Below are 288358 nucleotides of genomic sequence, written 5' to 3'. Positions count from 1 at the left end.
CAGACACAAAGGGATACAAACTACATATGATTTCATTTATATGACAGTATAGCTAGCAAACTATAGAGACAGAAATCAGAACAGTGATTTCCAGGGGCTGGGGGTAGGGGTGGGGGATTGACTGCAAAGGAGCAAATGGATCTTTTGGGGGGTGAAGGAAATGCTCTATATCATAATGGTGGTGTGGTGTTTGAGATTTTTTGAATCTCAGATCTGAGAAAAATATGTTTAAAAAAAGAATTTATTGCATATTTGCCATAAGTCATGCACTTTGCTGGGATCTAGGAATACAGAGATGAAAGACCTGGTCCATGACTTTAAGGAATTTATAATCTAATGGAGAAAAGAGGGGAGTGAACCATGACATTGAGTAACAAGTGCATTGGTGGAGACATGCAGAGCATGTCAGTGAGACATACTAAAATGTGACCTGTTCTTTCCAAGGAAGTGGTAGATGATCTTGAGAACCCAGAAAACGAAGTTCATAAATAAACAGGACTGTTACATAGTAAGAACAAGAATCCTTGGCTTTAGCATCATGATCTGTCAATTCCTCAGTGACTCAAGGATCAACACAGGCTTTACTGATCGTTCCATTTCTAATATCTACTATTTTACTACTTCGTGTCCTGTTTACTTCAATTCGTTGATTTAATAGCTTGACTTCAACTTTCTTCTTCCTATTGTTTTCACCTTTAAAAAAAAGTTAAGCGCACAGAAAATCTGGTTGACTGTCATACTGCATCACTGTGGGACATCCAGGAATCATTTAGCATGGTGTGTTACTTCATGGTACGAAAGTCCCTTCCCAAAGAGGCAACAAAAACAGTACAATCTGATGATCTAAGTAAAGCATATACATAGTCTCATAAAGCAGGTTACTGCATGTTACCCCACAATACTTCCATATCTATTCCATTGGCCAGAACTTAGTCACATGGCCATGCCTAGCGGGAAGGGATGATGGGAAATGTAGTCTTTATTCCAAGAAGTCGTAAGCCAGCTGCTAGTAATGGAAAGGATGGGTAGTGTAGGATAACCAGTAGTCCCTGAATCAAAGATGAGATTCCCTTTATCCCTCAGAATACTGGGGTCTTCAAGATGATGCATTTTCTAGTTAAAACATGAACTCTACAATTTAATTGTCAAAATTTTCTTCTGATTGGGAGCTATTTGTTTTTTCACCTAGTATTACCCTGAAGCTTCACAGATTACTTTATGAAGCTCTAAGGACAGTGCCTGGCACAGAGTAGGTGCTAGACAAATATTAGCTGTTACAGCCATGGTCTCTCGGTCAGGAGGTCATAGAATCTTATAGCCGCAAAAGAGAGAATTTAGTCTAATCCTCTCCCCTCCCTCACCCCTCACGCAGATGTTCGCATACAGTCCTGGTAACCTAGTTTTAAAAAAAGAGGCGGATTTGGTAGAACAGTGCTCCACGAAAGCAAACAGCACTTAATAATGTATTTATAAAATGAGAAAAATGTCTTTTGCAGAGTTGTGTTTTCCTTTAAAAATATTTTATTTTCCATTAAATTCCACCTCATAGGCCTTCCTTAAAGCTTCCATGGCAAGTTGGTTGTCAGATACACCTGGTTAGTTCTGCCTCTTTCAACTGCAACTTTGTGTGTGAATTCTTACTGCACTGGCAAAGGTTAAAATTTGTATTCCTGTACAAGATAGTGCCAAAACTCTCCAAATAAAAAGTTCTTCTTGGGACTTCCCTGGTGGTCCGGTGGGTAAGACTCTGTGCTCCCAATGCAGGGGGCCCGGCTTCGATCCCTGGTCGGGGAACTAGATGCTGTAGATTCTGCATGCTGCAACTAAGACCTGCGCGGCCTAAATAAATAAATAATAAATAAATACATATTTTTTAAAAAACAGTTTGTTCCCTTTTTTAAAAAAAAAGTTCTTCTTATATATATTTTCTAATTATTAATTTATTATAATCAGGCACATTTGCTAATTAATTGGCTACATTCTTGGTAACAAAACAAAACTGAGGGACTTCCCTGTTGGTCCAGTGATTGAGACTCTGCACTCCCAACACAGCAAGGGGGCCACAAAAAAAAAAAAAAAAATTACAGTTGCCTTTTCCAGTTATCTGGTAGCCATTGAAGGCCTTTCCCAAATTTGCATGTCAATATATCAAAGAGAATTGGTTTTCTTTTTATAAATTCAGGCTTTCATTTCCAAGAATGTCACTGAAAACTGGGCAAGAAAATGCAAAATATTTTCAGCTTTCTGTATATCTTTTCCTGGGAACCAAGCTCAAAAATGACATTTTGTTGTATACACTCATGTTCTATTTTGGCAGATATTTCCTGATGGCTAATTTTACAAGGTAGACCTGAGAAAACCCAGATAAGATTGTTGATCTATTATTTTTATTTTATTAGAAAGCATCCTGGGTAATTTCCATAGCATCAGAATGACCTGGCAGAGGGGGAGAGAGGAATAACTACATATTTCCATTAATTGCAATGTAATAACAAAAACTAGCAAGGACATTTCCATTACTTTTCTTTTTTTAGGAAATTAAATAGAAAACAGCATTGCAATTTACTTATGGACTGTTTTGAGAACTGAATGTATAATTAGGCCAAAGACTAATCAAATGAATTATTATACGAAGGAAACAAATTTGCCTCCAAACAACCTTAAAAAGGAGTCAATCCAACAGATCTTGGATCATATTCTTTAGGAAACTAATTTATCTTCTGGGAACACAGAGCAAAAATAAAATCTTTCGAGTGTTTCCTTATTCACTAGTAAATGTAAAGCGTTAGCAATATTTCTAACATCTTTGTCTCACAGCTATGCACAGTCTACAATCAGTGATTCAGGGACTTCCCTGGTGGCGCAGTGGTTAAGAATCCGCCTGCCAATGCAGGCGACACGTGTTCGAGCCCTGGTCCAGGAAAATCCCACATGCCACAGAGCAACTAACCCCGTGCACCACAACTACTGAGCCCACGTGCCTAGAGCCCCAGGGGCACAACTACTGAAGTCCACGTGTCTAGAGCCCGTGCTCCTCAACAAAGAGAAGCCACTGCAATGAGAAGCCTGCGCACTGCAACGAAGAGTAGCCCCTGCTCGCCGCAACTAGAGAAAGCCCGCGTGCAGCAACAAAGACCAAACGCAGCCAAAAAAAAAAAAAATCAGTGACTCAGACTTTATTCTGTCTCTTCTCCTTCACAAAGACCTCATTATCCAAGAAGTGGCTCCAAAATCTTCCATGAAAAATCCCTCTCTCAGCACACTCTCCGCTTTTCCAAGTCTCTTATTCTTTCCCAAGTTAGACTGAGACCTGTGGGCAAACCTGGCAGCCTAATAATGCAATGCCACCTTCAAACCATACTCTATAAACATCTATTTGACATAGAGTGCAGGTGGGACGAAACTGATTACCTATTGATAAAGTATGCCCTTCAAAACAAGTGGCACTGGATATACTATGATATATATGGTATATGGTGTTTTAACTCATTTGGAAATGTCTCAAGTTGCAATGTTTTCACCCCTCCTTTTATAAGCGATGAAAAGAAGGGATAAAGAAACTATAACCCAATTACCATATGTCAAATGTCATGTATCAGTCGTATTAGTTTGCTGGGGCTTTCATAACAAAATACCACAGCCTAGGCGAATGAAATAACAGAAATTTATTTCCTCACAGTTCTAGAGGCTGGAAGCCCGAGATCAAAGCGTAGACAAGTCTGATTTCTCCTGAGGCCTCTCTCCCTGGCTTGCACACAGCTGCCTCCTCACTGTGTGTCCACATGGTCATTCTCTGTGTGTGTCTGTGTCCCGATCTCTTCTTATAAGGACACCGGTCATATTGGATTAGGGCTCACCCTAACTACCCCACTTTAACTTAATAAGCTCTTGAAGGCTCTATTCCCAAAATACAGTCACATTCTGAGGAGCCAGGGGTTAGGGCTTCAACATATGAATTGAGGGCGACACAATTCAGCATGCAACAGCTGGCTATCCTCAAATGCTAAAATCAGACAGGGAAGGACTTAATTTCAACCCCTGACAGCTTTTGACTACAAAATCCTAAAAGTAACAATCTGACATAGCATTTCATACTTCACTTTTGGATTTCAAATTATTTTCCGCACAAGAAAATTTGCAGAAACTGAAGGAACAAAAATAGATTTATTACTAATTTGCCTCAACTTGCTAAAACAGAGTCAGTATCCTAAGACGGAAAAAACAGCAAAATAGGCCCTGCTTTTATTAAGTGCTAGTTCTCCCTTCAGCTTTCTTTTGTGACTTTTGGAACAAGGCGACCTCTTGGGAGATACACTAAAGGATTTTAAATTTAGAAAGCAATTTTTAAATCACTCATTCCTTAGAAGCCACAAATGTCAACTGCATCAATTATGGTTTTGGCTACAAATAATAGGAAACCTTGCTAAAAGAGGTTTAAGCATTTAAGGACACTGATTATCTAACAAGAAGCCCAGCAGCCCGCAGTTCCAGGTTGGTGAATTCAGCAGCCAAGTGAAGAAGGAACCAGTGGTTTCTTTCCTGTCCCCTCCGCCAGGGCAGGAGTTGGTTCCTGTCACCTCGGGGTTGCCAGGTGGGCGCCAGGCATCATCTCGTCACACCGGGAGGCTGGAGGGAAGCCCTTATCCTCCTGCACCTTTGTATCAAGGAGCAAAGATCTGCCCAGAAGTCAGCCTCTTCCACCTCATGGTGCTGAAGGGAGCAGAATCTGCCACCCCAAAGCATGACAGTAGGAGTTGAGGACATGCACCCCAACATATGCTGCTCTGATATATTGATTGTTTTGAACTGTAGGCACTTGAAAAACCGCAAATGCAGGAAGAGGCTTTCTCTGAACTCCCCTCGTGTGTCTAAAGATAGATTCTCCAGAAGGAACTCAAATGCCATAAATCCCCTCACGGGAGTTTCCTCAACCTGGGAAGACTGACGCTTATCACAGGAAAGGGGACTGAAAGTCATACCACATCCAGACAAACTCTTGTCGCCAACTATCACACCACTACCTGTTCTTCTAAGGGCCCACTCATCTCCCCTAAGAATCATTTGCCCTCTTCTAAGAGGCCTGCATCCCTCCCCTTTCCCTAGTAAGATGGTGTTTAGTCCTCATCTCTAAACCACCACAAGGAGTCACTCATTTTCCCCCAGGGGTCTCCCACGCACACATGAGGTCTACACGCTAATAAACTTCTGCTTGGTTTTCTCTGTTAACCTGTCTTTTCTTGCAGCGGTCTCAGCCAAGACCTCAGAAGGGTGGAGGGAAAGTTATTTCCCCCTCCTTCCGTCCCAGCCTCCCCAGGCCGGCCCTGGTAAAAGGAGATGGAATTTATTCCATTGCTTTTCACACAGATACACAGCAGAGATGGACACGTGCTGAACTGAAGTGCTTTTAAACGAATCACCGTTCACTTCAGTGGAGGCAAATCAATGCACATTTCATCGGAATTGTCATGAGGGAACTTAAGTGTATCAGCATCATTCTTTCAATGTGTTCGGCAGTGTTTTAGTACCCTGTTCCAATTGTCTATTGATGCGTAAAAAGTTACCCCAAATCATGGCTCAGAACAATAATATTCACTTCCTTTGCTCCGTGACTGCAGTCCCTATGCGGCTGCAGTCGGGCAGTGGCTGGGCTGAGGTCATCCTGAAGCTTCTCCGCTCGCCTCTGCACCTGGGCTGGAGCAGCCCAACAGCGGGGGCTCCCTGGACACTTCTCTCTCTTCCTCTCTGAGAGGGCCCCCCACGGGCTGACCTCCGGTGAACCGTTTACAGGGCAGCTGAGGCTCCATGAGCGAGTGTCCCAAGGGGAAGTGTCTGATGCCGTGTGACTTCCCACCCCAGCCTGGGAAGTCACCGAGCATCACTTCAGCTGTATGTATTCCTCAAGGCAGCCACAGGACCGCTCCGGGTCAAGGAGAGGGAACAGAGATTCCGCCTCTTGACAGGAGGAGTGTCACAGGACTGGTGGGCATAATTAAGTACCACCACACACCCCTTAAAGACTGGCCCTCCTGTCACCTACTCGATTGAACCACCTTAACTGACCTGAGTCCACAGAGCCTGCTTTCCATGGTCACCTCCAGACCCTCAGCCCTCGTTACTCTCCCTGTGAGTAATTCCCACTTGAGCGTCACGTACCTCCTCCCCCAGGATGGACTATTTCAAGGGAGAAGTCATGGTCTTTGTGAAAAGGCACCAGGACTTCTGGTCAACCCCAGGTTATTTTTGACAAGGCCAAAATCAACTCCACTAAGACAAAGACACTCATAACCAGAATTTCAAACTAGTAAACTTGGAGGCTTATTTTCTCTCACACTTCGTGGTCTCCAAAGGAAAAGAAAATGCAAAGACAGCCAACTAGCAGTGGGAGAGGTTCTCCTACACCTAAACCCACGAATACCTGGCTGTCAGGTTTGTCCATCCCTCCAACAGACATGAGCAGAGAAAAAAAGGCAAGCAGCCCAGTGTGAAAGGAACGCCCACTTGGTGGACCATTCTGGGCCTGCCTGTCCTCCCCTCTGAAGGTGGGGGGCTGGTTTCATATTGCTTTGCGCACCTAACAAAGCGGACGAGCATCTGGAATCTCTTCCCTTTCTCCTCTGAACACCTCTCGCTCAGTATTGATCAAGCTGACCAACTTTTTCTTAAATAAGAGATTCAAGTGAGAGCCTGGAGTAATGAGTATTCCTCAGAACAATGTCACAAGAAAAATCAAATAGGGACTTCCCTGATGGTGCAGTGGTTAAGAATCCGCCTGCCAATGCAGGGGACACGGGTTCGAGCCCTGGTCAGGGAAGATCCCACATGCTGCAGAGCAACTAAGCCCACGCACCACAACTACCGAGCCTGCGCTCTGGAGCCCGTGAGCCACAACTACTGAGCCCGTGTACTGCAACTACTGAAGCCTGCGCGCCTAGAGCCTGTGCTCCGCAACAAGAGAAGCCACCACAATGAGAAGCCCACGCACAGCAACAAAGAGTAGCCCCCGCTCGCCACAACTAGAGAAATCCCACGCGCAGCAAGGAAGACCCAACGCAGCCAAAAATAAATTAATTAATTAATTAAATAAATTTATTTTAAAAAAAAGAAAACTCAGATAAAATCCCTAGGGACAGCTCAACCATTCGGAAAGAAAGAGAACCTGATATATTTTGCACATACTGGTAGGAGGAAAGGGAAGGAATTCAACGATGTTCCAACTAAGACAGAGTCCACTATGTGGAAATAAATTATTCAATACCCAAATATTGTCAACTCAGTCTTAATTTATATTAAATTATATTATTTATATTACTCTGTTCATTTGTTTGTTTTTCTTTGTTTTAAGCAGGAAACGTTGGAGGAAATTTTAGGAAGTTATTTTTAAGAGTACATTTGAGAATGCAAAGCACAAGACTTACAAATAGCTTTGTTTGGATAACATAGAATTGAGCATATATACACACCAGTTACCATCAACTATATAAAATCTATACTTCTGTACTTTGTGATATATAAAATGATATAAAAGACATTTGGGGGTTGAGACAAACGAACACAGCCAGTATAATAGGAAATAATATTTCATTCATTAGGAGTGAATTTGCTACTGTGTTATGTAGGATAATATTGTGAAGCATTTTGGTGTGAAATTTCATATACTCTACAATTTTAAATGATTTAGTAAAAAAATACATACATGAAGTATATGCAGCAAGATAACAATTGTCAGATATAGATGGCAAGTATACAAGTATTGATTGTACTTTTTTCTGTTTTTCTTTGTGTCTGAAAATTTTCAAAATAGAAGTTTTTTAAATACATGGATATTATTCCTGTCCCCCAGTTTTTTAAATTCTTAAAATAAGAAGAAAGGCATGTTGAAGTTGGCCTAAGAAGATGGGACCTGTCACTTCCAAAAAGAGCTGGCGAATACAGTAAAGGGCTCTCCCTCAGATGTTAAGGGCTCGTCCTCAGAACAAAACAAGACAAGAAATCTGGGCTCACCCTTAGCTTTCGGGGCTCGACAGTGCTCCGCCAACAGTGCTCCCCTCATGCGTGGCAGCCTGGAAGGGCCTAGGAGCTGCCAGGTCACCAGTGGTGAAAAGTGTTGGGCTCTCTGTTGGTTTCAGTGTTTCTGTCTCCCAAACTCAGTAAGACATGGTCAGAATCAGCCTCCGTGGCATGATATGACAACAGTGACAATAAGAACGCTATGAGCAGATAATAATGCCTAACATTTATCAGGCACTCAGTAAAAGGCCTTGATAAAGGCACAGTCAAGATGACATGTGGGGGGCTTCCCTGGTGGCGCAGTGGTTGAGAATCTGCCTGCCAATGCAGGGGACACGGGTTCGAGCCCTGGTCCGGGAAGATCCCACATGCTGCGGGGCAACTAAGCCTGTGCTGAACCTGCGCTCTACAGCCTGCGAGCCACAACTACTGAAGCCCGCACGCCTAGAGCCCGTGCTCCACAAGAGAAGCCACCGCAATGAGAAGCCCCCGCACCGCAACGAAGAGTAGCCCCCTCTCGCCGCAACTAGAGAAAAGCCAGTGCATGGCAACGAAGACCCAACGCAGCCAAAAATAAACAAATAAAATAAATAAATTCAAAAAAAAAAAAGATGACACGTGGATATTAATGACAGATAAGGCGTGTGGTCATGGTGTAGAGTCTTCCCTTCAGCCGGGTGTCCAGCAGAAAGTTATGAAGTCTTTCCTAGTGGATGGACTCTCACAGTCAAGCACTGGGGCAGCAGTAGAGGGGCTGCGTGGGCTGGGACACCCCTCTGTCCATGTGCCCCCCTCTCCCCTGATCCGGCCTGACCTGTGTCCAACCGACTGCGTCCAGGAGAACCTCCTCCACCGCAGCTGGCCCCGGCGGCCTGCACGCGCTCGCGCGCCAGTCCTCACCCTCAGCGCCGCCTGTAAGCTGTCCACCTGTCCCACGCGGCTCGGGACCAACATCGTCTCGTTTCTATTCATTGTTTTTTCATATCTCTACCAATTTTTCAACTTGTGCCTCCTGCCCCCGCCTGCCTGAGTAGCCAGAGACACTGTGTCTTCCCTCTGGGAACTTCCGCTGTGCCAGAGTGCTCAGGAAAAGAAGGAATGAACACGGACTGAAGAACGAGGGTGCCATCAGCCTGGCCTCCCCATCCAAGAACAAGCTCAGTCTCTGGGGGCTGTGGTTCCTCCGGGCCACCTGGACTCAGTATTCAACTCACTCCACAGGGTTATTAAGAGGATCAAACGACCTAACAGAGGTGGCAACACTTAACAAAGAAAGAACTGTATGTTCGTTGTTATATAAACCAATGTCGGGTTAGTTTTGTCTCCCTTATTTAATACTTTCTACTCCACATTAAACTTCCAAATTGTATTTTTATAAAAATGTCCTCAACCATTAAAAAGTTAGCATATATTCAGAGAGTACTCATAAAATATTCACTTATTCAGCAAATATTATGTCATAGGCTAAAGAAGCATCAGTCGACTTCAAGGAACGTTACAATTGAATGGAGGAAATAACAAATGCGAAGCAGGCTTGCTGTCAGGGGTTCGTGTAAGCAGTGCTGCAGGAGTTCAGAGGAGATAACTTCTGTCGGGCAAAAGCCTGATATTTTAAATTCAGGTTTACTGAAATATTATTTAATTCTACGGTAATTGGATGGAGGCGAAGTTTTTCTCTGTCTCTATACAACACTGCCCCCTAGTGGTGCCGTGGCCCCCTTGCAGCGCCTCCCAACGCCCCGACGGGGTACAGAACAGGCAATGGAAACGCTGTGCCAAATCACTACCGAATCTGGATGGATGTGTGAGTATTCGTTTCCAGTTGAGCCGTTTTAAGTGAAGCCGTTATTTCCCTTGTTTTCCCCTTCCAGGAAAACCGTGTCCTACCGTAAAAGTACCCTGTCCTTTGGGTCCTAGCCTTTTATCACAGGGTGCGCTGGGAGAAGGCAATGACGCCCAAAAAACGATATAAAAGGGAAACGCTGACCTTCCGCGGCCTTCAGGGAAGAGCCCATTCCTGCTCCCAGGCCGCTGTTGAGAGTGGCGCCCGCGGAGCCGGCGAAGGGGCGGGCAGCGCACCGTTCCTTCCCCGGGTCTGCGTCTCACGGAAACGTGCTCCTGGGAACACGGACATCTTGAGGCCTGTACCAAAAGCCAAAGCTCCTGTCGTGTCAAAAGTGGGGCTGTTTTGCTCTGGAAGAGGTGACGATTTCGGCGCTCCTTCGGGGCAGGCTCTTACCTTCTTCTGGGAAGAGCCCGGGATGGGCCACGTGACTCTTCAAGAGTCGTGGGAAAGGCTGTCAGTGCCGCAGGCGGAGTTGCAGCCTTGAATGCTTTTGTTCCATCAACAGAAAGAAATGATCGCTCTCTAAATATGGGTGGGGTGGGGTGTGCCTAAAAACAGTCGCTTCTTTTTGTGGCACGTGAGGGTTTTGTTGGAGAGGTGCTAAAAGGAGGAGCCCAAAGCCAGGACGGTCATCGTCCCCAGAAATTTTGCCAGACTCAAGGCCTCGCTGGGCAAGCGGCTCGGGGTATAACTCACTGAGGGCAGGGATTTTGTCTCTCTCGTTCATGGAGGTATAACCCAGGGCCTAGAAGCCTGCCAGGTGCATAGAAGGCATTTCAATGTTTGTTGAATGAATACATGATGGGAAAAGTGCTCCCCGTTTGTCCATACAACACAGGGCTGCCCCGGGCAGAGCAGTGCCTGGCCGTGGAGTTGGCGCAGCAGCTGGACAAGGAGAAAAGGGAAGAACCCGGAGAATCATGTTCCTGGCCACACGTGATGTGCTGATGACTCACAAAAATGAACTAGGGCACCTTGAAGGGTGGCAGAGCCCCCAGGTGGGCACGTGGAGCTCAGAAACGTGGTTATTTGGACACGAGTGTAAATGTGACCCCCGACTGGCTCCCAAGCTGGTGTGACCTTCAGCATAAGTAACACAGCATCACCCCTCCTGTCTGCGAGCACCTGCTCTCTGATCTACCCTCCCCGTATTCTTACATTCAAGGACCTTGGAGGGTGGGTCCCCTTCCTGAAGGAAAACGCTGCAACTGTTAAATTATAACTTCCAGTCCTAGACCACCTCCTCTGGCAACTTCTTTTTCCCCTCTGAGTACTGAAGGTGGAAATCTAAGAATGATGTAGCTGACCCTCTTTACACATTTACCTGTACTTCTCTTAATTCTGCTCTCTTCAGGGCAGTTATTCTGCTTCTCACACAACACATAAGATGTTAGGTTACTGTTAACATCTTTCCTGACACCTCCTGCCACCCTTACCTTCTTCTCACCCAAGATGACAATTCACTTCCCTCAGTATTTTAAATCTTGCTTAGTCTATTATAATATCCTCCTCACTAGCCATTCTGTCTCCACACTGCTCCATCTTAAATACCTATTGCCTAAATCTTCTGAATTTCTCCAATCATACCTCCTCCTGCCCTTGGTAGAGCCCCATCAAAAAGTCAAGAAATGCTTTAATGGATCTTTGGATGCCAAAATATGACAAATTTCAGATCCCATACATTTCAGAATTTCTCTTTCTCCTGCACTAAAATCTTGAGCAGAAGATTTATTCCGCATTTCTAGAATTAACTAGTTTTTCTCTTCTACCAAGATATTTTCCATCATTTGTTACTCTTGAAAGAAAGAACCATATCTTTAATATGTTTACCTTCTTGATTAAAGTGCATACCTGCACTTGATTGAACACACCAAGTGCATATATTATTAAATCTACAATCCAATGTTTATCATGGGTTTAATCTGTGAGAAATTCTTCAGAGCATTAGCTCCTTAAATAGAAGAAGCTATTGGTTGGCAAGGAGTGGGCCCCAAAACAAAGGGGACCAGTTATGGTACCTTTCCATTGATGGATCCTGGGCCAGAGCCCTTGCTTGAAATTTATGAACAAAAGACCAGAAATAACCCTTATTTTCTTTCAGGTATGTCCCCTCAAAATTCATATTTGAAGTCACCTCAAGGTGACTGTATTTGGAGATGGGGTCTTTATGGCAGTAATTAAGGTTAAATGAGATCATAAGAGTTGGGCTTTAATCCAATAAGATCGGTGCCACTTATAAGAAGAAGAGACACCAGAGCACTCTCTCCCCACACCACAGTGGAAGGATCACGTGAGGACGCAGTGAGGTGACCACCTGCAAGCCAGGAAGAAAGCTCTCACAAGGAAGCAAATAGGCCATCACCTTGATCTTGGACTTCCCAGAAAGAAAGAAGTTGAAAATGTCTCAAAGAAATGGATTATAATAATTAATATTGTTATAATGTCCATACTACCCAAAGCAATCTACAGATATAATGCAATCATTATCAAAATACCAATGGCATTATTCATAGAACCAGAACAAATAATTTTAAAATGTGTATAGAAATACATGAGACCCTGAATAGTCAAAATATTCTTAAGAAAAAAGAACAAAGCTGGAGATATCATGCTCCCTAATTTCAGACTCTACTACAAAGCTATACTAATCCAAACTGTATGGAACTGGCAGAAAAACAGACACACAGACCAGTGGAACAGAATAGAGAGCCTAGAAATAAACCCATGCTTATATGGTCAATTAATTTATGATAAAGGAGGCAAGAATATACAATGGGGAAAAGACAGTCTCTTCAATAAAGTGTTGGGAAAACCAGACAACTACATGCAAAAGAATTAAACTGGACCACTTTCTTACACCATATACGCAAATAAACGCAACATTGATTAAAGACTTAAATGTAAGTTCTGCTAGTAGAAAACTCCTAGAAGAAAACATTAACCGTACACTCTTTGACATCAGTCTCAGCAATATTTTTTTTGCATCTGTCTCCTCAGGCAAGGGAATCAAAAGCAAAAATAAACAAAGGGGATCTAATCAAACTTAAAAGCTTTTGAACAACAAAGGAAACCATGAACAAAATGAAAAGGCAACCTACTAAATGGGAGAAGATATCTGCAAACATTATGTCTGATAAGGGGTTAATATTCAAAATATATTTTTAAAAACTCATACAACTCAATATCAAAAAAAGCAATCCAATTAAAAAAAATAAGCAGAGGACCTAAATAGGCATTTTTCCAAAGAAGACACACAGGCAGCCAACAGGCACATGAAAAGAGGCTCAACATCGCTAATCATCAGGGAAATGCAAATCAAAACCACAATATCACCCACACCTGTCAGAATGGCTATCATCAAAAAGGCAAGAAACAGCAAGTGTTGGCGAGGTTGTGTCTGGAAATGTAAATTGGTACAGTCAGTATGGAAAACAAAAATTAAAAATAAAACTGTCATACAATCTAGCAATTCCACACCTGGGTATTTATCCAAAGAAAATGAAAACATTAATTGGAAAAGATACATGAACGTATGTGTTCATAGCAGTATTATTTACAATAGCCAAGATATGGAAAACAACTAAGTGCCCACCATTGGACGAATGGATAAAGATGTGCCATATATACACAGTGGAATATTCCTCAGTCATAAAAAAGAATAAAGTTTTGCCATTGCAACAATATGGGTGGATCTGGGGGGTATTATGCTTAGTGCAATAAATCAGACAGAGAAGGACAAATACTGTATGTTTTCACGTACATGTGGAATCTAAAAAATAAAACAAACAAACAAATAGAACAGAAACAGACTCAAAGATACAGAGAACAAAATAGTGTTTACCAGGGCAGAGTGGGGTTGGGGGAGGGGAAAAATAGGTGAAGGGGATTAAAAGGTACAAGCAACTAGGTATAAAATAAATAACTTACAAGGATATAATGTACAGCACATGGAATATAGTCAATGTTTTATAGTAACTTTGTATGAAGTGAAATCTAAAAATATCAAATTACTATACTGTACACCTGAAACTGATACAATGTTGTAAGTCAACTATACTTCAATTAAAAATTAAAATAAATACAAATAAATAAATAATCATTACAATGATCATTAGGATAGAATCAAGGTGGGAAATGACCAGATTCTAAAGATGAATTTTTGTGACCAAAACAGTCACAACGATTCATCACATTCTGACTTCCCAAAGAAGATACTGTTTTAAGAAAAAGCACCATGGGAAAAGTATCCAATAGTAATGGCCATGAATAAAACATTTAGCACATTAATTGGGGTAAAATGGCCTGGAAAGAGATTAACAAGGCCAAACAAAGACATTCGCCTTTAATCATCAGAATAACACCAGAGAATACTTTTAGCAACTCCCCAGAGGGAAGATGACAGCCTCCTACAAGAGGTCAATGAAGATCTGACCTAGTCTCAGAATTAAGGGAAACAGCCCATCTTTCATTATACTAATGGAACATTTATAATTGGAAACCAGTGATCACATAATTAGAAATCAAAAATGAAAGCCATACAAGTATATACATACACACACATTTATTATATTCTAGCACTAAGGCTGCAGAATCTAATACTGTGATCTCCTCTTCCTCTGGCAAACTTCATGTGTGCTTTGAAATACCCATTTCGGTAGACAGCTCTCTAGTTTCCAAGCAATTTATTTGTAAACATTTAATCATGACCTCCCTCTGGTGTATTATACTAGGATAAACATTTAGAAAACGTCTTATGTTTTGATTGGTTTTCCTCACTAATGAGTTCTTCAAAATATCCCTGACTTGGAGTTGCTTTAAAATGTATATATATATATATATATATATTAGAAGCAACTGTAAAACTATAATTTCAATAGAGACAGGCAGTCAGAGCAGATACATGGTCAGCTTCACGGGAATCACAGAGGAGAGAGAGAGAATAAAAAATTGCCAGTCATTAAGATGCAGACTTACCAAACATAACCAGTGAATCAGCAGTGTTCACGCAGAATGAAGTCTATGAGGGAACCAACTAGTACAGTTGTCCTAAGTATTTTTTTCTTCTTTCCCCATCTAAGAAGTAACATGGTACATAGTGGATTTTAAAAATGGGATTCGGAATAAGATAGATTTTGATTTGGGATCAGGTTCAAACATAACTGCTGTGTGTTTGATCTCCCCTTAACTGTATTTCCTCAGCTTCTAGTTCTTGCTAATAACAGTGACAACAGCTGTCTGGAACAGAATATTCACCTACTAGTTTCTGTTTAGACTTTTGGATAAATCAATGCTATGGTTATCAGACTGTGCTGTGTAACATGAAACCAGAAAAAAAGCCATCTGGACCCTGAGTGTAGGAAGAGGGCCAGGTGTTGTGTTGGTCACGGGGGAAGAGATAACCACTGCTGCCGTCTTTCTCCAGCTCCCTGTGTTCCAACAGCACTGGTCTTCTATCTGCAATTCAAAGAGGCAAAGCAAGTTCCCTTTCCCCTCAATGCTTTTCTCCTGACTTTTAGCACAGTAGACTCCTTCTTTTCTGGTCTTGTTTCAAATGTCACTTCATCTGAGGCCTTTTCTAGCTTCCACTCCGGCACTTTTCCTGAGATCACACTGTTGATTCCTTTACAGCCGTTCCCATTGTAGACCATTACCATGCTTATGAATTTATTTACTGTCTATGCCCACTGACTAGAATGTAAGTTCCATAGAAGAGCTTGCTGGTCTAGTTCACAGTTGTATTCTCAGAGCTGAGAACAGTGCCTTACACAAAGTAGGCTTTCAGTAAGTAATTGTTGGATGGATGGATGGATGGATGGATGGATGGATGGATGGATGGATGGATGGAGAAGGGCAAGGTCTAAGTGGCTGATGAGTAAAACTCCTCCTCTGTTCATAATCCGACCGCCTTCCATTGCCTCCATCACTCCTTTCCTGAAGAGCTGCACGAGGCTTCCTGGTGGGTCTGCCTGCTTCTACCTTGGGTCCCCTATGGTCTATTTCAACATGACACCCAAGCCAGTCCTCTTTAGAACATATAAGTCTCTCTTCTGTGAGAAACTCTGCAATGGCTCCCCATACCACTCAGAGTAAAAGCCCAAGTCCTGACAATAGCCTGCAAGGCCCTCCTTGGTTCGATCTCTTCTTACCTCTCTCACTCAGTCAGCCATAACTGCTCCTGCCTTCTTGTTCTTGAACATGCTGGGCACATTAGGGCACCCGCTCTAAGCTGCTCCCTCTTCCTTTAATGCCCTTTCCCTATATATCTGCTTGACCGGCTCCCTCACCTCTACAGCTTTTATTTGAATCTAACCACCCCATTGAAACCCATCTTCATACCCCATTTACTGCTACACCCAGTCAGCCCACGCCCACGCCAGCTGTCCCCTTTGGTCTTTCTTCCCCATAGAATTGATTACCTACTAACATACTGTACAATTTATTTGTACGTTTTATCGTCTTCCCTGCTACCCCTCACTAAAATGTAAACTCTATGAGGGCAGGAATGTGCATATTTTGCTCACCAATGATCCCCAGGCACCCACAACAGTGTCTGGCACCCAGTAGGTACTCAATATCTGTTAACTTGCATTACTGATCTTGAAATATATGTAGAAGCAAAGTCCTGGGTAGTGGATCATGACATGTTGCTTACAGGACCCAGGCAGTGGGAGTCCCAAGCTGGAAGCCTGTGAAACTGGCAGCTTTGGGGAACTTGTGCATAACTATCTCAAACGGCAGGAAGGGTTCTGCAAACCCTGAACCAAATTGGCTATACCAGCACTGTAATTCTTAATCATTCTTGTATTCTCTGTATCTATTTGCATTTACAGTGCATTGAACCATTCCTGTCTGCTATGAGAAACCAGTAACGGCTGCCTTTATTAAGCACCTAACTATGGTTTAGTGTAAATGGTAGAAGTGTGCTCCTATTAGATGGTATGATATAGACGGGAAACTCAGGAAATCCTGCTTTGGTTGGTTCCTGGTTGAGAAACCTACCTGAACTAACTTAAGCACAAAAAGAAAGTTATTGGACGAGGAAATGCAACCAAGCCTACCAGCAGGCATGGCTGTGGGCATCAGAAACAACTAGAAGTAGGAACCAAAATGCTCCTAGGTCCTGTCCTGTCTCCTCCAGTGTGGACTTCATTCTTCGAAAAAACAAACTGGCTGGGGGAGAGACTATTAGTTGTCAGCTCAATACCCAGTCTCACCTTCTTATTAAACAGAACTCCAATTCTGCTTGGCAATATGCCCATTTGAGACATTTCTTGGCCTCCTTGAATGCAGGCATGGTCATGTGGCAGAACATCTGGCCAAAGGGATATAAGTTTAAGTCTCTGTGTGGGGCTTCGGAGGCTCTTTAAAGAGAGCTCGCTTGTTTAGCACGTGCTCTTTTCACCAATGCTTCTTCCTGCAGGGAAACAAACACGATAGCAGGAACTGCAGCAACCATCTTACAAGGAGAACGAAAGCCATACACTAAGGATAGCAGAGCCAAAAGAAGGCACCCAGGACATGCATCAAAGTGTGAACCTCTCCTACCAGCCCTGACCAGCCCATGGTCCCTGCTCTGTGCCAAGTTGATAGGGATATGAGTTGAAAAGGTACAGTTGCTTCTCTCAGAGAGCTAACAATAGAAGTACCTAGCATTTATTGCACGCTCGGTATGTGTCAGAAACCATTTTTCGTGCTTTACTTGCATTAGAATGACCACGTGCACTAGGCATTATTCCATTTATGCAGATGAGGATACAAGTTTAGCAAGGTTGGTCGGCCACCCAAGGTCATCTAATCCAAGGGTTGAAGCTGGGTCTTCTGACTCCATGATCTGTAATTAACTACAATGCTACACTGGTTCCCAGTCTTATCAACAATTATAACTCAAATTTGAGTTCAGATTCAGAGGCATGAAACTCTTGATAAAGATTGAGTACAGGGAACGTTGGGAGCAAAGGGAAGAATGTCAAAGTTTCCAGCAGAATCGGGGGTGCTTTCCCAGATTCTCAGTCAAGAACGAGTATGCACGCACCAAGAAGGGCACCGTGGCTGGTGATGAGTGCCAACTTTAGATCTCATTTATAAAATGGAAGAGACAGATGTTAAGTAGGTAGGTAGGTTGCAAGTTATACAGAGGGATCAATGTGAAACTGAATAAAGGAACTGGAGACTGTACAGATCACTCTTCTCAGAAGCCTGACAGGGCAGGGGATGGAAGTCTGTAGGGCATTCGTATTTGCATACGATGCTACCAGCAGTGCACTGAAGCTATCCCAGCCAATATAATTAAACACCTGGTAAGATGAAGCATACTAGAAAGACCATGAACTTTAAGAATCAGATAAAAACGGACTTGGAAATCGTGCTGCCATTTATTTGTAGCTTTGGGTAAACTGCATGCCCCGAGTTTTCATTTTTTCGATGTAACTTCATCTAGAACAGCTAGACTACAAACCGGATTCTGAGCACGGTACTAATTGTAACAAAGTTTCACTTAAATATATTTCCCATGGCGTTTATATTAGTGGGATAATATCATCAGAGAATTTCTTCCATTTAGTAGCAGATACTATTCTCAAAAGGATAATAACGTGGTCAAGATACAAAGGAGATTGGAACGATAGTTGTTGTTTCCTGAAGGCCACATTTGCAATACTTCTTATGGACTCTATTCTATGGACATTTGGTTATTCTTTGAATCAGTCATAGTTATCTCTTACTAAACGCTAAGAGCAGCAGATAATTTCATGGGCTCCTATCCAGCAACCCCTCTTCTGAGACCTCACCCCGTGTCCCCTCCCCACCTCCACCCCTGCTGACAATGTAGAATTTTTGGATGAAGGGCAAAAACTTAATCACAGCATTTAAAAATATTTTAAAGTCTCTTAAGCATTTAACCTACTCCTACTTTATCCAATCTTGTCATGTTAATTGAACATTTTGGCATTAAAAAAAAGTTTTAATTGTCTGACTAGGTTACACCAGAAATAGAAAAGCACCTCTCACAGCATCAAGAGCTGAAGGTTGTAGAAGATACCAAGATGTTCTTCCTTTTTATTGCACAAAAGTATCTTTCACATCATGTTATAAAAGCATTTCAAATCACATTGATGAAATTCTCCTTTGTACGATGCTGATAAATATAGCTTGTTTCAAAATATTATCACTGGTTGCTTTTTAGCTCTGAATCATAGAATTGGACCAGATTCCAGGCCTGCTTAAGATATTTCTCAGCATTTAGAAATGTCTAACAATATTCATTCCACTCCCTTCAAAAGCAGTGTTCTCTGCTGATGTTAGTAATGAGATTCTGTAAGAGGCTGGGCGGATTCCTGTATTCAGTGGCAGGTTAGATATATGGCTAGCCAAGATCTTTCTAATTTTCAAGACTCAAGGCTGAAACACCTTTCATTAGGTACCTCTTGAGATGGATTTGTACCATAAGCCTCAAAGGAAAAGACTTAGTTTGGTATTTCAGACTTGACTCCATTTTTCTAACTATATTAGTTTTCTCAATTTTATCCAGAAATTGAAGCTTTTATAAAACCCTTACTCATAGATTTCCCCTAGATCTGACGCATCTAGACTCTTAATCTTCATACCGTTACAAATGCACACCTTGCAGAGGAGATGACAAAGTCTGACTCCTTCCGTTCCCCCAGAAGATAACTTTTACAAATGAACTAAGTATTTTAAGGAAAGGTACACTGTTATGTTATGGATTAAACTAACATAACAGAAGCCCATTCTGAGTGTGAAAAGAACAAATACTGGATTATTTTACAGCTATTCTACTAAAGCCTACTCTAAACTGTGGAATACATCCAATATTCTTAAACATAAACACACACAGCTAAGAGAGAAAAAAAGAAACTTGAACCCCATGAGCCAAAAATAACCTGCTTCCACTAACCCTAGGTGCTAGCATATCCCAGGATACAGCACAGCAGGGAAGAGAGGGGAGGGGAAGACTCAAAGAAACATGCACTCCGAGTGTCAAGCTTAATTAAAAGCTGAAGACCATCCCCTGTTGTAATTCTAAGCTGCTAAAAGTAAAATTTCACTAAAATAATACCAGAAGGGTACCATATATAACCTAATGACAAAAGAATCGCTTTTTCCTCCTTACCTAAGGTTTATAAGGCTGCTATTACTGGTATAATGTATCCTAAAGTGATAACATAAAACAAAGCATGGTAAAGACTGCTTTATTGGTGGCAGGCAGTACAAGTCAATAAATATTGATCCCCAAAGAACTCAAGTTAGTTATCAGATACTGGTCCACAGAGAGCTGAATGGAGTTGAAGCAACTGACTGCTGGGAGGATAAACTGAGGTCAACCCTGCTTCTTGGGGAATGAAGCCACAGCCAGCTGGTAGATGGCATATGCTGTTCCTGAAATATAAAAAGAAGGAAGTAAGAACGTAACAGGAAATCCTCAGGCTTAAATGTATAAACCCAATATCCCAGCTAAAAAGTTGTAAGATCAAGAGGCAAGGCTGGTATTAAGACTACTTTTACGGGAACATACAGAAGTATTTTGATAGGTGCTGGCAAAATTTAAAATAAATACATACCAAACACGTTTAATCTGGTTTTAATAGTACTTAACTTGTATACAAAGTGTTCGATGCAGCACAGTAATGTTATTTGTTAACGTAATGACATGTAAAAATTTTAGAATAAGATTAAGAACATATAACCTAAGATTGCCTGAGAAATGCTAAGAATGATTCAAAAGCCAAAAGAGGTCAAACAGACAAAGCCTTCCCTGAAGTGCATTATCAATATAAAACCAAGCAAGAGTGACATACAATTTTTAATCAAATTTGAAGTACGAATTTCTAATAACTGGAAATTTATTTTTAAAACTAATTACCAAAACGTCTACGCAATAGTCACACCGGCCAACAGGAATTTAGGACTTTACCTTAAGAAAGCCCAAACGTCACTATCCGCTTGCTGTCCATAAAATGTCCCTTCACTGCATTCAATTCAAGCCAAAGAAGGCACCTTGGCATACACAAGGGGACTTTGTGATTAGGGTCCAAATACCAGCTCTTCCAGAGAAGCAATATTAGCTGGGTAATTAACAGAATTTCTCCATCTTTGAAACGAGGATACATTACAGACTTGACACAAGGGTTACAGAAACCCACGTATGTGGCACTCCTACCAATAGGATGAGCACACAGTAATCACTCTAATACCGTTTCCCTTTCTCCCCCCAGGGAGCAAGCACTCCGATTCCTAACTCTGCCCCTAGCACGCTGATTTGTGATATTCCACTGCTAACATTGAATAACGGACCTGCCCAATCCACAGAAAAAAATATCAAAGCACTTTACACGCAGTAAAAGTATTGTGCTGTACAAGGTTTTATTTGTCATAAATATGTATGTACAGGGATTAGATGTAAAGTGTATTATACATCATAGTCAAGATATTTAAGAACCCCTGTTATAGGAGATGGGACAGAGCAGCTATCTTTGGCTCTTCCGAAGGCCTGCAGGGCCACCAGTGGCACATTCCAAAAGCCACCTCTATCACAAGACAGTTATCAAACTTTATTGGTTTATTTTTTTAAAAAGACATTAAAACGTTCTTATACAGTATGTGTCAAGCACCTTCGTGAGTCATTATACGTAAAGCAGTGGGACCTCAGGTTCTGGGGACAGACTGCCTGTGTTAACATGCTGGCACAGCGAGCGCGACGGTGCTGTTAGTTACCGCTACTATGACTTTGCTGTAGAGCAAGCATTCCAAATGTCTTACCAGCAACCGTGAGGATCATGGTGGTTCTGTACAGGAGGGCATCAGCTACCCCGCCCTTTAGATGCACTGGGATTCCATTATCCTCCTAGGTTAAAACAAATAATAATGAACGTGTGCCATCTGTTTCCAGCTAAATGAAAAAGACTAATCCATTCGTATAAAATTAAGTGGCTTCTTAAACCCCTGGAATTGAAATATTTTAAATATCGAAATTAAAAAGGACTACCCTTTTCCTGAATCTTTCTCTACTGCAACTACTTTTAAAATAAAAACTCCTAAAAATCAACATTCTTTCTTTCAAAGTTAATCTGAGATCTAATAAAATGTCCTTTCCAAAGAACATATAAACAGTAAAGCTGTGAAAATATATTCATTGAGTTCATCAATTTAATTATTAAAAAAGCAATAATCATCACGCTTTGGTCATAGGTAAGATCTTTTTTTCCCTTAAAAAAAAAGGAGAGAGAGTTTTGGTTTCTAACCCTAAATTATATCCTTAGTCTCCCGGTCCAGCACCTGGCATAGAGTAGGATACTTAACACATCTGTTAAATATAAGTATTTTATTTTTATGCAGCATACATAATACTTGTTTTTTAACCACTTAAAATTTTCTTTATGAAAAATCAGAGATCACAATTAAACAAAAAAATCACTGATAACCTAACTACTTATAAAGGTAAGTGCTCTGTCCCACTAAGTCTTTCCTCATGAGAAAACCACTGTTAACACATATTAATACATATCCTTAATTTTTTAAAACTTGTATTGTCATAGCTTCTAATTTATGCACATACTTGTTTAATACACAAAATGAGATTATGCTATATAATGGCCTATCACAGATTTTTCACTCAACATTATCTTAAAAACCATCTAGCCCATTTAAACCTACTTTGTTCCTTTTAATGGCTACACAGCATTCCACTGTGCAAAAAATAAAATTACATTAGCCAATCCTTTATTAATGGGTATTTAGGTTGTTGGGTTTTTTTGAGATTAAACTCCCATAATGAATAATAGCCTATTTCCTATTTTTATATATTTATGCTACTATTCTGTAGGAAAGATTCTTAAAATGGGAGTCCTGGATGATAGGATATGTACAATAATTTGCTTCTAATACTTTCAAATACTCTAAAATTTCTGTACCAATACTACTTCCTAGCATGTATCAACGTACTGTATAGGAACGCACTTATCTCCCACACCTGGCTAACATAACCTATTTTAAATCTTCTAAAATTTTGACAATCGAACAGGGAAAAAAAGTAGCAACTTGTCATTTTAATTTGCATTTCTTACTGATTTGTAGGAGCTCTCTGTATGCTAAGGATATTAACTTTTTGTTAATATTAAAAATTTTGTTAATTTAAAAATTTTTCCCTCAATTTGTCACTTACCTCAATTTGTACCATAAGTACATTTAAAATTTTCATGTCACCAAACCTTGCAATTTTTCTCCTTTACAGCTTCTAGGCTTTGTAAAGACTTTCTTAAGATGACCCCTAAGATTAAACCTGATTGTGGTAATCATTCATAGATACATTAAATATCACATTGTTTGTACACCTTAAAAAAAAAATCAGGTACAACCTAAATACAAACTATTTATTTATATTTTCTTTCTTTCTTTCTTTCTTTCTTTGTGTCAGGTCTTAGTTGCGGCACGCGGGATCTTCGTTGTGGCATGCGGGATCTTCGTTGTGGTGCGTGGGCCTCTCTCTAGTTGTGGCGCGTGGGCTCAGTAGTTGCGGTGCATGGTCTTAGTTCCCCCAGGGCAGGAAGGATCTTAGTTCCCCCATCCCCAGGGATCAAACCCGCGTCCCTTGCATAGGACAGCAGATTCTCAACCACTGGACCACCAGGGAATTCCCAATACTTACGATTTTTACTTGTTAATCATACCTCAATAAGCTGGGGAAAAATTCTCCTATATTTTCTTTTAATATTTTTTGAGGGAGAAGTATTTACATCTGCAATTAATCTTTTAACACACAATACAGAACGGATATAACTTTACTTTCTTCAAAACAGCCACCCAATTTTTCCATTCCCCACTGACATGAAATAGCACCTTTAACATATATCAAGTTTCTACATATATTAATGTATTTGTTCTGTTTCTGGGCTCTTTCTATGGTCTATTTGTCTATTACTGTGCAGCTACCCCGAAGAGTGCCAACGCAATGTGACTCCTCCAAAAGAAAGTGTCTTTGATCTTTACCCCCTCATTTCTTCTGCTTTCCTAAGGGCCTCTTGGTTATAGCAAATGCCCAGTTAGCTATCGACAGACAGTTTCTTATTACTCTTCTGCTAATACAACAGGACTGCTAACAATCAGACGTCTCCAGATTTACCTCCTATCTCCAACTTTTGGTAATCTAATCATAACAAGTAACAATCGCCTATAAAATACTTCAGTACCTGAAACAGCTTTTGTTTCTCTGGAACTTTATTTTCAAACTGCCTGCGTGAAGCAGTACTTATGGTCCTCTGGGCAATCTGACGAAGAGCCTGAAATAAAAAAAAAATCCCTATATATTAAACAGACTTAGGGCTTAAAGAAACCTCCAAAACCAACCATTTCCAATCTTCAGTATTACAGAAAAGTGAAACTGAGAGTTAAAACATATCCGATTTGTCAATAACAAAGTCACAGACAAGCACTGAGGTTTTCCTATTTGTTGCCCGGCCACTGCTCTTTATATTATATTCTGAAGTCTCCAACCACCACATTTAAGAAGCAATTCATGTAGATTTTGAGGGGAAAAAAAATCATGATCTTAACCTGAATTGAACCAGTAGCATTATATGAGGAAAACATACTGATATACAGATATTACAGAAATAAAGAATGGTTACAAAATACACGAGGTTCGAACTTTTTTATTTAAATACTCTACCATATTATTAAAAATCTATTACTTGATATCAAAATAAACTGGCATGATTCCTACTTAATTAAAATGCTTCCCTCATTACACTTTTCCCAAAGAATTAACAGGGCATAAATCTTTTACAAGAGACTTGCATTACATATCCAGTTGAATTAAATTACAAATATGCACTCCACTTTCTAAAATAAATAATATATTGAGAAGATAAGTAAAGCTTTATTGGATAACTACCGAAGAAAACGATCACCGTTACATTTTCCTTCTCTTTTTCAAAATTTGGGGAAAATATTTCACATGCTCAAAGTCGGTGGAGGGGTGAAGGACACTGCAGAACCGCCTGATGGAAGCAACACGACCCTTCGGCCATGAATGCTCCTAAAGTGCCAGCCAAAACGGAATGGCTTGCTTTTTAAACTGCCTTCTGATGCTCACAAAGCCCAGAGTCACTGAAACTCAAACCTCTCGGTATCAGAGGAACATCCTCTGCTGACGCTTCCGGGTATCAGAAACTTCCCACCCGCACCCACAAGATTAGGGGTGGCGACTAGGAACCCAAGGCTTGTCTAACGCACAATCCTCTGGTCACCTCCCCAGCTTCTCCACTCCTTACAACTACCCAGCACAGCTTGCGGGCAAGTGGGATCCATGGAAGGGAAGGAAGGTCAAGCGAAAAGGACACGGACCAAGGTGACCTGCGAAGCCGCCCTCTCCCTCTCTCCTTCCCTCCCAGGAGAGGCTTTCCTGTCGCGACCCTCTAGCCTCCGCTCCCAACCCTCCCGCCCCACATCCCGAATGCCAGCCGAGAAGCTCCTCACCAGCACACTCCGCAGCATCTTGGCTCCGTTACTGCCCACCAACTGCGAGAACTGAACACCAGGAACGAAGATCCACACGCCGGAACCGGAACTACCTTCTGGCTTTGCGCAAGCGCCTGGAATCTAAATAGTTCCGGGCGGAGGCGGGACTTGCTCCTAATCATAGAGAGCGGAAGAAAAGAGAGAGCGGCCGGGCGGCTGTGGCCGCTCTAGCCGGCGGGCTGTCTCTGCGCCTCGACCTTGCTCTTGAGCCGCAGGTTACCCCGGGGGCGGAGGCTGGGTAGAAACGAACGACTTTTGAGACCTGAGAGGCAGGGAGCGAGGCATTACGTACTCGTTTAACTAGCTTAGACAAAACTAATGTGAGACCAGGCTATCGAAGAAAATTAGTGTGTGTATTTTGAACGAGAAGACGTAAAACTCTGAGCAACCTTTGAGCCACTGTTTAGAACGCTGGTTTGGCCGGACTCTATAAACTGTGAAGCTGGATGAAATACAAAACAAAAAGTATAACTTGTCTTACACGGATACAATCAGCTTTTTCCACTGTTGTGAGGACGTACTGTTCCGTGTGCTGAGAGCGTGCGGTGTAGAGCTGCGTCGGGATACTAGTTTTTATCTTGCTGCACCTTTGGCTGCTGCAGAACTCCCCGTGCAGGAAGCTCTCCCACAGTGTCGCCAAAGTGTGGAAGCTGTTCACTCGTTTCTCGGAGTCTGGGAGAACGCGGAAAAGAGGGGGGAATTTTAATTGGGGGACCAGAAATGGGAGGGCAAATCTGGACTCCTGAGTCTTGCTGTCTCAGGCTAGCAGGGCACTTTCCGTGGCTGGAGTTGCCAGGCACAGCAATTATTGTACAGATACCAATTGTGCTTAAATAATGCCACGTTACAAGTGTCTGTTACAAGTGCCCACCCTCAAGCGGGTGTAAATACAAAAGTATCCACCCTATACTACAGTAAATATCTGTCCACCTTTTTACAAACTCATAATTATTCCATTGTCATTTCAAATAGACAGCTCATGGGTTCAGCATAGGTGAAATATGTAGATAAAATTAGTAACATTGAAATTATTATTCCTTCTAATCTTTAGGCTTAGACCCACCAAGTTACTTGTTCCCAGTTCAAGTTTTTTTCCTCACCGATTTTAGTACCCAATTATTTATAAATTTATATATTTACAACTTACAAATACCCAATTCATCTCTTCCCTAGATTAGGACTGAAAGGACCCGGTTTATTCTCCACTCTGTATTATGCACTGTAATCAAATGCTTGAGGATAATTACCAGGTGCCAACAGCTGGGGCATGGCTATTTTTTAATAGTGAATTGTCTATAATTTGAAATTGTATGGTTCAAATTATATGGTTGTATATGCTCTTATCTTTTCTCCATTTAGCCAACTGGACTGTAAACTTCTCAAGAACAAAGATTATGTGAATTTCTTACCATTCCCCCAGGACTGCTTAAAGGGGGTAATGTGCTAACCAGCAGATGAATTAATGATATATAGTGGGTGAAAGCTCTAGGACACTTATGGCTCTGTCCAAAAAGAACCAAAGAGGCACATAAAATAGATTCTAAAGTAGATGCAGATCCTTATATTCATGTCATTACAATTATCCCCTCTTTACTGGATCATTCCATGGGCATATAAACACATACCCAAATTAAACAAACCTCTTTTGAGTTCAGTTACCATACCATTTCTCTTCTCCAACGTAAAACACAGATTTCTTTATATTTGTCTTCCCTTCCACTCCTCCTTTAAACTGTCAATATCGATTCTCCTCTTTTCCGTCTATCAGCAACATTTAACACAGTTGATCATCCCCTCACAATATCTTTTCAATTTTTAATTTGGAAACAAACCACATATGCAATACAATATAACGTGTAGAGTTTGAAACGTGGTCTTAATGAGGGTTCCACACACTACTCTTTCCGTGGTTCTATTTCAGAAGCTGCTACTATTAGTTTCCTTTCTTGGATCCTCATCCTCTCAGTTTCTAAATTTCAGAGTCCCACTTCTTTTCTACATTCATCCCTTTTGAGACTTCATCCAATGCCATGAAACACCATTTGTGTGCGGACAACTCTCCAGTCTGACTTTGCCCTTTCACTCCAAACATCCCCACTTAGTTGTCTATTGGGCATCTCAAACTTCACGACCAAAACTGAATTCTACTTTCCACTCCTTATTTCCAAGCTTTCTCTGTGCTTTTCTTTATTTCAAGCCCCAAACTTTGGCTGTTTTCTATCATACCCTGTAACTAATCCATAAGAGAATCCTGTTGGCTGCACCTTCAAAATATAATCTGAAACTGACCACTTCTCATGTCTCCACGGCTAATCCAGGCCAAGCCATCATCTCTTGCTTGCATTACTGCAAAAGCCTTTTAAGCTGGTTTCCCTGCTTCTACTCTTCCATTCAGTCTAACTTCAATGATAGATCATCACAGCAATGATCTTTTTAAGGACTTAAGTTAGATAATGACTCTGCTTAAAACTTTTTGTTCAATGCTGTATCCGCAGCGCCTAGAGTAGTAACTGGCACAAAGAAAATGCTCAGTAAATATCGGTTAAGTGAATAGTATGCTGCAAAAAAGAGTGAACTCATTTTACTGAGTCTAAAAATTCACAAAGTCTTTCTTAATACTTGTACTCCTTTCAAACATTTTTCAGTCCCAGGGTTCCTCACTCATCATGCCCTTGCTCTGTCAATTGTGACTTTCATGACAGAAAAATATGGCTGAAATTTGCTTGGTGCCTATCAAGCCTTATTTAATCTTCCCAGGCACACTTTAAATTTGTTACCTGATTTGTAAGTTCATCCTCTGAAGCAGAATACTTATTTTCAAAATAGGTTCCTTTCCAAAACATCAGTTTGAGGTTCTTTTGTAATATTAGAAAATTCTTAGAAATGACTCTTTCGTTGAAAACTATTCCCTTCAGAGGCCTCTGGAACATCATAAGAGAACTGGCAGTATGCTATTTAGATATGTGGAAATTCTGAGGTCGGTAAGGGTTTACTTGACTCTTGCTGTAAGATAGCTTTATGGACATCAGATGTGAAAGTACTAAGGGAAAAAATTTCACAATTAATGATGCAAAGTTACCAAATCACACAGTTAACTCAATCTTTTGTTTCCTTTAAAAAACAAACAGGATGATAAACCCTTACTTTGATCCTGCCTATAGCATCTCTAAATAAAAAGCAGAGGAAAGCCAGAATAGAGTTTTGTGTGACTGAGATGTGTATATTTTAATTCTGGAACCATACTTAATCCACTCACAGTTTTAACAAAAATAATGTAGTAGAACAGCTTCATGTGAAATGTAATGTATAAAAATTACTAGTTAGACAAAAGATAGCATTTCAATATAATTTCATATTTTCTTTGATTATTACATAGTTAGGAATCAGGAGAACTTTGGTTGTCTCAACTGCTGCATTATTTTATTATTAATTGATTTATCTAATTGCAAGCCTCAGTCTTTTCGTTATTAAAGTTGGGGACTGGGCTAATGATCTTTATCCCTGGATCTAAAATCCTTATGTATGAAAAATACTTTCATAAAACAGCAATATGAGTTCACTACTCGTTGAGCAATAATTTATTGGCTACCCTGCTATGACGGCAACACTTTGTGATATGCTCAGGGGATAACTTTAAATCCCTGACCTTTAATTTAGTAATTTAATTACAACGATAATACACACATCATAGTAGATTATGATACAGACAAAAATGACTGGTAACTGGTATAGCAAAGGTTGCTATGAGAAACTCAAGGAAAGTTTTGAAAAGACTGGATTTTAGCAAGGTCCAGTAGAATTAAAATAAATGGGGTAAAGATTCAAAGGCATTCCAGACTTAGGGCAAGAACATGATTAATACCTTAGGTTTGGAATCAAGCATCATCTACTGCAGGAACTGTAAAACAGAGGCCTAGATGGGAGTGAAAAGGGGAAAAAATATTATTATAGTTAAGAACCTGGAAGTCAGACAGATCCTGGATCTGTCATTTAATAGTAATATGAATGAAGGCAGATTTCATTATTTACATCTATTTACCTGTAAAATGGAGATACCAGTATCCATCGTCAAGTGGCTGTGAAGATGAAATGATACAATTCGGTAAATGTTAGCTATTATCATGGGAGGAAATGTTGGAAAGGAGAAACGGGTCAACAGAGGAAGTGTCCAGGCAGAAGATACAGCATATGCAGCGGCAAAGAAGAGATGGTGAACAGATCTCTTGGGGAAGTGCATGCAAATAGTTTGGTTTGGCAGCAGGACAAATGGGAGATGTGGGGCAACAGGGGAAGACAGATTTTTTTTTTTTTTTTTTAGAAATTCACGTTCTTTTATTTATTTATTTATTTATTTATGACTGTGTTGAGTCTTCGTTTCTGTGCGAGGGCTTTCTCTAGTTGCGGCAAGTGGGGACCACTCTTCATCGCAGTGCGCGGGCCTCTCACCATTGCAGCCTCTCTTGTTGCGGAGCACAGGCTCCAGACGCACAGGCTCAGTAATTGTGGCTCACGGGCCCAGTTGCTCCGTGCCATGTGGGATCTTCCCAGACCAGGGCTCGAACCCGTGTCCCCTGCATTGGCAGGCAGATTCTCAACCACTGCGCCACCAGGGAAGCCCAGAAGACAGATTTTTAATGATGAATTTAAATTTTATCCTGAAGGTGTTTTAGGGCCATTTAAAGGTTTAAATGGCAAACGGTCAAGGATCAGAACTTTATTTCAATATCATTGTAGTAGTGAAACGCTGGATTGGATATGAGTTACCAGGACACAGAGTCCATTAGAAGGTACTTATAGTAATCCAAGGCAAAAAGAAAACCTGAAGTAAGTCAACAGCAAAAGAGATGTAGCTAAAGGGATGTAGATAAGGGGATGGGTTAGAGAGCCAACAATGAGGAAGTGCCTTCAAAAATCAACAGAATGTAGTGATTTATTGGATTGGGAAGTTGGGGAGGAGAGCAGATTTCTGGCTTAACTCGTAAGACGGTTGGTCATACCTACCATTCACTACATCAAGGAATATAAGAGAAACACCAGGCTAGGATGGGATGAGTTCAGTTGATTTGACAGAAAGGAGTGGTAGTCGTTCACTGAGTGCCATTTTTCTATACTTTGTGCTAAATGCGTTTCATCTATCACTTCCCTTATTCCTCAAAATCTGTCAAGTGGGTATTAAAATGCCCATTTTACAGACAAGGAAATGGTAAAGTAAATGATTTAGGAGATTAAATAATCTGAAGATACAGTTTATGTATTTAAGAGCCAGGTCAGCCTGATTCTAAAAACCGTATTCTGAATCTTTCAGACGCAGATTGATAGTGAAGAGACTACAGTGCAATAGTGGGATGAAAGCCTGGCTGAAGCTGAAGATAGTAATAAAATATAAACTGCTCTTTTACAAGCTTTGTCGTGAAAAAGGAATGACAACATACCCCAGGGATTATTTTAGACCACTGATTCAATTGCAATTTGATGTATAATTGTACATCTATTTTTTTCTGCATTTCTTGTCCTTGAAACAAAGTGGCATATAAGTCTTGACAGTGAAAGTGATGTAGGGTGAGTTCAATCTTATTCCAGATCACCCTGCATAGAAAAGCTTGTGACATACAGACAAGCTCCCATTAATGTCACTTAAAGTACATAGTTTTTAAAAATGTACTAAGATCACCAAAAGGTACTTCAAGGTGGTTCCGGTTTAAGATAGCGGATTGGCCCCAAGAGTTTGTCTGTCCTCCCTATCACTCTGGTAAAATGAAAGAAAAGGAATTGAAAGGGTATGAGGTTTTTTCATTTTCTTTTATTTTTTTTTATACAGCAGTTTCTTATTAGTTATCTATTTTATACGTATTAGTGTATATATGTCAATCCCAATCTCCCAATTCATCCCACCACCCCCACCCTGCCACTTTCCCCCCTTGGTGTCCATATGTTTGTTCGTATGAGGTATTTTTAGATACATCACCTTAAATGAATCTCAAAGGCATTATGCTGAGTAAAAGGAGCCAGTTTCAAAAGGTCACATATGACATGATTCCATTTATGACATTCCAGAAGACAAAACTATGGGGATGGAAAAGAGATCAGTGGTTGCCTGGGCTTATGGGTGGAGGGAAGGGTGACTATAAAGGTGTACAGTAAAAGGGAGGTTGGGAGGTTTTGGTACTGCTCTGTATTCTAAAATGGTTACACAAACCTATGCGTGTGTTAAAATTCGCAGAGCTGTACACTACAAGTACAAAAAGTAAAGTTTACTGTATGACAGTCTAAAAAACATTTTTTAAAAGACAGCCCAAAAGGATGGCGACCAAAGAGGAGACAGAAACAGAAAATCAATTTCAACAGATTTCTGGAAAACAGAAAGCAGATGGGATGTAGCTGAGCAGGACCAAGGAAGCCACAATCTAAAGGGACTGCAAGGGGGATGGATACCAGTGAGAAGCATGTTGATCGGTTCTAAAACCCCTGAGAAGCTCAGACTTGAAAGTAGAATTTATAGCAAAGAGTGGCCTGAAAATGAGTAGTTGAAAATTATATACAACAGAATGGTCAGCTCCCTACAATCTCTGCCCTACCCCTCTCGGCCAAATACAATCTCTCACCTTGGTCACTGTCTCCCACAGGTAGAAGACAAGAACATTTTTATCTGGAAAAAGTAATGGGAGACAACTAGGTGGAAGGCATATGCGAAGGGACAGGTATAGCGGAAATATGTGAAGTGGAAAACAGAAGCTGAGGTGGAAGACAAGGCAGAAGCAGAGAGTTCAAAGCAGTAAGAGACAGAGCCTCTTTCAACCCCTTCCTTTTGCAGAAGACTAGAGAATTCTTCCCTAGAGAAACTGAACAGTCCCACAGAAAAGGCCTCCAGCCAAATGACTGGCTCCCTGACAGTCATTCCCTAATGCAGTGCTTCTCAAAACTCAGTCTACCTACAGTTGCTGACCTGCCAACTATTTATTACTTGTCTAAGCATTTTATCATGAACAGGAACAAATAACGCACTCGGTGGCATTTTTGAGTAGCACTGTGCTACTGAGGCCATCACTTGTCAAGCACTGCCCACGAACAAAGAGCTTTCAATGAGTTTTGGGGGTCCATTTATACATGATAGATTGCTGAGACTAGCCAGAAATACAAGGAAAGTCACCTACGCGAAAAACTGAAAATAGCTCCAGTAAACAAGACAGTGAACTAGGAAACAGCAGATCCAACACAGGAGGGTGACAAAAAGAGGGAATGTGATAATGGCTGAGCAGCTGTCTGAAAAAACCACCAGTACAGATGGGCAGAGAAGGACAAATGCAGAATAGACCTTTCTAGCAAAAACAGGGACTCAGGTTATCAGGTATCTGGGGACAAAAAACCTTCAAAAGACTAGCGATAAGAACATGGTGGACCTGATAGAAAAGTTGGGAAAACTTTAAGATAGGCTTCCAGAAAGTTACGTTGATGTTAAAAGTGGGGTGATTATTAATTCCAGGAAAAATAAAGTGTACAAAGTATAATCTTGGTGCTCTGCTTTGCTCTAAAGTATACAGTATTTTTAAAGTCATAATTAAACAATTGCTAATGTGTTTATTAAATATTATAACTATATAATGGGAGAAGGGGAGGTATGTGTGTTAGCTACATCATCAGGTAGTATTATCAAGAAGACAATAATGTCTAAAACTGTTAAATCAAGCAATAGTAGAACAGGCATATAATTTAGATACACTAAGATAAATACCAAAAGTAACAACTTTTGAAGTCAAAGTAATTGTCTCTAGAAGTTAGAAAGTTGGGACAGGTACTGCTGTTTTTCATCATAAGGCCTTTAGATTTTTAACTGTGTACACATGTTACTTTGACAAATTTTACATATGTAAAAGAAAATAAGGTCACCATGGTCTGATTTGATTTTAGACATGATATTTATTTATTTTTAAATGATATTTATTTTGAAATTTCAAATGACATTAGGGGAAATGTGATTTTTATGTTTATTGAATGGGGCGTGGGCTAAAAAGGGGCTCTAAAACATTTTACTAGATTATCCAAATACTACAACAAACATTTATGCACCAAATTCTTCTTGAAGCAGCACTTCCTTACTCCCTCCACCCTCCCCTCAAACTAACCATGTTCACAAAGAACAGAACTTTGCAGCTTAACCAACAAAGGATCGTACAATAATTCTAAGGCAGTGTCTCCATAAAGACAGCAGGCGATGGGCTTCCCTGGTGGCGCAGTGGTTGAGAATCTGCCTGCCAATGCAGGGGACACGGGTTCGATCCCTGGTCTGGGAAGATCCCACATGCCGCGGAGCGACTGGGCCCGTGAGCCACAACTACTGAGCCTGCGCGCCTGGAGCCTGTGCTCCGCAACAGGAGAGGCCGCGATAGTGAGAGGCCTGCGCACCGCGATGAAGAGTGGCCCCCGCTCGCCGCAACTAGAGAAAGCCCTCGCACAGAAACGAAGACCCAACACAGCCATAAATAAATAAATAAATAAGTTAAAAAAAAAAAGAGAGAGACAGGAGGCGAGCAGGCTGAATGAACAGCAATCATTAAGCCTACCACTCAGTGCTCCTCTTTCCTAGTCCGGCTTTTCATTTCCTATGTCCCTGCCCACTTCATTATTTTCATCATCATTGTCTCTCTACCAGTTACTCATTTCCTATTTACCAGAAATTTCCCTTGATCTAATACCAAATTTAGCCTGTCTGCTTATAACAGGTTATAATCTGACCATTTCTTGGTAAGAACAGATGTTTCTCAGTAACATGTATAAATCCTGCAGTTAATGCTATCAGAGTGATTAACATATCCACATATGGCAATCAAATCTAGGCATGGAAATGTTAAAATTTGGACTCATTGACCCTGGGCTACAATTTAGTGCTAAACATTAGCAACAACACTGGGGCACTGTTATTTTAGCAAGACACCTGAACATAGCAAAATTAATTTTGTTCATTTTTATTAATACAGAACATACTAACAGAAAGTTATCTTTCAATATAATCAAGGTTACAAATACTGTTACTAACCAAGAAACAAATAATATTCGCTTGACTCTCCTCTTCGTTGAATAATTTTCTATTAGGTAGTACAGTTATTTTTACCAATTTACTTTTAAACTGCTTTCTGATTTCAAAGAAATTTCTTAGCTTTTACTTATTAAATACTTCCTTCAGTTGGGAACTTCATATATCAAAATATTTCCTGCAAGTTAGTGCATTCTTCAACGCCTTCTACTTAACCTAGTTGTCTTAAAATGCAATATGATTCTTTGAAAGTTGAGTATGACATCAGTGTTTCCAAAAGATCAGCATAAAGCCCATAAGAAAGAAATGTTTTCCTTCTGCCAGTCACAGAGGCCATATGAATGTTCCACATTCTTCATATTCAGCAACAGGAGTCGCTTACAGCTCAAATGGCAGGAGACAAGGGAGAACTTAGGCCATCAATGTACTTGTAAAATAGATAAAACTCCAAATATATTTTAAGATTCCGTCTTCACCACAGATGAGAAAGTGTTGGAAGAGCTCTTCAACTTTTCTGTAGCAGCACCTCTGGTCCCCCAGTTAGAAAAAGAGACGCAGGATGGCAGTCCTTCTTAACCAGCAAAAATTCAATCTGCAAAGACTGGGAGAAGCCCTCTCCCCCAGTGATATACCCCAGAAACTAAACTGCCATGTGCAAGAGGGTCAATTATCAGAATAAATAACCATATTCTGAAGGACTGATAAAACAAAGAATAGTTTTACACAAAGAATACCCTATGCACTCAGAAATTTCAGGACAATTATACATTAAGTACTTCATGCAAGTAATATTCTATGTGTTGAAAGTCATTATGAACTACAAGTTCTTTTAACTGAATTTCATATTATACAAAACTTAAGAAGTGTGGCACATTTCTACTATTAACCATTACATTATTTTTTGTTTTTTAAAAAAAAAACATATATTAATCAAAATCGATACATTACCCAGACCTTTTGATTTAAAATATAAACAAAGGAAACCATTACAAACTCTGAATTCAAACAGGCATTCTTCTATACAAACATATGAGTTATTTTAGTTAAAAAAAAAAAATAGCCATTTCAATGCAATTAAGCCACCTCTGATTAAGACATACATTTCATGCATGTGAAAAAATAAGTTTACATTCAAGAATAAGTTCCATAGCAAACAAATTACAGCATTTATTCAATAAGGAATATTAAAAATAATTCCAGTTAACAGAAAATAAAATAACTTCAAGCACATATATTATCATTTATCATGTACATACTCCAAAATCTCCAGAATTTAATAAGGAAATTTAAAGAACTTCTTTTTAAAGTACATCTTAGAAAAACCAACCAAAACAATCGGTGGCTTAACTAAAGAGAAGGTGCATACATAGTCATCCTTGACCTATATGTAAAAATTGAATGAAATAGAGAGGAAATGAAGGTTACTGTTTTCCAAATTTTCTGCAAGATAATATTAGTACTTAAGTCAAAACACTTACCTGCAAAATAAAAACAGCTTGAGGTATTTCCAATGCTGAAGCAAATTTCTTAATGTTAAATACCACAAGAATGAAAACAGTCTCCTTTGAACATCTACATCTGGTTGACAGTTGAGGCAGAAGATAAAGGTCGGCCAAGAAGCTTTCCCATCTCACCTATATTCTTTCATCCCTTATGAAGTGTGAGCTTCAAGGGAAATGGTCACATGTAAAAACATCAAGTGAGATGGGTTTCCTGACTGCAATCTTAACCAAATGGAAAGAGGAATTTTAAACTTTCCTACCTGAGACCTACCATGAGCATTAATTCCTATTCTAGACAGGTAAATATGTCCTTTGAAATCAAATCTAAGCTTGACAAAGAACTGTACTGGATAAACTGAATGCATGAACCACCTCAACAAAGATGGTACTTTAAGCCTTTACACACGACCTGTGAAAAGGATGAAGTGTTTTATTTAGATTTGGTCTTTCTTCATCTTTTTGTAACTATGAATCCTGAAGGGTTAGCAAGTCATTGTACTCACACATCTTGTAATCCCTTTCTTCACACAATAGGCACACATATACAGTATCATATGTCAATATAATATTATCAACACAGCATAAACATTTAAGCAGCAGACGCATTTCACATGAAGGAGGCTCCACGCATCGTACAGCCTGTCCCAACGAAAAGGAAACATCAGAATGCCATTTCAGCAGTTACAGTGTTGATATGATCAATATAGCTAATTTGTTTTATACCCGTCATATATTTTCATAAGTCATCCATAAGGAAGAAGCAAAGGACAAAGACAGCTTTAAAAAAAAAAGTTATGTGCCAACTTCAAAAATGACATACTAACCAGACATCAGCATTTGAAAGCTAGGTTGAATAGGACTGGCCTTGATGCACATGCAGTAAATTTGTTTTCAAAATATAAAATTAAATGGTAATGTCAGCAGTATTACTACTGTTTCTATATTTATGATTAATTACTAGCAGTACAACTCCCAGAAGGAAGGAGATGGATCCAATAGCGATGTAAGCAATCCCCAAAAATGGATTTTTTCCTCCCATCCATGAAATAGTGCTCAAGATCATCCGTTTTCGTCCATCAAATGAATGTACAGGGTAATCTGAAGAGTGTATAGGAAGACTTTTCCATGTCTAGTTACTTGATTTTTAAAATACAACTTAAAAAGTTGGCATTTAATTGCTTGTAATTCATTGGTATAATTCTACAACACACAGGCACCTTACTCATATGTTCTGAATCACAAAATAATTATATAATTATTATCCGAAAGGAATGATTTCACAAATTAAATGTTAGTAGTAAAAGCCAATATAGAGACAAGATGAAAAGGCAGAGGGCTATGTACCAGATGAAGGAACAAGATAAAACCCCAGAAAAACAACTAAATGAAATGGAGATAGGCAATCTTCCAAAAAAAGAATTCAGAATAATGATAGTGAAGTTGATCTAGGACGTTGGAAAAAGAATGGAGGCAAAGATTGAGAAGATGCAAGAAATGTTTAACAAAGATCTAGAAGAATTAAAGAACAAATAGAGATGAACAAAACAATAACTGAAATGAAAAATACACTAGAAGGAATCAATAGCAGAATAACTGAGGCAGAAGAACGGATAAGTGACCTGGAAGACAGAATGGTGGAATTCACTGCGGCGGAACACAATAAAGAAAAAAGAATTAAAAGAAATGAAGACAGCCTAAGAGACCTCTGGGACAACATTAAATGCAACAACATTCGCATTACAGGGGTCCCAGAAGGAGAAGAGAGAGAGAAAGGACCTGAAAAAAATATGTGAAGGATTATAGTCGAAAACTTCCCTAACATGGGAAAGGAAATGGCCACCCAAGTCCAGGAAGCGCAGAGAGTCCCATACAGGATAAACCCAAGGCGAAACACGCCGAGACACATAATAATCAAATTGGCAAAAATTAAAGACAAAGAAAAATTATTGAAAGCAGCAAGGGAAAAACAACAAATAACATACAAGGGAACTCCCATAAGGTTAACAGCTGATTTCTCAGCAGAAACTCTACAAGCCAGAAGGGAGTGGCATGATATACTTAAAGTGATGAAAGGGAAGAACCTACAACCAACATTACTCTACCCGGCAAGGATCTCATTCAGATTCGATGGACAAATCAAAAGCTTTACAGACAAGCAAAAGCTAAGAGAATTCAGCAGCACCAAACTAGCTCTACAACAAATGCTAAAGGAACTTCTCTAAGTGGGAAACACAAGAGAAGAAAAGGACCTACAGAAACAAACCCAAAACAATTAAGAAAATGGTAATAGGAACATACATATCAATAATTACCTTAAACGTAAATGGAGTAAATGCTCCAACCAAAAAACACAGGCTCGCTGAATGGATACAAAAAGAAGACCCATATATATGCTGTCTACAAGAGACCCAATTCAGACCTAGGGACACATACAGACTGAAGGTGAGGGGATGGAAAAAGATATTCCATGCAAATGGAAATCAAAGGAAAGCTGGAGTAGCAATACTCATATCAGATAAAATAGACTTTAAAATAAAGGATGTTACAAGAGGCAAGGAAGGACACTATGTAATGATCAAGGGTTCAATCCAAGTAGAAGATATAACAATTATAAATATATATGCACCCAACATAGGAGCACCTCAATACATAAGGCAACTGCTAACAGCTCTAAAAGAGGAAATCGACAGTAACACAATAATAGTGGGGGACTTTAACACCTCACTTACACCAATGGACAGATCATCCAAAATGAAAATTAATAAGGAAACACAAGCTTTAAATGACACAATACACCAGATAGATTTAATTGATATTTATAGGACATTCCATCCAAAAACAGCAGATTACACGTTCTTCTCAAGTGTACACGGAACATTCTCCAGGGTATATCACATCTTGGGTCACAAATCAAGCCTCAGTAAATTTAAGAAAATTGAAATCATATCAAGCATCTTTTCTGACCACAATGCTATGAGATTAGAAATCAATTACAGGGAAAAAAACGTAAAATACACAAACACATGGAGGCTATAAACAATACGTTACTAAATAACCAAGAGATCACTGAAGAAATCAAAGAGGAAATCAAAAAATACCTAGAGACAAATGACAATGAAAACACGACTATCCAAAACCCCTGGGATGCAGCGAAAGCAGTTCTAAGAGGGAAGTTTATTGCTATACAAGCCTACCTCAAGAAACAAGAAAAATCTCAAATAAACAATCTAACCTTACACCTAAAGGAACTAGAGAAAGAGGAACAAACAAAACCCAAAGTTAGCAGAAGGAAAGAAATCATAAAGATCAGAGCAGAAATAAATGAAATAGAAACAAAGAAAACAATAGCAAAGATCAATAAAACTAAAAGCTGCTTCTTTGAGAAGATAAACAAAATTGATAAGCCATTAGCCAGACTCGTCAAGAAAAAGAGGGAGAGGACTCAAATGAATAAAATTAGAAACGAAAAAGGAGAAGTTACAACAGACACTGCAGAAATACAAAGCATCCTAAGAGACTACTGTAAGCAACTCTATGCCAATAAAATGGACAACCTGGAAGAAATGGACAAATTCTTAGAAAGGTATAACCTTCCAAGACTGAACCAGGAAGAAACAGAAAATATGAACAGACCAATCACAAGTAATGAAATTGAAACTGTGATTAAAAATCTTCCAACAAACAAAAGTCCAGGACCAGATGGCTTCACAGGTGAATTCTATTAAACATTTAGAGAAGAGCTAATACTCATCCTTCTCAAACTCTTCCAAAAAATTGCAGAGGAAGGAAAACTCCCAAACTCATTCTATAAGGCCACCAGCACCCTGATACCAAAACCAGACAAAAATACTACAAAAAAAGAAAATTACAGACCAATATAACTGATGAATATAGATGCAAAAATCCTCAACAAAATACTAGCAAACAGAATCCAACAACACGTTAAAAGGATCATACCCCTTGATCAAGTGGGATTTATCACAGGGATGCAAGGATTCTGCAATATACGCAAATCAATCAATGTGATACACCATATTAACAAACTGAAGAATAAAAACCATATGATCATCTCAATAGATGCAGGAAAAGCTTTTGACAAAATTCAACACCCATTTATGATAAAAACTCTCCAGAAAGTGGGCATAGAGGGAACCTACCTCAACATAATAAGGGCCATATATGACAAACCCACAGCAAACATCATTCTCAATGATGAAAAACTGAAAGCATTTCCTCTAAGATCAGGAAGAAGACAAAGATGTCCCCTCTCACCACTGTCATTTAACGTAGTTTTGGAAGTCCTAGCCACGGCATTAGGGAAGAAAAAGAAATAAAAGGAATACAAATTGGAAAAGAAGAAGTAAAACTGTCACTGTTTGCAGATGATATGATACTATACATAGAGAATCCTAAAGATGCCACCAGAAAACTACTAGAGCTAATCAATGAATTTGGTAAAGTAGCAGGATACAAAATTAATGCACAGAAATCTCTTGCATCCCTTTACACTAATGATGAAAAATCTGAAAGAGAAATTAAGGAAACACTCCCATTTACCATTGCAACAAAAGGAATAAAATACCTAGGAATAAACCTACCTAGGGAGACAAAAGACCTGTATGCAGAAAACTGTAAGACACTGATGAAAGAAATTAAAGATGATACCAACAGATGGAGAGATATATCATGTTCTTGGATTGGAAGAATCAATACTGTGAAAATGACTATACTACCCAAAGCAATCTACAGATTCAATGCAATCCCTATCAAATTACCAATGGCATTTTTTACAGAATTAGAAGAAAAAATCTTAAAATTTGTAATGGAGACACAAAAGACCCCGAATAGCCAAAGCAGTCTTGAGGGAAAAAAACAGAGCTGGAGGAATCAGACTCCCTGACTTCAGACTATACTACAAAGGTACAGTCATCAAGACAATATGTACTGGCACAAAAACAGAAATATAGATCAATGGAACACGACAGAAAGCCCAGAGATAAACCCACACACCTATGGTCAACTAATCTATGACAAAGGAGGCAAGGATATACAATGGAGAAAGGAAAGTCTCTTCAATAAGTGGTGCTGGGAAAACTGGACAGCTACATGTAAAAGAATGAAATTAGAACACTCCCTAACACCATACACAAAAATAAACTCAAAATGGATTAGAGACCTAAATGTAAGACCGGGCACTATAAAACTCTTAGAGGAAAACACAGGAAGAACACTCTTTGACATAAATCACAGCAAGATCTTTTTTGACCCACCTCCTAGAGTAATGGAAATAAAAACAAAAATAAACAAATGGGACCTAATGAAACTTAAAAGCTTTTGCACAGCGAAGGAAACCATAAACAAGACAAAAAGACAACCCTCAGAATGGGAGAAAATATTTGCAAATGAATCATCGGACAAAGGATTAATCTCCAAAATATATAAACAGCTCATGCAGCTCAATATTAAAAAAACAAACAACCCAATCCAAAAATGGGCAGAAGACCTAAATAGACATTTCTCCAAAGAAGACATACAGATGGCCAAGAAGCACATGAAAAGCTGCTCAACATCATTAATTATTAGAGAAATGCAAATCAAAACTACAATGAGGTATCACCTCACACCAGTTAGAATGGGCATCATCAGAAAATCTACAAAGAACAAATGCTGGAGAGGATGTGGAGAAAAGGGAACCCTCTTGCACTGTTGGTGGGAATACAAATTGATATAGCCACTATGGAGAACAGTATGGAGGTTCCTTAAAGAACAAAAAATAGAATTACCATATGACCCAGCAATCCCAGTACTGGGCATATACCCTGAGAAAACCAGAATTCAAAAAGACACATGCACCCCAATGTTCACGGCAGCACTATTTACAATAGCCAGGTCATGGAAGCAACCTAAATGCCCATCAACAGATGAATGGATAAAGAAGATGTGGTACATATATATAATGGAATATTACTCAGCCATGAAAAGGAATGAAATTGGGTCATTTGTAGTGACGTGGATGGATCCAGAGACTATCATACAGAGTGAAGTAAGTCAGAAAGAGAAAAACAAATATCATATATTAACGCATATATGTGGAACCTAGAAAATGGTACAGATGAACCAGTTTGCAGAGCAGAAATAGAGACACAGATGCAGAGAACAAATGTATGGACACCAAGGGGGGAAAGTGGGGCGGGGGGGTTGGGGGTGGTGTGATGTATTGGGAGACTGGGATTGACATGTATACACTGATGTGTATAAAATGGATGACTAATAAGAAAATAAATAGGAAAAATAAAAAAATAAAAGCCAATACAGTTTACAAGCAAAAACAACTAAAGTTAAGGGTTATATAATTTCTCATTTCTTAGATATTTCTGTTCTCATTACACAGGAGGGGTAAAAGGTCTGTAATGTGAAAATATATTTCAGATAAATAGCAATGAAACCCATAGAGGAAAAAGAGCTTGACAGAGCAGGAGAAACAGGAAGAAGGAAGAGATGAGGGGTCTCTATGAGCTCAAAGAGTGTAGCTATGAGAGTACGGGAGGACGCAGCACAAGGTCGAAAAGCATGACAATGAAGTTTTACATTGCTGATTTGGAGCAGTGGTGAAACTCACGGTGTGACACAGGATTGATGACTAAAACAGAGTGGAATTGAAGGGTGGATCCTTAAACAAATTTGAGAAATGGGACACCAACATGTTGGATGAGCTGCCTACATGGACCAGTTCTAGGATTTTGGCAAGAGTTAGGGAAGAGAAGAAGACAGAACCAAGTCCCTATGCAAAAGGTTTACAATCTTTTCAAAAGCATCTTTTGAATCAAGTGTTAGTTCCCATCTGTTTCTCCAGCTTCCGTAGCTCCCCGGCCCAGCAGATGACTCCCCAGCCCAGTTGTGACTCCCAGCCCGGCTGTGACTCCAATGGCAGGCTTGGTTCTACGAGTTCTTAAATCAATCCCAACCTGAGCCAGGAATGATTGTAAGAGCTCTAACTAACCCAACACTCTATGGGATGTGGTATCAAATCACCCATGCTGGTCTCTCTATATCGCAACCCTAAAAAGTGGGCTTCTGCCTTGATTCTAATACCTAGTTCCCACCTTATACCCGATTTTGATAATTAACCCTTAATGTTCTGCAGGTCAAATTCCTGTCTTATCGATTTTCAAAATAGTCTGCATTCCTCCTAAAAGTTCTCTTGGTGCAAATTATCTATCAACTAAGAATTCCTAAGTGCTCCAAAGACTTCCCTTTATTGTGCTGTAGGCTACAGGTTGCCCTCTACTTTGGCCATAGCCTCAAGATAATGTTCTTTCTACCAGCACCTAAACTGGGTCTGTCTGTCTAAAATTTCTGCTATGTAGGTCTAGTTTCAAACACTTGGTCACTTTCAGTCTGTCACTATCAGGTCATGTTCAGTTGTCTACTGAGGTGCAAAATCAAAAGACTAAGGCTACAAATAGATCTTTATTTTGAAATTAGGTCTATTAACCGTTTATTAATCCATTATAAAGCTAAAACTATATACTTATAGCTAATTTGGGTTATGAAAAATCAAAAATGTAAGATCATCAGCACACATGCTAATATTTGAAAATTTTTCATTCATGATATATACAAGCAATGGGCTAGAAATTAAAAGATGTAAGGACTTTGTTGAGAATAAACGTTAGTGCCCAATATTTCTGGCTTAGGAAAGACTTTGCATCCAGGCCAATACAAACTGGTCTGACTACCTGAATGAACCAGCTAGGGATGCAGCCTACAGTGATGGTTGATGGTAAAGTCAACAGCTTGATTATGAACCCTGATTCTTCTATCACCTGTGTAATCTCAGTTAAGTTACTTAAATGCTCTATGTTCCTATATTCTTGTCTATAACATGGAGATGATACCTGCCTCACAATGCTTGAAATAAATAAAATAATACATGGAAAGTACTTAGTATAACGTTGACATATAGTCAGGATGAAATTAATGATATTTATCAGCACTGAAAAGTATGCCTAAATTATTAAGGTGGAATACAGCTAATGATAAAAATGTTTTGATACTGTAAACAGAGCAATAATTATAAATAATTATGTTGATATGAACTAACAAATTTGCTGATTTTTATTATCTAAAAAAATATAGATTAAAACAGCCCAGTACCACCAACACTTAGATTTACCAAGTGAGTACTAGCCTTTGCATTAAGCTGAATTACAATCTCTCTTGTAAAAATATCTAACTTACTAATAAATCTAGCACCTACATTTTAAATAATTTTACCAAATAAGATGCTTGAACTCTAGTACAAAGTATTTAAAAATTAAAGGCATTTCTGGGAGAAACAAGAGACTTTCTCATACATACACACATACTCAAAAATGCAGAGAGCAAAACTAAAACACAAAGTAGCATGCCACATAACTGAGACAAGGTTGGATTACACTCCTTTCAAATTATTTGAATCTGTGCACATGGCCAAAAAAGGATACTGTATGTGATATTCAAATAGTATCGTCCAGCTGGTAATGTTGGATGTAAATCATTTTTCCTCTCTATAAGACGATACAACTTACGAAAAGTAGGTAATGCTGCAGTACGCATCCAAACAATAAAATCCTCATTTATGAACCCACTATTATCTTCGTCAGGATCCAGCATGTATACTGGTTTAACCCAGTTTACTGGCTTTGTTGTGCCTTAAAAAGGAGAGATCGGTGTGGGGTGGGGAGACAAGACATTCAATTCTATTGAGAGTTTCACTGAAAATTCACACTCTAATAAAACAAAGATACACAATATGAATAGTTTCCTTATGTTCAAAAGTAGAATTATATTCAATTCTAAGGAAGTCTTAAAGTCAAAAAAGAAACCAATTCCTCACATAAAAACTTAACAAATAATTACAAAGATTTGACTGATACCTCAATTAAGAGAATACTAAAAGTAGGCTATTGAGTATATTCCAAAAAGCAAATGACTTAATACAAAGATATAATGGTGAGAAACATTACATTGTGAAATCAAGGAGGCATAGAAACAAAAAGAAATTTGGACTTATAATTATTAATAATTTAAATAAATAAATAAATAAATAAATACTTGTTTAAAATAAACTTTGTCACAATTTTAAAAGATTATGGCTGAGCTGAAACACTTACAAGGAAATACCAGAGAAATTCAAGATTAAAAGTATACTACGTTTCTTTTAGAATTTCAATACATTAGAAGATACTACATATTTTACCTAACTTGACATCAAGTTAAGAAAAGTTGTCTTTTAAAAAGCATAAAATAAAATAAAATAAAATAATAAAAAGCATACTTTTTTAAGATTCTAAAGACAGAAAATTTTAGGTACTTCATTAAAACGCCTAGCTTATGTTTTAAGGGATATTAGTAATATTTTACCTTTGAATCGTTCTTCTAGGGGAATGTCTGCTCCAGGGGGGTTTCTGAATTTCACATTTTTATCTGTCCACCAAGCAATACCTTTCTTTTTCAAAGGAATAGGCGTAGGATCAGATTCATTGCCAACCAGAAACAAATCTAGTGTATCTAAACACAAGAAAAGGAAGATACTGCTAAACATCTACTGAAAATCCACAGTACTGGCTTTATTCCATGAGAAATGAGGATCTGGTACTTGCTCCCAAAGTGGTTGTAACAAAGTAGGCACATGATGAGCATTTGCTCTTGATTATTTACATGTGAATTAACTACGGTAACTTTATAATCCTAGATGAACTTGCCTTCCCTGCATAGTTCCAGGTCATTTTCCTACATGGCTAGCTGATATGTGATATGGTCAAATGTTTTAATATTAACCCAAATAAAACAATTTGCAAGGTAAATCTGCCTCTCTTTCCATTCTTTAAAAAAAAAAAAAAAAAAAGCATTGCTAAATAGCTCCTGGCTTATCAATTTCTCTCTCTGCACTGTCCAAACTGGTAATCACTAGCTATATGGCTACAGAGCCCCTGAAATTACGGCTGGTCCAAATGACTATGTTTTGTAAGGATATAATATACATCAGACATCAAAGATTTAGTATAAAAATTAGTATATAAAATATCTCACTAATAACTTTTATATACTGAATATCACTTACATGCTGAAATGATAATATGTGGGGCATACTGAGTTTATAAAATATAATTAAAATTAATTTCACTTGTTCCTTTTTTATTGTTTTTAACGTGACTACCAGAAAGCTTAAAATTATACACGTCTCACATTTATGGTTCACATTACATTCATATCAGACAGTGCTGTTCTAAATGATCAACTGTAGCCCCTTTTTAATGGTATAAATATTCAAAGTTGTTGGTAAAGGTAGCCTGGCATTTATTTTGTCATGTATGAAATAGTAAGTTAGCAGAATGTCCCTGCTTCTTTCTTCCCAGAGACAGAAATTCATTCTTAAAATATAAGAATTCATAAAAGAAAGTCATAAAGCATTATAATACCCCACTAAATAACTAATCCACATATTTATCTTAAAGCTGTTGAATTTCTCAATTTCATTCATGTTTCTGAAAGATTATACAAATATTCCTAATTACAGTATAATATATATGTATATAATCTTTGTTTATCTCTGTCTCATACCATTAAACATGCTGTTGGCAATAGCTCCACAAGGAGCAATTGGTTTGTCTTCATTTCTTCGATAAGGCTCACATTCCTTACTGGGATTCTGATATTTAGAAGGAAAGAAGAGAGAAGTTATTACCCAGGCCTCTGGGAGAACTATGAGTTAGTCCTAATTACTGATTAAAAATTCAATCCCTACATATTTCTCACTTGCAATGCATATAAAGTGTCTATAGTATAAACAGGCTGTAAATAATACCACATTTAATTACTCAAAATATATTCCTTAACATTACTGCATTATAGCCTTTCTTTGCATATACTGTCATATAGGTATATGTCAAATTGACTTTTTTTTCTTTTTATAAATTTATTTATTTTATTTATTTTATTTTTGGCTGCGTTGGGTCTTTGTTGCTGTGCACGGGCTTTCTCTAGTTGCAGCGAGCAGGGGCTACTCTTTGTTGCGGTGTACGGGCTTCTTATTGCGGTGGCTTCTCTTGTTGCAGAACACGGGCTCTAGGCGCACGGGCTCAGTAGTTGTGGCTCACGGGCTCTAGAGTGCAGGCTCAGTAGTTGTGGCGCACAGGCTTAGTTGCTCCACGGCATGTGGGATCTTCCCAGACTAGGGTGTGAACCCGTGACCCCTGCATTGGCAGGCTGATTCTTAACCACTGCGCCACCAGGGAAGCCCCCAAACTGATATTTTAAAAAATTTTCATATCAACACAGAAATCATAGTTACAAACTGTTTTCTGCCCAAGAAAAACTAAGACGCTGTCTATTGTCAATCCAGCTGTAACAGAATGAAAGGAATCTTAAACTGGAAGTAAGAAGACTGGAGCTTCGGGACTTCCCTGGTGGTCCAGTGGTTAAGACTCTGGGCTCCCAATGCAGGGGGTCTGGGTTTGATCCCTGGTCAGGGAACTAGATCCCTCATGCATGCCGCAACTAAGAGCCCGCATGCCGCAACTAAAGATCCCGCATGCTGCAACTAAAAAAGATCCCGCATGTCGCAACTAAAAAAAACAAAGATCCCGCATGCTGCAACAAAGATCCCACACGCGGCTCCCACATGCTGCAACTAAGACCCAGCGCAGCCAAATAAATAAATATTAAAAAAAAAAAAAAAGACCTGAGCTTCTAGTTCCAGCTATGTACTATGAGACTTCACGCAAGTCCCTTTATTTATCTGCACTTCACTTATAAAATGAACATGTTCAAGTAGATAATTTCAAATTTTGTAATTTGGGGTTAAATCCCACGTGGAAAGAAGGGAGGGAGGGAGGAAGAAAAGTCTAATGCAGATTCCTAGAATATACCAATCTTCTCTAAACTGTGCACCCAGGTATAAAGAAAACAAAAATGTTGGCAAGGCAAACAGCACTTCACCTGTCCTCCAGATTTGGTTTTGACTTAGTCCCTATTGAAGATCTCAAGCAAACGTGGAAGCTGTAGGATTAATCCAGAGATTCTACCAAGTCTGATATTAGGTGTACATCTGAGTTGTTCTGCGACTCCAAGGCCACATTAAGCCATGTCTCACAACACATAAACAAACCAAGATAGTCTCAATTTGAAATTAACTAGAACCTAGTTAGGCCTCTTAGGGCTATTCCATTATAACCAACCTTGACTCGTATCTACATTCTCTGTGTCTACACTGGAAAAAGAACTACAGGAGTGAAAAAGACAGGAGAAGGTTAAGAAAATGTGGCAGGGAATCTCGTAAAGTCTCTTTAATATTTGACTTCTCAGCTTTTTGGTCCCTAAGACATCTACATTCATAAAGTTAGTATTCTAAGACCATGAAGATAGACAATGTATAACTGGCTTATTACTATTTGAATGTTTTGATGAAAACTGATTTCAAAAAAATAAGGTAAATAAACTCTCAATGGGGCAAATATATGCTAACCACTAAACCATTTTGGAGGGGAGGGGGGCAAGGAACGGCAACTTTATTTGGAAAACCAGCAGACAGAAAAGATGGTGGACTAGTGTCCCAAAGAACCATCTTCTAACTACTAAATTATTGAAGAAGTTTTTTAAAAAAAGGAAAATATTTACTACCTATGCATCAGGTACTGAACTAAGCAATGCTAGGTACTTTGCAGTAACTGGCTTAGGAAAGCCATTTAATAAAGAGTACCTAACATGTACCACATACCATGTAAGGCGCGAGAAATGGAAAAATGAAAAAAAAGTCCCTGCTTTTCAGCAGCTCACAATGTAATATAGGAAACAGACTCAAATACAACCAACTATAATATGAAATAAGAGCCATGATAAAGGTGTCTATATTCATTCCATATATATTTATTAAATGCCTTTCATGTGCTAGGTACTGGAGAGGCACTTGGTATACGGTGATTAAAGAAAGTCATGCTCCCTGCTCTCATGAGCTTGCAGTGTAGTTGGGAGGACAGAAGATAAGGGGAGACTGTCTCTGGAGGTAGTATCATGAAAGTTAAGACCTAGAGAAAGTAGGAGACAGCCACACGAAGAGCAGGCAGAAGACGGCTTTAAGCAGAGCGAACAGTACACACCATTTAGAAAGAACTTGATACTTCTGAGAAGGTAAACAGGGAATGTAGTTAGAGTATGGCAATAAAGAAAATGACATATGATGAGAGTGGAGAGTCATGCATAGCTCAGATCATCCTGAGTAAGCAAACCACTGAAAGATTTTAAGCAGGGAAGTGGTATTTCCTTTTTTTAAAAGATCACTCTAGCAGCTATGTAGAAAATGGCCTGGAAAGGAAGAGCAAGAGTGGATGATATGGGGAGACAGTCTGTTAAGTAAAGCGAGAAGTGACTTGGAACAGGGTATGGATGAAGTAAATATGTAAAGAAGTTATTTTGCATCCAAAGACACTCAAGTAAACAGCAGGCCTGAGGTGAGAGGACCTCCAGGGAAAGAGTAAAAACCACACTCTAGACAAATGAAATGGAAATGCCCAAATGGGCAGATTACCTGCATCACCAGGCATGGTCAGGGAACAGCATATATGGCCCAGGGCAGCCAGGCCAAAGGTACATTAAGGATAGAATATAAAATCAAAGGCTGAAGTGGTAGGTTGACACCAGACTGTGAAGGGCCTTCCATACAATGTTAAGTTACTTGAACTTCAATCTGTCTGTTCTTAACATCTCTACAATTTTTGAAAGCCACCTGGTCTTAAAGTCATATATTTTGGTCTAGTCCAGGGATCGATAAATGACAGCCTGCAGGCCAAATCCAGCCCAGCACCTGTTTTTGTAAATAAAGTTTTATTGGAACACAGCTACCCATTCACTTAAGTATTCTCCATGGCTGCATTCATTCTACAATGGCAGAGGTGAGTAGCTGCAATAGACTATATAACCTGCAAAGCTGAAAATGTTTACTATTGGCCCTTTACAGAAAAAATTCATCAATCCTTAGGTTTAGTCTAAAAGCTCTGCTTGAGGTTTGGAAGAAAAGAATCTCAGCTTCTTTTGCCCTCAGTGAAGAGAGTGTGTATCTATATAAAAGAACTGTAAATCAACCACCACTTCTAGGTCTTTCAACACACCCAATCTATGATCCCAATCAACAAATTCTTGGTGTGTCTCATCAACTTGGTGTGTCTCACAGAACTTCACCTTCTCTGGACTTGAGTCCTTAAAGTTGGATCCCACAACATAAATCCCACATGGACTAAAAGATATTGCAGACCTAACCAGAATCTGTAAATAGACTTATTATTTCTTAAGATCCCAAACATCAGGAAATAGCAATAAAACCAGGAAGGATAACCTAGAGTAACTTTACATTTACCAGGACCATTCTGGTCCCAGTATGGTCCTAAATTGCATTCTAAGAGTGTCACTGTTTCTAAGAGATACTTGAATTGCTGAAGGTTTGCCGCATTGGCAGCAATAATATAAAATACTTGGGCACCAACCACTACTCTGAGAAGCTGAACAACAGTCAGGGAACTAAGATCCTCCAGTCCACAGATTCACACACCAGGCTGAGCATCAGAAGGGGAGCTTGTTAAGAATAGATATTTTAGGGCTTCCCTGGTGGCGCAGTGGTTGAGAATCTGCCTGCCAATGCAGGGGACACGGGTTCGAGCCCTGGTCTGGGAAGATCCCACATGCTGCGGAGCAACTAGGCCCGTGAGCCACAATTACCGAGCCTGCGCGTCTGGAGCCTGTGCTCCGCGACGGGAGAGGCCGCGATAGTGAGAGGCCCACGCACCGCGATGAAGAGTGGCCCCCGCTTGCCACAACTAGAGAAAGCCCTCGCACAGAAACGAAGACCCAACAAAGCCAAAAATAAACAAATTAATAAAAAAAAAAAAAAAAAAGATATTTTAGAGCTCCACCCCTGTAGACACAGACATATGAGACTTCGGAGAATCCTGGAATCTGTATTTTCAAAAAGCTCCTCAAGGGCTTCCCTGGTGGCGCAGTGGTTGAGGGTCTGCCTGCCAATGCAGGGGACATGGGTTCGAGCCCTGGTCTGGGAAGATCCCACATGCCGCAGAGCAACTGGGCCCGTGAGCCACAATTACTGAGCCTGCGCGTCTGGAGCCTGTGCTCCGCAACAAGAGAAGCCGCGATAGTGAGAGGCCCGCGCACCGCGATGAAGAGTGGCCCTCGCTTGCCACAACTAGAGAAAGCCCTCACACAGAAACGAGGACCCAACACAGCCATAAATAAATAAATAAATAAATAAATAAAATAAATAAATAAAAATAATTAAAAAAAAAAAAAAAAAAAAAAAAAGCTCCTCAGACGGTTTTTCAGTAACCCACACCCTTTGGACTTTACGACTCGGGCTTCCCACAAGGTAAAAAGCAAAGAACATGCATGTTCAATTCTAAAACACAATCTCAGAAATTAAAAGTAGCTTATTTACATATTCCTACCCAGTGTAATAATAATGAGTAAACTCAAACAGAACAAATTATATTCCCAGAATGCTAGACTCATCAAAATTCTATTACAAACAGATTAACATAGCAAAAATCCCAATGATACTACCGGAAACAAGCAGGTTGTAATGTGTCCTCTAGCTGCAAGAAATCATTAATCTGTGCAAATTCCAGGGGAAAAAATTTTAACTAAAAACCTTCACTAAACAAACTAAAAATGTCAAACAACACTTTAATTTCATCTAACGTTATTAAATTTAACATTTCTAATTGAACAATTACCACATGTTCTTAGTTCTTAGACACCGTAGTTTCACGTTCCATCATTTTACTTACAAGTAAAGCACTAGGATCTCCATTTAGTTGACTATCATCTCGAGATTTCACATAACGACGATGGTTTTGATAGAAATTAGACAGTCCATAATACATAAACACATTGCCCTAGAGAAACAGAAAGGGAAAAAATGTTCATATAAAATTATTAAGTATGAAGTTGTTTCATGCATACATAAAAGCTATGTAATTTGCACTAGTTTAGAATTTGTGATAACTTAAAACAGTTACTGGGGTGAATTCTACCAGTACTTAGCAATCTAAAATGGTACAAATTGTAAATAAGGTTTAACAGTCAAACCAAATCAAATAATGTTAAAGAATCAAATCAAATAAGGTCAAAAATCCAAGAGTCAACTTTGAAAATACTCTGAAAGACCTCAAAGATGTCTATTTACATTAAAACAAACAAACAAACAAAAAAGCTCTCAAGGAATCTATTAAGCCTAGTCTGATCTACGTTCAGTTGTATTTATTTATTTTTTAAAAGATTTTTTTTTTGATGTGGACCATTTTTAAAGTCTTTACTGAATTTGTTACAATATTGCTTCTGTTTTATGTTTTGGTTTTTTGGCCATGAGGCATGTGGGATCTTAGTTTCCCAACCAGGGATCGAACCTGCACCCCCTGCATTGAAAGGCAAAGCCTTAACCACTGGACCGCCAGGGAAGTCCCTACTTTCAATTTTAAATCTTCTCTAATTCAGATTGGTCTTCATCCAATTAGCATCAACTTTTCAAAGGAATAATGCTTTCAAGCTTTCATTTACTGCCCAAAATAAATTCTGAACTTGAATTGGGACATAGTAAATTTCTCAGTAGGATACTATATAATATTAGTAATGAACAAATTAATAATTAGTAAAGTATCTAAGATAATGAGTCATTTTATAATAATCAAGAAAAGTACTTTAGTGTATTCAGTGGAGTCAACTTGGAAATAACCTGGGAAATAAGGGTAACCTACATACACTGTAACTATTTAGAAGATGTTATGAAGTCATCTTGAATGACTAAGATTTTTAGAGGTGGCAAAAACATCAGCTATTTTCTCCTTTCTGGTTGCTACCTCCATTGTCTATAACTTTATACTCAATTAAAAGGAATTCAGAAAAAAAAAAAAAAGGAATTCAATAACATTTTGCTTTATTTGATTTGCTGTTTTCATATGCACAATCATTTATTTAAAGCTTGATTTTCAAACGTCAAAGTATGCAAACTTTCCCATTCCATATAAAGAAAACACTTACATAGAAATCTTTCATTTATTTATTTGGTTGGTTGGATTTTTGTTCTCTAAAAAGGCTTTTAGTCTAATTCAGTTTGGGCTTGTAAAGGAACACAGAGCCCACAAAAGAATGAATCTGAGGATGATCACCTTTGCAGAAGAAAAGTTCTGAAATGCTAAGTGTTTTTGTATGGGGGAAGAAACTAGTGGAGCTTCTAAATCATTGCAAGTCTCTTCCATGTCTTTAATTCTGCCTGTCTGACAAAAGCAGAACTTAATGCTTCTTTATAGTTTGTCCATCACATAAAAAAATCAAATTTTTATGATGTTTTAAAGTTATATGTTATTTCTGCCAAAACAAAATAAAATAATTAAATTCCTGTCTTCTCCCTCATTTATTTTCATACTTTTTAAAAAGGGAGCGTTACAGTCCCCTATCTCAGGGCAACAGCACCCACAACCACTAGATGGCAACCATCTACTAGGGACCTCAGAAGTCATCGCGACCTTTACGAAAATCTAAAGCATAGCTACAAAAATCTAAAAAGTTGGCATGTATTAAAGCAGTTTTGCTCCCTGAAGAATAAAACAATAATTTTTTAAAGCTCAATTTTCAGGTAAAGGAGAACACAAACAGGTCTTGTCATGCCTATTTCTGAATCTTTGTGTCCTTTAGCATCTGCTCAGTTTCCAAGAAGAATGACAGATAAGTGTGAATGCAAAAGACACACAGACCACACACACACACACACACACACACACACACACGGATGGTATTCTAACTGCTTGTCAATAAGGTTTTACTAAGTGTTTGCATTTATGTTAAAGTATCATATCTGATGAAAAAATAATGCAATTAAATAATGGGTGAATTTGTATTTATTTTCCAAAGTAAAACTTATAGTATTAAAAGTAGGCAAAACAGTTTGAGCAATAATTTTTTACATACAAGTAGATGTAGATAGAAACTTGATATAAAAAAAATGTTTATACAGTTATAAAATTTTCCAGAAAAAGAATAGGTTTTAAATTTAATCTAAACTACTAACTACAATAAACTATTAAATTAATGTATTTAATTATCAGACAGCATAATCCAATAGCAAAGCAAAACAATCTTCCTCAAAAGTGTATAGATTCCCAATAAATTAAAGCAACATCTCAACAAGAAGAAAATAACTAGTAAAAAAAAAAAAAATTTAATATAATATCAATATTTTTTAAAGCATGGGTTTTCTAAAACATTACTTGGGAATACAGACCTCAAATGACTGTTCCAGTGTGAAGTTAATGGTACAAATACAAGGCGTCACGTTCGGAGACAAACATTTATTGCAGGGACTGGCAGGGTCCGTGCCGGTATAATCAATCTGCAAGAGAAAAATATAACTGAGCACACTTCCTTGGAGAACGTGGACACACTCTGAAATAATTTGCTATCAGAGGGAAAAATGAGTCTGACGGAGCAATAATAGCCCAGAAGAAAACTTTTTATAGGATCATCTGTTTATTTTGACAGTGTGAGGTGTAAAAACTGGAAAGGGTCCTATGTCATCCTACTGGCTCATCTCTCCTTTTTACCAAAAGAAATACATTTATGCATAAAATCATAAGTACAAAATTCAAACTGCATGATGTATAAAGATTTAAATAACTATAAAGTCTAAACAACTTTTCCATCATCTCAGCTTTCCATGGCACATTTTCAAATTAAAAAAACAAACACACAGACAAAAAACTACCAGGTTTCTCAAGGGCTACCATTTTTTTAAAACCTGGTGTTGGATAATTAAGAATCTGTCTTATCTTTCTCCTGGGTTCCTGGCAGGGAGCCTCTAAATCCCTTAAAATTCCCCTGGTGATAAGAGTGTATTTGTATTTGATAAGCCCCTTGATTCACACCAGAGTTTATGCTAAGGAGATGGCTCAGGTGAGGGCTGGTCACCAGAAAGACTAGATGTGATTAGGGACTCTGGACAAGCCCAAACTCTGGAAGGAGGGAGAAGGCTGGAAATTTAGTTCAATCATGTGGCCAATGTTTAATCAATCATGCCTTCATCATGGAATTCCAATAAAAACTCTGGCCACCAAAGCACAGGTGAGCTCCCAGGTTGGTTAACCCATCAATGTGCCCTGATTCTACAGGGAGAGGGCACGAAGCTCTATATTCAAGACTCTCCCAGACCTTGCCAAATGTGTCTCTTCATTTAGCTGGTCCTAGTTTATATGATTTACGATAAAACTATAATTGTAAGGCTAGCACTTCCCTGAGTTCTGAGTCATTCCAGCAAATGATGGAACCTGAGAGAAGTTACAGTAACCTCCCATATTTTTAGGCAGTTGGTCAGAAATGCAAGTGGCCTGGAGACCTCTGAACTTGCAACTGGCATCTGAAGTGAGGGCAGTCTGGGGGAGGGGGGCTTGGGAACTCCCGGGTTTGTAGCCAGTTGGCCAGAAGTATGGGTAGCCTGGGGCCCTGACTCGCAGCTGGTGTCTGAGTGGTCCTGAAGCACAGTGTTGGGGACCGTGCCCTTACACCTGCGGAGTCCGACACTAACTCAGGTGGTCAGTGTCAGAACTGAATTGCAGTACACCAGCTGCTGTCAGAAGACCTGACCAGAGAGCTAAAATGAGAAAACTTTTTCCATTATACAAATTTTTTAAAATAGATTTTATTTTTTAGAGTGGTTTGAGGTTCACAGCAAAATTGAGTGCAAACTACAGAGTTCCCATATACTCCCTGGACCTACACATACACAATCTCCTTGATTGTCAATATCCCTCACCAGAGTAAGGCATTTGTCACCAATGATGACCCTACGATGACACATCATTATCATCCAAAGGCAGTGGTTTACCTTAAGATTCACTCTTGGTGTTGTACATTCCATGGGTTTTGACAAGGGTATAATGACATACATACACCATCACAGTATCATACAGAATAGTTTCACTGCCTAAAAAATGCTCTGTACTCTGTCTATTCATTCCTCTCTTATCCCTAACCCCTGACAACCATGGATCTTTTTACTGTCTCCATAGTTCTGCCTTTTCCAGAATGTCACATAATTGGAATCATAAAGTACGTAGCCTTTTCGGATTTACCTCTTTCACTTAGGAATATGCATTTAAGGTTCCTCACTGTCTTTTCATGGCTTGACAGCACATTTCTTTTTAGCATTAAAGATTATTCCATTTTCTTGGTCCACCATAGATTATTTATCCATTCACCTGCTGAAGGATATCTTGGTTGTTTCCAAGTTTTGGCAAGTACAAGTAAAACTGTTATAAACATCCATGTGCAGGTTTTTGTGTGGACCTAAGTTTTCAGCCCATTTACGTAAATAACAAGGAGTAGAAATGCTGGATTACATGGTAAGAGTATGTTTAGCGATTTTTTTTAATTGCTTTCTTTCTTTCTTTCTTTCTTTCTTTATTTATTTATGGCTGTGTTGGGTCTTCGTTTCTGTGCGAGGGCTTTCTCTAGTTGTTGTTTTAATTTGCAATTCCCTAATGATAATGTCAAGCATCTTTCACTTGTTTACTTGTCATCTGTGTACTATATGGACTAAAGGTTTATGTCCCCCCAAAATTCATATGTTGAAGCCCTAATTCCCAATGTGATTAATTTGGAGGTGGGGACATTGGATTAGGGTTATTTATTTATCTTTTAAATTTTATTTATATTTTTGGCTGCGTTAGGTCTTTGTTGCGGCGCACGGGCTTTCTCTAGTTGTGGCAAGCAGGGGCTACTCTTCGTTGAGGTGTGCGGGCTTCTCAATGCAGTGGCTTCTCTTGTTGCGGAGCACAGGCTCTAGGCATGCAGGCTTCAGTAGTTGCAGCATGTGGGCTCTAGAGCACACGGGCTTCAGTAGTTGTAGCATGCGGGCTCAGTAGTTGTGGCTCGAGGGCTCCAGAGCACAGGCTCAGTAGTTGTGGCGTGCAGGCTCAGTAGTTGTGGCGCACAGGCTCAGTTGCTTCACAGCATGTGGGATCTTCCTGGACCAGGGATTGAACCTGTGTCCCCTGCATTGGCAGCTGGATTCTTAACCACTGCGCAACCAGGGAAGTCCCTGGATTAGGTTTAGATGAGGTCATGAAGGTAGGGCCTCCGTGATAGGACCAGTATCCTCCTAAGATGAAGAAGAAAGACCAGAGCGTGCTCACGCTCACACTCTCTCTCTCTCTCTCAGCTACGTGAGGACAAAGTGAGAAGGCAGGCATCTATCAATACAAGTCAGGAAAAGGGTCTTCACCCTTTTCAGGGTGAAGAATCTGAAGGAACTGAATCTGCCAGCACCCTGATCTGGACTTCCCAGCCTCTAAGACTGTGAGAAATAAATGTCTGTTGTTTAAGCCATCTAGTTTATATTATTTTTTTTTTATAGCAGCCCAAATTGACAGATTTTGGTACTGAAAAGTGGGGTGCTGCTTTAACAAATACTCAAAAAGACAGAAGTGGCTTTGGAACTGGGAAACGGTTAGAGGCTGGAGATTTGAGATGCATGCTAGAAATATAAACATTAAAGGTGATTCTGGTGACATCTCAGACAGAAATGAGGAGAGTTAGAAAGAAAGCTTCCATCTCCTTAGAGAATTAATAAATAAATGTGATCAGAATATTGGTAGAAATATAGATGGTAAAAGGCCATCCTGGTGGCGTCTTACTCAGAAATGAGGAACATTATTGGACAATGGAAAAAAAGGTGATCCTTGTCATAAAGTGGCAGAGAATTTGGCTAAAGTGTGCTCTAGTGTTTTGTGGAATGTAGAACTTGTGAGGGATGAAACTGGATATTTAGGTAGATTTCCAAGCAAAGTGTTCAAAGAGTGTCTTGGTTCCACCTGACTGCTTATAGTAAAATGGAAGAAGAGAGAAACAAATGGAATAAGGAATAATGTTAAGCAAAAAGGGACCAAAACTTATGATTTGGAAAATTCTCAAGCCTATCCATACTACAAAAAATGAGAAAGCTTGTTCTGAAGAGAATACTACGGTGTAGCTGAACAATCATTCAATAAAGAGATTAGTGTGGGTTTGAACCATGGACCTAATCAGCCATTCCAGCAGAAACACTGCCAGTGTGAATGGAAGGGGAAAGAGAAGGGACAAAATGAAGGAAAGCTGAGGGACTTGCTTAGATCCTACAGGACTGGCCCATACAGCCATTCGGCTACAGAATGTGCTATTGATTCTCCAAGATGAGAAGAATGATCCCAAAGATGATTTCGACACCATCAGGGCTACATCCTTGGTTCATACTGGGGGAGGAGTTCAACAGACCAGATAGCAGCAATCCGGAGCCTTGGGGCAGGACTTCTACCCCAGTGGATCCTGAAGGCAGAGTGTTAGACCAAAGAGTATTATTCTCAAGCCTTAAGATCTGATGATATTTGTCTTGCTAGGTTTTGGAGACTTGCTTGGAACTCATCACCCCTTTCTTTTCATTTTTTCCCCTTTCAAATTTGAGTGTCTATACTTTGTCTGTCCCTCTATGGAATTTTGGAAGCACATCTGGTTCCACAGGTTCACAGCTGGAGAGAAATTTTGCCTCAGGATGAATCATACCTTGAGTCTCACCCATATCTGATTAAAATGATATTGAGAAGACAGTTTAGACTTTAGAGTCGATACTGGAACCAGTTGAGACTTTTGGGGCTGATGATGGAATGAAAGTATTTTGCACGTGAGAAGGACATGAATTTGAGGAGCACAGGGGCAGAATGTATGAACTGAATGTTTGTGTCTCCTCTCCCTCCAAATTCTATGCTGAAGCCCTAATCCCCAATATGATAGCATTTGGTGGTAGGCCTTTGGAAGGTAATTAGGTTTAGATGAGGTCAGGAGGGTGGGGCCCCCATGATGGGATTAGTATCCTTAATAAGAAGAGGAAAAGAAATCAGAGCTCCTTCTCTCCATGTCATGGTAAGGACACAGCAAGAAGGTGGCCATCTGCAAGCCAGAAAGAGGGTCCTCACCAAGAAGTGAACCTATCAGCACCATGATCTTGGACATCCCTGCCTCAAGGACTGTGAGAAACGAGTACCCGTTGTTTAAGCCACCTAGCCTACATTTTGTTATAGCAACCTAAGCTGACTAAGATATTGTCAGGTGAGGTATCTGTTCAGGTCTTTTGCCCATTTTTAATAGGGTTTTCCATTTTCTTTTATTGACTATTAAGAGTTCTTTGTACATTTTGGTAACAGTCCTTTATCAGATATGCCTTTTAACAATTTTTTCTCCCAGACTATGACTTGTCTTATCACTCTCTTGATAAGTAATAATTTTATCATAAGCAACCCTAATAAACTGTCCTTAATAAAGTAAAAAAAAAAAAAAAGCCAACTAATTTTTATTTCTGAAACTGAACATTTAAACTTTATATATGGATATTCAATTTCTTTCCATAATTGAAAAAAAAGGTTAAAATATGTATATAGAAAATAGAGCATCAAATTACAACATCTACCGAACCCTCCTACATTGTTGGTGGAAATGTAAATTGGTACAATTTACAATTGTACCTATTCTTGCTATGGAGAACAGTATGGAGGTTCCTTAAAAAACTAAAAATAGAACTACCACGTTATCCAGCAATCCCACTCCTGGGCATATATCCAGAGAAAACCATAATTCGAAAAAATACATGCACCCCCCAATGTTCACTGCAGCACTATTTACAACAGCCAAGACATGGAAGCAACCTAAATGGCCATCAACAGAGGAATGGATAAAGAAGATGTGGTACATAGGGACTTCCCTGGTGGTCCAGTGGTAAAGAATCCACCTTACAATGCAGGGGACGCGGGTTTGATCCCTAGTCAGGGAACTAAGATCCCACATGCAGTGGGGCAACTAAGCCTGCGTGCCACAACTACTGGGCTCACGTGCCTCAACTAGAGCCCACGTGCCGCAAAACTACAGAACCCACGCACTCTGGAACCCACACACCACTACAGAGCCCACACACCCTGGAGACTGCACACCACAACTAGAGAGGAGAAAACCCACATGCCACAACTAGAGAGAAGGCCACGCACCTCAACGAAAGATCCTGCATGCCTCAGCGAAGATCCCACATGCCGCAACTAAGACCCAACACAGCCAAAAATAAATAAATAATAAATAAATAAATCTTTAAAAAAAAAGATGTGGTACATATATATACAGTGGAACATTACTCAGCCATATAAAAGGAACAAAAGAATGCCATTTGCAGCAACATGGATGGACCTAGAGATTATCAAACTAAGTAAGTCAGACAGAGAAAGACAAATATCATATGATATCACTCATATGTGGAATCTAATTTAAAAAATAATAAAAAATGAACTTATTTATGAAACAGAAACAGACTCACAGATTTCAAAAACAAACTTATGGTTACCAAAGGGGAAACGGGGTGGCGGGGATAAATTAGGAGCTTGGGATTAACATACACATACTACCATATATAAAATAGATAACCAACAAGGAGCTACTGGGTAGCACAGGGAACTCTGCTCAATAGTCTATAATAACCTATATGGGTAAAGAGTCTGAAAAAGAATGAATATATGTATATGCATAACTGAATCACTTTGCTGTACACCTGAAACTAACAAAACATTGTTAATCAACCATACTCCAATAAAATTTTTTTAAAATAAAAAAATTTACATCTAATTGCTTTTCAAAAACCACAAAACTGCTTAATAAAACTTGGTTTTGTCAAATTCCAATATAACCTACTGAAATGTCCTCCATCAAAGCTTACTTACTAATGAAACTTTGTTTACAGAAAATTTTCATTCACTGCAAATATCTAAGAGAAGCTAGGCACGTAATTAAAACAAGCTAAAAAAACAGGTCTCCTAAATGAAGAGAGGCAAAGCATATATAATTTTTCACTAAACCTGCGAGGCCACAGCTTTCCACCCAGGGCTTATTCATGCACAATATCGCACTTAAAAGCCAAGTTTTATGATTTTGACAAGATGAAAGAAAAGATGAGACCATTTAGAAAAATGAACTATATTCAAAATTCTATATTAAAGTATATTAAATTTTTTTTCGATTTTTTTAATTTAATAATCTCTGCACATCTTCTCTCTCTTCTAAGTCAAATTTAAGGATCAAAAAGAAAAAGTTGTCAGCTGGGCCTATTACCATATTGTTTGCCTTTGAACAGAAAGCTCGTTTTTTCTTTTTGAGAAATGTCTATTTAGGTCTTCTGCCCATTTGTTTTTAATAAATTAATTAATTTAATTTATTTATTTATGGCTGCACTGGGTCTTCGTTGTGGTGCGTGGGCTTTGTGCATGGGCTTCTCTTGTTGCGGAGCACGGGCTCTAGGCACATGGGCTCAGTAGTTGTGGCGCACGGGCTTAGTTGCTCTGTGGCATGTGGGATCTTCCCGGACCAGGGCTCGAACCCATGTCCCCTACATTGGCAGGTGGATTCTTAACCACTGCGCCACCAGGGAAGCCCCTGAACAGAAACCTCTTAAACCACTCTCTTTCAAATTATTTTCTAGGGCAAAGGAGGAAAGACAGATCATCAGCTGTGATTAAGCAAAGATATATATTCTTTATTTAACTGAACAACAATAATACAATGGAATGTGAAATCTAATAAATTATACTACAGTATATTAAAACTGAACATTTTTTGAAACCAAGAATTATTGCTGAATGTTAAATTATACTTCAAAGAATAGCTATAACATTTTCATCACAATCTTTTAATTATACTTTTTTAAATGTACAAAAAAATTGCATGTCTTTTGATTCCAGGAAATTCTGAAAGTAAAAAAATTGTCATTAACATTTTAAGCCTTACTATGTGCAAGGCATGACATGAAGATACAAAAGTAATCATATCTTATACTTAGTCGATACAGTTTACACAGTCCTTTCTATTCCACACATATTTCATCTGATCCTCACCAAAATCCTATAGTATTATCCTCATTTTACATAAAGAGAACATTCAGAAACTTGCCCAAGGATACACAAACAGCAGTAGCTGGTGCTACGCTAGAAGCAAGGATTTTTTACTCCAAGTCCAATGTTCCTTCTGCTAAACTGCTTCTTCACCACCACAGTCAGTCCCCTTGGCCCTCCAGAAGACTATCAAAGATAGTACATAAACACAAAGAAAATGACTATCAACATTAAGTGCTAAACTGAACGGCAAAGAGGGCAGTAAGTACTAGATGGACGAGCACTTTCTCACTGAGAAGAAAAGAGGATTTGAACTGAGCCATTAAAAGGAAAAAAAGGATGGAAAAAGGCGACATATGGAGAAGCGCGAAGGTAGAGAGCACAGGTACATTTAAGGACGACGAGCATAAACACTTTGGATTTGTAGACAGAGTTTTCATGTTGGAAGGAAACGAGACAACGCTAAAAGGTAAACTGGATCCGTAACCACATGCTTTGTTTTACTGGCCACTGTTGATTGAATGTGCATACTAAGTGTCAGACATTATAAGCACTTAGCACACACCATCTCATTAAAACGTAGTCCTGAAAAGTTAATTTTTATTTTCCTTATTTTAACCTAGGAAACTGACATTTAGAGAGGTTTAGTAATTTTCCCAAGGTCACCCAGCAAGAATTTGAACGCAGCTCTGCCTTTCTCCAAAATCTCTGTTCTCTCCACCATCCTATGTCCTCTTGCACAATGAACATACCATCCTTTCTGATATACAAACTCAGAGCCTGCAGATTATAAGAACGAAGAAAAATCTGGGGGATAACTGTGACTTATTGTTGTTGTTAATTTGGGTGCCCAGCACCCAAGCACACTTCCAAGCCCTGGGGAATTCTCCTGGTGGAGAGTTTCGGAGGCAGGCAGGGCTCCAACTTCCACTTCAGAAGCCAAGGGAATAAATGAGTCCTTCCTCTCCCTAACCCCAGGAGCCAGGACAAAAGCACACATAGGATCAATCCTGACTGAGACTAGAGAACTGAATCTCCGTATAAATCGGAGAGGAGTGGGTGTGATGAGATCAGCAGCCCGGCAGAAGTCTAACAGGGAACTCAACAGCAGCTGTGGCATCTGAGCCACTGTTTCTGCTTCCAAACTTCCCTTCCTTCCCTCCTGTCTCCAAACCCGATCCTCTAGACCTCCTATCTACTTTGTGTGAGAGCTACCCAATCTCCTCCAATAAATCCCTTTCCCCTGTCAGCTACCCAGAGTTGGTTAATATTGCTGACAACAAAGCCTCTGAGAGCTAAATAATCCTGAGTGTTAAAAATGTCCTCAGGAAATAAGGAAATGGGACTACCCTGGTGGCGCAGTGGTTAAAATCCACCTGCCAATGCAGGGGACACGGGTTCGATCCCTGATCCGGGAAGATCCCACATGCCGTGGAGCAACTGAACCCACGAGCCACAACTACTGAAGCCCGCGGGCGCCTAGAGCCCGTGCTCCGCAACAAGAGAAGCCACCGCAATGAGAAGCCTGCGCACCGCAACGGAGAGCAAGCAGCCCCTGCTCGCCGCAACTAGAGAAAGCTCGCGTGCAGCAACGAAGACCCAACACAGCCAAAAAAATTAAAATTAAAATTAAAAAAAGGAAATAAGGAAACGGAGACAGAGGAGGCTAACATAATCAAACACTTGTATTGATATAACAACAGATTTTTTAAAAAGTCTAAGATAACGAGACTTTCATTTCTTCCTGAACACCCTGTCAGGAAAGAATCACTTATTAACTTAATATTTACTTGAGTGCCTGTGTGTTCCAGGCAAGAGGGACTCAACCCAATAGCTAACCGCATGGAGCTCACTGTCTAATACAGAACACGGTCACTAAGATGGAATGGGTGTTTTGGTAAAAGAAGTACAGGTACTATGGAAACACTTACCTAATCCAGTATCTAGCAAATTTCCCCATGAGGGCTGACAAGTGGATGTTATCTACAGGGAGACAGTACCAAGAGGGACAATCTCTAACGGAGGGCTTAGCACAGGAACAAACCCAAGATACATGAATTTAGGACAAAGTTCTGAGTTAAAGATCTGATAATCAATAAGGGGTTCTCCAGTTAAAGTATCTAATTTTTCTACAGTGTCCATTTATAAAACAGTTGGCAACCAGTAACAAGGAAAATCTAGGAAAGTGGAATTGGACTGCAGAGTCGAAGCTAACGGGGTAGCTTTTGTGACGAGCCACTATAAGCTAGAAAAGTGTGGCTTTGCAGTCCAGGTGACAAAATGGGGATAGAGCCGTGGAAAAGGCCATCCCAGTACTGTTCTAGAACTCTTAGAAATGACGGTATCAGAAGCTTCAGGAGATGGCACCCTCCACCAGCACTGCTGCACACACGAGGCGCAGTAACCTCAGCAGCAACAAGGAAGCTCGTTTAGTACCATCAGGCAAGGCAGAGGAGCTAGGGGATAGGACTGTCAAGACCGTAACCTTGCCCTAGGTGCCTAGAGCAGATTCTTTAGTTTTATAAATCACACTGATGCCACTGGTGTGGCACAACAGCAGCCAACTTCCCTGCTTTGTTACTCAGAGATCTTAGGCAAAAAGAAAAGGCTGTAAAGGCTGAGCCATGGTCCACGTTCTTGCCTCAGAGGAAGTAATGCAAGTTACACTGCTTCCTACTCAAAGCTCAAACATGAGGGACAGCACTGAATTTTCCAGAGATTACTATGACTGTAGACAAGGTAATTTGCATAAGCCAGGCCTGAGTAGGAAAGAAGGTGGGCATTGATGGAGAGAGTGAGAGGAAAAGTAAAAGAGGCACAAAAAGACAGCAGGATGTTGTGGCGTAGGGAACATTTTAAAAAGTATTTAAAATGTTTCTTTTTTATTAAATTGGTAATACATCAATAAGAAAACTTCCCTTCAAAAATGCTCATCAGGGCTTCCCTGGTGGCGCAGTGGTTGAGAATCTGCCTGCCAATGCAGGGGACACGGGTTCGAGCCCTGGTCTGGGAAGATCCCACATGCCGCGGAGCAACTAGGCCCGTGAGCCACAACTACTGAGCCTGCACCTCTGGAGCCTGGGCTCCGCAACAAGAGAGGCCGCGACAGTGAGAGGCCCGCGCACCACGATGAAGAGTGGCCCCCGCTCACCGCAACTAGAGGAAGCCCTCGCACAGAAACGAAGGCCCAACACAGCCAAAACTAAATTAATTAATTAATTTAAAAAAAAAAAAAAGCTCATCAGATAAAGGGGGTGGAGGAAAGAAATAAACATGCACATGTGGACAGGGAATGTGGCCCCCATCCCAGCTCTACAAGGGTCAAGCCATGAGCCACCGCAGCTGCCCACCAACGGTGCACCCTGAGGGAAGATTCAGGATGGAAAAAAAACAGGAAGCATTCTGTGTTTTAGATACTGGCCCGAGATAGTTAAGATGCACGTGTAAGGTATAATTTCAGTGAGCCCAGACTCTTGCATCTTCCCATACACAGAAAAGCACTAAAATCGTGAACTTTGGCTGCCTGTTCTTTGTGGTTAGTCCAGCAGAGACTCCTGCACATCCTGACTCTTCCCGTACCTCCTCGGAGCCGTTTCTCAGAGCCGAGAGGCTGTGTCCTGGACTGCAGTCCTCAGTAAGATCTCCAAACAAAACTTAACTCCCAGCTTTTAGGTTATGGGTTTTTCTTCAGTCGACACATAACTTAAATGATTTAGAGCCTGTTAAAAGTTAAGAGTGGAATTTTTTTTAATTCAGTCACTCTTTTATTTTTGAAGATTAGTTTTTAAAAAATCAAAAGCTTAGTTCTAAACTGATAGCGATAGAACATGCTCAATCCTTTATATCCTAATGAAATTCTATGGGTCACATGAAATCTGCTGCATGTTTCTGCAGGTTAAAGAATCTGAGTGGGAGCCACAGAAAAGATGTTTACTTCTAATTCAATCAGTAAGTCTCATGCTCACAGGTGGTAATGATAAATGAATGAATTAGGTGATATACAAATGTAAACTATCTTTGAAGAAAGAATAGCAATAGAAAAACTAGCTATTATTTCCCAAATGTCTATTCCATACCAGAACTATTTTAATCTTTTACAGAGAGATTGAGATTCAGAGGTTAAATGACTGCCCAAAGCCAATCAGCTAGTATGTGACAATTATTAGTTTCCTAGGGCTGGTGAAACAAAATACCACAAACTGGGTGTCTTAGAACAAGAGAAATTTCTTCTCTCACAGTTCTGGAGGCTAGAAGTCTGAATTCAAGGTGTCAGCAGGGCTCTTCTCCCTCTGAGACTGCAAACCAAGAAAACCGTCCTTGCTTCCTGCTAGCTTCTGGCAGCAGCCGGCATTCCTTGGTTTGCAGCTGCATCACACCACCTCTGTCTCTGCTGTTACACAATTCTCCCTATGTCTCTGTCTTCACATCTTCTTCCCTCTGTGCCTGTCTCTTCTTATAGGGACACCAGTCATACTGGATAGGAGCCCACCCGAATAACCTCATCTTGATTACATTTGCAATGACTCTATTTCCAAATAAAGTCACATTCACAGGTACTAGGAGTTAAGATTTCAGCACATCTTTCACTGGGACACAATTCAATCCATGACAGTGACAAAATCATATCTGTCTAGCTCCAAAGTTGCTGTTCTTTCCATTAGACTGCACTGCTGCCTCCCATTAATCCTGAATAACATGCACCATACAGTAATTTAGAAATATGGAAGTCAATTTAAAAGACGTTATATTTTAAAAATAAAATTGGCACTGTTCATGAATATGCTGATGTTTTAAAGAGTACTACCAAATCTTCAGAGTTTTCACCTAAAATACAGATCAAAAACAACAACTTTGTTATGATAGGTAGATGTCATTCTAGCACCATCTTAACTTTTAGAATCTGAAATAGAATTTTATAATATAAATTTTCATACACAAAGTTTTTATATCTGGCATTTAATGCACTTCTACAAACGAAAAAGTAAATTCCAACCCGAAGTTTTAGTTTACCCCTTAAAACTCTTACAAAAGTATCAAGTTATAAAAACTGCCTAGGACAGAACCTATGAAAAGGGCTTTGCTAATTATGCTGCAATCTATGTAACAGGGTAGATCAAAGGAACAGATAAGCAGTTAATATGAGTAAAGCAGGGCTTTTATTTTAAGGAAATACATGGTCTTTTCTATATAAAACATTGTTTTTGTATAGTCATGTAACTGATGTTCAAACATTAGTGGCTTTTATCTTTGTCTCCAGTGCTACTTTCTGACAATAACCTCATGCTACCTCATATCATATTTCATACATTATACTCTCCTCTCTAAATCATCACTGGTCTTATTTTCACCCCCCAGTCCCATTTTTATATCCCTAGATGTGTTCATTTGGTTGAATTTCTTCCTTCCCACTTGAAACTCTTACCATCTCTCTCTATTTCAAATCTACGGTGATCTTTCCAAAACTAAGTCAGACATATGTGATTTATTAATTTGGGGCAGGGGGCGGGGGGGGGGCGTTACACTTCACTGAAAACTTTACTTAAAAAAAAGAAACCAACGGTGATGATTCACTGAACCCCATCATCTCACACCCAACTGTGGTCTTTTGATGCCTATAAATGGTACCACCATTGTCCCAAGCATCCAAGCTCAAAATCTTGGCATCATCTTGGGAATTAGCACCCAAGTTCTGTCAATTCTTCCTTAGCAATATGCTTAGTATCCTTGAATTTGACTCTCACTTCTTCCAGTACAAATCAAGCTTTGAGACTTCATGCCAGTTTTTTAAAAGGGAGAAGAAAAAGTACATTCTATCGTTTTCTAAAAACTTTTTCAAGTTAAATATAATGGTATATAATGTGAGACCTGAGAGCTTAGAACAATAGCCAACTTACTCAGCATAGTGATGCACAATGTTATTAAATGTCACATAATCGTTTTTACATTTTAATTAATTTAGAAATTAAACTACAAATCCATGTAACTGGAGGTTGGTCTATGGTTTCCAGCTTTTCAGAACTAATAGGTACACAACAGAACCTCCTTCTAAAATAAGCACCAAAAAAATCTGCCAGTTTTAAAATCATCATCAGTCCTCTTCTGCTTGCAGCATTTGCCAAAAAACTTGTTTGCTGAATTTTTACTGCTCAATATGCAAATTTGTTTGCCTTCAGATATGGATGGATACCATAGTTATACATGTTTGATCTTGTAGTATTATATATATCATTTTCCTTGAAAATGGAAAGGGGAGAAATCAGGGAAGACTTTCCATAGTGTTGACAGGAACGTAATTTGAAAACCGTGGTAGAACAAGAAAAGGAAGGACATTTCAGGTAGATCTAGCAGCATGCCACATTCCATAAACTACAGCAGTTTGCTATGGTTAGAGCAAAGGGCAGGGGAGTGGTAGGAGATGAGGCCGGAGAAACAGAAAGTAGCCTATCATGAAGAAAGTTACATTCCACATTAAGGGTTTTGAACATTATCCTGAATGCTACAGGGAGACACACAAGAAATTTTAAGCAAGAGAATGAGATATTCAGATCAGGCTGCTTAAAAGATCACTCTGGCAGCAACATGCAGAAAGACTAAAGAAAATGCCAGACTAGAACGCAAAAAGAAAAAAGAAAAAAAAAAGAATGCTACTGCAATAATCCAGATGAGAAATGTTAAGAATATAAACTGAGAAAAAGGCAGTGGTAATGGGAAAAAAGATTTTGAAAATATAGAGAAAGTAAAACCCATAGAACTTAACGCCTAGAGATGGGATGGTAAGTTTAGGTAGCCTCCCAGAGTTGCCGGCTTGAAGACCCGTGTGGACGGTGGCGTCATGCACTGCGAGGCCGCTCCTGTCATGGTGTGAACCCCAAAGCCAGCTCTCAGCCCTCCACTTACGGCAGCTATCAGCGCTGGGCATGCTTACTCACACACTCTACTTGAAACTGCTTTCCAGAATATCACACTTCCCTTGTTTTTCACCTACCTCACTGACTGCTCCTTTTCAGTCTCCTTTGCTAGTTCCTCCTCATCTCCCCAACTTCTATGAACACTGGAGTGACTCCAGGCTTTCTTTGGATGTTCTCACTTTTTTTGACCTATAATCACTCTTTTGACTTCATTCCATCTTATGTCTTTGTATATCATCTACGCTGATGAGTCCTCAGTGCTTAAACCCAGTCTCAACCTTCCCCCTAAACTCTAGCCTCATATATTCAATTGTCTACTCATTATTTCCAACTTGGATGTTTAAAAGGCATCTCATCGTAACAAGTTAAAAACAGAACTCTTTACTCAGCTTCTCACACCCCAACCCCCTACTATCACACTAAAACTTTTTCTACAGTCTTCCCCATCTTGATAAATTGAAGCCGAGTTTCCCTAAAACCGTGTTCCTTACTGAGTTTATGATTAATCTGTCTCTCCAAAGCTTTATTCCCTTTTTTGTCCCCCCGGACCTCAATTCTGTGCTAAGTGAACACGAATCATCCAGAGTCAGATGACTAAGATTGCTGTTGTGATAACATCCTTAATGTACTAAAATTTTTGTTGTAGATATCATCATTAACGCACAAACTCAGGCTGTTTCTCCAGGGCAAGATGAGCCTACAGACCCCCGAGCCATGGACCACCTGGCCGGAGAACTGTAAACCAAAGATATCCTGATTCCCAAAACCATTCTGCCCCTTTAAAACATCCCTAACCCAAAGACCGAGTTGGAGTGGATCTGAGGCTTGTCTCCCATGCCCTTGCATGGCACCCTGCAAATAAACCCCTACACTTTGCTGCAAATGCTTGCTGTCAGAGTTTGTCTTTCTGCAACCAGGCACACAAGCCCTTGCTTGGTTTCAAAATTACAATTCCATCCTTCCAATGCAGGCCAAAATATCTTAGAGTTATCTTTGATTCTACAATTTCTCTCACACCCGACACATCCACTACATGAGAAAATTCTATTAGCTCTACTTCCATAATACATCCTAAATCTAACTGCGCTTCACTGCAACCGTTCTACAGTGGACACCACCATCTCATTGAAACAGGAGGGAAGGAGGCAGGGCACAACCTTTAAAAGAATGACATAGCCCAAGGACGCGACATAAACTTACTTAAAACCAAATAGATCCAAGACGGCGGACAAGTCGACTTCCACTAGACCTTGAGCCTCAGTATACACTCACTGTTACACATCAGCAAGCTAAATGACACACCCACAGGCGCCAGGACAGTTCCAAGGCCGACCATAAAGGTCAAAAAGTGGGCAGTGGCCCCATTCCTAGAAATTCCCACTCCCTCCCCAAAATAGCTGGAATATTCCTCCGACTCATTAGCCTATGAAATTACCCACCCCTATAAAAACTGACAACCCCACATCCTTGGTGCCTCTCTCGCCTTACGAGATGGCCCATGCTCTGTCTGTGGAGTGTGTTTCTCCCCAGCCCGCTCCCAAGTCCTAAGACCAGGTGTGTGATCTCAGTTAAAAGACCGTGGGTTCAAGTCTCAGTCTGGGTTTTGGCTGGGTCCGCGTTCCGGCGCGTGGGTTCAAGTCCCAATCTAAGTTAGACGGTTTCATCATTATCAAATACCCGGTCTATCCACAACCTGGCACCAGCTTATTTACCCTTACTCCTACTTTCTCTAGACACCTTTTGATTTCCTGCCACTACAATTTTGTTCATATAAATCTCCTTTCTTGGAATGCATCCAACCTCCTCTTTAGAAGTGCTATTTATCCTTCAAGTTCCAGCTCAAAGCCCACTTCCACCAGAAGGTCTTCCATGGTTATTAGAGACAGATGTAATCTTGTCTTCTTTTGGACTAGTAAGGCATATTCTTTCTGCCTGTGCCACTCATCTAGCAATGCTTGGTTTTTCCTTTAATATGTATGTTTCATCTCCCTCCCAGTAGATTCCAGGTTCAGGTACCTTCAGAAGGGTTCTCTGTTTGAGGGAGGAGGAAAAAAAAAAAAGAGGCCCTGTCCACAAACTTTCTTCTGTCGCCCACTATGCCCAGAGCAGCACTTTACATACAGAAAATGCTCAATGTTGATTAAAACTCTTGATAAATTTAACTCAGTCTGTGAATTTTTACCATCAAAAGACCGCTATATCCTTCATGAGCTAAAATTCAAGGGCAGCCTGGCGTAACGTCCAGATTGTAATAAAATCCATTTGGGTATAAAAACAAAGTTTGTGCACGTGGGAGTGCAGATAGCTCCTCGAGATACTGATGTGATTTCCTTTAAATGCATACCTAGTGGAAGTGCTAGATCTTATGGGAGTTCTATATTTTAACTTTTTGAGCAACCTCCATACTCTTGTCCATAATGGCTGCACGAATTTACATCGCACAAGAGCTCCCTGTTCTCTACACCCTCACCAACACTTGTTATCGCTTGTCTTTTTAATAAGAGAGTAACCATGGGAAGTGATGGACATGTTAATTAGCTTTATTATGGCGATTGTTTCACAGTATATACATATATCAAGCCATCACAATGAACACTGTAAATATATACAATTTTTGTCAATTGTAACCCTAATAAAGGTAGGGAAAAAAAGCTTATACTAAAGATAATAGTTCATAACTTATCCTAGAAAGAAAGAGGCTACCAGGTGGTAGAGGAACTACAGTTCCCTTATTTTTAAAAATTAATGCCTGTTAAATGTCAAAAGCATACAAGGCACAGTGCAGAATATAATGATAAACTGGAGACCTGCCAATAGCTTAAATTCAAAACACAAAGAGCCAGAGACAAAGCAGAACAACAGATGGAGATGAATGGATTAGTTTAAGAGTTATCATATTTCTCAACTTTGTTCTGCTACCATTGTAATTGCTCTCCTAAATCAAACTGGCAATTCTTCTTAGTAATTCTAAAAATGCATCCCATTCTTAAGAAACTGACTGAATTTAATGTGGTGGGAAAGGAGGAATTTGAAGGACATGCCATTTTTACCCTGCATAAGAACTGGAGAACTTGCATTTTTGAATGTACATCTGTCTTAAAGGAAATCAATATAATACCTAAACAGGTCACTCAACAAAATGCTGAGTAATAAGGTAAGTCATTTTAAGTATTAAGTAGATTAAATTAAAAACGGCATTTTTAAGTACCCCTTTGAACTGATTCCACACTAAAGAATTTATCTTTAATGTGGCACATATATACAATGGAATATTACTCAGCCATAAAAAGAAATGAAATGGAGGTATTTGTAATGAGGTGGATGGAGTTAGAGTCTGTCATACAGAGTGAAGTAAGTCAGAAAGAGAAAAACAAATACAGTATGCTAACACATATATACGGAATCTAAGGAAAAAAAAAAAAAAAAAGGCCATGAAGAACCTAGTGGCAAGACGGGAATAAAGACACAGACCTACTAGAGAATGGACTTGAGGATATGGGGAGGGGGTGGGGTGAGATGTGACAGGGTAAGAGAGTGTCATGGACATATATACACTACCAAATGTAAAATAGATAGCTAGTGGGAAGCAGCCGCATAGCACAGGGAGATCAGCTCGGTGCTTTGTGACCACCTAGAGGGGTGGGATGGGGAGGGTGGGAGGGAGGGAGATGCAAGAGGGAAGAGAAATGGGAACATATTGTATATGTATAACTGATTCACTTTGTTATAAAGCAGAAGCTAACACACTATTGTAAGGCAATTATACTTCAATAAAGATGTTTAAAAAAAAAAAAAAGAATTTATCTTTAAAAGAAAAAAATTAAAAAATAAAAGATCAAAATAAAAAAGAATTATTTGTCCTTTCTACAGGCTGTAATGAAGACAAAAGGTAATTAAAGTAAAAATTTCAAAAACAATTTTCTTTAGTTGCTTCAACTTTATCTGACTGTGACAAAGAAATGAAGAATGATATTACCTGTGCCAAGGTTAATGGTAAATTCAGCTAAGGTATTCTACATCTATTTGTACAAAGAAGGTAGAACACAAGCAATTATCAGTGATCACTACACTTACCTTGAAAAGATTATTGAGGATTAGAATGTATAAGTTAAACACTGCTATTTTTGTAACAACTGCTAAATTTGCCAGTATGTCTCTTTAAAACTCTAAGTCAAGGGTAGGAAATTCTTTTCTGTAAGGAGCCAGAAAGTAAATATTTTAGGCTTTGCAAACCTAGAGGATATTTGTAGGTTCTTATATAACAGAGAGAAAACAAATTTGCACAAACTTTTATTGACGAAGTTCAACATATAATAACAATTGTGTACAATTTTCTGGTAACACAGGTCTACTAGTAAGAATAAAATTCTTTTGCGGGGGGTAACATTTCTCATTATTGGAGTTCAAAGTCAGTGTTCCCTATCATCAAACTGAGTTGCAAATGTTCATCTGTAAAACCATTCTCAGTTCCTGGGCTTCACAAAAATGGTCTGGCTAGCCATATTTACTTTGTCGTGCCTTGCCCTAAGTACTAAAGTTACATGAGGAACAAATAATAACACTACCACCACAAACCTCTTAATTTCCAAGAGTCAACTTCTAAGTCAACTTCTAAGCAACTGCAATTCATTTGACTATTAAAATCTTTACACTTGCCTAATTTTTAGTGCCTAATCCACTAAAATTTGACGAAAATGTATGTTGAACACTTGGGCAATATTAATTTGAAGTAAATGTTTAGTTTTAAGTTTATACTGAATATCACTCAGAATAACGTCCTCATCTGATGCTAACCATTAATTTACAGCTATATAAGACTTCCTATATAGGTGGCGCAGTGGTTAAGAATCCACCTGCCAATGCGGGGGACACGGGTTCGAGGCCTGGTCCGGGAAGATCCCACATGCCGCGGAGCAACTAAGCCCATGCGCCACAACTACTGAGCCTGCGCTCTAGAGCCCGCGAGCCACAACTACTGAGCCCACGTGCCACAACTACTGAGCCCGCGTGCCTAGAGCCCATGCTCCGCAACAAGAGAAGCCCCCGCGCCGCAACAGAGAGTAGCCCCCGCTCACTGCAACTAGAGAAAGCCCACACGCAGCAACGAAGACCCAACGCAGCCAAAAATAAGTTAATTAATTAAAAAAAAAATTTACAACTATATAACTTCACACTGATAAATGTGTGAAATTGCAAAAATTAAGAATACCTCCTACCTGTTTCAAGTTAGCCCCATTCAATTAATATCTCTGCCTCACCAACAAGGGCCCTCAACTAGAAAAACACTACCTTTAGAAAGACGTGCCTGACTCCTACAATTGCCAAATTACAGAAAATATTCAGTCCTTGCTGCTAATAATAAATGAAGATATTAAGTCTTAGTCTTAACGAGATATTAAATATTTAAAATATTTTCTTATGAATGATAAAATTAACAACTTTAGTTTTCTAATAACTTTATTAGATTATGGAAAATCTACAAACCAACTAAACAAGATATATACACCTAATGGGGGGGAGGAGATATCCTTCCAAATATAAGCATTAAAATTTTTAAATACCTTTTTTACTCCCTTTTTAGGAGAGTCCAACATGCTTTACAAGAGTAGTAATTTTTTGTATAAAATTTCTGGTTAAAGGATGAAGACCCTCTGATTTTTATACCTAAAAAGTCTGGATTTCTGATCTTAGCACTTTAAGCTATATTACAAAAGCATTCTGATTGGACAAGTCTCCTTTGGCCTAGTAATTTGATGTATTGATAACACAGCAATACAAGTTCTTAAAATTTTCAATAATGAGGCAGTAGGCTAAAGAGCTGTGTGCAACTTATAGTATGGAAGTGAATGTTGCCAAGAACTTCTCGTTACACATTTACTTTTTTTTTTTTTTTTATAAATTTATTTATTTCTTTCTTTTTGGCTGTGTTGGGTCTTCGTTTCTGTGCGAGGGCTTTCTCCAGTTGTGGCGAGCGGGGGCCACTCTTCATCGCGGTGCGCGGGCCTCTCACTGTCGCCACCTCTCTTGTTGCGGAGCACAGGCTCCAGACGCGCAGGCTCAGTAGTTGTGGCTCACGGGCCCAGTTGCTCCGCGGCATGTGGGATCTTCCCAGACCAGGGCTCGAATCCGTGTCCCCTGCAATGGCAGGCGGATTCTTAACCACTGCGCCACCAGGGAAGCCCCCTACACATTTACTTTTAATCACCCTCAACATATTTGATTACTGAACTAGTGGCTGACAAAGGGTGGACAGCAGTCGGAAACAAGCATGTGTGTCTTGGGAAAGCTCCCTAGGTTTTCCTAATAACTCCAGACCCAATTCTGAACGAATTCTCCACATAATCAACAAATTTTTTAAAATTTATTCTACTTGCATAACTGTATGAGAGCATTGGTACAAAATTCCTAATCATTCCTAATTTTCATTTCCTCTGGTTCCAAAGGTGAAAGAATTTGAATATGCAGCGTTTTTCTTTAAATCGCATTAAAGTCGGAAGTCATAGAATATTAGAGTTGAACAGCCTCCTAGAGACCACCTAGTCTGAATTTTTTGGCTCTTCAAGTAAAATGAAAATTGAGACTCAAAAATATGCCTAAGATCACAAACTAGGGAGTAAAAGTTGGGATTTCAACTCTCATGCCTTGACTCTTAACTTTAGTGCCCTTCTAACTAGATCAAGCTGCAGAAGACTCTTCAGGCAACTTGAAATCAGAACTATGTACATGAGAACTATTTAAGAAATTTCCTACTCAGTGCTCTGTGGTGACCTAAATGGGAAGGAAATCCAAAAAAGAGGGGATATATGTATACGTATAGCTGATTCACTTTGCTGTACAGCAGAAACTAATACAACATTGTAAAGCAACTATACTCCAATAAAAATTAATTTAAAAAAAAAAATTTTTTAAAGAAATTTCCATTTCACCAACTACTTGGTGTGAAGAACTTTATTTCAGAATCCGAAAGTGTTAAAGAAAGTAAACATTTATCTTCATAGTATAGTAAATATCTATAGAAGGTGAGTTCTGATAATTTAGTAAATACTCATCATATAAAATTCCAAACTATTGCTACTTTCATCTTAATATCCTAAGAAGTTTCAAGGACTTCCCTGGCAGTCCAGTGGTTAAGACTTCACCTTCTTATGCAGGGGGTGCGGGTTCAATACCTGGTGGGGGAGTTAAGATCCCACATGCCTCATGGCCAAAAAATCAAAACAGAAAACAGAAGCAATATAGTAACAAACTCAATGGAGACTTTAAAAATGGTCCACATCAAAAAAATCTTAAAAAAAAAAAAAAATCCTAAGAAGTTTAAATAAGATGACGAAATTTCTAACGTTAAATTTTCTTCTACTTAATTACTAACATTGCAGTAAGGGTCCTAGTGTAGTGTGGAAGCTTAAGACTGAAAATCAAGACATCTGGGTTTGGTTTCTGTCTCAACTTTACAATACTCTTCTCGCTTACTAGCAAATACCAACCCCTCTGACTCCATTTCTCATCTCCTGATTTGGGGTCATCACAATAATAGTAACTATTGTACAAACTTAGTGCCAGGAATATTACCTATATTGTTTCTAATTCTCACGTTTCACAAGATGGGCATTATTTACCGATTTTACAGGTGAGGAAACTGAGGCTCAGAGAGATTCTGTTTTCCAATAAACTGAGCTAGTTAGTGGCTGAGCTGGAATTTACTAGAGGGCCTAGAGCCCACGGTCCTTGTATTACACCACTTTGCTCACATCCTGATACGCGTGGTCCTTGTACAGCTGGGAGAACAAGAAGTACTACATTTGAAGGACTACTAGGAGATAAAAATGATAAAACAAAACTTTATGCTGAAGAAACATACTGTGTTACTTTCTTTAGTTATTAAACTGAAAATGCGTTTTTAGTAAAAGATTTTAAAACTAGGCTATAGATATTGTACAATTCTTATTACTATTATTAACACAGAAATGAGCACTGTACAATTAAAAAATATAACGATTTTGCTTTTACAGGTAACATTGTGAATTAAACTGGAAAGTATGCCTATTCCTGTAGTTGAAATAAAATTGCTTTGAAAGCCCTATTAAAAAGCATGCATAATTTTTAAGTATTTAATAAAATTAGAGGGGAAAAAAATGACACAATCTGATAGAACAGAAGAAATCAAGAGAACTCTGTACCAGCTCCCCGCCTTTCGAACAGATAAAAATATTTCTCAGATATTCAAGAAAAGTAGACGAGCAGATGTTTAATATTGGACATCTACACAAAGTATTTACATTCTGTATCAACCTATGTTCACCACTGCAGATGGATGAAGATACTATGATTGTTTCGCTGACAAAAGTCAAGATGCTTCCCCAAGTTTCTCTAACACGTCTTATAAAAGTAAGATGTTCAGTAGACAATTCACAAATTAGTCTCTGTGTTATGGTCATTGACTCTTTTTTCTTTTTTTTTTTTTTAGTTTGGGGGAAAAAAAAACTAGGGCGAATGTACGGCATGGTTATTAATCAATGTAGCCTAAAGGCAAAACCGGAATTGAAGTTTCAGGTTACCTTTTACCTCATGCCCTATAACTAAAAGCATCTATTAACTCAAAAGGTACTGTACACACCTCGGTCACACGTCCTAATATGTGATCTGGTAACATGACACCTTCTTGACATAAAAATCATCAATGCCTCTATGACTCTGGGTCCTTTTCCCCAACAATGGCCAAGGTGTTAATCTCCGTGTCCCGGGATAATCCCCACACAGGTAATGACACTCTCTCTGGCCGTGTCAACTCTCCTGGCGTTTTATCTCCACAGAACTTCCTTCCACTTCTCTTTTTCTTTGTTTCTTTTTTCCACCGCCGTCGGAGGTTAAAACCACACACACCGCCCAGGAAAGGGGCGCTCTTCCCCCGACCCACACTCTGCATTAAACATTCATTCCCTCTCTAACCCGGTAAACAGCGAGAGGAAGCGCGGGCAAAACTGCAAATTCAGAAAACCCGTAGGAAGAGAAAGAGGAAACTGAGGAAGAGAGAAGGTAGGGGAGGGCGGGGCCCGCCTGTCAAGCCCCGGGACCCGAGGAAGGAGTCGGGCCGGCGGGGGGACCCCGCTCCCCGGCGGCGCCAACTCCCACCGCCGCTGCCTCCCGTCCGCTCACCTCGATCTCGCGGATGTTGTTGGAGGTGACGAAGATGCCGATGCCAATGGGGATGAAGATGAGGCCGATGATGAAGAAGGTGGGGAGCACCGTGCCGGCGGTAAGGATGGGCTGCCAAGCCGGCAGCCGTTGCTGTTTGAAGGCCGTGTTATCCGGCCTCCGGTTCTTAGCGGTGCCCCCAGGAGCACACGGGGGCCCACCATCCACTTCATCCTTCGCGTTATAGTTCATCGCCATCGACCCCCAGGGCGCGGCTCCGCGACGCGCAGGTGGACCGCCCAGGTGACCCGCCTGCTGACCCTGACAGAAGACGCGCAGGCGCCGCCACCGCCGCCGCCGCCTCCGCCTCCGCCTCCGCCTCCGCCGCCACCTCGGCTGTAAAGGCGGAAGAGGCGGGACTGCCGCCGACCGGAAGCGGGACTCGGCTGGGGACGCCAGAGGGAGGGAGAGAGGAAAGAGGGAGAAGAAGCCTGAGGGGCGAGGGGAGGGGAAGAGGGAGGAGGGTAGAAGGGGGAGGGAGAAGGCGGACGCCCCCTGATCATCGGCCCTGTGACGACAAAGTGAGGGCCTCTGTCCCCAGAGCGTGAAGCTGCGTTGTCGCCTGCGAGGCCCCGGGTGGGTGGGGCGAAGAGGCCTCGGCCATTGCGCCACAGGCGCGTCTCCGCTCCGCTCGCAGAAGCTTCGGTTCGCACGCACCTGCCCGCTTCTTCGGGATCGTGGCGACGGCCGTTCCGGGTGGCGGGTCAGACCCGGCCGACCCGGGCCACACCCGTTAGCCCAGGAGCGGGTGGCTCCGGTGCCAGACAGGTTTTTGTTTCACCTCGAAGCCCTCTCGGAAGGGGATCGGAGCACTGAAAAGGCCACAGCGAGAGAGCCTGCGGCTCGTGGGATCGGCAGTATTTGCTTGAGTTGTAAAACCACGACTTTCTCTAATTCAAAACATAAACCTCCACACAAGGTGCAAGTGTAAATATTAAGTGAGATGCATGATGGGTGCCCCTTTTGTCCTCAAGAATAAATCATCTGACTTGGTTAAGCCTGTTATCTTGGCCGAGATTGAGCTGTTCTCGCTTGTTTTTCCGCCATTGATAGTCTCCAAGTTACTTTGTACCGTCTTTTCTCACGTTTATCTTTTGCACATTGATTTAAGAAGTCTTTTTTTCTTTATTTGCGATATAGTTGATGTACAGTATTATATAAGTTTCGGGTGTACAACATAGTGAATCACAATTTTTAAAGGTTATGCTCCATTTATAGTTATTATGAAATATTGGCTGTATGCCCTGTGATGTACAGTGTATCCTTGTAGCTTATTTATACATAGTAGTTTGTACCTTTTAATCCCATATCCCTACCTTGCCCCTCCCCCTTTCCCTCTCCCCACTGGTAACAAACTAGTTTGTTTTCTATGCTATCTGTGAGTCTGTTTCTTTTTGTTATATTCACTAGTTTGTTTTATCGTTTAAGTTCCACATATAAGCAATATTATGCAGTATTGTCTTTCTCTGTCTGACTTATTTTAATTAGCAACATACCCTCCAAGTCCATGCATGTTGTTGTAAATAGTAAAATTCCATTCTTTTCTATGGCTGAGTAGTATTCCATTTTATATATACCATCTCTATCCATTCATGTGTTGACGGATACTTAGGTTGTCTATAGCTTGGTACATAATTGTAAATAACGCTGCTGTGCACATCAGGGGTGCATGTATCTTTTCAAATTAGTGTTTTCATTTTGGGGAGATACATACCCAGGAGTGGAATTGCTGGGTCATATCGTATTTCTATTTTTAATTTTTTGAGAAACCTCCATGCTGTTTTCTACAGTGGATGCACCAGTTTACATTTCCACTAACAGTGCAGGAAGCTTCCCTTTTCGCCACATCCTTGCCAACATTTGTTATTTGTGGTCTTTTTGATGATAGCCATTCTGACAGGTGTGAGGTGATAGCTCATTGTGGTTTTGATTTGCATTTCTCTGATGATTCACGATGTTGAACATCTTTTCATGTGCCAGTTGGCCATCTGTATGTCTTCTTTGGAAAAATGTCTATTCAGGTCGTTAAGAAGTCTTTTGTAATAAGCTGTAGCTCTTTATTTTACTTTTTTTTTTTTTTAAGCTAACACCAGGAAAACATTTTAATTAAACTACAGAAACAATGGTTATAGTACAGAATATTCATGAGCAAGAAGATACACCATAAGTACTTACAAAGTTACGAGCCATCTGTTTGCTTCCTTAACATTTTCCATATTTTAAGTTCATATGTGAAGATGATCAGATTTACCATTTTTGGGGGGGAGAGGAAGAAAAATAAAAGGTGTATTTGTCATCGCTAGATGTGCTCGCTGTATGCTCCTTGAATTTATATTCAAGGCCCAGGTGACTGGAAGTGCAGGTGTTAGGCATTTTAATAAACTGGACAGCCATTTGTTTCTGCACGACAGGCATCTTTACGCACGAGCAATCAGGAGAAAACAGGAAACAGCCAAAAGCACTCTGCGCTGCAACACGCCACCTTAACGGCTAACCAGCATTATTCAACTGCTACACAACTGCCAGTTTTCAATAGCCAGTTCTTTATTTTACTTTGGATAATTCAAAAAACCTCAACAAAGTATGGCATTATTATAAAATAAGATTCTGTGCAGACACTTTAAAACTACCAAGTATTTAATGACCCAAGGAAATACTCATGATACAAAAAGTGACTAAATCATAATACCAAAGTAGCATAGGTATGTAGTATGAAGCCCAACTAAAAAGGAAATAGTGGTAACCTCCAGTGACCAGATGGAGAATGTTCATTCTCTACTTTGCAATCTTGTATTTTCCAAAATTTCTGCAATAAGTATATATTTGTAAAAAAAAATTTTTTTAATTATATATAACCCACATTAAATTGGCATCTTTGAAATCCAGAGCAGAGAGTAAGTCACATCATTTGAAAAAAATACCCAACATTTATTTTCTTTAAGGCTTTGTCTACAGTTACTCCTTTTGGAAGGTGAGCTAAGGGAAGGGGAACTAAAGGAGTGTTTGCGCCTCATAATTTATAATTGAATGTATTTTCAAAATGACTGCAAGTCTCAGGAGGTGAGCCGATCTAATATTTATCTGGCAGATAACTCACTTGCTTACGTGATGTCATTATCTCTCAGATTCTTAGCACAGCACTGGTAACATAAGTAGGTCTATATGTTGTTTTGATCTATGTAAATTTCCTTTCAGCCTCAGGCACAAGTGGAAAACGTTCACCTATCAAAGTTAATGGAGAAGCGTTTTGCTAAGTTCCGTTGACTGGTAAATGTATGCAAACAACATCAGGCATAATGCAAAAATATAAAGCATAAGGCAAGTTTTCTCTCCCCATTTCTGCCTACATCATTATACCCACTAAATGTGATAGTTCCTTAAGTGGTTTGCTGTTCCAGCATTCTGTGAGGATGGTCAATTATTTTGCTTTCAGGTTTTTATTGTTGTTCTAGTGATCTGAGTGATCATGATACACTTTTTCTGATACACTGTTTCCTTTTTCTTCAGTATTGTTTGTTCATAGGAAAGATTATTTAACACCTTGTCTCTTTTTTTCTTATAAAAAGTCCATTTTGACTGAAATATAGACCTGTGTGTCCGGGCCCCTTGTGATTTTAGTACCCTCTAACATTTTAGCAACTGGAATCAAACAATTTAAATTCTGATTAAGCCTTGTTTGCTCACACATGTTGACCGCCTGCTGCCTGCCCAGCACCACTTGTTCTCACGATATAACTTTTAGATGCAGAAGTACTATTTCTTGGTCAGGCAGGAGGAGGTAACTCCAGGGTCACAAGGAGAATTTATGAGTTTGTGTTGCAGAAGAAATGGATGACCTTAAGGAAGATATCACCAGCTGCTGCCACCCAGAAGTCTTGCTGCACCAGGTGTTTTCTGAGACTGAAGAAACAGATTTCCCCCTCAGTTCCCTGAAGCCTCCTCTCTCTTGCCCCCTAACTGCATAAAACTCCCCACTTTAGCTTCTTTGTTAAGGTGGAGCCGAGAGGTCTTGCTCTCTAGTCTTCTCACTTCGGCTAAATGAAATAAACCTTCCTCTACCTACACAGACCAACGTCTCAGTGGTTGGTTTTGGCTGCACATCGGACGCCCAAACCTGAATTTGGGAGGTTTGGCAACCCTTGTAGAACTGAAAACTTCCTTAGATTTTTAATCTAAAACGTACCTTTTCAGATGAGGTCCAAATAGATGAAATGACTTTTCTAGATGCCTTGATATCCTTCAAGTTCCTTTCCATCTCCTGTGCTCTGCCATCATAGTAGCTGCTTTACCCACCTAACTTTTTTTCACCTCCACATCATTATCTGTATATGTGTGTTGTAGATGTGTAGTATTGCCAGAATTAATTTGTAAAAGAGCTCTATTTAATTGGCTTAAAGAAAATTAAGTGCTTATATACTCAGAAATATTTTTTTTAAAAAAAACTAACCCAAATGAACTTCAAGATCACAATATCTAAGATTAATGATTAATGCATGAAAACAAGTTTAAGTTGTCAGTTTAATTAATGCAGACATGTCTTTAGAGTCATCAGCATTAAGTATAATACTTTTATTGTACCTAGCTAGGTTTACCAGAAGTCAAATAAGATCTTATTATTCCTGTTACAATATTTGTCAACAAGAAAAATAACTTGAATGATGAACCTTTTAAGTAAATCGAATGTAAATGAGATGACAGATTGATAGCAGATTGTAAAGTTTCTTTACCTTTTAAGTTATGTGTTATAACTTTATTAGCTTTTGAAATCTTTTATTGTTACTTTGGTTAAGCGAATAAGTATTGATCCACAATGACCTATGATCTTATTTGACTAAGTGTTTTGAAACCTTTTTGATATGTTTGAAAGTTCCCAAAGATCAAATTCTAATTGAAATTTGTTTGACCTCTAGCTACCTTTGCCGCTTTCTAAAGGGCCCCTGGAACATCTCAAGAGAATTGTTTTCTCTCCTTACCAAGGAAAGATATTAAACTAATTGGACTTATTTGGTATGTTAAATTACATGACAAACATTGTCCAATGAGTGCTAATAAACCTTCTTAGGTTATATTGTATGGGTAAATGTCATTATTATGAATGTCCTAGAGATTATATGAAATTTCTAAAAGTTGACTACGTCCTAGTAAAATGTTATCAGTAATAATTCTAGTTATTATCTAAATGTTGTTTGCCTCAACAATAACCAGCTTTCTTTGTCAACTGCATTGTAATCAGATCTTTAACCTTGTCTTTTTAAGTCTTTTGTCATTTATAGATAGTTATTGTTGTACTCTAATGCTTTTGCAAAAGAAATGCTTTGTCTTCAAGAAGATTCATAGAAAGGACTTTTTGACAAATACAGGCTTCTGATAACTTTTAGATCATACTGCTGAACTGGGTAAGAAATTAAACAATTCTAATGGAAAAGCTGATGGCTTCATAGAACTCTTAACAGAATATTAAGATCAGAGATTAGTTACATAGGACTGAGGGAGCTGATGCATAGGGTTATAATTTTTTTTGTTCTTTTATCTGAAATATTACTGGTGTTTAATCTGTGTTTTCCAGATATAAGGAAACCCTTCCCCTCAAGCTATAATTATAACTTATAGCAATTTGGTAAATTATACCTTTATAAGTGGAATTGTAACATTTATCTTTTCTCTCTACCTGTTCTCTCCAGAAATTGGAGACTCTTAGGTTCCCAGCAGCCTTATCAGGTGGATAAGAAAGGCCACCTCCTGGCAGGTGCAGGAATCTCGAGATATTTTGGGGACCTTGAGAAGAGAGGAATACACTGGAGTCTGTAGATGTTGCAGGCCGAATCCAATGGCAAGCCCTTGACATGGCTTTCCCGGCCTTGATGACTTTTAAAAGTTTAATCTTTCTATCAAACATTTAGAGAAGAGCTAACACCTATCCTTCTCAAACTCTTCCAAAATATTGCAGAGGGAGGAACACTCCCAAACTCATTCTACGAGGCCACCATCACCCTGATACCAAAACCAGACAAAGATGTCACAAAGAAAGAAAACTACAGGCCAATATCACTGATGAACATAGATGCAAAAATCCTCAACAAAATACTTGCAAACAGAATCCAACAGCACATTAAAAGGATCATACACCATGACCAAGTGGGGTTTATCCCAGGAATGCAAGGATTCTTCAATATACGCAAATCAATCAATGTGATACACCATATTAACAAATTGAAGGAGAAAAACCATATGATCATCTCAATAGATGCAGAGAAAGCTTTCGACAAAATTCAACACCCATTTATGATAAAAGCCCTGCAGAAAGTAGGCATAGAGGGAACTTTCCTCAACATAATAAAGGCCATATATGACAAACCCACAGCTAACATTGTCCTCAATGGTGAAAAACTGAAACCATTTCCACTAAGATCAGGAACAAGACAAGGTTGCCCACTCTCACCACTATTATTCAACATAGTTTTGGAAGTGTTAGCCACAGCAATCAGAGAAGACAAAGAAATAAAAGGAATCCAAATCGGAAAAGAAGAAGTAAAGCTGTCACTATTTGCAGATGACATGATACTATACATAGAGAATCCTAAAGATGCTACCAGAAAACTCCTAGAGCTAATCAATGAATTTGGTAAAGTAGCAGGATACAAAATTAATGCACAGAAATCGCTTGCATTTCTATACACTAATGACGAAAAATCTGAAAGTGAAATTAAGAAAACACTCCCGTTTACCATTGCAACAAAAAGAATAAGATATCTAGGAATAAACCTACCTAAGGAGACAAAAGACCTGTATGCAGAAAATTATAAGACACTGATGAAAGAAATTAAAGACGATACAAATAGATGGAGAGATATACCATGTTCCTGGATTGGAAGAATCAACATTGTGAAAATGACTCTACTACCCAAAGCAATCTACAGATTCAATGCAATCCCTATCAAACTACCACTGGCATTTTTCACAGAACTAGAACAAAAAATTTCACAATTTGTATGGAAACACAAAAGACCCCGAATAGCCAAAGCAATCTTGAGAACGAAAAATGGAGCTGGGGGAATCAGGCTCCCTGACTTCAGACTATACTACAAAGCTTCAGTAATCAAGACAGTTTGGTACTGGCACAAAAACAGAAATATAGATCAATGGAACAGGATAGAAAGCCCAGAGATAAACACACACACATATGGTCACCTTATCTTTGATAAAGGAGGCAAGCATATACAGTGGAGAAAAGACAGCCTCTTCAATAAGTGGTGCTGGGAAAATTGGACAGCTACATGTAAAAGTATGAAATTAGAACACTCCCTGACACCATGCACAAAAATAAACTCCAAATGGATTAAAGACCTAAGTGTAAGGCCAGACACTATCAAACTCTTAGAGGAAAACATAGGCAGAACACTCTATGACATACATCACAGCAAGATTCTTTTTGACCCAGCTCCCAGAGAAATGGAAATAAGAACACAAATAAACAAATGGGACCTAATGAAACTTAAAAGCTTTTGCACAGCAAAGGAAACCATAAACAAGACCAGAGGACGGCCATCAGAATGGGAGAAAATATTTGCAGATGAAGCAACTGACAAAGGATTGATCTCCAAGATTTACAAGCAGCTCATGCAGCTCAATAACAAAAAAACGAACAACCCAATCCAAAAATGGGCAGAAGACCTAAATAGACATTTCTCCAAAGAAGATATACAGATGGCCTACAGACACATGAAAGAATGCTGAACATCATTAATCATTAGAGAAATGCAAATCAAAACTACAATGAGATATCATCTCACACCGGTCAGAATGGCCATCATCAAAAAATCTAGAAACAATAAATGCTGGAGAGGGTGTGGAGGAAAGGGAACACTCTTGCACTGTTGGTGGGAATGTAAATTGATACAGCCACTATGGAGAACAGTATGGAGGTTCCTTAAAAAACTACAAATAGAACTACCATACGACCCAGCAATCCCACTACTGGGTATATACCCTGAGAAAACCATAGGTCAAAAAGTGTCATGTACCACAATGTTCATTGCAGCTCTATTTACAATAGCCAGGACCTGGAAGCAACCTAAATGTCCATCGACAGATGAATGGATAAAGAAGATGTGGCACATATATACAATGGAATATTACTCAGCCATAAAAAGAAATGAAATGGAGGTATTTGTAATGAGGTGGATGGAGTTAGAGTCTGTCATACAGAGTGAAGTAAGTCAGAAAGAGAAAAACAAATACAGTATGCTAACACATATATACGGAATCTAAGGAAAAAAAAAAAAAAAAAAAAGGCCATGAAGAACCTAGTGGCAAGACGGGAATAAAGACACAGACCTACTAGAGAATGGACTTGAGGATATGGGGAGGGGGTGGGGTGAGATGGGACAGGGTAAGAGAGTGTCATGGAAATATATACACTACCAAATGTAAAATAGATAGCTAGTGGGAAGCAGCCGCATAGCACAGGGAGATCAGCTCGGTGCTTTGTGACCACCTAGAGGGGTGGGATGGGGAGGGTGGGAGGGAGGGAGATGCAAGAGGGAAGAGTAATGGGAACCTATTGTATATGTATAACTGATTCACTTTGTTATAAAGCAGAAGCTAACACACTATTGTAAGGCAATTATACTTCAATAAAGATGTTTAAAGAAAAAAAAAAAAAAAAAAAAAAAGACTGCATAGCTCACAGACCATTGGTCAGCTGACAGCAGATGCATGGGTGAGCCTGGCGAAAATCAGAACAATTGTGCAGATGATCTACAGATTCATAATTATTAATAAATGCTTATTATTTTATGATAAAAAAAAAAAAGTTTAATCTGAGATTCCTTATAATAATTTCCAACACAGCCAACTTAAAAGAGCCTATATGATCAATTACACTTGTGTAAATAATTAGGCCAAATTTATTGAAACCAGACTTATTTTGCAAATAAGTTAGTCTTAATTTGGCTACATTTGATAGAAATAACGATAATTTTAGAGAGAAAAACATTATGTTTCAGTGGACATTAAATTCTAGGTCTTTGAGGGTTTTTTATATTTACTACCAATGACGCGCTTTCCCAGATGGCTCCTTGTTTCTATGTTGCATTACTGTGAAGTTTGTTTCTGAAGCTTATCACAGTAATCTATCTTTGGATGAAGATCAGATGCCCCATGACCTGCAACCAGAAGATTATGCATACCGGAAAAGACATCAGATAAAGGACTCCACAGCCAAGTTGGAGGGGGCCATATTAGGCCTTGTTTCCTGAATAAACTGCAATCCTGTTTCCGACACCCAACTTTGACTAACTTAGACCAGCACTACCAGATCAGGACGAGATGAATGAAGATGACATCTGAAGTAGACACCTGACCCAAGATACTGGACCAGGACTGTATTTTGCTTATGAAGCAAATGTATTTATTCCTTGGGCTCACTCATTTGCAAGTTTCAAAAAAAAAATTAATCTAGTTGCTTTTTTTAATTTGTGGCCAATTACCTACTTCCTGTACTCCTAGATTACCTTGGTAGTTTTCTCCTCTCCAAAGCTCTAATTGGATGGTCCTTAGAAATTTTAGTTTAAAAGAAAGAAACCATGCAAGCTGCCATTACTGCCAATATTACCAAGTGGGATCTTCTTACCTGGCCAATTTAATGACACCTCCTCTGAACCTGGCCATGAATACTCCTCTTCATTAGATGTTAAATATTGGGTTGCTCCTAATGGGACCAATGGATTTGTGGAACAAGTTTATGGCCTTGGCTCTCCCCAGGTTGGTTGGGAAGATGCACAGTTGGTTTCTTTTGGGCTCAAGATCACCTGTGTGTAGCCTTGGAAACAGCCCCCGTCAGTCTGCTTTTAATGTGAGCATGCTGGGTTTCAATCAGTTTTCCAATGGTATGACCATTGGCCAGTGTATTCATTTCTTTACTTGGAATAGAAGATATCATTAATCACATAGTAGCTTTAACAAAATTTGCTGAGCAAACTTTAAATGATAGTCATCAAACCAATAGCTTGCTCAGTTCTGAAGTCTCCATAAGGAGGAAAGTGGTCTTACAAAATCACATAGTCCTTGATATTCTAACTGCTTCCCAAGGGGGAACTTGTGATATAATGCATACTGAATGTTGGGTTTTTATACCTGATGTGTCTTCTGGTGTAACTCATCTTATGACACATATGAAGAATCAAATTTCTGCTCTGAATGATCCTCTTCCCATTTTAGGAGAATATTAGGAAAATGGTTTGATTTAGAAGGATCTTGGCTGAAACATTTATGTAATGACATTGTTACTTCTATTGGCAATTTTGATTACAGTTTGTGTAACTTATAAATTGGCAGCTTCTTGCCCCTTTTGTGCTGTATATTACCTACTTCTACTAAGATAATGATATCTAGACAACTTGAAACTACTGATCACATCCACAGTTCTCAATAAATTAATGAACGTGCAAAATGCACATATGAGGTAAAATTGGCATAAGTCCTACTGGACAACTTGGAATTTATTATTAGTTCTTGCCAGACATCTTACTAGTACAACCCCCTAAAAGGAAAGAAAGAACCAGGCTATTAAGACCCAACATCAAGGGACATGATAGACCCAGGGCGTGTAAGCAACCATCCTGGCATCAAGGGACCAAATGTTTGATCACCTAATGCTTTTCATCCAAAGATTAATGATCAAAAAGGGGAAATTGATGAAATAAAATTCATATTTTATGGCAAGACAAGAAAAATTTGAACATAAAATTTTTCTCTGCCTGTTTGGGCCTCCTCCCTCCCCTTCAGTGTGTGTTGTGCATCTGCATTAATCAGACTTCCTTAGAAAACAAGCTTCCCTCTTAATCTTGTAAAGGGTCAGGATGATCCACTACTCCCTTTGTACGAGCAGATCTGGATTGTATAAACTGGCAATACTGTACATCATTTGACATATAACCCTTTGTCTCAAAAACTTATGTGACTGTACTTTGACCTCTAACAGATGGAACAGTCCTCAGAGTTTTCTAAAAGATTGTCTCCCAGGTTATAATCCTCAGATTGCCTCAAATAAAATTTACCATTTTTTTCTTAGATTGACTATTGATTAATTTTTCATCTACTGTATAATAAATTTGATTTCTTGTATTTATTGCATCAGAGATTGATCCAAATTGATTTTAAAGTTGACCTTTTCCTGATTTTTATGTAGTGTATTTATTAAACTTTTTCAGTTAGGCATTTAAGAAAATCCTTTTGTTCTCACACTGAGAGACTGTCTGATTAGCCTGAGGTCATTGGTGTTGTGATGAAGATTTTGCAAGTTCACAAATAACCACAGTCAGTAATCAGAAATACAAGTCAAGCAAGATATTTTAATGGTTAATCTCATTAGAGGAAAGACAATGACACCAAAATTCCTTAGTAGACAGTCTAAGAACTTTGTTTTGGGAAGGAAATAAGGTTTCATTTCTCATAATTCCACACTTTCTTTAAATGAAAGAATATAACTCCAATGAGACCTCAGACTTCATAACTTCCACTGTATAGAACCTCAGTCAATTACATACCATGGCATATAGTTTTCCATCGTTTATCTATTACAGGTGCCATCAATTATAGACAAGGTCTTCCTTTCAAATACGATGTTGCAATTTCTTGTTTGACAGCCAACCGACACATGTGTAACAGTGAAATTATTTTTAAAAAGGGAGGGGCCATGGAGGAAAGAAACTTTCCTTACTCCATGAGAAAGACAATTTGCCAACAAACAATTGAAATATAATGAGGTCAGTGCCATATAAAATGTGTGCACAGGGACTTATAGAGGGTCTGGGGAGGTACCACACCTTATCCTCTTTATGATGTCAAAAACTAAATTGTGAGGAAATTGGTCCTCAGGTCTAAGTGATATTGTGGTTCTCTACCCAGGAGAGAAGAGATTCAAAAATAAAGGGACGTGGGCTTCCCTGGTGGCGCAGTGGTTGAGAATCCGCCTGCCAATGCAGGGGACACGGGTTCGAGCCCTGGTCTGGGAAGATCCCACGTGCCGCAGAGCGACTAGGCCCATGCGCCACAACTACTGAGCCTGCGCGTCTGGAGCCTGTGCTCCGCAACAAGAGAGGCCGCGATAGTGAGAGGCCCGCGCACCGCGATGAAGAGTGGCCCCCGCTTGCCGCAACTAGAGAAAGCCCTCGCACAGAAACGAAGACCCAACACAGCCATAAATAAATAAACAAACAAACAAACAAAAATAAAGGGACGTAGAGAAAGTTGAACCTTATACTACACTTATTATTAATAATTTGCAAAACCGTATACCCTGGCTGATCATGTCCTTTTTCTCAAGCAAGATCTTAGCAGATTGCCATTGCCCTAGAAACAGAGATCTCCGGTTCCTTCCACTTCGGGGAGATGCTCAGTTTGTTAGTTTATGTACTCCATTTGTCCCACTGCCTACTTGCACCAGTGCTCTATGTGGGAACCGGTGCTTAGCCTCTTTGTGAATCAAAAATGACTGACCACAACTCTCTTGTTAGGATAGCACAGACCATCTGGTGATCTGATAAGATAAGGGCCCTTTGTCCTTGCGGAGAGCATATCTTCCCTTAGAATCAGTGATTATTGAGAGTTTTCTCTTGTTAAATCCAGATACTCTGCATCTGAAACCTTCAATGGGTACAGAGGCTTCTGCAAGGGTAGAATCACCAGGCAGGGCAATTTGGTGAGGAAGATCTGGCACAGAACACCCTGCTGAAGGAGCAACCCTTTGGGATTAGGAGTCAATAATTAAGTGCCTATAAAACACCCTGCCATTTTGACTATGCATATACCTTGTTCTCAAGGAGGAGAAAGAAATGGGAGTAAGAGTCAGAAAGACCAAAACTGAGTATATGTTTATGGTCATGGAAAACTTCTGTGAAGATTAGGAGACAGAGCAGTTGGAAGAAGGAATTATATTGCCTTTTGCAAACATTTATCCAGTATATTCTATTCACTGTGAGGAATATGCAAGTCCTGCCTCTGAGAAGCTTACAGTCAAACTAGGGAGGCAGCATTTTACACCAATGCCGGTCAATATAAGGCAGAATGGGACAAATGGACTCCTGAAGAGAAAGAAGAAAATTATTTTATCCTTAGAGATACTTATCTCTGAAAGAGATGCTGGAAATAATGCCAGGGAAAACTAAAGGAGGACTGATTATCTTTTTAAAAAAAATGATCTGGGAACTGCAGGGAACTGGGTTCCTACCATCATCTGTGGACCAGGTTGCTGTGCCTGGAACCACGCAGTCACTAGTGTTGCCCCAGCTGAAGACAGACCTCAGTGTTTGACATTGTTCATACGTTCCTTGGGATTCACTGAATACAAATTACAAAAGCAGACTTTAATGACATTCAGAAAAAGAAAAAGAAAAGCGTTCGGTGCAGTGTGCCCTATTGCCAACAAACATGGGGCCCAGAGAAGTTGCTCCGGTTTCTCTACCTGGGGGAAAAGCCTGTCCTCATTAAAAGTGACTCTAGCCCAGGACTCAAAGGCTAGACTCAAATCCATTTGAGCGTATTTGATGGAAAGCCTGAGACCCCTTCTCCCAGGAAGTCATGAAATAACAGTCTTTTGGCCAGGGCTCTTAAACCATGTGCCCCAAAGGGCTCCACTCCTCCAAGAAGAGAAGCCAAAGAGCTGCAATTATGGGCAAGACCCCTAACATCTGCACCTTTCCTGTGGAAGGCATCTTTGGGTAGACATCAGCCTTGCCTGCTTTTTGGATATGTGTATCTTTAAATAATAGGAGAAACCCATTCCTTTGTCCCCAGTAAGGCAAAGATACATTCGGATTGGCTATGGCAATGGACCACCATTTCCGGCACAAGGCTGACAAATAAAAGAGATCAGAGCACAACCCCACAGTCACTCCCAGTACACTCTACTGAAACCATTACCCAACTGCCCATGTAGAGGCTGGCTGAGGACTGCTGGAAAACCTCAGGAGCGTTCACTCTACTGAGTAATCTCCCTTTAGACTGACAGCGGAACGCAGTGGGAAATATCTGAATGTTGATGGACAAAGCATTTGGGGAGGCTAAAGGGACAAGGGAAACCCTGCAACCAGCTGCGTCTCTTGGTGTCCTACAGTGTTCATCTCACTAAGGAATCAAACTATGATGTAACTCCAAGGAAAAGCGTCTCTCATTTTGGCAGATCTGCTGTACCGCTTCTGCATATTCACAGTGATAAACACCATATTTTAAAGAAGATACAAAATGCAGAAGGGAAAACTATTTTAAAGCAAACAATTTTAAGTAAAAAAGAAGGTTGAATACTCATTTTAAATGATTTTAATTTGATGAATATTATGTTCCAACTCAAAAAAGAATATTGCACAATGCTTTCATATCACAATTGTTATTTTTCTCACTCTGGTGAGATTTTGATAAACATAGTTGGCTTTGGAAATAACACAGAGAATGTCTTAATTGGTTAAGTAATTTCAATAGCCTGTGAAGAACTGAAAGTAGGATATTACATTCATAGAAAAAACAAGTACATATCCATAAATTCACTCGGCTGTAGTGAAAAATAATAAACTTCTCATGGATTTAATAAAACTTAAAGGAAACAAAATTGAGAATGCTGTGAAAATAGAATGTAGCTCCAAAATTTTTCAATGCAATCTTTTGCTTTTGAAAATCCATTAAACCTTGCAAGACTTCTAAGAATACCTGATCACATTGTAAGTCTCTTTATATATTGGAAGAGCTAACATCTGATATTTTTAAAGCAAAATCTAAATAAATACAGATCTGAATTGTTAAAATAACAAAATCTGTGAATGGTGAGGTAAAATTACCCAAATAACATAAACAAACAAAAAGAAAACAACACCAGAAAATAAATGAGTCATGTCATGGCACCTATAAACATTTCTGTGTAAATTTATGAATCTACAGCATTTTCTGTAAGTAACAAACACAATTTTCATCATTTAGTTATGGAGTAAATGCTGAAAATTTAAGAAAATAAAATTTTAGTGGTCACTAAGCAAAATTAATTCCATGAAACTCTCCCAATTTTTATGAACTTGGTACAACAATTTTTGTCATTTTTCCTTTTTGCCTTCTAATTAGTATTTTTAGCAGAGGCGTAAACACCGGAGTCCGGAGGGGGGTATAGGCCTCAGATGCCAGATATGTTTTTTTTTAAACTTCCATCTTGCATTTTTGTTGTTTTTAGAATTGTTGCTCATCAAATTCATGAACACACCCTACTTTTGCTATGTTTTTTATTTATTTCCAGGAAAATTCAACCACAGTATAAGTAGAAAAGGCACAGACATATTAAATGCATTGTCTGATACACCATTTACTCCTCGCACTGGTTTTTAGAAGCTGTGAATTATTTCAATAGTGTTGGTGTCTCTGTTAATGTTTAAGCTAGATATTCCACACCATGATTTTTTTTCAAATGGTGGTCCTAAGATGCAGTTCATTCTGCACATTTTGTGACCATTCCAGGCATCTAATATCTGGAATATTTCCTCTACCACTAACTTCATCAAACACTAATATTTTATGACATACTTGAAAAAAAATCTTTGTAGAAGATACCCTCAAAAAACATTCTCCTATCAAAAAGAAAAGGGCAACATAATGGATTAGTTCAATTATATGCCTTAACCTGGAAACACTGATTATGACTATATTTCAGAAAACCTAATTATTCCATTCAAAACTGATTCTCATTCATACTGATGATTGGAGATTTGCTTATGATAAAAAATATAGAAATTATGTGAGTCTGGGATGGTGCCAGGATTGCACATGGGGGGCAATTTTTTCAATTGGATGTTGATATTGGAATATGACTATTTATGACCTTGTTTGTTTATTCATTAGATAAGGATATGACTATTTGGTGTTTTCTATTTTCTGTTAATTTTTAATATTCTATTATTTTATTTCAAGACTTTTTTTTATTAATTTAGGTTAATTTTACTCATCTGTCACTCAGATTCCATTAGAGTTTAAAGAAAGGATTTAACCATAGCAGAGGAAGAAAAGAGCTCTGTATCCATCTGAATGACTTGGATCACACCATCACCCTCACTCTGCTTTGCAAGTACCAAATTTCATTATAAATGCAGGAGGAATAAAAACTTTCGGTCCAAATATATATAAATTTTTTGTAATATTTTAAATTAAAGTCAAGAAGTATTTAAAGCTTTATCCTCTAGCCTGTTCACTCTTAGTGTAATAAAATTCCCACATGTTCAGAAAGTTACTTGTTTCAGATGCTAGTTTGTGATAGATCAGAATATTTTTGCCATAAGAAGTATAAGCATTGGCAAATAGGGAACTTAACTATGAATCAAAAAATACAACAATACTAAATAAAACCCTTTTCTCATTGAAATTGTCTTTACAATTCAGAAACATTTTCAGAAATCAAAAGCCATAACAATTTTTAAAATCTTCACACATACACACTCTAGTTTTCTTAATCAGTAATGAAAGCCTTGCAGGTCTGTGATGCATTCACAATCATTCATGCTAGGACAAACCTACTGTAGCATTTCTTTTACTTACAAAAATCAAAACTAATTTTACATAAAATATAGTTATTTAATTTATAATAGCTACTGAATATGATTTGCTAATTCCACAAGGTATACCTTAAAACCTAATATTTCTGTTCCAGAGATTCAGTGTGGATTTCCCTCTGTGGCCTTAGGAGCCTGGATAAAGCCGTGGACTGGAGAAATGGGCCAATAGTATTACTTGTGTGCTTTCTAGTTATCCTTGTGACACTCAGAAGCATTCTTCCTTTAATCTCAGTAAAGTGACGTGAGACATGATTTCTGCACCTAGAAAATGTGTCAACTCTTCAGTTATCTTTCAGTTATCTTTTTAAAGACCTTATTGAAAACATGTCCATATTAACAAAGTCTTTTTTTAAAAAAACCTATACTATTAGGGTTTCAAGTAGATTTCTGATGCATATTTTCACATAAACCTAAATTCAACAGCAGGTCTGACACTGAGATTTGAGTAATGTATGTTTGCTTTGAACCTTTAAAGAATATATTCTCTAACCTATATGTGGTTATGAAAACCTGTCCAAATCCTAGCTATCAAGAAAAAAAAAGTTATCTATCTTGGGATTTCTCCTACCATATTTTAAAAAGATGCTGATAGCATCTAGGTCAGTTTTTATTTTCAGGCTTTCATTTGGGTAGATTGTGAGAAATATCCTGATATCACAGTCCTTATTATAAGTCCTGTACATATAAGTAAACAACGCAAACAAATATAATTGAACTGTCAGTAGAGGATGTTCCTGTAAGTCTTACCGGTTAAACGCATACAGCTCCTTCTATTAATTTGTTCCATACGAAACCCAATTCATCCAGGGTTTTGGGCACAGAACACTAGAAAGAGAAACTTTAAAAACTGACTTAAGTATTTAAAATTAAGCTCTTAAGTCAGTGTTATTTGTTAGTGTTGAACCATGATCAGAACCACAGCACTGTACAAACAATAATAACACCTCTTCCAGAATCTCCTGCTTTGCATTTACCTCTTGAATTTACCCCAGGAAATATGTAGAGTGTTGTACTTTCTTTTTTTTTTTTTCAGAAATAACAAATTGATGAAAGAAAATAAGTATAGGTTACCATTTTGAATGCACCAATACCAATGCTTTGAAGAACTGACAGTGTATTCTACAGATACATGTGCCATAGACTATGAAAAAGGAAACACTTTAGTAAAAAATCACATTACAAAGTGTATTATAAAAATAAATTACACAGCATGTGCCCATGGACCTGAAAGCTTTGCCAAAGGAAGAGAAATTTATTTTGACATAAAGATTGAATTGCTCTCATGCTACGTATTTTTATATTGTCAGCAACACCACGTTCAGTTTTTACATTTGTATCCTCAAAAAAATTCACTGGAAGTAGAAAATTATTTCCAGTCATGATCAGTAGCATAGAGGACCTTAAGTGACGGTGGAGAGCTGGAGAAATACTATCCATTCAACAGGGATTCAGAAGACGTACACACACCCAGTGTGTGCTCGGTTTACCATTTCATCTGGAGTTCATACGTAACTGGTGTATGATGATGCTTTCTACAAAGAGAAGAAAGATACAGCATTTTCAATTAAACTGAGACTCAAATCAGTAGTTTATGTGAGGGTCAATACCATATCATTTCACTAAAAGACCATAGGTGTTAAACAAGAAAACAAACAAAAATAGGTGCATGAGCCCAATAGCTTCTCCCGCAGATCTTTCCTATTCTTGGGTAAGTTCTTTATATTGACATAGGAGCTTTACCCCTAAATTCTTGAAGCTTTTTAGAAACCATGTCTAATATTCTAACCATATTCGATTGATTTTCCCCAAGAAAAGCACTGAACACAAAGACAGTCTTTACTATATACAAGGCCCATAGTGGAAACCAGACTATTGCCTAGAATTTCTGTTCTGAACGATAGTCACATACTTCTATTTGTTTATGGGTGTAGATTTGAGTTTTAATAAGGAAATATTCATTATTCCCAAGAAGTCACTAAATACAGATGACTCATTTTTGTCTCTGACTGCTGCTTTTTGCATAATTCTGCATATGCTCTTAAATCTGAATTCCTTTTTATGAAAGTAAATAAAAATAGATTCAGAAATAGCAATTAGAACAGTACCAGCCACAATGAGTAATATTTATATTTATTTGATTGATTTCACTTTTAAACTTTATGCCTTTGTGAACATTTATCATCTTTTTTTTCATTATGCCATGGAGGCCCTACTACATGCCCATCACTGTGCTGGGCATGGAACTACATTGGTGAGCAAAATGAAGCAGGGCCCTGCCTTTGCTGAGATAAAGAGCAGAGGAAAGAAATAACTAAGCCTCAAATGGTTTCTCTGTCTGAAAAATGTATTACCTCCCGGTCAACTAATGTCAAGGTTTATGAATAGCGTGAGGAAATTTCTACCTATTATTTTCATGTTAGTCTCAAATTCTTACTATTCACATTTTTTTAACATGGATAATTAATATCTAAGTAAACATTAATTAAAGCTCATTATGTCATAGACCTAGAGGTTTACTTCACACTGACCACTAGGTGGAGATATTTCCATTCCTTCCCTTGACCTTTCCGAATTGAATTTGGAATAAAACAGATAAAGTAAATACATAAATGTTTTATGTACTTAATAATAACTAGCTATGAAGGTTTTGAAAAGCTTTCAAGACATAGGTATGATTTTTTTACTGTACCAGAAACCCATAAAAATCATTATCTCGTTTTATCTTTGGAAAATTGTTATAGCCTCAAATTTTTTCAGGGCCTAAAATTGTATCAAAACCTTCAGGTAAAAACTAAAAACACTAAATAAAATATTATGCAGGTAAAAATCAGGGTCTCACATTAAAATGTTATTTCCCACTCAACACTTTTTCTTTTTAAAAATTTCTATAGTAGGTTTCAAAGAGGGAAAAGACGTAGGTCTCAAACCTCCTTTATAGAATTATCTTCCCCATTTTCCTCCCTTAAGAGATCATAGGAAACATACATTTAAAAGAGTGAAATCTAGAATTGTTCTTATTGTAGATGTAATTCAGAATGCATGTGCCTTTGTTTCCTCATTACAAAATGAGGGTATCAGAAATCATCTCTCAAATCCCTGGCAGGGCTAATATTTTTTTACTACAGTACCTTCTTCTCTCCCCTTGAGTGTGCAAACCTCTAAATTCCTAGGGTTGCCTTCTCCTAATCCTAGCATTTTATAGTCTCCGTAATAATAATGGCTTTTCAAGATACATGCACCCCAATGTTCATTGCAGCACTATTTACAATAGCCAGGACATGGAAGCAACCTAAGTGTCCATTGACAGATGAATGGATAAAGAAGATGTGGTACATATATACAATGGAATATTACTCAGCCATAAAAAGGAAAACAAAGTTGTGCCATTTGCAGCAACATGCATGGACCTAGAGACTGTCATACTGAGTGAAGTAAGTCAGACAGAGAAAGACAAATATCCTATGATATCACTTATATGTGGAATCTAAAAAACTGGTACAAACAAATTTATTTACGAAACAGAAATAGAGTCACAGATGTAGAAAACAATTTTATGGTTACCAGGGGTGAAGGGGGGGAGGGAGGGATAAACTGGGAGAATGGGATTGACATATACACACAACTATATATAAAATAGATAACTAATAAGAACCTACTGTATAGCACAGGGAACTCTACTCAATACTCTGTAATGACCTATATGGGAAAAGAATATAAAAAAGAGTGGATATACATATATGTATAACTGATTCTCTTTGCTGTACAGTAGAAAGTAACACAACATTGTAAGTCACCTATACTCCAATTTAGAAAAATAATAATAATAGCTTTTCAGAATTAGTATTTGGTGAAAATATATATGGCAAGAGTACATACATAGAAACAATGTCTTGGTTGGACCATTACATTTATTATTATTTTTAAGGTAGCAAACTGGTAATCCATGCATGATATATATATTAATGCTATTAATCAGATTATGTTACTAAAAAGACTATCTCAAAAATACTTGACAATGCCAAATAAGAGAGTTTATTTTATTTTATTCAACTTCAATAATAAAAGATGGGGTTTAATATTTATGTACATAAAATTTACTTTAAGTAAAACAAGCCCAAGTTATTTTATTTTATAACATAGAGTCATATTTCATCTTGTTTCTAAAGACAGTGAGATAAGATCTATATGACAGTGGCTCTATCATTTGAAACTTACTAAGCATATTTGTTAAATCTATGTTTGCTTATTATCTATGTTTTCCCCAAATCTGTAAACTGACTCAGATAAGAATCACCCAGCCAATACACAAACTTATGAGAAATAAAAAAGGTTGTTTTAAGGTATTAAATTTTGAGGTGACTTATTACACAGCAAAACTATCTGATGCATAGGGAGTTCATGGTTGCCAGCAAAAGTAATAATAAAATAAAAATGCTTCGGGGATTAATGCCATTATTTGTGCGTTTTTTTTTTAAAGACAGAATTCCCGTCTCTTTTTTTCTTTTTTATGATTTAGTACAATAAAATAATGTTATAGATTTCACTGAAGTTACAAAGTCAGTGAGCAAATCTTTTTCTATCTACTACTCTGTCTTCATTTCATCTCAGAATAAGACCCAAATAAGTCATTTGGGACCTCCAAGGTGACCTAAGTACAATCAGATGTAATTCTGTAATCTAAATTTTACTCTTTTTACAGATACCACTTTTCTGACATTAGTAATCTATAGACTATATGAGGAAGATTGAGACCAAAGCCACAGTTAATTACCACCTCTATCAGCAAACTCAAAATAGCGAAGCATTTAAATTTGGGGCCCTCTGTTGTGTAGATGTTTAATAACAATTTCCATTTTTCTAACTGTAAGAAGAAAAAAACCCTCTAAATCTTAATCAGCATATGTACATGGGATACTGGATTTTTACATATATTTTTATATTAACAGTTGACCAAAGCACTTTTTCCTCTATATGTTTCTCTCAAGTGTTATCTTGAAGTTTTTTTTCTTGAGAAGCTTCAGGTAACACATTAAATACATTGTTTTCATAATATTATTGTGAAATGAATTCATTCTTTTATTACACTAGCTATTAGATAACTTCCCTGGAAAGGAAGTTTAACATATTATCAATTCCTAATTACACTTGATTTCTGACCTTACAAAGATGACTCATTTATCCTACTTGGGTGGTATCCCCAAAACTACTGGCCAGCCAGATGACTTGAGATCCAAAGTTGTATACATAAGACAGGATTTGGGGAGAAATCTGGGGGAGAATGTCTCTTGAGTGCTACAGTGGGGCAACCTGGTAACAAACTGGAATTCTGATTCCTCCCAGGAGAACCCCTTGGCTGTGGAGTAAGAAAGATGTATTCCCTGCAAAGTCAGTGCCTTCCTCCCGAGCAGTGCCTATGTTTATGCCCTGCCAAGCCTCAAGGGGACTCTTGAGCTCTGAATTTTAAAAATCAACTCTAGTAAATGAGATCACATCACTTTGATAGCCTCCAAATTCATATACCAAAGACAAAGCAGAGCAAAAGTTCAATTTATAGCAGGACTTTGCATCAGCAAAGGAGGGCTGCTTTATTCACAGGAAACTGCACACCAATGTTACAGAAAACATTTCCTGTTGGATTCTGCATCAATTTGGCTGGCATATGGCCTGTTCCCCTGTTCCATGGCTCCTACTCCCAGGAGCTCTGCCTGGAGAGCAAGGCACTTGCTTAGGGCTATGCCTTTCTTCTCCACCAGCTACCAAACCCCAGCTTTGACCTTGCTGCCTGCAGGGGCATTTATCCTCCTGCAAAAATATCCGCATTCTCTACACCTTTTAGAAGTAGGAGTGCCTAGATATTGTTTACTTTTAAGGTTCATTTTAAGAAACTGCTTCAGTATTCAGTCTTGTTACTATCACATGAATTCAGACGTTATTCAGAGTTCTGATAAAACATCTGTTTTAAATAGGAAATCCAATAAACTTCCTCTGTTGATTTGGACTTTTATTCTTCTTTTGGATTCAGCTCGGCTAATTAAAAATACTTCCGCTAATCAGTTGTGTCATTTGCTTCAGGAAACTTTGGAATCAGATGATACAAACTCTCTTGAGGTTTCTCAACCACCTAAGAGTTTATTTGCTTCCTTACAAAACATTTTCCACTCCATCATCAGGCCAAATCTTCCCCTCGCCCGCCCCCCAGGTTGCAGGAGTTACCAATCATCGCAGTTATGATTGGTAGCTTTTTTTTCAGGCAAACTAATTGTTACCTCTCACACAGATTACTGTTCCCCCAGATACAAGCAAATTGGAACTAGTTATCCCATAGATAACATTAATTATAAATAAAAACTGAATGGTGGAAAAATAGCTAAGTACCTGAGCCAAGCATGCTCAGGTTCTACTTTTTAGAGACAGGTGTTAGATGCTAGATCCTGAGATCAGCTTAGGTTGATCTAAGTCTACGGTTGGTCACAGGATAGCATGGAATATAACATTATGTGTGAAACTTGAGAAGGGCATTGTGTTTTTTTAGATAAGGATAATGTTCATCAAATTGCTGTTATGAGAACTTTGACACACAGGGTTTCTATGTAGATAGCTCAATATCTCAAATCCTTTGGCAATATTATTTTGGCCCATTGAGCAGGTATTTTTAGTCTATGTATGAATATACACTTTGCTCACTTGAAGTAGTTTACTTGTATGAAATCCTGAATAAGGTACTGGGAGAAACTGAAGCTCTGGCTTCATCATTAATAAGATAATGAGACACTAACCGTTGGGGGTTTTCTTGTTTTGTTTTTGTTTTTATCTTTAATAATAGGGATAATTATCTTCTTGGCCTCTAAAGTCTAGTTCATTTCTAAACAGCCCTTGGCTTTGCAATTCTGTCCATCACACATACATAATATTAGCACAAGTAGAGAGGCCAAAACTACTTTTACCAGATAAGCAATTAATGATTAGTTCTTAGGAAAAGCATTATGGCAGACTCTTTTAAGTGGCTCACTGAACAAGAGTGAAGCGTCTCATATTATCCCTCTAAGGAGGAATGCCAGAATCATAAAAGATCATAGCTGAATGCTAAGCCATAAGCCAAGGTAAGGTGGTTTGCCAAAGGTTACAGAGCCTTCCTCTGATCTCCTGGTCAGTCCTATGTCAGGAATCTAGTCCGTTGTTCAGCAATCCACCTTCTCTCCATGTTCGCCTTAATATCTATCCTCAATCTAAAACCTGCTTATGGGTGGTGGTGTTTGATCCCTTAAAACAGAAGCCTCTCTGATCTCTTTCAGAGGGTCCTTCGTGAAACTGAAGAGCATGACAGATCACCTGGAACTTGTTCTTTCCTGAAGTGCTTTCATGCTCCTCTGGGGGAGTAAGAGAGGATGAGCCATTCGTAAATAACTCAAGTATGTTTGTGCTTCGCAGGAAGCTCCCAGGCCCCCCTTAGCTCTCCACACGTGTGATAGCGTCAGAGGCGAGAACTCCCCAGTCCAGGACTGCTGGCCGTTTTGCATCCATCACCTGCCACGGTGCCTTTGGAGGGAAACAGCAGTGACTTACACCGTCCAGAACGGCAGCACCCGGATTTCCCCTAATTCTGCTCCCTCTCTCCCTCTGTGTTCTCACGCATGATGTGCCAGCGCCCTCCATATCATTCTCGCAGGTTTCTATTGCAGACTAAGGAGGAAGCAAGAACACCTCTTTCTTCTCCAACTCCCAGCCATCCTTTGACTGTTGGTTTTCTTTCTCTACAGTAAGTACCAACTTTTTTTTACAGCATTTGCTGTAAAAATGTTTAAAATGACAGGCTTTAAACCCCGGCTTAGATTCTGAAATAATGGCTTGTCTTGTTCATGGAGGCAAAGTTTTTAAAAGAGATTTTGAACAGAGGACAGAACCACCAGAAGGAAAGGTTGGAGGAAGGGCAACCCAGGGAGAAGAAACAAGTTGAGCAAGTCAAGGGAAGGTGATCTGGCCACTGTGCAAGGCGTTCTGTGGGCCTGGGGGTGGGGGTCCAGGCGAGGGAAAGGGAGGGTGGGGAGGTAGGGCGCCAGATCCCAGAGCCTTGAGTGCCACATCAGGGAGCTGGCCGTGCATGCTGTGGGTAACAAGGAAGCTTGGGAGGGCTTCACATAGAGGAGTGAGATGATCAACTTGCACGTTGAAAAACAAAATGAAAAATGAATCAGGAAGTGTTGAGGCTGGAGATTATGGGATCGGTTGGGAGAGTATTAGAGTCATCCAGAGGAGAAGTAGTTAGAACCTCCACTCAGGCAGTGACGGGGAAAATGGGGATGTGGCTGCAGCTGCCTCAGGTGTCAGGGGTTTGACAGGGGTATGAGAGACTTGCTGAATGAGTCTCCTTGATGGGCGAGGGGGAAGGAGGGGCCTGAAGTGGCTTCTGGCTTTCTTGAGGGACTGGGTAGCTCAGGACGTTCCTGCTGAGGTGGAGAATTATAGGAGAAGGAAAAAACTTGGAAGAGGGATGGAAGGGTTGTTGAGAATGGCTTTGAGACGAACTGAGTTGGAGATGTACAGTGCCACGTTGAGTGCGTGGTTGGAGATAGAGGTTTGGTCGTCATCAGCATATGGGAGATAACTGAAGCCATGGGAGTGAATAAAGTAACCAGAATGAGCATGTAGTGCAGGCAAATGGCTTTTGAAAAGATGAGGAGAAAACCAACCCTTAAGATGCATGCACAAGCAACATGGATGGACCTAGAGATGCTCATACTAAGGGAAGTAAGTCAGACAGAGAAAGACAAATACCATATGATATCACTTATGTGTGGAATCTAAAATATGATACAAATGAACCTATCTATGAAACAAAACCAGAATCAGAGACATAGAGAACAGACTGGTGGTTGCCAAGGGGGAGGGGGTTGGGGGAGGGATGGATTGGGAGGCTGGGATTAGCAGATGTAAACTTTTATATATAGAATGGATAAACAACAAGGTCCTACTGTAGAGCGCAGGGAACTATATTCAATATGCTGTGATAAACCATAATGGAAAAGAATATTAAAAAAAAGAATGTATATATATGTGTAACTGAATCACTTTGCCGTACAGCAGAAATCAACACAACATTGTAAATCAACTATACTTCCATAAAAAAAAAAAAATGCATGCATACAATAAGGAGCCAGCAAGGGATACTGAGGCAGGGCAGTCAGAGAAGTTCAAGGAATCAGAAGGAGATTAGATGTCTCAGGCACAGAGGGAGAGGAGCATAGCCTCACCCTACTTTCACCCTTACAGAGATCCGGGGTTTATTCCCTGAAAACACTGACCTAACAAGCTCTGGACCTACATACAAAATGGGCTGAATGCAAGGGAGTGCCTAAGCTGTGAGATTCTCCACTTCATCTCCCTGATCTGTTCCCAGAATGCAGGTAGCCTGCCTCAGGAAGGTTACTGGAGGATTTTTCTCCGTAGAAACTACCGGAAGATGAGCTTCGATAGATAGATAGATAGATAGGTGATAGATAGATAGATAGGTAGATAGATAGATAGGCAGACAGACAAACAGGTAAGCAAAAGAAGTAGAAGATAAGAACTCCAGGAAACAGAGGATTCAATGTAGGCAATAGGACAACAGCTGAACAGCAGGTGTAAAGGACCACCATTCCAGACTAAGTAGGGAAGCAGAGGGTTGAACTAGTAAGGCTTCCAGGGAAAAGTATGAAACTGATGTGCTTAAGTGTTTGGAAAAATTACTCATATGTGTTTGGTAGATCTATTGGAGCATTTGGAAAAAATACAGATACATAGAAAAGCAAGCAGATGAAAAATTAAAGCAATTATTCTTTTGAAGGGGGAACACGGTAAGAGGAAGGAAACATAATCATAGTAGACTACTTGGCTCAGCAGGGAACAATATTTAAACTTACATTGTAAACAGATGAACATGAAACATGCTGGCTGCTGGTGTATCAAAAAATGTGTGATGCAATCATATTGTGAAGATGGGGAAAAGGGAAGGGAAGAGACATGTAAGAGGACTAAATTCTCAAACCTCAAAACAATAATGGGAAGAAAAAGACATCCAAAATGTATCAATTTAGAGTGAGAAATAATTTTCTCTAGGGAATAGAGCTGAGTTTGGAAAGGGGGGGAGGTGAGGTGAGGAACAGCTGTTTTCATTGTCTTTTAGCACTGGCTTGTATTTTAACTGTGTATGAGTTACTTTCACAAAAGTAAAGAATAATTAAAGAATCAACGGGAACAGTGGAAGTGGAGGCAGAAAAGGCCGAGCGTTGTGTCAGTGGCTCCACCGGGCAGGCAGGGAAGGGGGTCAGGGCAGTAGCTATAGAGGACTGCATGGCTGAAGGAAAAACTGTGCTGAAACGGAAGAGGCCAGAGCATATTTACATCCTATGTGGAGGTAACAGGTGAAAAGGAGAAGTTGAAAGAGCAGAGGGTGAGGAGATAACCAAGGATGAGACTGGAGGAGGAAGTAGGGGGGAAGCACTGACCATCGGCTGGGTTGGGGAGGTTTGGGAATAATGCATTCCTGTTTACTGGGAAGCCCCCTCCGTGCTCATCCTGTTACCTCTTGCTCTCTCTCTCTCTCTGCCCTCCTGCCGCCCACATAAACGTGCCCTTCTCATCTAATATCCCTGGGGTTTTCCCAACCAGGAAAGTCTTGCTCTCTCCCCAGTATTCCAAATCTATGAAAGGAATGAGAAATTCAAATCTTTGTGCATCTCACGTTCTCGGACAGGTTTTTGTTTCCCTGAAATTATACTCTTCCCACACTGCACATCAAAGCTATGTCTTCACTTCTTTCTTAAAGACATTCAACTAAGAGATCTGGTAACACCCTACCCTTAATGAATACCCTAAAATCTCCAGACAGCCCAAATGCTCCCCGTTCACCTGTCCTCAATGAAAATATAATAAAGATGCCAGTAGAAACTGAATGACTCTGTTTAAGCTGGTGACCTAGACAGGATAGTCATTTTCAAGAAATGATAAATACCTTTTGGGCCGTGTCCCATCTTGGAATGTTTCTGGTACCATGCATAGAATATGGCCACCATCGTAGTATGTGGAAACAGCCAACCCACAAAAATTATTCTCAGGAGGGTAAGACCAGGGCTGCCTCTGTAGCTGTGTGGATGGGGCCCTGCATGTCCCCCGAGGGAGCCGTCACACTGAAATCTGTGGAAACGGCACCCCTCCCTCCCCAGGACGGGACCTGACAGCAGCTGTTCCTAGCTGCCCTAGTGACACCCCTGCTATTTCACTACACAGTACTATGTTTCAGGACAGGGAAAAGACTCTTAACTTTTTCATCCCATTCACTCTTACAAAAGCACATGAAACTGCATCCTAGAAGCATTATACTCACACATAGAAGCCGGAGACGGAGTGCATGGAATCCTCCATCTCCAATCCCCGGTGGATTTCATTTCTAACATGCAGTTGAAAGCAAAGCTAGCCAATAAATGTGGAGTTGGTTCTAAAATTACAAAGGAAAACTGCCACGGCAGTTGCACTCTATCATTTCTGAAAAGCGAATATGTGTCGCGCCGCCAAGTTTTCTTAGCGGTTGTCCTTTGCAGGTGGCTGTATTCCAAGATCCAGATTATGTATAAACATCCTGTCCGCTCACGGTTAAGCCCTTACAGCCTCTCCCTGCAGATGGAATGAGCTTCCGGGCAGAACCGACCTAAGCATGGTATGAGCAGGTAAAAAAGCAAAACAGCAGCAGTGACACTTGATTAACATAAGGGTCACTGAAGAATGGCAGGTAGTATAAAACAGAACACAGTGTTTCTTTCTCCTGACACCTCCGTTTGCTCAAATACAGCATGTACAGTAACACTAAATAGCCTAAGTGCCAGGGAGGCATTTGAAAAACAGTGGAGCGTCCTTGTTTCTGAAAGGGATCATGTCCACTTTACAAAAGGGGGGAAATTCCCTTTCAAAAAAACACGAGTCAGTATTCGAAATGGCAAGATCTCTTGTTTAAACTTGTTCAAAATCGTATTTCATAAAGTCTTTTTTTCTCAGTCTCCCTCTCCTTCTGCCTTGAAATTCCATTATTAGGGCATGTCTCCCATAGTTGCTCAATATTTTAAAATACATTTGCTGAGAACTGAGCTGTAGGCAACAGTGATCTGATTAAGTAAATGTGAATATTGTGAGGGGTCTATCTCCTTCATCCACAATTTGAGCCCCAGTTCTACAAGGGGCCGGAAGAACAGTGTGGAAAGAACTCAGAGGACAGTCTCTATACCATGAAGCACGATGACTCCTGGGCTAAAAAGCAATCATATATCTTTAAAAAAAAAAAATCTACCTTTTACCAAATATCAGGAGCAGGGACTATTCAAATGATTCTGGAACCCTCACAATTTAGAAGTAGAAAATAGCAACCTGTAACTTAATACTCACTGTGTTATTTGTAAAGTTCACCCACTTGCCTCAAAGATTTCGACAAAGGTGCTGCCTACCTGAGACCTCAGATGCTAAGCTGGGGGTTATCAGCCTTGAGCTCATTTGTGGTTATTTGACTACCAAGCACCAAGTCCACGTCAACACGTTTAATCTTCTCACGGACACTGGCATTTTGCATTCACACACTCTTCATGCTTATGAAAACATGCTTAAAATTAACAATGATACAAACACAGGTAATAATAATGCACTTCACCACACCACACACACACACACACACACACACACACAATCATGAACTGGTTCTATACTTGCAAAGTAAAGTCCACACTTGACTGTGAAAATGTTTCAATTCAATTAAGCTATGCATGATGTCATTTTATTTCTTGGCAACAATGTATCAAAATTTACTGTCCGCTATTTTCTATCCATTACAACCTCTCTTGAGCTATAAAGGGCCATTTGGCAGCTCTATTCAAACTGCTCCACAATTTAAATCCGTTGCACACTTGAATAGAGCATGAGGCTGACATTAACGGTTCTAAAATTCCAAAATCTTTACAATACACACTCACACAAATAAGTAAAACTCTGTTTTTAGTATTCCATATTTCGTTTCCATTTTATTTCACATTCAAATTGTTTCCTGAAATCGTCTCAGAGGCTTTTGTTTTTGCAAAACCTTAGAGGTCCAGGCCCTGTGATAACTAGGAGATGGGTTTTGTTTTGGGGGTTTTGTTTGTTTGTTTGTTTCCAGCACATGAAGCAAATTTGGAATCTGACAGAGGCCAATGACCATTGTTAACCTATTTCCTATTTCATAAAAGAGTTTTTGAAAAATCAATGATGGTGGAACAAAGCCTATTATATTTGATTTACAATTAGGAGCCGGCTTTGGAGATGCTGTGATCCAGCCCCCCATATCTTACTGATTTAACTAATGGGTCCACTTTCTAGAAGCAAAACTGGGTCTAGAAGTCAGGCCCTGCCTCGGACCCAGCATCCTCCGCAAGGCACACAGCACACGGTAGTTTTGCTAGTTAGTTCTGTTCCCCAGGATCAAAACAAATCCACAAAATAGGAAAGACACATGGCTATTAGTTGATTATTTTATGAACAGGATATCGAAAACTTAAGTTAGTACATGTAGAGAGTTGGCACGAACAGACGGCAGCAGTAGCATCTGCGCGACATACCCCCTCCGCCACTGCCCTCAGCCCTTCCCCCCTCCAGGAGAGGTAGCACTGCCGGCTGCAGATTTCTTCAGCTCTATTTTCATAGACTGAGTCTCAGCTCGAGGCTCGAATTTGGTCAGATTTCCTGCTCCTGGGGCTGCCACTACTGGCTTTCCTGCTTTCATACCTTTTGACATAGGAATGCGGGTGGGTGTAGGCCGCTGGGATGACCCGTCTTGTCCCGACTGTAAGAGAGAAAACACAGAAACGCAAGGGCGATGTTGGTGAGTGTCCCCCGGAAGTGCCATCACTCTGAGCATACGCAGGGCTCTTGCCACAGACGACCCCTCTCCAGATCAGATTAGCGTCAGCAACTTGGAGTTGGTATCGAGTCCATTCCAGTCGCCCCCGACCCCTTCCCCTCTCCCGGAACATCTGTGCCACTCTTCCTTCTCTTCTCAAGCCCCTCACCTACCTCGTCTACCCTGACTGAAGACGACCTTCACTCCTACTTCACAGAGAGGCTGCAGGACACCCTGCGTATACTCAGGCATCTTTACTCCTACTGTCCCCCAAATCACCTCACTTTCTTTACATGAAGCAGCTCTCCTTTCCCCTCCTAAGGCGGCCAGATCTTCTCTTTTTTGTATTGTCACTGCTGACCACACCCTCTTTTTTTTTTTGCCATGCCGCATGGCATGCAGGATCTTAGTTCCTCGGCCAGGGATGAACCCGTGCCCCCTGCAGTGACAGCTCGGAGTCCTAACCACTGGACTGCCAGGGAAGTCCCCCACACCCCCCTTCTTGAAGTGCTCCTGAAACTCTCCTGCTGTGATTTCTTACTTGGGTCTCACCCATCCCCCTCCTCTCTCTGACGACTCCTTTTCACTCTGCCGCTGGCTCCTGGTTCCAGCTTGCCTGCCTTCTAAACGTGGGTGTCACCATGCTCCATCCTCGGCCCTCTTTTCATTTTTCACATTCACCCTGAGAATAGCCTCAGTTGTCACCTACATGTTGCTGAGTCCCAGGACCTCGAGCCTTCCGTGCTCTCCTTAAATGCAGATCCAGATTTCCAACCACGCGCTAGACATTTTCAGTGTCCCTCAGGCATCTCAATTATAACAGGCCCCAAACATTACTAAACTTCTCCCCCAAACAGTAGTCCCCCCTGGGTTTCTCGTTTTATCCACCTCTACAGCCAAGCCAGAAACCTCAGAGCTGCCCTCTGTACTCAGTTTGTCATGAAATCTTCAATTCCGTCTTCAATCTATTTCTGTCCTCATTTTCGCTACCGCAGTTCAAGCCTACACCATCTCCAGCCTACAGAACTGCAACAGTATCCCTGACCTCGGCCTCTATTTCCTCCAATTTATCCTTTCAATTGTTTTACAGACATACCTAAAACATAAAGAATGTAGTTTTAAAAATCATGACCCTGTTTCTGGGTCCCTTTGTCTACTCTCTGAGATTAAATGTCAATTTCATAAAAAGACCCACGCATCTTCAGTATCTGACCCCAGTGAGCCTCTCCTTTTCTGCTCCTGCGTTTTGTCTCCAGCCCCGGCTGCTGCAGCGCAAAGGGACTGCTCACCATTCCCAGCAAGCCAGTTCCTCACATTGCCATCGCCGCGCCTGTGCACACGCTGCCCTCTCTCTGCATCTGTGAAGACCTCTTCCCCCGGTGAAGCCTTCTCTGCTTGTTCCTTTGTACATACCCCTCTCATAGAACCACTAAGGAGGTTTCAATCCTGCCTCTCCCACTAAGCCAAGAACTTCGACAGGTCCTCTTTACAGTCAGCATCTAATCCCATGCCTAAAGTGTTGCTAATGGTCAATAAATGTTGACTAAATGCGCAAATGAACTAGCCACACTATTCGATTTCTGAGAGGGGTATTCCCAAACTTTCTGTTGCCCTTGGTCTTATGGGATCTGATATACCTGAAGTATGTGAATCATCATTTAGGCCTTAGAAATCTCAGACAGTTGTTTTGAAATCCTATTTGTGTATGGGCTTTAGTCAGTAATCCAAAATGTTGCTACAGAAGGGAAGCCTATCTTGACCTGACCCTTAAAATGGGAATAAGATGTTCCAGCAGAAAATCTGCTCTAAATTACAACAATTACACCTCCACTAGCTTTTATAAAAATCCAAGCTACGCTGTGTTGCTTAAATTAAAGCAGCACTGAACCATTTGAGAAGGGTGAGCAGTTCTGAATGCTATTCAGCTCCCATCGAGCCAATAACAAAAAGCTTTACTGGCAAAGCACTTAGTAAGTAATTCACACTTTGAAGCCTGTCTTGGGTCTATGCTTGTGCACAGAGAATTAAAGTAAATTATAGTGAAGATATGGGAAAATGAGCCACAGTTTCTATACTTAAATAATAAGCTTCCTCTCCTTCTTAAGAGTTTCTAATATATGCTGCAGAATTTATTCAGAGATTAGGAATCATAATTTCTAGTCTATTAGTTTAAACTAACATCTAAGTAGTGCATACTCTTCTATAATTTCATCTACCAATTGTCCTCAATAAATGAAGAAAATCACTGGAGGTATTTTGAAAAATAGAATTCATTTTTAAGTTCTGGCTTTTATACTTTGGACATGCTTTTTTAATAATCCTTCATTTAGCCTCCCAGCTGGTATTACCTAAATATTTATCGAGCACCTGCTCTCTGCACGATACTATTAATAAAATATAGTGTTTAGACATATAAACTCACTTCTTTTTTACTTTAAAAAAAGTTTTGGATATAATAATCTTTTAATCTTACTTTTCGAATAAAGTACGACTACGACCATACGTAAATGTATTTTAAATATTTTAGGTTCTAGAACTATAACCCAGGAATAGTTTATTTATTTATTTATTTTTATTTTTATTTTTTGGCTGCATTGGGTCTTAGTTGTTGCGGGCAGGCTTTCTCTAGTTGCAGGGAGCGGGGGCTACTCTTCCTTGCAGTGCGAGAGCTTCTCATTGTGGTGGCTTCTCTTGTTGCAGAGCATGGGCTCTAGGCGCACGGGCTTCAGTAGCTGTAGCGCTCGGGCTCAGTAGTTGTGGCTCACGGGCTCTAGAGCGCAGGCTCAGTAGCTGCGGCGCACAGGCTTAGTTGCTCCACGGCACGTGGGATCTTCCTAGACCAGGGCTCAAACCCGTGTCCCCTGCATTGGCAGGCGGATTCTTAACCACTGTGCCACCAGGGAAGCCCAACGCAGGAACGGTTTTAATAATTTTCTGCATATTGACCATTTCTCTCCAGTCTCCATTTTTCAAAATAGTTTAAACATAAAAATCAAATTTTAAACCTTATTATTCCCATATGCTGACACTGCAAGAGGCCATCTTTGCAAGGATTTTTGGAGTCTCCATAATTGATGTGAAAAATAAGTTATCCCTCATAATTAGCTCAAATTCATAAAGTATTAGGCCACATTTTACTCCTGTTTCTTGATGTAGATAGTCCCCTAGGAGACACCTGGTAGTGGGTTCGGGTGGAGGAGGGGCACGTGCTTTTGCTGTATTCTGGGCACTGCGTTATTCTCACTCCCCCCGCGCCCCCCCCCATTGGCGTGAACTTTGGAGCCCCCTGTACTCACCACTGACTGGGTTCCTCTGGCCGATGAGGTCGTGACCGGTGTAATGGTGATGGTGCTGGTCACCTTGCTCGCGCCAGGGCGAGACGAGAGGTGGTTCCTGGGCGAGCGAAGGACTGTGCCGGTGGACACCTCCTTCTCCGCGGTCACGCTGACGGGTCGGACAGTAATCACCGGGCTTGCTCCTTCAGCTGAAGTCCCAGGGGCTCGCTTAAACTGCGAACCTAAGTGAATGTGAATTTTATTGTCTTCCGTGGTTATGATATTGGCATTGGAGTTGTACTTCCGGACTGGGGCTGGCACAGTCTGCTTCTCTGGGGTGACCTTGAGGACAGTCCTTCCCACGGGCATTTCCTGGGATTCGGGAGGGACAGCGATGTCCGCCGGGGCCGCCGATGTGGACACGGTCATGATCTGAATGGGGGACGTGGGCCTGTCCGCAAACGGCCCTCTTCCGCTTTCTGGCGTCTTCTCCCTGGAGAAGGTAGTAATTGTGACCGGGGACATGGCTCGCTCCGCGCTGAGAGTAGCGTCTCCGCTCTTCTGTTTCTGAGACATGACGTTTGGTGATGGGATAATGGTTATCCTCGGTTTCTGATTCCCTAGGGTGGGAATGACGGTGGTACTGGAAAAAAATTCTTCCGCCGTGGGGCTCGTAATCTCCAAAGTGGCAGTGCTGTTCTCGTGGTCTGGCGTCACGCGAATGTGCAGGGGCTGGCCCTGCTTGGGCGAAAGAACCAGCTCTCCTGGGTGCCCCGGGCTGGAACCGGCTCGAGGCCCCTTCTCGTGAGTCACCGGGGGCCCATTCTCCCTTTTCCTCATCCATGGAATCCAAGACTTCCTCATGGTGAGCTCGTTGGCCGCAGGCGGATACCTGTCTAGGACAGAGGAACGTTCCATAGGTTTCTTCAGTCCCACCTGTCGAAGGTTACTCATGATATGGTTTTCTTCTTGAAAGGATTTGCGTATAAACACCGCTGGCGTGTCCTCCTCCGCCGCCTCGCTGCCGACAGCATCCGTCTGGACGCCAGTGGACGTCACGGGGACATCCACCATCCTCCTGCCGTTCACACTGGGCCGGAGAGCGCGACTGTACCGCTTGGACAGCTCCAACTCTTTGGTCAGATGGAGGACCTCCTGCCCCATGTTCTTGTTCTTATTTTCTTCTTCCATAAATCTTTGTTGAAGGACAGAATAATCCACTTGGAGCTGAGAAAGCTGATCTTCTTTGTTCATCAGTTCATGAATCTTCTCTTTCAGGGCTTGGACTTCTGCTTTTAAGTCTCGACTTTTAGCTTCTTCCAACCGAAATCTGTGTCTCAGCTCGGCTTCCTGGCTCACCGCCTCACCTTTCTCTATTGCTTTATTCTTGGCGATTTGGTGTTTTATCTCCTCCAGTTGTTGAGAGAGGAAGTTGGCCTTATCCTGCTCGCTTCTAAATTTCTGCTCTAGCTGGTCGTACTCATCTTCCGTCTTCATCAAATCCCCTTCCACCACCTCCAGTTGTTGGAGACGTTTCTTCAGTCTCTCAATTTCAAGTGTTAGCTCCTTAATTTTGTTATCTTCTGGGCAGGTGAGCTCAGGTCCTTTTCGACACCTTCCTCTTGTTATTTCTCTCTCCACTTCCTCTATCCCATCAAGTCTCTTCTTTAATAAGTCAACACTGCAGCTTAATTCAGAGGATTTTTCTTCTTCACTTTTCAGTTTGCCTATTAACTCATCTCTCTCTTTGGTCAAACTGTATACCTTTTCCTCCATTTCAGATTTCAGTTTTAAAAGCTTCTTACTTTCTTCGATGAGTTTTTCCGTTACATCCATAACCTTGCCTTGTTCCACCTTAAAATTTTTATTGAGTCCATCCACTTTTCTCTCTTCTTGCTTTATTTTTTCCATCATATTTTTCCTTTCATCAACCAGCATCACGGTAAAGGACTTCAACTTTGTGAGATCGTCTTTTAGGCTTAATTCAGCCTTTTCCAATCGACTTTCAGAACATTCCAGTTCTTTAACCCGACCCTTGACTACCTCCAATTCATTGAGCAGGTCCTTGGTTAAGTTCTTTTCTTTCTCCAGATTGAAATGCAGCTGGGTGCACTCCGACTTACTCTTGCTAAATGCTTCCTCCAATTTCTCCAGTTCAGACATTCTCATCTGTAACTTCTCAACTTCAAGTTTGAGCTCCCGGCTATGGTGTTCTTCCTCCTGCAGCTTCTTCCTCAGTTCCCTGCACTGGGATTCGGTTTTCGTGATCTCCTCATCTTTACCCTCCATCTCAAGTACGCGCTTCCGAAGCTTTTCCACTTCTGCCATGAGGCTGGAGTTGCCACATTCCCCTTTGGCAATTTTATCTCTGAGTTCCTGAAGTTCTACTTCTGCCTTTTGAAGATTTTTGTTGGTCTCTTCCAGCTCCTCAATTCTCTGAGTCAAGCCAACCAGCTTGAGTCTGAGCTGCCTGTTGTGAGACTCTTGATTGGCCAACTTAGCGTTCATCTCTTCATGCTCCTGGGAAAACCTCGAAGCCTTGTGTTCAAAGTCCACTTCCAACTTGAGCAATTTCTGCCTGTCTTCTTTGGATTTAGAAGTGATGGCTTTGAGCTTTTCTTCCTCTTCCCTCAGTTTCTGAGTCAGGTCCTGTACTTTCTGGCTCTGCAGGCCAAGTTGCTCGATATGCATCTGCCTTTCATCCACCAGCATGAGTGCGAAGGACTTGAGTTTCACAAGCTCATCTCTCAGTTTGTTGAGCCGCTTAGCATTTTCCTTTTCTTTGCGGGCTTGGTAAGCCTTTTCTTGTTCAAGGAGTTTTTTCAACCTAGAAAACAAAATATATTAAAATATTCTATTTTATTACATTAAACTTTGTATATTATATCATACATAAATATTTCATATACATATTAAAAGATTAGTCTGCAAAGAAGTTTCTCTTAGATATTAAATAAAAATAAAATAAAATGCTGTTACAATAAATCCCTTATCAATTACTGCAGTATGAAGGTTTAACGAATAGCCATTAAGGAAGCTAATCAGAAGTCGGGATGCTGGTTACCGGTACTGAAGGGTAACGACTAGAAGGGAGCATGAGGAGGGCTTTTCAGGTACTAGTTTCTGTTTCATAATTTGTGCGTGCAGGGCGTTAGCGATGGGAAGAATAGGATGAATTGTGACAACTTTGCAAAAGATAACATGGACTTTGTGACTGCTTATTAACTGGTAGGAAGGGAGAGAGAGAGAGAGAAAAAAAATTACTTCAGTGCTTTGGGTCCGAATAATCGCAAACAATAATACTTTTAACAGAAATAGGAAAAACAGGTGAGAAAGGGTATGGGCAGAAATTGAGAACTGAAGCAACAGCAAGTTGAAAAGTATACCAGACAATAGTTAACAATAGTTAGTGTATTGTATACTTAAAATTTTTTAAAGAGGGTAGATCTCATGTTAAGTGTTCTTACCATGATTGAAACAAACAAATAAATAAACGTGCCAACAATTAGAAATGTAGTGCTTTGAAAATAAGTCCTATAAATTTTACAGCTCATATACACCTTAACCCATAGCCTTAATGCCTCCCCACTGTCTCTACTCCCGTCCAAGTCCTAGCATCTGCTGATAATTCTGCAACAGCCTCCAAACTGGTCCCCTCACAACCTCAGCTGTGCCACTTCCTAGCTGTATGATCTTGGACAAGTTATATAACCTCTGTGTATCTCACTTTTCTCACTTATAAATTGAGCATTAAAATAGTAGCTAATTCATAAGGTTTGTCTGAGGTGCATATCAGTTAATATATGGAAAGCACATATAACAGTGCCTGGCCCATAGTAAGTGTAGCTAAAACTACACTTTATATTATAAATTTATAATTATATTATTATAATTATGTTTATGTTATCATTATTATTATTACTACTTACTCTCACCCAAATTCTAATGTAATCATGTCACTCCTGGTAAATGGAATATTTATAAATGGCATATTTCCTGCCACAGCAATAAACAAAGGGTGTCACAGTCATCAACAACTGCAGCCCTCCAACGTGAGCCAGTGAACCCTGGGGAAACTCAGGGCTGAAAAGAATACCTGCCATCTAGCCGCCATCAGACTGCAGCCACTCCCTGCGGTGAGCCCTGAGGAAACTCAGGATGTGAAAATACAGGATACTGGCCCCAGGTAGCTGAGGTGCATATCAAAGGAATGATTTCAGTGAGCCCAGACTCTTGCATATTCCCATACACAGAAAAGCGCTAAATTCCTTAACTTGAGATACCTGGTTTTCTTTAATTAACAATAATCTTTTGACGTTCCGACTACCTGCCCTTTTGTTGCAGAACTCCTGTATATCCTGGCTCCTCCCCTCACCTCCTTGGAGCAGTTTCTCAGTTATCTGAAACGCTGTCTCGGGGCTGTAGTCCTCATTTTGCCCCCAGTAAAGCTTAACTTGCAACTCTCACGTTGTGCATTTTTTTAAGTCAACACTCCCATGGCTTTCTATTGCTTTAAGAATAGAGGCATGAAATCCATAACAAGGCCCAGACTGATGTGATTCCTGACCACCTGGGCAGGTTCATCTCAAGCTGATCTCTCACCTGTTATCTAAGCTCCTAACATTCCTCAAATACGCTGGACCCTCTGCTTAGAAGTACCTCCCCACTCTTCCTTTCTCCCTGACGCATACACACACACACATGAACATATCTGGTTGACTTTTTGTCCTTTGAGTCTCACTCAAATGTCACTCCCTTCAGGAAGCCTTCCCTGACCAAACTAAGTCAGATCCTCTTAGAAACTCTCATAATAACCTGCAGTCTTCTTTTATAACACTTATCAACTTATAATTTTTTAATGTCTGCCTACCTCTGTTCATGAAAGTTCTGTGAGAGTGGGTGCCAGGTCCTTGTTCACCCCCTAGCACAATGCCTGACACATAGGAGGTGCTCAAGAAATATTGACTGAATGGATAAATGGAAGAAAGAACAAATAAATCAGCTTGAGCTAGAAATAAAGCTCAAGCCACCTACATAGGGCTGTGTGAACTAAAGTCCTTACTATGCTGAGCTGAGTATAAATTTTTGTCGAATGTATGTTATGGTTGTTACTAGGCCAGTAATTGGATATTACTAGTGGCTATTAGACAATGAATGTCTCTGATCTCATTAGCAATGGCCTCTCTTAAAGAATATGGTCATTCTAGTCATCAGCTCTGGGAGAAGAGGAGTTTCTCTTAAGTGGGAAACCTCACATGAGAGAGGGAGCCTTCTCTGTGTAGACTGGAAAGATAGCCCTAATGGTCTGTCTATCCTTAGTCCTGGTGGACGAACAACCTTCAGATAACCTATAACATGCTTATGGGAATATTAGAACCCTAAATGATGTTTTGTAGACCAGGCTAAACTAAATTAAGGCTTTTTGTGTCTCTCCCACAGGTCTTAGTGTTCTTTTTGTTTGTTTGCTTGTTTGTTTTAGTTTTTTTTTTAAGTTCTAACCTCTATTAGAGAGAAAAAAGAGAAATGATTTTATCCACAGTTGGACCAGAAGTTTAATGTTGGAGCAGCACACATCTGGGATCTAGTGGGAGGAACAGTGGTAATAAAGTAAGAGAAGCCCAGGAGGAAGGAAATCATAGGCGATCTTGGGACTCTTTTGTCAGACATCCCTCCCTACATAGAAACTTACAGTGCTAAAAGCTTGGTAATTCTTGGGTTTTTATTTCAATAAGGGAGGTGATAGTCCCTTAGACATGGAAATAAATGTGATCTCCAAAGGAGAAATATGCAGAGAGAGAAAAAGGAAAGGATAGAGAAAAAAGTTTGGGAAATGCTCAGAAAGAAGGGGTGAAAAGAATGAGGAGGAGCTATGGAACACCTGTTGGGAGAGAGAGAGAGAGAGAGAGAGAGAGAGAGAGAGAGAGAGAGAGAGAGAGAGAGAGGTACAAGGCGAGACCCATGGAAAAACATAGGAGTGCCTAAGAAAGAGGCTGCTTGTCTCTTTTTATCCACCTTTCCAGTCAATTTGGCATTCCACTTTCAGGTGTTTTTTTTCTTCTTCCCCCATATCTAGAAATCCTCTTTTTTTACATTAAACAAGCATTCAGAAGCATTATCACATCATTGTGCAACTATTCACAAAGCATAATGACTATTGCACAAACAATTTTCTAATAGTTACAATTTCACTTTGTGCTTTAAACACTTAATTTGCTGTACATTATGCGGGCATTTCCATGTAATTATGCTATTGAAGGAGCAAAATAAGAGGATTTCGGTGTTCTGACTGTTATGGTGTACACATTTATCAAAACTCATCAAAATGTATAATTAAAATTGGTGAATTTTGTAATATGTAAATTATATCTCAATTTTAAAATATATTAAGAAAAATAATATTAAAAGCCCTGCAAAGTGTTCTAAAATGTCAGATAAAGGGAGAAAAGTTGTAAAGAAATATAAAAGAGTGACTTAAAATATGATTGAAAACATAAAATAGGTTATTAATCTCAAGGCAGAAAGAGGTGAAAGCAGAAGTTGTAAAAATAAAGAGAAGACAGCGAACATTTCCAGGTGGAATTCCGGCTGACAAGAAAACTTGTTCCAGGAAAATAATGTTTCAGGTATGAGAAAACCTTGAGTCCTAATATTATTTCAAGAGGCTCGTAAAAGCCCACTCCAAACTCAAATATTTACTAATACTTAATTTTTTAAAAAATAAAGGATAGGAAGAAAGGTCTTTTGATAATAGAACATTTACCAACTATCTGTTACAACCTAGGCTGTGTGTTAAGTGTTTTATTATTTCATTTCATTTTCATAACAACACTTTGAGCAAGGCATTACTATGTCATTTTATAAATAGGGAAGTCGTTTGACTTATCATGGGAACAGGACTAAGAAGGGGCAGGTTGGGATTTTAGACCAGATCTGTTTGACCACGGTGTGCTTTTAACAATGCTATTCCTCAAACGGGTATTGCTTGAACAGCTGAAATTCGCAAGACTTTGTGTTTGTTTAGGTTAACTTCATCTTACTTGATTCACCTATCCTTCTGGAATTGTCAAGATCCTCCTCGGACTGTTTTGTCACCCAATATATCAGTTTACATCTAGCACTGTGTCAATGGCAACACAACCCCAGTGATTAATAGAAAGACAGGTCAATGCACAGAGCCCTTCAGACACAGTCAAGCTCTCCCTGCTGCTAACTTCAACCCATTCAGCAGCAGGGACATTGTTCATCAGTCACCCATGAGCCCGTGGGGCTGTTAGTCATTATCTCTCTGAGCTCCCAGCCCTCCCTTGCACCTGTTCCAACCAGAGCTTCCTCACGTCAGTCAACTACAACCAAATTCTTCCAGATGCTTGGGCCCCAGATCTAGAGTCATCCTTGAGTTCTGTCCTTCTCTCACAAGCCCACATTCAGTTCTTCAATAAACCTTGTCAACTCTACCTTCAAAATACATCTCGAATCCAATCACTTCTCATCCCACTATTGCTCTTACCCTGGCCCACGCCACCGTCATCCCTTATGTGTATTATTGCAATAGTAACCTAACCTGACTCTCAACTTCCACTCTGGCTCACCCTCATCTGTTCTCTGCCCAGGAGCCAGCGTGATTTACAAAGGGTAAATCAGATCCTGTCGCTCCTCAGCTCCAAGCACAAATCATCACAATGGCCTAAACGGCCCCACGTCATCACTCTTTTCCTCCTACTTCTGTGACTTCATCTCTCAAAACTCTTTCTTTTATCCTTGAGATATTCTAATAGATCACTCCTTCATTTCCTTCAAGTCTTTGTACAATTATCCCCTCTCAGGGAGGCCTGCTTTGCCAACCTTATTTGTCTTGTGCATTTCATGGTAGAACTTCCTATTTTCTTCTTCTGCTTTCTTTTTCTCCAGAGCACTTATTACCATCTAATACACTATACATTTTACTTATTCTTTTTTTTTTTAATTGACTGTCGCTCTTCTCTAAACTGTAAACACCTTGAAAGGAGGGTTTTTGTGTATTTTATTCACTGCTGCAGCCCCAGCACCTAGAATGTGGCCGATGGTGAGCTCTTTACACGTTTGTTGAAGATGATCTCAAAAGGCCTTCTCAAAAGTCTTCTTGAAATTCAAATGTGCTCCGCCAAATCCTTAACTTCTCTGTGCCTCTGTTGTGAAGACTAAAGGGAACGGCCTCTGTAAAGTGCTTAGACAGTGGCCAGCCCACAGAATGTTCTCAGTAAATGCCATCAGCCAGTGCTATTGGTCACACCTCTTCTTGTTTACTCATTTGACAATCATTTACTGAACATTTACTTTGTGCCAGGCACTCTGCTAGGCATATAAAGTAAAAAAAAGACACAGTTCTTGCCCCTAAGGCATTTACTCTCTAAAGACGAGAACAATTAAACCAACAATTACAGAGACAAAGACATGCAGAGGAAGCATTTACCTCTGTGGGAAACCAGAGGAAGGGCAGCTAAGTCATATCAGGGGAGTGGAGTCAGGGAGGTTTCTAGGAGGAGGTGACTCTTAACCTGCGTCTTAAAAGCTAAGTAGGAGCTAAGTAAGTAGAGAAGGCATGGAAAGGGCCCTCTAGACCAGGGGTTAGCAGTATTGTCTGTGGGCCAAATCTAGATCAAGGCCAGTATCTGGACAGTCCTGGAGCTAAAAATTGTTCTTACACTTTTAAAGGCTTGTAAAACATAATGAAGAAGAGGCAGACACTGCATGTGGCCTGCAAAGCCTGAAATAGGAGTCTAGTGGAAACAGCACGTAAAAGCACAGAATTGGGAAATAGACCCCACAGGTAACTCAACTAAAATGAAGGGTACCTGTGGGAACAGTGGAAGGAAATGAGGTTGGAAAGGAAGGCCAAGCAAACAAAGCCCCCAGCGGGCTAAGAGGATGACTCTGAACTTGGAATTCAGAATATGAGGAAGTTCGACAGGTGTGGAGAAGCTGGAGATCAGTTAGGAGCTCCTGAGAAAGCAGGAGCTGAGAAAGGAGTCTGAACTAAGGTCATGTCATTGAATAAAAAGAGAAGGGGGTTCACGTGGTGATTTTCAGGAGACAGAAGTCATAGGGTTTGGTAACAGACTGAGTGAGGATGGAGAGGGAGAAATTTGGACAGACTCTGCTGCTTCTGGACAGTGTTATTTGTTTGCTGTCAGTGCTTATCACATATAGGCTAATAGAAGAGAAACAGCCTTGGAGGGGATGATCATCATGCTCCAAAAAAGGCACATCGGGGCTTCCCTGCTGGTGCCAACTGTTAAGAATCCGCCTGCCAATGCAGGGGACACAGGTTCAAGCCCTGGTCCGGGAAGATCCCACATGCCGCGGAGCAACTAAGCCTGTGCGCCGCAACTACTGAGCCTGCGCTCTAGAGCCCGCGTGCCACAACTACTGAGCCTGCGTACCACAACTACTGAAGCCCACGCACCTAGAGCCCGTGCTCCGCATCAAGAGAAGCCACCGCAATGAGAAGCCCACGCACCGCAGGGAAGAGTAGCCCTCGCTCGCTGAAACTAGAGAAAGCCCGCGCAAAGCAACGAAGACCCAACACAGCCAAAAATAAAATAAAATTTTAAAAAGGCACATCGACTTTGAGGTTGTTGGAACCTACAAGTGAAATGCTTATTGGTACCCTGGAGATCAGGAGATGAATCTGGGCCAAAGTTACAGACTGGGAGTGTCCAGCGACAGGTGCAATCTAAAGCCATGAGAGAGGATGAGATGAGTAAGACGTGTGAGACATCAGAGAGAAAGAGGAGCAAGGACAGAAAAAAGACACTGAGATGAGGAAACATCAAGGAACTTAATGAGAGCCAGAGAGTCAGGAGGGAATCCAGGCAATAGTGGATTTGCAGCCGCCAAGAGGGCAGGAGTGGGGCATGTCCATACTGCAATACTCTGGAGGGACCAAGTGAGAGACAGGAAAATGTTCCTCGTTTTCATTTAAATTCAGATTTAAAGAAAACTTCTTCCATTGGATATGTCAACATGGATATCGACAGTACTTCACTCGAGCGGTTTTAGTGGGGTTAGGGAACAAAATACAAAATAAAGCTTAGCTGAAGAAAAACCAAAGCGAAAAAAAAAAAAAAAATAGAGACAAGTACCTGAGACTAATTATTTGAGATCTTGATTGTGAAAGGAAGGAGAAACAGGGATGTGGACACAGGACACAGGTAGGGCAGGGTCAACATTTTTAACCTCATATGTATATGAGAGATACTAGCATGTTCCCACTTAACTTTAAAGCTCTTTGTTTTTCTTTATAGAAATAGTCCAGTTAATAAATAATGATAGAATAATAAATAAAGAAGTAATTATACAATACTGCCATTTTGCAATCCCCAATAAAATAATGGGTGTGGGCAATGCTCATTAATGTCTCCCAAAAGAGAGACAGCCAGATACTGTATACATATATATAGACCTCCACCCAAGAAATCTTCTTACCAAAAAAATTGAACCTGAATCAGATCGAGCTTCTATAACCATTAGTTTACAGAAAAGACAGGGGCAAGAAACATACTAAATGACACTGTGATGATGCAATCAGAAAAGTCCAAAATGTAGGGTACTATACAGGTTAAAAAACCTAGTTTCTTCAATAAATAAATTCTAAGAAAAAAGAATGGGGGAGGGGAAACTATAGATTAAAAGAAATTTAGAAGACATACCAACCAATTATAATCTGTTTGGAGTCTCATTCAAATTATTAAAAATAAGACAATTGGAAAAAATACATTAAGGAATTATTAAATTTTAGGTGTGATAAAGGATTTTGACAATATTTTTAAAAGAATCCTTACATTTTAGAAATACATATTGAAATATTTATGAATGAAATGATATGTCTGGAATTTACATTACAGTAATCCAGGGGAGTTAGGATAGATGAAACCAGATTGGTCATGAGTTGATTAATTGTTGAAGTTAAGTGCTGGGTACATAAAAGATCATTACACTATTCTTTTTATTTTTGTAGATGTTTGAAATTTTCCATAATAAGATTTAACCCTCTTTTGTAATGTTTAGCTTTTCTCCACCTAAGTCTCAGCTAGTTTGGAGTCTGGTCATATTTTCGTCTTCCTTACTCTATGATGTGACTCTCATATTTCTATGATTCTGGGTGATTCTTTCATTCCTTTCCATGTTTATAATTAAGCTTGTTAGAGACTTCTACTTTTTCTTCCTCACTGTGATCTGTTTATGCTTACTCAAACTTATGCTAGAAAAAGCAGCTCATTCTTATCTGTTCCACGGATATTTGTTAATTTAGCTTTCCTTTTAGAGTCTAAAGATAAATTGTTTTGGAGGGGAAAGGGGAAGTGAAAGATTTTTTTAAAACCCTCTTCTGGATATCCGTCTCTGAGATAAACACCTTCCCTGGAACAGTGGTCAATCCGTGCTCCTGAAGACTCAGGGCCTCACTGGACTATATTCATTCTCACTTTTCTTCCTTGAACCATTTCTCCAAATTTCTCAGCATTAGCCCCAGAGCAGCAATTCTCTCTTTGCTTCCTTTGTCACTTGTCACCATTTTAATCCATCAGACCCCATTTGAAACCCTGATGTCATCCTAGGTTTGTTTCTCAGCCAGATCACGCTAATTTCCCTTCTCACTGTTTCCTTCCCCTCCACTGTTTTTGTTCTTCTCCAACTCTCCCTGTGTGTATGCCTCTCTGTCAAGAGAAAAGGCAGGTTAAAACCAGCAAGGGCATGATAGTGATTAGAGATGAATGAACCTCAAAAGAGTTAAGTTTTCCTGCAGTTTGAAACCTTGAATCACAGTGCATTTTTTCCCAACTAGAGCATATAGTACAGAACTAAGCAGCTTGGTAACATGATAGGACATGGTTTAACCAGATGACCCAGGAAGAAGTGTTACTCTTTCATAAATCACCTCAGTTCCTCAAGATGGTGACTATTATAATAATTATGCAGAATTAATCTAATGTCCCCAATATACTGTGCAGGGTGGGGATTAGGGTGAAGTGGAGGAGACTGGGTTGTGCAGCTGCAGAGTCAGGTCCTGTTCTCATTTGAAATTTTGATATTTTTGTTCATCATGGATTTTTTTGCATTGATTTTAATTTTTAAAAATAGTGCATTAAAATATTACGTATGTTGATTACTGAGTTTTTTTGGCATCCCCTTAAATTTTGCGCCCAAAGGTGAGAGTCTCATTTGCCTCACCCTAGTCCCAGCCCTGGGCGCTGAGTGCTAGATAATTTTTTACATATACAGAAATGGTGGGTCCTTTATCATAGGGCACAGACTTTTTTGAGCTTTGTTTCTGTTTTGTGTTTCTTAGTAGTGGGGATGAGTTTACAAAGCCCTTGTGCACTTTTTCCTTTTCCCCTATTGTGAAGACCAGCAGTATTGTAGGGTACCTATCTGATGTCAAACTTTTATCACTATCCCATTGTGGTGGGATGGGGCCTAGCTCACCTATTCTCATGAAAAAGAACTTGGTGATAAAAATTAAAAGAAAAGAAAAGAAGTAAACTTTTTGCTAGCGCCTTTTATGAACTGCTTTTATGTTGCAAGAGAAGACCCTGAACTTATACACATGATTTCATGTTATAACACTATATCCTATAAATTTATAATCCAGTAATCTCACTACTTTCAGTTCAAGAGTATAATCCAAATAATTCAAATAGCATTCACACACACCCTCAAGCAGATTATTACAAATGAAGGTTTACTCTCCAGATTTTGAGGGGACTATGTATAATTCTGCTCTAGAATAGGTACCTTGAGGTCTAGTTGTGAAAAATTATAAAACAAGGATATGCATTATGGCTCCTCTCTGGGTTAGCCCAACAACCGATAATAAACTAAACTGATTATGAAATTTAATTGATAGTAATCTATCTTTAAAAGGCACAGCTGGCAGCAACTGAAAGCCATGAAAATCTCGTGGCTGATAACAAATTATTCTTGGAGATTGTGAGATTTCCTACTACCAGGTGAGCACACGCTCAGTGCTTGCCATCATTTGGTAACAACCGGACTCCACGGTAAAATACAAATTTAGTCTTCATGAAAATCTAGTAACATGCTAATTTAAATTTACAAATGCTAAATTCAGAAATAAATCACTTACTCTACTACTAGTAAATTGCTCTCAGTTATCGGAGAAATTAAAGTCTAGGGAATTGTTTGTTTTTTGACTAAAACCACTGAAACAACTATTTTTTCCCTGATAGTTTGCTGCCCAACAGGAGACCCATATCTGAGAATCACTATTTGAGAACAAGCTCTCTAATCAAACACTCTAGTATGAAGCTTCCCGACTCATACAGAATATAGCCATGATTCATTAATTCACTCACTAATTCAACAAAGATGGGTTGAATACTCTACCATTGTCAAATAATGTATCAGGTGCTTGGAATTTTTTAAAAAATTGCAATCCTATGTAAAAAGTGCCATTTATGCTTTAAATATAGGCTACTCCATCCAAGGGTGGAGATGTGATTGGAGGAAGTAATTGCTCAAAGCTTTTGTAACTGTTTTTCCCAATAGTGCTCCCCCGCTGTCAGGGGGTAGCCCATATGGCCCCTCTGGGAAACCTAGATAAGGGCTGCCCTCCTCCTTAGGGAACGAGCCCTGTGCTGGGGTGCCTGGCTTGATACACTGAAGGAAGACTGGATTTCAGCCCCAGTCCTTCCCGGTCAGGGGCTACTACCTGCACAACCACACCCCATGGTCCCAGGGGCTCTTTTTTCTCATCCTTTGGGTTTCAGTTCATATGTCTCCTCCCCAGAGAGGCATTCTCTGATTAGCCTATTGAAAACAGCTTCCCCAGCCACACGCCATCATGGTACCATATTTATTTCTCTTACTGCACTTTCACTGTCTGAAATGATCTGGTTCATTCATTCGTGTACTTAGGTATTATCTGTCTTTCCACCTCTGCACAGAAGAAAAGCACCATAAGAACAGAGTCCAGCCCTGAACACCAGCCCCCCTAGCACAGTGCCTAACACACAGTAGGTGCTCAATCAGTATTTGTTTGATGAATGAATAAGCAGAGTTATCCAGATGAAGAATGGGGAAAATGCGGTGCCACGTAAAGGGAAAAGGGTGTGCAGACGCAAGAACCCAGGACGTCACTCAGAGCAACAGTCAACCTCAGGGCACACGGTACGAGGTGGGACAACGTCAAGAGGTAAGGCTCCAGTGGAAGGTGGAGGTCAGATCGTCAAGCAGTTTGGATGTCATCCCAAGGAGTCAGGCACCTCCTGAGGATTATACCGAGTTCTCGAAGGACTTTAAGAACGGCGATAATATACAATTTCAATATTAGGACAGTCTGATGACAACATGGTATATGAACTACAGAAAGGGGAGACTGGAGGCAGGGAGACCGGTTATGTAAGTGTTGACATTTCCCAAGCCAAAAAAAAAAAAAAAAAGACAAAACTAAGATCACATTGCAACATGAGAAAAGGAGATCATAGGAATAGTTAGGGTGTAGAATTGTCTGGTTTGGGCGAAGGTTAAGGCAGAAAGAATTAGATGGGATTATTCCTGCATTTTGATATGGGTGAGTGTGTGAATGATAATCTCTCCTTGACCACAGTGGCTTCAGTAGCACCACAGTCTAGCCAGCTGATCTAACTGGTACCACGGGGAATCTTAGTATGTTATGTTGGACCCAGTGCCCTGTTTTTTCTCAAGGCTCTACTGACTCGAGCTGAGGGCAAAACTATCTTTTTGAAAAACTCAACTGAATCAGCATGGGCAAGATGAGTTTTTTATGACTTTTTGAAGTGTTCTCTTTTAGATCTCACTTTTCTTCAGCTTTGAAAAAAAATATATAGTTTTCTCTTATTAACTTGTGAGGGATGCAAATTAGGGCTCCAAACCTCTTTCTTGGTTAGAGAGTGTTTTTGAATAGGGACCTTGATTCACTCTATGAGATCAATGTTATATACAGCTGTAGAAAAAAAAAAATTGTTATTGAAGTTACTAAATTACCAAGCCATTAATGTGTATATTGTATTACTTAATAACATAAAATTCTATACTTCTCATTATTATCCTTTGTACTAGGCATTGTATTAACAAACTCCTTCTAGCCTCAGGTTTGCTTTAGTCAATAGGAGGCACTGACAGGAGATCGGAGAATGTGGTATTAATTCCCTCTTGAGACTTGGATAGTTGGCTTCATTCTTCTACTAAGGGCCACAGTCCCTGTTCGAGGCCCTCTCCTATAGATACAGTTACGCCTGAGGGTTCTGGTAACTACTCCCTCCGTCCAAATTAATGGGTAGTAAGAGGTACACACTCTCACATTCCAACCCACCTCCCGCCCACCCAGGGAACTGCAGGGTCCCTTATTAACTAGCTTCTCTCTACTCTACCTGCACATTTATAAAGCTATCAAATTACCCTGTTTGAACCCTCTGGGTTTTGTTTTGTTTCGTTTTTTTCCTGTGACCTTGAATGATATACTGTATCTTGACCAGATCTTACAATATGTAAATTGCAGGGCTAGGTGTCACTTCCCTTCTCTACACCCAACGCAAAACTGTATGAGTCATGATTTCTCCCAAGACAGACTTAGAACTTGGGATAATAGGACAAATCCTCAGCAACATGGACGGACCTAGACATTTTCATACTGAGTGAAAGACAAATATATCACTTATATGTGGAATCTAAAAAAAAGGGGGTACAGATGAACTTATTTACAAAACAGGAGTGGAGTCACGGATGTAGAAAACAATCTTATGGTTACCAGGGGATAAGGGGGGGGGGGGGGAAAAATTGGGACATTGGGACTGACATATACACACTACTATATATAAAATAGATAACTAATAATAACCTGCTGTATAGCACAGGGAACTCCACTCAGTACTCTGTAATGGCCTATATGGGGAAAGAATTTTCAAAAACAAAGAGTGAATATATGTTTATGTATAACCGATTCACTTTGCTGTACACCTGAAACTAACACAACACTGTAAATCAACTTCACTCCAATAAAAATTTAAAAATAAAAAAATACAAAGTAAATAGGACAAATCCAAGAAGAGAGGAGTCACAGAGAGCAGTGGTCAAGGGTGGGTCAATGAAGAGTTGAGGAAAAAGAAGAATGACCGGTGATAGCACGTGTACACATTGCTAAGGATGGAGAACAGGAACAAGAATGAAAAGGAAGCTGAAGCAAGAAGCGGGAGGGAGGGTGGTACTCCTCCCCCCTGGGACCGGATACGGACCAGACCCCAAGGGGTCTCATCTGTTCCTGCCCTAAGGCTGGGCAGCAGGGAAGGGCCTTGCCTTGGATCCCAGCACAACAATCTTGAAGCCTAGGTCTTTACCCTTTACATTTTGCACAGCAGATTCTTTAGAGCTGGAAAATTTCTGCTTGATAAAGGAGAAGGACCACAGATACTGAAAACTGAATGGGAACATTCAGGAAAATAAAAAAGGATAACTCCTGATAGAGGACCAGATATGAAATCATAGGTAGTAATTTGTATATGTAATCAATGTAACTCTATGTAACTCTGTGTAACTCAATCATGCCAATAATTTTCATTGACAGAAAATAAATGTATTTTGGGGGGGCACTTGTCATTTCAAAGCTAACCCTCTGTTCAGTGTAGTAGTTCTGAGCACGTGCTCTAGAGCCAGAATATCTGGTTTGAGTCTAGTTCTGCCCCGTCCTAACTTGAGTAAGTTTCTTAATTTATATTTCTTCCTCAGTTTCCTTCTCCATCAAAGTGGGATAATAGTATCTGTGCACAGGGTTATTGTCAGAATCACAGAATTATTATATGTAAAAGGATAAGTGCTCAATAAATGTTAGATACTATTAGCAAGAACGCTAAATTGAAATTTACTGCCAATCTGTATCTTTCCCCTCCAACGGAAGGGATTCTTCAAACACAGTGGCGGGGGGAAGGTGCTGGTGCATCTACTGGTGCAGTGGGAAAGATCACTTCATTCTTGAAACCTGAAACTGTTGCTGTTTGCAGGCATGGATGAGTATTTTCTACCCACAATAACATACCATTTATTGTGTTTTCATATTTCCTGAGTTGTTCAAAATACTATTCAAACACCCTCAGATTGATCAGATGAATATTTGTAAAACAGTAGAAAGAAGATATCATTCTTTCCCTTTGATGTTGTTTACAAAGAATCAGCCAGGTGCATAAATTTACTGAATGATTTTCAGGAGGAACAGAAAAAGCCATGAAGCAGAGAAGTTTGTCACCTAACTGTGTGGCCTTGGGCTCTTTCTTCCAGCTGGCCCCCTCACCTTCCCTCACTCAATCCCAAAGACCTCTCCCATCCCCAAAGAAGGTGTCACCAAGCTGTATCACACCTAATGATGGGATGTTCCATCTAGGTGACACTGTGCCTTATCACAGGAAAGGCTCGCCCTCAGACAATAAGCTAAACGAAGTGGTTTCCCAGGGAAGCCAGAGAGTAGGGTGGGTCTTCAGAGGCAGGTGGGTTTTGAGGGTCCCTGCAACCACAGTGTGACGGGTCCTCCCACAGGCCTGCGTAGAGGCCTCTCCTGTGTTCACTCAGAACACAGGAACGAGGAATGGGAGCATGAATCAGATTTCCTGAGACTATTCAAACAAGCTGAAGAGAATCCATAAAGGTACAAATATACCCCATTTTACTCTGTACATGTATTTATAGAGTGCTGGGCAAAAGTCACATTCTAAGCTTATAAATTATGGGAACTCATCATATAAAAACATATCCTGTTGTAAAGCCTTTTATTAAGATACTATTAATCTGTCTCTTGGGCACATCTATTTTCATAAATAAGATTTGTTTAAAATAATACAGACGTGAAATAAGTAGTGAATTAATTTAAGTACATAAATCACTGATAGCAGTGCATTCGCATGCATTTATTTACTCAGAAAAACAACACTCTCCCTTTTAAAAATGGCAGTAGAATTTATTGCCATTGTATCTAAAGGTTTTCTTAAAAAGCTTTTAAATATAAGCATATGTGAAATTTCACTAAATACTTTAAAAATTATGTTGATGTTTATCTAATAATTACTTTATCCAGTTTTTAAATAACTTTAAAGCTAATTTTAAAAATAAAAAGTCAAAACAATAAGTAAAACTCCAAAACCCCAGACTTAATTTTGTATTGATCCTGACTATTGTTGACCAAGAGAAAAAAGAAATGTGCACGCGCCCTTCTGTTGTGGAAAGGATATTTGGTTTTAGAAGCAAACAGAAGTTCATCCAGTCACATGGAATTAAGAATACAGGCAGATCAATGTAGTGAACCCAAGATTTTCATCACAGTTGAACTCAAGATTTTTGTCACTTTAAACACAGAGACAAAATATTTACAATCAATGTTACACAAAATTAAATCTACACAAATGAAAACCATACCATCTGCCCTTATGTTCAAATTTCTGTACAACAGGTCGTATGAATCTGAAATCACGCTATAAAAATTAGATTTTGGCCAAGTGAAGTTCTTTTGTGAAAGACTTACACTACCCTCCAGCCCTACTGAGCGCTAAATACAAGTTATTTATTTTATATACTCTGCTAAATTCAGACAATGTTTTTGGCAGTTTGAAAAACTACTAAAGTTGAACTTTTTACACAATTGTTTAACACAGTCCAAATTTTAATGCCATTTACACTTTAAAATAAAACCTCCTGTCCGCTTTGTTATTCTTGTTATCACTGCCACACTGACTGTTTCAGAACAAAAACGGCTCTCTTTAGATCACTGTACAATCTAATTCATTGCCAACTTTTACAAGCCTTCTCTGCATATGCAAAGAGAGATCTGCAGAAAATCCAGATAACAATAACAAAAACTTCGAAAATAATATTTTCACCTCGAATTAGTTTTTTGCTCACCAAGAAATCATAAGTTAGAAGAGACATTTACAGCACATGGAGAGGTTGTTAAAAGCCTTCAGAACATATTAGTAGGACTGATGGCAGCAAGATAAGAGATTTTTCCGTTCTTATACAAACTCCCCAAGTTTCTGTAGGATGAGGTTACTGTTCCCCTCCATAGAAAAACAGGAGCACGCTTCATACCGCAAGTCGCATGTTGGCCAGTTCCAATCAAGGAGTCTGAGGTATTAAGGAAAGTCTCAGTACGCTGGTCATTTTCAAGGGCTGTCACCGTCCACACTCAGTAAAACCTGTAGCCGAAAGTTGAAAGGTTGTCGAGTTCTTACAGCCCTGGTCAGATTAGTCAAGTCTCTACAAATGTCCAAACTCAGCTTCCAAGATGCTCTTCGCAACCACACTGAGAAATGAGTTTACTGCCAAGTAAGCCTATGACCAAATGAAGTGCGCATGGACCAAAGCAACTAGCTTTGCTTAAATCAAAACAGATCTTGACTTCCTTACCTTAATACTAGGAAGCATGGTAGCTTTTGTTTTTGTTTTTGTTTTTTATAAGGGGGTACTGAAGTTTGTTCAACAGCAGCAGGCCCTGCTCAGCTCCCTACTCCACAGGGATTTAACCGTCACATTCCAGCCCTGTCATCAGAACAAAGAAAGGTGAATGTTGTGCAAAACAGCTCGGGACCACTAACTGGTGATGTCATGCCTCCCTTCCACGGTTCATTATTGTGCAGATTTACTTTGGTCCGTGAAAAGGGGTGGAGCTGCCCAGGACGGGAAGGGAAGGCAGCTCTTAAGAAGCAAAGCCAGTGAATGGGAATTACGCCCTACACTGAGGAAAATGCGTTTGGGGAGGGGGTTGAAGTTGGGGAGGAGGAAAAAGTTAAAGAAAAGATATGCATAAAATGTCAAATGGGCCTCACTCCTGATTTTTCAAACTACTTAAACTCCATACAGCTCTATTCAACACGTGCTGGAATTTAACTAAATAGGGATCCCACTAGAGCCTTATCTACGATTCAGCCAACGGGAGGAGATTCACGTTTCAAGCAAAGTGCCAGTTAATTTACATGTTATCTAAATGAAAACACTGCAGCGTGGGCCAAAGAATGCCAGGTACCCATTAGTTTCAGGATCATTGTGTCTTAGAAAAAAAAGTTTTTTACCTGAATTTGTTTCTTTCCTAAAAGTGTTTTGAAATGGCAAAAAACTATGGCTATCCACGCAAACAAAGCTGAGTATATTCAGCCAGATTTCAAGGAGTGTCTGTAACATCATTCATGCAAATGGTCTCAAAATCTTCTAACACCTTCAGACTAGTTTTTCTCTCTTCTCTTTCTTTTATTCCCTCTTCTTTCTTTCTTTCTTTTTTCCTTGTTTCCTTTCTTTTCTTTCCTGAGTCTGTGAGTGAGTGATAATTCAGCCAAAAAACCATTGGGTAACTTAAAAGTTCCAGTATAAGTTTTTCTAACCCATATGTATAGAATATGTATATCATCTGTGTTAAATTACGTTTTAATTATAGAATAAAAGCATATTACCAGATAAATTAGTCAAATTAACTTTGAAGTTAACAGAATGAAATGTTTGCAGAGCGTTTTTTTAAAAAAGAATTTTATTTATTTTTGGCTGTGTTGGGTCTTCGTTGCTGCGCGCGGGCTTTCTCTAGTTGCAGCGAGCGGGGGCTACTCTTCGTTGCAGGCTTCTCATTGTGGTGGCTTCTCTTGTTGCAGAGCACGGGCTCTAGGCACGCGGGCTTCAGTAGTTGTGGCACGCGGTCTCAGCAGTTGTGGCTTGCGGGCTCTAGAGCACAGGCTCAGTAGTTGTGGCTCACGGGCTCAGTTGCTCCACGGCATGTGGGATCTTCCCGGACCAGGGCTCGAACCCGTGTCCCCTGCATTGGCAGGCAGATTCTTAACCACTGTGCCATCAGGGAAGTCCCTGCAGAGCATTTTTAAGTCCTCAGATAACTTTTATATTATATTTAAGCTATTATGTTATGGCATAGAAAAATATGAAAGAAAAATAAGTTAAAGATAATTGCTTTCTTACCTCCCTAATGTTCAATCATGCCTTTTGCTTTAAGAACATGTCTATCTTCTTAATAGCATGAACTAAGTATAATGATTAGTGCATGTTGCAGGGTCGCAGTTTTGAATAAATGTGTTTTGATTATCGAGTTATTTTGGTAAAAGTTACATAAAGCAACATTCATGGTTAAGGTAAAATTATAGATATTGAACCAATTAGCTGTTGTTTATGGTTTTTTGTATTTTTAATTTTTTGGAGGGTTTTTCCCAACTGTTTTAATATAGATGGGAAAAACTAAAATTCAAGAAGGAAAGAAGAAACTGTGGCCATCACCTGTTGTACGCAAGTTCGAGTGAATGTTGCAGAAAGGGTTTTCTTGGCAATTGATAGACCCAAGATTGAATCTTGGCTTGACATCTACCTGGTAGGTCACTAAGAATATGTTTTATAACTCCTCTGGCTTCCGTTTATCCAGCTGTATAATGGAGATATGGATTCTAACTTACAGGGTTATTATGAGAATTAGATAAGACAATGTGAGTCAAGGCCACAGAATCTGGCAATAGATAATTCATAGCATGCTTATGCACAGTTTACTCATTTTGATAATAGTAGGCACTTGGCAAAAATACAAATTTGTGGTCTAAATTTGACACAGACAATACAAATCCAAGCTGCAAAAGGAAATGAAGGAGTCAAGATTGATTATATAGTCAAGTGGCATCTTGCATTCAGTCTGCTTCTAGTTATTCAAGCTTGAGTTATAATCCGAGGGAGTCATTGATTATGTTCAAAACCATATCAAATCAATATTTAGAGACACATGATAATAGAAAAGTTTTATCACCTTTGAAAAATCATTAAAACAAATGCTATAAATGTCAATCACAGAAGTGTCTTTTTTCTTCCCTGCTTAATACCACTAAATAGTTACATTCAAAATTAATTTAAAGCCCTACTATTAAGGCTCTCCTAAAATAGCTGTATTTATCATAATTAATTGAGGTTCCCTGGACAAATGACATTATTTATTGAAGTCTCTTGGAACTGAGAGGAAATGTTTAAATGGGCAATAGAACCCTCTTTAGAGTCACAGTAGCTAGAAACGTCCCAGCATTAGATCCTGAAGGGCAAGGGCCACACCTTTTTTTTTTTTTGAGCTTTATTTATGTATAATTGACAAATAAAAGTGTAAGATATTTAAAGTGTACATCGTGGTGATTTGATATACATATACATTGTGAAAAGATTCCCCCCATCTGGTTCATTAACACATCTATCAATTGTATCTCTCTTTTTTTGGTGAAAACATTTAAGTTTTACTTTCTTAGCAAATTTCAATTATACAATACAGTGTTGTCAAGTCACCATGTCTTACATTATATCCTCAGACATTATTCAACTTATAGCTGAAAGTTTGTACCCTTTTACTAACCTCTCCTTATTTCCCCCACCTGCTCAACCCCTGGCAACCACTTTTCTACTTTCTGTTTCTGTGAGTTGACTTTTGTTTTTTAGATTCCACGAATAAGAGATTATCATGCAGTATTTATCTTTGTCTGGCTTATTTCACTTAGCATAATGCTCTCAAGGTCCATCCATGTTGTCAAAAATGACACAGTTTCCTTTTTTCTCACGTCTGAATAATATTTCGTTATATACATATATACATCACATCTTCTTTATCCATTCATCCTTTGATGGACACTTAGGTTGTTTCTGTGTCTTGGCTGTTGTGAATAAGGCTGCAATGAACATGGGAGTGCAGATATCTCTTTGATATCCTGTCTTCGTTTCCTTTGGATCCCAGAAATGGGATTGCTGAGTCATACGGTAGTTCTATTTTTAAATTTTTTGAGGGAACTTCCTACTATTTTCCATAGAGGTTAAACCAATGTACATTCCCACCAACAGGGATTCCTTTTTCCCATATCCCTGCCAACAATCATTATCTCTTGTCTTTTTGATTATAGCAAATCTAATAGGTATGAGGTGATGTTGCATTGTGCTTTTGATCTGGGTTTCCCCAATGATTATTTCATTCACTCATTCTGAATTGGCTGCCCACCAAGGACCAGGCATTGTGTTAGGCACAAGGGATGGGGTGTGAACAGGACAGACAAGGTCCCCATCCTGGTGGAGCTCAAGCTACAGTGATAAATGCCCTGAGGAAAGGGAGTGGGGTGTTTTCAAAGAAGGTGACAGAGGGCAGGCGACCAGCTCTGTGAAGTCTTTCCCTAAGGCAGTGACTCTGGAGGCTAAAGGATCAAAAAAACCGGCCATGCAAAAAAGCAGAGGCAGGGGTTCTAGGTGCAAAGGCCCTGGAGTGGGAAGGAGTGTGGGAGGTTCTAGGCACAGGAAAAGGCCAGCGTCACCAGAGCATGAAGAGAGGAACCAGGTCCACTCAAGTGACCGGTAGAGGGAGTTAACATTTGAAGTCTCCTTATCAGGAGTATGTCCTCCAGAGGCAGCTCTGATAAGATATAAGTGCTTCAACTCGCACTAGAAGGTTTTCTAATTAGCATGAGGAAGGTTAGAAATAATTTTTTTCATCAGTGAAATGAGTGATTCAAAATGTGCGGCACTTCCATCCTTGTAGAAATGAGACATGAGCACCTGGTGAGCCCAGCAGAATTATGTCCTTGGAGTGTGGCTCTAGACTCAGGCCTCCATCTGGTCCTTTGTCCCCCAAGCTTAGCCTAGGATTCCATCACCTAATTTAACTAAAAAATTAGCTGATCCTGTAGCTAGAATATTGCTGCCTCTGCCTGATTAAACCTTTCAGGTGGGGAACTTGTTGGCATGTCTGCAGGATGGGGACTGAAGCTTCACCAAGCTGAAAAGCACTGCTTCCTAATAACTATATCTGTAGCAAAATTCAGTTAGAGAACTGCTTTCATCGTGCCATACCATGTGTCATTAGCTACCAAAATCTTCTAATAAGATTTGACGATTGGAAAAAAGCAAGTTCCCTTGGCCCAATTTGCCACACCATGGTAAGGAGTTGGGTTTTATTCTGAAGGATCTGATTTACATGACTAATATGTAGAGACTGTACTTGGGGGTTGGGAGCACAAGAGTGGAAACAAGATGTCTGAAGGAAGCTTTTACAGCAGCCCAGACAAGCAATGCGATGGTGGCTTGGATAAAGCTTTATCTTGGACTAGGGCAGTGGCCATGGTTCTGGTAAAAAACGGACAAATTCCAGATAGAATTTGAAAGCAGAATCAATACAACTTACGGGTGTTTATATATGGAAGGCTGAGAAAAACAAGGATTAAGGATAATTGCTAGCATTTTAGTTTGAGTAATTAGATTGCAGTACCCGTTGACTGAGATGGTCACAACCAGGAGGAAGAGATTTGCAGGAAGAAACCAAGAGTTCCATTTTGGACACTTTAAGTTGGAGAAACCTATTAAACATCCAAATGAACTGGTCAAGTATGAACATTCACTCAATTATAATTTACTCAGTGAATTAGATAAACATTTTTGTTTAAAGAAGATTTGTAATTTTCTTTTCTATGAATGATATACAACCAAATGGAGGGTCCTCCTGTCTCAAACTTTTTAGCATGTATTAACTGAAATGTGTACTCAAATGTAATCTAATGCACATGGAAAGTATTATTGTGATTATGAGTCCCCAAGTCAAGTTTTTTATTTTTTTATTTTTTTTATTTTTGGCTGCGTTGGGTCCCCATTGCTGCACGTGGGCCTCTTCCAGTTGTGGCGAGTGGGGGCTACTCTTCGTTGTGGTGCACGGGCTTCTCACCACGGTGGCCTCTCACGCCGCAGAGCACGGGCTCTAGGTGCGCGGGCTCAGTAGTTGTGGTGCGTGGGCCCAGCCACTCCACAGCATGTGGGATCTTCCCGGACCAGGGCTCGAACCCGTGTCCCCTGCATTGGCAGGTGGACTCCCAACCACTGTGCCACCAGAGAAGTCCCTCAAGTCAAGTTTTAAATGTACTGTGGGTGGAGATCTTCTAAGACAATCATAACTTATTAGAGCACTGGATCCTGGAAACAGAGTATCTAGGCTCCCACCTTCTTTTATTTATTTATTTATTTATTTATTTTAAGATTTTTTTTTTTTATATCGACCATTTTTTTAAAGTCTTTTACTGAATTTGTTACAATATTGCTTCTGTTTTATATTTTGGTTTTTTGACCATGAGGCATGTGGGATTTTAGCTCCCCAACCAGGGATTGAACCCGTACCCGCTGCATTGGAAGGTGAAGTCTTAACCACTGGACCACCAGGGAAGTCCCTCCCACTTTCCTTTAAACATCAAGGTGATCACTGAGCATCATGACCTGAACAAGTGGCTCTTAAAACCAGTTGCTTACAATTGTTCCTGTAATATTGTGATTTGTAATAAGAAATATATATTTGGTCTTCATCCTGATTCTGGCACAGAGCTCCTAAAACCCTTAGAATTTCCTAAAGGATGACAGTAATAAAGGTGTCTTGTTATGTTAATGAGGTGACTTTTGGAAAGCTCCTAGGTAACCTAAGGATTGGAGGGTTAGAATTTTCAGTTCCACCCCTTGGACCTTCAGGGAGGGGAAAGAGACTGAAGATTGAGTTCAATCACCAATAGTCAATGATATAGTCAACCATGCCTATGTAATGGAGCCATCATAAAAACCCAAAAGAATGAAGATTCTGGGTTGGTGAACACATGGTAATTTGGAGAGAGCGGCGCGCCTGGAGAGGGGCACAGAAAATCTGCACCCACCCCCCATATTTCACCCCATGCATCTCTTCCATCTGGCTGTTCCTGAGTTGTATTCTTTTATAATAAACCAGAGATTTAGAAAGTAAAATGTTTCTCTAAGTTCTGTGCAAATTAATGGAACCCAAGGAGAAGGTCATTGGAACCTCCAATCTATAGCCTCTTGGTCAGAAACACAAGTGAACAGGAGGTAAAGAGGACATGTTTCCTGAACATTTCTGAGAAAGATCTAGTTTAGCATATGGCAAGCGGGACGTTTCTCAGTGTGTGGGCGATCACTGGGATTGCCAGTTCAGTGTGCTTTTATCTCAAGAGACAGGTTTTGCAGCAGAGAAGGTTGTGTTCCAGAACTTTGAGAAGTGGATGCACTGGGGGGCTGGAGTGACAGGCTGGGAGAAGAAAGTCATAGGATGTTCTAGAAGCATTGCACTTGCATTCCTTAGTTGGGGCAGGAGAACTTTCTTCCAAGATCTCTCTCTGGAGGTTTGGTCATGGTGTATTAAGTCTGGGCAGTAGCTCTACACACATTTATCTTCTTCTTTGGGAGAAATATAATCCAAAGCTTCTCAAATATGACAGATTGCAGAAGTCAGACAAATCTGTGAGCATTGGAAAGCTGAGCAAATCAGAAAGTACTGGAGGGAAGGATGACAGGTATATATAAGTGGGTAAAGTAAGAACACTTGCGTCATTAGAATACTGCAGGATTTGGTGACATTGTGACGAATGACAAAGACTAGGTAGACCAGATCATTGTCCCTTTCTTTTTTTTTTTTTAATTTATTTATTTTATTTATTCTTTTTTGGGGGGCTGCGTTGGGTCTCCGTTGCTGCGTGCGGGCTTTCTCTAGTTGAGGCGAGTGGGGGCTACTCTTCCTTGTGGTGCGCGGGCTTCTCATTGCAGTGGCTTCTCTTGTGGAGCATGGGCTCTAGGTGCACGGGCTTCAGTAGTGACTCGTGGGCTCTAGAGCACAGGCTCAGTGGTTGTGGCGCACGGGCTTAGTTACTCTGTGGCATGTGGGATCTTCCCGGACCAGGGCTTGAACCCGTGTCCCCTGCATTGGCAGGCGGATTCTTAACCACTGCGCCACCAGGGAAGCCCCTCATTGCCCCCTTTCTAAAGCACACTGGGTGCAGAACAGTCAGAGCTCACCACTTCCAGTTTCCTTCACATTTCAGGTCAGACACAAGTGCTTCCTTAAGCATTTCAGAATAAAATAAATGCTTATTTATTTTAACTCTCAGTGAACTCCTATAGGATATTGAAAACTATATGGAAAATATAAAGCAAATCCTTAAGGTACAGCATTTCTGAACTTAAGAGGAATGAGTTAAGATTAAGTAAAGTTGACCTGTAGTTTGCAGTTGAAGCTCACATTCAGCCCCTGAATATTATTTGAATAGTTTCTTAGCTAAGAGTTCTCATCCAAGAGCTGAATATGTCATGATCGAGCATGAAAGACCCAACCTTTGATTAATTTTTTCTGTTTAAACTTTTCACCTCCATGAAGTACTTTCCAAACACAAGCATTCTTGGAAAAAGAGGGTACACTTGGTCAAGAAGCCAGAAAGGAACAACCTCCAACCACTGAAAGCACACCTTCCCAAGTTCCAACTCCCTCTCTGAAATCCAGGATTTGTAATGCTAATCTGAGTACCTTCCTCCATCCCAGAAAAAAAGTAAAAATTATTCATTGTAGGTGCTAAGAAACAACACATTTTTCCAGCACTTTCTTTTCTTAACTCTTTCTTGGTGTATGAATTTGTGCAAAAAAAACACCTTTTGCATGATATTTATTATGGCTGCCAATTTAGGGCAGCATTCCCAAGGCTTTTCATTCCAGAATAATCTTACTTATTACTTTTCAATACCTTATTTTGTCCATGATGCTGAAATAAACTATCAGCTCAATTAAAAACTCAATCCAACTAGTTTGAAATTTGGGGACCAAAAACAGCCAATCAGTTGTTAGAAATGTTCACTTTTAACTCAGCTGCTTTTGCAACCTGGATTCAGGTGTTTTCTTTGGAACTTACATATTTCACTAATGCTTCAATTAACTAAAAAAAAATCTATAGGAGATTTTGGTTTTGTATTTTCTAACATACAGAATGCCTGTCAGAATTGATCAATTGCCTGGCATTACAACCGCCTGGATTACAATTGATAGTATCAGTGTATTGATAGATCAGAAATCATTTTTAAAAATCTGTCACTACATTAGGAAATTCACTGTATTTTTGTCACTTGGGTAGACTCTGAGGCTGTAGTTATTTTCTTTTTAAATTTTTATTTATTTATTTATTTGTTTATTTATTTGGCTGCGTTGGGTCTTTGTTGCTGCACGCGGGTGGGCTTTCTCTAGTTGCAGCAAGCGGGGGCTACTCTTGGTTGCGGTGCGTGGGCTTCTCATTTCAGTGGCTTCTCTTGTTACAGAGCACGGGCTCTAGGAGCGCGGGCTTCAGTAGTTGTGGCACACGGGCTCAGCTGTTCCACGGCATGTGGGATCTTCCCGGACCTGGGCTCGAACCCGTGTCCTCTGCATTGGCAGGCGGATTCTTAACCACTGTGCCACCAGGGAAGTCCAAGGCTATAGTTACTGATTGAAAATTTGTCAATTAAACTTCCATTCTAGCTGGGCTGATTGTTATTTCTTAATGATTTTCATTGTGTGTTTCTTAAAACTTACCATCTGCTCTAGTTCCTGAGAGCTCTCTGATTAACTGTGAAGATAGGCATGAAATTTTATTTTCATACATATACTGTACCACTTACAATCAACTTTTTAATCCAAAAATTATAAGCCAATCTGCATTAGACTTTCTAAATAAGTGAATTTGTATCTGGACTCCATTTAATAACCCATAATAACTTCTCTGAAAAATACATGCATTTAAATCACTCAATTTTATACACTACTAGGTACAAATCTTTAGTTTTTTTTCTCATTGTTTTATGCAGCTGTTGGGGAAAGAAAATAATTATTCCCCAGGTTATTCTAGTAAATCAGTCCAAGTTGGGCTTAAGCTTTTATTCTTTTCACTATATAAAATGTGTTGTCACTTCTTTTTAACGTATTAATTTTTTAAATATACAAAGTTATAGAAAAATGGCTGTAAATTTATGACCTCAGCAAAGTTACTATAGCAGTTTTTCTTCCAAAGGATGCCAATAGTTACCACATATTTTACTTCTCATAAAATTTTATGTGGCTAAAAATCATAATACTGCTTTTTTTTTTTGGAGAAAGTAAGTCATTTTCTTGCTATATATTTTATTTCTCAAATATAATTTTTTATTACATGGGATTTATCTATCCGTTGGAAACTTAAAAAGTAAATGCTAAATCTTCCCTTGACATAGGTCAGGACAGAAAAAAATAGCCTTGGCTATAATATGGGCAACTGTCCCCATGTCTACAAATAAATTACCTATCCTATACATAAAAATGACTATAATAATAGCCATTCCTAAGAGACTCAGCTTTTTCCAACTGATTTAGAATGCCATCTTTAACATATATTAAACTTCTATATCTACCATAATCTATTTCTAGAAATATATCAGCTCCATTGATCTGTCCATTCATGTACCAGTGCCACACTGTTTTACTTACTGTGGCTTTAAAATGAGTTGTTTTTTGTTTGTTTGTTTGTTAGTTTTCCTGATAGGAAACTTTTCTTCTCTACTACTTTTCGTTTTCAATATTTGACTATTCTTGTTTGTGTATTTTTTATATGAACTTCAGAATAACTTCATTTAGTTCTGATGCTTAAAAAAAAACCTGATGGTGTTTTTATTAGGACCACATTAAGTTTTTGGATTAATATATGGAGATGACATCTTTACAACGTTGAGTTCTCCAATCCTAGAATGGTAAGCCTTTCCATTGGTCTCAATCTTTTTCATATCTCTAGGTAGCATTAAAAATCTTTCTTTACGCAGATCTTTCACATTCTTAAGTTTATTCCTAGATAGTTAATATTTAATATAGTTTATATTATTTTGTCTTTTGGAAATATGAAAACTACTGATTTTTGAATATTGATTCTATGTAGTTTTGTACCCTGCCACCTCACTTTATTGAATTCTCTGTTTGTAGTAGGTTTTCAGTTTTCCTGAGTCTACCTACAATCTAAATACAAAACAACTACCCCGGGACAACAGTATAGTTTACTTTTCCAATACTTTGCATTGTTCTCAGAACATCTTAGTCTGAGAAAATGTAAACTGTGATTTAGTGAAACCGTCATAGTTTTCCTCTTAGTGTTTGATACACAGGTGAGCAGAAGAAATGATCACTATTAGGCAGTAAACGCTATACTTTGTAGAAGGGGCTTTATATTCATTATCTCATGAACATAAACAACTCTATGAGATAGGTTATCCCCATTCTATAGATAAAGAAACCAAGAATCAGAGAGGTTAGATAACCTGTCCAAGAGTTATCTAACTGGTCTAGTAAGTGGCAGAATCAGCATTTGAATTCAAGGCTCTCTGGCTCCCAGTGAAATGCAGGAGACTGAGAAAACAACTGACTCTAGGTTACAGATTTACCATGTAGCTAGAGTAACCCAGGGAAAGAGTTAACTGGCTGTAAAGGTTAGACTTAGATCAGATGATCCTCTAAATTTCACAAAACATTAGTAAGCACACCTTCAGTACTCTGGAACCAGACACAACACTACATTATTTCTCTTTAGCACACACCCGGATGATTTTACTAACGAAGGGGGTACTGACTGCAGGCCTCAAACTCATGCGTGCAAGAAATACAATTATCTTCATGTTTCTATATCTCTAGGTTTCTTTTATGGGCTCCCATTCCATTTTATGTAATTAATTAATTAATTAATTTAATACAACAGCGGGTCTTTCCTCCTGTATCACTGAGGTAGGGTCAGGCTGAGCTCCTGAGAAAATACATCTGCAGATTCACTGAAGGATGGGTAGGTCAAGGGTAGGAGCGTGTCTGGCTGGGGCAGTTACAAGCACGCGGGCCGTCGAGGCTCTGCAGCCCGTTTCCTGGCTTGGGTCATCCCTTCGGCAGTGGCGGCTCGGACCAGGCCAGGCCCAGCCACCTCACCTGCTGCCACCATCAGCGCCACTGTCCTCTTACACTGGCTAGCGGTCACCACCACGGCCGCCACCTCTGCCTCATTCTATTTTATTTCAGTTAATTCTGGGTAAACCCAGTCAAGTAAGGTTTTCCTTTGTAAATTTAAAGACTCCTCAGTCAAGTCGGGGTCTCCTGAGTTAACTCTAGGGCTTCAGGACCCCATGTCTGGAGTTGGGGCTGAGTTCTGGGGCCATCAGGGGTGGGGGGAGGTCATGTAGGCATCGTCCTTCCACGCTGGCATTCTCTGAGATGCACATTGTGGTCTCTGGCCTCAGTTGCATTCCTGCTCAGATTGCTGATCCCAATGGGTCACAGTTCTGTTCTCATTCCAGCCCTGAATCAGCTATTCCCGTGGCCCTTCAGAAACACAGGCAAAATCTAGATATTCCTTTAGGGTTGCAGGATACTGAAGCCATATCAAGCTCTCTCCAACTGGACACGTCAGACACCAAGTTTTACTCTCTTTCTCTTGAGTTATTGGAGGGAGAACCACAAGTTTTGCCATGCCCTTCGCTATTTGCCCCCTCGAATTCATATATTGAAGGCCTAACCCCCATTGTGATTATGCTTGGAGATACAGCTTTTAGGAGGTAAAAAGGTTAGGTGAAGTCATAAGGGTAGGGTCCTCATCTAATAGAATTGGAGGCCTGATAAGAAGATCTCTCTTCACGTACATGCACAGAGGAAAGACCATGTGAGGACACAGCGAGAAGGTGGACGTCTGCAAGTCAGGAAGAGAGGCCTCACCAGAAGCTGACCATTCTGGCAACCCTGATCTTGAACTTCCAGCATACAGGACTGGGAGAAGATAAACTTCTGTTGTTTAAGCCACCCAGTCTATTTTGTTATGACAGCCAAAGCAGACTGAGACACCCTTGGACTCTACCTAGTAATAGCTCCATTCTCAAATTCTTCACATCCATATATCTGGGGTTTATATTACTCTCCACTTTTCCTTCCCCACCCCCACACCCCAAATAAGCTCAGAACAGAACCTCTTCTTTTGCACTGGCTACTCCCATGACGTAGACCTCTCTTGCTGTCTTGCTTCTCTCTTAAAAGAAGCATTTATCTAAACAGGAAAGGAGGGGTGATAAAAATTGAATCAACTTGATTATATATTCTTTCTCAAGCTACACTGAGATCTTTGCTTCTGGAATCCAGAAGAGAAGCTATTCACTTCTCTCCTTCAGCTATGGCAAGTTTCCCTTGAAGCTGTGATTGCGATTGGCTGGCTGCTCTAATGAGGACCAGGTCACAGGGTAAGAGAAAAGATTAGGTTAAAAAACCCAATTATTATCATACTGTAGTAAATTTCTATAACAGCATCGGCAAATGAAAATGTCAAAGCTGTAATAATATTATACTTGAATGACAGTCTTTAGGTGGTAAGGGACAGAGTCACCCAGGGAGTTCTGAGAAAGAATACCCCAGAGGGAATCAGGCGCAGGGAGAAGTGGAAAATTGTGCATCACTGTGGCGCATGCACCTGCAGCATTAGTAACCCTAGAGCACACGCTTATGACCCAGTGCTTGGCACCCCTCAGACAGAGGTGTCCACTGAAACCCAGTCCTGTGAGGGAGATATTCCTTTTTTTTTTTTTTAATAAATTTATTTATTTTATTTTATTTATTTTTGGCTGTGTTGGGTCTTCGTTGCTGCGCGTGATCTTTCTCTAGTTGCAGTGTGTGAGGGCTACTCTTGGTTGCGGTGCGTGGGCTTCTCATTGCAGTGGCTTCTCTTGTTGTAGAGCTCGGGCTCTAGGTGCGCGGGCTTCAGTAGTTGTGGCACATGGGCTCAGTAGTTGTGGCTTGCAGGCTGTAGAGCGCAAGCTCAGTAGTTGTGGCGCACGGGGCTTAGTTGCTCCATGGCATGTGGGATCTTCCCGGACCAGGGCTCGAACCCATGTCCCCTGCATTGGCAGGTGGATTCTTAACCACTGCGCCACCAGGGAAGCCCCGAGGGAGATATTCTTTACTCAGAATTTCTATGTGTCTGCTGGGTTTTCTCTTGGCCTCCGTTGTCTTTACTTCTTTCTGTTGCGTGTGCTCCAAGAGAGTGTCTCAATGAGCTAGTGTGTCACCACCAAACAGAGCACGCTCTTCAGCAGGGTTCTCCTGCCAGGCTTCCTCCTAGGCCCCAGCCTCCCTAATGTGTAGGTCATCAAGGTTGCAAGCCAGCCACGTGAGAGACTAAGTAGCCATGAGTTTTGTTCACTGCACATTGTTTTACTGCACATTTGAGTGAACACTGACTCACAAGATTTTACTAAAATCAGATTTCTTCCTTTTCCTGAAAAATCTGAATTGGTGACACTGAACCCACAATTTAAAGTGGGGTCGGTTGGCCTGAGCTGAATGGTGACTTCCCCCGGTAGTCAGAGTGGGAGCTCTGCAGCCCAGCGTCCCTCCACTCACGCAGTGTGTGCTGAAGAGCTGGACCTGTCCCCTCCAGTTACTGCCTGGCACCTGAGGCGTCCGAGTGTGAGACCTCTGTGACCTCTGTCCAGGACAGCTGTCCACTCCCGGGCTAACGGGCTGTGGCCAGCATTTACAGAATCATGTGACAGAAAGAAGGACAGTTATGTAAAAGGAGCTGCCTCTATTTCTCTCAGAAGAGCCCCCTGCAGTGAGTCACATACTTAGAGTTTCTAGAACTATCTGGCAAATTCCTGAAATTGAAAGAGAACAACTCAATGATTGGTTCAGAACTAGAGAGACTCTGACAAGCTGACCGCCTCCCACTAGTGGGCTCTCACTCTTTAACTCTCACATTCGAATTCCAAATACCGCTCTCTAGTCTCACCTCTCCTAGGACTTTTCTAGAATAAGGGGTATCAAATACCAGGACTGAGGCATTCTTACATGCTAAAATCTTAAGCAGTGAAATATGTTTCTTGCCCGTTGTCTCTCAAGACCTCCCTTTCAATGCTATTCCTTTCTTATGGCCAATTTTCTTTGATTATTATCCCACCCCTTTGTATAATATCAGAGTCCTTCCTGGTTCAAGTTCTGTTGCTGTTGTTATAAAAGTCCAAATATGTTGAATCTAATTAACTAAAATTCTCAGTTAGCCGGGTTAAGCCCTAAGATCCGGAAAACATCTTCACCATCCTATCAACAATAAAATATAACCATAATTGACATTTAGATTTGAATATAATCTAATAGGCCCTGAGGTTGTAACATACAGAGTCACCCAGATAGCAGCACTACAAGATCCTGAAATCTTCAAATATGACTTAACTGGATTTTGTGGTATATTAAAATTTTTCTTAAAAAAGTAAAATGTATTTGAGAAATAGCTTCCATAACAGTAAAACTAAATTAATTTATATCATAACCTTTGATTAGTTAGAAAATTATGTTGATCAGATAACCTATCTTCCCTGGCATATCTGTTAAAAGTTATATTACTAAAACTCTGAAGAATCTTAGATCAGAGGTTGCTAACTCAATGACCTTGAGAATGAGAACACTATAAAGCTTGGGGAAAAGGTCATACCCACCCAAGACTCAGCATTTTTGTGAAGATGGGATCTGGTGAAATGCACCTCAAGGGCATTTTTAATGGGCTCGTTCATATTTCATCCAGGGGGTGTCTAGTTAAGAATGAGTAGCAAGCTCCTAGTTCTACAGTGCTGATAGTAGATATGTTAATATCTTGGGTCTTTTAAGAGGACCAACTCTCTTCCAACTCCCATCTTCCAACTTTGGGAAGCTATCTTTTTGAGTCACCGATTGCCTGGTCCCTTTAGGTAAGATATAACATCACTTCCTTTACACTGTCCCCACCTACCCCATCCCCCAACACAAACACCCTAGCTATGCAAAATCAAAATCACCTCAGGCTCCTTCATTTCAATCACATTTTCCAGTAGGAAGTGGGATTTGCAAGTTGCAAGGGCCATTGGAAGGTGGAGTTTGATCCTGGCGTTCTTTCAGAAAATCAACCGTAAAACATATTCTTTCTGTGATTGAGTCTCTGAATTCTAATTCCTCTTCTTTCTTAGAAGCTGTCTATTCCCAGCAATTTTCTTGGTCAGCAGTTTTCTTGGTCAGGATATTGATAGCAGGTGGCATATCTCAATGACAGGTAAAGGTCTGTGAATTCGAATCCTGAACCTGCAAACAGAATGGATGTGCCATCCACAGAGCCAACATTTCAAGTCATCTTTTCTTCCTCCAAACGTTGGAGAAATGAAGTGTTCATTTCAATCAGAAGGTAAGAACTTGGAAGTGGAAGAGGTTTTTTTGGTTGTTTGTTTGCTTGTTTGTTTGTTTGTTTTTACTATAGGAAACTCAGTTCAAACACTGATTCTTCCAATTAACTGTTGGCAAGCGACCTTGGTGGAAGGAATTTAACCTGCTTTCCCATCTTCTAAATAGGGATAGTAACTATACTTCATGCAGTTTTGTAAGGATTAAACCAGATGTGTATGTGTCCAGCGTATCGGGGGGGGGGGGGGGTCAATGAAATCTAGCCCAGCTAGTGAGCAGCGTGTAGCTGAGGGCTAAGCAGAGACAAGAGGGCTCCGTTGTTTCCTGCTGATATGTTCCACCTATTGATTACTTTCCGCATGATCAGACTTGATCATTTACACATCAGCAGCAATCTTTTTCTACAAAGTGCTTTATTGTGCTTCTCCACGCTACCAATGAGAAAAGTCCATTTTATTGCGATAGTTTAGAGATAAGGCATCTAAATCTGAGAAACTTAGGGAAAATATGCCAGGGAACCAGATGTGCATCTTTTTCTATAAAGTGTGCCAAGAATATCTCCCAGGATCCCCGGCCGCTAGAGCCACTTTTCACAAACTTGCTCTGACCGGTCATCCCCGCCGCAGGCAAGTGCGATGGGGCAGCTCGTCCCACAGGCCACCAGGCCTAAAGGAACAATACCAATGGGGCTTGAAAGTTTCCCCTCCATCAAGCCCCTGTTGCTGCATTCTTTGCTTCACAAGTTAAGAGATTTCTCTCGAGATGCTGGTTTGTAGTTTTTTTAAAAAATGACCCTATACTTGGAAGCCTTGCTGCAATATTATATGATGATGTAATTATTTATGTAGTCCCAGTTGAGCCTATAGAATCCAAAAGCTTTCAAATCTATATCTACAGTTATAGATTTAGACAGCCCTCCCCACATCATTTACACACACACACACACACACACACACACGTACACACATCCCCCTCAAATATTTCTTTACGTTCCAAAGCACTTTTTGATGTAACTGTATTCTCTCTATCCTGACATTCTTGAAGCAGCCCTAGAGAAAGTGTAAGATTAAAATTACAAGTCTTGCAGTTCATACGGAGAATAAAGCATAAACTCTGAAGGTGATCTCATGTGCTCAGAATTATGCCTTTTAAGGTCAAGTTGACTCAAAATATGGACCAAACAGAATATAGCAGTTAGAAAGGGAGCTTTCTTTATCTAATCTTAATTACTGCAATGAAGGATATTTTCACCTATATTTCAAACAATGCTAGTGAAGCCAACGCGTTTTTTCATGCTATTTCCACTTTTTAATTTGGGAATATGACTCTTTGTAAAAATAAATAGCAGTAAATGATGGTAACAGATTATGATCAGTCTTTTGGTTTAGAATAAAGGAAGCCCAGAACAATATATTGTCCATTTTAGGCACTTAATTTGTGGAATTTTTATATAGGATGAATTCAACAACTCCTGAAAAGTGAAAAATAACTTCTGCTTAGTTTTTACACTTTCAGGGTCTAGGTCAGTGGCCATAACAAGGAGGTAGCTTGGAGGGGTGCTTTATTTAGCTCCCCCATAACCAGCATCAGCCTCCCATCAGAATGCAACAGAAGTAGAACACTGTGTGTGCTATTCAAACTCCGCTCCAAAACAAGTCCCCAGGCTGCTCCTTCCAACAGATGCTGTTCCAAAGCTTCTCCAGTCTTGACAGTTGAAAGACACCAGTGGTCCAAATAGATCTGTTTATATCCTCCCGACAACCATCATTCTGCCTTTTAACATTCTGTGTCATAGTTTGGACACAAGAGCTTGGAGGTTGGGAGCCCACACACACACACACACACGAAGAAAACATAAAACAAGACATTCTGCCCAAGGGACTCATTCGTACAACAGTGCTGGACCAGTGGCCTGCACTGTCGTCTTAGTTGAGCTACATAATTTTTCTGGGCCTCAGTTACCCAACCTGTAGGATGAGGGACTTGAAAGGGCTTAACTCAGAAGTCTTTTGCAATACTAGTCAAACCAAGGCTTTTTTTTTTGAAAACCAAGGATTTCTGGTTTCATCAAATATCTGAATCTGGATAGCTACTGATCCTGTCTGCCTGGGTCCCTTTCTATTACCTTTAACCATTTTCCAGAGGACGTGAGAAACCCTTGCAGAGCAGGACAAGTACAGAGAACGGAGCCTAGATGCCCTGCATGCGTGGAGGGTCCCCTGGGTCTGCACCCCCGTCCACCCATGGCCACCAAATCAGAAAGCTGTCTAGGTAAAGGCAGCCTGCAGCGTCACACGCCCAGTAGAAACTGGGTGATTACAGGGAACAAACAACTTGGGCTTATCTCGTCTCACTTTTTTCCTTCCTTGACTCACGCTCACAGGAGAAATAAAGGGAAATGTTTCTGAAGGAAAGTTCTTGGCTCTCTCTCTCTCTCTTTTTTTTTTTTTTCACAAAAGGGACTTTTCCGGAGAAAGAGGGAAGGGAGTGCAAAACAAAGAGGCAAACAAAGGACTTGGAATAGTCTATGCCAGAATTCCCACTCGGGCTCGGAAAAACCAGCTCTCTATCAGCAATAGCCCAGCTTCCCCTGCAGGGGCTGCGGCCGAGTGGGGCGCTGGGGCCTGGCTGAGCCACGGCCCAGGTCCTGGTGGGGACCAGCCCCCGGTGACATTGCCCACGGGAAAGAAAGCCCCGGGGTCAGCAAACTGCCAGCCCCCATAAGTACATCTAATGATGACCGCTTACTTCAAAAAGAGGATTTAACCCAAAGCAGATTTAGCAGGGCCTCTTCCAAAGGGCAGCAGGAGTCCCAGGTCTGACCTTTGAGAAAATCCTAAAGGCTTCACTGCCCAGGGAACTCAGCAAAGCCGGTCACCGTGGACGCCTCAGAGAAATTCAGTGATGCCAACGTCAGTTATCAGGGTCCTAGTGAGGGTGTTTAATTTAGCATAACAAGTGTCGGTCAGCATGTGCCCAGAGCATGTGCACTGGTGGTCAGTCACGGGGGTGGCCTGGGCAAAAACATTGACAGGAAAATATATAAAGCACTAAAGTATAACCTGTTGAGTCAAAACTACTGTTTCAGAATCTTAAAGTGGTTGGATATTTAGTGAGTCAAAGATTCTAATCTAAAACATGTACAACTGGTGACATATCTCAGCGGTGCTGATCAAAGTATGAAAAGCATCATGATATATATATAATTTTTAAATTCTGCTTTGATTTTTAAAACCTCCTACATAGTGCTTTGCTCAGGAGAAATCGTTGTGTAATTGCTCTAGTAAAATTAAACAACTCCAAAGGAGGGGCATGGGATTGGAATTGTTAGTCTTGAACTGGTCAACATGAAGTTAGTAAATAAATACACTTGGGACAGGCTCATTGTATAATGAATATAAAAGTACTTTGTGAACTATAGAGCTCTCCATCAAGTGTTATTATTTCAATTATTCTCACAGTACACAAATACTAGGAAAACAAAAAAGAAAGAAAAAGAAACAGCTGGGTAAGTACGGTCTCTCCATCCACATACTTCATTTAAACCTACCACGCTGTAGGTGAATTCACCTCAGTCATTTAGCTTAGGTGGGAAATTGTAGAAAAGGCAGACATATCTGGTTCTAGACCATATGATTTACAAAGTGATCAGAAAATATTAATTCACACAGCTGGTTCTTTAAAATTATTTGATTTCAGATCTTTTAAAGACATATCAAACAAGTTGCTACTCTCACCTGACCACATTCCAACACAGGACACCTAGATATATGTAATTTACACCGTCATTAAAACCTTGTTTGCAATACCTATGCTTGATGTTGGAAAGTTCATGGAGGTTGAGGAGGTAGAGTTTATTCTCACTGTTTGGTTGCCCCAAAATATCAAATTGGACCATCTATTTGTCCAAACAAGAAGCTGATAAACTTGAGCTTCCAGCAGCAGAAGACAGACTTAAAGAAACCATAAGTGGAGGGTATTGTACATAACACTCCAGCCATTGCTCCCTTTTCCATTTCTCCTTCCTCAAGAGATGTACCAAGTCCAATAATAAGTAAGCATTACCAATAACTTAAAAATTTAACACAAACCTGTTGTTTCATGCTTTTATTTACTTTCCTATTGAGGTAACTTTTTCTGGCAAATAAACTAATCTGGGAAAACCAGATCTCCTTTTTGTAACTAGATATAGCAAAGCTGGGACTGGTGAAGCTCTTTCCCAATGGCTCTTAATTTGCAAGTCCTAAACACAGACGCAGACACGCTTGGTAACTCAAAGCGTCGGGATTCAATGCCATTGGTTTCAAAGACTGTGGAATTCACAGATGTAACCATTCAGCTGAGGGGAGGAAAAGGAGAGAATAAGCTAAAAAGAAGATGCTGAAAAACTGGAGAGTATCAAAGAGTTCATCACAAAGCGTTTCAATTTGAAGCCTCTGCTTCAAATGTGCTAATCCCTGGTCTGAGAAAACTACCTACAGTGTTCAAGGCTCAACGCTGAATTTTTGTTTTGTTTTCTTTTGTTCTACACTGAGTTTTAACAGTTACGCAACCCTGAAAAAGTTAAGCAGGTAATTCTAGTCATTAAGTAATTCATACACAACCAAGTAGTAAGATTTTCTGTACCAGTTTTAAGAATGAATAGGATTCATTTAAAGTGGTGATCATTTGTCTCACTGAATAAGTGGATTTTAATCCCAAAGAGAAAAAGTATATTATTTCTAATAGAAGGCAGTTCGTAGAGAGGCTTTTCAAACGTAGGTGCTTCGTTGATGAAGTTAAAACAGAAGCTCCCTTAGTTTGTGGCTTTTCTGGCTTTTCACATCCTAGTGGGAATGTTGTTGCCGTACTTATACGAACCCCCAATATGCTCACATTAATGGTTCCAAGCAAAGTCTGTCTCACTGTCTGCAAACCGTTGGGAAATTAGGCATTGGACCCCGGGCACGTATCCGCGGAGTCACGGGTGGAAATCTGATCCAGGACGGGAGGCGCAGGACGAGAGCGCCGCCCTCCGGGACGCGCGAGCACAGTTACCTCTCCCGCTCCTGCTCCAGCAGGTTGGTGAAGTCGTCGCTCTTGTTCATGTAGTCTGTGTGCTTGTGTTTCTCGTTCTCCAGCTCGTACACCGTGCGCCGGTGACACTTCTCGGCCAGCAGCAGCTGCTCTAGCATGCGCCGGTAGGTTTCCTTCTGTTTTTCCTCAAGTCTGTCCAGCTGAGGAAGCAAACATGGGAAAGAGCTTAATATTTTATTTCATTTACGTAGGGCTCTAAATAATTTGTTTGCGTTGGTCTAGTGATTTATTACCCGTAGGGGAGGACCTCGAGTCCGCTATTCTCTGCCATTTTCCCCATTCCATCATTTTCTCTAGGCCTGTTGGATTTATGAACTAGCCACGATAGGGCTGCAGTAATGTCTGGCCTCTGGCCTTTTTCTCTGTGAACATATGTGTGGTTCCTAAACTTTCAGGAGAGCAAACTCACTGTTTCAATGAGACAGCGAAGCCCTATACTCAGAAAGAAAGAGAATAGCGTCTGGCCTAATCTCAGAAAAATGAAGAGCTCAGCAGGCACGTGTACCAAACTCCTCCCCTGGGAGGAGGAAATTATCCTCATTGCAACCTTTTTTTCTTTTTAAGGCTTGCAGTTAAGTGCATTTCTAGGAAAAGTATATGAAGGACCCACAATCCTCTTCTTTCAAGAGGTACTAAATATAGGGAGACTCTCAGAACTTGCAGAGCGCACATATCTCAAACTAAAAGAGATCTTATCAAATATCATTACAGGGCTTTTTGTGTCTGTTTCTCCCGCCAGGCTATAAGATCTTTAAGGGACCATATGCCTTGATCATCTTTTTAGTCCCTGGTCCCTAGCACAGCACCTGGAAGAAAGTAGGTGTTCAGTACATGTTTGTTAAATTGGACCCAATCTTACAATATTGATAGTTCCCTATCCTACTCTCCTCTTCAAACCCTAGTGCAGGAGTTCTCACCCTCAGCACTACTGACCTTTTTGACCAAGTAATTCTTATTTGAGGGGCTGTCCTGTGCACTAGAGGATGCTCACCTGCCCACTAGATGCCGGTACTACCACCTCCAGCTGTGACAAAACTATCCCCAGATGTGGTCAAATGTCTCCTGGAAGGAAAAGTCCCCATGTCCCCCTCCCTGTTGAGAACCACTGCTCTAGGTGAATCAGACATATTTAGAATCCATTCTTTTTTTTTTTTTTAACAATTTTTAATATTTTATTTATTTATTTTTGGATCTGTTGGGTCTTCACTGCTGCACACGGGGTATCTCTAGTTGTGGGGAGCGGGGGCTACTCTTCGTTGCTGTGCCCGGGCTTCTCATTGAGGTGGCTTCTCTCGTTGCAGAGCACGGGTTCTAGGCACGTGGGCTTCAGTAGCTGTGGCACACAGGCTCAGTAGTTGTGGCTCGCAGGCTCTAGAGCTCAGGCTCAGTAGTTGTGGCGCACGGGCTTAGTTGCTCTGCGGCATGTGGGATCTTCTCAGAGCAGGGCTCCAACCGGTGTCCCCTGCATTGGCAGGCGGATTCTTAACCACTGCGCCACCAGGAAAGTCCCTAGAATCCATTCTTAATCCCACAGCCAACTCTGTAAGACTCAGTGGAGTAACTCCATGGGTATCAATTTCAGAGCTATTCCCCTGATGTTCCACGTTTGCCCTTCAGTCATAAGGCGGATCTGAGGTTCCCTTTACAATTTTATTATAATTTCAGTGTGAATGAATCATTTGTGGGACCCAAAATAAAAGAGATATTGCCCCCATAATCCTCTGTGCCTTCTGATTAGACCTCCACCCCCTTTGCCTAAGAACAGGTGACCAGTCAGACTGGTGAAGCCCAGGTTGGCCAGCCATACCTGGATCATCGGGGAGGCAAATCGTACTTTTATGTGTTCTGATAAATGACTGCAGTCTTAATGAGACAGTCTATACAAGAGGTTTTTTCACTGGAATAACTCCCTGTTACAAAATATTCTCCCCAAGAACTCTCCATTTTTCCACAAGTGTGATTTTCACCATATGTTATAGAATTTGTCAAGCATTGCTGGAACATCATCAGAAATGTGGAAGGAGCAGCTCTTTCCCCTTTTTGATCCTTCTTAACTTTGTCGTAAAGTAAAGTAAGGCCTTCCCTCCTTTTGAGAGTACTTGGAAGAGCAGCTTCTGCCTGTTTCCTGATACCCTGACCCACTCCTCCCTGAGGAAGGAATGGTATTTAAAGGTTGTATTGGGGACAGGGAGCTGGGCATGAACAGCCCCAGCTTTTTCATTTCTTATATTTTACTCTGTCTGCCATAAGATGGTACATTGCACTCTCCCTCAGGTGCTCTCTCCAGAGTCTAGGAGAGAAAGTAATAGGAACCTGGTGGTGGTCATCTACCTATTTATGCCAATAATAAAGTTAATGCTTCAAGTCATCTGTCAGACTCCTGCAGTTATCCCTCAATCCGTTCAAGGAACTCGGGAGGCAAAGATGGGGGCGTTATTAATTGGATGGTTGACTGAGATACCCAGAGAGAGAAACACTGTAGGGGCATCTGGAGGAAAAACAGCATATGTTGATATTAATTGTTCCAGGGCAGCCTAGGTAGGACTGCTGGGCCTTAGCTTTAGTATGTTCTGTCCGTGTGGGCCTTTGAGATTGGCTGTTCTCAGCAGCTACCGTGCTGGGACTAGGCCCCTGGAGTAGCTGCTGTGGTCTCTGTGGGCTGTGTTCACCTCACCTACCCCAGTACAGCTTGACCTCAGTACTGGTTGCATAACCAGGAAGACAGTCTTTTTGTCCTTTAATGCATCCAGAAGGATGCTGAGACATTGGTGTGTGAGCTGCGTTTTTCACCCAGAACTGCAGACCAGACTTTCTTCTTTTTTTTTAATTTATTTTTGGCTGCGTTGGGTCTTCGTTGCTGCGTGCGGGCTTTCTCTAGTTGCGGCGAGCGGGGGCTACTCTTCGTTGTGGTGCGTGGGCTTCTCATTGCAGTGGCTTCTCTTGTTGCAGAGCACGGGCTAGGAGCGTGGGCTTCGGTAGTTGTGGCACATGGGTTCAGTAGTTGTGGCTCGCGGGCTCTAGAGCGCAGGCTCAGTAGTTGTGGAACACGGGCTTAGTTGCTCCGCGGCATGTGGGATCTTCCTGGACCAGGGCTCGAACCCATGTCCTCTGCATTGGCAGGTGGATTCTTAACCACTGTGCCAGCAGGGAAGCCCTGCAGACCAGATTTTAAACTGCAAAGGTAGTAAATTCCTCTTTAGCAATAAAGCATTAGTGTATGAGGATCTAGCTTTCAGTTTTAAATTCTGGATGTAAGAACTAACATAGGTAGCAACAGATCAGCTGTGCCAGACCCTGTTTCTCGTTATTTTGTTTGGAACTGCACTGAGCCCCTAGGAAAGAACTGAGGTGCGCTGACCTCTTGGATCTGTGTGGCTTGTCCAGAGACTCTGAAGACCACCTCCCAGTGGATTCATTAATCATGTATACTGTGTCCCATGGCTTTTGGTTTTCAGGCTCCAAACTGTGGCTCAACCACAGAGGAAAGGTAGTTCTTATTACTGAATAGTGAAAGCGAAATGGGCACCTATTACTTTGGAAATGTAGCTCCCACTTGGACAGAGGTGGAAGGAAAATTGAATGAGATCATCATAGCAACAAAGGTCAAAACTTACTAAGGAAAGAGTGTACCTGAATCAAGTTGGTGGAGAAGAAGTTCAGGGACTTGAGATGGGGAGAAATTTCAGTACGTTTCAGACAAAAGGATCATGGTTTAGGAAATGATTTTAGCTCTGTTATCAACAGAGAGCTAATGGGGAAAATATTAAGGAATTTAAGAAGAGAGAAATCTACTTAAGAGGAAACATGAGGCCTTAAGGACCAAACTGGAAAGATCAAAAGGGAAATGGATCTAAGTGCCCTTAAAGATAGGGCTAGAAAAAAAAAAGAGAGAGACTTTAGTCTTTGTTGAATCAGAATGGGTGACAGAGGAGGTAGAGACAGGAGAGCCTAGAGAGCAGAGCAGCGTGACTGCCCCACGAAGAGGGTGTCGGGGTCAAGGAAACGTTTGAGGAGCATGCTGTAAAACTGCAGATGGTTCTTCATGAGATCAGTTGGGGCCCTTTCTCTTGAAGACTGCAACAGCTGTTCAAAGTGGTTACCTAAAATATAGACACGCTGAAGAATTAAAATCTGAGATCAGGGTAGGATATGTAAAGCAATTTGGGGGGAGTTTCATGGTGTCAGCCATGGTAGATGGGCCCTGAGCGAACATGCTCAAGAAACTTGGAGATGTAGATTTCGAAGGAAAGATGAGACAAACGAAAGGGGATTCAGGCAGGACAGCAGCAGATTCGGTCCAAACACCGGTGTGCTGTGACGGGAAAAGACTCCTTAGGAGGGGTCATCCAACTCAAGAACATAAAAGTAGATAAGATTTGTGTTGAACAAAGGATCCTTTTGGCAGACTCATAACTCCTTGGTTTTGCTTCTCTCACTGAGGGTGACCACACACTACACAATACGGAAGGTAATATTCAGAAAACAAATGTCTGGGCCTGAAAGCATAGGGGAAGTTAGAGGCAAACAAACAAAAACTCTACGATCCCTAAAATAGTGATAGAGAAAGAAGGGGCCATTTGAAAAACTGGTCAAAAACAACAATAACAATGAAACTCAGCTGAGCCTTCCTACTGGAGGAAAGGTTGTGACAAAAGAAAACATTTTTGTTGCCTTGAGTAGGACAAGTTACCCAAGAATTAGAGAGTTCAAACACGAGAGAAGGCGAAGTTCTGAGGAACGGTCACCTGGGTAAGGTTAGGTCCCCACTAGGCCCCAAGGCAGACAGGCTTCAGAAGGTCACCTGCGGGAAGGGGTAATACCACCCCGAAACAAGGGGGCAGTAAGGAAAACCACCAGTACGAGATGGGTTTCCTAGGCCTGGACATCGTGGCTGAAAAAAGAAAAAGATTAAAGAGATTTCACGTATGCAGGTGGGGGCTTCCCTGGCAACTCAGTGGTTAAGAATCTGCCTGCCAATGCAGGGGACACGGGTTCGAGCCCTGGTCCGGGAAGATCCCACGTGCCGCGGAGCAACTAAGCCCGTGCGCCACAACTACTGAGCCTGCGCTCTAGAGCCCGCAAGCCACAACTACTGAGCCCGCGTGCCATAACTACTGAAGCCCACGCGCCTAGAGCCCGTGCTCCGCAACAAGAGGAGCCACCGCAATGAGAAGCCCACGCACCGCAACAAAGACCCAATGCAGCCAAAAATAAATAAACAAATAAAAATATGCAGGTGGAAAAGTAGAGCACCTAAAGTAAGACCTAGGCATGGAGGATGTCACCACTGCGAATGCCTAAACGTCACAAAAAGACAGGTAGGTTTCAAATGCCACTCACTGAGGGCAAGGATAATACATGAAACAGATGCCTCCACCCAACCCAGGATTCGCCACTTCCCATAATTATTAGCCTCTTGGTGGCGGCAGGCTCTGTCTGATGGGGACAAGTTCCCCCACACTGACTGGCATCCTGTTGTACCTGAAGATTTTCTCTATCCACCCTCCTTCCCTCAGACATCCTCTAAGTCTCTGCCTTGATCTTGGTGACATGAGCCTGCTTTGTGCTGAGTCCTGAGGTCAAGGAATATCATTACACTTGAGATAAACTGACCTTGGAGCTGGGGCTTTTCTTGCATTTTTAACAATTTATGAATGTGAGGTTGGTACTGTGATAACTGCACGTGTCCTAATAATCTTTGGACTCTTTGAGTAAACATAGAATAAAGGACTTCAGGATGTATTAATTCAACTTTGAAAATGCCTAAGATTAAGATCCTTCTGGCTAAGGCTAAGCAGAATAAGAATTTGGGAAGGAAAGAAACTGAACCCTTAATTTCTTTGAAATTTTGCTTAAGAATGATGAACTTTGATATCTCAGACTTTAGTTTACAAGGAAGTTCAGGGGGATTTAATATTTGCTGCTTAATTTCTCCCCAGATACCTGGCAAGAGAGGGGGGTCCACCATATTGGGTTCACTGCTTAACCTTTGGTGAGTTCTGTTGGATGACCTAGCTGGGCCTAATGTGGGATGAAAATTGGAATAAGCAGTGATTTTTGGCTTGAGGTACAGCATGGCTTCTAGGAACATTACCTCATGAACTTGGAAGCAACTCTCTTGCTCCTGAGCAACAGGAACTTGATTATTAAGCCCAAAGGGTTAAGAAACCAAAAATCTGTAAATGGTGGAAGAAATCTTTTCTCCTTTCAGCATTCTGTTTCTCTCACAAAGCAGGACTTCACCATTTTGCCAGTGCTGGGAAAAGTAGCTTCTGTCCTTCCCTCTACCTCCTTATTTATTCCTCCCCAAGGGAGGAACAGCTGTTCAGATTGTTGAGTTGAGGGGAGGAAGGAACCAAGAAGCACACCCAGCTTAAGCGAACTCCAACAGGACAACCCAAAAGAAAGGTGAGTGTTTTCTGCTCTGCTCCTCTGTCCACTTGGGTTAGGTCTACTTTCTGAAGGTAAGTTGGAAACGCCTTCCTTTATGTACTGTCCGTAGAACTCAGTGGGTCAGAGGCAGTGATTCTGGATGTGTGAGCTCTGCAGACCTACCTCTCCCTTGAGGGGTCATTCTAAGCTCTAACTTGGGAGAAAAGAACTAAGAAGCCCAAATGATACTATTTATCCAAGCCAAGTTCTTCAATCCAGGTGATTATAATAATAATATAAAACTGATATTTTGACCTCTCTGTCCCTCAAGTCCCTCCAGGTTTGGAACTAAATAAGAGTGTGAGCAATTATCACCCTCAGCTCCCAGCAGATACTAATGGCTGATATTTGTTGAGTAGCTAGTATGTTCCAGACACTATGTTAAAAGTGTTACAGGCATTGCTTCATTTAATCCTCACAACTCTATGAGATGTGCACCTGACAGAGAAGAACACTAAGGCTTAAAGGGCTGAAGTGACCTGGCCAAAACTACAGGCAGCTAATAACTGTGGGTTATCTCAAACGTGAAAGTGGATTCAGCCAGTTGACTCTATTCTATCATATACTGATAATTATCTCTTAATGCTTAAAGAAAAGATGAGAACAGCTCCAGTTCATCCTGGTTGCAGAAATTAGAAAATTATGGGGCTGTCGATCTGTCGTGAATACTTTCTAAAGCAGATCTTTCTGAGATCTGTCAAGCTGAGCTGCTGCAAAGGCTTGTCTCAAGCTAAATTATGATAAATTGCTTCGCACTTTTCATTTCTGTGTTCTTTATTCATTTATGATACTAATTTCACATCTATGATTTTTTTTTTAACATGAATTCCGAAGAGTCAGTATGGCTAGATCCATCAACTGGTTCCCTGATTCTTCACTGAACTTCTACTATGATGTGAGAGTATTTTTAACATGTAATGTCATGGGTAATTAACAACAATAGTTGATAGTTCCTAATACAGTCTTGTATAAAAATGATTAAATATTGTCCTATTAGATTCCCTTTCATCTTAAAGAACTGCCCTAAGCCTTCCATTGGGATTTTGCTTCAACTTTTATGTTTTAGCCATTCACATGAGACCATTTTAATGGTCTATAAGATATCAAAACTGAGTGGCTTTATAACCATAAATATCAATAATAAAAATCGGTTTAATTTTAGGCTACCAATTTGACAATAATCTGAAAATTCAATGCTAAAACCCATAAGCACCTCAAATTTTTACACATATCCCCTCTTAGAGAAATAAAAGAATAACAGACTGAAGAGCAGGTAGCTATCATAATCACATGAGAAACATATTTCGGGCTTTAAGTATATTTAAGGAAATACTTCTACAATTCTTATCAATGAAATGTCTCCACAGTAATTCTGAATTATTTAATTATACTTTAATTCTATACTAGGGCATCATAAAATGCTTGCCTTTGAAAGAAAATGTTAAGGCGTGTAAAATGGAAGGATGTGGAGACATCCCTCTGAGGCTTCCTTCTCAGGGACTTGTCGGGGTATGTTTTTACCTCTGAGATGGGTTTCTCATACACATCTTCTCCTATGGACTTCTCCTGGGCCAGGATGGCGTCTCGGTGCAGGACCCGCAACACTTTCTCCGGCTCCGCAGACCCGTAATGAGCCTCCAGAACCTCAGGCTTGGTTTTCTCCGTCTTCAGCATGTGGATCACATCTTCCCTGGCCTGTGGTGGAAAGTGCAGCAAGGTCAGACGGTTGACAGCATAAATCCTATGCCGGGCTCACAAAATCAACACGGAGTTTATTGAATATATCCCTGTCTCGTCAGGGCTATGGGCAAATTTACTGGGTGTTTTTTGTTCTTTTTTTTTTTTTTTTTTTTTTTACCAAAAGCAGATTGGCAAGCAGATACTCTGCTTCAGGTTGCTAGGAAGCCGGCAAGCAGAAAAAGGGTTTGTGCTAATATTAACTACATAAAAAGTGCTCGATCCAAGTAGCAGTGATTCTGAGAAGGGGGAGGACTGCTCCTGGGGACACTTAGCCCTTTTCAGTGCACATGAGGTCAATGACAATTTAAAGTTTTCTAGTTTTCTGTTTATGCCCTCAATATATAGTATTCAAACCTGGCTTAAAATAAAACCCTGCTCTCCCCTATTCCGGTTCTAACTCTGTGTATGATTAACAAAAACAGCCTTTATTAGTGATTTCCTGTTTCCCATCAAGTGATTCATTTTGCACAGAAACACATGGTTGGGAGCTCTCATGGTGCTGGGCTGGGCTTCTCAATCTAATGTATTCCTGCTGAAGGTGAAACTTAACTCCTGTAATATCCAGACTGCCAATCAGAGTCAGGTTGGTGGGGTCAGAGTTGTTCTTTCGGTTTCTTAGCAAAACTTTAGTGTCTTGTTGAAGCTCTTGAGAAAACCACATGATTATAGGCTTTCAATCATATTGACTGTGGCTCCCATCACATGATGCAAATACATCTGGATGTATTTTCTACTGATGAGGAATGATGAACTTCGTAGTTATCACGGAACTGACTTTGACCAAACGTACTCCCATCTGGTTGTATACTTGTTTTTCCAGTAATGGTGATGGGTATGAAGTATCCTGACTTCATCCCAACTTGTACCAAAGAACACACTGGTGGCAATAGAATTTCAGTCTGTGACAATGGAATAGAGTTTTCCCCTGTGTTATGCTAACTGGGGGTTTTAAATCATAAACCTTGCTCATTATCATGGTATTCTAAACAAGGGAGCTAACTAGTTAGCCCTGAGACAGGACCATTATAAAGTTTGTCTTTCTTGAGATTTCTCACTTTTATTGCTTTTTCGTAGTCTCCAAATTCATCTAATTCCAAATGGCTAAATATGAATTTATTACAGAAACGTCACTGGATTGGAATTTGCAAATTTTCCCTATGTTGTCTCTGCCACATATACATGTGCTCCTTTCAAGACAAAAATGGAAAATATTAATTTTGAAGAAACCAGTGGTTTGGAATTAGCGAGAAAGTTAAAGTCAGAAAATAGTTGAATGGAAAGGCAATGTGTTTCCATGCAGGGCGAAAGGACAAAGCGCAGACACAGAGTCAGGCTAGCTGTACAGTGTCTTTGTGCAAATTAGAAAGAGGTGCCCGCTTCTTCCAGGAGACACAACCCTGAGTCAGAGTGCAGCCTGCCTAACGAGCAAAGAGTGGGCTGTAGTTCACCCCTATGCGGTCCCTCTGCCAGGCACCCCTGTGCAAGGCACAACTCCACATCTGTGTATGGTGACCCTGTACTGAAGCAGTCCAAGGTATGTCCATTGTTCTCAGTCTTCAGGCAGACGATGTAAACAAAGAGCTTTGCAACTGTAAATAGGTAGCTATTTTAGTTTAAAAGTTTAAGCTATCCAGTTTAAAAATATGTAAATATTATTGGTATCTTTCTTTTTAACCAAATCTTTCTAGTTCTCTTAGAAGAAAACAACTGACGTGAAACACCTATTTCTTCTCTCCCTAAAAAAATGTGCTTATGCTTGAACTGTATTGACTGCGTTATGCTGCATATACCAGACATTTCATTCTGAGCTCAATTACCCTAGACACCAGTTACCAAAGAAAAAGAGGCCATGGTTATGTAACACTGTGCATTATGTATTTAGAGCCACATTACTCTTCAGGAACTAACTAAAAGCTTTTTAATTGCTGTAATAATGATCATAGAAGGAATACGAATGTTGCCCATAAATCACTGCTATTTAGAATAGTTTACTATAGTAAATCAAATATTCATATTGTGATATCTGTTTAATCGATGGAATAATAAAGATGTGATCACAATAAATTTTTTTCATTACTTTAAACATGTGATTCAATTTATGTAATTAAGATGTTACGTTTTGGGGAGAAAACCACTTTACGCCTCTGTTTTGAGAGTCTTGTTAATTTTTGTAGAAAAGACTGAAGTTCAAAATGTAAGAAAGTTCCTATCCTTGAACATTACTATTTTCACTCGGAAGTTTTATCACAAGCAAGTAGTTAAAGTCTTAGGTTGCTGGGGAGCTGCTAAATAGACCACTGTATTTACGTAGATGTAAAAGGACCCAGAGGGAGGAATACTTTGAAGAGGGCTCTAGGAAGGGGAGAAGAGGAGGTCAGAGGAAGAAGAGACAATGAAAATGTTCAACTGACTTAGTCTTGGTGATGGAGGAGAATAAATAGGAGATTAGGGTATAGAAACAGACACAGAGGGGTCACAGGCTTCTCTTCCATCCTACCTGGTTCCCCTTTGTGCCAAGGGAGACATACGGAGGCCAACAACAAAGATGTCCCTGCAGAATTGAAACTGCACCCCATGGAGCAAGGGGTTGTCTCCATTGGCTGCATGAGGAGCTGATTCCAAACACGGGGGGGCAGCAGAGGGCCACTGTGCAAAGCCTGGGGCCGACAGGTAAGTGTGTGATCCGTCTCACAAAGTCAAGGGTGGGTATCTGGTCTTTGCTGTGAAAGTAGGGATGGGGCGACAGACACAGGACAGGTGGAGCCCACACAGGTGATATAGTTCAAAAGAGCACTCAATCCAATCATCCATTCAATAAATATTTGTGCACATTCAGTGCTGGAGATATAATTGCATCCTGAGGCATTGAAGTCTAAGGGGAAATAGACAACCAGTTGAAAGTCATTTCCATTATAACATGAGAAGCCTTAGGATGGAGGAGATACAGGGGGCTAAGAACTTGGTCCAGAAGAACACTTGACTTGAATCTGAGCTGACGGAGGAGGCTTCCTGGAGAAAGTGACCCGAAATCTCACAATAAGTACTTGAGCCAGAGGAAGAGGGGTGGAGCTAGGCTAAGAGTGTTCTTGGCCAAGGGAAACCTGTAGGCAAAGGCCAAACCGAATAGATTTAGATGCATGGGCTGGGGCCACAGGAGGCCGAAGTGATTAAACAATGGGCAACTCATGAAAAGCCTGTAAACCAAGCAGTGAGTTTGCATTTTATCACAGAACAGCAAGAAGCCTTGGAATTTTTAAGCATCGGGATTGTGACATGGTCAGATGGTGGAAAGATCATTCCATCTGCTGTGTTAAACACAAATTCTGAATCAGCAGATCTGATGGTGTAACCCAGGAATTGTGATTTAAAATATCTCTGCAGGTGATTATGAAGCATAGCTGCACTTAGAAACCACTACTTTAGGCCAATTCAGCACCAAAAGCACTGAAAATGTCTGCTCTGTTCAAGGTTCCCAGCAGGCTCACCTGATTCCCGGGGACTTGCTTGCCCCAGAGGTTTCTCCTGTTCTCACTGTGTTATCAATTCCACTGATTCTTCTTCAGCAAGGAATCATGGTCACTTCAGACCAGCAGCATAAACTAGGAGGGTCCCCCAAAACTGGTGAAAGTATTTGCTACCTCTGTGCAAATGAGGGTGTCCAACTGTCCTGGTTTGCCTGGGACCAAGAAGAACGGAATCCCACAAAGCTGGACGTCTGCAAATCAGGACAGTCCCAGGCAAGTTGGGACGAGTTGGTTATCCTAGGGCAAACACGGAGTGGTCAGGAGACTGGATATTCCAAAATGTCCCTGCATCTGGCAGGGCAGCCATTGTGGACTTACTGTACTCAGAAACTGAATTTCACTGACAGTGTTTCCAAAACTTAGCCTTCTTTACAGGCAAAACTCCATCATTGATGATTATGCCTAGTGACAATTTTAACTTTTTTAAACTTGTGGGGTTTTTGAATCTTTGGGAAAAACCCATAATGAATAGGAAAGAATGCTTAGTTCTTATGCCCATGTGACATAGCTGTTCCACACTCCTAAAATGGGTACGTGTCTAACTTTGGGAGGACAGAGGAATCAGAATGAGTTGTGGAGCTTCAAATTAAACATGGTGCATCCTCTTGAAGCACTCGGATTACTTAAGGACTAGGGGTAGGTGGTAAGTAGTTTAAAACTCTTTCAGAAGATTAATACAATATTGATATTTACTTGAATGTTTAGGACAAAACACAAGACTTAAAAAACATCTGCTTGAGGTGGACAGCTTGGGACAGCTTCTTAGATGATGCCACCATGATCCCCCACCTGGCGGTCCGCTCACTTAGGTTGAGAGGGAACACAGCCAGATGGGAAGTTTGAGAAGCCTGCCCCTAACTATTGACATTGCACACCTCAAACAAGACATTCCCTGCCAAGAGCTGTTGACCTTGAATGGAGGATGCATTTTTTTTTTTCTTTTTGGGCACGCCAAGCGGCACGTGGGATCTTAGTTCCCCAACCAGGGATCAAACCCGCGACCCCTGCAGTGGAAGCACGGAGTCTTAACCACTGGACACCAGGGAAGTCCCTGGAGGATGCATTTTGAGGAAAGAATAAATTTATTTCTATGCTATGGAAGAATCAGAATGCCACAGTTTCTAAACACCATCACTTCTTCGAATTATTCAGGTAACCACATAAATATAGTCTGTTGCTGCACTGAGCTAAGGAGCCCTGGAAAAGATGGTCCTGGAATACCGACATATGCCCATTCTGTAAATGCTTTCCCATTCTGGGAACTCAACTCAATGTTCCGTATCTGTTTAAATAATGTAATTTATTAGTTTACTTGCCTATTTCTTTCTTAGGCTGTGAGCTGCTTTGAGGACAGGGGCTGTGTCTGCAGTGTCTACTAAAGGGTACCTGCCCACATGATAGGCACTCAGTAAATATTTGTGGAAATAAACATAAAATTAAGTGATGTGAAGTCAGAGAGGCATAAACTGGCGCTGCAAATCTCAGAACAACCTTAACTATTTAGCCTTGTTTAAAAGAGTTAAACAATTACATTTTTCAACTTCTGCTCTTTCATCTGACGTTCTTGTCTACAATTTAGGAGTCACTTTGTTCTTCTTAAGTTTATTCCAAAAAGAAAATATGTAAACTGAATAAGGAAAAACAGTACATTCCACTAGAATGTTACAACAGGAAACAACCTTTAAACCTCATACAAATTGAATTATACCACTTACCCTAGTTAGGTAAAATGGAATATTATAAACGTATTGGAAGAAAAAAATTTGTAATATGTATGTATGTAATTTATGATGGCATTAGCTATTACTATAGAAATTAAACCCATTTTTTTCCTCCTCAGTGTTAGAAAGCCAAGTTAACATAATTAGTGACACAACAACAGACAAGGAGAAGATTCAGATATGGTTAGTTTAGAGGGCCATTGGGGCTAAAAATGTGTCTTTAGGCTTTTCTGGAGAAATTTCTCTCCACAACTATATGGTTAATAATAGCCTAAAAGTCTCTATACTGCTTGTTCATTAAAGATTACTCCTTTCTAGCACTTCAGACAAAATATTATCCAAAAGAAATCTTTTATTAAAATATCACAAGCAGATGCTGTTTTTCATATTAAAACTTGCTTTTATTAATACCATGATAGCTTGAATTTTTAAAAGTAAAATTCCTCAAAATCCCACTTATGTTTTTTGCAGAAATAGAAAAATCCATTCTAAAGTGCATATGGAATTTCAAGGGACCCCAAAGAGCCAAACAGTCTTGAAAGAGAACCAAGCTGGAGGTCTCACACTTTCTGATTTCAAAACTTACCACAAAGCTACAGCAATCAAAACAGTGTGATACTGGCATAAATACAGACACTTAGACTAGTAGAATAGAAGAGAGATCCCAGAAGTAAAACCTCACATACATGGTCAAATGATTTTCAATCAGAATGCCAAGACCATTCAATGGAAAAGGATAGTCTTTTCAACAAATGATGTTGGGAAAACTGGATATCCACAAAGAATCAAGATGGACCCTTACCTTACACCACATACAAAAATTAACTCAAAATGAATCAAAGACCTGAATGGAGAGCTAAAACTCTTAGAAGAAAACATGGGGGAAAAACTTCATAATATTGGATTTGGCAATGATTCTTGGATATGACACCAAAAAAACAAGCAATAAAATAAAAAATAGATAAGTTGAACTACATCTAAATTTAAAACTTCTGTGTATCAAAGGACACATTCAACAGAGTGAAAAGCAACCCACAGAATGGGAGAAAATATTTGCAAATCATATATCTGATAAGGGATTAATATCCAGAATATACAAAGAACTCCTATAACTGAACAACAACAACAAAAACTCTGATTTTAAAATGGGCAAAAGACTTAAATAGATGTTTCTTTTTAAAATTTTATTGAAGTATAGTTGATATACAATATTATATAAGTTACAGGTGTACAATATAGTGATTCACAATTTTTAAAGGTTATACTCCATTTATAGTTATTATAAAATATTGACTATATTCCCCATGTGGTACAATATATCCTTGTGGCTTACTTTATACCTAACAGTTTGTACCTCTTAATCCCCTACCCCTGTATTGCCCTTCCCCCCTTCCCTCTCCCCACTGGTAACCACTAGTTTGTTCTGTATATCTGTGAGTCTGCTTCTTTTTTGTTATATTCACTAGTTTGTTGTATTTTTTAGATTCCACATATAAGTGATGTCATACAGTATTTGTCTTTCTCTGCCTGACTTATTTCACTTAGCTTAATGCCCTTCAAGTCCATCCATGGTGTTACAAATGGCAAAATTTTGTTCTTTTTTATGGCTGAGTAGTATTCCATTGTATGTATGTATTTATGTGTGTGTGTATATATATATATATATATATATATATATATATATATATACACACATATACACACCTTCTTTATCCATTCATCTGTTGCTTCCATATCTTGTTAGGTTGCGTCCATATCTTGGCAGTTGTAAATAATGCTGCTATGAACATTGGGGTGCATGTATCTTTTTGAATTTGTGTTTTTGGTTTTTTTCAGATACATACCTAAATAGACATTTCTCTAAAAATATACAAGTGGCCAACAAGCACATGAAAAGACACTCAGTACTGCTAACCATTAGGGAAATGCACATCAAAACCACAGTGAGATACCACTTCACACACATTAGGATGGCTATCAGCAAAACAAACAAACAAACAAACAAACAAAAAAACAGGAAATACGTATTGGCAAGGATGTAGAGAAACTGGAATCCTTGTACACTGTAAAATGGTTTAGGCACTGTGGAAAACAGTATGGTCGTTTTTCAAAAAATTACAAATAAATGACCATATGATCCAGTAATTCTATTACAAATAAATTACCATAGGATCCAGTAATTGAAAGCAGGAACACTTAGGTTTATAGCAGCATACTATTAGCAATAGCCAAAAGGTGGAATACAACATCTGTACCCACTGACAGATGAATGGATAAACAAATGTAGTATATACATACCCTCCAATATTGCTCAGCCTTTTGAGAAAAAGGAAATTCTGACAGATGCTACAGCCTGGATGAACCTTGAAGACACTTAGCCAAGTGAAATTAAGCCAGTCACAAAAGGACAAATACTATTCCATTTATATGAGGTACTCAGAAAAGTCAAATTCATAGAGACAGAAGGTAGAGTGGTGGTTGGCAGGGACAGGAGGGAAAGGAGGATGGAGAGCTATTGTTTAATGTGTGCAGAGTTCCAGGTTTGGAAGATGAAAAACACTCTAGAGATGGGTGCATGGTGGCGATAGTGCACAGCAAGGTGAATGCATTTAATGCCAATGGATTGTACACTTAAAAATGGTTAAAATGGTAAATGTTATGTTATGTATATTTTGCCACAATTAAAAAAAAAAGTACCACCTTGTTCACCCCCCAAAAATTCAAATAAGAAAAGAAAATACAAACCATCCCCAATCCTTTATCTAGAGAATACCACTTTTTTAAAAAGGTAAAATTCCATGTAGAAAATTATAAAAGTGCAGTCATGTTTTCTTGTGATTAGTTATCTGAACACTACAGGCACCCATGGATTTAAACACATTTTCTTTACTTATGTGGTTTTCCTCTTTTTTCTTTTTTACCCACATTGGGATATTAATAGCAAGACAACTGCCGTGTCCCGGATTAGAAATTAGATAAGGCCACAGGTTCCCCCCTTCAGTGCTGTGGTTCTGCAGTGTATAGTTTCTTAAATTCCAAAAGACTACAGGCTTTTGGTTCTGTGCTAATGAAGACCTTAAGCAGAGCCCTAAAACTGCCTACCCCTACATGTAATCAGGTCCAACAGACAGAGTCCAGCTTTCTGTGAGCTGGTTGAGAAGCTGAATTCCGTAAAACGTGGGAGAAGTCATTGCTGAGGCACAACTCTATGACTGTTTTCTCACTGTAGTTGTTTATCCAGCTGTGTGAATTTAACCCCGTCAACATAAACCAGCTAGAGGAGACCCAAGACAGATACAGCGTCTGTACCAGACCTTGCATAGATATCTCTATATAGACACCTCTGGTACAATTCTGCTTATTTATGTAAATTTTCTTCACCTCCTTACTTTATCCTGTGATTGTCTCCTTCCCATATGGTCTCTAGAAGTATTTTTCAAGCTTGAGTGAAATCCTTCCACGTAATCTTGTCTGGAGGATTGACTGGCAGGGTGGCCCTGACACAGGGCTATTTGCATGAGGAACCCAGGCTCTTCCTGGGAAAGAGCTCATCCCAGGGGAGGAAGGGCATCATTTTGGTTGAAGGACAATGGGGCAGGGTCAGAGGGGAAGGGTGAGTCTGAGTGCAGCACAGCGTCTGTCACTCCGACGCCCTTCCAGCCCAGCCGCCTCGACCCCCGCCTGAGTCCCAGGGTGAGGGACTGCCATAGTCAGTCTGAGCCGCCTCCAAGTAGACACCAACAGACGTACACGGAGGAGAAAGCCCTGGGTCTCACACAGCAGAGCTGGCTGTGGGCTGGAGGGGGGAAAAGGGCCAAATGGCAAATGCCAAATGGTAGCCCGGAGCAGGGTGTGCAACACGTGTGGGTCACCCTCTGGGGACTCCCTGCGCATAAGGGGCCTGGCATCCCACAGAGCAGGTGAGGGCACAGGGAACGAGAGGGAAAAGGTAGTTTCTTTGATCTTATTTTCATCCTCTGACTGGTGAGGGCTGGGAAATATAAGTAATACTCTTTCCAAAGAGAAGATATTTCAATCAAACAAGACTACATTGTCTAGAAAAAATTTATATGTAAGGTTTATTTGAATCACATAACATTAAATTCCTTTGGATTTGTTGTGTTTTTTGATGTATTCATTTCAGCCTCTGACCTAAGTGATTTGTATATTTGTAGCATACATTTGACCAACTTAGAACAAGTAGAGTTTAATTTTTTTAACAAAAATACAAGAAAATCTCAGCTACTATGAACCTACAGGGCATGTCACACTGAATATTTACTTTTATAAGTAATTGAAAAATATTTACTTTAAACAACAGAGTTGTTTAACTGTAGGGGTTTGGGAATAGGATGAATTCCCAAACTGAATTCATTTAGAATTCAAATGAATTATGAAGTCCCTTTCCTTTTAAAAAAAGAATATAATATACATAAGTTAATGTCTTTCTGAGAACTCGGGGTCGTCATTCTAACTATCAGCTGTTCTGGTGTACTGAAGATGTTTATTGTAATGTGCTTCCTTAACCCACTTGCTTTTTGTCTTTCTCTTTATTTTTTTTATTATTTTTATTTTTGGCTGCATCGGGTCTTAGTTGCAGCACGCGGCCTCTTCGTTGTGACACTCAGGCTCTCTCTAGTTGAGGCGCTCAGGCTCTGTAGTTGTGGCATGCAGGCTTAGTTGCCCTGCAGCATGTGTGTGGGATCTTAGTTCCCCAACCAGGGATTTAACCCACGTCCCCTGCATTGGTAGGTGGATTCTTAACCGCTGGACCGCCAGGGAAGTCCCTGTCTTTCTGTTTAAACAAGTTGCTGATAGAAACTTAGAGCTAGTTTTTTTTTTTTTTTTTAAAGGGAATGCTATTTATTTATTTATTTATTTTGGCTGTGTTGGGTCTTCGTTTCTGTGCGAGGGCTTTCTCCAGTTGCAGCGATCAGGGGCCACTCTTCATCACGGTGCGCGGGTCTCTCACTGTCGTGGCCTCTCTTATTGCAGAGCACAAGCTCCAGATGCGCAGGCTCAGTAGTTGTGGCTCACGGGCCTAGTTGCTCCGCGGCATGTGGGATCTTCCCAGACCAGGGCTCGAACCCGTGTCCCCTGCACTGGCAGGCAGATTCTCAACCACTGTGCCACCAGGGAAGCCCTAGAGCTAGTTTTTTGCTTATTTTTACTCCTACTCGAGAGAAGCAATGTGGTAGAAACAGCATGCACTTGGGACTCTTGAGTTAGAAACATACATCAGCACTACTGCTAGTGTGACTTGAATGAGTGAGTTAGCTTCTCTGAACTCAGTTTCTTCATCTGTAAAATGGGCACAACAGTAGTTCCCTCACAGGTTTTACATGAGCTGATGTATAAAGGTACCTGGCAAATGTTAGCTACCCTGTCCTTTAGCAGCCAAACAGACATATTGTGGCTCTGCTAATGTGACCTTCAGCCACGTAGCTCTGAACTTCAGCTTCCCCACCCTGTAAGAGATTGAAATATATGTGAAGTGGTTAATATAGTGCCTGAAATGCTGTGGATGCCCAATAAAAGGCAATTTCCTTTTTTTCTTTCCTCATAGGAGTGAGTTGACTGATGTGGAACAGCTGGATCTATTGGGCAACACAGCCAAAAGCCTTTCCACAAACTGCATCAGTAAGTCAAAGGCTAAGGCAGTTCTCCTCATCCCTGTGGCTTTCAATATCCTGTGACTCCCCGGACCACTCATAACAGTACCTGCAATTCCTGTGACACAGGCTTCACAGACACTGGCAGCCCCTGCTGGCTTGCCCTGCTTCTCCGAGACCCCTGCACTATTTGTTGGTGTGATTTGAAGGAGCAGCTCCTTGCCGAATTCAAGCATTTGGACTCCACAGTTTATGCTAGAGTCTGCAGTTTCTTCATCACCCCTGTCAAAAGTTTATATTGCAGCAGGAATGACTTAACAATTTTTCCTAAACTTTTCTGAGTATTCTATTTAAAACCTGGCATCAGTAAGAAACAATGTCAAACAGCACATCTTGTGCTAGCACTGAGGCTGGAAGCATTGCCTCTAAATGAAGGTGCAACCAAAGTCAAGCCTTCTGATTTAGGAAAAGAAAATAAAAATAAGTACAAAAATAGAAATGTTGAGCTTCCCTGGTGGCGCGGTGGTTAAGAATCCGCCTGCCAATGCAGGGGACATGGGTTTGAGCCCTGGTCCGGGAAGATCCCACATGCCGCGGAGCAACTAAGCCCGTGCGTCACAACTACTGAAGCCTGCATGCCTAGAGCCTGTGCTCCACAACAAGAGAAGCCACCGCAATGAGAAGCCCGCGCACCGCAACGAAGAGTAGCCCCCGCTTGCTGCAACTAGAGAAAGCCCGCGCACAGCAACGAAGACCCAACACAGCCAAAACTAAATAAAATAAAATAAATTAATTAAAGAAAAAAAATAGAAATGTTAATTTTTAAAAAATTGCATCTTTGATGTTTAATAAAATTCTTATGAGTTCCTAGTTGGAATGCCCTTTTTTAAAGAAAGGAGACCCCTGAAAAAGGCACAAGATTTCTGTACTGTTTGTGATCGGCTAACTGCTTTTTTTTTTTTTTTACATAAATTTATTTATTATTTATTTATTTATTATTTCTGACTGCGTTGGGTCTTCGTTGCTGTGCACAGGCTTTCTCTAGTTGTGGCAAGTGGGGGCTATTCTTCGTTGCAGTGCATGGGCTTCTCATTGCAGTGGCTTCTCTTGTTGTGGAGCATGGGCTCTAGGTGCGCGGGCTTTCAGTAGTTGTGGCTCGTGGGTTCTAGCACGCAGGCTCAGTAGTTGTGGCGCACGGGCTTAGTTGCTCCGCGGCATGTGGGATCTTCCCGGACCAGGGCTCAAGCCCGTGTCCCCTGCATTGGCAGGCTGATTCTTAACCACTGCACCACCAGGGAAGCCCCGGCTAACTGCTTTTATGGACAATATTTGGCATTCTGGTGCCAAATCCCAGATTGAAATGATAAATCTACCCTTCTAAAGAGAAAATGTAGTTGATTACATCTGCTTATACAATTACCATGTTTTTTTTACTCTGTTGGACCACATTCAAAAATTTTTTATCAAGAAAACCTTATGTGTGCTGTTACGTAAGTGTCAGTGTTTAGGAACCATGTGATGCGCTGTGATTTGAGAATAGATGTAAAATGTGTAGACCTGCCCTTTCTGTCGCCGGATACTTCCCTAATCACTGTACTCATCACTTTGTAACCACTATTGCTCGTTTTCTCCCTTCCCGCAAGACTGGCAGCCCAGGGAGGCCACAGCCTCTTGTTCTCTTGTGTCCCTGGCCCCTAGCACAGGGACCAGCTCAATAAACTTTTGTTACATGTATGAGTAAAGTGTGTGTGTGTGTGTGTTGTGTACGTGTATTCTCCTTATCCAACAGCAGTGTCCTGTGTTTCCCCTTTTCTAAGCATGTCTACTTTCTCTTTTGAGGACAGAACAGCTTCTTAAAAATCTACATTTTACCTTTCACTACACAAAGCTTAGACACCAAAAGATACTGGCTTATTACTTCCTTTTATGTTCATGAAGTTCCTGTCAAATCTCCCCATGATTCAAGGAACAAATAGAAATGAATTACAGTTGATTCTCATTACCTGCAATAGTTGTTTTCTGTAAAGTTACCACAGACAATGAGTTAGAGAACACAGAATCGTTGCTCTGGGGGAAATGCAGTTAGGTTCCCACAAGTCTCTCATCACAATATTTTCATCGGCCATCAGTATATAACCTTGTTTTATGTGTTTCTTTGTTTAAAGACAGATGAGTGAATGAATGAATGAATAAATGAATGATGAATGAATATACATGAGTAGTTATCTGACTTTGAAGGGGGAAAACATTTTCTCTGAAATAACAAAGAAAGAGATTAGAGATTCTACATGTGAAAAAAAATCGTAGCCGATTAAATGGCCAAAAAACATATTTGTAACAACTATGACAGACATAAGGTAACTATCCTCAATTATAAAGAGTTCACATATATCAGTGAAAAGAACCCCTAAGGCTCAATAGAAAGGCATAAATATACAATTTACTTATGTATAAAATGTTCATTAGGAAATAGTTCAACTTAACTAACAACTAAATAAATGTAAATTAAAGCAATGGTGAGATACCATTGCTCAGCCTTAAATCAGAACACATTTTAGAATTATAATAGTCATTGTAGTGAGAATTTGATTAATGGGCATTTTCATAATTTTGTTGGGAAGGTTCTGGAAAACAATTTGGTAATAGATGTATACAAGAGACCTTTTCATTGAGGAGTTTAACAAGAAGGACAGAGATTTGTGCATGAGTATGTTCATTATGACGCTATTTATAACAGTGAAAAGATTGGAATCAATGTAAATATACAATGATAAGGAAATATTTGAGTCAAATATAATACTTCCATAGGATAAAATATTTTACAGACTTCAAATAATGTATTTCAAGGGATGTTGAATGATGTGGGAAATGCTTATAACATTATTCAAATTTGTGTGTACACCGTGCTTGCAATTATGTAAAAAAAATATATGTGAAGAAAAATACACATATATTCACAATTGTTCTTTCAGGATGTTAGAATTATGGATGATTAATGTTTTTCTTGGTAACTTTTAAATATTTCTAAATCAGTGTTTCTCAAACTTTTTTCAGTTTTGTCCTTCTAAGGAGACTTTTTAGATATTTTTTTCCTAATCTCCCCCTTATGAAACTTTAATGTACATCTGTTAATGCACCGTGATCTTTTTGAGGTGCACAAACCATTATGACATTTAAAATTTCTTTACCCCTCTCTAAGAACTAATTTTACCCTGTTGGGAAACTCTCATTGAGAATACATATTCTAAATGATCTACATTGAACTACTTTTACTTTGATAATCAGATAAAATGTTTTTTAAAAGAAAGTTCCAGAATGGGTAGTATCAACTCAGAGGAATAAATCTCTAATAGTAGAATTTCTCCTACTCTGGTACCTGAAATTTTGAAACAGTTATCTTTTTATCATGTCTAAAATTGCTTATGTAAGTAAACATGTATTCCAACTAATATGTCTGGCTCTATATGTGTAATATGAAACTAAGATTTTTCAGGGAATGATAGAGTTGAATTTAATAACAACCAATATTTTAATTGCACCCTGGTGTGAACAAAATTATTTTCATGGGTATTACTTATTTCTCATAACTCCATTCTACAGATGAAGAAAATAAGGCTCAAAGAAATTAAATAGCTTGCCCAAGTTTACATGATTTGTAAGAAACAGAGTTATCTGATTTCAAAATATTTATTCTTTCCATTACAAGTTGCTCTGGGGGTCAGTAACAGTTTTCTGTGAGAATATGATATAAACACAAAGCAAGAGAAGGCCCTGGAATGAAACTCACTGGGTAATATTTCCCATAGTAACATTCATCCACAAATGGTACCACCACCATCTGGTCCAATTTCCCCACACGATGTAACTTGACTGGCTTGCCATGATCTTGCCAACATTTTTTGAGCACTGTCATCTTTTTAGTAACTTCCCTCTAACAATGTCACATTTCTCTCTTCAGGCCAGGGCATGTGAGGTCGGTGAACCTGATCCTGCAAACTTCCTTCTCTGACTCTCCAAGACCCCTCCACTGCTGCTGGGAGAGGGCCCTAGAGTATGACTTCTTGCAATGTACTTTGAAGTAGATAAAATATGCACTCATGGACATCTGTCTGTTATTTCCTGCACTCACAGCTTTGTTCTTCTTTATTGCCAGAGAATTCTATGGATGATGTCACTTTTCTCTGAAAAGAACAGGCCATCAGAGCTTTTCACTGACATAATTAATTATCTGTAGCTTGACTCTAAGCCAGAAAATTCTCAAGGCACAGCCCCCGAAGAATTAACTCTACTGTGCTTGCTCTTCTTAAACTTTTAAAGAGACAGGGTACCCTATCTTTTTTTTCTCAGACCCTGATAATGGTATTTTTGTTCAGTGATATCAAGTAACAGAAAGTGAACTGGGGCAGTATTCTATGATTTCACAAGGAAGACCTCCGGTTCAATAGGCAGCAAACTCAAAAGGTCGCTACAGATCAAGTATACAAAGCAAAGCTTTTAGGGCTTAGTCTTAAATGCTACAGGACTGCATCACAATTACTGAATAGACTGGGGGATCCTGTGAATCTGCAGCCAGAAAAATGAGATCTCAACCAAAGCTAACCATGTTAAATTACCCACAAGGTGAAAAGCTTCAGTTTATTTACCAGCCACAAAAGCCTAAAACATCACTGTATTTAAACTTTACAAGATATAAGAAGTTACCAGAATGACTCACATATTTTGAGTTTTCACCTGTGTCTTTATATAGATCTAAGGCAAATTAGCCAGTTCATCAGAAAATGTCGCCATCCATTCTGCTGGGTTTACGAGATTATGTAAATGAGCTATTACTTGTCTCTTTCAACCTGGGGCTCTGTGGGGAATGATCAACACAGCGCATGTCATAACGTGGTGGAGGGGTCTGAAAGAATCAAGGCCCTGAGTTCTGGCCCCGCTCTTCACTGGCTGAGTGATAACATAAAATGCAGGAAATCTCTCAACTTTCTCAACTCGGGTAGAAAGAGTAGTATCCTATCTAGCTCAAAGAATTATCTAAGACCGCAGATTTGAATGTGTATATAATTATGGCCTCCCCCCAAAAGGAATTGTTACTTACGGCCTCTTTTGCTGCCTTGATTCTGCATAAACTAGTTTAAATTGTGTTCTCTCTGGATTAATTTAATTTAGTAAATTATCTCTTTAGATCTACTGTCAAAATTTTTAAAGATTTAAACTTATAATGTAATAAATGTTGATTATTTTTTAAAGATCAACATTACAGAATCAACAGTGAAGAAAAAGTGAGGGTGTATGCCACTTTCTCCCAAATTCCACTCCCCAGGGCTGATTCTATTAATAATTTGAAGTCGATCTTTTCAGGATTGTTTTTCTCTATAGATACATAAATGCAGATGTCAGCACAGACACACTTTCTCTGTCTCTGTCTCTCTTTCTATTGCTCTCTCCCTAATATTATTGAGCACTTACTATATGCCAGAAAATGTGTAGAGTGTTTTGCAAACATTATCTTGTTTAAACTTCACAATAACCTTAACAAATAGGTACTATTATTATCACCATTTTGTGGACGAGGGATCTGAATTGGTACAAAGAAGTTCCGTAATTTGCCCAACCTGTGTGGTGTCAAGATGCAAATCTAGGCAGCCTAACTCCAGAGCTGGCAATCTTAATATTATACTTTATGAAATCCCCCTACGTACCTAACAATATAGAGTCTCTCAAATATGTACCACTTTTTTTTTTATTCTAATAGAATGGAAAGCTCAAGAAGAATGAAATTCTATTGATGCTAATTCTCATTTCACCAGAACTAACAGTTATGTCTTGCTTATTTGTTTTTCAATAACTTGATTGTCTTCTTTATTTATACATGTCCAGCTGTCAACTGAGTCTTTTCCAGTTTTCTTAATTCTTTTTGCCTGAATCTGTAACCCAAAGTTTAGATCAAACACTAATACCCACCCCCCCCCAAAAAAAAATCCAAGGGAAAGACCAGATAATTGTGTTGGACTAGAATTCCACTGTGTTGAATTTGTTTGAAATAAAGATCTCTACTGTGATTATGCCTGTAGTAATTAAATAAAATCTTTACCAAACATCTCTTTGATTTGTCCCGTTACCTTCTCTGGATGAAAGCTGAAGGACCTGGCTACTGCTTCCGTTTCCACTAACATCAGCACACACCATAGATGGAGCAGTTAATTAACTCCTTCCTTCTTCCTTCCCTCTTTCCTTTCTTCTTTCTTTCTTTTTTTTTTTTTTAATTTATTTATTTATTTTGGCTGTGTTGGGTCTTCGTTTCTGTGCAAGGGCTTTCTGTAGTTGCGGCAAGTGGGGGCCACTCTTCATCGCGGTGCGCGGGCCTCTCACTATCATGGCCTCTCTTGTTGCGGAGCACAGGCTCCAGACGCGCAGGCTCAGCAGTTGTGGCTCACGGGCCTAGTTGCTCCGCGGCATGTGGGATCTTCCCAGACCAGGGCTCGAACCCGTGTCCCCTGCATTGGCAGGCAGATTCTCAACCACTGCACCACCAGGGAAGCCCTCTTCTTTCTTTCTATTTACTCATTTATTAACTTAGCAGCTCCGTGTAAAGTTATTTTGCTAGTTGTTACGATGAATCCCACATGAGCAGGACATAATCCCATTCTTGCATGACTTTATAATCCACTAGGAATGAAATTTGGGAAGGTAACTCCTATAGCTAATTATTCATCAAGCCACCTTTTGAAAGGAAAGATGGGAGGAAAGTTCTAGAGCATGGGATAGCATAGGGAAGCCATGAGAAAGGATTAACTTTAATTTCAGTTTTTTGACTAACTTAAATGGCTCCAAGTTTTAGCAGAACAGTTGATTCATAGAATTGTAGGAATTTAGAGTAGGAAAGACCTGGAACCCTTTGAGTTACAACTAAGGAAACAGAGGTTCAGGGAAGCCAATGATTTGCCCAAGAGACACAATGGATTGGTTGTTGATTATATATTAGTACCCAGGTCTCTTGATTCTCAGACCAGAGAGCTCTCCACTTTACTAAATCACTAGTGAATACATGGCAACAATCTCAAGTAGGAATTAATCCATATGTTAATTAATTAGTTTTTAAAATGTGAACTGAGCAATTTTTTGGCCAGATCAATTTTTAAAATAAACATTTGAATTCTATTGGGCACACTTGAAGGAATCTTGGCATGCTATAAAATCAATGCCCTAAAAAAGTAGTTGATATTTCTCTGAAATTTGATTATATATTCAAACACATTATTTGTCCATTAGCAATAGGAATATTGATGCTGAGCTCAAAAATATTGGATTCAACATTTTTACCTTAATTTTCAGATCAGTGAGTACATATATAAAGTATTATTTATAGCATGCGTCTTCCCATGTGCAATTCCTACATCAACCGATTTTTTTATAGTCCTCTTGAGAGAAGATGTTGGAAAAACTTGATTTTGTTATGTTTGTCTGCAACTACTGCCAATAACCAATCATCATTCAAAGTGGGGAGCACTCTGGTTAAGCATGTTATATATCATGTTTTCATTACTTGCAGCCCCTTAGGATTTTTTTTTCATGATAGCCTAAGCCTGAGCTTTGTCTGACAGCATGAGTTTGATTCTGATGTTTAAAAATCTCTGCCTTACTAGCTTGTATAATGTTCCCGGTGTATCAGCTTTTTCACAATAAATGACCAAGAACAACTGGCTAAGATTCATATTAATTGCTGGGAAGTTTCAGGGAAAAAACTTTGATTATGATAGAGTGGATAAAATGGCTCATGGTCCCCGAGTCTACTTCAAACTCCTGCTGCTTATTTGTAGTTACCAAGTTGCCAAACATTGTTGTTTCAGACGATTGATACGCATTGACCTCTACTGAGTTTTCATGGTTAGGAATCTTATCTGAGCTGTCATTATCTTGCTTCATCATCCAAAAGCCAGTGGTCGGATGAAAGTGTGGTGAAGATGACTAAATAGAAGAGGCAGGTGGATGAGATCAGACAACCAGTGTTGCCAGATTGCTCAATGCTGAACTCATCATGTCATGTTCAACAGTGATTAGTCTTAAATAATATGATGGGAATATCCCAAAATTTCCTTCCAATTTCCCCATGACCTTCAAGGCCAACAAGCATGAAGTCTGAATGGCCTCTTTCTGCAGCCACTCTTCACACATGCTTAATCCCAAGAACTAATTTAGCCAGACACCACGGAGCTGCAGCAATATGGCCTCACTCTTTCCAGCTGAAGTACTAGTAGCCATCTCACAGATGGTGTCATTTTCATGGGGATCAGTTGAAAGGCTTCCATCCCAAGATGACTTAACCAGAGCAAAACTATTTGAAGCATCTCCTCCTGACATATCTGGCGCAGCTCCTAAGGACTCACCAAAGCCGTAAATAAAGAAAACAATTGTGTCCTTCTGATATTGCAGCTGCTAAAATGGAGACACTTTGTACTTTAGGTACCACAAGTAAAACCCAGAGAAAACTCATCCCCCTCACCTCTCAGACTCAAGTCTGCATTTGGCATCTTTTATAATGCTGTATCTCACCTAATCCCCATCTCCTGAAACTCTTTCACTATGCTCTTTGAAACACACACTCAACCACAAGCCACTTCTAAGTTCACAAAAGCTTCTGAAAATGTTCCCATCACCTCCTTGCTCTAAAAGCAGCGATTCTCAAATTTGACAGCACCCTGGAATCCTGTGAAGCTTTTAAAATTTACTGATTCCTGCCTCTCACGTCCAGCGGTTGTTATTTAATTGGTCTGGGTGTGGTCTGAGCATTTGCAGCCAAGTTTGAGAATCACTTCCCTAAGAGAACCCTGGCTCTTTCCTGAGGACACCACTTCCCCAAGAGCCCTCAGAAGTGGATAGTTTCTCTCCCACTCTCCTTAGATTTCTTCTTGCTCCACATTATTCAGATCATTCTTCCAGATCATTCTCTCTCCCTCTTCCCTGGCTTTGAATCTCATGACAATATCAGTTTGTATCCTTTCTGTCTGTAGTCATGTTCTATTCACACCCCCAGGGCATTCACTCCCCTTCCTTCCTTGAAGATACGAGCTCCTGGATTGCTGTTATGCCCTCCAACACTACTTCTGTCAAGTTTCTTGGTTATTTCAATATTCCCTTAGATGATTATTCTGGTACCCTGACCTCCCAATTCCCTGACCGTCTCTCTTCTAATAATTCTGTCCTTCACACTACTTCAGCCCCTCACTTCTGTGGTCATACTCTAGTCCTTGTCATTATTACCAAGAATTGCAACCAATTATATCCATTGATTTTATCGTATTTCACTGCCCTTCACCCTCCCTCCCCACATGTGCTCATTTTTCTTCTCTTTCAGCTTCAATTTCCATTGTACACATCCTCAATTTCATACCCCTTCTCTCACTTGATTATACCCTCTTGGTCAAATCACAGCCAAATCAACTCTAACTCTTGGTCAAGTCCCATCTCTAATGCTTGTACCCACAGGCAGAAAAAACACATCATGCCAAGTGATCTCACTTTAAATTCATCATCACTAATTTTACCTAGGCTGTTAATGCTACCAAGAAATCACACTATATTCCTCTAGTTCACTTCCATTCACTACAATTTTATAGCTTCTCTCCTATCAAATCTTTCACACACCTTTCCTCTTGCTACCCAGCCCACCAAGAAAATTGAAACAATTATAGAAGAACTACCACAATCTCCCACCATCTCTGTACACCTACAGCATCTTTGTCCATATGTACGTAATCTTCTCTTCTGTTACTAGACGTGAACTGTTGGTGCTTCTAGTTAACGCCAACTTCTTGACTTATCCATTAGCTCCCATCCTCTCTTTATGACCTAGGACACACTCCAGCCTTTGCCCACCATCAATGTTGCCCTCTGTACTAGCTGTTCTCATAAGCGTGCAAACATACTGTTATTTCTACCGTCATAATAAAACCCCCTCTTGACCCCTGCAAGTCCCACTTCATTTTTCTCCTTCTCTCTACAACGAAACTCATTGAAAGAGTTGCCCATACTTCCTGACTCCAATATTCTCTCCTACCAAATGAGCAGTAGCTCACTCACGTGAGCCCACTCCAATCAGGCTTCTGCCCCTATCACTGCACTGAAACGCCTCTTATCGAGGCATACCATGACTTCCCTGTTGCTGAAAGCAATGGTCAACTCTCATTCCCATTTTCCTTGATCCGTTGGCAGCATCTGACACTTTTGATCTTTCTCTCCACCTTGAAAAATTCCTCACTTTGACTCCAGAACACTCTATTTTGCTAATTTCCCTCCAACCTCTCTAGGTGCTCATTCTCATTCCCCTTTGCTGATTCCTCCTCCTCATCTTCCCAACCTCTCAGTGCTAGAATTCCCCAGGGCTCAGTCCTTGGACCTCTTATCTCTTCTATCTAAATTTACTTTCTTCATGATTTTCACCCAGTTTCATGGCATTAACTACCATCTACATACTGGTGACTTCCAAATTGATAACTCCAGTCCAGATATCTCCCCTGAACTCTAGACTCTTATCCAGATGCCTACTGGCTATCTCTCTGTAGTTGAATGTCTAACCGCATCTCATGCATAATGCAGAACTACATTTCTGGTCTCCACTTGTCTACTGTGCTTCCCTACTCAGTAAACGGCAACCCCTCTCTTCCATTTGCTGGATCCAACAACCTTGCAGACAGCCGTAACTAATCATTTTCTCACATATTCCATATTCAACCTGCCGTCTAATACTATCAGCTCTCCTACAAAATTTGTGCAGAACTGGAGCACTTGTCACCACCACTGATACCACCCTAGCCCGAGCCACCATCAGCTCTTGTCTGGATTACACAAACAGCTGTAAGATGTTCTGGAAAAACTTGAACGAGCTTTTTGGCCAACTCAATAGATAAAGAACTGCTGACAAAGGCAAAGATCTCTGCATTTTCTCTATATGCTCAACCACTGCCAATACAATAAAACTAAAATTGGTTTGGAGTTCACAGGAATGGAATAAAAAAAGACACTTTTAAATTTTCAGCTAGTTATTCTGCAAGTATTTGTTAAGTACCTCATATATAGAGGTCCTGATTACCATGAACAGTGAAACCTATCCAAAAGAAAGTAAATGACTTTTTAAATAAAAAGTGTTCTGATTTTTAAATTCCTTTAAAGATCCTTTGAGTATAAAGTCACCTCTTTTAAAAGTAAATAAGAAGAGCTAGGAAAATTCAGAAAAAGTGTAATGAGAAAAGGTCAGTGTATCCGACCTTTTCACATATGAAAACATAGTCCTACAGTAATTAAAACAGTGTGGTACTAGAGCATGAAATAGAGAAATCTATGGACTAAACTATAACTTGGAAATAGATTGAAATATTATATTACAGGATAAAAGTGACATTTCAAATCATAGGGGAAAATTCATTGTTCAGTTAACGGGTATTTACTTATTGTCTCTCATTTGTCTTTATTCTACTCTGTGCCACTGAGTCTGGAACACTGTCAATTGCATTTCCTGACTCCTGTGCTTGCTGCTTCCTGTTGGGTTCTGCCATGGGGTCATTAGTGGGATTAGAAGGTGGGGAGCGGAGAGAGGGGAGCTCCTTTCTGCTTTGTTTTCACAGCACTGCTCCAGCAGCAGCATTAGCTCCAGCTCCAGCTTCTTCAGACCTTCCAGACCCAGCCTCCCTCAGAGGAACCCACAGAAGCTGGGCAGTGAGCCCTCCTCAGAGAGGTCCCTCCTCTGAGCTCCTGTGTTGTACTAAGTCTACCTCTTCCCTTTCTTTCCCCAGCTCTTGAGGTGGTAACTGCTTCCTGAAGTTATTATCTCTGGTTACCTCAGCATTCTCTTTTTACCTTTCAGCTTCCGATGTCTGTGTTACCAAATCTTTTTATTAACTCCTTCCTGTTGAAATACCTAGAGTGGTTTCTGTCTTCCTGACAGTAGTTATCTACAAAAAAGTGAAGTGTCTCACCTTAAACAAAGATGAATTCCAGATGGATAAAATATTTAAATGGGAAAACTGGGCAGGGAGGAGTACTAGAAGAAAATTTGAAAGATATCTTTCGTAATCTAAGAGTGAGACAGCCTTTCTAAGTTTGATCCAAATCAGAAGTCATAAAAGAAAAGATCGATGTTTGACTAATAATAGTAATAATAAATTCTGCATGGCAAGAAATGCCAAAAGCAAAGTCAAAATAATGAGATAGGAAAATATTCTATTTACTTATATCACAGGTAAAGAACTAATTTCTTTACTATATAAAGAGCTCTTATTAATCAATAAAGCCAAAAAATTCACTAGAAAAACAGGCAAAGAATAGAAACAGACCAGTCACAGAAAATACAAATACTTCTAAAAACATTGGAAAAGATGTTCAACCTCACTCATAAGAGACATGTAAATTTAAACTACAAGGACATATCCATTTCACCTATCAGATTGGCAAAGGAATTAAAACATCAGATTGGCAAAACAACTGATAATAAAGTGTGTTGTCAAGAGTGTGGGAAAGCAGATCTATAAAGGGCAACTTAGCAAAATCTACCACAAATTTATATATCCTTTGACTCAACAATTTCCCATGTTGGCAATACGACCAAGAAAAATTCTTACCTGTGTGATAAGATGTATGTATAATGTATTCAAGCAGCATCGATTGTGATAGCAAAAGACTGGGTACCCCTTAAATGTCCATCAACAGGGGGCTGCACTAAGGTACACCCAACTGTCAGACACTCTGCAGCCTTTAAACAGAACGTAAAATCTCTGTATGTTCTAATAGGGAAAGATTTTCAAGGCATATTTGACATCTGAAAAAGGCCAATTGCAGAATGGTATATATAATATGCACCATTTGTGTAAAAAACAAAAAGAATATATACATACTTGCATACATTATACCTTTTTCTAGCTTTTCAAACCATATGTGTGAATTAACCATTCCAACTTTTAAATTATTTTTAAGTTACCTAGATTTACTGTGGTGATCATTTTGCAATAGACACAAATATCAAATCACTACATCGTACACCTGAAACTAATATCATGTTTCATGTCAATTTACCTCAATAACAACAAAAAAGAAAGATAATAAAATTGTTTTAAATCACACACAAAAAAATTTTAACATAAAATTTTAAAAATATAAACACTTTACCCTAGAATTGTATTTTCGTATTTGGTCTGATTTGGTGGCTCAGGTTTACTACTGAATCAGGGCATGGCTCTATCCATACACTTGTTTTATAATTACAAGGTGATTCCTGAGGATGTAACTATAATAAAACTCCACCTTTGAAGAGATACAGGAATGACACTCTATCAAAATATAAAAACCTCTGAACGCCTGGACAGAAGTTCTGTCCCAGGAAGTCTTTGAGGAAATGTGATCAAGTTATAACAAGTAATGGAATAAGCTTTTAAGCACAGACAAACAGTAGGTGTTTGTCTGGAGAATTGCTTCCCCTGCCTAAGGACCTTCACTGGATGTGGAAAGACATTGAAAATAAAGTAGGACAGAATCAATGACTAGAACAAATGCAGTGCCCCCATCAGCCAACCTGAAACATGTGGAATATTAGTGCCTTTCCAATCATTTGCATAATACATAATGAAAGAGAATAGTCCTCAATAAGAAGGGGCTCTCAACAATCCTGAGGACAGGAAACGTTCAGGGGACTGCAGACAAGTCAGTGTGACAGGACCACAGACGGGGGGACGCAGTGAAAGATGAACCTCAAGAGGTGAGCAGATGCCTGTGCATGAAATCCTCTTAGCGCAACAGGGAGTATCTGAATTTTCAGCAGAGGAAAGAGTTGATCAATGTGGATTTTGAAAAGCTAACACTTGCTGTGATATGGAGAACTGTGGATGACGAGACCGCAGGAAGTAGTACCAGTTAGGCTGTTGCAGTAAACCATGAAAACAGCGGGAAGGACACCGAAGTGAGGCACTGACGGTGGAGATCATGTCTCTGCAGTTAGTTGAGGTCAGGGACCCTATGGCTTATTCCTCCCCCTCTCATTCTCCCTACTACCTAGCCGGTATTCCACGATTGCCTGTCAATTATTCCCTGGTCAGTTGAATCAACTGTCATATGGCAGTAGATAGTCCATAGGAAGGACCAAGTTGTTTTTTGGTTTTAATTTTTTATTTATTTATTTTTGGCTGCGTTGGGTCTTCGTTGCTGTGCGCGGGCTTTTCTCTAGTTGCGGCGAGCGGGGGCTACTCTTCGTTGTAGTGCGTGGGCTTCTCATTGCAGTGGCTTCCCTTGTTGTGGAGCACAGGCTCTAGGTGTGTGGGCTCAGTAGTTGTGGCACGCGGGCTCAGTAGTTGTGGCGCACGGGCTTAGTTGCTCCGCAGCATGTGGGATCTTCCCGGACCAGGGATAGAACCCGTGTCCCCTGCATTGGCAGGCGGATTCTTAAGCACTGCGCCACCAGGGAAGTCCCCAGGACCAGGTTGTTGATCCACTCTCTGCTGTAATGGACAATGGTGTGAAACTATGAAGATCATGGCACAAGGCAGTGAGACTCAGGGGGAGACGGAATCTTACAACCACTACATCTTATTGCACAGATGAAGGAGGGGCCCTATATCCCTCCCCACTTAAGCAATTAGAGCTCTGGAGAGGGGGAGAGGAAGGGCAATGTTTGCAGCTTCCTGCGTTCCACTCTTCAGTGACCCAGAAGTGCCTCTCGGTCAGGATGTGTAAGTTTCTTTTCAGGAGACGTCTTTGCCCAGGTCTTTTGCAGCCAGCATACCTGGCACTTCAGGCTGACATGTTAGACCACAACCACCTGTAAAGTCATGTCAGATATTGCAAAGATAAATACTCTGGGCTCACACTCTGCATGCAACGGTAATCTTATCTGCACTCAAATGATTGTCCCTTGTAAACTCAAAGCCAAGAATTTACATTCCATTTTTTTAAGAAAGGCGTGCACATTTTGATTGTTTCAGAACACAGTTCATCTTACACATTGCTTGCTTTCAGGTTTAAAAAAATGTTTGGTGGGCTTCCCTGGTGGCACAGTGGTTGAGAATCTGCCTGCCAATGCAGGGGACACGGGTTCAAGCCCTGGTCTGGGAAGATCCCACATGCCACGGAGCAACTAGGCCCGTGAGCCACAATTACTGAGCCTGCGCGTCTGGAGCCTGTGCTCCGCAACAAGAGAGGCCGCGACAGTGAGAGGTCCGTGCACTGCGATGAAGAGTGGCCCCCGCTCGCCACAACTAGAGAAAGCCCTCGCACAGAAACGAAGACCCAACACAGCCAAAAATAAATAAATAAATAAATAAAAATTAAAAAAAAAAAATGTTTGGTAATTTTCAAAAATTACATGTATATAATTTATATCATATATATATATATATATATCACATATTAAATTTTTTTCACTATTCCAAGGTGGCGGGGGTTATAATATGCCTTAAATGGACTGACCCATTTAAGGCTCAAAAATAGTAGCACTGCTATTCAAGGGACACTCAGTTTCATTGGTCCCAGGGCTGGTTTTGAGCCCATTAGACCGTTTCCTACATCTGCTTAGGGACATACAGACGTTTGGTTTATCACTGATTTTCCTCATAAATTAGCTATCCCTCACAGAGCCTTGGACTTGCAAATGTGCTTTCATTATTGCTATTTTTAAAAGGCAGGGGGAGAGCAGAGTCTACTAAAATGTGTGCACATTGTTTCTTGTTTCCTTTCAGGCCCTTGATCAGGAAATGTTTAACATGAGAGTAAGCACTGCCAGGGATTAGGGCCTGCTGTTTGGAAAGGTGGTAGAAGCTCTTTCCTGCCAATAAAAAAAATACATATCATCAAAGCACAAAACTGTGTCCACAGACAGGATTACATGCGAGCCGAAAAGACCCAGGTGATAACACTTTTCTTGAATCAGTCCATATTCTTTCTTTTGATCATGCACTAATATCACTGTGAAATGATTTCAACAATTCTCATCAGTGCCCTGCTTTCTCTTTTAAATACAGATGGTTTGGATAAAAATAATTCTCTGTTGACAGCCGTGTGACCTGAGTTTCTTTGAGCCCTTCATGTATTTTGAGGCCGGTCTATGACTGGTTGATGTGATGCTTATGAAGTCAGATTTCAAATCCCACCTGGGCCAGTTAGCTTTGCCAGCAGAAATACTCTACACATTGTCTGCATTTGGAACTCCATCTGGCAAACCCTAGGATGCCACAGATCACTCAAGGTTCAGAACAAACCCCCTGCACCGTCACCACTGCACCAGGAAAGGTCCCCGAGGATCACCGGGGCTGAAACAAGGGAAGACGATGAGGAAGGAAGTGCCTAAAAAAACCGCTGTTCTTTATCTACTAAGTCTTCACCCAGTGAGTTTCCGGATATCACCAGAACGGCTCAGAAGAGAGGAGGGAATAAGAAAGAGTAATGTTAAAAGCTGGCCAGGGAATTTGTGAACAATGTCAAGCTGCTAGCAGTTGTAAGCAGTGCCGCTGCAGTGGCATCTCACTAATGTGGACACCATCAACTTAAACTCACCACGGTCTAGGTATGCAGTTCTACATTTTACTCTGAAAAACATTTAATAACTATAAAAATGTGTTAAATGAATTAATAAACTAGAAAAATGCACCTAAAGTGAAGACTTGACTTTACTTTTCATGAAAAATGTTTCCAGTCACCAATTTGACAGTGGCATTGGCATCAGTCACGAGTGGATTCATTAGAAGTGATTTCTACTTTTCAGTATGTTATAATTCTATGGAGAAGCATGAAAAAAAGAGCAAGATGCAGGGGAGGAGATAAAGCAGTCTCCTGATGATAGGGATAGAGTAGGGTTATTAGTTAGTTTAGACATCCCACTAGGGGATTAAAGACAGAAAGGGAATTTTAAGAGAGTTTGGGAAACTGTTGTAGGCTAATGACCGCTCAAGAAAAGAATCCAGTAACCTAGCAACAATCTACACTACCTTGAAGGAAGACCAGGTTCATTCAAGCTCCTGACACACTCAAGCCACAAACCCTGATAGTTAAAACACAAGACAGTCGATATGGGGTCTGAATCTTGTTGCATGAATCAGGGAGTTAATGGTCCTTGAAGAGTAGCATCTCTGCATGTAGACAAGACAGGAATATAGGTGAAAAGGGAAAGGGGACATTACACCGAAACCTGAGATGAATTACCACATTTTAGTATATGTCACCACCCTTTTGCTAATATACATATGATTTAACTAGCACCATGACAGTCCTGGTTAGACAATATAGGGTCAAAGGAGGAACTAATGATGTAAGCCTTGACAGCTCCCCTACTTTTCCTTGGATTATAAAAATGTAGCCCTTTGTTCTTGGGGCTGTGCTCCCTTGCCAGCCTGCTTGTACCTCTCACAGCATCCATTGCTAATAAACTCACTCTTTGCCTGTCACTTTGCCTCACCCTGAATTCTTTCTGTGACAATAGAACCTGAGCTTTCTGTGACAATAGAACCTGAGCTTAAGTAAGTCCTGACACCAGGTGAGCGGTTTCAATTAAAGGACAGTGGGTTTGAGTCCCTTCCTAAGTCAGGAATCGTGGGTTCAAGTCCCAATCTGAGATGCAAGTGGGTTCAAGGCCCAATCTGAGTTTTGGCTGGCTTTAATCCCACCCAAGAAGCAGTGCGGTTTCACTGAAAGGAGCCTAAACATTAATTCAAATTGTGATTTAGAGACCCAAAAAATTATTCCAAGTTGTAAATTTTAAAATTTGTTGTTTTGTATGGAAAAAGTTCTGTTGGCAAATAATAAATGCTCTGACCCTTATCTGTGGAAGAGTTCTCTTTTCCAGTGAGTTTGTTCTTCCACTTGGACTACAGAAACAGCAGTGGCATATTATTTTTCTGGCATACGACAGGCACTGGCTTTAAGGTCAGAAAGGCATGGTACACCTTACTAGGTCATCCTTGGGTGAGTTTACTTAACCCATCTAAGCCTCTGCTTATTCCTCATCTAACTTTTTAGGGCTAGTGTGATTATTAAATCAAATGTGAAGTTCCTGGCGTATAGTAGGTAGCACAGGAAAGACGAATGAGCGATATAGACATTATTATCTTCTGCCATTTCATTGTCATTTATTTGTTTTTCTAACTTCGTATTATGAAAAAGTTTTAAACATACACCAAAGTGAACAAACTAGTATAATGAAGCACTCTTCACCTCCTCATACACTTTTTTTGGGGAGGAAAGGCTGGAGCATGTTAAAGAAAATTCCAGACTTCCTTTCACCCAGCAAGAAGGAGCTTATGATGACAGTGTTTTCAGGGCAGGTTACCATCTGGTCCCTGGGTGACAGATGGTTCTGCAACTAATATTGGCCTAACATATCCAACGAGAAAATGCATAAAGTGATGCAGGGGTAAGGTATAGGGTGGCCAAAAAGTTCGTTCGGGTTTTGCCATAGGAGCTGATGAAAAACCCGAACAAACTTTTTGGCCCACCCCATACCATGAAAGGTAGAAACCAGAATGTTCACCGTCACCTGATGTCTCCTTGGCACAGACTCACTCTTGGTCACTATGCTGAAGGTTCTGCCAAAGCCAGTCTCTGGATTTAACATGCATTACTTTAGAAAAAAATTAAAATGGTAATCCACTTTTTGTTAAAAAAAAAAAAAAAAGCCTTTATATTTACCAATTGGAACTACAAAGTAATTTTCCAAAAGCATTTATCAAGTGCTTCACAGAGTCTGTCCTCTAGGAATCTGTAATTTAAAATTGTTCTTAAAAAGAAAAACATGGACAGTAGAAGTTTTGTTAAAAATAGTCAAACAAGATAGAAAATGATGGAGATGAACTTACCTAGGGTGGAAGGAGAGAAGGGGAGTAGGCATATAGTCAGGAGAAGATTAGAAAATAAGTGACCTAAATATTCCATGCCCAGACCCCCTGGGGGGTGAAGACCTTGCTGACAGACCATAATTCCATGTCTAAAGAACCCCAGGAGCTTTGATCAATCTAGCTTCCCTTATGTGGAAAGTTTCCATGCCCACAACAAGCTGGGGATAAAGACAGGGGAGAGGAGAGAGGGAGATTTGGGATGGGAGGGGGGAGGGTAAAGAGGTGTGTAAATTAGTCTGGGAAGAAGGTACAATCAAGTCAACAGAAATAACCTTGATAAAAAGGGAAACTTCTCTCTGAGTGAAGGGGAAGGGGAGAAAGGGGAGGCGAAGATTGGAGATTCGGGGGATGGAGAGAAGTTGGGAAGACCTCAATCGCCTAAGTAAGAGAGATCAAAGTATCTGTGAGGGATAAAGGGAGCAAGGGGAGGGGAGTGAGTTTTTCGGGAAGACGTCTGTATCTAACACCTAAAGACCTGTTCAGGTGTTCCCTTCCAAAAAACGTCAAAAACAAATAAAAAGCCTTCCCCCACCCCTACTATTCCCTCATATCCAGCCCTGGCAATTCTCTCTATCCACAAACAAGAGGAAAGCTGGCCCGAGCACTTCTGGGCACCAGCAATCTGATACCAACACTCACCATTCCTTTGAAACTGCACCTTTCAAATGCTAACTCAACAAATGGCTGTTCTCGGTTTCCATCCTCTGACTTTGCAGCAGCACTGAGAACTCTAAATGTCTTCTTCCTGAAAGTCTCTCCTCCCTGGAACCCACGACACATCGTGGTTCTGGTCTGTCTTCCTTTCTCTTTCATCATGTCTTCTCTTCCTTTTTGACCAGTTCTTTTCTCTCTCCTCCTCTTAACCATAGTTGTTCTCTAAGGGTCTGTTTTTGGACTTGACTTTTTCCTTTTATTCTCTATCCCTTGGCTTCAACTACTGTCTCTTCAGAAGAGTGTCCTGTGCGTTTCTCTATATCTTTGTTGTAGCCGCTAGCCACATGTGGCTATTTTAATTAATTATTATTAAATAAAGTTTAAAATTCAGTTCCTCAGCCACAGTAGCCATATCTTAAATGCTCACAAGCCACATGTGGCTAGTGGCTGCACAGATATAAAACATTTTCTTCTTCATAGAAAGTTCTTCTGGACACCGCAGGTCTGGATCTTACCTCTCCCTTGAGCGTCTGACCTGTCAGTATTCTAACTGACATCTCCCCCGGAATCACAAATCTATTATGCCCCCAATCTTACTCCATTTAACACACATTCCTCATAACAGTTACCTGTACAAACTCCAATTTCATTTAAAAACAGCTCCATGTAATAAGCGAACATGCCCAAATAACTGAGAAATATTTACATAGATAAGTTGGATATTTAGATGTGGTTTGTTTTACTAAAAGTAAACGAGACCATTTTCACTAAAAAAAAATACAGGCTATAGTCATTTATGGGAGAACTCTGCATCTTTCACATACTACCCCTGTATAGTATTTCCCCATGTCCAGAGTTTCATAAAATAATGAAAAGATTTATTTTGTGGGACATTTTCCCTATTAATTTTTTTTACATTTCTCAATAAAATCAAGCTTCTCCCCTACAATGCCAATGAGTACCTTATTCTCACTGCAGAGAAGCCAATTTTCTGATTCTATTAGGAGCACTAAAAATATTCTGCCTAACAATGAAAATCAGACACCAAAACTCTTTGCCAAAATACTGACAATCCTACTGGATACATGAGATTCTGAGGCATCATATTCAACAAAGAATCAGATCTGGTCTTGATTTTAATCAGAAAGTAACCTATCTCTTTGCTGCTTCCTAAACTTAGCAAAGACCTACCATTCTCAGCATGCTGAGCATTTTGGTGGTATGAGGTTTCACTGGGCAGCCTCGCTCAGAGTGACCTCAGCCCAAGATTCTAAAGATGGAGCATATTAAGTGCAGGTGAGTCATCAATTTAAAAAGTCATGCAGAGTAACTAAAAGCCTCATTCTTCAGAAGCACAGAGATTCCATGGGAGGCCTTACCGTGTGACAAATGGAACTCACTAAGGAAAAGAAAACCCATCCCTAAGGAAAAGAGTGATAAATGGAACTCCTGTAGGATAAACCTATCGTGCTTGGTTGCTCTAGGTAATTCCATCTGAACAGATTATTACCATTCCCAGTGGAGTTATGACATCTCTCGTTAAAGATGACAGAAAAGTAAAATCTTAGTGTGGTAGTAGGAACATCACCGTAAACATTTGGGGCCATTACTGTTAAATCAATAACATTGTGTATACTATGAACTTACACTTTCTCTATATAGTTCAAAGTCTTTTTCAGACATTAAAAAATGGATTTTATGACTGTCTCATAGGGTGTACAAATATTAGGACCTTCTGAGATCAATCATCCGTTACCAGTAGACAAACAATGATGTGTCCAGCCCTTTTCTAGGTACAATGAGGCACACGAAAGAAGCAGAAGACACAACCCCTTCTCTCAAGTTGTTTCAGGCAGCAAATATAAGTAAGTACATAAAACACTTGGGGGATGTGTATGTATGGGAACTATGGTTTATATTTATACCAAAATAATGTAGGATTTCAGGACAGGAGAAAGACAAGTGTCAGGGAGCAAGTAATTAATTAGAAGATACTTCACAGAGGAGGTAAGCCTTTGGTGGTCCCTAAAAGAAATTTGTGAGAGGTTGAGAGAGGGGTGAATAGGCGGAGCACAGAGGATTTTAAGAGCAGTGAAAATACTCTGTTAAGATGCTAATAATGGTATATACATGTCATAATACATTTTCCAAACCCACAGAGTATACAACACCGAAAATGAACCCCAAGGTAAACTACAGGCCTTGGGTGATTATGATGTGTCCATGTAGGTGCATCAGTTGTAACAAATGTCCCACTCTGGTGGGGGACGCTGATAATAACAGGAGACCATGCATGTGGGCAGAGGGCAGAGGGGAAAATCACTGTACCTTCCGCTCAGTTTTACTGTGATCCCAAAACTGCTATAAACAATAGCCTTTAATAAAAAAGGAAAAAAAGAAATGTTGACTAGTACGTGAAGGGACTATAGGATAGAATAAGGACAAATACATGCCCTGAATTTTCCTAAAGATCCCCAGTTTCTGTCCTGTAAGTAGTCTTAAGGTGGAAGAAACATATAAAGAAGCTTAAGGGAAAAAAACACTGGGATGGTGATAGTATTTGAGATTGTACGTGTGAGTGTCTAGGTCAGGGCTGGGAAAGAATTTGAGACTGCCTGATTGGATAGGCAGGGTCAAGTTAAGGAAAACAAAAAAAGAGATTTAATGACTACGGGGGTGGGGTGGGGTGGGGGGGGTGGGGTGAGGTGGGGGGTGGGGGGGAAGCCTGTTAATAAATAGTTTTTACGCACCAGTCTGATCAATTTAGATTTCAATCTGACAGGGTCTAGAGACCTCTTGTAAATTCCTAAGCACCAGCATGACATGATCAGAGAAGCATTTTAGAACAAATAGTCTGGTAGCAATTATCTACTGAGCTTCTGCTCCCCAGCCCTCATACTTACTAAATGATACAGACTTGCTCTCCACTCCAAATCCTACCATCATCCTAGGAGGTGTCAACATTCACGACTTTAGCCAATATCTTCACTTTACCATTCCTTGACCTCATTAATTCTAATTGCCTTCACTTCCACTCCCAGGACCGCACCCGAGACCGTGCATTAGTTAAAACCACACCATGCAGAAAACCTAAGTGCAAAAAGCCCAGCTTCAGGTCTCTGCAGCCCTCTCCGGCCCACGCTCCCATGGATGTTGCTTCCTTGCTGGGCGCTGTCTCACCGACACACTCTACTTTCTTTCATTTCTGTCCTTTCACTGCACCCACTGGGACAACTTCAACCCCAGATCCAGAGCTATAAAATATATCTCCCCTGTACACTCAGGCTTCTAGACAGACTGCTGCCACTGCACACACACGGTCTCTCTGCTGGCTGAGTCCTCAACTCTACTCATTAATGTTCCTATTTGTCCACAGTCTCCTTCCTCTGACATTCCCCTCGGTAGCGATACGGCACATACATCTTTATCCTTAAGACCACTGCTTGGTCCCGTCTCCTTATTTTCAGCAGAATATCACTTTGTCTTTTCCTTGCTGAGAAAGCCGAGGCTTTGGGGAGATCTCCCTCAATTGCCCACCTTCCTCTACAAATGGTATATTTATCCCCACCCATTCTTTCTCCTTCTCTCTGTCACAGAAGATGAAGGCTCTCCCTCCTTTTCAAGGGCAAAACCAAGGTCAGCCCCCAGACTGTGAGAGGAACCACTGAACAAAACCGCCCGCCCTGGTCAGGCAAGATAGGAACCACTTGCATCAGTTCTCTTACAACAGGAGGTCCTGGTAAGGAACGCGGAACTAACAAGCTACCACCAACTGGAAGAATTAGGGAAAGGTCAAAAGGAGAGAGGAGACACCAGTCCACATGTCCTACCAACCTTCCAGAATCCTCGCTGGAATCCATCTTGGCTGAGTGATGTGTGGGCCACCAGGAAGGGCCCTGAGTCAGAATGATTGGCCACAGAAAACCCAGAAACTCACCCAATTACCATAAAACCCGAGACTGCGAGCCACATGGCAGAGCAGTTCTTCTGGGTTCCCTTACCCTGCTGCTCTCCGCTCAGGCTCCCCTTTCCAGTAAAGTCTCTTGCTTTGTCAACACATGTGTCTCCTCGGACAATTCATTTCCGGGTGTTAGATGAGAGCCCACGCTCGGGTTCTGGAAGGGGTCTCCCTTCCTGCAACAAAACCATACCTTTGATTCCCTCCCCGTGCCTCCTTCAAGACATTGATTCATCAAAAGTCCTTTCTCTTTCCCATATCTGTGACCCTGCTCATTTTTGGTTCTATAACCCTTTAACACAAAAACACGTAAAGTCTCTTTAATCATTAAAAACACTCCCTTCACCTGAGTTGCCTTCTAGCTACCATCCTATTTTTCTCCTCCTTCATTATCTAAAGTTTTCCAAATAACATCTACATAGGCTGAGTGTAGTAATCACAACAGCCCCAGAAAGCAGAAAATACACAGACAGGGAGTAAACTAAGGCTCCGAGTCAACACTAATAAGGTCAACTACCAAAACATCTGGGTTCTACAACACTTCCCTGCAGGACCTGGCATTCAAGTTATGCTGTTTTAGCCTTTTACTTTTTAATACTCCCATGTTTCACTTAAAGCCCCAAAATAGAGAAAAGCAGCATGGTGATTTCAAAGCAGGAAGTCATCAAATGTACTAAGGGCATACTCTGTGCCAGACAAATGATTTACTGCTATGCTAAGCAAAAGGGAAATTTAGCTTCTTCGGCTGTGTCCAAAAAAAAAAAAAAAAAAAAAATCTGATTAACTCTTCCAGACAAAAAAAGATTTTCTAAATTCCTGGATTTTCACTAGAACATGTTACTCTAGTTCTTTAACTTCCCTTCACTTCTCCACCCACTGACAGTAGGCTTACACTCACTGAAACTGCCCTGGCAAATGTTCCCAATGACCTCCAGACCCACAAACCCAACAAACACTCTTCAGTCATATCCAACTGAAACTCTCTGCTGGTTGGACTGAAGCAACCTCTCTGTCCTTCTTGACAGCCTTGACTCCCTTGGCTTCTGCGTCCTCCACCTCTTCACACCTGCTGACGGTTGTTTTTCGGATGTCTTATTTGTGGTCTCCAAATGGAGGTGCAGTTTTCCCTCCACTAAATACTTCTCCACAGAAGGCAGACTATTCACTGATGAACACGACCCACACTTTTCCACCCACTCAGTGTTTGATTCTGCTCAGGGGGGTCCCTACGCTCCTCTCTGCCTGTCCAAGACCTACCAATCCTTCAAGGTCCAAGGTTCTTCAGTGAAACGTTCCTCCACTCATCGCCTGAGATTTTCACAATCTTTCCCACCTTTGTACTCCCATAGTTTGCATTGCAGTTACCCTACAAAATATTCATTCCTGTACATTCTCATCTGTCCTACAGGTTGGGAGCTCTTTCTTCATGACTGCTGTAATAGCCGGTGCCTAAAACCACGCTTGACACATAGTTGGAGCTCATCAGATCTTAGCTATGAGTATTATTATCACTCACCTTTACATTTTTCAGACCTCCAGTTTCTTAAATATCGGAAAATCAATCAATTTTGAATTAATTAATTAATTAGTGCCTTAAGAAGGAATAGACTCTCTTGGTGAGAAAAAAGAGTGGACAGAGGACTCACCTATAGTAGGTAGTAGTGAGGTTAAAAAAGAAAAAAAGAAGAAACTAGTGAACAATATTAAAGAAAATGGCTAGGAGCCCCAAAAGGAGAGAATAGAGGAAACTTCTAACAATCCACAGGCATATTGAAACCGAGCAGAGCCTTGTGGGGCTCCTAGGCATGGAGGCCTTTTTTGTTCCCCATTTCTTGTAGGCAAGACTCCAGCCTCCATGACCTTCCCTGAGCTCCAAAGGGCAGATTCAAGCAGTTGCTAATCAAGGGAGGAGCAGCCAAGAAACCTCCCGAGGCAAGACTAAATGGACCAGAGAAGCTCATCAAGATTAGGAGACCGGGGGCTTCCCTGGTGGTGCAGTGGTTAAGAATCCGCCTACCAATGCCGGGGACACGGGTTCGAGCTCTGGTCCGGGAAGATCCCACATGCTGCGGAGCAACTAAGCCCGTGTGCCACAACTACTGAGCCTGCGCTCTAGAGCCCATGAGCCACAACTACTGAAGCCCGTGCACCTAGAGACCGTGTTCCGCAACAAGAGAAGCCACCGCAGTGAGAAGCCCGTGCACTGCAACGAAGAGTAGGCCCTGCTCGCTGCAACTAAAGAAAGCCAGCATGCAGCAAGACCTAAGGCAGCCATAAATAAATAAATAAAAGATTAGGAGGCCGACCACCTGAGACCCTGCACACACCCTAATCTTGCCAGCAACTCCATCCTTGGAAAGTACTGTTGTAAAACTCCTTATCAAATCCTCTTGGGTTGGGACACAACCCCTCATAGGTTTTGGAGAAAGGAGACTGCTGTGTTCCCCCTTTGCCTGGCAAAGTAATAAAACTATCCTTTTCTACATCACCCAGAACTCTGTCTCCGAGATTCGATTCGGCACTGGTGTACAGAGAAGCTGAGCTTTCAGTAACAATATTATCTGTTTCGTAAATTATCTTTGAAATACAACAACTCCTTCTGCCAGTCACCCAGATGAAGGAAGATGTCTCACTGTGTAGTGACTCTGCCTCTGAGTTAGCCTGGCGAACACCAAAGCCCAGTGGAATGGTAGCGCATCGTGTAGTTACATTATCTTGTTTTCTCTGAGCCTCCTTAAGCACAGGTAGAAGAGAACTAACTATAAGGACAAAGGAAAAAATGATGAAAGCCAATTTGAGGTTGGTTTTTCTAATATGTATTTGAGTGGCTATATCAAGGGAATTTACTATATAAAAGAGCTAGATATTCTTTTCATCAAGAAAAAGAATCAATTAGTATCCTGTTTTTGAATTATTCTACAAGAATATCCTTCTGCCAAGTATTTTGTATTATGGCTTTTTGATGTAAGTACCATTTCCTTTGAACTTTTGTCGTTTTTAGTTCAGCCAAATTGACTGGCTTCTTGAAAGCACTATTTTTGGACAAATACAAGGGGAAATTAATCATGATGCCCAAGTGATGGTCTGGGTGTACTATTTCATTATTTTCAGTTTAGTCTAAGACATATGTAAGCAGTTTTTCACCCAGAGAGTAAAAATGTTCCAATTTATTAGAAAGTACTTGTTACTGGAAGCAGTCAAGGGCAGAAGTGTAATCATGGAAACCATCCCAGCTGCTTCTATGCAGGCAACGCCGGCCAGTAATTGTGCTGAAATGACGAGCTTGCATCTGCTAAGGTGTGGCTTGAAAAGTCTGGAAGATGTCCCTCTCCAAGACCAAGGGAATGACATGACCAGTTCCAGACAAGACTCCTTAAAATGCAAAAATCCCTGGGAGGAGCAACTCCATTTCTAATGCATGTCTTGAAGGTGAACTTCAAGAGTTCACTGGACACCTCACTGGCAAAAACAAAACAAAACAAAACAAAACAAACAAAAAACCAGCCAATTTGCAAATTTTGCAAAAAGCCAATGCTAACAATAAAGGTCAAAGGTCATTCTGTCTACAATGTTGGTTCAACAGATTCCCATAGATCACACAACAGATTCCAAAGACGGCAGAGTACTGGTACCAGAAAACACAGAGAATTGTCTATAATGTCCAAAACCCTGGCTATGGAGATGAAGAGAATGAGTGAGATCAAAAAGGAGCCTAAGAAAAAGAAAACTGGCATGAAGGGCCTGAGTGAAACGCCATCTCCTAGTTTCCCCCCAGGTCACTTCCAGGGTACATCTCCTACAGGCAGACTTGATCTCAGTCTCATCTCCCCAATATTATAAGCCTTTTTCTCTGTGTGTCGCCCTCCTGATTTTGACCAGTGGTTCCAGCCCCCCACAAGGCTGACCCTCACAGATCAGTGAATATGAAGCCCCAGGGTTGCGCGGTGCCCAGCCCGAGGCCATGTGACACTCCTCCCCGCCTCCCCAGTTTTCTCAAGATCCAGATCACACCAAAATGCAAGGCCCAGGTCATGGTCCACTTCCTTGATGTGAAAGAAACCTTCCTCACTTTCTCTTACCTAAAAAATTCTCGTCATTTCACAAAATGGCTTTGGCCCTGGAGTTCACAGAGCGAGTCTACTTCAAAGAAATCCTGAAGACGAAGAGTAAATATAAAGGTCCTAGAGCCCAACCCTGCACATCCCCCGAGTGGAAGTGTTATAAAGGAAGGGACACTGAACTGAGAGACAGAGAATCTGGATCTGGAGCAAACGTTAACTAAATTGCTGTGCGACCTTGGGCAAGTCACATAACTTGTCTGAGTGTCAGTTTCACACTTGAAATATAAAGGAGGTGGATAGACGACTCAAAGCTGCTTGTCAGCCCTGATACTTTATAGAACCTCGGAACAGCACATGCAGAAGAAGGGTATTTGAGTCATAACACAGCTGCTCCATAAAGGGAGGGTGATAGGTGGCCTTTGAGGTCTGGGAGACAACTCACTAAATGCTCATGAATGTCAAGCTGAAGAGCATATAGGCCTGAGCCGAGGGTACCTAAACCCTCTGTCTCTCTTCTCAGTGCCAGATCTTTAAATAGACTTTTTTTTTCTTGTCTCTATTGTGGCAAACCTGGCCCATAGCTGTCACATTTTCACCAGCCCACTCACATTTGCTAATGCCGACTTCCTCCCACTCTTAGCTTCAACACACACACACCCTCCTGTGACGATGAAATGTAAATATGGGAAATATAAATATTCCTCTAAATATAGGAACACTCTCATTTTTAACAAATCTAGTATTGCAAAATCTGCATTTACAAGTACAGATACTTACATATGTATGTGTGTGCATATAAATATATGGGGGGACGGATTATTTGCCTTGCAAATGAATTCACCATGAAATTCCTTATAATATCAGGTCCTTCATTTCTCCACTGCCTCCCCTACAAATATCTTACACTCTTTCCTTATGTATTGCTGCTCAGGAATACATCTATTTTGGAAGGTAAGGTATCCTGTATTCACAAAGATTAAGGGAGAGCAAAATGCATTTCTTTGGTGCCTTCTACTTAATTTCTTTAATGTCCCAGGTGTATGGGCTTGTATTTTGCATGCCTAGGCTCTGGAACCATATCTGGAAACACCATGAACATAAAAGCCATGTGAATCTTAAATACGGTCCGCAATCTACCATGACATAACATCCTTCTACAGAAATTAGAGTCTAGAAGAGCCACAGGCTTCACACAAGCCACGATGCCTGGAGGAAATAAGCTGATGACATTGCTTTGTGAAGATTTCTTAGGTCACTGTTGTACCTTCCACTCAGGTCAATAGCTGTAGGCTGGGAGCAGCTTAAAAAATTGGACTAATATACTCTGCCTCCTTAAACAATAAATGTTAATGGAACAATAACCACATTTCTGGCAGTGGTGAAGCTATTTTTAGTAACGGTGGTGCTCTGGAAATTTTCATCTTTTGCTGTGAAATGCAAAGGTGATTTTTCTCAGCCCATAAATGGTAAGCTCAATCGCACTTGTTTGTTTTTAATTTGAGTTTTTCATGTTCTCTATTTCTCTTTACCCCAGGGGTTTCCTTATCTGTAGGCACTCACAGATCAGAACAGGAACAGATCAGATCACCCTAGTTTAGGGTAGGTTGCAAGTAATATGTCTGATGCTAACAGCACCAAACAAAGGCTTCATCTCATTCAATTTTTAGTATTCCCCTAGAGGCTTATGCAAGTTAAGAACCTAACAAAAGCAAAAAGGAAAACAGCAACCTCACTCTTAAATCATCCTCTCCTCAAAAAAAAAAAAAAAAAGTTATTGTTTCCCCACTTGGAGAAATATAATTGTCCAAGGCTCAGAAACTCAGAAGAATCCCAGCTCCCTCTTGGATCCTTAAACACATTCTCTTAGTGGGGGACCTGGCAGCCACAGAAGGTTGGTGAGGATGGACAGTGGAAAGTGCCCTGGACCAAGAGCCAGGAGGCCTAAGACGAGATCTGGACAACCCATTAACCCTTCTGGGCCTGTCTCCTCATTATAAATTATAGATAATGATACCCACATTATTATTGAGATCGAATGAGATAATAGACTTGAAAATGCTTTGTGAAAGTAACAAGTTTTCACAATACAATGCTCTGCTGATTTGAGTGCATCTCAACTCCTATGACATTGTAGAAAATTAAAGCTGAAAGTCACAAAGAAGAGAGAAAAGAGTAAGACTGGTTTAAACGAAGTTTCCTTCTCTTTCTCTCTGTCTCTCTGTCTTTCCCTCTACCTCTTTATCTCCCTTTTACTCTACCTTCTGGAAAAAAGCAAAAGTAGCAATTGATCTTAACTCTGCCTTCTAATAATCATGACTTTTTCACAGTTTGCAACCACAGTCAAGGGCTAAATTAGATATTCTCATTGATTACCTACTACTAAGTGTTAAATTATTATCAAAATTATGTCATGAAGAAATTTTCTGCTCCTAGAGAAGCTCGATGTTAGAATCAGCATCTATTCATTTATTCGTTCATTCAACAAAAACGTATTCAGTGCAAACTTGTGCCAGGCACTAGGGATGCAGGAATGAATAAGGAAAATAGTCCTTTTCGCCATGAAGTTCACAATCCAGTGAGGTAGACAGGTTCATAATCTCTTATTTTATACCTTCAGACTAGAGACACAATAATTGAAAAAAATGGACTCTACCTGCAGCTCCCCTTCCATTATACTCAGCAGCTGGATGAGGTCTTCTTTGGATAACTCCAGGGATTTCTTATTCTTTCGTTCACTTTCTCCAGATGGTTTTAGGTGTCGTTTGACAGTTCCTGAGGCCATGACATCTTCCTCCTTTCTATTTGATTTGTTCTTCTTTTTTGTATCTTCCGAGAGAGTTTTATCATCAGCATTGCTGATGATGGAGGACTTGGGGCAGGAGACATGCCCGTTGGATGAACTTTCACCACCCTGGTTTCGGGATCTCATTCCCACCTACAACACATGAAAAAAGATAAGATGTTTTTACCACCACTGAAATTATTTTTGTCTAACTACTTAGAAACTGATAGCAGCTTTACAACATCACCAAGAAAGAAAAACCAAAAGATCAGTCCCAAGTTAGTTTCCTTATAGCTTTAATGAACGTGTCGTTAAAAACTTCAGGAAAATACTTTGACCATCTTCAGGAAAAAATGAAAATGTGATTCTAACCTCACAAACATCTCAAGCCAAGTAATCAAGGTCAACATCAGCAAGGCTAAGTCACATTGATAGCACTGCTGATTCTATCAAGTATCTTTGATAGAATGTGATAAGAATGGCGCTTTACCTTTGTGATCTTCCTTCTCTAAAACATGACCCAAGTCTAATAATGAGAAAAGCATCAAGCTGATCCCAACTGAGAGACACTCTACAGAATGCCTGACCAGTAATTTTTAAAACTATCAAGGTCATCAGAAACAAGGAAAATTTGAATAACTGTCACAGCCAAGAGAAGGCTAAGAACACATGAGAACTAAACATAATGTGGCATCCTGGATGGGATCCTGAAACAGAAAAAAGACATTAGGGAAAAATTGAGGAACTATGAATAAAACATGGACTTTAGTCAATAATAATGTGTCAATATTGGTTTATTAATTATAACAAATGTATGATACTAACATAAGGTGTTAATTATAGAGGAAACTGGGGGTGGGGTGTATGGGAACCCCCAGTATTATCTTTGCAATAATTCTGTGAATCTAAAGCTTTTGTAAAATAAAAAGGTTACTTTTTTTTAAATGATTCTAAATTGTCTATCAGAAAATGCAAACCTCAAACCCTGCCAGGAACAAGTTGGAAGTCACAATGTGCAGAAAAATCCACATAGAGTTAGGGTTGGCGGGGCTTGAAGTGGAGAGAGAAAAAGGGAAAAGCCAAGGGAAGGGGGGGTAGTTTTTAGTGATATGGTATTCTATTTTTCCATAGCCTCTTTTTCAAAAGCAGATGGTTTTTTTTTTAATGTCAGTCATTTACAGTAATAAGAACAAGAGTACAAAGAATTGGGAGAAAACATATCAATTTCAAAATCAAAATTTTAAAAAATATTTTGAGGTAAAGTAAAGAAAAAAGACAAAACAGTGGTTAATCTGTCCCATGGGGAGCACATTTGAGTCATTCCATTTTGAACACTTTGCAGAGTCTGTGTCAATCTCTGAGCAAAAGAACTTGACTAACAGGTATGATACAAACACACTGAGCTCAAAGGCTAAGCCTCCAAGTTCAGGGAAGATAGCTCTAATATCCTGGGGGCGGTACCACAAAATTTGCCTAAACCCTTAAATAGAGTAGCTTAGTGCATGGGCTTATTTAAAACTCACAGTATAAATAGTCCTTCCCTTGAACAGCTAAGCAGCAAGATTTTCGTTACTCATTCCAGAGAAAATACAGAGACTTGTTTTCTGAAAGTATATTTCCTTTATGAACCCAACCATAGTTAAGAAACCAAAAAAAAAGGAAAGCTTTTCAAAACACTAGGTTTATAATAGAAAAATAAATACAGTGTGATGTTTCCTTTTAGATAGTGAACATTCAATTCTTCTAACAAATCTTGAAATCTACATTCATGCTCCTTTTTTGAACTGAACCCTTACAACCAGATGGACCCTTTTGTGTGTGTGTGAACTTTCTATAGCACCCTAATTTTGAACACTATAAACTGAAAATGTGGTCCTTAATACTAGCGTCGTGTTTTCTGGTTGACTCAGTGATTAGTTCCTGAAATTTTAGAGCATTTTTGTGCTTTGCTGGTGAACAAAGAATAACTGTTTCTTTGTAATGGAAGCCAGAGCACTTTAGAGCAGACCTACTGTATTTTCTCACAGCTTGTTTGTGGCAGAGTGGGCTGACTTAAATCCCAAGCCAAAAAAAAAAAGACAAGACGAATAGAAGGTTTTGAATGTCAGCACAACACACCATCCCGGATAGGCCTCTTTGGCATATTGATTACTTTAAGCTCATTATTTTTAAGAAACAGCAGACACATGTGAAGCTATGAAACCTGGGTAGAAATTACCCTTTTTTAAGACATATTTACATTTATAAGGGAAATCTCTGTAAGGGTGTCTCCCTCTCTGTACCAGGAAGAGAAGGATGACTCTAAAATCTCTAGAAACTCTTATCAATGCAGAAGGCAATGACTTAAATCTGCATTTACTACGCTTTCCTTGTTTACTGTGGTTTCCTCATAACCTCTCATAAGTGGCTCCCCAACTCCCGACATCTTTCGTTTTGTCTTTAGCTGAAGCTGGTATTTAAGGTGATGGCTTGGGCCATTTCAGATAGTTACGTGGTTTTCCTGGGTCTCTCCCATGTATACTGGAGGTATATATGTTAATAAACTTCTGTTTGTTTTCTCCTACTAATCTGTACTTTTATGACAGGGTTATATCAGCCAAGAACCTTAGAAGGGTAAAGGGAAAATTATTTTTCCTCCCCCCACAGTTTCAAATTTAACTCTTGACCTGTTACACATCATAACTAAGACACATGGGCTTCCCAAATTGAATTGTGACTCCCTATGATTCCATGCCACATGTGAATTTCTTTGATCTGAAATAATTTTCTCACTTAGATCTTAAGGCTCTTTGGGATGGTACATCAAATATTGATTTAACAACTTCAATTTAGATCATGCATTAATGGAAGTTCCAGGCAATATTTCCCAAGGCACAGGAAGTAAGATGGTAATGTTTTAAAGTTAATCATACGCAACATTTGTATTTGACTCTAGCATGTGCTTGTGTCTTTTTTCCCTGGATTTCCTGTATCTTTTATAGGATCTACAGCATTAGGATATTTGTAAAATAGGACAAATGCATATCTATCTATATATTGTGTGCATTTAGTTATATTTGCAAACACACAGAAAGTGACATTTACTTAGTACCAACTCTATATTTAGTTGTATCTAAAAATTTCAGTCTAATATTGAAACGAAGCAAATCCTGTGGGGCCCTCCCAGGTGCAAAAGTCCATCCATGTTCCCCATTTCTTGTTTGTAGAAAAAGGTGTTAGTCTCCTAGGCCTTCCCTGAGTTACAAAAAGCAGACTCAAGCAGTTACCAATTAGGAAAGTGAGGGATTGAAGAAGCAAAGGAAAAGCAGTCAAGCAAGAAAAGTAATAATAGCTTAAACAATAGTTCAGCAATAAAGCAGAGTCTCAGTTCCTCCTCAAGGGATATACATAACATATCTTTGAGTTGTTCTGCAGAAACGAAGACCCACCCCCCCCCCACCCACAGGTGGAGGATGGTGACTACATGCTGACCACAAGCAGGTAGATCCCAAACTGGTTGGAACTAGAAGGTTGATGTTGAAGATTCCTGAAACATCATCCCATTACCTCACCACCAACCAACTGGAGGAAAGTCATGCACCCTACAATCCTCACCCCAAATGTTGCCTTAAGAAAACCTTCCTTGAAAGCCACAGGGAGTTTGGGTTCTTTGAGCATAAGCCACCCATTCTCCTAGTTGAGCCCTGCAATAAACGCTGCACTTTCCTTCATCACAACCCAGTGTCAGTAGATTGGCTTTGCTGTGCCACAGGCGAGTGGACTCAAGTTCAGTTCAGTAATGATATTAATATTTTTAAATAAAATTTTTGTAGTATTACTAGCTTTCACAGAATTATATTAATTAATGAAGATTAATTATAGATTTAATTAATTATTGGCAGGATTAATTACTTTTACAGAAAAAACACATATTTTAGAATTATCTAATTGTTTTGTATCACCAATCAGGTCAAAAGCTTGAGTTTCCTATTCTCTTCAACATGAATTCACTTTAGCTGATGGAAAATCTCATGTGCTGGACCTGTGATGTTAATTCTGTCTTAGCAAGTATTTTTTCTCTGTGACTCTGAAATTTCACATTAATTGCTTTTGCTTTGACACGTGCACAAAAATTTTAGTCCTTTCCTAGTGATCCAAATAGGGTCTTCTATCTTTACCTCCATAACAAAGTCAGCCGTCAGCACCTCTTCTATCTCAGGATTGCAAAAGTACTCAGAGATAGCAAACTAGTCAAGAAATGTTTTAGAAAAGAATTGGACAACATGTAAGAAGGAGAAAAACATAATTTCTCAATAGTATAACCAAGCCTGCCCTCAATAATATCCACTTTAAACCACTTTATTCTACTTAGTAGGAGATAGAGTCCAGACAAGAACAGACTTTCATGTATCACATTTAGTGACATTCATACTCTTCCGTATTCTAATAGCTCTCACTGTTTCTTAAGTGCTACACAATGTGCTAAGCATTTTACATACAACATCTCAATTAAATTAATTTTCACATCAACCCTAGTGGGTGCTATTATTCTCAGTTTTACAGATGAGGCCACTGAGGTTCAAAGAGATTAAATATCTTTTTCTGGATCACACAGCTACTCCTAGGGAATAGAAGAGCTAGGATTTGAACCCAGGTGTGACCCTAAATACTTACTCTCTATATGGCTTTTTTCTAAGTTCTTAAACACATGCAAATTGGAAGGGAAGGGGCCACCTTGGAAAGCAGATGACCCAGAAAGTTGTACAAATGTTTTCTAAATTCATGTTTTTTCACTTCATACTACAGAGTTGGAGAAATTCATTCATCTGTCTTCTTCCATAGGCACTCTTGCAAAACTCACACAGCAACTGAAATTAGGTTGCTAAGCAAAAATACTCTTCCCAAAATAATTAACCTGCTGCAGACCTTGTAAAATGATGACTCATTTAAAAAGCTTTCTGAGAAGCAACAGGGCTAATTATTAAGGATACAGGTTATGAAAACAGGATGTAGTCTGAACAGGGACCATTACAGACTTAATGTGTTAAAAGTCCCAGAGTTGAACAATAGTAAATAAACATTTAGTCAGAGTTGGCCAAATTCTGTCCATTGTGCTCACAGGAGTAGCAGGCAGATAACAGAAAGGCATCTGGCACTCTGTAGGCTTCTTAATAGTTAGTTGGGGGTTGGGGCAGAATACATGACCCCAAATATGCCACTTTGGCATGAGGATTGTTTTGAGCTAAAGGCAATCAAAACCCAGCAGACTCAGGTAAAGCTCTTTTCCTCCCCATCAACTGCCTAAATTTACATTGGAAAGAGGGCCTATACCAGGAAGAGAGATAACGTTTTACCTAAGAAACGTGATCTGTAATAGGGCAACATTTGTTTTTCAAACATTTCCTCTGCCTTCCTGTGAATGGCCTTCCTCCCCCTTGTATCCCCAGACCCATACCCCTTTCCTTAGCTCAAGGTTTTATATAAGCTTCAGTTACCTGGCTGCCATTCAGGTCTCAGATTTTCATGGGACTCCTGTATGTATAAAATTAAATTTGTTTTTCTCCTATTAATCTGTCTTATATCAATTTCATTATTAAACCGGCCAAAGAAGGTTGGGACATGTAAATAACAAACTTTCTGAACGAAGCCAAGAATGCCTTTGCTTCGTCCCAATGCATACCCTTTGAAGAAAGTGCTCCTCAAGAAAATGGTGTAAATAAATTGAAGATTCACAATAGATTTAGGGCTGTTATTTTTTTTTTTTGAATCAATGTTATTTGGGGCACAGATTCTTCTATTTAATAAGTAAATCATCCTAACATAGTTCATGAAATACACTTACTTTTCCTTGCATAGTAATTAGTCAGCCACACTTTGCATGGAATTTTCTGACTGCGGTGTGAAGAAAAGAAAGACCAAATTTTATTCCAAGCCTCCCTCTTTTAGGTCTATGGTCATCTCTCTTCTTCCTTTTCCTCCCCACATATTGGGCAATAAACAGTGTACTGTCAGATGAACAATATCCTAGGAATCAGAAAATACTTATAACAGTTTTGAGTAATTTATACTGAACTAACAAGTATTTCTAGAGCCTTTGAACAAGTAAAAAGGACAAAGAAAAAAGTCCTCAGCAATTAAACACCCGTTCCAGCTTCCATCCTCATTAGCTCCTGCAAATCTTGACCTTGAATTTTCCCTAGCAGTCTCACCCTTGCTCTCGCCTCCTTTCAGATTTGTCTTTCCATGTTATGATTCAATGTTGGTCACAATACTCTCCATCCCTACCACCAACAAAAACTTCTTTTCTGCATAAATTAGGTTTTGGCATCTTTCCTATGCTTCTCAAGTATCCATCCACCTCCTGTTTGTTCCTGGTTTTAATTTATTTATATTCTTTTTCAAGAACCTACCCAATGCACAGGTTGAGATACCACAATAATTTTACTTATATAATTTCCATTTTTTAATTACTTTATAGAATTATAACTATATTGCATAGCAAAAAGGAGAGCACAAAATTACAGAAAGCCTACTTTTTCCAGTGTGGCCTGGCAAAAAGCCTGCTGCAAGTGGGGCTTCCAGAACATGAGCATGGAACTGTCCTGATTCTTTCTTTTATACATAAATGACAATACCACAGCACCCAAAACTAGAGGCAAAAGAAAACATCTGTTCTAGCGTTATGTGAATTTTAAGATGCAAAAGACCCATCAAATCAACTAGTATATTTCCTATCAGTGCCAGATTATTCCCTCTGCTTATCTTATTTACTTGGTTAAGTCTAGTTATAAATATCCCAACTCATGAAATGTTCAAACGTTTCTCAGGAGATTATCATTCATTCTAACAGCATATACTGTTAATAAATGTTCCTAGGTTTGTCCTTAAATTTTCTTTACAATTTTCTTTCATTTTCGTAATCCTATTTATGCAGCAAGCCATGTTAAATGATTTTTCACTTCTCATTATCTACACTCATAAAATCCTCAAAATAACTAAGGTTTTTGTTTATGTGAAACCTTTTCATTCTACTAGGACAAATCTATCCAGACCAACTGAAAATTCTTCTAAATGATTTCACAAAATGTTAGAATTCAAGAAAGGGGATTCTCCTGGAGTCACTGCAGTGATGTTGTAAACAAAAGTTTAAGGAAAATATTATAACTGTGGCAAAATAGAAAAATATTATTCTACTCTAGCCTAAAACCATGGTGAAATATTTTACGAAGTTCTGCTTAATATTTTTCAAGGAAGATAACAGCAGACCTGGAAAAGGTTTCCAGAAAAAAATACAAAAACAAAAAATAACAAGAGAATAGATCAGGGAACTGCCATGACATAAGAAAAAAAATTTTAATTGTATATTGAGTCTGAACGAATGTACAATTGGAGGGTTTTAAAACTTTGAATATAAAATAGGGTGGCCTCTCTTTTTGTTTTATCTGACAAAGAAAACATCTCTGGAAAATTACCAGACTCCTGGTTAGCCAGAACTAGAATTCCTTCCTGTATTTCATCACTTCTGAAAAGGCCCAGCCCCACAATTGACAAGAATCAGTCGTTTCCTTTCACTCACAAAAGAGCCTTATCTATAGCTACAGAGAAAAATATCTTAGGCTTTCTCTCAGCAGTCTATATGTGATGAATTATTCTTAAATATTATTATACTTCTATTCACAATAATAGTAGCTGACCTTCACTGAGGAGTTTATGCTCTGAGCATTGGGTTAAGTATCTGACATAGATAGTATCATCTCATGAAATCCTGATAACAATGCATAAAGCAGGTGCTATAATTACTTCTTTTAAAAAGATAAGGAAAGTGAGGCTTAGAGAGATTTAGACATTTGTCCAAAAGGGCACGGCCAGTACCTGGGAAAGGCTGAACCAGAACACAGGCTTGTTTGGATTCTCCAGGTGCAAGGAGGAAGCTGAATGGCAGTTTTTATCTCTATATCAGGACCACAGCAACACAAATGAACTCGCAGCCATCCTTTCCTGGGGCTGAAATAAGTTTACTCACAGGGTATGGCATTCAGTAAATAGTCTCAAGCAACAAGAGTTAACGTAGAATCCCACTATTGCAGCAGATTTTTTTTCTCTAATTTCTGCTTGTGTAATACCTTGTTCTTCTAAGACCACGTTCTCTTCCCCTGCTCCCCTGACACTGGCTTTTTACTTCTCAGTGCTTGAGGTTCTCAAAGGAGCTGAAGAGTAACTTTGCCCTTGCGGTGTTTTGACTTCTGAGGCATTGAATTAGAAAAGTCACTAAGACTCAAGAAATACAATAATTGCTATACGACTGGATATGGATGAACTGATTCTTTTAATTAGGCAAATTAAGAAATAATATCAGGTCAAAAGCTTTGCACAGTAGCTGATTATTCTAGTAAGCCAACTGTGCAAAATTTCCTGTTAGAAAAAAATGTTTGTCTTTCTGCAGAAAATATTCTCAAATAATTGAACTGCATTTTTCAAGAAATGCGAGGCAAATCACAACGGCTGGATGTTAACAAGATGGGTCAGCCTCCCTGCGGAGAAAGACATGCAGTGGTTTGGGTGATATCACAGTTTCATGCTGACAAGGGAGAAGATGGAATACTGCACAGATCACCCCATCCGTGTGCTGACGATGACTTCATGAGTTCTAATTGCCTACACTTCTGTCACCTGTATTCAGGTGTCCTTTGAATGCCTTTTATTTTAAATTTCTCAACCACTTCTTTTTTTTTTAACATCTTTATTGGAGTATAATTGCTTTATAATGTTGTGTTAGTTTCTGCTGTATAACAAAATGAATCAGCTATAGGTATACATACATCCCCATATCCCCTCCCTCTTGCATCTCCCTCCCACCCTCCCTATCTCACCCCTCTAGGTGGTCACAAAGCACAGAGCTGATCTCCCTGTGCTATGCGGCTGCTTCCCACTAGCTATCTATTTTACATTTGGTAGTGTATATATGTCCATGCCACTCTCTCACTTCGTCCCAGCTTACCCTTCCCTCTCCCCGTGTCCTCAAGTCCATGCTCTATGTCTGCGTCTTTATTCCTGTCCTGCCCCTAGGTTCATCAGAACCTTTTTTTTTTTTTTTTTTTATATTCCATATATATGTGTTAGCATACAGTATTTATTTTTCTCTTTCTGACTACTTCACTCTGCATGACAGACTCTAGGTCTATCCAGCTCACTACAAATAGTTCAATTTTGTTTCTTTTTATTGCTGAGTAATATTCCATTGTATATATGTGCCACATCTTCTTTATCCATTCATCCGTCGATGGACACTTAGGTTGCTTCCATGGTCTGGCTATTGTAAATAGTGCTGCAATGAACAGCAACCTAAAATCAGTTGTAATGTAGGAAGTCATGGGGTGTGTCTGTTTTGAACTCCTCCTGACTTTGGTCTTTTCTGAGCATCCCTTGTCTTGGGATAGATCAGAGTATAGGGAGCCTAAACTGAAAACAAACACAGTTACTTTATAAACCAAGCCAGGAGAAAAGTAAAAATTTTTCCTATTGAAACACATTCTATGAATGCTACTGAAGCCATATGATTGTTAAAGGTGTTTGATGTTTAAAGACTCTCTTCACTTTGATGCTGTGTGAAGAGGCTGTGAATTCTATGGCCATTAGCCAAACTTCATAAACCTAGTTGCTATTTGAATGCGAAGGCTGGAAAGGACAGTCAAGAGGAGAATTTTGTGATTAGCTAATTAAGGTGCATTAGGAATTGACTCTATCTAAAATGCCATGCTATTCCAGTGCAGAAGTTTCAGGCTCATTTTGTGGAAAGGAAGTATGTAAGAAAATGAGTCACCACCTTTTGGAATAATTTTTTCAAACACATAATGACCCCTAACCCCCTCCCTTCTCCACCCTCCAGCCACCCTACCTCAGCGTACCACCCAACTCCACGGTGGACCTAAAGGTGTCCCAAGACCTCATGTAGCAACATCCTCAGCATTTGTTTTTCTAACATGCTGAATCCTCCCGGAGATGTTTGCCATTAACCCCAAGGAATCAAGAGATCCACGTCCCCACCGTTAACCCCACACTTACTTATTCTGTAATCCTGGACAAGTTCCTGAAGCTCTCCAACCTGTACTTTTTTCATCTTTAAACTGAGGATAATAATGTCTGTTCCACCCACCATGTGTATGTGAAATCATAACGCCTGTTCTACTCCCTGTATGTGTGTGAAAGTATCTACTAGCAGTGGTAAGGCAGGAAGCATTAATCTGCGGCAGATTAACCGCCAGGGTCATCAAACATCTCTCAGCACCTCCACGTAGGTACCACCAGTGACAAAGACACTTTACTTTCAGCTGTGATCATCTAGCACAGAGATTAGCAAACTTCTTCTGTAAAGGGGTAAATATTAAATATTCTGGGCTTTGCAGGCCGTGTGGTCTCTGCTCCATTTACTCAACTCTGCTATTGCAGCATGAAAGCAGCCACAGACAATTCATAAACGGGTGGGTGTGGTCAGATTTGGCCCCTAGTCCTTAGTTTGCCAGCCCTGAATTAGACTGCGTGACAAATATGATTGATGGATGCATTTAACCTGGGAGAAAGGGAACTGGTTTCTGCCACTCCCCACCCCCTCCCCCAGTGTACAGTAATCAGGAAAATGCCTGACAATAAGAGAGAAGAAAAAAATTAGGGGAAAAAATAATGCAGTAACTGTGCCATCTGCCTACCCATCCTCTTCTTCTCTTGCAGGTAAGTTGAGGAAGGACAACTTTACCTGGCTCTTTCCTTTCCTTCACAAAGTCTGAGGCATCTAAAGTGGAAGAGCTTGACAGGCTAAAATTTGAGAGTAGGATAACCCCTGGCACTAGTCATGCCCGGGATATGCAGACAGACAGTAGAGGCTTAGCAGCACGTGTCTGTACAACGTGGGTGATGGAGACACGCCCACTCAGTATGTGGAGGAGATAGAGAAGTGGCCATGGGCCAGGCAAGGGTGGAAGGGAGCCGAGAAGGACAGTCGGCGTGCTCATGGCAGAGTCACAGGGCAGAGGGCTTCACAGCAGACCACCCAAACGGGATGAGACGGAAGGCGCAGCTACTCTCAGGGAATCTGCAGCATCTGAGGGTCATGGAGAGACACTGAACAGCCCAGAAACAGCCTCAGCCACTACTTTCACCAGGAGCCAGGCTGGGAGAATACAGGTAACCCGCTTCGTAGGAGTGTGACCTGTGCAGTTGCACCAGCCCTGCACTCAGCTTAATGTTCTGCTATTGCTGTCTTAAAATTCTTAATTTTTTTAAACTAGAGTCCCCCAAGTTCCCATTATGCACTGGGCCCCTGAATTATGTGGCCAGTCCCGACAGCCTCAGGACACTCCCTCTGAACCAGGTGTGGATGCTAGCAGACTACACCACGCCCTCACAACCCCCCAGAGGAAGCAGTGTCTGCGTGGTACCAAATACAGGGGAGGAGAGCTCAGCAGGAGGGAAAGGAATGACCAAAATGGAATTCTGATTTGTTCTAGGATTGAACTATGCATATTGAATTTAACCAAAAAAAAAAAAAAAAAAAAAAACCCACCAGATAAAATTGAATTTACCAGGAAATAGCCAGGTTAAGGTCTCCGCTTCAGGTGGGGATTGGAGGCACGGAGAATGGGAGAGGTAACCAAAGAGTAACGAAAGCTGAGTTCAGTCATAAAGAAAGTATTAGAATTACGTCCTTGAGTTTTATGGGGCGTCTTAACCGTGAAATATAACACTGGTTACAGCTTTGTAAACCTTAAAGTACTACAGGACTTTCAGGCAATATATGTAAAGGAGTCTTCCTTTAAATCACATCGCTATTGCTCTCGCCCTGGCTTTGAAAAAGAAAAGCAAGGAATGAGACTCACGCACGGGGCCGCCGGAAGCCAGAGCTGGGGGCCTTCCAACAGTGAAGTGACTGCAGGGCACCTGGGAGAAGAGGCTGATGCAGAGAGGGGGTGACACAGGGAGCTCTGCCCCGAGGCCGCCACTGGGTGGACTTTCTCTGCCTCACCCCCCCACCTCCCTCTCTAGGCACCTCTCTTGTTTTCCCAGCTGGGTTCCTCACTAGGCCTTTCATTGAAATTATAAAAATGAGATCCCGGTGATCTCATTCTGCTCCACAGTGGGCCTTCCCAGCCCAGACTTGCATGAGGTGTTCCCCAAACCCGAACCTGACCCATCTACTAAACTCTAAGCCTTCTGGGTTCTAAGGATGGGGTTAAGAAATCACCTGGCTAGATTTAAGTCACATCATAGCATCACTACCCTTACTCTGTATTCCTCAGTCTTAACCCCAGCAAATCTTTGATTGAAATGAAAAGGGAAGTAGTCATTTTAAAGAGGCTCGATTGAAGGTAGGGTGAGGACAGTTTTTCTTTAAATCATACCACTGGGCGATTCTCCTGTGTAAAAGAAGTCATGGCAGGGGGAGGGTAAGAAGCACTCCAGGAACATAATTTTTTCTTCTCTTCTCTCTCGACACATGCAATTCCCAGATCCTCTTTTCTCTACTACCAAGTGCCAGCGTCCTCTCTGGTGTCACATACTTTCTTTGGAGAGCCAAGCTGGACCCAGAGTTCACACAGCAGACAGGTCTTGGCTCCTAAAACCCGGTGCTGAGGGTGCGGGATCAGGAAGCCCAGGGTTACACCAACGGCCAGGGCTCCGGGAACACACTGCAGAAAGAGCAGCTCCCTCTGCAAGCCTAGGGCAGTGGATCTCACACTTCAGAATCACCTGGAGAGTAGGTTAACACGCAGATTGCTGGTCCCCATGTCCAGGGTTTCTAATTCTGTGGGTCTAGGATGGAGCCTGAGAGTTTGCATTTCTAACAAGTTCCCAGGTGACGCTACTGCTGGTGGTCCCAGGACCACACACGGAGAACCAACGCTCTAGGGCTGAGATAGGTCCGGACAGTTGCAAGGAGGCCTCAGGATATCTACCTCTTTCAGCTAGAAACTCTCTGCTTTTCCCATAACTAAACTAGAAATGTTTGACTTGGCCGGAAAAAATGTTAATTGTAACTATTTACATGACTGATTACATGCCTGATTATCATTCATCCTCCAGCAGAGGCCCTGTTTGAATGTTTAAACTTGTAGGCTACAAAGAGGCCAAAACCTCTTTGCAGATATGGGTGTGTGTGTTTAACAAGACAGTTTTTATCAGAAGACTCACAAATAATCTAGATTTTCAGATTTTATTGAAAAAAATCAGAAGGTCTGGCACTACGGAGCCCATCTTCCCACGTAGCTACGTTTAGCTGGGGTTGAGTGGTGGCCGACCCACTTAGATGGAGAATTTGCTCACTAGTTCACACCTGTCCTTACTACTCTCCTTTACCTCTTGAACACTGAGACCCAAAAGTCAGTTGCCATATATTTATCTGTACTCTGTTTTTCTTCTAGTAGAGAAAGTCTTCTCTTTACCTGAGAAAAGCAAAAGCTACATCCAGAAAGTTTCAGGTTTCAAGACAAAAAAATATCTAGTAATGACTACTCCTGTGGGTTTATATGCAACTACTCTGCCAGCTTCATCTGTTTCCAGCCACCTGTCTTCTGAATCCATTTGCGTTTGGGTCCAGTCTGGACAAGCCTGGATGGCAGGCAGAAATGCGCGGGGAGGAACTAGAGGCAAGAAGCAGACTGCTGGGCAGGGTGGTCAAAGAAACCATCTGGAAAGGAATTGTCCAAAAGGAAGAAGCCGCAGTCTGTCACAAGCTTGACCGAGGACAGCGTCACTTTGCCAAGGGAGAGAGAATGTTGTGCGTGGCGGGAATACGCTCACATGATGCCTCCACAGACACACGGCCAAAGCCGAGGCTGATGGGGGGCTGCAATAAGGGCACACACGGAAACAGAGATGTGCACTAGGAGAGGCTCTGTAAGGAGCTGGGGCCTTGCTTGGAGAACTGGCCATGCAGAAGGCAGGGGAGGATCTGGGGAACTTCTGCAGGGTCACTGTTGGGACCGGCAGAGGTGGCAGAGGCATCAATAGATCGTCAAGCCAGCTCAGGGACAGGACAGTGGAGGGCCTGACGGACCGCCCCTGGGGACCACCTCTTAAATTAACCTGAGTGGAGAGGACGTTCTGCAATTGTTTAGGTAGAACCTAAGACAAGGAAAAACCATGCTGATCTCGTACTATTAACTCCCTGCCTTTCTCAGCTTCAGAACTCTGGGTTATAGCTCATCCCACAGAGTTTTTTGTGCACCACTATACAAAATAACAAGCACACAAGAACCATGTTGGGTGCCAGGATACACACACACACACACACAGACACACACACACAAACATATTCCTTCCCTCAAGAATGTCATAGTCCAAGATAGTGGTCTATAAGTTTTTTTAACAGTTCAATCCATTATTTAAAAATGTAATCGCTTATCCCAACATTTGTATATTTACCTATAAATTATAATCTCCTAATGTATTAGGCTTATTATAAATTATAACCCCAAATAGAAAAAAACTAACTAAATAAATAATAACAAACATTATCAATAAATATAGGAAGCTCATACCCCAATGACTTCTCCTGTGATAATTTCTGTACAAAACAGACATTTAAACAGATTTAAAAAATAAAAGGAAGCTTGGGAAATGCTTTAATAGCAGTCTTGGATCTGAGGATTAACTGGACCTGATCCTGAATAACTCCTGAGTTCTTAAAGGAATTGGAAACATGCAAAGACAAATGGCTGTAGATTAGGACAGAGTGAAAAGCTCTGAGGACCAACCATTTCTCAGATTGTGGTACTTCAGCTGGGCCCAGGGAATGAGTAAACTCTTTCCAGGGAGAGGAAAGAGTATAAACAAAAGTACATAGCTGTTCAGTGGCCTGACGTGGACTTAGGAGAACTTCAAAATGGAGAACAAATGCAGCAAAATGCTAATTATGTGTGCAACAAAACATAATGGATTAACTCAGGCAAGTTGCATCTGATAATGAGACTACAGTCTGTGGTGGCATGTTCAGCCTTCAGTTTGTCCCTCATATGGCACTGTTATTTTTTCCCATCAGAAAAAAAAAAAAAAGTGAACCTTGGTGGTCACCATGGTAACTAAATAGTGGGAGCGAGGGCAGAGGAAGGTCAAGGAATGTTCTATCAAGAAAGTACAAAACACAGGTTATTTTTAATTTTGGCTCTGTTCCTATAATTTTAATGTCTGAAAATTAAGATGTACATAAATAGTAATGTCTGTTTCTCAAGCAGCCATGAGAAAAAATACTTTCCCAGTAATTCAATACAACCTTCTTATTTTGTTGACGTTTCATTTTCATCAGCTGCCATTCAAGCCAACAAAAATGCCCAAAGTGAGTATTTTCCAAATTTGTAACCAGGGAGGGTGAAGGGGGTCCTGTACCCTCCTCCTCCCCCTTGTTTTCTGTTCTCCTCTGTTCTTTGTACACTAGCATGACTCACCGTCCACAGAACAGATTGATAATTGCTTGTCTAGGAGTGGTGATGTGTTTACTCGCAGTCACCCATATTCTCTCATCTAATGACACTTGTGGCCAAGGACAAAGATTTGCCAGGCAGCTGACAAACCAGAGTGGGGAGGTGACGTAGCTTGTGAACCAAGGGTTTTGCCCCCGCACAGGCCCAGCCAGCTGTCCCCGGCAGAGAAAAGCCTACATGACTGCACTCTGGGGCCAACTGAGTGGACCTGAATGTTACTCTGTCCTCCCCACACCCCTGCTCGAAGGAAATGTGCCCAAGGGCTAATAGCAGGAGCAGCAAAAGAAATATAAAACAGAAAAAAAAAGTCAAAACCTCAGAACATAAGAAAAATACCTCTTAAAAAACTTTCACAATACTTTATGCCAAAGAGAGTGACATAGGTGAATTGTGTGAAAATAGTTTCCTAAGGATTACACATAGCTGGATTTTGCTTAAACCAGAGTCCTCACCAAGAACACAGACTTAGAGGTTTTCTATTTCTCTATAGATTTCATTTAGATTATAAACCAATCATAACCTATATTGGGCAGGCCGTTTAGATTTTACCAAAACAGTCCCACCGTTTTCATGAAATAGTTTTGTCACTTGTGTATTTATAAATATGCCACACCCTGCATATGAATGCATCACTGAAAAGGAAATTTTAGAATTAACCTTTCTTTGTTACTTTAAAATGTATCACTCAAAACTAAATTTGGGCTTCCCTGGTGGCGCAGCGGTTAAGAATCTGCCTGCCAATGCAGGGGACACAGGTTCGAGCCCTGGTCTGGGAAGATCCCACATGCCGCGGAGCAACTAAGCCCGTGAGCCACAACTACTGAGCCTGAGCTCTAGAGCCCGTGAGCCTCAACTACTGAAGCCGGTGTGCCTAGAGCCCGTGGTCCGCAACAAGAGAAGCCGCCGCAATGAGAAGCCCACGCACCGCAACGAAGAGTAGCCCCCGCTCGCCGCAACTAGAGAAAGCCCGCGTGCAGCAACGAAGACCCAACTCAGCCAAAAATAAATAAATAAATTTATTTTTTAAAAAATAAAAAATAAATAAAAATAAAAAAACTAAATTTAAAGATAGAATTCATGTTACCGTCATCAGCGAAATTATTTTCAGGATCCACTTTCTTATTTTCATTCAATACATACTCATAACGTGATTGCATGGTGTCAGTCCTAGGTGAAGAAAAGAACTGTGGGGGGGTCTGTGCCATCATGGACCTCACAGTCTAGTAAAGTTGTTCCAGTTGACTAGGTAAGTCACAGAGAGAGCTGGAGAAACTAGGAAGACCTTTTGCCTATGCTCGCTGATTGGCTGAATCAGTTATTTCCAGGTCAGTTTTTTAACATTTATTATGATAAGAATGAGTCAATGTTTCTATCTCAAAGCCAATTCCACAGAAATGTTCCTGAGCACTTTCCCTATACAAGGCATACTGGTTTCATCCACAATGGCTCAAAGAGAGGGATCTTCAATGTGATCTTTTAAAAAATGAAAAAGGTACTTTGTATTCTAGCAGCTGATTTTTTTCAAAGCACAAAATTATATCATAGGTGCACTGGCAATTTAGAGGCCCCGGTAACTTTCTTTGTTCACTTCTCTTCAGAGGAGAATATTGGTTTATTGGAGATTGCTTTGCTTTTTTCATCTTGGACTATGAATGAGTGGATAGGTGACTGTTAGGGGCTTAACCAATAGTTAAATCATGTCTCACTGAATTCAGATTCCACCTTTCTGAGCTGCTGCCATTTCACAAACTGAGAACTTGAAATCAGGTCCCGTGGAATACAGTAACCTGGAGGTAAAACTATGGCCTCTCAAACTCTGCTCCCACGCATGACTGGGGACGTCCAGACTCTCCTCAAAGACCCTCACTCAGCTATTTCTAGAAGTCCCCAAGCGGAGGGGGTAAGGAACCGAGCTCGTCAGCGCTGTCCTGACGGCTACCAGGAGACCTTCTGACACTTCCTTCTCTCTTGTTCTTGCTGCCAGCGGCCTCTGCTGTCATCACTGAAGCTGCTCTGCAGTTATCAAGGGCAACACAGAAGAGATTGCAGGAAGAGGGGAAGTCTCCAGGATTGAACCCCAGTGCTCAGATAGCAACCAAACTTCCCACACACTGAAGGCATTGGTGGGGCCAGAATCCCTGATGGTCTTGAAGTCCTTATGGTCACTGAAGCCCCCAGAGTCACAGAAGTCACTGCACAAAAGGCCTCCAACTGTAACTGTGGATGCACCAAAGTTGGGAGCAAGGGTGGCTCCTGAGGGGACAGGAGACCTAGTGAGAGAAACCTGGTTGGAAGCGGGAACAAGGGATTATAGGTTATCTTAAAGCAGCATTTGCTTAGAAAGCACACTTTTGTGGCTTATAATATCGATACTCATTTGGTGGCGCTTTAAAGGGTTGCTCATGGAGATTACAGGTCAGATAAAGCCCTGTCCCCAAAATATCTTTTGATGATGGCACAGGTAGAGAAATCATCTCTTCCTAACTCCTTTTGAATTGCCATCTTGTGTCCACAGTATGTCGGAGGTTTGGTGAAGTTTTACTGGACACTGGCAGAAATCCTTCAGATATAGATAGGTTAAGGACAGAGGGCAGTGATGTGCTGGTAAGCCAGCTCTTTAGAGAAAGAAAAAAAATCCTTGATTAGTAGGCAGCATTTGCAGATTTCTATGGTGTAAATTCCCCCATCGTGGCCAAGTTCATGATGATCACCAGCATGATGTCACTGAACACGGCCAGTGCCACTTGGCACCAGCACAGGACTGAGGAAGGGCCAAGTGACGGCCACAGCCTCACTCCCCGGCTCTCGCTTTCCCATGAAGACAGAATCAGATTGGAGAAACTTCCCTGCATTCCTAAGCAAGATATTAACAAAGGCAGAAGTAAGAAGTGAGTAAGAAGACAGCCGGTTATCAGACAAACCTAGCATCACTTGCTACTGCCTTCACTGGACCCTCTGTCTGCCTGACAAGGATAAACATTCTGACAAGCCAAGCCTCAGTCCAAGGGCAGCAGTGTTGCAAAGCAGACCGAGAAGCGGGTAGAAGGAGGGAAAAGTCAGACGAAGAATCTGTCTTCTTAAAGTATGCGACAGTAAGCCAGGGAGAAAACACGTGAGTTTGTATGGACAAACTTAAAACAAACGGCCTTTGTAAAGAAAACAGGCTGGGTTTTGAACAGAAGTCAATGTTTTGTTCTTGTTTTCTGTTATTGGGAATACAGCTTAGTTCACAAGGATACTGGCTTTCTCATCTTCCTTGCACTCCTCGTTTCAGCAATCCTCTTGGCCACAGATGCCTCATGGGAGAGCCTGGGTCTGTAATGTTTCGGTAACAGTTCCTGATGTGTTGACACAGTGAGGGATCTCTACGGAGATACTCACCATGAGGTAACACTGCCTCAAGCACAGTCCAAAAGATGATGTCAAAGATATGTACAAACAGGCAGTGACCTCGAAGGCTTCTACTGCATGTGGTGGACCAAGCAGAGCCGTGCTCATTGGTCATGAGCTTCATGATTTGCTGAGAATATATTTGAGCCGGGGAAGAGCTGTGGTCAAGAACCAAGAATTAGTCACCAGCAATGTTGGTTAAGAGGCTAGCTGGACATTCCAAAGAAATTAACTGCTCACAGGATATTTCAGAGAAATTGACTGCTTGCTTTGTGCCTCAGTTTTTCCATCTAAGGCAGGAGATCACAAACTGTTATCCTTTTCATAGGGGTAAGCTATGAGGTTTCATGAATTAATTTATTGAAAGGAGAGATTTTAGAAATGAGGCCCTATGTATGATGGCTGTCTTAGCCAAGTTGCATTGGAACAATTCCTGCATTATCTCTATTACATTCTATGACTGTGGCACAGTGACAGTCCAAAGACAACCAGTTTTACTGTCATGAACTCAAGAATATGCTTCTTCCAGCTGTGCTAAGTTGTATGCCTGCCAGTAGATCATTTGGGGTTGAAAATATTAATCAAAGAGGGTTAATGCTTCATCATAGGTTATTTGTAGATAGTAAAGCTACAGGGCTTCCCTGGTGGTGCAGTGGTTGAGAATCTGCCTGCTAATGCAGGGGACACGGGTTCGAGCCCTGGTCTGGGAAGATCCCACACGCCGCGGAGCAACTGGGCCCGTGAGCCATAACTACTGAGCCTGCGCATCTGGAGACTGTGATCCGCAACAAGAGAGGCTGCAATAGTGAGAGGCCCGCGCGCCGCGATGAAGAGTGGCCTCCACTTGCCGCAACTAGAGAAAGCCCTCCCACAGAAACGAAGACCCAACACAGCCAAAAATTAATTAATTAATTAATTAATTTTTTTTAAAAAGCTACAAAAGATATAGTCTTAGGACTTTCTGTTATTCACTGAGCTATGGGATAAACCCAACGTCTGGACTTCACACTTTGAAGCAACACTATTCACAGCACATGATGAATATATTCAGCTCAAGAACTTTGCTTTTCTCTTCCTCCTCTCCTTTATTCCACAGGGCTTTGACTAGAAAGCTTTAGATAAATTTAACCCAAGTAAGCAATAAAAACAGAAACGGAAATAAATAAAAATAGAAACAAAAATTATACTTATTTTTGTCTGTATATTACAGCTTTGGTCTACTTAACATTTTCTTATGATCCCACAAGATCATAACCTGCTTGAGGGCAAAAGCTGTCTAATTCACTTATGTAACCCCTGAAGCAATTAGCACAGGGCTTACACAGAATTTATGAGCAATACATCTTTATGTAATTGAATTAAGCCAAGGGGGAAAAAGGCAGGGTATGAGAAAGTGCAATGGACACCAGCATATTCTACTTGGTGTCCTGGAAAAGGTGGCCCCATTCTGGCTGAAATAAATTGAAGGAAGCAAAAAATGTAGACCAATCTCTCAAAAAGTCCTCAGAAATCATAAGGACCCTCTAGAACGATGCTTCTACTCATGGATTCTTCATTCAGAAGGTGAAGAAGTTGCAGGATTTCCCAAATATTACAGAGAAAACAGGAAAGCCAAAAAGTGACTGAAAGGTTCAGAAACTAGATGAATTTTGAATGACTCCCCAATAGGAAAGCTCTGCCGGAGATGAGGGATACAAACAGGCTGTTGATCAACTTGATAGGCTAATATTACATTCTCCCCAAATAGCCTCTAATGAAATTCTCCAGATCTCTGAATTCTCACCCTCAGAATGTTAACCCAGAGGTCCTATATCACAGCAATTCCCCAGCTTGTTGAGAGAAGGACAACTAAAAGCTCTTGAGAAAAGGTTAAAGGAATAGTAAGCTAATATAGTCATGACTGGGGTGTGCAAACCTGTTGTTCTCTGTCTCTTAAAATACAGAACAATAGCTGCATGTGCAAACATAGTAGAACTCCTTAAAGTATGCAGGAGGGCAGACATAGGGACAATGAAAAGTAAGCTATTCTTAACACTGTAGAACAAGTGGGATATATTCACCCCTTGGGATTAATCAAGCATCTCAGATTTGAAAAAGATTTAGATAAATAAATGATCAGTGGAAAATAGGATGCTAAAAAGAAGTTAGGAAATACTTATACACACCACTAGCCTTTGAGTATAATGTCCTAGAGAGCAACTGCCATACTCTTCCTGAAATGTCACTGGGGACCTGCCATGGTTTGAATGTTTGTGTTCCCCCCAAACTCATGTTGAGATCTTAATGCTAATGTGACAGTGTTAGAAGGTGGGGTCTTTGGGAGGTGCATAGGTCATGAAGATGGAGCCCTCCTGAATGGGATAAGTGCTCTTACAAGAGACCCCACAGAGCCCCTCAGCCTCTCCCACCATGGAGAGAAGTCAGCAGCGAGAAGTCAGCCGTCTGCAACCCGGAAGAGAGCCCTCACCAGGAAATGACCCTGCTGTCACCTGGTCTTCCAATCTCCAGAACTGTGAGAAATAAATTCTTGTTGTTTGTAAGCCACCCAGACTGTGTTATACTAAGACAGGACCCCTGTGCAAAATAAAGCTTTGGGTTAGAGGGACCACATATCTGAACTAGTGCACAGTTAAGTCCTTCCTAACACTGAAATACAAACTAGGCCATTGCTAAGTAATTCTCAATTAAAGAGCGAAGATGTGTCATCAAACCCTCCCTTTTATATACACCAGTCAACAAATATTTCTTGAAAACCTACTGAATGCAGAGTGCTATGGATATCCCCCCTCACCTGAGTCAGTTAAAAAATACATGAATTTGCATGACCATGACCATATGTTATTGCTATGATGGTTTACTTTTCCTGTCAAAGGTAAAACATATATGTAACAATTGCATCGAGTAAATGATATAAATAAGATAGGGAAATAATTTCTAGGGTTTTTTTAAACAGAACTTATTTTGAAAATATACTGTGGGCTCTTTTGGCAACTTTTGTGTAAATCTAAAGTTATTTCAAAATAAAAGTTAAAAAAAAAAATACATTGCGGACAAATGTGAAAATGAGATATGAGCTGAACTTCTAAAATGCTTAATTCCAAGTCAGTAAAATCCTAAGAACCTGGAAATTCAGGATTCCATCTGCCTTCCCCAACCTTCAGGGCAAGTCAGCCTGTTTACTGCCAGGCCCCTGATAGTGCAGGAAGTAAAGGGGAAGTTGCAGAGGAAGAGAGGCCTCACTGTGGTTGAGCTTACTGGAGATATTTAACACGCGTACTATTAAGAACCACACAGTCAGCAACAGGGAAATGCTGAGATCCATCTACAAAGTATAATGGCGGGCAGGATTGGCTTCTTGCGATGAAGAATCTCATGTCTCCATGAGGCCATGTGGTTGAGGGCCCACTGAGAACCCCTCCAACCCCACCAATTTGTCACTCTTGACTCCCCTGACTTCTTTTAAGAAATGGGTGTGATATGGGTCAGAACGGCCATCATTAAAAAGTCTACAAATAACAAATGCTGGAGAGGGTGTGGAGAAAAGGGAACCCTCCTACACTGTTGGTGGGAATGTAAATTGATACAGCCACTATGGAGAACAGTATACAGGTTCCTTAAAAAACTAAAAATAGAACTACCATATGACCCAGCAATCCCACTCCTGAGCATATATCCAGACAAACCTATAATTCAAAAAGATACATGCACTCCTATGTTCACAGCTGCACTATTCACAATAGCCAAGACATGGAAACAACCTAAACGTCCATCGACAGATGAATGGGTAAAGAAGATGTGGTACATATATACATTGGAATACTACTCAGCCATAAAAAAGAATGAAATAATGTCATTTACAGCAACATGGATGGACCTAGAGATTATCATACTAAGTGAAGTAAGTCAGAAAGAGAAAGACAAATATCATATGATATCACTTATATGTGGAATCTAAAATATGACACAAATGAACCTATCTATTAAATAGAAACAGGATTACGGACATAGAGAACAGACTGGTAGTTGCCAAGGAGGTGGGGGTAAGGATTGGAGTGGGAGGCTGGCGTGAGCAGATGTAAACTTTTATATTTAGAATGGATAAACAACAAGTTTCTACTGCACAGAACAGAGAACTATATTCAATATTCCATAATAAACCATAATAGAAAATAGTATTAAAAAATGTATATATATGTATAACTGAATCACTTTGCTGTGTAGCAGAAATTAACACAACATTGTAAATCAACTATACTTCAATTAAAAAAAAGAAATGGGTGTGATAGAAGAGTGAAACCTTCTCCCTTCTCCAACTTCATTTCTCTTATATTCTTATATTCAAAACCCTCATCCACATACATCCATATCTGCACACATGCAGGACCTTTAGCTGGCGCTATCAGTGGAGTAGCCCCTCCTGGATTCCTTGACGACCCAGCTGATGAATGGAGGAAAAGGAGTTCCTGTAAGAGCCATCTTTTTACCACTAGAGAAACAAGGAAGGGAGAAAATGTTAACAGTTAAGCTATAAAATGACACTATCATTGTCATGGTCCACAATGAAAACTCTTGAAATAAAAGTGGAAAATTTCTTTATGATTTGGGAAAATGATTCCCTAACTCATTTCTCCAGTTTTTGGATTAAATGAAAATTGAAGACTATTAGAAAATTTGTAGTTAGAAGTCATTATGCTCCTGAAACATCCATTAAACAAAAATTAAAAATCAATTCATGTTTTTCTTAGAAGTCCTACTCTCCAAATTACACTGTTTAAAGCTCTTTATAAAGTCATTAAGCAAAGCAATCAGCAGAAGGGAAAGCAAATATTTATAAATATTTATGTCAAAAGCATTATCATTATGTGTCAATTTTTAATAGAATATATCGAGGAAGTAAACAATTTTTAAATACCTCTTAAAAATCTGTAGTCAGTCTATTCCCTGTCACTCACTAGCTCATTTCCCCAGCTACACACTCCAAATTTTTCTGAAAAATGCAAAGAAATGTTTTGGTAACTTGTAATCTAACATGATTTCAGGGGAAAAAAATGGAAGATATATGTATCGCACATTGATTCCCAGCTATACCACTGAATTGTTGTGTGACATTGGGCAGCTCTCTTCACCTCTCTGTGTCTCATTTGTAAAATAATGGGATTGTACTTAATTAGAAGTTGCTGACTGGTGGCCCTTGGCCCAGATATAGCCATTGGACGTACCTTGTTTGCCCAGCATGTTTTAAAAATTGGGGAATTACGCATTTAAATCCAAATTCCTGATTTCTCTTTAAAAATTACAAGGTCGGCAACAATAAGCCTACATTCCCATGTGGCAACAAAGGCTGCTACTGAATAGCAGCTGTCCTCGTTGGATAAGGCATGGAGTCTTGGTGTTACCTAATCTGCCTGACTGCGTATCATCTAAGCTTCTGATGAAATAGATGACCTCAAGTTTCTTTCTGCTCTAACATTCTCACATTTAAGGTGAGCCATAGAGAAAAAAGTCCGTTCAACCTCTCCAAGCCTCAGCTTTACTGCAATATGGGGATAATAATAACCTCTGACTACCCCTTGAGCTTTGGAGAGACAAAATGAAATCGTGAGTGGTGACTGCTTTGTAGAGTGCCGTGCAAGTAGAAAGTGCTCAATAAACAGTAGAGGTAACAATGCAAATAATGGTAAACATAATGACTCAAATACAATTATCTGATAGTCGATCCAATCTAAATTAAAATTGGTTTACTGCTTCTTCTCTTCCAAATGCACTACTTGCCCCGTCAAAAACCAACTATTTGCCTCTAATTTTCAGATACACTTTGTTCAGTGAATAATAAACAGGTAGAGATTCCCAAATGAGATGCAGAAATTTAAAGAAAACAGTGTTCTTTGAGGGTCTCTAGTTCTCATATTCCCCTTTTCTGGTTGAACCAGCTGTCAACATTTGATTCACTGTAAGCTTTGATCCTACTTATTGCACTTGCGAGGTACACAGTGTACCATTGTTTATTATTGTTAAATGCAAATAACAAATTGAACAGAGACATTTATACACGAGCTGCAAATGAGCCCATAGAGAGTGAACTCCCACGGGAGTTTTTGTCATAGTGTCCCCGCCCCTTCAAGTCACTCTGTAGTCGCTCATACGCAGTGATGTCACCCTGTCACTCACTAGCTCATTTCCTCAGTCACACACTTTATCTATCAGACTGCCTTATTAATCACAGAGCTTAAATGGGCCTGTTCCAGTGTGTGACTGCCACAGATTTGCCCATACTTTAAAAGATCCATGTTTAAATGAATTTCGACTTACACATACCATTACTGTATGCGTACATTTGTGGAGAAAACAATTTCGTAAGTTCTATCCGACAATACTTTAGGTAACAAAATATAAGAAAAATAAGATAATTTGTACACCTCCCCCCCAGAGTTTTTTTTAATGGGGATTTTTACCCATAATTGTGCAAGTGTTATTTATATGATCTCAGAGCTTATGGCATTCCACTGACTTTCAGCCCAGCAGAAGACTGAGCTGAGACGCACGGGAATGGGGCTGTCAGAGGGGAGCCCGTAGCCAATGTGGTCTGACTTCCACCCCCTACCTGGATCCTTTCTCCCCCCAGCTCCGCAAGCCTGCCCCCAAGTGTCAGTCTCTCCGACTCATACTCTGCAGAGCTCTCAGAAAAAGAGTTAACACAGAAGTGTCTTTGTGTCACTCCTCTGCTCAAGAGTCTTAAGTAATGTGCTATTACCCAGAAGTAAATCCTACAGTCCTACATGACCTAGACCCTGTCAAGCTCTCTGCATTCTCTTCCTGCCCTTGCCCTCAAAGAACCAAGTCCAACTCTGTTCCTGAACACACCACCCTTTCTCCAGGCTTCTGGACTGCTCTTCTCCTCCTCACCATTAGTCCCACTCTTCCTTCAAGTGTCAACTCAAGCATTGCTTTCTCTTCCTTGGGTCCCTTAGGAAAACTTAGCTGCTTCTTTCTTTACTCTCCATGAATGTTGTTCACATATAACTATGGCAACTACCATGTTTATTTGCCTATGTGTGAACTTCCTGAAAGCAGAAACCAAGTTTTTAAATATTTTTACTCCTAGCACCTAATAGAGTGTCTGCATATTGTAGGCAACAGGATATTTGCTAAATAGTGAATAAATGAAACTGCTTTGTTCCCATGGCCTATACATTTGCAGATTCCATTCTGCAAAGTCATGACTGTTCTTATTATCACTATAAATTCTTAAGAGTATATTTCTGCACATCTTTCTTTTCAAATACATTTTACTTTCTTCATTTATTCCTTTGGGACAGTTCATCTGTTCCTGCTTAATACCTATTAACAACAACAAAGTGTGTGATCCCATCAATTTAGTAATTCATTATTTTGCTGAATCTTACAAATATGAAAATTTCTGAGTATCCATAGTATATTTGTTGTGAAATTTAGAGAATAATTTATGCCACAGAGTACTTTGAGAATTAATTTTAAAATAAATAATCAGGATGGTTAGAGGACAAAGATAAAAAATTGAGAGATTTTTTACTTATAATCACCCAGTTCTAAAAACTCACACAATTTTCATTTTCTGAAGCTATTGATATAGCTAAATTTTTATGAGAATAAGTCCCTACCTTGTTCCATTCACCATTTAAATCTTGCCTTTCACAGCTAAAGGCATGCACTCTTCTAACCGCCATGGAGAGGTAGTGTTTGCAGCTGCAATCATTATAAAACATAACAAACTCTTAGACTTAACGAGACAAAGTCTGAATTCTTTACAGTGACATAACTTTGTTTCTTATTAATTAAATGCTGTGGATGTAACCACTACCTATCTTGGTGAAATCGCCCTCTTGCATGTTTAGCCCCAAACTTAAATGAGCTAACCTACGTTTCATAGTCATTCACGGAGAAAACTGTGGCTGTAGAGAATGGCATGCTGTCTATGAATGGGACCATGCACCTCAGTGGTTTCAAATCCACGGTGGCTTCTATAGCTGTAAACATTTAGTTTACCTGGGTTCACACCCTTGACTTTCTCTTGGACAAACCTGAAAGCTCCAGCCAGCTCGAACTGCCAACTTTTGCATAGTTTTCTACCCACAACCATCAATCTCTCCCTGGCAATAAAAGGAGACTAAACCTTGCTTTGCCCCAGCGTCACCTGGGAAGATGATGAATCTTTCAGTGCATCTGAGCCAAGGATGACGTTACCCAGCAAAGTAAACCCGGTGTACAACGTTCTACCAGTTCTGTAATTTGGGGAGTTGGACTCTCTACACACAATGTGGCACATTTCCTGGACCAGCTAATGGAGCCAGTTGCTTCTACTGGTGCCAAGTGTCTGCCCAATGATTTAACACACCTTCCCTTTTGGTTTTTTTACTGTTCAGTGTTCATTTCCTTGGTTAACATTGGTGTCATGTCAAATGAAGTCACCAAACCTCAGGGAGGAGACAACTTGCCTCCAAAAGAGTAGCATATTATTCTGAGGAGATGTTTAGTCAGAACTGAAAACGAATGACTGGGACACAAAGTTGGTGTGAACACAGCTAGTCTATAAATGTGTGTAGTGTTCATTAAGAACCTATAGGTAGTTTTAGCTAAAATCAGTTTCAGTGTAGTTAGGGAAATAAGAGAGAAAATGGCTACACGCATATGAAAACAGATTTTTAGATTTCTTTAAAGAATTGTCTTTTTCTGGCAAGAAACACTTAATAAAACTTAAACTTAATTCCCTGAAAATCATTTGCAATTATCTTCTTCCTTTGTTTTTAATTGGCAGGAAGCATTTTCAATGAAAACTAGAGCTAGAACTGTTAGCTAGAGCTAAGAACTGGTTTTTCAAATCTAAGAACTTTGGATAAGGTCACTGTCAACTGAGGGAAACTAGTGGGGCAGGGTGGAGGGCGGGCCTGGGGTTCCACCCACCATGTGAAGAGGAAGGGCAGTGCTTTCCACCACTGGGTTTGTAGACTTGAGATTTGCTTTATCAAGCTGACGTTATTTTAAATATTCATAGGACAAAATAAAAGATGAAGGCTAGTTGTCTAGGGAATAGAGAATAGTAAATTTTGAAAGCTAATGATGAGGCCTAAAAAGAGCTGGAGTTATTTCTGCTTTACAGGTATATGGGGCTTTGATCAAGGAAGCTCTGAAAAGATCTTTATTTTACAACTACGACTCAGGATCTTTTGGGTGTGCCCTCAGCTAAACATCCAGGTGAGGTTACATGGACTAAATCTTCATCTTGAAAAAAAACTGCATTTTAAAACCTACACAGACCCAGATATTGTCACAGATGCAAATCAGGCCTCTTTTCCAATTCTTTGAAGACTGAGCTCTTGAGGAAATCAAACCAGGTGTCAATATGGAAGAAAGGGAATTTTCTCAGGATTCTTCAACACTTTTCAAATAGAAAAAAATTAAAATAGTTGTAATATCAAACTCTTTCCACAGAGAGCTGTTCTCTACAAATAGAGTAACACCTTCTAAAACGAATGAGGAAAAAATGTCTTTGGAATTTTACTTCAAAGACAGCATGCCAGCAACTAAATAAATGAGAAAATCAGTTTGTATTTCAACTTTCAAATTAGTAATTACATTTCCTTTAACCTGGGCTGGTAAATACACAGCATGAGTTTTGTCACACTTTCCTCCCAGATCATTAATTGGTTGTGGCATTTTTTGGCTGTTGAGCCTGAATACATTCCCAGAATTCTCAACACTTCACCCGAACCACCTCTACTAATAGATGAGTGTTCCTGGTCACAGGATATGGGTTTGGCATTTCTGCTCTCAATTCTTTTAAAGTGAAACATGATTCATTCTTTGAATGAATTAGATAGCAAATGAATCCTTGTAAAAATGATGCCTAAGTAGCCTGGCTAAAGACAAGGCTGATCAAAGCTCACCAAGAATACAACAGTGTAAGAAATAATAATGCTTATTTGACTGCTGTGGCAAAAATTCCAAGACAGTCCCAAAGCCACTCCTTAGAGTGAGTGGCTATATCAACTCCTGCCTTATATCTAACTCAAACACTCAGATTATGAGTGTTTATGACTCATTCAAAATAATCAATGGAGTCTGCGATTTCACTCAGAGCAATATGATAACCAGTTAAGACCTATTACTCCAGGTAAAAATGCACATAATTCTGAGTGCTAAGTTGTTATATCTAATTATTCTAAAAGAGAATTCATTGGTGGGATTATTAAACAATCATAAAGCATTTATAGAACACTTCTTGAATTCAAGAATTAGTTGATATAAGTAATGTAATCAATTTACACCACATTGGAAGTAATATAAGTCCCAACGTTAGTAGACTTTCTGTTCCATGTTGGGGCAGCTGGGATAGAGTTGGATGGCAGGGAGAGAGAAGAAAACATGTTTGAGGACAATTTTTTTTTAAAGCCATTGACTTGCCTTGTTTACGTTGGGGTATTACTTTGAAATCTTGATGTTGCATAAACATAAACAAAATTCAAAAGCAAACTATAAAATGGGAACATTATTTGCAAGTACTATGTATAAATATATTCCATTAACATACCGATTAATTATTAGTATGATAATCACAATATCAATAATTAATGATAACATATAAAGAGCTCTTATAAATCAAAAACACTAGTATATAAAAAAGGATGCAGGGACTTCCCTGGTGGTGCAGTGGTTACGAACCCGCCTGCTGAAATACAAAGGATCATGAGAGATTACTACAAGCAACTATATACCAATAAAATGGACAACCTGGAAGAAATGGACAAATTCTTAGAAATGTACAACCTTCTGAGACTGAACCAGGAAGAAATAGAAAATATGAACAGACCAATCACAAGCACTGAAATTGAAACTGTGATTAAAAAACTTCCAACAAACAAAAGCCCAGGACCAGATGGCTTCACAGGCGAATTCTATCAAACATTTAGAGAAGAGAAACAACTATCCTTCTCAAACTCTTCCAAAATATAGCAGAGGGAGGAACACTCCCAAACACATTCTACGAGGCCACCATCACCCTGATACCAAAACCAGACAAAGATGTCACAAAGAAAGAAAACTACAGGCCAATATCACTGATGAACATAGATGCAAAAATCCTCAACAAGATACTAGCAAACAGAATCCAACAGCACATTAAAAGGATCATACACCGTGATCAAGTGGGGTTTATCCCAGGAATGCAAGGATTCTTCAATATACACAAATCAATCAAAGTGATACACCACATTAACAAATTGAAGGAGAAAAACCATATGATCATCTCAATAGATGCAGAGAAAGCTTTCGACAAAATTCAACACCCATTTATCATAAAAATCCTCCAGAAAGTAGGCATAGAGGGGACTTTCCTCAACATAATAAAGGCCATATATGACAAACCCACAGCAAACATCGTCCTCAATGGTGAAAAACTGAAACCATTTCCACTAAGATCAGGAACAAGACAAGGTTGCCCACTCTCACCATTATTATTCAACATAGTTTTGGAAGTTTTAGCCACAGCAATCAGAGAAGAAAAAGAAATAAAAGGAATCCAAATCGGAAAGAAGTAAAGCTGTCACTGTTTGCAGATGACATGATACTATACATAGAGAATCCTAAAGATGCTACCAAAAAACTACTAGAGCTAATCAATGAATTTGGTAAAGTAGCAGGATACAAAATTAATGCACAGAAATCTCTTGCATTCCTATACACTAATGATGAAAAATCTGAAAGTGAAATTAAGAAAACACTCCCATTTACCATTGCAACAAAAAGAATAAAATATCTAGGAATAAACCTACCTAAGGAGACCTGTATGCAGAAAACTATAAGACACTGATGAAAGAAATTAAAGGTGATACAAATAGATGGAGAGATATACCATGTTCTTGGATTGGAAGAATCAACATTGTGAAAATGACTATACTACCCAAAGCAATCTACAGATTCAATGCAATCCCTATCAAACTACCACTGGCACTTTTCACAGAACTAGAACAAAAAACTTCACAATTTGTATGGACACAAAAGACCCCGAATAGCCAAAGCAATCTTGAGAAAGAAAAACGGAGATGGAGGAATCAGGCTCCCTGACTTCAGACTGTACTACAAAGCTATAGTAATCAAGACAGTATGGTACTGGCACAAAAACAGAAATATAGATCAATGGAACAGGATAGAAAGCCCAGAGATAAACCCACACACACATGGTCACCTTATCTTTGATAAAGGAGGCAAGAACATACAGTGGAGAAAAGGCAGCCTCTTCAATAAGTGGTGCTGGGAAAACTGGACAGCTACATGTAAAAGAATGAAATTAGAACACTCCCTAACACCATACACAAAAATAAACTCAAAATGGATTAAAAAAAAAAAAATGGATTAAAGGCCTAAATGTAAGGCTAGACACTATCAAACTCTTAGAGGAAAACATAGGCAGAACACTCTATGACATAAATCACAGCAAGATCCTTTTTGACCCACCTCCTAGAATAATGGAAATAAAAACAAAAATAAACAAATGGGACCTAATGAAGCTTAAAAGCTTTTGCACAGCAAAAGAAACCTTAAACAAGATGAAAAGACCACTCTCAGTATGGGAGAAAATATTTGCAAATGAAGCAACTGACAAAGGATTAATCTCCAAAATTTACAAGCAGCTCATGCAGCTCAATATCAAAAAAACAAACAACCCAATCCAAAAATGGGCAGAAGACCTAAATAAACATTCCTCCAAAGAAGATATACAAATTGCCAACAAACACATGAAAGAATGCTCAACATCATTAATCATTAGAGAAATGCAAATCAAAACTACAATGCAATATCATCTCACACCAGTCAGAATGGCCATCATAAAAAAATCTACAAACAATAAATGCTGGAGAGGGTGTGGAGAAAAGGAAACCCTCTTGCACTGTTGGTGGGAATGTAAATTGATGCAGCCACTATGGAGAATAGTATGGAGGTTCCTTAAAAACTAAAAATAGAACTACCATACAACCCAGCAATCCCAATACTGGGCATATACCCTGAGAAAACCATAATTCAAAAAGAGTCATGTACCACAATGTTCATTGCAGCTCTATTTATAATAGCCAGGACATGGAAGCAACCTAAGTGTCCATCATCAGATGAATGGATAAAGAAGATGTGGCACATATATACAATGGAATATTACTCAGCCATAAAAAGAAACAAAATGGAATTATTTGTAGTGAGGTGGATGGAGTTAGAGTCTGTCATACAGAGTGAAGTAAGTCAGAAAGAGAAAAACAAATACAGTATGCTAACACATATATATGGAATCTAAGGGGAAAAAAAAAAGGTCTTGAAGAACCTAGTGGCAAGATGGGAATAAAGACACAGACCTACTAGAGAATGGACTTGAGGATATGGGGAGGGGGAAGGGTAAGATGTGACAAAGAGAGAGAGTGGCATGGACATATATACACTACTAAATGTAAAATAGATAGCTAGTGGGAAGCAACCGCATAGCACAGGGAGATCAGCTCTGTGCTTTGTGACCACCTAGAGGGGTGGGATAGGGAGGGTGGGAGGGAGGGAGATGCAAGAGGGAAGAGATATGGGTACATATGTATATGTATAACTGATTCACTTCATTATAAAGCAGAAACTAACACACCATTGTAAAGCAATTATACTCCAATAAAGATGTTAAAAAAAAAAAAAAAAAGAGTCATGTACCACAGTGTTCACTGCAGCTCTATTTACAATAGCCAGGACATGGAAGCAACCTAAGTGTCCATCAACAGATGAATGGATAAAGAAGATGTGGCACATATAATGGAATATTACTCAGCCATAAAAAGAAAGGAAATTGAGTTATTTGTAGTGAGGTGGATGGACCTAGAGTTGGTCATACAGAGTGAAGTAAGTCAGAAAGAGAAAAACAAATACCGTATGCTAACACATATATATGGAATCTAAATTAAAATGGTCATGAAGAACCTAGGGACAAGACGGGAATAAAGACACAGACCTACTAGAGAATGGACTTGAGGATATGGGGAGGGGGAAGGGTAAGCTGGGACAAAGTGAGAGTGGCATGGAAATATATACACTACCAAACGTAAAATAGATAGCTAGTGGGAAGCAGCCACATAGCACAGGGAGATCAGCTCGGTGCTTTGTGACCACCTAGAGGGGTGGAATAAGGAGGGTGGGAGGGAGGGAGACAGAAGAGGGAAGAGATATGGGGACATATGTATATGTATAACTGATTCACTTTGTTATAAAGCAGAAACTAACACACCATTGTAAAGCAATTATATTCCAATAAAGATGTTTAAAAAAAAAAAAAAGAATCCGCCTGCCAATGCAGGGGACACGGTTTCAAGCCCTGGTCCAGGAAGATCCCACATGCCGTGGAGCAACTAAGCCCGTGTGCCACAACTACTGAGCCTGTGCTCTAGAGCTTGTGAGCCACAACTACTGAGCCCACATGCCACAACTACTGAAACTCACTTGCCTAGAGCCCGTGCTCCGCAACAAGAGAAGCCACTGCAATGAGAAGCCCGCACGCCCCAATGAAGAGTAGCCCCCTCTCGCTGCAACTAGAGAAAGCCCGCGTGCAGCAAAAAAAACCCAATGCAGCCAAATATAAATAAATTAATTAATTTTTTAAAAATGTAGGCAAAGGCATCAATAGGTGATTCACAAAGAGGATAAATGAACTTCTCCTCTAACATGAAACTATATTTAACTTCATACATATACAAAAGTACATTTAGAAAACTAGTGAAATTTACAACAGAACAACAAGGAAATGCCATTAACAGAGATAGAGTTAGAAAACTAAATGTTGGTGAGGATATGGTGAGATGAGCACTCTTACCCATAACTCATGAAAATGTAAATTGATATGAGGCAGTACATACAACAAACTCCTCCTTTTCTTTCTGCAAAGTAATTTGACAAATTGTATAAAGAGCCTTCAAAATAGTCATTCATTTGGATCCAATAATCCCAACTTCTGGGATGTTATCCTTAAGATATAATTAGAGATGCAACCAGAAATTGATTGACAAGGATTATTGTCAATGTTTTAATAATAGTATTAGATTCCAAATCCCAAAACATTAGAGACAATTTAGATGACCAATAGTGTGGAAATTATTAAATAGATTATGACTGGCTTATTGATAAGATATGGTTTATTTATTAATTCATAAAACAAGAATTAGCTCTAAACCGTATCTTCAGTATAATGCTAATTTTGTGAATGTAGTAAGTAAATTATTCAAAAGGACAGAATTTATAAAATACATCAAACAGTTCAGCAGTTGTTTATCAGTGGTGAAAATGTATATGATTTTTTTCTTTATGCTTATTTTTTCCCAAGAAGTCTAGACTGAACATATATTACTTTTGCATTAAAATTTATTTTTTAAAAGTAAGATGACACCATTCAATATGAAAATGTCATATTATGAGAGAAAGGCACCAATAGAAGAATGAAAGGACTGACAAAGAATGTTGATGACTGAAATTCCAGTCCTGAATGGTAGGTGTAGTGTACTATAAAACATGCACAGTAATTTCCAGCAAGGCACGTGCAGCATGTCTTCCCACCATGCTTAGACCAAGACTAGTTCACACACCACCTGGTCACCTGGAATTACTCTGTGTAGAGTTTGGGGGCTGTCTCTTTTTCTCCTGCCCTTCTCCTTCTGCTTTGCTTCCTGAAGTTCTCTTCTTACTTGAAGGCCTAACTCCTCCATGAAATCTTTCTCCACCTCAAGGCATTGCAACGTCTATTCCACTAGAAGTCTAGAGTATATATTGTCTATATCTCTCATTTTGTACTTAAATTTTATTGTCCTGTTTTTTGGGTTCTTTTTTTACTTTGAGATTTTGATGCCTTAACTGGATTTTTAAACTCCACCAGGGAAGGGATAATATTGAAAATTCTTTTGTTGCCCTATTCAGTCATTCAAGAAATATCTTTTGAGCACATAGCATGTGTACTAGACACTGTTTGAGGTGCTAGGGACAGACAGGTGAAATTTTAAAAAGAGAGAAAAAAATCTGTGCCGTCAAAAGCTTACCATCTAGTGTTGGAGCCTGATAATTGGTGCCATGCCATACGGGATGCAAATCCATAGTAAACTGTGACAATGTAATGAAGTAACGAAGACAGAAACAACGACCAAGAAAAATGTATTCATTTTCTATTGCTGCCATGACAGATTGAACATACAATTTAATGGCTCAAAACAACATTCATTTATTAGCTCACAGCTTTTGGGTCAGAAATCTGGGTACAGTGTAGTTCAGATGGGTCTTCTGTTTAGAGTCTCACAAGAATAAAATCGAGGTTTCGGCATGGCTGTACTCCTTACTGGAAGTTCCGGGAAAGGATCCACTTCCAAACGTATTCAGGTTGTTGGCAGAATCCAGTTTCTTGAAGTGGTAGGACTGGGGTCCCTGTTTCTTTGCTGGGTGTCCACTGGGAGGCCTTACCACCTAGAGGCCCCTCTTTGATTCTTGCACATGGCTCCCTACATCTCAGTACCAGTAGCAGTGCACTGAATCCTTCTCACACTTGGACTTTCTCTGACTTCTTTTGCTGCATCTCTTGCCTCCAGTTGGAAAAAAAAATTCTCTGCTTTTAAAGATGCATGGGATTAGGTTATGTTCACCTGAATGATCCAAGATAATCTCCCCAACTTAAGGTCCATAACCTTAACTACATCTGCAAAGTCTCTTTTGCCTTATAACATAACACATTCACGGGAGCCAGGGCTTAAGGTGTAGACATCTCTGGGAGGGCCGTTCTGCCTACCACGAATAGTAATAGCAACGAACAACTGTATGGAAGGTTCCCGACTGAAATGACGGACTCAACTCAAGAAATTTAATTGAATTCCATGAAGCCTAATGTTTTTTCTTCTCATGAGAAACATTTCTACCATAAGCCTGATTTCCTGATGACCAGATCTAGAACACATTGATACTCTTTTGCTTGTCAATGTTTGGAATTAATAGAAACCATTTTTAGCCATAGCTGTGTTTTCTCCTAATTACCCAAATCCCATTTTTGTTGGTTCAACTAATTTATTCTCATCTTTGTCCTAACATCAGTCAGACGTTGAGAAACCCAAGGAACAAGAGAAGTTTGTTTGGGGGGTTGGGGACAGAGAAAGCCGAGCTGTGTATTACCTCATAACAGTAAATGATGCAGTTTCTCCACAGGACAAGATCAGATCCTGCGGTAAATAAAAAGAGCACCTGGGGTGTGGGAACATTAGAGAGAAAACTGTCTGGCCTCTTTGGGAATGGAAAGAACCGAGTGGTCAACGACTCATCCTGTGGCACCACAAACAGACTTTCAAGAGATTGTGGAGGGTAAATGCCAAATTCATATGACAGACAGCTCTTTTAAGGCTTGTACAGTGCCACTTATTCATCTGAGGGGGCACAAGGAAATGCCTTCAACCCTGATCCCAGACACAGAAAGGAGCCCAGGTTCACGCTCCTCCCTGCCAAGGACAGAGCGCTGCTCAACTTAATCTTGCCCATGAGGTGAACCAGCCGCCCGGGCCCGCTAATGACATCACATCTTGAGGGATGAAGAAAATAAAACTGTGGGAGTTTTTTTCTTAGCATGAAATGTATTCAAAGCCCATTTCCACTGCCATGTCTGAGCACCAGTGTTAGTTGGGAAGAAAAATAACTAGAGAAGAAAAATTTTCTGTAGTTAATATTGGATTTGGGGAGGCAACCAAATTAGAAAACGTAGGCAAAGGTGTTTCATCAATTTGAAGCAGAAAGGTTTTTTTAAAGCTGGTTGCTATTATTACACTCAATTCCAACTCCTTTATCTCGCCAATGAGACAACTGACTCCAGAACAGCTTGACTTTCTCAAGATTATGTCATTCCTGCTCAAAGAACATTCAAGGGCTGTCCATTGCCCACCAGAAAAAAAAAAAAGTTTAAATCTTTTAGACTTTCACTCAAGACTTTTTTTATCTTGATACAGATTACTTTTCACATCAAATCACCAATTAATTACTGAACAGCTACTAAGGTCAAGACAGTTTCAGGTGCAGTGGGCATAGGCAGAATCACTAAATATGTTTTATTCTTAAAATATGTTCTAGAGTTTCCCTGGTGGCACAGTGGTTGAGAATCTGCCTGCTAATTCAGGGGACACGGGTTCGAGCCCTGGTCTGGGAAGATCCCACATGCCGCGGAGCAACTGGGCCCGTGAGCCACAATTACTGAGCCTGCGCGTCTGGAGCCTGTGCTCCGCAACGAGAGGCCACGATAGTGAGAGGCCCACGCACCGCGATGAAGAGTGGCCCCCGCTTGCCGCAACTAGAGAAAGCCCTCGCACAGAAACGAAGACCCAACACAGCCAAAAATAAATAAAATTAAAAAAAACAAAAAACAAAACAGATGACAAAAAAGGGAACCAGAGCTATAAATTAAGCATTAAAATAAAAAAAAAATATGTTCTATTTCCCACAGGGACAAGTACTCTAATTAAACTCATCTGCCTACTATACTCCAAACTGACTCTTGATTTTCCACCTTGGCATCTTTATTCACACCATCTCCCTCACCTGAAATGCTCTCCTCCGTCACTACCTTTTTCTTTCAAAACCTTACCCATCCTCCCAGCCCAGCTCAAACGCTCTCTCTTTTAGGAAGCTTTCCCACACGCTACTAGACCAGTGGTTCCCAGCCAGGGCAATTTTTCCTCCCCAGGGGCCATTTGGCAATGCCTGGGGACATTTTTGATGATCACAATGGGCTTCTATGAGTAAGGGCCAGGGATGCTGTTAAACATCCTATAATGCTTTGGTCAGCCCCCAAGACAAAGACTTCTACAGCCCAAAATGTCAGTACTGCTGAGGGTGTACGAGAATAAAGTGGAATCTCCTCTTCTCAACTCGTACAACACCAAACGTATGAACAATCTTTTGGCATTTAGCATATATTTTGTTTTCTTTTTCTACCTTTTCTCTGTCTGCATGTGTTCTTTTCCTAAATGACTTGGAAGTTTGTAAAAGAGAGGAGCAATTTTATGCTGTTCAGCATGTCCTTCCATGTTTGATCCCATGCCTATTGTAAGCACTGAAAAAAAATCTCTATCGATAACAGTGACAAAATACACTTTACTCTTCAGTACCAACAAGCACTCGGGCTTACGGTTATCACTGCCATGGCTCACCAGCTCCAACTTCCCTCATTATTATGCTGCATCTTCAACTCCCCCTGCTTTCATGAAGATGGGAAATCCCGATGAAAAAAATTGCCAGAATCCTAAATTGGTGAAATGAGTTGGGCTCAAGTTGAGAAAGCAGTGTCTCAGGTTTGGCACAATACAAAGACATGTACTTAAACCTCTGTTTCATTTGATCATCTCTTTCCCCACAAGCACACTTCATTACAGTACCCTGCTCTCTCCATACAACTCCTCAAGAGCTTGGAGTAGAAGAGAAGGAGTCAGGTTCCGGGGGCAATGCCTCCACTTCCGGTTATGGCTGATGTAGGGGGAAATGTCCCCAAAGCAGAACAGGGTTAAAAACTCCACATGCCCTCAGCACTGACAAGATTATCCTTCACCTTACTCCCGTATGGAATTCAAAATAAGTTTAACAAAGTTATAACTTCTCACATGGCGTCTACTTCTACACTGGTACTTTTAAAAAATATCTAATTCAGACAAAATCTTTCTCTCTCCCTCTCATATTCATATTCTCTCCTCCTTCCCTCCTTCTTTCCCCTCCCTCCCTCTCTCTCTCTCCCTCTCTCTCTCTCTCTCCCCCCACCCCCATTTTGACAATGCCCTTGGCATACACTTAGTCTTCCCAGAGGAAAATCAACAGGGATCAAAAGGAATGGTCACTGTCTGACATCCCTATCTTAACAATGTTGAAAAATATTCTCTTTTAGAAAAGATATTTCTATGAACGCAAGATTAACTAAATAGGGACACTTCCAAAAATCTAATCTAACAGATGTCTGGCCTATCCCTATAATTAATCCAGAAAACTTCAGGGAGAATAGAACCACATCTTCATTAAATTTTTTACTAGAACAGAGATTTTCAATGAGAGGAGGGGGGAAGTGATTTTGCTCCCCGGATACAGTTGTCAGACTCAGCAAATGAAAATACTGAATGCTTAGTTAAATTTGAATTTTAGATAAATAACAAAAAAAAGGTTTTTTCAAATAAGCGCTTCATGTAAAATAATTTATTTAATCCCCACAACAACTTTAAAAGGTAGGTATGAACTGGGGCTTAGAGAATTTTAACAGATTGCCCTAGACACAAAGCTGAGAAGAGATGGGTTTGAATCCAGGTCTGATTCCAGGGACCAATGGCTGAACATTCTGATATTTACCAGGTCAGAACATATTCTTCAACATGATCAAAATAAGCTTTTAATATAAATATGTCCCATTCAACATTTCAGACAAACATATATTTTTTTAAATGCATGCTCTCATGTCTTTTCTTTTTTTGTTTTTAAATTTATTTACTTATTTATTTTATCTCTGCGTTGGGTCTTCGTTGCTGCACGTGGGCTTTCTGTAGTTGCGGCGAGCAGGGGCTACACTTCCTTGTGGTGCGTGGGTTTCTCACTGTGGTGGCTTCCCTTGTTGCGGAGCACGGGCTCTAGGCACGCGGGCTTCAGTAGTTGTGACACGCAGGCTCAGTAGTTGTGGCGCACAGGCTTAGTTGCTCCGCGGCATGTGGGATCTTCCCGGACCAGGGCTCGAACCCATGTCCCCTGCATTGGTAGGCTGAATTCTTAACTGCCGTGCCACCAGGGAAGCCCCAAACATATTTTAAAATTATTCATTCTTTATCTCATATTCAAATTTAACTAGCATCCTGTATTTTTATCTGACAATCTATCCACAGGGGACATTTGGCAAAGTCTGGAGACAATTTTGGATGTTAAGACTAGGGAAGATGTTACTGGCATGGGTAAAGGCCAGGGTTGCTGCTAAACATCGTACAGTGCATAGCACAGCCCACCGCAACAAACAATCATCCAGTCCAAAACGGCAGCAGTGTCAAACTTGAAAGATCCTCATTTACAATCACCTTTGAGAACATCTAATCTGCCCTCTTATTTTAGTTAGAGAGGAACAGAAGACCCAGAGGAGTCAAAGTAGCATTCTCTAAGCCTCACCGCTAATTACTTTCCAAGTTGGTCAACTTGGAGGCACACCCAGAAAACTAGTTGCATTTCTGTGTGGCCCAGAAATGTTACCTACTAAAGCAAATACACTTAAGCTATCCAAGTGTATTCCTTCAGACTTCTCCAATAGAGAACATCAATCAAGTCCCTGGGTGGCCTCTGGCTGAGAGGAAGAGGAGGTATAGGGCTTGGGACAAAATTTTTGTTCAAATATTTTTCTAAATCTTTTTCCCCAAACTTAATTTTATTTATAGGAAAGGAAAAGATGAGTGAAAACCCTGGCTTGGAATGAGTTACGATGATGCCTACCCCACCACCCCCCACCTCACATTTTCTTTGACCTACAAAGATACATTGTCTGAGTCTTTAAGAGAGCTAAACTTTCCTTTTTCAAGGATTTCCCTGCTCTTGGATGTGGGGAAGTTGCTTAAATAGAAAGCAACCCAAAGAAGTTATTAAGTATTACAAAAGGAAAATGAAGGTATTGATGAAACGTCCTAGAGATTATTTGGGGGATGGCCAAATGTCAAAAGAAATTACACGAAGCGGTGTACTGAAAATGTATTCAGACCTCAACTCTTACCACATAAGGTTTGCCTGGAGGCCCCAAAGCAAGCAGCATGGCTCATCTAAGTATAGAGCTAGCCAAGATAATCTAATGAGCTAAGAATCTAATGACACTATACACTGTCTCTGATCCTGCTTGGTTTTATTTTATTTTATTTTTTTTTCTTTTTTTTTTTTTTTTTTTTAATTTCTATTTATTTATTTATTTTATGGCTGTGTTGGGTCTTCGTTTCTGTGCGAGGGCTTTCTCTAGTTGTGGCAAGCGGGGGCCACTCTTCATCATGGTGCGCGGGCCTCTCACTATCGTGGCTTCTCTTGTTGTGGAAACACAGGCTCCAGACGCGCAGGCTCAGTAATTGTGGCTCACGGGCCCAGTTGGAGTATAATTGCTTTACAATGTTGTGTAAGTTTCTGCTTTATAACAAAGTGAATCAGCTATACATATACATGTATCCCCATATCTCCTCCCTCTTGCGTCTCCCTCCCACCCTCCCTATCCCACCCCTCTAGGTGACAGACCAACTTTTATTGCTTCTCTTCTGTGAGTGTCTGCGATGATTCCCTGCCACTGCTTACTGAAAATTTTTCTTAAGTTATGACTTGAGTTTTCTCAAATGCAGTTTTTAAAATATTCATTCAGCATGTTATTAACTATTAGTATGAATTTTTGGCAGGTCTGAAGAGGAATAATTGCTTTAACCACATCATCTAACTAAAGAAATACTCATCTTACTAAAAGAATTTTTACATGAAACATAAAAATGAATTTAGGAAGGGCATATCCTATTGGAGATTTGGGGAAAGAGTTTCTCACTTCCTTCCCATCCCCTCAGCTCACTGTCAAACTTTCAAAAGAAAGTTTTAAAACTTTGCCATTATCGTTGTCCTTTCCAGGCCTGGTACAACTAACTTCTGAACCGACTGCTTTTTAAAATCCTCTTGGAACATCCACTCTGCCATTGTTATTTATACTAACGTCCACATTCCCTTATGGACACATAATTTCCAGTTGCTTTTTTGACCCACTGATTTTAACAGGGATGCATTTCAACTGCAGCCTTCCAATTGTCAGACGGTTCCTGTCTCCTAATATTTAGGTTACCCGCACACTTTGCATTCCCGAGAGAATTAGAAGATAACTGTCAGAATCCTCAGACACTTATGCGTTTTCTGGAAGCCAACTTTCCTAAAGTTTTACATTAATCACTTCAAGTAAGTTAATTATAAGTAACTCCAATCAAATGTTATTTTGAGGAAGGAAATGCTACTGACTCCTGGCTCTAATTTTCATCTTACTTGGGAAACACTTGGGCCCCAACACAGCCAGTAGAGATGGCAGTGGTCCTATGACTAGGAGTCCCCAGAATTGCTTCTGCCAGTGGCTCTGGACCTAAAAGACAGTAGAAAATCTCCACAGCCCCATAGATTAGAGCATGTCTGAGGATTCTTTGCTAAGAACCACAAGGGTTTGTTGCAATCTCCACAACTACAACCTTCCTCAAGGAATGTAAACCATCTAGAACCATCAATACCTCTTTTGCTGTCTCAGCAAATATATGAAGATTTTAAAGAGATGGAGACACTTTCCCCAGAATTTAATACCTTTTGGAGAAAGTCACCTTTCTGTCATTCTAAAGGCACTCAGCTCCTAAACACCTTTTTGAATGACTTAAGATCATTTTATGGACATTTATGTATTTTAAAAAAGAAACAATGTTACTTTGAGGAAAATCTATCATGTCCTAAGCAAACAGCTGAATTTTGTCTAGGAGTAATGTTAGATATTAAATCATTTCTATAGTTGCGAATTTAGTGTCAATAAATTATTTTACAAAGCAAATACCTTAGAATTTCAGTTATCTTAGAGGGAAATAATTATCAGAATTATTATTTTTTTTTAAATTTTATTTATTTATTTATTTATTTATTTATTTATTTATTTATTTATTTATTTATTTTTAGCTGTGTTGGGTCTTCGTTTCTGTGTGAGGGCTTTCTCTAGTTGTGGCAAGTGGGGGCCACTCTTCATTGCGGTGCGCGGGCCTTTCACTGTCGCGGCCTCTCGTTGCGGAGCACGGGCTCCAGACGCGCAGGCTCAGCAGCTGTGGCTCACGGGCCCAGTAGCTCCGCGGCATGTGGGATCTTCCCAGCCCAGGGCTCGAACCCGTGTCCCCTGCATTGACAGGCAGATTCTCAACCACTGCGCCACCAGGGAAGCCCTATCAGAATTATTGATAATGATTTTCATTTTCCAGTAAGGCTTGACTTAATACCCAGGTGAAAAGGTCTTTTAGAATTGAGAATTCATCCCCTATTTCTGAGATTCCATTGTGAGCCCCAGAAAATAACTATGTTTCTATACACCTCCTCTCAGAAGATAACGAAAGCAATATGGCCAAAAGTCAGTATAAAAGACCGAGCTTTTCTGCATGTTTAAAAAAAAATCTGTTGAATTAGAATACTTGTTAGCTTTTTAATTTTCCAGCTTTGGTGGACATGATTTGTTTATAAGAGAGATAAGACATGTTGATAAAAATAGAACTGGTCCAAACAAGCTGATTTATGAAGAAATATTTAGTACGTTCAAGTTTTTCTGCGGCCAAGATGTTGGGTATATAACTCATGCAGTGTTTACTGTAAACACCCCCCTGCCACCCCGCCACAGACCTTCCTTTCTATCTGACCTTTCACTTTGTTACAGTCATCTCAACAAATCTAATTCCAATAAATCAGGTCTCTCCTACTCTTTGAATCTGGTTTGTAGAGAACTTCAACCCATCAAAAATTATAATAATAACAATAGCTAACACATACAGCCCTACTATGTGCTAGGCATTGCTCTAAGCTAAATCATCTTGCATGATCATCAGAACTACCTTATGAAGTGGTACCATTATCATTCCGATTACACAGGTGAGGAAGCTGAGACACAGAGAAGTTAAATACTTTGTGTAATATTGCAGCTGGGTTCCAGAGTCCATTCTTTTACTGCCTTACCTGACATCATAGAAGAATATTTATTGACTTGGACCTAGAATTTTTCCTTTGCTTAAAATTATGTTTACATACATATTTTAATGGGATCATATGGGGTTTTTTACTCAACACAATGTTATGACTATTTTTCCAAGCGTTCATAGGGTGGAGAGAAAAACTACATCAATTGTTCTTAAAGCACAGAACCAACTGAGAAGTTTGTCCTGATTGGGATATCATTTCCCTCAGGAAACTTGCAACTTGAGACACATGGTATAGTAAGAGAGTCATGCCTGGACTAGACTTTGATCCCAGATCCAAGGGACATGGGCAATTATTTAATTTCTCTGGACCACTTTTATTCTCTGATTTTCAAAGTAAGGGCGTGAAATGAGGTAATCTCCAGATTCTACGCACTAAGGTGCCTGGACATACACACTGGAAAACAAACACTCCAGAATTCGTACCGAGCACCACGTTAGCAAGTGTGAAGCGTGTGCATGTGACACACATGCTCAATGGAAGAGAGGACAGGATGTGAGTGATCAGGTGGGATGACAGAAGGCAAGAACTTTCCGGGCGTGAGGGGGGGGTAGGGGACAGTGGCTTGTGCAAAGGTGTGGCAGGCCCAGAGGCAACCAGGACATGAGTGAGTTGTTGGCAGTGTCCTTTCCCAGCAGTGCATTTTTACCTCTCTGCCTACATCCTCAGTTTCCTTGTTCACACCCCATATTTGGTACAATCCTTCCTATCACTTCTCTTTCTCCCCCTGCCAAGGTGAAGCCCACAGGGACCTGGTCTGTCTGAGTAGCTCATTTCTTTAGGGCCCGGCTCCAGATACATTACAATCAGAAGTGATGTTTGAAATATTTAACAACCAATCAGAATGATGCCAGCTGCCATGCTGAAGTGAGGTTTTGAGGCCGCCTGCGGCGTAAGTTTGAATGCTTTAGTTTCTGGATTGTAGGGAGGCCCAGAGGATCTCAGTGGAGGGGCCGCACAGCGGCAATGGCAGGGTCACCAGCCAAACGGGAGCACACTGGCTCAGTTAGAACAGACAGCAGCTATAAACAATCAGTTTGCCCATACTGGCGTGTATCAACTTAGCATCAATTCTGCCAATAACAAAAATAATTGAAAATAAGATAAAATCTTTATCAATTAAATCATATATGTACAAACACATGTACACATGTGCGTGCTTGTGTATATGTCCATACACATATCAATAGCCATGGATATATATAGCTATGCACAGCAGCTGCTTAAAACAATCCCCTTCTGCGCTCACTCTAAACTCTAGAAAATTCTGTCTCAAAGGCAAGCCAAGCTTACTACCCAGGCTCTCTTTTCACTCTCCTGTCATCCCACGGCTGTCTGGGGTGCAGAGGTGGGACTTCCATGCAAGTAACCACCACCCCTTTACTCTTTCTTCCTTCCTAGGCATCTCTGTAGCATCTCCTCTTCGCCACCACCTCCATCAGGACCACAGTGGCCCAAGAGCCATCTAGGTGGAGGTAGGAGGCTTCAGGGGAGGGGGCTACAGGGTGGGGGAGGGTTAAAGACGGTGGCTACTCAGATATTTGGTTATTTTCCATTGTCATATGACCTCATATGTACGTGAGAGCTTCACAGTGGCAACAGAATAAAAAATGAGCACATTGTAGGACTTCCCTGGTGGTCCAGTGGGTAAGACTCCATGCCTCCACTGCTGGGGATGCGGGTTCGATCCCTGGTCGGGGAACTAAGATCCCACATGCCCCGTGGCGTGGCCAAAAAACAAAAAAAAGAGCACATTATATGTGAGAAATGTCCAGTCGAAATATTTAATTCATGGTAGGGAGTAAACAAGTGAGATTGATGAGATGAGGACATACCTGTGAGCAAAGGGCCTTAAGGCTGAGTGTCTGCATTTAGCACCTGTCCAGGGGCATGTGCACATCTTAGAACTGCTGCCTTCAGCACACAGCTCAAGCTCACTGTTGTGCCCCCTACATGCGCCATACGTCCTTCCCCTAATATACAATCTCACGGAAAGGAGGAATTTCATTTATTCCACATAAACACTTCCTGGCTCTTAGCATCCAGTATGCAGAATAAGCAACTAATCACTGACTTATTGTGTTCTCTTATAACCTAACTGGTTACAGGGTGTGTGGGTATTGGGAGTGGGGTTAGGGTGAGGCTAAAGAGAAAGAAAAAGAACTAGCTAATTATGCTCGAGGATAAACTTAGTAAATATATATATATATATATATATTTTTTTTTACATAAATATCTAGTTTAGCATTATGCAATTAAGAAAGCAAATCAGCTGAAAATAAACTATCTGAATGAGAGTTCCCTATGTTAACTCATGATTCTTCTGAAACTACCAAAACTTAAACAGTTTTCTGGGTATCATAAAACAAGACTCCTTGTGCATAACATGGGCCACTATGATATATTTGATCTAGAAAACAGCCAAAAATACGAGTCTTAACCAAATAGAAATATTAGGAAAAGCATTATGGAAGCAACATAGCTAAACCCAGAATAAACTATCTAATGTTTCTTATCTTAGTTTATTCATATTAATTCCTTTAGATTTCATGACTCTAGCTCAGAGTTGATGAACTTTTCCTTATCACTTTATTTCCTTATCCAGAGATGTTTATAAATGGTCACATTTCTGAAAGAAGGTGCTAACTGAGTTGTTCACATTAGGACTGGTGAGCCTTTATTTAACAGGAGATAAAAGCAAGGTAGAGAAAGAGGAGGACAGCTGAAAAAATTGCTGTACTTCTGTGGGTTTTTTCCCCTAATCCATGTTTTATCAATTAAAACCACAGAAAACTATCTTGATGTCTAAATATTTAAAAGGAAATATTATGCTTCATAGAGGTCATTCTGGCATAGATGTTGGACTGTTCCATGTCTGCCCTTAAGAATCCAAGACATCAGACCCTTGATGTCATCCTTTTAAGATTATAAAGCTCCACGATTTTGATTAACTTGTTTTTATAGGACTCAGGCCTGATGCTCAAATACTTACATTTAATTAGTTCATTCTTTTAAATTAATAGCAAGGCCTTCTTCCCTATTACTTAAATAGAAATTATTTATGCTGCAGTGATAAGTAAAATATATTTAAAGTACAGTAATTTGGGTTTAACAGCTAAAAATATTATGGGGCTGGGAGGAAAAAAATACCAGCATATGTCCTAACATGGCATCAATATTAACAAAAAACGCTAAAGTGTTTTCTGCAAAAATCACAGAAAACCCCTGTGCACGAGAGGGCACATCTCTGCATGGGCACATGCCTGCCTGCACGGAAACATTCCCTTTTTTAAAGCCAAAATTAATGCCTGGATATTTTGTGAATATTTGCAAAGCAAAACTTATGGACAGGTCTTCTCCTAGCTCTTGCTAAGAACAAAATGATGACATTTTTGTCCCACCTCACAGCCAGCCAACTCTCACCTTCTGACATACAAAAATTTGCATTAGTTCATTAACAGAGAATATATTTCCTTACTTATCAATAACACTATGTCCCTCCCTGATTGTTCTCCCAAATCTGGACCTGCTTATCCAGCAGCCTATTCAACTACTTTAGCAGACATCCTAAATCCAGGATGTCTAAAGCTCAATTCCTAATCTTTCCCTTAAGCTGCTCCTCCTCAGCCTTCCCTAGCTCTGTGAATGGCAACTCCATCATTCTAGTGGCTCAGGTGAAAACTCTGGTATCCTAACTGACACTCCCTTTCTCTAACGTCCACTTCTAATTCATCCAGATATTTATCATTGTACTTAAACAATACATCAGGGTCTGACCACTTCTCACCACTACCACCCTAGAGCCAGCCGCCAACAGTTTCTGCCTGGATATTGTGACAGCTTCCAACTGGTCTTCCTGCTTCTGTCCTTGTACCACTGCAGTGTCTTCTTGACACAGAAGCTACACTGAACCTTTTAAAACTTCAGTCAGATCATGTCCCTTCTCCACTCCAAACCCTCTTGGAGTCATAATCAAAGCTCTTACAATGGCCTACCAGACCCTCTTGATCTGTCCATATGTTACCTCTCAGAACTCTTCTCCAGCTACCCTCCTGTTCACTCTGCTCCAGCCACTCATCTTGCTATTTCTTGAACATGACGCTCATGCCCCCAACATAGGTCTGTGCCCTGCTGTTCTCTCTGCCTAGAATGCTCTTTGCCCAGATATTCACATGGCTTACTCCCCACTTCTTTCAAGTCTTTATTCAAATGTCATCTGCTCAGTGAGGCATAACCTGATGACCCTACTTAAAATTATAATCCTTATTTCTCTATCCTCACCCAGCACTCCTGATTCCACTTACTCTGTTTTATGTTTTATTTACATTTTATTTTTCATAACATTTATCACCTTAAAACTTGTGATATGATTTACTTACATATTATGCTTATTATTTGTAATACATCCCCACCCTGGCATGTAAATTCCACAAGGAAAGTGATCTTTGTCTATTTAGTTTACTCATATATCCCAAGAAGCTGAAGCAATACCTAGTACATGGCAAACATTTGATAAATATTTGTTGAATTCATGAGTGGATGAATGAATGCAATGCTTTATCAAATAGTGGGAATTCACTGCTACTCTTCATACATGCATTCATTCATACATACATCCACCAACAATGTCATCAATCACCCAGTACCTATTCTATGCTCAGTGTGTATCCATACTCCATTTCCCCCTTAGACAATCTGACTAATCTACAGAGATAAATATACTAATACACTAATCTACAGAGATAAAACTACTGGAATGGAAAGAACCTAAATTAAGAGATTATCTAGCTCAGCACTGTCCAATGGAGCTTTCTACAATGACAGAAATGGTCTCTATCTGTGCTGTCTGTTACAGTAGCCACTAGTCACAAGGACCTGAGCACTTGAAATGAAACTAGAATAATTGAAGAACTGAATTTTTATTTTATTTTGTGTTAATAAATTTAAATCTAAATAGTCACATGTGGCTAGTGGGTCCTACGGTGGACAGCACAGCCCTAGTTCATCCTTCTGCCTCCACCTAGGAGTCTCCCTAAGAGGCCCAAGGCAGGTCGTTAACTCTACTATTTTCTTCCCTCATAAAAGATGACTAATGATTAATTACAATTGCTTGCTAACTATCATTTCTGTGGTTCATGAATGTCTCTTCTTTCACAATTATTGGTACTTTGTCAACTAAGGTAAAGCTTTGATATTATATTAACCAATTTATAAAATATGAAACCTTCAGAACTTATCCTCTAAATCCAATAGCACATTCTACCTACTTCACTACTTGCATAACATAATTTACTTTTCTAACTTTATTTTACAACTTTACTGAGGTATTGTAATTGATGTACAATAACTGTGCATATTTCAAGTGAATAATTTGATGAGTTTTGACATAAGTATATACCCGTGGAACTATCACCATACATAATGTATTTTAAAGCTCAAATGGCCAGCACCACTGCTGACCATTAGGGCATCATTGTGTACATTGGGGGAGAGGGCCCCTTTTCTCTGAAAGTAAACACAGTACAGTGAAAAGAAGTGAGCTCAGTGTCAGCTCTCATCTACCTCCTCAGCCAGAGCCTTCATACAGTGAATAGCACACACGACCATAAATGGCAGTCCTGAAAACTGGTCTGTTAAACTTATTTTTAAAACGTCGTCCTAAGGTTTTAAAAAGTACTCTGGTTTCCATTTCAAGGTGGCAGAATGGGAATAGATTATAGCTTCCTCTTCTCACTGCAAACCCTTAAGGTTTTAGAAAGGATTTTTTTAATCCATGTAACTGGAAAACAGTATCAACCTTTGGAGGACCATAAACTTTGAGAAAACACTCGAAGACAGAAAGCAGATGGGATTAGAATGAAGATTTAAAACCGCAGCTTACAACAAGAATAGGAGAGTGTTGCCAAAAATGTTAGGAATGAATACCAAGGACAAGGGGGGTGGCAAGTTTGGGACAACAGACTGTGACTGTTAGAGAACAGCAGCACAAGCAGTCAAGAAGGTTGAACTGTGCACACCCCCTCTACCAATGCAGGCCACTTGTCGAGTCAAAGAGCAGAAACAAGAGTTGTTGCTTCAGCTGAAAGCAATGGGTATGGGAACTTGGGTCAAAGAAGCAAAACAGCATCCCAGATGCTCTGGGTGGCTGCAGCTACCCAAGAGGATGGAGACATCCCCTCACCTACCAAAAGCTAGCCTCTGAGGCACTCCGCCCAGTGGCAGCCCTATCCCTCCTACATGCTCTTGAAAACAGACTGAAATACAGATTTCCAGCAGCAAATCCTGCCCCTGTGTCTAAGCAACTGCAGGAACACATAGAATGCACAGCCTAACAATGAGTCTCAGCTTCAGGAACAAACATTCAGGAATCATTAAGCATTAGAAATAAGAGTTCTTTGTTTTAAAAAAGTGAAGAACTTACATCAAGGAGCCAAAATTAATAAAGAAGTTATAATAAGACTTTAGAATAAGTATAATTCATATCCATAGGAATATTTGTGAAGATATTAAATCCATAGAAAATGATCAATTAGAAATAAACAACTATTAAAATTTTGGTCATTGAAATAGAGTACTCAATAAGTGGGTGAAAGAATGGACAGGGTCAAAGAACAACCTTCTTAACCAGAATATTAAGCTAAGAAGTTCTTCCAATATGCAAGAAAAAGTGATGAAGGGACATAAAGTACAAAATAAAAGTTAGAAATCATGTAAAATAGACCCAAACATTCAATCACCCATCTAATGGAGTTACTAAAAGAAATATTAGAAGTAATGAAGGAAGGTAATATATACATTACTCACAATTTAAGGACTAACCAAGTGCTGAGTAAGATAAAATTTTAAAACTCACACCTAGGGATTATATTAACATTTCAGAAAACCAGGAATAAAGGAAACAAATCCTAAAACCTTTAGGAAAGAAAAAAAATGGTCTACGGAGAATCTCCTTAACAATGAAAAAAAAGGAGCAAGCAAAAAAAAAAATGTTAAACCTATAATTTTATACCTAACTAAACTACCATTCAGGTATGAAGATGAAACATGAAGGAATCAGTAAGTTTACCATTTGTAATAACTCTTTGAAATAATTATCCCATTTAAAATAAAAATAAATATAGTACTAAGGAAGCAATGGTGAACAAAGAAATCCATTAAATTACATTATTAATCCTAATTGTGTTGATTTTTTAAAACAACAATGATAATTTTTAAAATAATAATGTAGAACCAAAAGTCCAAATAATCCCAACATGGGGGAAATGGTAATGAAAGGAAATGCTTCGAGTAAAACTGAAGTGTACAGAGATTTCATTTTGTTCAATGAATGTAGAGAGACACTGATAAACTCTGAATATTAATAGAAAATATATTTAGTTGCATGTGTTAAAAATTGAATAGCAATAGCAATTACTAGAAAAACCAAAACAATTTATAATTTTTACACCATCAGGAAAAAAAGTAGAAGAAAATTGAATCAATCCAACAAAGGCAGAAAAAACTAGAAACAGTATTCAAATATACAACCCAAATTTACCAGCCCACAAAATTTTGTAGGCAACTATTACCAGCCCTTTAAAAAATAGAAATTCATATTTTAAACAAACAAGAATGGAAAAATATGAGAAGCTACCAACCTATTTAAATATGGGTCATAAGCTTTCCAAAAATTCAAAATAAGACTGCATAACGAAAGAAAAGTATAAACCAATATCACAAACATGGATGCAAAAATGCTAAATAAAATATTAGAAATGTAAATTCAGCAATCCATCAAAAGAATAATGCATTATTATCAGGCAAGTTTTATTCCAGGAATGCAAAGATAGATTTTTCTAATAATGAACAACTAATGTAATTCACTAACTTAGTCACATGATTTAGGAGAAAAATAATTTCAGTGATGCTCCAAAGACTCAACTGTGGAGCTATATATATGGTTGTGTGTGTGTCTGCACGTGCACATTGTGTGTGTGTGTGTGTGCATGTGTGTGTGTATGAAAACCAAGAACAAAACAAAGCTTCTTTAATTTGATCAAAGGTATCTACTGAACCTGCAAAATACAGCAAACATGAGACTTACTGGAAATATTGCCTTTAAGCTCAGTAACAAAACACGAATACTACTACTACTGTTCAGTGTCAAACTGGACATCCTAGTCAATGGAAGCAAATAAGTAAAACCATAATAGGTGGTATAAATATTGGAAAGTAAGAGACAAACTACCATTAATTACAAAGGACATGACAATCTACCTAGAAAATTAAAGGTATTTAAATAAAAGACTACTATAACTAAGAAGGAAGTTCAATTATATAGATGGCAAGATGCAAAATCAACGTTAAAAAAATCAACAACAGAGCTGTACGCAGGAGCTGACCCCGGCCCCTACTGGCCCTGAGTCCCGGCCACCTTCGCTCCGCCGCCCGCCTCCTGAGCCAGTCATGTTGGAGCATCTGAGCTCCCTGCCCACGCAAATGGATTACAAGGGCCAGAAGCTAGCTGAACAAATGTTTCAGGGAATTATTCTTTTTTCTGCAATAGTTGGATTTATCTACGGGTACGTGGCTGAACAGTTCGGGTGGACTGTCTATATAGTTATGGCGGGATTTGCTTTTTCGTGTTTGCTGACACTTCCTCCGTGGCCCATTTATCGCCGGCACCCCCTCAAGTGATTACCTGTTCAAGACTCAGGCACAGAAGACAAGAAACCAGGGGAAAGAAAAATTAAGAGGCATGCTAAAAATAATTGATTGGGGTTTTCATGATTGAGCTTTACTACTGCACCTGCTTTTGTTTCATGTGACATGAGTTAAATTGTTTTCATATCCAAAACATGAGCTAAAAACACCTATGCTCAGCTGTGTACAGATTTTGTTCTCTCTATATTTCACTCCTCTGTTGGGTTTTGATTTATAAATATTTTAGACCTTCTCTTCACAATCTTCCTCTGAAATGGAGAACAGAAAACACAAGTATGCAAAGTTTCTTTCAGGTCTACAAAATAATGAAGAATAAAAGCCTCATAAATGATAATACAATTTAACTATCAAAGTTTTATAATTCATTATGAGTCGTCAGGCTGTTTTAATGTTTTCAAATAAAACTCACAGTGCAAAAAAAAAAAATCAACAACGTTTCTATACTATTGGCATCAATGCTTTTTAAAATGTAATTGGGGGGAAAATCACATTCCCAATAGCAACAGAAATTAAATTATAAATAAGTCCTTGAGAATAAACTTAATAGAAATAATTAAAGCCTCTATGGAAAAAAATTACAAAACTTAATTAAAAAAACCAAAAAGTAGCCTGAATAAGGGAAGAAATATACCACATTCATAGATGAAAACCTCAATATTTTTAAAATGTAAATTCTATTTCAAATAAATATATAATTTCAACATAATCCTATTCAAAATACAACCATAATTTTTATGAAATTCTAAAATTTATACAAAAGATTGGATGAACAGTAGTAACTAAAGTCCTTTTTTTAAAAAAGAAATACAAAGAAAAGCAACCTGTTTAATAGATGTCAAGCATATTAGAAATCTATAGTAATTAGAACTATGAGGTATTATTGTTTAATATAAGCAGAAGAGAGTTCAGAAACAGACCCATGTACAAATAGGAATTTATTATCGTGTGTACTCGTTAAGAACAAAGACCCTATATTGGCACAAAAACAGACATGTAAATCAATGGAACAGAATAGAGATCCCAGAAATAAATGCACACACCTACGCTCAATTAATCTATGACAAAGGAGGAAAGAATATACAGTGAAGAAAAGACAGTCTCTTCAACAAATGGTGGTGGGAAAGCTGGACAGCAACATGTAAATGAATGAAATTAGAACACACCCTCACATATACAAAAATAAACTCAAAATGGTTTCAAGACCTAAATATAAGACATGACGCCAAAAAACTCCTAGAAGATAATATAGGCAAAGCATTCTCAGACGTAAATCATAGCAGAATTTTTTAGTTCAGTCTCTCAAGGCAAAAGAAATAAAAGCAAAAATAAACAAATGGGGCCTAATTAAACGTTAAGCTTTTGCACAGCAAAGGAAACCATCAGCAAAATGAAAAACAACCTATTTAATGGGAGAAAATATTTGCAAATGATGCAACTGACAAGGGATTAATATCCAAAATATACAAACCGCACATACAATATCAAAAAAACAAATAACCCAATCAAAAAATGGGCAAAAGATCTAAATAAGCATTTCTACAAAGAAGACATATAGATGGCCAACAGGCACATGAAATGATGCTCAACATCACTAATTATTAGAGATATGCAAATCAAAACTACAATGAGGTATCACTTCACACCGGTCAGAATGGCCATCATTAAAAAGTCCACAAACAATTAATGCTGGAGAGGATGTGGAGAAAAGGGAAACCTCGTACACTGTTGGTGGGAATGTAAATTGATGCAGCCACTATGGAGAACAGTATGGAGGTTCCTTAAAAAACTAAAAATAGAGCTACCTCATGATCCAGCAATCCCACTCCTGGGCATATATTCAGAAAAGATGAAAAAAAAAGATACATGCACCCCAATATTCATAGCAACACTATTTCCAATAGCCAAGACATGGAAGAAACCTAAGTGTCCATCAACAGACAATTAGCTTAAGAAGATGTGGGAGATATACATATACACAAACATTACTCAGCCATATATATATATATATATATATATATATATATATGAAACTATTAGAAGTAAATATAGGCAAATATGTACAACCTTGGAGTCAGGAAACCATCTGAAATAATATGCAAAAAAGGAAAAGTTGTAAAAGAAAATATAATAAATTTGACTACATCAAAATTTAAAACACCTTAATGACCAAAGCACTTTAAAAGGTAGAAGACAAGCAACATAAAGAACAAAAAAGGGTTAATATTAATAAATCATTTAAAGAAAGAAAAAACCCGAACTAATTGAAAAATGGGCCAAGGATATAAATTGGTAATTCACAGAAGAAATAATAAAAATGATCTAGCTTTGGGCTTCCCTGGTGTCGCAGTGGTTGAGAATCTGCCTGCCAATGCAGGGGACACGGGTTCGAGCCCTGGTCTGGGAAGATCCCACATGTCCTGGAGCAACTGGGCCCGTGAGCCACAACTACTGAGCCTGCGCGTCTGGAGCCTGTGCTCCGCAACAAGAGAGGTCGCGATAGTGAGAGGCCCACGCACCGCGATGAAGAGTGGCTCCCGCTTGCCACAACTAGAGAAAGCCCTCGCACAGCAACGAGAACCCAACACAGCAAAAAAAATTAATTAGTTAATTAATTTTAAAAAAATTCAGGTCCTGGGGTCCTCTGTCCCCCAGAAAAGAAAAAAAAAAAAATGATCTAGCTTTATATAAACTGTTGCTCAGTCTTATTTTAACAGAGGAAATTAAAATTCAATGAGTAACTCTTACCTAGCTGGAGGGAATATAAGTACAAGGATAACCATTAAGAGGTGATTTTGCATAACCCATCATTCCGAAATTCTACTGTTAATATCTCTCCCAGAGAGCCACCTGCCCAAGGAAGCAAGTACGAGGATTTTCCCTGGAATGTTGTTTGTAACAGTGAAAAGTTCAAAAACAACCTAAATATTCATAACAACAGGAATGGCTAAATAAATAATTGTGCACCCTTTCTGTGGAAGATCATGCTGCAAGTTTCTATTGATAAAATGAGGTGGACCTGTAAATACTGACATGAAAAATTGTCTAAAGCACATTGTTAAGTGAAATAATGGATACATCATTTATGTTAAAATACATACACACATAGATATCTTTTCTATGGGCAACCCCATGGAGAAAAGTCTGGAAGCGTATATATTACATTGTTAATAGTGACTATTTCTAGAGAGAGGACTAAGATAGGAGGCATTGGAGAGGGGAATAATCAAGGGGTACTCCAGTTTGATCTATTAAGTTCTAATTTCTTAATAAGGAGAATCTACTGCTAAGGAAATTTTAAATGATTTTTTAACGTATAAACTTTTTAATATATGTCACAAATTTGGAAGACAAGTGATGAAGTTATCATAAACTGTAAACTGTAAAGTTGCTTTAAACTGATGAAATGAACAAAACAACACTCATTAAAATCTAGGCTATTTCTTTCTTTCTTTAAGTTATTTCTTCCTTTCATTCACAGTACCAGAGAATCCAAAGAAACCGCATCACACCATACCCTTTACCCTCTGGTCTTAAAAAAAAAAAAAGAAAGGTGATCTTGGGTGGGGCTTTATTTTTTGTGGCTGTTTTTGGATGAGGTTTAAATTACCCACCCAGGATGCTGTGATGTAAGTGCTCTTTCATTTGTAATGTGATTACTCTGGAAACAAGAGTCATCTTCTTAAGGCAATTATAACATGTGAATGTTAATTCAACAAAATAGTCCCTCTCAAGTCTTAGTTTAATAACCATTGGGAGAAGATTTTTATAATTTAAGAATTATTCATTTTCTTAGAATTTTGGCTCCCACATGGACTGTTCTGTGATAGGGTGTTAAAGGACGGGTTGAATTTGGCTTTTAGTATGAAATGTAAAACCATGAAGGCCAAGCATACAAACATTTATTTCTTGATAACCACAAGTGGCCTATGATTAAGACAGAACCTGATAATTTAAGGAAAATTAACTTGTCTAAAGTGAGAACAGGGAATAATTCATGAATGTGCTAATTTTTCTTTCTCCTTCCCCATTAGCCTACATTGGGCTTTAGCTCTGACATGAAAACCAGTGGGAAAACATTAACTATGGTTAATGGACTGAATGGATTTATTTAAGAAGAAATATTTAAAGAACTGAAAGCATCAAATTATCTCCACGACACATATATTGGTCACAGAGACAAAATATAAAATGCATCATAAATCTTACTTCTTCCAAAAACCCAATCTCAAGCCCCATAGAGATGGAAAGAAATGGCACATTTCCAAATCTCCAAGTCTCTTAGCCAAATTTTTACCTTTCTTTTCTCATCACCTGTTTTAATATTTTCCTACCTTTCTAATTAAGGTCTATACAGGGAAGACTGTGGGCACACTAGAGCTTAGGGCCTTTTCAGTCGGTAGAATCTGGATTTGAAATCAGGTCTGCCTACTTTCAAACTGACTAAACTTGAGAAGATTATGTGCTGTTGTTGTTTTTAACTTTATAGAAGATCCCTGAGCAAGGACTATATCTGAATTTGCTTTGCCAAAGTGCCTATTGATGATATAACATTGTAGGTCCTTAAAAATATGTGTCAAGTAAATGAATAATGAAAGCAAAATTCAAATGAAAATGACTAAATGTTCAATAGAATTTTAAGAAAAAGAAACTTCTTTACAGCAAGAGAAAATTAATAAGTAGAAAGTTAATTTTTAAAATTAAAATGGAAGCACTGAGTTTATTATATTACATTTAAAGGAAAATAATGGAGCCTTTCTTCAAAGCCATTTCCATTTATAAAAAATAAAAGCCAAATATGATTTAGGTAGAAACTGAATCTTAGGAATTTTCCCTGTCTTAATACAGCAGTTTCTCCGAGAAATTTTCATCACCACAACAGCCTCCAAATGTGAAGATGATTTATTCAAAAAGATCTCAACAAGGACAAGCAAAGGATTTATGGTCCTTTAACTTCCTTTATGTAAGTTAAAATACAAGAATTGAGGAGCTTGAAGACTATGGTGCAGAGCAGGGCATCCAGAGCTCTCCCTGTGACAGCACCAACCTTCCTGGTCTTCAGCACCTACAAAGGTACCCAGCTCTACTGAGGTCATTTAAGATGCTTCCATGTGCTATTTCTAAAGGTGTTTTATGACCTCTTGCCTTCACTCCCTTCCCTGAGGGTATAAACTTTAAATAGAAAGGTAGGAAAATATTGGAATAATTGTAGAGAAAAGGAAAGTAAAAATATCGCCTAAAGACTGAACTTGGCAATGTGCTGTTTCTTCCAATCTGTATGTTTTGGAGACTTAGATTAGTACCTACCTCTGTACAGGTATAATTGATGACAGGCATGTTTCTCTGAGTTTACTGTAAGATGAGGTGAGTGGAAGGTCAGTTTTCCATGTGTAGCACTGGTCAACAGGCCCAAACCCAAGCCTGCCTGAGATGTATTTCTTTTTTTTTTTTTTTTTATAAATTTATTTACTTTATTTATTTATTTTTGGCTGCGTTGGGTCCTCATTGCTGCTCACTGGCTTTCTCTAGTTGCGGCGAGCGGGGTCTACTCTTCGTTGCGGTGCGTGGGCTTCTCATTGTGGTGGCTTCTCTTGTTGCAGAGCACAGGCTCTAGGCACGCGGGCTTCAGTAGATTCAGCACGCGGGCTCAGTAGTTGTGGCTCACAGGCTCTAGAGCATAGGCTCAGTAGTTGTGGTGCATGGGCTTATTTGCTCCGCTGCATGTGGGATCTTCCCCAACCAGGGATCGAACCCGTGTCCCCTGCACTGGCAGGCGGATTCTCAATCACTGCGCCACCAGGGAAGCCTAATATATTTCTGCAGTTACTATATTTATAACAGTACTGGTTTGCATTTAAGATTGCATAATGCCACATGACAAGTTAAACAAAAAATACCATCTTGGAGAATAGAACTGTTCTTTCTTCTAAATTCATTAAAATACTAAGAGTTATTCCAGTCTTTTTAAAGTGCTTGGTTTGTAGTTAACTTTAGTAAAATGTCTTTTTCTCACTAAGCCCAAGATAAATTTTTTTTGGCAAAATATATTTTGTGTTCCTCTGAGTATTTGGCCATGATAACAACTTAATTTTACATGATCTTTATATTTGTCAAAATGTGTAGAAATGTTTTATCATTTCTATAGTCAACAAAAAATGAAACATAAATATCCTGGACTTGGTGAAAGGTAAAAGCTGCTTTTGAGGGCTTCCCTGGTGGTGCAGTGGTTGAGAATCTGCTTGCTAATGCAGGGGACACGGCTTCAAGCCCTGGTCTGGGAGGATCCCACATGCCGCGGAGCGACTAGGCCCGTGAGCCACAACTGCTGAGCCTGCGCGTCTGGAGCCTGTGCTCCTCAACAAGAGAGGCCGCGATAGTGAGAGGCCCGCGCACCGCGATGAAGAGTGGCCCCCACTCGCCGCAACTAGAGAAAGCCCTCGCACAGAAACGAAGACCCAACACAGTCAAAAATAAAAAACAAATTAATTAATTAATTAATTTTAAAAAAAAACTGCTTTTGAAAAAAAACCCATAATATGTTATTTATAACTAACCGAACTTACCAACTAAGAGAAAAATTCAGCTGATTGTTACGGTAACTTTCAAGTGTTGACATATATCCAGAGCCCATCATTCTGAAATTGTTGAGAGACACTTAGCCACATTTTTGTTCACAAAATGAAAAAACTGTGAAGGAAGAAAGAACTCCTCAAGGTAGGACAGTTCGAGTGAGAGCCGTAGCCATATGACACAGTTCACGTGCAGTAAGCCCACTTTTCATTGCAGATGGGTATACCTTCACTTGCTTCATGGGAATACTAAGGCGAATGACTAACAGATATAAAACACTAGAAAAGTTGACATATTTTAGTGAATTTCTTTTTTGCATTTTCTAGGGGTAAGCTTGCTGGGAATCCATCATATTCTAAAATACTCAGTTTTTAACCACTTCCAGCATAACCAGTTGAATTGAATCCTGTATTTATTGAGTATCCACTCCACGTAGTCTAGCCATATGTCAAGGTTGTAGGGTAAACAAAGGAGGTATATCTCTGCCTTCAAGAGTTTCCAATTAGACAGGAATATAAAACGACAAGGTGAAAATGAGCAAACAAACAAGAAGGTATAAAATCAAGTGTGAAATGGAAAGTAATTACTTGCCAAAATGTATAGACCAAACAGTAAGTGCCCTTAAGGAACAAAGAGAAGGAATCATAAAGTCCCATTTATTACAAAGGAAAGTGTGAGGTATCAGTTTTTGTTTTTTTAATAGACTTTGAAAGATGAACAACATTTAAAGAGATACGAACACCAAAGAATTTTTTAAGTAAGGGGCTCACCAAGGCTGGTGCTTGCTAGTAAAATGGCAACTTATGTCAAGCAAGTCTCTTGTCCTGCCAAGGTCCCACTGGAAACTAAGTTAGAACTAGTCATATTTAGTATTTAGAAAAATGCCATTGCTAGAATATGATAGAATGTTCTGGTTATATTTAAAAGACAATGGAACTCAACTGGAAGAAAAGAAATTGCCTAAACTATTCTATTTCTGTTTCAAGAAGATTTGGACACCAATTGAGTTCAGATCAGCTAAAGAAACAAGCTACACCATGAGTTCTCAACCAGAGGCAATTTCATCCCTCAAGGGATATTTTTTCAATGTCTAAAGACATTTTTGGTTGTCACAGCTTGGAGTAGGAGGTGCTACTGGTATCTTGTGGGTAGAAGCCAAGGATACATAAGCATAAACATCCTACAACACACAGGACAAGCCTCCACAACAAAGAATTATCCAGCACAAAATGTCAATTGCTTTGAAGTTGAGAAGCCCTGAGACAGACCACAAGGGCAATTGATGGTGAGATGTCCTAACCAATTCATGCAGCAAAATAGGCTGGATGAAGGTAAAAAATGATGTTACAGTTATGAATGATGGAGTCATATGGAAATCCAAGCTTAGGTTACAGTCTTCTTGTGTCCCTAAAGTTATAATTCTGGTATCAAAGAAGATTTTGGAGGTCATTAAAAACAAATATTTAGTGAAGAAAGACTATATAGTGGGGGAAAGACAGTCTCTTCAATAAACAGTGTTTAGAAAACTGGACAGCCATATGCAAAAGAATGAAACTGGACCACTATCTTACACCATATCCAAAAATTAACTGAAAATGGATTAAAGACTTAATGTAAGACCTGAAACCATAAAACTTCTAGAAGAAGACAGAGGCAGTAAGCTCCTTGACATTGGTCTCAGGGATACTTTCTTGAATCTGACTCCAAAGGCAAGGGCAGCAAAAACAAAAATAAGCAAATGGACTACATCAAATTAAAAAGCTCCTACACAGCATAGGAAACCATCAACAAAACAAAAAGGCAACCTACTGAGTAGGAGAAGATATTTGCAAATCAAACGTCCAATAAAAGTTTAACATACAAAATAGATAAAGAGCTCATACAACTCAATAACAAAAAAAAAAAAATCCAAATATAAAATAGGCAGAGGATCTGAAAAGGCATTTTTCCAAAGAAGACATACACATGGCCAACAGGCACATGAAAAGATGTTCAAAATCACTAATCATCAGGGAAATGCAAATAAAAACCACAATGAGATATCTTTTTACAATGGTCAGAATGGCTATTATCAAAAAAACAACAGAAGACACTGCTTTGGGAAATATCCCCAGTGTTCTCCTTACTTGCTGCAAGCAAAATAAATCCTTCCTTCTCCTGTGGAAAACAACAACAACAACAACAAATAACAAGTGTTAGTGAGAATGTGGAGAAAAGGGAACCCTCGTGCACTGTTGCTAGGGACGTAAATTGGTGCAGCCACTATGGAGAACAGTATGGAGGTTCATTAAAAAACTAAAAATAGAACTACCATATGATCCAGCAATTCCACTTCTAGGTACTTACCCAAAGAAAATAAAAACACTAACTTGAAAAGACATATGCACCCCTATGTTCACTGAAGTATTATTTACAATAACCAAGATATGGCAACAACTTAAGTATCCACTGATAGATGAATGGATAAAGAAGATGTGGTACACATCTAAAATGGAATACTACTCAGCCTTAAGAAAGAAAATCTTGCCATTTGCCACAACCTGGATGGACCTTGAGGGTATTACGCTAAGTGAAATAAGTCAGACAGAGAAAGACAAATATCATATGATTTCACTTATATGTGGAATCTAAAAATCAAAACATACCAACAAACAAACAAAAACCCAGACTAACAAATACAGCAAATAGAGTGGTGGTTGACAGAGAGAGGTTGAAAGGCCGTGAAATGGGGGAAGTGAATCAAGAGGTACAAAATTCCAGTTATAAAATAAATAAGTCATGAGGATATAATGTACAGCATAGGGAATACAGTCAATAATATTGTATTAGCTTTGTATGGTGACATATGGTAACTAGACTTATTTTGCAATGTATACAAATGTTGAATCATTATATTGTACTCATGAAATTAAAATATTATATGTCAAATATAGTTCAATTAAAAATAATATTAGGAATGAAAAGGACATACTAAAGTTTATATTTTACATACATATATATGTATCTACATATATACATATACAAACATACATATATAACTCAAGCTTAAAAAACAAACAAACAAAAAATGCCGTGCCAAAGGTGCATAACCTGGATCTAATCATGAGGGAACATCAGACAGACCCAAAATGAGGGACATTCCACAAAATAAATGACCTGTAATCTTCAAAAGTGTCAAGGAAGGACTAGGGAAATGTTCCAGACTGAAATAAATGAAAGAGATAGATATAACTAAAAGCAATTGTGATTCTGAAACAAATCCTTTTGCTATAGAAGACACTGCTGGGAAAACTGGAAACTTGAATGGGTTCTGGGAATTCGATGGTAGTAATGTGTCAGTGTTAATTTTCTAATCTTGATGCTTGTATCACAGTCACATAGGAGAATATCCTTATTTGTAGGTAATTCACACTAAAGAATTAAGGATGACGGGAATCAGGTTTGAAACTCACTCTCCAATGGTTCCAGGGGAAGACAGTCTTTGTACTGTACTTTCCACTTTTCTGTAAGTTCATGATTGTTTAAATTTTTTAAAAAATAAAAAAAACAAATGCATTTTTGGAAAAGAAAATGTCCATGCATATGCTAGCCAAGAAATGTTTTGTTTAAAAATACAGAGACATTATAGTTTTATTTGGGACAATGTAAAACAATTCCTACCAAGTCTATATGATAATCTTTTAAATCTTTTATAGCAAACATAGGCTATAAATACACAAGCACAATGTTGGCATTATGATCTTCAGAGAATATCTTATTAACTTTTGGGTCTAAATGGAATATTCCTTATCTATTTGGTCATGTGAACTAATCCATCAAGTCATTTTTAAATTACTTCAACTTTTTTTCTTATTAAATATGATGCATACTTACTGTAGAAATTTTAAGTCACACTCATCCAAACAGAGATGACCATTGTTAACTCTTGTAATACAGTCTTCTAATGTTTCCAATAGAATCTTAAAGTAGATATTTTTGTAATGTATTTATTTTTATTTAATATATTGTTTTATTAAATAGTCATTTACTTTTTCAAATTTGATGTCAGAGCAACTCAAATTCCTCCTTTCCCTGATTAGTAATATATATTGCCTCCAAGTTTTCACTACAACAAAAAAGCTCCACTCATAGAGCTGTGATTCACTAAATGTCTGCAGTTATACACTCATGCTGTATTTAAAGCCACCTCCCACTCCCCCAAGTGGTTATCATATGGTAACTACCCGTATGTCAGACCCAACAATCTTCGCCTTCAAGCACAGTCCATGCGTGAAAACTGAGGAAAAGTAAGGAGGATCCCTCCACTGTAACTTGGTCCAACTGAGATGCTAGTTCTGTCTTCCTTCCAGGCTGTGTTTCCTAAGGAGGTCTGTAGTTGCCATAGAGGCAGTGGAGGAGCTGTCCATTTGGTTACCCAGAGGAGGCACAGAGCTTCCATGAGATTATTATACTCATTAGCTATTTTAAGAAGATAACATCAGACAAAAGTTTAATTGGTCTCCATTTTAAAGTGCGTATAATTAAAAGTTTCCATTCAAATGTATCACGAATATAAATCAACGTTATTTGAACTGTAAATCACACACAGCCTGGGCTGGTCAGTGTAAGTCGTTAGAGAAGCAAGTAAAGATCTGATAACACTAAGGGTGGTTAGCTTTCTGCAAAGAAAATTTTATCTTACCAGTCCCTCCCATCAGGAAACTTGCACAAGCCTCTTAGACAGCCTCATCCACCAGAGGGCAGACAGCAGAAGCAAGAAGAACTACAATCCTGAAGCCTGTGGAACAAAAACCACATTCACAGAAAGATAGACAAGATGAAAAGGCAGAGGGCTATGTACCAGATGAAGGAACAAGATAAAACCCCAGAAAAACAACTAAATGAAGTGGAGATAGGCAACCTTCCAGAAAAAGAATTCAGAAAATGATAGTGAAGATGATCAAGGACCTCGGAAAAAGAATGGAGGCAAAGATCGAGAAGATGCAAGAAATGTTTAACAAAGACCTAGAAGAATTAAAGAACAAACACCTAGAAGAATTAAAGAACAAACAAACAGAGATGAACAATACAATAACTAAAATGAAAACTACACTAGAAGGAATCAATAGCAGATTAACTGAGGCAGAAGAACGGATAAGTGACCTGGAAGACAGAATGGTGGAATTCACTGCTGTGGAACAGGATAAAGAAAAAAGAATGAAAAGAAATGAAGACAACCTAAGAGACCTCTGGGACAACATTAAACACAACAACATTCGCATTTTAGGGGTCCCAGAAGGAGAAGAGAGAGAAAAAGGACCCGAGAAAATATTTGAAGGATTATACTTGAAACCTTCCCTAACATGGGAAACGAAATAGCCACCCAAGTTCAAGAAGTGCACAGAGTCCCAGGCAGGATAAACCCAAGGAGAAACATGCCGAGACACATAGTAATAAAATTGGTAAAAATTAAAGGCAAAGAAAAATTATTGAAAGCAACAAGGGAAAAACAACAAATAACATACAAGGGAACTCCCATAAGGTTAACAGCTGATTTCTCAGCAGAAACTCTACAAGCCAGAAGGCAGTGGCATGATATATTTAAAGTGATGAAAGGGAAGAACCTACAACCAAGATTACTCTACCTAGCAAGGATCTCATTCAGATTTGACGAAGAAATCAAAAGCTTTACAGACTAGCAAAAGCTAAGAGAATTCAGCAGCACCAAACAGCTCTACAACAAATGCTAAAGGAACTTCTCTAAGTGGGAAACACAAGAGAAGGAAAGGACCTACAAAAACAAACCCAAAACAATTAAGAAAATGGTCATAGGAACATACATACCGATAATTACCTTCAACGTGAATGGATTAAATGCTCCAACTAAAAGACACAGGCTTGCTGAATGGATACAAAAACAAGACCCATATATATGCTCTCTACAAGAGACGCACTTCAGACCTAGGGACACACATACAGACTGAAAGTGAAGGGATGGAAAAAGATATCCCATGCAAATGGAAATCAAAAGAAAGCTGGAGTAGAAATACTCATATCAGATAAAGTAGACTTTAAAATAAAGAATAATATAAGAGACAAGGAAGGACACTACATAATGATCAAGGGATCAATCCAAGAAGAAGATATAACAATTATAAATATATATGCACCCAACATAGGAGCACCTCAATACATAAGGCAAATGCTAACAGCTGTAAAAGAGGAAATCGACAGTAACACAATAATAGTGGGGGACTTTAACACCTCACTTACACCAATGGACAGACCATTCAAACAGAAAATTAATAAGGAAACACAAGTTTTGAATGACACAATACACCAGATAGATTTAATTGACATTTATATGACATTCCACCCAAAAACAGCAGATTACACTTTCTTCTCAAGTGCACACGGAACATTCTCCAGGATAGATCACATCTTGGGTCACAAATCAAGCCTCGGTAAATTTAAGAAAATTGAAATCATATCAAGCATCTTTTCTGACCACAACACTATGAGATTAGAAATCAATTACAGGGGGGAAAAAACATAAAAAACACAAACAGATGGAGGCTAAACAATACGTTACTAAATAACCAAGAGATCACTGAAGAAATCAAAGAGGAAATAAAAAAATACCTAGAGACAAATGACAATGAAAACACAACGATCCAAAACCTATGGGATGCAGCAAAAGCAGTTCTAAGAGGGAAGTTTATAGCAATACAATCCTAACTCAAGAAACAGGATACATCTCAAATAAACAACCTAATCTTACACCTAAAGGAACTAGAGAAAGAACAAACAAAACCCAAAGTTAGTAGAAGGAAAGAAATTATAAAGATCAGAGCAGAAATAAATGGAATAGAAACAAAGAAAACAATAGCAGAGATCAATAAAACTAAAAGCTCGTTCTTTCAGAAGATAAACAAAATTGATAAACCATTAGCCAGACTCATCAAGAAAAAGAGGGAGAGGACTCAAATCAATAAAATTAGAAATGAAAAAGGAGAAGTTACAACAGACACTGCAGAAATACAAAGCATCCTAAGAGACTACTACAAGCAACTCTATGCCAATAAAATGGACAACCTGGAAGAAATGGACAAATTCTTAGAAAGGTATAACCTTCCAAGACTGAACCAGGAAGAAATAAATAATATGAACAGACCAATCACAAGTAATGAAATTGAAACTGTGATTAAAAATCTTCCAACAAACAAAGTCCAGGACCAGATGGCTTCACAGGTGAATTCTATCACACATTTAGAGAACAGCTAACACCCATCCTTCTCAAACTCTTCCAAAAAATTGCAGAGGAAGGAACACTCCCAAACTCATTCTATGAGGCCACCATCACCCTGATACCAAAACCAGACAAAGATACTACAAAAAAAGAAAATTACAGACCAATATCACTGATGAATATAGATGCAAAAATCCTCAACAAAATACTAGCAAACAGAATTCAACAACACATTAAAAGGATCATACACCATCAAGTGGGATTTATCCCAGGGATGCAAGGATTCTTCAATATATGCAAATCAATCAATGTGATACACCACATTAACAAACTGAAAAACCATATGATCACCTCAATAGATGCAGAATTCATGCATCTATTCATGCAATAGATGCAACAGATGAAAATTCAACACCCATTTATGATAAAAAAACTCTCCAGAAAGTGGGCATAGAGGGAAACTACCTGAACATAATAAAGGCTATATATGACAAACCCACAGCAAACATCATTCTCAATGGTGAAAAACTGAAAGCATTTCCTCTAAGATCAGGAACAAGACAAGGATGTCCACTCTCGCCACTATTATTCAATGCAGTTTTGGAAGTCCTAGCCATGGCAATCAGAGAAGAAAAAGAAATAAAAGGAATACAAATTGGAAAAGAAGAAGTAAAACTGTCACTCTTTGCAGATGACATGACACTATACATAGAGAATCCTAAAGATGCCACCAGAAAACTACTAGAGCTAATCAATGAATTTGGTAAAGTCACAGGATAAAAAATTAATGCACAGAAATCTCTTGCATTCCTATACACTAATGATGAAAAATCTGAAAGAGAAATTAAGAAACACTCCCATTTACCATTGCAACAAAAATAATAAAATACCTAGGAATAAACCTACCTAGGGAGACAAAAGACCTGTATGCAGAAAACTATGACACTAATGAAAGAAATTAAAATTGATACAAACAGATGGAGAGATATACCATGTTTTTGGATTGGAAGAATCAATCTTGTGAAAATGACTCTACTACCCAAAGCAATCTACAGGTTCAATGCAATCCCTATAAAATTACCAATGGCACTTTTTACAGAACTAGAAAAAAAATCTTAAAATTTGCATGGAGACACAAAAGACCCCGGTTAGCCAAAGTAGTCTTGAGGGAAAAAAACGGAGCTGGAGGAATCAGGCTTCCTGACTTCAGACTATACTACAAAGCTACAGTAATCAAGACACTACGGCTCTGGCACAAAAACAGAAATATAGATCAGTGGAACAGGATAGAAAGCCAAGAGATAAACCCACGCACCTATAGTCAACTAACCTATGACAAAGGAGGCAAGGATGTACAATGGAGAAAAGACAGTCTCTTCAATAAGTGGTGCTGGGAAAACTGGACAGCTACATGTAAAAGAATGAAATTAGAACACTCCCTAACACCATACACAAAAATAAACTCAAAATGGATTAGAGACCTAAATGTAAGACTGGACACTATAAAACTCTTAGAGGAAAACATAGGAAGAACACTCTTTGACATAAATCGCAGCAAGATCTTTTTTGATCCACCTCCTAGAGTAATGGAAATAAAAACAAATGGGACCTAATGAAACTTTAAAACTTTTGCAAAGCAAAGGAAACTACAAACAAGATGAAAAGACAACCCTCAGAATGGGAGAAAATATTTGCAAACAAATCAACGGACAAAGGATTAATCTCCAAAATATATAAACAGCTCATGCAGCTCAATATTAAAAAAACAAACAACCCAATCCAAAAATGGGCAGAAGAACTAAATAGACATTTCTCCAAAGAAGACATACAGATGGCCAAGAAACACATGAAAAGCTGCTCAACATCACTAATTATTAGAGATATGCAAATCAAAAGTACAATGAGGTATCACCTCACACCAGTTAGAATGGGCATCATCAGAAAATCTACAAACAACAAATGCTGGAGAGGGTGTGGACAAAAGGGAACCCTCTTGCACTGTTGGTGGGAATGTACATTGATACAGCCACTATGGAGAACAGTATGGAGGTTCCTTAAAAAACTAAAAATAGAATTACTATACGACCCAGCAATCCCACTACTGGGCATATACCCAGAGAAAACCATAATTCAAAAAGACACATGCACCCCAATGTTCATTGCAGCACTGTTTACAATAGCCAGGTCATGGAAGCAACCTAAATGTCCATCGACAGATGAATGGATAAAGAAGATGTGGTACATATATACAATGGAATATTACTCAGCCATAAAAAGGAAAGAAATTGGATCATTTGTGGAGACGTGGATGGATCTAGAGACTGTCATACAGAGTGAAGTAAGTCAGAAAGAGAAAAACAAATATCGTATATTAACGCATATATGTGGAACCTGGAAAAAATGGTACAGGTGAACCGGTTTGCAGGGCCGAATTAGAGACACAGAGGTAGAGAACAAATGTATGGACACCAAGGGGGGAAAGTGGCTGGGGGGTGGGGGGTGGTGATGTGATGAACTGGGAGATTGGGATTGACATGTATACACTAATATGGATAAAGTGGATAACTAATAAGAACCTGCTACATTAAGAAAATAAATAAAATTAAATTTAAAAAAAAATTTTATTTTATAACCTGAACTAGTAATGAGGAGAATCTGACATAAAACAGTGGGTGGCTCAGAGTTAACTCAATTCCTCTCCTGAAATCACCTTAAAGTCCTTGTTGTATTTATGGTGGCTGGGACTTGTCCACCACGCCACCATTCCCTACATAGGATTACCCTGCACACGTTAATAATATAATATAGTATTTTATTATTATATCACACAAAATATGTTAATAATGTATTAAAACTAACTATTAAATTAATATATTAATATAGTATTAAAATAATAAAAAATCTTTTCTGAGGTTTAACACGTTAAAATGGCTTTGAATATTGCTTACTTTTTTGACTCTGATAATATTTTTATGGGTAAATTTTTTTTATTTCATAGTGAATTCTGTATACAAATCAACACTACCAAATATTAGGAAATCCATGAGGGAAAAAGTATTTCATGAGCTTGCACCCTGTTTCCTAAAACGTGAGTTTCAGATAAGCCCAAATTTTAGATGACAAGAAGTCAGACCATGTCTTAAGCAAGAATTTAAAAAATAGCATATCCATAAAACAGGAATAATAATAGTTATTTTTGGGGCTTCCCTGGTGGCGCAGTGGTTAGGAATCTGCCTGCCAATGCAGGGGACACGGGTTCGAGCCCTGGTCTGGGAAGATCCCACATGCCGCGGAGTGACTAGGCCCGTGAGCCACAACTATTGAGCCTGCGCGTCTGGAGCCTGTGCTCCGCAACGGGAGAGGCTGCAACGGTGAGAGGCCGGCGCACCGCGATGAAGAGCAGCCCCCGCTCGCCGCAACTGGAGAAAGCCCTTGCACAGAAACGAAGACCCAACACAGCCAAATATAAATATAAATAAATAAATAAATTTATTAAAAAAACAAAAAAACAGAACTCTTTTTAAAAATAAATAAATAAATAATAGTTATTTTTATACCATGCACATTAAGCATGTAGCATAGATTCTGGTATGTTGGGAGCGCTCAGTAAAAACAACTTTATTATTATTCTGTCATTTATTTTCTTCCTATAGCCAATAGCTATAATAGTTATATTAAAATTAACATTAATGCATTAATGATTGTCATATTCACATGACAGTTTATAGATCAGGTCTTACTGATGTCATCATTCTTAATTTGTCTTTCAGTTTAATTGGGCTGTAAGTAGAAAATTACATAGACTATTGCTTCTATAGTTGGGTCCAGACCATACACAGCAAAGGAGGTTATTTGTAACCTTCAGTTTGATATGAACCAAATTAAACAAATAAATCAACCACTATTAGTGAGGAACCTAAGTTGGGTAAAAGAAATTAATTACACACCATCATTATATAGAACCTTTCCAAGAATATTTGAGAAAATGGTATCCAATCCATTCCACATACATATTTTAAATCCACATTTTATAGCTCTCCTTTTAAATAAAGCACTCATGAAAAATTTCTGGAATTTAGCTGAGGATTTTATATAACCAAATTCTGACCTTTTCCTGGTATATTAAACACCCTTTACAATCATTGTACTTACACAATGTTCTTCCAATCTCTTAATGGAGTAGACACTATTCCCGCTTAAATCACCAAATTCCAGAATAGAAAAACAAATATTAAAAACTGAGAAGAGAGTTAAGTCAGACCATCTCCTTGTTCCCAAGCATCTAGTCTGACCTCCCATGTAGAGGGGTAATTTATGCTTCAATCTCTGCTCTGTTGTACAGCAATCTAGGAGAAATGGCAGTTCCCTCCTCCAAGATGGGTAGTTCTCAGAGAATGACTGGGAATTGAAAATAAATCTTGAGGTTGAAAGTTAATTACTGACAGCAAATTATCCTTTATGAATAACAACTTTCTCCATAACATTAATAAAAGTGTCTTGATTTATGTACCTTTCATGTATATTAATGTTGAAAGATGTTCAAAGACTGGCTGAAGCAGGAGAAATAACAGAAAGAGGGTTCTGAAAAGAAGGGAAAGAGGAAAGAATGAGGAATAAGCCCAGGAAAGCATGGAAAGTTGATGTCAGGAAGCCTGACAGAGAAGGTCCACCTGTGAGGGAGGGTGCAAAACTCACACATATCAGGGCCTGAACTCAGATGGGGAGGGAAAAAGGGGAAACAGAATTCCCACCATCACAGTGTGAGCATGGAAGGGAGGGTACAATGGATGATAAAGAAGCAAAGACATGAGGATGTATTCATTTTGGCTGTTTAAAGAAAGGAGGGCTACAGAAGGAGAAGGTGATGATCTCGCTGAATAATGCATTGTTAGTCAAATCACCAAATAGAAGTTGGAAGTTAAGCATAGTTGTGCTATTAGTCACACTTACATTCTAATTAACAGAATTACATATAACGCATAGGCTCCCTTTATCTGTGGGTTTGAGAGAAGTAAAGGGAACTCATTCACTTGTGCCCCGTGTACGAAAAAGAACACTTGGAAGGACCACCAAAGTGACAAAGCACCACTCTCATCTCAGCACATTCCCTGCAGGACCCAACAACAAAAGATGGTCTGAAATGCTTACTGCCTACCTTCACTCTGGGTAATCTTTCAGGAGTGGCTTCTTCCAAGAAACGCCTTGTCCAGAACAAAGCACAAGAATGTTAGCGCACAAGGTCTGGGTGAGGTTTTACTCACATCACTGCTCCCTACCCGTTCACAAAAGGTTCCTGCTCTCAGACCAGTGAGAAGCAGCTGAGCCTCACAGGCACCAGGCCCCACCCTCACAAGACCCCTTGCAGGACGCATGCACACCACACACCACTCTCCAACTAGCCTCCCTCCATCCCCCGGAATAACAGACAGAACTGATGAGGAGAGAGGTGCTGCTGTCCCGAAAAGCCCAACATCTGGAGTGCCAGAGGCAGGAGGAGACAGAGAAACCACGAGCTTTTAAACAACAAGTATCTTGGGAAATAACCCGAGACAGATAATGTCCTGGATTCCAGGAAGATATGCAGCACGATGCTGTGGCTTGTCTATGAATTCACATATTTGAATTCATAAGCTATACGACTTCGAGAAAGACAGACTTTCTGGGTCTCAGCTTCCTCATCCCTCCTAAAAAGTGGTTGAAGTCAATCATCTCTTAGCATCTATCAGTATCTGAAAATATTATGGTAAAACAATTTTTTCAGAGCAATTCATGAACTGAGCAGATTGACCAAAATTTGAGCCTTGGCACCGTTCTCCTGGGTCAGTTTAGCCCTATAACCCTAATGAGCCTGAGCAGTTTTATGAAGTAGTGATCAGAGGCAAGGATTCCTGACTCCAGTGCCCCGTTTTACCCACCTGCCCCTCGCTCCCCTACCCTCGTGATCCAGTCATACATGTGTCCATTTTGGATATCAGTTTCTGTCCTGATAATCACATTACTCAGGAAATACACGACCATCGAGATGTTCTTGGCACTTCAGTGATTAGGCAGAACGGACTATGCAGCCTTGTCTCCACAATTCTAATCGAGCAAGGTCCCTCCTAGGAAATCCTATCAAGCTACTGAGGAAGAAGTATGCGGACTTTTCTTTTTAATAAGAGCCTCTAGGTGTGCCAAACGTTAGAAGTCAATGGGCAATATTTGAGAACAATAGGAGGAAAGGAAAACAATGCTTTTTTCAAAATGGAAGGGGGCTGATTTTCTTCTGATTATTAAGATTCCTACCGCATATTGTCAAACTGCCTTTCAGGAAGCTGGTCCTAGCTGATTTTCCCACCAGCATTCCGTAGCGACCACTTCCTCACACCCTCACCATGCAGGTATTGGATTCTGTTGCGTCTTTGTCAATGCGTTGGTTGAAATAATACTATCTTCTTTTTTATTTATTTCTTTTTTAAAAGTTATTTATTTATTAATTTATTTAATTTTTGGCTGCATTGGGTCTTTGCTGCTGCACACGGATTTTCTCTAGTTGCTGAGAGCGGGGGCTACTTTTTGTTGCGGTGTGCGGGCTTCTCATTGCAGTAGCTTCTCTTGTTGTGGAGCACGGGCTCTAGGCACGCGGGCTTCAGTAGTTGTGGCTTGCAGGCTCAGTAGTTGTGGCTCACGGGCTTAGTTGCTCTGCGGCATGTGGGATCTTCTTGGACCAGGGCTCGAACCCGTGTCCCCTGCATTGACAGGTGGATTCTTAACCACTGTGCCACCAGGGAAGCCCCTACTATCTTCTTTAAATTTGAACTTTTAATTATCAGTGAGGTTAAATAGTTTTTCACACATTTACTACAAATTGTTTATTTATGCCATTTGTCCATTTTTCTATTGTCACGTCTCTTTTGCTTTATTCATTTAAAAGAGCTCTTTGTGTTAAGGATATTTGTTCTTAATTTATTTTGTCACAAATATTTTTGCCCAGATTGCTGTTTGCATTTTAACTTTGTTCATGAGGTGTTTTTTTTTTCCTGTATAAAAGTTTTCATTCTGTTTTTATGGAGTCAAATATTTTAGTCTTTTGTTTTACTGCTTTTTTCCCTTGCATAGGAAGGTCTTTCCCACTCCACTAATATGTATATATTTTTCTAGTATTTCACTTTCAATTTTTACACTTAAATTTCTGATGCATCTAGTATGTATTGGTATAAATGGTGACATAGAGATTTCATTTCATTTTTTCCCAGTTTTTTCAACCCCATTGACTGAAAACTCCATATTTTCTTTTCTGATTTGAAGTATCTCTCCTTTCTAACACGAAACTCTCATATGTAGGTTTCTGGAGTTCTGACTATTTTCCTTTGATCTCCTCATCTGATGTGAACTGATTCTGACACCACTATCAAAGTGTTTTTAATGAGTGTGGTTTCAAAATTCATTTTATTATGTGGTAAGGCAACGTTCCCAACTGGTACTTCAAAAATTTCCTGGCTATTCACATAAGTTTCTTGCTCCAGAAGCACTTAGTCACTTGAAGTGAAGTGTTGAATATATGTAAGTATTTTTCAAAGCGCACAAACTTGTAAAAGTCTTAAAGCAAAGAATTTTATAGGAAATATCCATCACTCCCTTTTAGAAATATATCCAAAAGACTGATCACTGCTGTTTTTTTTTTTTTGGCCACGCAGCTTGCGGGATCTTAGTTCTCCAACCAGGAATTGAACCCACGCCCTCAGCAGTGAGAGCAGAGTCCTAACCACTGGACCACCACGGAATTCCTATTAAGACTGGTCACTGCTTTAAAAGAATGCTCAGAGTGTGGGTGGTGGTGAGGGTCAGGAATTTTCCAGCCCACAAGATGCATATTCGGTTGGCTCATTACGGCCAAGACAGATTTAAGTGTGATGAAAATGTATGCATACAGTGCGTCCCCTTCATCACATTATTCTTAAAAACATTAAAATTATCATATAAGTGAAAAGAATGCAACTTACGAGCTCCCCACCATTCGTAAAGCTATGTGGACTTGTTGCAACAAATCAGTCATTGAGCCTTTCAGTCACGTTAATTTCCTCTGCCTTCCCTTAGACCTTGTTTGTCAGGCCCTATCTCGTTTTCAGCCTCTAGGGTCCCCTTTCCCCACAGCAAGAGTTGCTTTATCGCCCCATCTCTGATCTTCTGAATCAGTCACTCACCACCCAAAACCAGGTGAGTGCTCCCACAGTCCCATTCACTCACTAGTCACATGGCACTGAAATTGCCATTGTTTCTACCTGTAACCCACTTAGAGTAGAGATAATATGATATTCACGATTGTACCCAATCCCTAGCTCAGTGCCTGACACAGATGAATCTCAATAAATATTTAGCGAGTGGGTGAACACTACTAACTGAATGGGAAGCAGGAGGGACACAAAGAGCTCTAGCCCAGGACTCTGGGATTTAATATCATCTTAGTTGTTTTGACATTGCATTACAGAGTCTCTAGGACTGCTCCTCCTCCAGAACTATTCTGTCCCTGAATCCCACCTCCCGGCTCTCCTCCCTGGTCCTGCTGACAGGCTTGCCCAAACGCTGACACCCTGCCTGGGTCAGAACACAGCCCTGCCCCAGCTGCCTGCCAGGACACCCCATAACCTCATGTTTTAGCTCCTCAGAGGCCAGATACCAGCTTGAACCACTCTTTGTCATTAATGCCACACCATTTGGATCCTGTGTTCTACCTGTTGCCAGTTAGCTACGTGCATGGGCCTTGCCTGACGGAGCCTAAGATACGTTCTTCAGGATGAGCGGCTTGAATGGATCTCACTCTGGAAACGGTTGTTTTCACACAGCTCAAATCCTTTTCATTGTCACACAATAGTAATGATAGTACTGTTGAAGTTCAACTCCTATGAAAGTTCTGGGAACAGAAATTGAAATAATAATCCAGACATAAATCAAATTGCAGGATTTTAACCATACATTCATGCTACGTGGAAAAACAAGAGCTCTTTTTTTTTTTCTCTAATCTCTCTCTCAAAAGGACAAAATTCTTTACTTTCTGAGAAACCACAAGTCACTTTCATCTGGTTTTCCCCCAGTGCTCTCCTCTATTTGAGCTTAGTGTTTCACGTGTTCATTTTGGTGAGGTTCCATTGCAATACATCACCAGGAACACATGTGTTCCACCGGGACCTTATTCCCTGGAAGATGTGAATGGTGATGTAAATAACAGCCTCATTGGAATTTGAAGGAAGTAGTGCAGGAAAGAAAGCTATGGTGAAATAAGGCAAAATCAAGCAACTATAATCAATATTTCCTCTTGGGGTAATGTGGGTAGTACTGACGCTGATAGGGAACTTCAAGGGTATTCATCAGCTGGAGCTGTCAGCAGAACATTAATTAAATGGCAGCTGTTGCTTTACCACTTGTAGGGGAGGAGAGCAACTAACTCCAAAATAGATTTCCAAGGATAAGAACATTTCCAGCTAGTAAACCAAATAAGAGCCTGGTTGTGTTGTGTTTTGTGTGTGTGTGTGTTTTTTTTTTTTTAATGAATTTTGCAGCACATGAGTGAAGAGATGAGGAGCAATTAGACTTGTGTCAATAGTTATGCATTTAAAGTAAGAGTTCTAGTCTGTTGTTAGAAATATACATACATCATGCTAATCGCAGCTACAGAGTCTAGCTTCCACTCAGTTAAGCATTCATTACTCTCTGATGCTCTAATGAACATTTAAGATGTCTGTTGATTTTTAACTTGTAATAGAAACAATACGTGGTCATTAAAGGTTTAGAGAATACTGAGAAGCAGAGAAATAATCACCCATGGTCACTGATTGTTATACCCATGTTTATATAAAAAAAATTATGTTCAGTCCAATTACTGATCAAAACTGTTCAGTAATGTTTACTTCCTCAATTCCATGACATTTAAGAGATTCAACTTATTGAGCACTTGTTTTATGAAACATGGCTCTAAAAAAAGTCCCAAGTCATACCTGAATCTATATATCACGTTAATTTTTTAAATTTACATGTAAATATTTATCATAGAATATTTATTATAGTCTTTCACTTTTTGTTGAGTTGCTATTGCTTACAGAAATCTGTGCTATAGTGTTTGCCATTAGTGAGTTTCATCTTGATAAAGTTCATTTAACCAGACGATGTATATAGATTTTTCCCAAGGTGTAAAAAAGCCTTCTCTATAGAAATTTAAACTTACATAATCAATCAGAAAATTAATTCCATAATGCAACCTAAAAATGTATACTTTAAGAGACCTTTGGAGTACATTGACCCTCCAGCCAGTCACTTCCATGGGACAGACCAGCTTGTTTCTAATGCACCTGCTGCTATAGAAGAAGCGAAGTGATTAATCCCTTCCTGTTGTTGCTGAGGTCATGAGAAGTTAGGGGGTGGTAAGAAAGTCCAGAGATGGGGTAATCCCAGGGAAAATGGTGAACACAGCCAAACTCACAGGGTTAGGGGAAAAGTCAAGGTCTGAACGAGAGAGTAGAGTTTGTGGTTAGAATTTCCACATAAAGGTAAAAAGATATGTGTCCAAAAGTAAGACAGAAAATATTATAACGGTCCACAAAAGAAAGACAGGATAAAAGAGACAAAGTCACTGGGGGAAATGGAACCTTTGAAACAGTCTCTAAGAGAATGGGTTGTCTCCAGTTGGCACACTTATTGGGAAAATAAGAGAATGCAAGGACCCAATCTCCAGTCAAGCAGCAAACCAGTTAGTGGGATCTCAGAGCACCAAGGCCAGCTGCCACAAGACCCCTGATGCTGAAATAGGGAAGCAGCTGCCACTCAGCACCTTACATTCTCAGAGTTGGCTCCAGAACAGCAAAGTGATTAAGAGATTAAGAGCACAAGCTGAGGAGTCCAGTTGCCTGGATTCAAATCGCAGATCTGCCACCTGCTTGTCGGAGGGCCTTGGGCAGCTCCCTCAGCCTCCTTCTCTGTAAATGTAGAGTGCATGAGTAACTGCCTCACTTCTGCCTTGTTAGTGCCTAACACATAGAAAGCAGTGATTAAATATTGGCTACTTTGTTGTTTATTATGATCATGTGATAGAAAAGGTAATAGACAGCCTCAGAAGACACTGTAACTTGTACCAAGTGACCTCTCTTCCTTCATCCTAGTACCTTCTTCTTTAAAATGAAGAGATTGTATTAGATAACTGGTTCTCAACCCTGGATACACATTAAAATCACATAAAAGCTTCCAAAATAGATCAACACTTGGGCACGCACTCAGGCCAGCTTGAATCAGAACCTCTGGGGCATTGCCTGGACATCTGCATTTTCAAAGCATCCCAGGTGACTCTGACACACAGGGAGTGTTGAGAACCGCAGACTAGATGACCTGATGGTCCCGAGTGAGCTCGGAGTCTAGAGGTTTCCACCCTCTTTGGTATGGGTGGCTCCAGGACCAAAACTGTATGATCATCGACAGTGTGAGACTCAGAGCCCCCATTCCTGCTGGAAGTCAGACCAGCTGTGGCAATGCCAAGAGAACTAGGAGGTCTCACAGAATGTCTGAATTATCATGCAGTTTGGGTGCCAAGAGGAATTTAGAATAATTGAATGAGAAAAAGAATACTTCCAGAAGCCAACCAGTGAAGCCCTTTGTCTCCAAAGGATATAACACTAATTCTTTCCCTCCTTTGACACTGTTACACCTTTTTACATAAAGACCGGGAGGACAAAAGGGAAATTCTTAGTTTGTTTGTTGTAAGGAAGTCAGGAGAGATCATGTGAATGAAAAAGAGTGCCTTAATGAAATATAATACATCACGACCTTTATTTTGGATTAAATAGGTCTATGCCACAGAGCAAAGAGTGTATTTGCTTCAGGAAGGTGTTTAGCCTGTCAGGTAAGTAGCCTACAAGTCCTGTGCGCTGACCAGTAGTGAGCACGTAGGAGCGGGGCTGGGGTGTGCTACACAGTTGTGACAAGATGCTGTTTGTAATTCATAGAATAGAATTTCTCAGAAGGTAGAGATTCATTCTGCTATGTGTTTATTTCACGTGAAACATTCACCTTCCTGGGATATTAAATCCTACCACCTGGGATATTTGATATACAGGAAAAGTAGAGTATTTATGGCCACTGGCGTAAGAAAAAGCAAAGCATTATCTGCTCCATCAAAATTGTATTAGAACTGCTCTCCTTTTACTTCAGGTAGTACAAAAGTTAAGTGTCATACAAGTAAATAGAAACTCAAAAAATTCCAATTATATCCAGATAGTCAGATTTTTGGCATCATTGGAGATGACTCGGGTTTTAATAAAGAGAAAAGAATTAAATAGAATAATAAAATATCTCATGCCATTGCTCCACTGTAGCAAACCACTGGCTGAACAGTATCAGGTAATTTTCCTTAAACTACAGCCAGCTCTGTTTTTCAGAAGGAAAAACATGCTGTTAGGTTGACAACTCACTCCCTAAACAAAGTCATTGGGAGTCAATAAGGGCTCTTATACAGAATGAGACTTTCTGTCCCTTTCCTCAGTACCTCCCCCAACAAACTTACACACACCACCAAAGGCTTCTTCCAGAATTATTGCTACCAACAGCTGGAATAAGTATGTTGCAGGACTCTCTCTTGAACCACTTAACAAACGGAATGCTCATGACCAAGGCAGAGATCTGCAGAGCATTTCATTACAATAGAAGGGGGAGTTCTAACTTGTCAACAGGAGAAACAACAGACCAAAACCCCCAATGGCATCAAAGGATCTGGCTACAATAGCACCCATAATAGATCATAAATTCAAATGCTCCAAGTCTTCCTTCTCCAGAGAATCATCTCGGCAGTGTAGAAGCCGAGAACCACGCTGTGCCATCCACCACTGTGGAAGAAGAGCTTCCGTGTTCCAGGGCCCCTGGCCTAGCTCTTCCTGGGTCGCCCAGCTCCACAGGCCATTGCAGCTCCTGGCTCCACTTCAGGACCCTGGAGAAGAGCCCCACTGGCCTTTTGACCCCAAATCTCTTTGTTCTTTGCTCTTAGTGTATCTTTTCAGACTGCAGGGTCACATTCGACACCTTTCACCAAAACGTCTCACAGTCACCTAGGTAGAGGTCCTCCTTGAACAACTGCCTGCATTACAAGAAAGTGGTGAAAATATGGGCTAAATAAGATCAAATTGCCTGGGTTAGAATCTCAAATCTACCACTGAGCAAGTTACTTATCATCTATAAACCTCATTTTTCTAATCCATAAAGCAAGAGATTAAAAAAAAATAGTGCCTCATCGGGTTGTTATGAGAAGTAAATAAAATCATTCACAGTGCCTGGCACAGAAAAATCTCCAGCATATGCTATTATTGGCATCACGTATATATACTAAATAATTATGCATAGCTCTATAATACATACATTAAGTAGATAATCTATATTATATGTAGCTGTTATTATCATTATATTATCTATTATATCACTATATAAGAATTGGGATTCAGATTTCCCAGTCACTAGTAGGAACACCTGGCATGCTGGGCAACGATCTATGGAATGAACAGAATATGGAAGGTGGGGATTTGTCACCAAAGTTGAGGGGTCCCCGAGGAGTGAATTCTACCAAAGCAGCTGCCTTCCTTAAGGACCAAACAACAGGCTGTGACCAAAGCAGTTGGTCTGGCGGTGTCCAAACCAGAGGATGAGATCTATCAAGACAGCATGTGAAAGTTAAGCTTATATGTAAAGGCCCCTCCCTCGTCCAAATTCCAGGCTGCCCGTGAAGCATGCGTCACTCACTAAACAGTTCATGAAACACAAAGAGCCTTGAATATCTCAAGTGTCACATTTCAAGACTTATAGAATAATTAGGAAAAATCTGAGCTGGCAAAACTCTTCCTGGCTTGTGCTGGCAAGCAGAGCATCTTTGTTTTCCATTAGTGTGTGTTGTCGTCACAGTAACTGCAAGGCCCCAAATACAGGCCCGGGGTGTCATTTCCTCATGTACTTAGGCTGCCACACTGAAATAGCATTATGAACTCAGCAATGCCTCTTCCTTTCCTGTTGTACCTCAGTCAAAGAAGCAGGCCCTAAAAGGAGTTACTTAAGACATAAGTATATTAAAGACATATAAAGAGAAATAAAGTCCATTTATCCCTATTACTGTATCGCCTATGACTCATGTGTGTGTCGGGGGGGGGACCTTATTTTTGCAAAGATCTTTTATATAAACAAGGCAAGTTGGCAGTAATTTGATTGTCTTGGTGATGTCAGCAGTCTACTGTTTTCAATCAAATTGCCTTTTGGCTTTAAATCTGTAGCAAATCATTTTTTAAAGAATGCATTTTGCCAACTCTGATATGTCCATTTCATGGCTTTCTTTCACCTTTTCCTGACAAAGATAAGCAGCAGATAATTCACTTCTTCAAAGTAACTTGGAAAGATTCAAAGATTGCAATTACAATTATTGAAAAAGCAAAAAAAAAAGAGAGACTGTTTTCAAGTGTAGACATATAAAGTCCTTGGCCAGTGAAGCAACAATTGTTTTCATCTATGTTTTGGTGAAGGAGGTAGGTGACAGCATTTAAGCAAAAAAGCAAAAACAGAAAAATCCCTGAACCTTAAGGGTTCAATGAAAGTCAGACCACTTGAGATAAATTCTGCATTAGCTTTAAAAATTCTTTTTAAAGTCTGTCTTTCACAGACCTCAGAAACACATAAATCACACAATATTATGCACATTGACACCATTTCCCAAAAAGGAAACGCAACACCAACCTTCTTTTGACTTTTCAGTGCTGCTGTGGCTTAAACAAAGCTCTCAGGGACTGGAATGCTGCTTAATATCGTATTTCTTCATCTCTTTGCTGGGAGTTTCTCAAGTTCTGCAATCAGCTGGTCAACAGCCAACTGGAGCTGCCCAATTCATGTTGGACTTTCCTTATGCTAAGTTCTTACACAACTCGCTGCCTAGCCTTTGAAATTACACTGCCTCAGCTACTGCCATGGGGAAAGTTGTATTCTGCCTGCAGCCTTTTCTCTTCTCTGATTAGCTAAAGAGTAGGACTGACCATTTAAGGAAAAAAGAAGAACATAATCCAAAATATTTTCCTGAGGTTCCCATATTTTTGCCCTAGAACCTTTATAATGTATTCTATAAAGCCAGGAAAATTCTTTTCTTCTTTTCTTTCTTTTCTTTTCTTCCTTTCTTCTTTCTTTCTTTCTAAAACAAGGTCTTCATTAGAGAATGATCATTCTGAAATTCAGTTTGCCTTATCTTTTAGAAACTCATCCTTTCAATTGTGAAAAATAAAGCAAAATGGACAGGTCTAAACTGTGAGTACCCTGCATAAGCTAGTAGAAGTTACTAAGAAACTTCTCCATTTTTGAGTGCCTCATATATTTTTGTTAAGTTAAATATACAGAATAGTGAGCACCCCATAATATACTCATACATCTTTATGAGGTAACACTCTTTTTTTGCCTTGGAATATACTTTCTTGCCATGTTTAAGAGGAATGATTAGGATTAAGGGCAATGAGTAGCAAGAATTCACTTGTATTTGGTGAGGTTGAAGCTAGTGTGAGACGACCTTTTTTGGTCTTTTCATTTTTATCTGTTACTAGGTTAGTAAAACAAAACAAAACATCTAAGGGAAGAAATAAAGAATGATAAATTTAATAATATATGCCTCCTTGGAAGAGGAAGTCTCCCAGCGTAGTCGGCTATAAAAGAGATACCCAAGCACTACGTATAAACACACTTTATCTCCAAGTGCAAATATAGAAACCATGGAACGGTCTATGCTGTGGGTGATTTCTTGGCCTTTTTAGTAATAATTCTATAAGACAGCACACTGCTGAGTGATAACGGAGGGATTGAAACATAAATTCCATACTAAATTATTGGCTGGAGCTCAAACTGTGTCTGCTTGGAGTACACAGCAGCAAAGTATGTCCCTGACAGGATTCCACATTTAAACAATACATTCTTCTGCCTTTCCTATGATCTATGAACCTGATTTTACAAACCGTCTGTATCGAAGATTTTTGTGTGCAACAAAGATTAAACTAAACAGGTAACTATATTTAAGGTGTACTAAGAAAGCAAGAATAGCATAAAATTATTGAAAAGTCTATTGGGCAACTATAAGTTTTATCAACTCGTTTAATCTTCAGAACAACTCTATGAGGAAGCTAGTATTATTCCCGTCATTTTAGAGATGAGGAAGCTGAGGTACAGAGGGTACTTTGCCCGGGGTCGTAGTGAGCTGAAACCTGAATTCAGGCCGTCTGACTTGCCTATGCAATTAGCCTTTCCTGACTCCTCCATCTGAATGACACATCCAGCTCAGATATAAGGAAGCAAAACGCATTTTATTAGCTTATCTTTCATTCTACTGCTACATATCTTTAAAATAATTAACGTATAAACAAATGTATGTTGCGGGCTTTTAGATATTATTTTTCTAATAAGCTGTTACCAGCCTTTTTTTCTCTTAAACCTGTCTGCTGAAATAGATCTCAGCCTAAGCTCATTCCCTTCACTTCCCATGGTGCTGCTGTTTTAAAACCCACACGTTAGAGAGGGGACAAATTAGTGAAGATGTCAATTAAACAAGCTCTGTAAAATCTTATTTCTTAGGGCAACTGTTTTGTGAAGAAATGCTCATCTTCCAAAACAGACAATTAGTATTAGTTGAGAATGTGTATTTTACCACAAAGTGTCACTTCTAAAGAATAAGTAAAAATTATAACCACTGGGAAATCATTGCTAAATGGATATATTAAATATTTCATAAATTTCTTTGGGAAAATCCCATAGTGATTCTTGGTGAACACCCATTTAAAAGAGTAATTTTAACCTCCTTGGCCATCTTAAAATGTAAAGAGAATCCTTTTCTTTTGGTGAACACAGAAGAAAATTAGTTCAAAATCATGATTCATGCTTTCTCTCACACAGTAAGGCTACAGGTTTCAGGAGTGATTTAAAATAAAACTGAGAAATGTCTCTTTTTATAATATTTAGGGAAAAATAAAAAGGAGTAAGCATGATATTTAAATATTTTAATGTTCAAGGACAGATTTTAATCCATGACGACCCACAAATGGAAAGAACCATGATTTAAATGTATAGTACCAAAGGTAACTATAAATAGAATCTGGTACCAGAAGATGATAAAAGTATACGAGTTATAGTATTTAGAGCTCTAGGTGTATACACAGGAGATGCATGTATAAATATATATATATATATATATAAAGTCTTTATATATATATATATATATATATATATAGTCTTTATATATCAACCTTCCTATTTCATTCCCAAGAGGTACATTATCTCCACAATCAAATACACGAGCGTAGTCACAATTACTTGTAATTTTTCTGTACTCGGTAAAACTATGAAGACCTTCCTTGAGAAAGTTTTGAGATAAAAAGCTATTAACCACACTTATAGTTGCTTGTCTTGATTTTATCCTTACCTATACTTTCTCACATGTTCATCATTAGAAATCCAGAGCCAAAAATGTTCATAGAACATCCACAAGGTACATGGGGCTGAACCGCTCCAGGGCCAAGGGATGCTTAGGACAATGCTTTGTACCTGGTCGCCTTCATAAAATTGTTCTGAATTTAAAGAAGTAAACCCTGCTCCAAAGGACCCTAATTCTAACAGAGCACCCAACAGCCCAAACTAAGAAGGAATCACTTCTAAATGGTATGGTCTGGGAAATCATTGTGAAAGCGGGAGCCACTGATCTGGGTTTTAAACAGTGGACAAAGTCTCTACAGGAGAGAGGAGGAAAAGTGTTCCAGGCAGGAGGGAATGAAAAGGGCAGAGGTGGAGCATTGAAATATGCAGCATGGAGGTGTTTGGAGAAGGGCCCAAAATCTGAACCATCTGAAGCAGAGGGACACACTTGTTGTTGAGTAGTGGGAGCTGAGACTGGAAAAGTTAAGTACATGCCAGATGATGGAAGGTTCTCAAAATACCCAGCCTAGGTGTTTGTTTGGCAGCAACTAGTTGCAAAAGATAAGTGAGGAGTACGAGAGACAAGCATAAGAAAATTAACCCCATGGTCATGGGCAAGGGGGTCTGGATGGCAACGAGGGGTGGAAGGCGAGCAGCCCTGTTATAATCCAGACCAAGGATGAAGGGGACAGACCTTAGGGTGGTGGGAGAAACGGCAGTGGGCTCTCTTATGGTCAAGGGTCAAAATAACACAGACGTGAGCCTGAGTGAATGAGAGAACACAACCTGCACAGTTGATTGTTCATAAACTGGAGGAAAGCACGTGCTCTAACCTGAGCTATTTTTGATTCTCAAGGGTAAACTTACAGTCATGAAGACAATGATACTCAAAAATCAATCCATCAGGAAACATGGTTTCACCCAGGGCCAAATGCTGTACTCAGCTATCCTCACACTGTTCCACTCACTCCAAAAGAAATTACATGCCTCCGAAATCTACGAATGGCAGATTTTGGCTTTACACAGACATTTGTAAGCCAACAATGTGACCCTTCCTAAGATAAAAACAAGAAAAATGTAAAGCATTTAGTTCAGACTTTTTGAAACTCTTTAAAGACAAAGATACTTCATCTCCACTAAAGCACCAGAAGTTTCATTCTCTGATACCAAGTTTACCAGAGTGCATTTTGCACTGTTACATTCATTATACATGATTAGCTGCATTTACTTTGTAAACTAATCATGCAAGCAGAATCATGAAATATAATATGTACTGAAATGTATGTACTATTTCATTTTTCTGAGCATATGATATATAAGCTTTAATTAGTTTTTCTTAAAATAGGAACATTTACTGAAAGAGTTGATACATTCTTGTCAACAATTTGTTCAAAACTGGTTTGGGGTAAATTACTTCTCTAAGTTGACAAAATAGACTCAAATAATTTCTTTTAAAATGTGCATTTGTATCTTCTTTGAAATTATCCTTAGTTTAGAATATTTTTTCAAATTATCATGTCCACTTAGAGGAACAAACTTCTTACACAAATCCAACCCAACTACAGACACGAGTTACCAATACTAACCACGTCACCAATGTGCAGCCATAAGTTTTGTCAGATTCAGTGTGATATTGATCACGCTAAGCAATTCTGATAAAACAGCATGGAAACTCACGGAAGGGGAGACAGTACAACAGACAAAAGGAGGATTTCCTTCACACAATGGTGAACACATTCATACACACATACGTGCAACTTAAGAAAGAATTTTTTCTAATACATTCAATTTGAGTTTTAAAAATCAGAATCTGTCTCATCTATATACAAGCAATTACTCAATGTCTTTTTTAAAAAAAACACACAAAATAGTATTCTCCTGAATACTATTCAACAACTGCAAAAGCAGTGATCTGAACCCAGGCATATCTTGTGCCTAGTGAGAAGCACCCGGGGTGACTGTAATGTAACGAGGTCAGAACCAGCACAAGGTATACCAGTGTAATCAGAGAATCCGGCAAAGGAGAAGCCAGCCAGTCAAAAGCACAGCAACACAAACACCACGCAGGACTTGCCTCTCATTTACCACACAAGCTGCTCAGCTAGTTTCATTATATGAAAGTTATTTTGCTTCTAGGGAAAATATCCCTTCCATTGGTTAGCCATCCTCATTGTGAAAGGACTGTGAAGTTGTCCTTTGTCGTATTTCTGTTACCTGCCAGAAAATGATAACTTGGCAGAAATATTTTGATCACTATTAAAGCATCGTTACAACCTTTGTGTTTAGAAAACAATCAGATAATTCTGAGAAAGAGATGCCTTTCTGATTCCTTAAAAAGAATTCCCAGTGATCGTCATAATTCCTAAATGTGTTATCACATAGTGGAACAGTGAGAATCAAAGGAGACAGAGAACACAGAATCGGAGAGAGCTCTCTTCTTGTGGAAACAGAAATTTCTTAAGAGAGTAAATAGCTGTGTATTTTGGTCTTACCTGACTGGCAGCTCGTCTAACCAAAGGTACGTCCTTTATGGAGGTAGCTTATCCTTGGAAGAACCCAGTGGCTTGCCCCACAGCCCAAGAGAGACTGGAGTTCTGGAAAACTATCCAGCCCAAAAGAATACAGAGGAGAAAGCTTTTCCCACTTTCTTTCCTAGGACTAGCCAATAGCTGAAGTCATGCAGGAAACTGGGTAGAGAGAAGGGGAAAGCAGCTTCTTCTCCCTGAAATCCCGATCAGCAGAAATTGGAGGCTGTTGTATATCTCCCACCCAGACTTTTGTTTAAAAGTTTTTTCAACTGTTGCTAGGTGTTGGGTTCTGAGATTAGGTTTCTCCTCTTCTGCTCCCTTCACAGCATTGTCAGAGCAGTGACTTTGTCGAGAAGCTGAGCTCGCATGTGCTATATTTAACCAGTGTTCTCAGCAAGTCAAGCCTGTCAACAGCTGAGAAGTTTGGAGCCGGCTCTGCTCAGTTCCTCGGCAGCTGGGTTATCAGTGGATACAGCTCTGCTCACCCTGTAAAAGATTGCGGGGAAACGGCAGACCCTTTTAAGGACTGCTGCTCATTACACAGAGGTAATTATTGTTGGAAGCCCTTAAATGCAGATTGTGATTTGGAATCTAGGTTTTAAAATCTGAAAAGAAACAGCAGCAGTTGCCTTGAGCAGAGCAATTTATCAATGCAATACTCTTCTCAATTAGGCTTTCTCAGATAAACGGTCTTAAATAGAAAAGGCTTTTCAAACTGTATGACAACTCTTGGGAAAATTCACAGTAAGAGATCATTCCCAGGCAGCTTTTTACATTGATGTGTTGCATTCGTAGCTAGATTACATTCATACCTGGCATATCAGACTTAACCAGCTTATATACCTGACTGTTATTAAAGTAAGTTTATCATAAAGGAATGTCTATAACATTATGTTTTTTGAAAGGAAAATCTTAGCGTTCTCACTCAGGTCATTCATTCAAAGCAAGAAACGGAGAACACTCCAGGAAAACCAGGACTTCAGACACCTCTGGTTGTCAACAGCTTTGTCTCATCATTAACCCTCCAATCTCCAAAACCAGAGAGTGATCACTTCTACCCTGAACTCCAACATAAAGAATGTCTCAAGATATTTTTATTTGCTTTATTCTATGTCAGAAAAT

At 39.8% G+C, this 288358-nt stretch overlaps 3 protein-coding genes and 1 pseudogene across 4 annotated transcripts; 1 reads left to right on the top strand and 3 right to left on the bottom strand.

Moving 5' to 3' along the window:
* Positions 1 to 20045: 20045 nt before the first annotated feature.
* LOC118905304 (cytochrome c oxidase subunit 7A2, mitochondrial) lies at positions 20046 to 25482 on the bottom strand. Its single transcript, XM_036871931.1, has 4 exons — positions 25343 to 25482; positions 24055 to 24144; positions 21629 to 21713; positions 20046 to 20248 (listed from the first exon to the last, which is right to left on the bottom strand). The coding sequence occupies exons 1-4, from the start codon at positions 25358 to 25360 to the stop codon at positions 20190 to 20192; spliced, it is 252 nt and encodes an 83-aa protein (XP_036727826.1). The 5' UTR covers positions 25361 to 25482; the 3' UTR covers positions 20046 to 20189.
* An 8840-nt stretch (positions 25483 to 34322) lies between these two features.
* On the bottom strand, positions 34323 to 78347 carry TMEM30A (transmembrane protein 30A). Its single transcript, XM_036871795.1, has 7 exons — positions 77961 to 78347; positions 54237 to 54344; positions 51748 to 51855; positions 46520 to 46607; positions 45320 to 45466; positions 44401 to 44607; positions 34323 to 37012 (listed from the first exon to the last, which is right to left on the bottom strand). The coding sequence occupies exons 1-7, from the start codon at positions 78195 to 78197 to the stop codon at positions 36819 to 36821; spliced, it is 1089 nt and encodes a 362-aa protein (XP_036727690.1). The 5' UTR covers positions 78198 to 78347; the 3' UTR covers positions 34323 to 36818.
* A 13952-nt stretch (positions 78348 to 92299) lies between these two features.
* FILIP1 (filamin A interacting protein 1) lies at positions 92300 to 287596 on the bottom strand. 2 transcript variants are annotated; one of them, XM_036871532.1, is made up of 9 exons: positions 287201 to 287596; positions 206995 to 207044; positions 201045 to 201326; positions 159783 to 159956; positions 151791 to 151969; positions 111767 to 114572; positions 108356 to 108413; positions 98236 to 98275; positions 92300 to 96111 (listed from the first exon to the last, which is right to left on the bottom strand). In XM_036871532.1, the coding sequence occupies exons 2-9, from the start codon at positions 207004 to 207006 to the stop codon at positions 96063 to 96065; spliced, it is 3600 nt and encodes a 1199-aa protein (XP_036727427.1). In that variant the 5' UTR covers positions 207007 to 207044; positions 287201 to 287596; the 3' UTR covers positions 92300 to 96062. The 2 variants fall into 2 exon arrangements, with proteins under 2 accessions (XP_036727427.1, XP_036727426.1); XM_036871531.1 differs by lacking the exons at positions 98236 to 98275; positions 206995 to 207044 and having other exon boundaries at positions 108190 to 108413.
* LOC118905150 lies at positions 253153 to 253648 on the top strand (annotated as a pseudogene).
* Positions 287597 to 288358: the final 762 nt, after the last annotated feature.

Source organism: Balaenoptera musculus, chromosome 12 (genome assembly GCF_009873245.2).
Source record: "Balaenoptera musculus isolate JJ_BM4_2016_0621 chromosome 12, mBalMus1.pri.v3, whole genome shotgun sequence".
NCBI lineage: Eukaryota > Metazoa > Chordata > Mammalia > Artiodactyla > Balaenopteridae > Balaenoptera > Balaenoptera musculus.
Note: the sequence above shows the minus strand (reverse complement) of the source record. Positions and strands in the feature narration are given on the sequence as shown.

Coding starts and splice junctions, on each gene's coding strand:
- TMEM30A (XM_036871795.1), bottom strand. CDS start 78,197: ATGGCGATGAACTATAACGCGAAGGATGAAGTGGATGGTGGGCCCCCG. Junction 46,608..51,747: donor GAGATCCTAGTGCTTTACTT/GTAAGTAAAATG, acceptor TCTAAATATCAG/AATCCCAGTAAGGAATGTGA. Junction 44,608..45,319: donor CCTAGAAGAACGATTCAAAG/GTAAAATATTAC, acceptor CTCCTTTTTAAG/GCACAACAAAGCCAGTAAAC.
- LOC118905304 (XM_036871931.1), bottom strand. Junction 21,714..24,054: donor AGAAACAAAAGCTGTTTCAG/GTACTGAAGTAT, acceptor GTTTTAACCTAG/GAGGATAATGGAATCCCAGT. Junction 20,249..21,628: donor CATGATCCTCACGGTTGCTG/GTAAGACATTTG, acceptor TTTATATTTCAG/GAACAGCATATGCCATCTAC.
- FILIP1 (XM_036871531.1), bottom strand. CDS start 201,320: ATGAGATCCCGAAACCAGGGTGGTGAAAGTTCATCCAACGGGCATGTC. Junction 151,970..159,782: donor ATGAGAAACCCATCTCAGAG/GTAAAAACATAC, acceptor TTGCTTCCTCAG/CTGGACAGACTTGAGGAAAA. Junction 114,573..151,790: donor CTGGAGCAGGAGCGGGAGAG/GTAACTGTGCTC, acceptor TTTGTTTTCTAG/GTTGAAAAAACTCCTTGAAC.